Source organism: Coffea arabica, chromosome 1c (assembly GCF_036785885.1).
Source record: "Coffea arabica cultivar ET-39 chromosome 1c, Coffea Arabica ET-39 HiFi, whole genome shotgun sequence".
Lineage (NCBI taxonomy): Eukaryota > Viridiplantae > Streptophyta > Magnoliopsida > Gentianales > Rubiaceae > Coffea > Coffea arabica.
The window spans coordinates 9,686,698-9,975,055 of NC_092310.1; the positions used below are offsets into that span (position 1 = coordinate 9,686,698).

Genomic DNA, 288,358 nt, shown 5'->3' on the forward strand with positions numbered 1-288,358 from the left:
AATAAGTACCTTATGAAGAAACTTATTTAGTATAATGGAATTTTGTGTAGATATTATCAATTTGAAAAGTATAACTAGTAAACCTGCCTTTGTTTATATAATCTTAAAAAGCAAGTCTATACAAAACGGGAGGTCAAGGAGAAACTGTCCAAGTCTGCCCCATGTTAATCCGATATTGGAATATGGCTATGCCAATATGCACATACACATATACTAACACATGTTCACGCATACATATGTATGTATAAACTAGATTTGCGAACTAATTAAGTTCATTTAATCAATGTTAAGAATAAAAGTAAGTGACCAAATTAAGAATAAAATTTAAGTAAATGAGTAAATTAACAAGCAATATTCAATCAATCAAACAAACAATCGAATAAAGTCAAGAATCAGAATATCGATCCACATGTTGTACTGAACTATTATCTGGTTTATTAGATAATTAGTTTTGTGTTTGCATTTGCTGCTGAAGATTTCTGCCAACTAAGAGCAATCTAAGGATGAGAGCATTAGACAGAGAATTAAGGGTTAAGATTGCAGACATCATCAATAGAAAGTTGAAGGCAATGCAGGCAGGAGAATCTGGTGGCGCTGACTTTGTAGGGTTATTGTTGGAATCCAATCTCAATGAGATCAAGCTGCAGGGCAACAAAAAAAGTGCAGGATTGAGCATTGAAGATATCTATGCTGTGTGCAAACTGTTCTATTGGGCAGGGCAGGACACCAGCTCAACTTTGGTCCTCTGGACCCTCGCCCTCTTGAGTAAGCACACTGACTGGCAGGACCGTGTAAGAGAAGAAGTTCTCCAAGTTTTTGGGGACAAAATGCCGGACTATGATGGTATAAACCACCTGAAAATTGTAAGTCTCCCTTCAAGTTCCTAAATCATACCGAAGTTTTGGGAGCTAGATTGCGAAGATGATAGGCACCTACTGGAAAAACTTTATGAAATTTCTTCGTTTTTATTTTCTTTCTTGATGTATGGTCTTTTCTGGCCACTCAATTGTATTACTTGTACATAGGTATCTATGATCTTGAACGAGGTTCTACGGTTGTATCCCCCACTATCTGAGCTCTCCAAAGTGGCTTCAGAAGATACACAACTTGGGAAGTATTTGATTCCAGCTGGAGTACAGGTCATGATGCCACAAATTCTGCTCCAATATGACCCTGAATTATGGGGTGATGATGTCTTGGAATTCAAACCAGAGAGATTTTCTGAAGGGATTATGAAGGCAACGAAAATCCAGGGTGCTTATTTTCCCTTCAGCTTCGGGCCAAGGATGTGCATTGGGAATAACTTTGCACTGTACTCGATAAAAATGGCTATCGCAATAATTCTACGTACCCTTTCCTTAGAGCTCTCTCCATCTTATGTCCATGCCCCGATTAGACGTGTCACCTTGCAGCCTCAATATGGCGCTCATTTAATCTTGCGCAGGCTCTAGATTCATAATCAAGATGGCCATGCAGTAATATTACTATCGTAGCTTTGAACAAGCTACAGCTTTAAGCTAGACTGGATAAAAGCAAGCAAACTGTTCTGTGCTTGTTAGGAAATAAATTTTATTTGCACTGTTGGACTTCGGTTTGCATGACAATAATTACATCAGTCTGTTCTGTGATATATATTTGTCTAAGTTTGAGTGAATGATTATATTTCAGTTCTAAACTTAAATGCGGTTTGTATCATTTGGTATGCTAGTTGTGAAATTAAAAAAAAAAAAAAAAAAGTTAACGCTACTTTGCACCTCCTACTTTTCAGTGAAAGCAAATGAGTTATGAAATTGTGGACAAGGATGCGCATGCAAGGAAAACACGTGGTCCGATAGCTTCTGTGGCAACGGGACCCTCCCTAGCATTTGATGGGAATAAAAAAAATGAAAATTTGAAGACAACAACGTGGCCCCGTAGAGTAGAAGTGTAAACTTTATAAGTTTTTTTTTTGTCACCATAACATTTGTATAATCTACTCTAAAGGGAAGGGGGGTCGACGGGATTTTTCGGTCGAAGGAAAACACAATTAAATGGTAAGGTGGAAAGCAAGAGTTGAACTCTTGAACTTTCAACCCCACCAAGACATTTATGGTACCAACAGCCCAAGAGGCTGTTGAGAAGTGTAAACTTTATAAGTGGTGAGCCCAAAAGCATTGAGGATTAGTTTGTAAATGGGAAAAATGCACTTTTTCATCCCTAATGTTTAAGGTTTCAACAAATTTCATTCCTAAAGTTTAATACAAAACACATTTGACCTTGTAATTTTATAATTTTGACTAATTTCATTCTTAAAGTTTCATGCAAACACATTTCATCTTAATAGTTTTATAAATTTGGTTGATTGAGGACAACTGATGGATTGTGAAATAATTTGAATGGAATATCATCACTTGACCATGGTATTACTTTGAGTGTTCAAGGTAAGATTAATTTTACTTTAAATGCAAAAGTCATGAATGTTTTGTATAATGCTTTAGATGCCAATGAACCTACTAGAATTAAAGGTTGTAAATCGGTAATTAAAGAAATCTGAGATAAATTGTGTGAAATACATGAAGGCACCAAGATATTAGAGAACAAAAGAAATCTCTACTTGTTCCTAAATATGAATATTTCAAATTGAAATCTCATGAGAATATTGATAAGATGTTTTGTAGATTTATTGACATTGTAAAAGATCTTGAATTGCTTGGTAAAAAATATATTTTGGATGAGAAAAATAGAAATATTTTGAATGGCTTATGACAAGAGTATATTTTACGTGTTTTTAAGTGTATTTTATTAGTTAGTTTTGGTGTGTTTTAACTATTTTTATAACTAATTAGCTAGGTTTTGGTAAAAATATATATTTTGTGGTTTAAGTGGTAAAAATTACATTTTATGGATTTTAATGATAAAAACTTCATGTTTTTGCAGGTTTAATGATTCAATCATCAAATGGAATAAATTGAGAAGAGAATTGGATGATTATTGATGATTTGAAGTGATTCAAAATAGACATGAAATGCAAAACATTCAAAAGAAGAAATGCAAGTGAAGACAGTTTCGACACCTTATGGTATTTCGGCTATATCTTGAATTACAATGATCGGATCGAGGTGATATGTTGAAGGTAAAAGATAGATCTACATTTGGTATTCAGTCATCTTCATTATCAAAATATCGAAATATAGAAGTGCAAAGCTCTTGTCGAAAGCTGAAACAGAGCTCTAACCAATTGATGGTATTCTAATCATATCTCGGTCCACAGATCTCTAAATGGGATGATCACAGATCTCTAAATGGGATGATTAAATGGAATGATTTTGAGGCATTGGAAAGTTAATTCAAAGGGTTACAAGCCTACAACTTTTGTGTTTTGCACAAGAGCTAGTTCAACCACCATTATCGAGAAAATAGCAGTTGAAATGAGGTCAAATACACAGAATTGAATAGCAACTTGGCAATATGTGGGTTGTAGTCGCGTATTCTCACCTGATTGCTGCAATTTACTCATCAACTTGCCCTACTTTCATACAATTTGTCCAACTCAATTCCAGCTCTCAATCTCGACTGTATCTGATCAAGAAAAGGTTGGAAAGTCAGAAAGGCAACTCATAGAAGTTCCAAGCGTAAAAAATGACAACTAAAACAACTTATTTGGCTCTTGAATTCTCTATAAATAGAGGCCTTTAGAGAACATTTTCACAACTTTTGAAGGCTAGAGAAACTCACCAAAAATATAATTTTCACTAGAATTTCCTTAGTTCATTAGTTAGGGTAGTATAGAGTAGTTAGTGTAGTTTTTCCTTCTTGTATTTGTAGTTAAATTTGGATGAAAATTAAGGAGCAAAGATGGGGAGTTTGAAGCTAATGTGACAAGGGTGACTTCTCTCCTTTCACTTTCTCTTTGAGTTTATGTTTAACTATAATGTAAGTTTGGAATTTTTTTTCATGTTTAGTTAAAGTTTATGCCTAAAGTATGAATGAACTTTCTATATCGTGTTAGTGATACTTACTTGATTATTTGAAGATGTTATTTTGAGCAAGTTATTTATCACTTTTGCTTTTCTAATCATGATTAACCGGCCATTAGTTGTGATTATCTAAAAGTGTTAAGTTTGCAATGAGAATTGAAATTTAACACTAGTTTAAGGAAGTGATAAACCTATGGAGTTCACTCACGAGAGTAGAGGAGCACCTTTGTGGATTTAGTGACTTGTTTCATGTAATTTCATAGAAGAAATGAACTTGTAATTAGTTTCATAACCACGAGAGTAGGTATGGTTCAGTTACAAGTATAGGTGATTCACTATGAGAGTAGATTTTACATACATTAGAAAATTACGCTATAACTAGCTAAGATAATAGCATTCACTTAACAAATAATCTCATTAGTGAGAGTAGTGAGGAATTCCATACCTCTAGGAGCTTTCTAGTATTAATTTTATTACTTTTACTTCATGCTTATAGGCTAACTAATAAAGGAGTTTGAAAATCACCAATAATTGAACATCTTCCCTGTGGGATTGACCTGATAGGGTGTCAATTGTTAGTAATTTTATTATTAATTTTCCTCTTTGTCCTTGCCAAATATTGTTTTAATTATTAACATATACTTATATTTGGTGTTTGGACCTATCTATAGGAAATGGAACTGAAAAGTGCTAAAAAGGGGAACCTTCTTGAGAAAATTGCTCCACACGTGGGAGACTCCTAAAAGCTTCACAGACCCTGGCCCACATGGTGCTACAGACGGATTGTATTTTTTTTGCTGATTAGAAGAGTTGCTGACTAGGAGTTTTCCTATGAAGAGAAAACTAAAAACAAGGACTTCAGGAGAGCCGCACCTCTTGTACTTCCTTTTACTTTCAATTTCGGGGAGACCACGAGACAAGTAGTAGTTTAGTTTTAGAATAGGAGAACTTCATTGTTGAGAGGTTCTGGCTAGTTCCTTCATATTGAGGATTATTTCTTTTTGGTATCGCTTGGCCGTTTTTCTTCCATTGAACGACGGGAACATAGCTTGTTTTTTATAATAACTTCTGGAATTTCGCATGGGATTTCCTCCATGTAGATGAACTAAGTTTCTCATCTAGTCGAAGGCCAACTTGAAGACGCGGTTTCAAATATCTGTGAGATCAAATTAATTTTATTTATTTCTTTTATTCATTGGAATTTGTACGTTTCCTGATTTAATTGCTTATGCTTGTTATATTATTTGAATGTCAAGGGCCCGATATTCAAATTAACCTAATGATCTAATGCCAAATTAATTGATTGAATCGGTAATTGTTCAACTGATTAATACCAGTGGCGACTAGCATGATTGGTTTTATGTTAGGGAAACGTATGATTTAAGTTAAACAAACCCTCGTAGCGTGTTTGTTGGTTAGGGTTGGGCTTTTCTAATTATTAATGCAATCGAGTAATTAAATCTTACGGTCATACTTAGGGTTATTTCTTGGTTAGGGAAATAGTTAACGGTAGTACCTTAACTATCGAGAAATTAAGGAAAGGCTGGTTGTTCATTGCGTGTATGACAACTATAACCAATCTAGTAATGAGCAATTGAATTGCATCGATGATCAGTTGAATGAACCGTGTATGAAAAGTTGCACCTTTGGCTAGAGTCGTATTGAGTATCGATTAATTCTTGTTTATTTCTATTAGTTGTTCCATTAGTTAGTTAATTAGTTATTTTATATTTTTCAAAAATCCCCCATGCGCTGAACTCTAGAAGAAACGAATTATCTCCAGTCCTTGTGGATTCGACCCTGCTCACCACTATATACAAAATTTGTATTTTTCTTGAGTAGGTAATTATTACTGCACAGGCTCGACACCCTGTCAATTTTTGGCGCCGTTGTCGGGGACTGATGCCTGATTAATTTGTTTCTTTTTGAATTCATCTTGTTTTCTTTCTTTTTTTTCTCTTATTATTTTTTTATATATATAGATTATGGCTGCTAACATTCCGTATTTTGGTGATAGACGGGATTTTATTTCTAAAAGGGCTTATGAGACTCATGCTTTTTTCTAATGATCAATTGGCTGTTACAAATTGTGAAACTTATTTTGGCTCAAATCATTCAATCGACATATACCCCGCATTTCAAGATGACCTAAGTGTTCCAATCGATACTTTTGGAGATTTTTCAGCTCAATATCAAACGTGGTATGATCCTTATTCAAACGGGTATGATCAAGAATAGTGGGATGATTTCAATTTTAATTATGCGACCAGCCCAATGGATTTGCAACAGCAAGAGTCTTAACAACCATCATTCATGCCAGGTCCGTCTCTAGAAGAAATGATGAAGCAGTTAATTGCTAATCAACAAAAGACAGATTCTGACCTATAAAGTGTAAGGAATCAACTAGGACAAATGCAAGCAATGCAGAGTCAGATGATTCAGATGGTGATAGCAATTAACCACCTAGAATCCCAAGTCCAAGGAAGACTTTCATCTTAGCCTGAAGTTAACCCAAAGAATGTGAGTGCCATGACCCTTCGAAGTGGAAAAGAAAAAAAAGGGCCTACGGTTCTGGAGAATAAGAGCCAAGACCAAATTCAAAAAGAGATGGAAGATAAAAGGCGTGAATTGGCATTTGCACTGAGCAAATTGAATTCTTCAATTTATGAAGAATTGCCCTCACAGACCATCGTCGACGTTAAGAAAGATGAAGATGTATTTATCCGGACAAATAACATGGAATTGCAAGAGTTTCAAGAAAATGGATCTAAAGATGCAGCTGAAAAGGAGGTTGAAGTGCAAGAAATGAGTTCTCAACATCAACTCGCTCAAGTAAATGAATTCAGTGAATAATCTCTAAATGGGGTGATATCTTCTCCATTCCTTAATCAATATTTTCCTGACTCCTATTCTTCAACTCCTGTTACTGAGATTGATTTTATTATATCAGAAAATTTTAAATTTCATAACAGGAATAAGTTAAGAGTGGCGATGGCAAAATATCTTGAACCGATAAATGCATGTGATGGAGGAGTAAGTGGAGAAGTCAGATCATTGTTGACATGTTTGGCGCCATCTACTAGTCCATAGAAGACCATAACTCGTGTGCTCAATGGTGACTCTATTTACGAGAGCTATCAGGATTACATAGAGGATGAACCACTGAAACGAGACATAAGATTTTATCCTTCTTGAACAAACATGACAATGTCTAGCCAAAAATATTAAAGAAAGGCGCTTCTTGGGAGGCAACCCAAATATTGATTATATTATTTTTCGTTGTTCAATTCTTTCATTTTATCGTTTCTCATTTGGGTGGTAGTCGGTCTTAATATTTTTCTCCACTGTGACCAAGAAGTGCAATCTTGGCATGCCCACACCGTGTCAGTGCCTTCCGAGGTCAGTGGACGTTTTATAATCTTAGCGTGCCCACGCCATATTGATAAAATCTCAACATCTTGTGACATTGGCAGGAAGTGCAATCTTGGCGTGTTCACGCCGTGTCAGTGTCTTCCAAGGTCAGTGGACGTTTTATAATCTTGACATGCCCACGCTGTATTTGACAACCCAAAAACAAAGGAAATATTTAAAAAAAAAACAAAACAAAACAAAAAATTTTTTTTATTCAAATAAAATTATTTTCCTTTTTAACCTTTAGTTTTGTTTTTCAAAAATTCAGATTTTGAAATCTGAATTCAAAAAGAAAAAATCTTTTCTTTTTCTCCTTTCTTTCTTTCTTTTTCTTTCCTTCTTTTCCTTTCTTTCTTTCTTTCCTTTTCTTCCCCTCTTCCCCTGCTTCTCCTTCTCTCTTTTCTATTTTCAGCTACCGCCTCCAAGTTCCACTGCCAATCCTAGCCGCGACGTCTCTCTCTCCTCGCTGTCCTTTCTTTTTCTCTCTCTCTACCACCCAGCAGCCACACGTACCCAAGGTCGCGGCTCCTCCTCGCGCGTCTGCCTCCACAGCTTAGCCACAGCCACTGTTGCCCGTGCTCACACCATCGCTCCACCACCACGCCGCTACCACCGCACTTGCCACCCTGGTGCCAGGTTTTTCCTTAGTTTTGTGGCACCCAATATTCTGGCTGCTTGATTGAAAGCTCAGAGTTTATGACTAAGTTGTTATTGCATAAATTCTGACCTGCTGTTACTGGACTTGCTGAATTCTTGGGGGCATTTGTTGGGATTTTGGGTGGATGTGCCCAATTGCTGAAATTTGTTGCTTTGTTTAATCACTCGCATTGCTCCCAATTTGTTCGAGTGGAATTGGTTGGACGTCCCTTGCCTGTTGAGTTTAACTGTTGCATTGTTTGGGGTGATTTTCTGGTATTGATTGAATTGTTGGGCGTAAATTGCTCAGGGCTTTACATTGTTGATTTGGTGTGCTATTTATTGTGCAGTACCCTTTTAAATTGGGAGATACCTGTGCTTATTGGGTTGGTTATTGACTTCACTAGAGGATATTGATTTCTATTGATCTGCATTTACTTGTTCCTCTATCTGTTGGCAATTTTGTTTCTGTTGATTGGGTTGCCTGTTAGCGACAATGGTGAGATCAAAGTCCTCTTCTAGGTCCAGAGCCTCTCGATCTCAACCTACCCTAACCCAACCCAACCATTCCCGCCTCACCCACCGCTGTGGCCCCGTCACGGTCCCCGTGATTTCAGGGAAGTTCCATTGCTTTTCCTCTTGCTTTTGCTATTTATTTGTTACATTGAGGGCAATATGTGATTTAGGTGTGGGGGGAATTTGGATTCGACTAGTGGATCTCTTCAATTTTCTGCCTTTCTTTAATTTTCTGTTTGGCTTGCTGTTGTCTTGGTGAATATTTTGGCAACTCACTCTTCTATTGCTGGTTGTAGTTTATTCTATGAATTTAGTTTCGGTGGCAAGTAAGAGCATGTTGTCCTGGTGAATATTTGAATTTAATGACTTGGTGCAATTTGTGGTTAACTTGTTTAGGCAATGTAAATATTTTGCTGGCACTGTTGTGTGGATTGGTCCCCTGTTGACCTTGGTTCTCCATGTTTAGGAGATGACGTGGGCCATGATTTTTAATTGTCAGATATTTTGGTATTTTATTGTGAGTAACATATGGCTATACTCCGTTAGTGTCGTCACCCAGTAACCGGGAGTCTTCATCACAAGTGTCGATTCTCGCATCAAAAAGTGGCGATATCTATGAGTAGGTAGTCCTGGAGTTGTGAAAAGTTGAGTAACTGAGCTCTTTTATCTAAAAATGTCAGAGTTCATGTCAAAAGACTTGAATGGCTTGGGACTAAGCATTTATTCGTTCAAAAAAGAAAAAAAAAAAAGAACAGATGTGGAAAATATGTAAGCCTATGATCATGTTGGCCCACCGATCCTTGGTTTTCAATGTTGAGATTTTGGTTGCCAGTTGACTCAATTGCTGACTGTTGCTAGTTTAATATTTTGATTTCCTAGGCGAGTTAGCCATGAATTAGACGAGTCTGTGATCTTAGGAGCTAATCGGGAGAGATATGTTTTGACACTTAGCCAGTAAACCTTGATTTTGGTGTAAGCACAGCTTGGCAATAGATGACGTGAGAGCTGGCTATGATTGAGTTTAGTTGTCCCCATGCTTGAGGACAAGCATGATTTAGGTGTAAGGGGAATTGATAGGGTGTCAATTGTTAGTAATTTTATTGTTAATTTCCCTCTTTGTCCTTGCCAAATATTGTTTTAATTATTAACATATACTTATATTTGGTATTTGGACCTATCTACAGGAAGTGGAATTGAAAAGTGCTAGAAAGGGGAACCTTCTTGAGAAAATTGCTCCACACGTGGGAGACTCCTAAAAGCTTCATAGACCCTGGCCCACATGGTACTACAGACGGATTGTATTTCTTTTGCTGATTAGAAGAGTTGCTAACTAGGAGTTTTCCTATGAAGAGGAAACTAAAAACAAGGACCTTGGGAGAGCCGCACCTCTTGTACTTCCTTTTACTTTCAATTTCAAGGAGACCACGAGACAAGTAGTAGTTTAGTTTTAGAATAGGAGAACTTCGTTGTTGAGAGCTTCTGGCTAGTTCCTTCGTATTGAGGATTATTTCTTTTTGGTATCGCTTGGCCATTTTTCTTCCATTGAACGACGGGAACATAGCTTGTTTTTTATAATAACTTCTGCAATTTTGCATGGAATTTCCTTTATATAGATGAACTAAGTTTCTCATCTAGTCGAAAGCCAACTTGAAGACGCAGTTTCAAATATCTGTGAGATCGAATTAATTTTATTCATTTCTTTTATTCATTAGTATTTGTACGTTTCCTGATTTAAGTGCTTATGGTTGTTATGTTATTTGAATGTCAAGAGCCTGATATTTGAATTAACCTGATGATCTAATGCCAAATTAATTGATTGAATCCATCATTGTTCAACTGATTAATACCAGTGGCGACTACCGTGGTTGGTTTCATGTTAGGAAAATGTATTATCTAATTTAAACAAACCCTCGTAGTGTGTTTGTTGGTTAGGGTTGGGCTTTTCTAATTATTAATGCAATCGAGTAATTAAATCCTACGGTCGTACCTAGGGTTATTTCTTGGTTAGGGAAATAGTTAACGGTAGTACCTTAACTATCGAGAAATTAAGGAAAGGCTGGTTGTTCATCGCGTGTATGACAACTATAACCAATTTAGTAATAAGCAATTGAATTATCTTTGCATCGATGATCAGTTGAATGAACCGTGTCTGAAAAGTTGCACCTTTGGCTAGAGTCGTATTGGGTATCGATTAATTCTTGTTTATTTCTATTAGTTGTTCCATTAGTTAGTTAATTAGTTATTTTATATTTTCCAAAAATCCCCCATGCGCTGAACTCTAGAACAAACGAATTATCCCCAGTCCCTGTGGATTCGACCCTGCTCACTGCTATATACAAAATTTATATTTTTCTTGAGTAGGTAATTATTATTGCACAAGCTCGACACCCTGTCATGACCCTTAATACCTATACTCGCTCACGATTCGTATACTTGTGAAAAATAGCGTGTGGGGTATTTAGGATTTATAAGTATAAAACTTGATTGTTGATGAGTTAATTATGTATGTATACCCCACGTACGTCAAGTTTTTAGCGCCGTTGCCGGGAAAGATTTATCTATATCGGTGCTAAGAGCAACTTTATTAATTTAGACATTTTTCTTGCTTTTCTTGTTTTTGTTATGTCTAGTGTCTTAATTGTTGTGTTTAGTTTTTGTTGAGTTTTTATATGTGTCGAGTCGTCTATTTTTCTTGACTAATTTTTTTTAAATTACTTTGAAAACATGTTTAGAAATTCAAGAAGAATAGAAAACATTTGGAGACAATGCATGAGAGAAGGAAGATTGGCAATAGATGGTTATCATGTGCAAAGCTCCATAGATAGAGGTAACCAAGAAATTATCGAAGGTATGTCATTTGAAGATGGTTTAATTAGTTTAAAGGATAAATTTGATGTTATAATGTTAAAAATTCAAATGGACACCATTATGAATATACTTGAGCAAAAGAGGAATGTTAATGCTTTTAATTCTAATCATGTGATTTGTGACTTGTGTGGAGGTTATCATGCTACTCATACATGTAAACAAGCACAAAATATGGATTATTATGGTGAATTTGAGCATTACAATCCTTGTTTTGATCAACATGGTCCTAATCTGGGAAATTATTATGCTTATGGTTGTAATAATCAATGTATTTATAGTGATACTCCATGTTTTTATGATTATCCACCCGAATGTGTCCAATTTGAATCTAAACCATTTTGAAAATTGGCAATAGAAAGGTTACTTAATATACATTCACCTTCGGAATTAGAAAGTAAAACATTAGCTAACGATTCTAAATCATCTTGAGTATTAGTTATAGAAAAGCTAGCAAATGTAACCTCCGACCGTTTTGATAGGGTTGAGGAAATATTAGATGAATTAACTTCTCATTTTTGTAAAATACAAGAACAATTACATGCATTGTGTGAAATTATTTCTTTTAATGATATGCAAATTGATCTTAGCATGAATGGTGAGCATGTTGCAAGTGAAGATGGATTGCCTTTTGATGAAAATAACGAATCTCAATTGTGTTTCAATAAAAAAATATCCATTTCACATGATAGTACCTTTGGAACTAACCTTGAACCTCAAGAGGTGAGCCTTAATGACTCATTTTTCACCCCTCTTGAGGAAAGTGTTGATAGTATAGGTTCTAAAGGTATTATAGCCCAAGAAAGCCATATGGATGTTCCTTTGGTGAGTTCTCAAGTGATACACATTCAAAGTAATATCTATGAATCACTTGAGATAGATAAGCCACTTCCATCTCTTTTATTATTCGATTATGTGGCTTTTGTCATAAAGTCACCTTTAAATGATCTACCACGACCTAAAATGGTGAATTATTCATTAACAAAGCTTCCTTGAAAAATGAGGTAAAATAGTCGAGCCAACAACTATAAAAAAAAACGCTTGTTGAGAGGTAACCCAATGTTTTTGTAACTTATGTTTATTTATGTGATTTTATGTTTAAATTATGAGTTTAAGTTTTTTTGTTGTTTTTCATTTATAGCTATTGGAAATAGAAACAAAGGTGACCAAATAAGGTGAAAAAGGCGAAATTTGATCAAGGAACTTAATCCCTCAATTTGAGTAAATGCTGTTTTTATTCATTAGAAGGGGTTAAAATACATGTTTTGATCGTTATACATATGCGTGCATTGATTATTTTCACAAAAGAATGATCTAGAATGCATTTTAAGCAATTGGGGCAACAAGTGTTACTTTCAAAAGTGAAACAATTCTGTAGAAAAAATTGCAGAAATTTGAAAACGCAGCCTAAAGGCGCGTATTCATGAGTCGCGTATTCCATTCTGCAAAAACAAAGAAGAAAATGGGAGGTTCAAAATGCGACTTCAAGTCACGTTTTCTAGAGGCGCGTATCCAATCTTGAGATTTTTCAACTGAAAACGTGGACTTCCAAAATGCCACTTCAAGGTCGCGTATTCCACTCGCGTATTTAGGGTTCCTTTTTAAATAGGTAAAAACACAAGTTCATTTCCTTTTTCTTCTTCCTTCTTTACCTCAAATTTTCTCACACACACTTACATGCCTTTCATCAATCTCCTCTTATAAACCATTTACTTGCAAGAAATCATCCAACCAACATCATTTGACCTTCATAGAGCATTTTTAACCAATTTAAATTCACATAAATTATCTCAAAAATTGGATTATGGCTAGGGTTCTTAATTTCTTAATCATCAATTAGAGGTCAAATGGGGTGATTTTCATAGGGTTGTTTGCATCATTTGCATCACCGAACATCACTCTACCAATTTGAGGTAAATTTCTTCAAGTTAACTTGGTATTTTAAATTCACCATTTGCATATTTTATGAGTTTATTGATACACTTTGAATGGTGAATTTGTGATGCTATTGGTTGATGTATATAAGTTCCATTTGTGAGAACCCGAAAATTTTCTTATTTTTTAGGCATTTATTTTAGTCTTTTGTGCCTAAATTCCATATTTTCTTTCTTATATGAATATTTTGGGAATTTTATGAGAACATATGATTTTTAAATTATTTTTTCCATATAAGTTATTTTCTGTGTTAATGGTGGTGTATAGTGGATGTGGGACCCGCTAGTGCGATAAGTGCGGTAACCATGGTTAATTGGGACAAGTTGTATACAGAGATTTTATTACATGGTCTTGTGAGCTAATTAGAGGTTAGCTAGTTAATTAAGTATTGCAAGACAAAGAGTTGAGATAAGTTTAAAAAGGCCACATGTTGCATTTTCATTGGATGGTGGACTTTTGACTAGTCTTTCTTCACCTTTACTAAAATAATTTTGACCAAAAACCATCTTCATTTCTAAACTTCTTGGCCGAGCAACTAGAGAGAAAAGAAGAGAGAAAGCTTCTTCAATTTTCCTTCCTTTCTTGCTTGAATCTTGCAAACCTACCGTTTAAATTCCAAATTCCTCCACAAAAGTAAGTTGATAAGCTAGTTTAAGGCTTTTAGTGGAGCCATTTGTGAAGAATAAGCTCTAGTTATCTTGCTTCTTGGAGTTGCAAAGGTGAGTTGTCTAGATATCTTCCTTCTCATGATAATAATGATCAATTAAGGGTTTCTAGTGGTGAAGCATGTCATTTTGTGGATTATTTCATAAGTTATGGTTGAGTTGTCTAATTTTCCTATTTATTGAGGATTTTTCTGTTTTAATATATAAATTATTGTTTAGTCACGGATTGATGGTTTGTTTTGGTGTGAAATGGAGTTTATATAGGTTAGTTACGATTGTTTGAGGAAAATTTTGATTTTGTACGGAAATTTCAGCTTTAGGGTTCCAAACAGGCCTGTTCTGTCCGGATTTATTTGAGCATGTTAGACACCGAATCAGGCTTAGGTTAAAACATGAACATTGTAGCAAATGGTGTTAACTAGTTGTCTGTAAAATTTCAGCTCGATCCGAGCTGTGTAGCCTGAGAAAAGACAGAAATACTTTAGACTGCCATAGGAAGAGTTCGCTGGATAGGGTGGACATTTCACCCAAACTGACCGTGACTTTTCACCCTGATCCTTACCGAATTAGATTTTGGCCAAAACACGAAAGTTGTAGTGCTAGGTCTTAGCTTGCGAACCGCCCTAGAAACACCTCAATTGGACTTTGGTAGCCTGAATTATAGTCATTTAACCATACTGCAGTTAGCCAACCTGTTTGTGCGATGCTGGTTTGGTACATCGAAATTTTGCCCTAGCTACCCTACGAACTGGACTGAATGGTCTTCATCAAAGTTAAAGCCCTTTATCTTAGCTTCGAAATGGTGTAAATTGTACCCCAATCCGATAAGTTTAGCTCCAGTTGTGACCGTTTCGCTAAGTAACGTCAACATTGTCTGTTGCTTTTCAACTTAAACTTCATTTCCACACATATCCCTATCTTGATTATGCACTTATACATTCTATTGGGTCTTATTTTTGGTAGTGTGTGGATTTGATTTGACTCGTGTTCGAGTCTTAATTGTGATATTCTTGTTGTAAAAGTCATGCCGGTAATCCGACGCCTATGCCTGAAGCTAACTTATGAATTTGCTTACTTACCTTAGTGAGTGTACCATTATATGGTCTAATGCTTAAATGGTTATTTATACTTGTATGTGTACTTGAATGGATTGAATGAGACGAGAGTGTACTTTATCGCTCCCGATCTCTTATCGGTATTACTGTTATTGTCAAATGTGAAATTGTACACATGTGTGATTTGACATGGCTTGGGGCTTTGCCCGACAACTTAACTGTCCTACTTGAGCTCATACCCCATTGGTCTTTAATCGAGTCGAGCCGGCAAGGGCTTGGGCGAATCGATAACGGGCCTTGGGTTCACTGCAATCGAGTGGAGTGTTAACTCCTCGATCTTATGGTATACTCGAGTATTACCCTCTCTGTTACTGTGAGGTGTTCGGGTCCGGTAAGGGGGTAATCGGTGGAAGGGATACGGAGTAAAGTGGGGATATACGGGATGTTCTTCTCTTTAAAGGTTGACGGAGTATCAACGGGTTGGAGATCAAGTGCAGCAAGTGGAAAGTGGCTCTTGAGAGCCAATTGTATCCTTTTATTGACTTGTTTTGTTTATGAGATTTGGGATCACTATGTGATAAAAGGTGTTTACTGGTGTGTCTTGTTGGTACCTCACGAGCGTACGCTCACCCTCGTTACTTTGTTTTCCTTACAGGGATATGAATAACTTTTGGGAGACTATATTGTTTTGAAGCACGAGTTGAGCTAGTTTTCATATAGTTTGAATATATGCTTTTGTAAAGCTCCTCGATGGTTGGAAAAACCCTAAATGTACTTTGATCTAAATATCTTCCTTTTGATTTGTAAATTACAAACGTATGTGTATAACACTGTTAAACCCTGTTCATGTATCCTATTTGGTTTGGAAATGTTTCTCCGAGGTATATTGTGATATCTACATTCGATTGGATTCTGGTTGGATAGTGACGTGGCAGTCACTATTCATTTGCGATTTCAATTTTCGTTTCCCATTTTGCGGTTTTTAAATCGCTTGAGCGCGCTAATATTTTCCGGAACATTTTAGATTATATATGACCGTCTTAGTAGTCTTGGCGAGAGTTGGGTAGGCAATCCGCTAATCCCTGTGGTACGCTCTAGGGAAAGGTGGGGCTGTCACACCATTATACTTATTTAACATCTTTAAATATGTTTAGATGATCAAACATGGGAATGTGATGATTATGCAATGTTTCACTTTATGCACATTCTTGCTTTATGATCAATGTGGTGATTAGTCTTGAAATGTTGTTAAGCATAATTGGATGGCTCAAATTGCTAAAATCTGACTTGTTCAGGAAGCTTTCATGTAAACATTCATTATATTGTGACATTTTAGCCATTTGATTGCTTAATCTTCATATAGAGTTTGATAGAATGGTGACTTTTGAATTTATGAAGAATGTAGTAATTTGTGTGGAATTTTAGGAGTGAAAATGTGTGAAGTGAAGTGATTTCTTGTAACTTGAGTAGCTTTTTGTCAATTTTCTATAGGTACATCACCAAGACAAAGGCATGCAGTTATGGATCGCCATTATATGCTTATTAATGCCTTTGTTATTACCTTTGTTTCTCATTTTTAGTTTTAGATTATATTGCTAATAGTTACAAATGGAACTCATGAAGTTATAGAGATAAGTGGACAATGGCTCGTGAACTTCATGTTTTGACACTTCAATCGCAACAATAGGGAGTATTACTTTCTTTATCTTGGTTTTTCTTTTTGCACATTGAGGACAATGTGCATATTAAGTTTGGGGGGGAGGGAATTGAGATGATATGCATCGGTTGTGATTGACTTGTGATTGAAATAATTTGGACTTGCCTTGGAAATATTTCTTGTGCTTTAATTTATTCAAAATTAGGTTTGCTGGTAGGGAGATTCATCCATTTATAAGAGAAAACTCTGCCAAAATTTTTCTAAAATCTTGTCCAAAATTGCAATTTTGCCTCAAAATGTTTCAAATCATTTCAAATTTATTCAAGGGGTATAAGTTCCATACCATTAGTAACTAAAATTCCTTCTACTTCTGAGATAAAGATATGTGACTTAAAAACTTCTTTTCTCATTTAACTTGGAAATCACTATTATGTGATTATAATTTGTATATTTATACGAAAGTATATCTTGTAAAGTGGAGAAAATTATGCCTACATTTTGCATATTTGATTAAATTTCTGCTCTTTACTGAATTTTATAAGTTAAGTGACAAATATGGTCAATAGTTGCAATACTCTTGTCATGATTATGCTTTTGAGGGAATGTTTGTTATCTTTACTTTGAAAAAAAAAAAGAAAAAAAAAAGAAGAGAATAAGAGTTGTTCTACTCCAATGGTTCTTGTACTTAGTAACTGGAAGTCTTCATCTACAAATATCGACTTTCGCGTAAAACAGTACTTGAATTAAGAGTATATAACGTAACTTGAGTATGTGAAGTGTTGAGTAACCGACGATTTTCATCTAAAAATGCCGATCCTTGCGTAAAAAGGCACTTGTACAACTTAAATATATATTTAACTATATTATATGAATAAATCCCTCTCTAAATTGGAATAAGAAAGTGATCATGAGTTTAGGAAGCATTTTATTGACCATATGACTTACTTGCTTGTGAAATTAGGTAAGGATGAGAAATTAATTTGAACTTGTTATAATGGCAGTATAATTGGCTCTTCTTTACTTGATATTATTAGTACTTGAGCTTAATGAAGTGATTACATAATGGTTGTTTACCTTGTTTTTGAGAAAATGAAGTTGAATGGAGCACATATGTTTATTTTCAAAATATTGGATCATTGTTGGTTTGTATTCTAATTGCTTGAGGACAAGCGATGGTTCAAGTGTAGGGGTATTTGATAAGAGTATACTTTTTTAAGTGTATTTTATTAGTTAGTTATGGTGTGTTTTAACTACTTTTATTAATTACTTTTATAACTAATTAACTAGAGTTTTGGTAAAAATATATATTTTGTGGTTTTAGTGGTAAAAATTACATTTTTATAGATTTTAATGATAAAAACTTCATGTTTGTTGTAGGTTTAATGATTCAATCATCAAATGGAATGAATTGAAAAAAGAATTAGATGATTATTGATGATTTGAAGTGATTTAGAGAAGACATGAATTGCAAAATATTCAAAAGAAGAAATGCAAGTAAAGATAGTTTTAACGCCTTATGTTATTTTCGCTATATCTTGAATTACAATGATTGGATTGAGATGATTCTTGAACCATATTGAAGTAAGAGATAGATCTACATTTGACATGAAGATATCAAAGTCCATTTCAGTCGTTTTCATTGTCAAAATGGCAAAATACAGAAATGCAACTCTATTATTGAAAGTTAAAACAGAGCTCTAACTAGTTGATGGTATGCTGATCATATCTCAGTCTACAGAACTCTAAATAGGATGATTTTTGAGGCATTGGAAACTAACGCAAAGCGATACAACTTTCATGTTTTGCAGAAGAGCTAGTTCAGCCTCCTTCATCGAGAAAATAGTAGTTGAAATGAGGTCAAATGCACAGAATTGAATACGCAACTTGGCAATATGTGGGTTGTAGTCGTGTATTCTCTAGTCGAGTATTCTCACCTGATTGCTGCAATTTGGTCATCAACTTACCCTGTTTTCACACAACTTTTCCAACTCAATTCCAACTATCAATCTCTGCTATATCTGATCAAGAAAAGATTGGAAAGTTGAAAAGATAACTCATAGAAGTTTCTAGGGTCAAAAAGACAACTAGAAACAACTTGTTTGGCTCTTGAATTCTCTATAGATAGAGGCCTTTGGAGAACAATTTCACAACTTTTGAAGGCTAGAGAAACTCACAAAAAATGTAACTTTCACTAGAATTTCCTTAGTTCACTAGTTAGGGTAGTATAGAGTAGTTAGTGTAGTTCTTCCTTCTTGTATTTGTAATTAGATTTGGATGAAAATTAAGGAGTAAAGATGGAGAGTTTGAAACTCATGTGACAAGGATGACTTCTCTCCTTTCACTTTCACTTTTGTATTTGAGTTCATGTTTAATTATAATACAAGTTTGGATTTTTTTTCATGTTTAGTTAAAGTTTATACCTAGAGTATGGATGAACTTTCTATATCTTGTTAGTGATACTTAACTTGGTTATTTGATAATATTATTTTGAGCAAGTTATTTATCACTTTTGCTTTTCTAATTATGATTAACCGGCCATTAGTTGTGATTATCTAAAAGTGTTAAGTTTGCAATGAGAATTGGAATTTAACACTAGTTTAAAGAAGTGATAAACCTATGGAGTTCACTCACGAGAGTAAAGGAGCACCTTTGTGGATTTAGTGACTTTTTTCATGTAATTTCATAGAAGAAATGAACTTGTAATTAGTTTCATTGTGAGAACCCGTATTTTTTCCCATTTTCTAGGTTTTATTATTTTTCGTGGCTTGTTTTCCGCATTTTCGTGATTAGAAAAAAATTGCTAGATGAATTTAAGGAGCAGATATAATTTTTAGATGATTTTTCTAGTATCGAATAGGTTTTGAGAAATTAAGAGCGTATACCGGACGTGGGACCCACTAGTGCGAAAAGTTCGGAAAAATTCGGCCAACTAGGTTAAGTTTTGGATACTGGAATTAATTTATCGGGTGTTAAGAGATAAGTAGAGGTTGCAATTTGGATTGATATGAGAGAGACAAGTTAGGTAGATATTTAATAAAAGGTGACAAGTGTCACCATTTGAGTGGTCTACCTTTAAGACCACTATTCATGGTCTTACCAATTGACTAATTAAATCAAAAAAAACAACCAAAAATTCTTCATTTCTTCTCCCTTGTTGGCCGGCCCTCTCTGTCAAAAAGAAAGGAAGAAACTCTTCAAGTTTTGCTTCCATTTTGCTCCAAATCATCAAAACCAACCATTGAAACTTGAACTTACTCCATAAAACCCCTTCAATTAGTGTTAGTAAGTTGATTGGTGGAGTGATTTGGAAAGCTAGGAGGACCTATAGCTCTCTCTCTCTTGTTTTTGAGGTAAGTTGTGAAGAACCACCCTCCTCCTTTAATTGATGCTTAAATCATGCTTAGTGGGAGTATAAGATGCAAGTTTATGGATTATTTCTTGATTTGTGGTTGAAATGATGAAGTTTTATTATTTTTGGGAATTTTTCTGTTTTAATATAAGCATGATTGTGTGGCTATGTATGATGATTGAAAATGATGTTTAAGGCATCTAGAAGGTGGAAAAAGTGATTAATTACAACCAATTTCTGTTTTGGAAGAAAATTGAAAAACCTAGGGTTCATGAAAGAACATTCTGCCTGAATTTATAGCTCCTAGTTAGAGGCTGAATTGGCCTTAGCTTAAAACATGAAAGTTGTAGGGAATGATATTTTAGAGCTGCCTACAAAATTTCAGGTCAATCGGAGTAGCGCAGAGTGAGAAAATTCGAAATTACTATTGCTGTTCTGGTTTTACCCGAATGCAAGAATTGCGCCTGTAATTGGTTGTTTTGGCTGGAATTGCTTCCGAATTGGTTGTTGAGGTCTTCTGATGAAATGTAGCCCTGTTCCTTAGCTTTCAGATGATTTTGGAATTTTTGGATTTGGACTTGGAGAGTCTGAGTTATGATGTTTCCGCTAGAATGCGTTTTGGTGAATCTGTTTTACATTTTTGATGTAGTATCTTGCATTTTTTACCTATTTTCACTCAAAACTGGGTTGAGTGACCTTCTGTGACGTTGTAGCCCTGTCTTTTAGCTTCGAGATGGTGGGTCTTGCACCCTCATCCGATAATCGTAGTGAAATTGGTGCCATTACCGCAAAACGAGGACAAAAACTGTTTTTTCAAGGCCAAAGCTAATTGCATTTCCGAATTTTCTGGTTTCCTTTAATGTTTGTGTATGCTTAGGGAACCCTGTTTTGGTAGTATATAGAATTGGTTTATGACTTGTAATCGAGTCTTATTGTGTTCATTTGAATAGTTAGGGCTTGACTTTCATATTCGGTTATTTCCTAGCCAAATTTTGTACTTGAATGCCATTAAGCCTAGTGAACGGCTTTTGGGAATGAGATTATTTTTGTACAAGATGTTGGGACTGATTTGAGGAAATAATGAAGCCATGATGGCTGGAAAATAGGTAAAAACAAGGGATATGCTGCCGAAATTTTACTTGAAGGCTAGTTGGATTTACTTGTGTTTTGAGCGAAGGGCTTTTGGGTTGTTTGAGCCTAAGTCTTCATGTTACCTTTTCGTTACAAAAAATCATGTTTTGCACCCTTGCTTTAGTAAATTTGGCGAGGCATACGACTGGTAGTCGAGCCTCACATGTGCATTCTGTATACTCAATTTTGAAAGTGGAACCTTCAATTGTTTTCCTTGGATTATTTTAGGGTTTATTGGTGATTAAAGCTCTCTTTTGGGAAGTATCTGCACTGACCCTGGTGAGTGTACTACTCACTTGTGTGTTACTATATGGCTTTGAATGTAAATTGCTTGAAGTGAATTGAATGTGACTTGATTGCAGTGAAAGTGTACTTTATCACTCTCACTTATATGCCTTATATCATTGTTGTCATGTTAGTGGAATGTTACATGAAATGTTACATGAAATGAAAGTACTCGACTTGGTGTCGATTGGACGAGTATCCAACGACTACAAATGTTATCAATGAGCTCAACCCCATTGGTAGTTGATTGAATCGAGCCGGCGAGGGCTTGGTCGTGCCAATTAATGAACCTTGGGTAAAGTTATATGGAATCTTGTAGTATGCGAGATTCTCGATTGCGGTATACTCGAGTAATACCAAAGTGCAAGTGTTTGGAGTTCGGGCCCGGTAGGGGGATGTTAGGTGGAAGGAGTGGAGGTAAAGTGGAGTCTACGGTTGGTTACTTTTGAACATTGACGGAGGGTCAATGGCGTCCGATCAAGAAATGCAAACGAGGAAAGGGCTCTTGAGAGCCATCTGTATCCTTTTATCACCATATTTGACGTGTGCCTTTGTTTATTTTTATTATATTGATTGAAAGCTTGATGCTTATATGCACTTGGTTGCGTAAGTGATAGTATCTCACTGGGCAATTAGCTCACACCGTTCCTTTTGTTTTCCTTACAGGAATATGACTCTTTTTGGAATGAATCTTGATAGATGATTGCCAAATGAACTAGATGTATATCTCTTTTGTATTGTATATGAAGTGAAACCCTAAATGTATCTTTAGGGTCGTTTTCACTTTTAATTTGGCAAACCGTGTATATATTAACTTTTGAAAACTTTTGTATGTCACTTTAGATTGTAATTGCTAACGTTCAAGATATGAATGTTTGTTTGATATTTGATTGCGTTCTGACGGGTCGGTTACTATTCATGGTCGACTCCGAATTTCATTTTTTTTATTTTGGGTTATTTTGCCCTTTTGTCTTGTTTACGCGCGTTATAAGTTCCGAAACGCAATAGATCGCTCTGAACTGCACCGTTAGTCCTGGCGAGAGTTGGGCAGGCAGTCCGCTAACCCCTTTGGTTCGCCTTAGGGGAAAGTGGGGCTGTCACATTCATAACCACGAGAGTAGGTATGGCTCAATTACAAGTATAGGTGATTCACTATGAGAGTAGGTTTCACATACATTAGGAAACTATGCTATAACTAGCCAAGATAATAGCATTCACTTAACAAATAATCTCATTAGCGAGAGTAGTGAGGAATTCCATACCTTTAGGAGTTTTCTAGTGTTAATTTTATTACTTTTACTTCATGCTTATGGTCTAAATAATAATGGAGTTTGAAAATCACCGTTAATTGAAAATTTTTTCTGTGGGATCGACCCTTAATACCTTATATTCGCTCACTATTCGTATACTTTGCAAAAAATCACGTATGGAGCATTTATGATTTATAAATGTAAAATTTGATTGTGGATGAGCTAATTATGTATGTATACCCGCGCACGTCACCTTACCCAAAGATTGGAAAAGTAAAGTAATGGCCATTGTAGAGACTAAGGATTTAAATCCTATATCTATTGAAACTCTTATAAACTTTCTACTCTCCTATGAATTGCAGGTTGAATCTGATGTATAAGAGGAGGAAAATGCATGGGCCAAGAAAAGTATAGCTCTCAAAACTTATCAAGAGGAGGATGATTTGCTCTCACTTGATAGTGATGATATAAATGATGCAACTCTCATGACATAAACGATCAAGAAACTCTTCAATGGATCAAACAACAACCAATTCTCAAATTTCATCAAAACAAGAGCAAATAGAAGACAAGCCTTTAACAACTTTCAAATCACATGGAATGATTGCAATTCAGATGGTGAGGTTGAAGAAAAATGTGAAAAGGGTCAAATAGCATTTATGGCCATAGGTAATGATGAGGTATCCTGTGACGCCCCCACTTCTCCCAAAGATAAACCTAAGGGTATCGGTGGGACGCCTGCCCCACTCTCGCTAGGACTCGGTACAATCCATAATTCAAAAACTCGAAATACTGCAAATAACTTCAATATATATATTTAAAGTATTCCAAAACACTTCATACTTACAATAGTCAGCTCTCAAGCTTAATACAACCCAAAAGAATATTTACTACAGCCATCTGTTGTAATACAACTTAAAGTTTTCAAAAGAGAACAATCTAATACTATTCACTAGTAACCTTGGTCTCGAATCCTGTTAAGGAAAACAAAAACGTGGAATGAGTTACACAGCCCAGTGAGGTTCCAAGACATTCTAGCAGTTCTAATAAATCAAGTAATTTGAGCATACCACATGTATGGTTCAAGGTTGCATCTTGGTACTTTAGCATGATACAGTTATCATTGTACAAGTACTTTGAGCATAACATAAGCATGGTTCAAGGTTGCACCTTGGCACATTAGCATGATACAGTTATCACTATATAAAATAAACACACATTGAAGGATACGATGTTCCAGTGGAATCATTTCGGTCAACTGCACCTTATAACTTCAGAATCCCCTCAGTTTGTCTGGCCATCACCTTATCCCTCCAGTGGTAGTACTCGAGTATACCGAAACAGTGTCCCAGGGTTCCAACCTACCAGACCGAGCCCAGTCCTGGCTCGAGTAGGTCAGTAACCAAGGGCAGGGCTCAGTTCAGCTTAGAGCTTACAACATGCACAAGTAATCAAGTAAATCGGTAAATGGTAAAAATTTATTAATTTTGTAGGTCGAGTGAGATAAAGTACACACGCACCGTAAAATTGTGGAAAAGTTCACGTGAACACGTAATTTACAGTAATCACATAATCAAGTAGTCAAGTTATCAGGTAAGCAGGTAATCAAGTAAATAATCAGGTAAACGGTGAACGGTAAACGGTAAACGGTAAATGGTAAATGGTAAATAATCTCAGTTAATGGTAAGATTTATCATTTTAGTAGGTCGCCCATTGGCCGTTTCCTACTTTTACCACTTAAGAGTCGAGGAGATTCACTCCAATCGACTTATGCAACTATAGCATAATCAATCATTGAAACACTTCACGTAAATATGCATTTCAAGTATTCTATGTCGAATAATTCAAGTACATTTTACTTAAGTGAGAACGAGTGCGGTAAGGTACACACTCGACTCAAAAATAGTGGAAAAGTCCATAGAACAATAATCGGTAGCATTTAACAATTAAACACATAATAACCATAGAGTAAACATGTCATAAAACTATTCGAATAACGTATTCCTATATGGAACACTCACCAACCAAAATAAGTGAGTAAAGAAAGTCATCAATGATCCACTTCGGAATTCTCTTCGAGACCTTCTTGATCACCTGAAGAAAATTGACCAATAATCACCCTCACAATTTCACAATTTCCTTTTCAAACAAGAAAGAATGCATACTTACTTTAGAATTCAAGTCAATGTCTTCATAAGGGTTTTATTTTATTGAAAGTTAAGATTCAAAAGTATGGATTTTAAAGTTACTAAAGAAACTCATATCCTCTACAAAATCGGATTCAAAATGATAGATTAATATCAAGATAAGAAGTCGAGTTTCCAAAATTTCATTTTCTAAGAAATCGGCAAATTTTGGCTTTGTGCGTCAAAGTTAGAAAAATCATATCTTGCATTCAATAGGTCAAAAAATAGAAAATCTTATACCGTTGGAATCTTGTTTCAAAGTACTAAAAATTCCTAGAAGACACTTTTCTAAGATTCAAAATGGAAGACACTCAAATTTTGGCTTAAGGTGGCTGACTTGGACTCCCAAGACAGATTCGGGTTGGTTTTCGGCAAATTTTGGAAATTCGGCAAAATTCACACAATGTGAACTAGCCTCCAAAATTTGGAAATCAATTAGAGTTGCAATCAAAGTTTAAAACAAAACAAACAGAACAAGAATCGAAATTTTGAGCACCAAGATATAGCAACCCAAAAATTGACCAAATTTTCCTTATTGATCAAGAATTTTCAGATTTGAAACATGAACTTTGGGACTTCAGTTGGACATTGAAATAGACTCAGAATGGCACAAATTTTGGTAGTATTACTCTACCATATAAGAGCTATTCCTCTGTCAAATTTAATATAAAAATTCGTTCGGAAAGTCAATTAACAAAGCCACTAAAGTTCCAAGAATTTCCAAGACAATTCTACGTTGTACTTCAATTTTCCTTTTTAAAAGCTTTGTTCCACACAATCAACTTCAATTAATTCAAATATTGAAAATAATGTTCCATAAACATCCAATAAGTAATTTAGAAGTAATTGACATCAAGGTTTTCGAAATATAACTTCCCAAATCAGATTTGACCATTCGGCCAAGAGAAAAGGAAAATTTTCCAGATTTGAAGAGCAACTTTGGGACATCCTTTATATATCAAAATGGTCTTAGATTGATACCAAAATTAGTACAATTCAACTTCCATATGAGGACTACTTCTCTACCAAATTTCATTTGAAAATTCACACGGGAAGGTAGTGAACTAAACTACCAAAGTTCACGAAAATCCCAAGACCAATCTATTTTTTGCTTCCTTCTTCATTTTCAAACATTTTGCCCAGTGAAAACGATTCAAATCTGGCCCATTTATAAAACAAAGCTCTAAGAAATATCCAAGATACATTTGGTAGATGATTAACACCAAGAATTTCAAGATCACAAGTCCCAATTCAAAAAGAGTCATTCAACTAGCCAAAATGGGGATTTTTTTTATCACTAAGTCAGTTTTGAAGTTCAGCCACAAATCATTCAATTCAACTTGGAATCAAGCATGGTCAGTGGCGTTGAAAATTAGATTCATAAAGCTACAATTTCTTAAAAGAAATCTTTTTCAAAATCTGTCCACAGCTAGCTCATATTTGAGCATCAATTCACTGTTCAAAACAGAGCTCCCAGTGTAGACGTGAAACATGACAGTCATGTTCAAATGATTGGTATGGACTACTCAGGTTGAATCAGAATGTACATTTTATACCATTGGAAAGATGGAAATATCTATTTTTCATTGCAGCAAATGGTACTTGATTTCAACATCGGAGCAAAGGGTTATGGCCAAAACAAAATCTCTGCCAGAGCAGTACGGGACACAATTCCAGTTTTGCTATATTTTCGAAATCTTAACTTTTGGCCAACCAAATTGGATGATTTTTGGTAGAAACCTTTAACACAACCCACACAATATATTTACATAAAAAACAAGTCAATTGGACGACAAAAAAGTGCACTAAGTGTCACGGCAAAATAAGGGCAGAATTGTCACTTTTGCTCATCTCATTTCCTTTGAGTTTTCTTCTAAAATACAACTTATAACCACTTGTTTAACCACTAATTCAACATAAACAACACCCAATAACATCACATTAGATCATCAAGCCCATTGTGAGATTTCATAGAGCCCACTCACAAGATTTCCAATAATATAGAGCTACCCACATGCATCTATAAGCTCACAAGTGCAATACAACTTCCATAAACTAAGATTCAAGAGGTTGATCATTGATTAACTTCTTAGATGGCTAAACCAGAAATTTTCAGTCATTTGAAGCTCAAGAAACCGTGGAAAAGAAGCTCCTTTCTTAGCTTAAGTTGATCTCTAAGTGGTTAGCAAAGTGTATGTAAATTTTGAAGAGAAAAGGTGCAAGTGGAATGATGATGGGTTTTGTTCTTCTTTTTCTTGGTGAAGCTCGGCTGCTATGAGGAGCAAGGAAGTGTCGTTGCTGATGAAGAAGCTTCCTTGTGAAGCTTATAAGTTTGTGGACAAGAATTGCTCCAAAAGTCAACTAGGAATAGTGCGCGTACGCGCGTTTCGTGCTCGATTCCTCTCGAGTTTGTTTCACTTGTGCACTAAACCTCTAATGCACTTCCATTCATATTATTATTATTCACTCTCAATGGTCTTAAGTCCCTCAATTAATCGCACGCGTGAAAACTCGTACTCCCGATTTGTGCGCGATAAAGTGAAATTTTCAAGAAATTCTTATAACGATAGTATCACTAACTAATACTTGAGTACTTAAACGTAAAAGTACCTATTTTGAGACTAATGTATAAGTCTTCAATTTTTCAAACTTATTGTATTCTCGATTCGATTATTGTCTCCAAACGCGCATTCACTATTCTCACTTAACAATCTTTCAAAAATAAATTTTTGAATCAAGGCATTTTTAAAGCACTTGTAGGTCATAGTTCCATGTAATTGAATATAAAAAGGTTGAAATAAGATATTCGGAGAAAACGGGTGAATAAATATTTAAATAAGCCATAAAAATAGAATTATAAGTGAGAAAAATTCGGGTCCTCACATATCCGCTAGCATTTTCATTCTTGAAAATGATGATAAATATGATGATGATTTTGAATCATTTGTTATTCAATTGCATGATAACTTGAAGGAATCTTATGCAAAAAATAAGGATTTAAAAATCAAGATAAATGCTTTGTTTAAAGAAAGTTCAAATCTTTCTCAAGAAAACAAAAAGTTAAAGAAGGAAAATGATGATTTAAGAAAATTCAAAATTAATATTGTTTTCAATCAAAGTGATTTAAAAAAGAAATTGGGTGAGAAAACAAAGTTGTATGAAAAGATTAAAAACGAATAAACCTTGTTAAGAAAAAGAATGAATGATCTTTATGATTTTCTTTTAAAAAAAAAGAAGCGAAGTGTTTTGGAAAAGAAAAATATTAGGAATACTTTGATTAATAAAAATTTTACTACTTATAGAAAAGATGAATTATGCTTTGTTAGATCCTCTCATGTAAGAGATACTCATATTTTATATGATTATTATTGCCAACATGGTCATATGAAAAGAGAGTGTTATGTGAAAATAAATATGTATTTGGGAATGAAAGCTATTTGGGTATTGAAAGATAAAACTAACCCCTATAGATCCAAGAACAAATGGTTACTACAAGTGAGTTGTCTTATATAGGTATTCAAGAAGAAATTAATCCAAGTGGGATTGAAAGATAATACAATATATCCTTTGGAGTCAAAGGAACAAGGAACTTGAAAGTGTGAAAAAGGGGTAAAAGAATGAAAAAATGAGCATGGAAGACAATAGAGGTAACAAACTTTCCAAATAGATACAAAATTATGTCTATGATAAGGTACGTTTCCTAAAGTTGAATTATGATATTTACTTCAAATCTTGAGTGTTGCAAATTGGTGATGTTTATAAGTTAAAGTTCTACTATATCATATATGTTTATTTGCATTTTTCTAATATCCCCAAATTTTTGTTTTCAAAAAATGTTCTTAATCTCACAATAAATGAGGTTGTTGCATCATGTGTGATTAATTATTGATCTAGTATTGTTTTGATCATGCTATTGTATGCTCCTTGGTTCATGTTAATTAATATAGTCTCAATCTTAAAGGGAATTTCTTGCAATTTTTTCTTTATGTACAATGTCCCTTTTATGTTTATTTGTTTTTTATGATGTCCAAAGGGAGAGAAAATTGAATAATATTTTTTTTTTAAAATGGGTTTGTACTTAGGGGGAATTTATTTGAATTTATCAAAAAAATCATCATTTTATTTGTCATCATAAAAAAGGAGAAGATTGAAGACTTAGGTTGATCAATCTTTGGTTTTAATGATAATGAAATAAAATGATGATCTCGACTAATGTTTTTACTTGAGAAATGATTAGAGACAAGTACCTTGCAAATTGGAAAAAGAAGAAATGCATATCAAGAAAGATTAAAAAGGAAATCTGCCTATCGGATGTAAGGATCGGACGCTCAATAAAGTATCAGATGTCCGACAAACAACGAGTATTCATTGGACACTTCGATTGGACACTCATTCCTTCTATTGGCTGTTCGACACAAAAAGGTTAAAACTTGAACATTCTATTCTCTGTCGGACTCAGGTTATCAGATGCAGAACAATTTGATCGGACATCTTATAGACCATCGAACGTCTGACACAACTGCTTCGGACGTCAGATAGGTCCAATAGCTAGTTTTCTAACGGTAAATTTTTTTTACTGTTGAAGGAGCTTTTGGGGCATAGTTTCATCATCTGTAAATACTCCCAAGTATGAGAAGAAGACAAAACTTTAACTACATAAGATACAAGCTTTCAACAGTGATTTTTGATTAGAAAAATACTTTGAATATTGTATAGGTATGGGAAAAGTTTTTGTGTTTGTGAAGTTTCTCATTGAGAAGAAGTAAAACTTTGTGTAGGTGAGCCTCATTTGTATAATAGCTCTTAGTTAGTTAGTTAGTTGGTTGTAGACACCAAATTTTGGTGTAATTTCATTTGCTGTTTATTTTTAATTTTTTCATTTTAGTTTTAGTCGATTTTTAGTTTTAGTTTCTAGTTTTATTTTTATTTTTAAGTTGTTAGCATAGAATCTCTTGGAAAATGAATGAAAATGAGAAAGTGAAAAGAAAAGAGGAGAGAAAAGAGGAAAAAAAAAAAAAGAAGAAAATTGCCCACAAAATATGTTTTATGTCTTCTAAATTCAATCTTTTGGCATTTTGTTTATTTTTGTTAAGTTATTTGTTAAAAAAAAAAAAAAAAAAAAAGAGGGAAAAAAAAGAAAAAAAATGATGAGAAATGATGAAAAATGAAAGAAAAGATCGAAAATGGTAATTTTGTTATTTTTAGTTTGTTTATTTCGATGTGTTTGTAATTAAAATTGTTGTTTTTATTATTATTTAGTTTTACTATTATTTTTGTTAAATAATTAAGGTGAAAAAAAAAAAAAAAAAACAAACAAAATAAAAAAAAAACAATTCCAATTCCTATCGGTTCCACTTCCCATGTGTCATTCCAGCCTTTTCCATTTGATATTGCCGACCAACTCCACTCACAGCCTCACCTTATATACATTACACTACCCACACACTTCAAGAAAAAACCTCCTTCAACCGTGCACCATTTCCTCTCCACATCACCACACCTTAAACTCACAACACGATACCATTTCACTTCATCTCCTGCCTTGGTATCATCGAAGAGAGGAAATCAGAGAGAGAGTTACAGGCGGCATTTCTGGATAGCCGAGAGGAAGAAAAGATTGCAGCTGCTAGTCGTGGGTTTTAGGCTTCAAGCTAAGTGGTCATTATTGGCTCCACACGTCCATTTCCTTGACTGCCGTGAGCCGTGAGTGAGTAGCTTCCTTGGAGTATCGACCGAGAGAGAGGGAGAGGCCGAACTGGAATTTCTTTTGCTGTCTCTGTTCTGCCGTAAGCTGAGGGAAGAGACCAGGGAACCATCACCTTCTTCGTCAACCTCAGACCAACAACCACCAGCTGCAACCTCAACCAAGCTGCACTTCACCATTTCCAGCCGCAACTCATCAAACCAGAACCAGCAAACCCCGCGGAAGAAGAGAGCCGAGAGGGAGAAAATTTTCAGACTTTCTGTGCAAGAGCTTAGCTTGCTGTGAGGTAATTTCTGGACTTTTTAGGTTGATTACTAGTGGAGGAAACTATATGCGAGTTGCATGTGAGGCTTGTACAGTCGGTGGATAGAAATCAAGCCATTAGGAAATTTCTGTTTTAGCTAAGTGTTGCTGCCGAGAAACTGATGAGAGAATGCAGCTGTATTTCTGTTTTTCTAGGACAATCTGAGCATCTAAGTGTACTTAGCCGAATGAAATTGTGATGATTAAGACCATGCATGTTAAACTGTGCATTCGGATGATGTTATGAAGCATGCAGAAATTCTGTTTTGGCTAAATGTCTCTGCCGATGAACTAATTTGGGACATGTAATTTTAATTCTGACTCCATGTGATAATCTGAGCTTAATTGAGGATCCAATTTAATAGATAACCTTTTTATTTGGTGTTGCATGTGAACTTTATGGCCAGGAATCTGATTGCATGGCTTGAATTTTTTTTATAGAAGTTGTTGGACTGCTAAACACTTTTCCAGCTTAGCCGATGAAGTTGTTTTGGGAGTTGTATGGGTATTTTAGAATGAGATTTGCTGGAAAGTGTTTGATTCTCACTGGGTTATGTGTTTAACTAACTTAAGACAAGATGATTAAGCTTTGCATGCAGTTCATTAGTTCGGTTAAGCAAGAAATAAAAATGAACAAGAAAATTGCTGCATTTTTCTTCTTACTGTTTCTTTCCATGGCTGCTTTCTGAGTTTGTACTTCAGCTGCATGTTTAATTGTGTTTTGAAGAGAGGAAATGGAAGGTTGGGTGTTGAGTTTGAGTGTTTAAACATCTAAAATATTTGAGCTGCAAAGTTCACGCCAGAAATTCTGCTGCATTTTTTATCAATTCGGCCAGACTGCATTACCTGCTTCCTGTGAGTGTAGTGGAGAAAGATACTTGACTCACAGTAGCGAATTGGTCAAACTTGATTTTAATAAGGATCTATTGCAGTCTACTTTTATTGATGTTATTACATCTATTTTCTTCTCAAAAGGTCCTAAGGAGGTGTTAAGATTCTTCAATTTTTTGACATTCTTGTTGATGGAAAATCTGTATTCCGAGGGGTTTAGTGTGTGTTTGGAGGATTTTTATATACCAAAGGCTATTATTGAGGCTGTCCAGCAAAGTCTTCAAGATATTTCACCCTTGCTATATCATATGCGCTCAACTCAAAGTGAATCAATAAAATTACAGCAATCTTTTTCCATCTTGCCTAAAAGTTCCATAAGTGTTTTATATAATTTCCTTCTATGTTTTGCTTGTTGGATGTGAGTTTTATTTGTTTTGATTGCTTAATCCAGAGTTTGGACAAATGAAATGGTTATACTTAAGGCTGTCTAGAGCCCATTTGTAAATGAAGCTGCAGCAGACTTCTCCTTTAGTTGTAGCAGATTTTGAATATCAAATGTTTGCATGTTTTTCTTTCAGAATGTGGCGTGATATCCTGTTAAGTTTTTTAGCCTTTTTAGATGCGGAAGTTCTTATTTTGGTTGCTTAGTTTTCTATTTTGGTGTCTGGGGAACAAAGTTTAGATCAAAATTGGGCATTTGGATGGGAACCTGCGTTTTTGGGAAATAAAATTTCCAGCAAGTTCTATTTTCTGCCGCAATATGGTTCATCATTTGATCTTTCATTTCATTTTAAGGGTTGGTTGTTTATGAAGGGATTGAGTTAACAAAAATGTTCAGTTGTCAAGGGTGTTTGAGAGTTGGTGTTAGTTAGTTAGTTTGTTTAAAATCTGGCATGAAGTTTACAAGAGGAAGCTGCCGAAAGTTTATTGCAGAAACTTGTTTACGTTGTTTTCTTTGTTGCATGAATTTGGCATGTAAAAAGTTTCAAAAAATTGCAAATCAGTCCCCCATGTTCCTCCGCATATTACTAAGGCCCAACTATGTTCTAGTAGCTTACAATTGGGTTCTAAAATAATTGCAATTTGAGTCATGACTTGGCCCCCTTCCTTGCTTTTGAGCTCATTCAAGTTGCAATTAGGTGGTTTTTGATGTTTTTGCTTATACTTTACTTTTAAATTGATGCCTTGACCCCTTTATTGTTTTGAAGCCATTTTCCTTCATTTGCTTACCATTAGGGGAAGGTATAACTTTCTTTTATCCTTTTTACTTCTCTCTTACGTGCTCCTACGTGTTACATGAATTGCATGTCTACTTGGCTTTCTTAAGTTTTCTTTAATTCCTTTCATTTTTAAGTCTTTCTTTTATTTTATTTATGGGGTATGTGTACACCTCTTGGCTTGTAATAGATAGGGCATTGGAGAGCACTTTGTCCATTTTTTCCCCCTTCCCCCATTTGTTTTAGTTAGCCCATGTAATAGTTTCATTTGCTTTTGGGGTATTATTTGGTTTGCTATGTGTTTAATTTGCTTTATTAAGCTATTGCATCTAGTCGAGCATGCTAAGTGTTATGTGCTACGTGTTATAAGTGATTTTGCATGTCTACTTGCTTTCTATATTTATAAATGAATGTGATGGATGAATGTACGTTTCCACTGGTCCAACGCTAGTCGGAATTCATAGAATGGGCTAGTCCAACGCTAGACCCTTAGGGATTTCCCCTCGTTAGTACATGTTTGCATGTTCACTACATTTCATGCATTTTTTAGTTTTTTATGGCATTTGGCATGTCCCTCTAACCTTTTCCCTTTCATTTTAGGCCTTTGCATTTCATGCTAGTTATAGGGTCCATTTGCCTGAGAAACCCCTTGGGTAAGGGAAACGAGCGAGTGTGGCTTCAAAATAGCCTTAGCACGCTAGTTCTCCCTTCTAATCAAAGGGAAAATTGAGACCACGAAATTAGAGGTCATCCCGTACCCGACCTGATGCATCCCTCTAGGATCATGCACTTTCATATCATTTTTTCATTATTTTCCTCACTAATTATATATTGTAATTCACATGCCATATTCACACACTTCTTTTCCTCCTTTACTTTCTACCTCACCCTTTGCACCCATTTATACCTATATATTTATATTTTCATCCATTTGCACACTAACACTTATATTTTCATCCATTTGCACACAAACACTTTTTCTCAAATTGCACACATGCACTTTTCTACACCTTGCACACTTACACTCTTATTTGAGTCCTCATTTGCATCATTCATGTTTTTCTATGAGGTCTTTCCTTATTGACCTTCACAATTCATGTGAATGGGATCAAAAGCCTCATCAGAGACATTTCTTAGACTTAAGATTGCATTTCTCATCCATTAGTCATATCCAATTTGCATACATACCTTGGGTAGGAAAAAATGAGGAAAATAAGGGTTAAATCACGCAACTAGCCTTGGCTAGGTCGAAGGGGTGCCTTGGATTTTTATCCTTGCCTTCCCCTTCGTCAAATGTGACTCCCGAACCTTTGTCTTTGTTTTACGTGGACTAGGAGTCGTTTAAAAAGGGTTTCTTACTTTTTCCTATTTTACTTTAAACAATTCAATTTTTTGGGTGACTTGGTACACCCTAACTCTATACCAAGTGGCGACTCCATTTTTTTTATATAAAAACCCTTTTTAAACTATTTTTTTTTTTTTTTTTTTTTTTTTTTTGGGTCAAATCGTTGCATTTTCAAAAGTCCCATTTAGACCCATTTTTATTTTTATCAAAAAATTCACTTTTTCCAAACCAATAAAATCACAAAAAAAAACAATCATTTTATTTTATCAAAAAAGTGGGGCGCGACAGTTGGCGACTCCACTGGGGACTTCCTAAGTGGGTCCAAGCATTTTTGACTTAACCATTTGTTTCCTTTTTCTACCCTTTCTATGCATGGCATGTGGATATTAGGATTGCATTTTTCATTTTTAGGACCTTTTGTCTTATATACGTAATCAAGCCAATCCCTCGACTCACGAATGTATGTTTGGATGAACGTTTATTTTTTATCTCGCGCTTGTATTGCATTTTTGGGAGGTATGGGTCACCCTAGAGCCTCGCGTTGGTTCTTGACCCTTTCCCTCCAAACGAGCACTAGCATACGAGCATACGCTTTACTTCTTTTATCCCTTTTATTTTTCTTTAGTGGCTTGTCACGCCACTCCACCCTATTAGGATTAGGTGACTCACTTGGACATGTGATCACGACACGATGTGTGTGTAGCATGTTCCAATGGGTCACTCAATCTTCCGCTTAAAGCTATTGGTTGATAGCCTTTAGCTTTTTGTCGAAGATTGAGGTTTTGATAGATTCACTCAAACACGTAGCCGTGACACGATGTGTGCGTAGCGGTGTTTGGGGAATCGCTCGAGCCACCGACAAAGAACCTTGGGATTGATGACCCTTGGTTTCTAAGTCTGAAGGCTCGGGGGCCTATGACCTATCGAGTCTAGATGCATTAGTAAGCCAAGCCTCATGCATCCATATTAGAATTGCCTAGGGAAGAGTCGACCTTACCCTAAATTAGGAAACACTGTTCACGAGGGGAGGGGTCCCACCCCTCTTTCATTATCTGTCTTTGTTGCTTTTTGTCCAAATGTGTTATGTGATTATGTGTTGAACTCACGTTTCCTTGTCTCTTGTCTTTTGCATTCACAAATATTAGGAAATAAGAGGTCTGGCATGACTTTCTTTTAGAACCTACCCTTGTAGATAGGTTATTGCACGTTTAAAGATTTTGGTATATTGCATTCGTAGATTAATGATTGCATATCATTCTAGGCCTACCCTGCCAAATAAAGGGTTCCTTAGGTCACGTTTCATTTCGAATTGCATATTTACATCGCTTTAATAAATGGCATCATGCATAAACCCTAGAAAGGGAATGCCACTTAGGGAATCCCGCGTTTAGGAATAAACCACCTTTGTGTCTCGGATACTTAATCCAGTGAGACTTGCACGTTTACATTTTGTACCATCCAAAGGGGTAGTGCACAAGGTAAGGTAGGATCCGATCATTTTCATAGAGTGATCTTTGGAATATGAGCATCTAATAATCACTTTTTGGCCCTTTTATCAAAAATTGGTAAAAATCCCTTGCGTGAAGGACATTAATTTGAAGAAATTCACAAATGATTCCTCCTATTGAGACGATAAATAAATTGAGGCCAAAATTTGATTTTTAGAAGGTCATAGACTAATGCACCTCAAAAATTTTTGAAATAACCAATGGCCGGACAATTCAACCAATCCATTTTGCCAATTCATTCAATAAATCATCAATTCATTTGACCAATTTACCCTTTTTAGGGTCACCTGGCCGATTTTGAATAAATCGTTAATTTATTTGACCAATTTACCCTTTTTAGGGTCATCCGGTCAATTTTGAATAAATCGTCAATTCATTTGACCAATTTCCCCTTTTTAGGGTTATTTGACCAATCTACCCTTTTTAGGGTCATCCGGTCGATTTTGAATAAATCGTCAATTCATTTGACCAATTTACCCTTTTTAGGGTCATTCGACCAATTTTTGAATAAATCACTAATTCAATTTCATTCATTTTGCCAATTTACCCATTTTTAGGGCAACCGAGCCGATTTTGAATAAATCAAGTTTCGTTCAATCTATTTGATCAATTTACCCTTTTTAGGGTGATCTGATTAATTTTGGATAAATTAAATTTCATTCAATTCATTTGACATGTTCCCCTTTTTAGGGTAATCTGGTCGATTTTAAATAAATGATCAATTTCATTCAACCCATTTGACCAATTAAGGTTTCAAGATCGAATTTCAAATTGGGAAACCTAGTCGGTTTTAAGAAAACCGTCCACTGCATCCAGCCATTTGATCAGTTGGGGTTTTGACCCGCGCTTTACTGAGGAAATTTTGTCAAACGAATTCCGGTCTCTTCGATAGGAAGTTTGTCAAGGTCAAACCTGTGCGTTTTTACAAATTCTTGTATCGATCAAAAGTGATCAATCCATTCGGACGTTGACCTCATTTTGACAAAGTGTCTCTCGTCACTCCAATTGGCCAAAATTTTCAAATCATTCTTCACACGATCAGTCGATCGGATCCATCAGGTATTGTATAGTGCCTGCTCTGGAGGACTGCATTTTCATGCTAGGCCTACCCTTGGCACAAAAAGGGTTCCCCCATAGGACATGCATCCGAATTTTCTGAATATCTACTAACTCTTGTTTTTTTCTTTTCTTTTTCTTTGTTTTTATTGGAATAACTAAGTGAGGGTTGAATCTAAAGGCAATTTTTTTTAAAAAATTTTCAGGTAATATTTAAACTTAGCTTTTCGTCGAAACCCCATCATAACGCGATCCCGTAGTCAAGTCCAAAGGAATCGTGTAAACATGAGTTCACAACCAGAACAGTCAGATAGGTCTGCTACTACCGCTCAACCCGAGACTGCAAGTTTGGGGATTCAGTTGACTGAGATGCTTACCAAGTTCGGAGAGATGGCGTCTGAGATGGCCGCTCAAAGGAAGTTGGATGATGAGCTAATTAGCAGCGGAGTTCAACCTGAACCTGTACCCGCCAGACAGCCTGAGCAAGAGACATTTGTCCTACCTTCGGCCCACGCCACTGTTACTCCATCATTCCCTATTGCACCCGAAGAAACTTTCACCTGTCCCACCACAAATTTGCCATACACTTACCCTCCTCATCCTTCATTTTTTCTTACTCACATGCGAGGTCCACAACCCCAAATCACTTCAAATATACCACCTGAGCCACATACCTTTTATTACCCTGCTGCTGAGCCATTCTTGCCGGACCATACTTTTCAAACCAAGCCAGAAATGGGGGAATCTTCCGCTCCCGTTGATATGAAGCTGCTTAAGCGCCTTGATCGTTTTGATGAATTTATAAGGAAGAGTCAGGGGTTGAACAAGCAAGGAGTCCTGGATTACGATGAGCTTTGCCTTTTCCCGAATGTGCAATTACCTGAGGGGTTCAAGACCCCAAAATTCAACAAGTATGATGGAACGGGCAATCCCAAGACACACCTCCGATTGTTCGCCAATAAGTTGGGTAGGCCAACAGATGATGAAAATCTGCCTTTGAGGCTATTCCCAAAAAGTCTGGAGGGGGATGCACTCGACTGGTATTCCAAGCTGAAACCTGAAGAAGCAAAGACCTGGCTGGACCTGTCCAATGCGTTTGTAAAGCAGTACGAGTATAATTGCGAGCTGGCTCCAACACGAACCACGTTGGAAGGGACAAAGAGGAAGTCATCTGAAGATCACAAGACTTATGCCAAGAGGTGGAGGAAAATAGCTGCACAAGTCGAGCCACCAATGACGGAGGACGAAATCATACGCACTTTCATTAAGGCACAGGATCCTCCATATTTCGAAGAAATTTTTCGCATGACTGGATGCTCGTTCGCTGCTATTGTCAATAAACTTGAGGAGTACGATGACTTCGTGAAAGCTGGGAAGATTGTTAATGTCTCTACCCTCAAGTCACAGTTGGATGCTTTGCATGGTCAGGAAACTAGTGGGAAGAGCCCGCAATTCCAAAAGAAAGAGGGGGAAACTGCCTTCACATGGAATCAAAACCCTGTCCCAAGACCCAGACCTCGACAATACCCTACCTACTCAAACCCTTACCCCTACTACTCAAATCCTCGTCCTGTTTACCACACCAATATCACCCATCCTCGGCCTCGCCCAAATTATGCCAACCCGCCTACAACTCCTTTCCAAATATTTCAACCAAGCTTTCAACAAACTCGTCCTCGACCCCCTTACCACCCAAGATTTTCCCCACCAAATAGACCCACCTACAACTATCCCCGACCCACTGAAACCTACAATCAAAGCCGTACCCGAACCTTCGCCAACCTAGGCAGGCCTTTGGACCAATTGTATGAGCAATTGAAGGCTGTCAACAAAATAGGCGTGATTCCCCCTCCAACTTACCTTCATGGCATGCCTGCTGGGTACAATCCACATGCTATTTGTGCCTATCATTCGGGAGTACCTGGTCACTCAACCGTCGATTGCAGGGCACTCAAGCACAAAGTCCAAGACATGATCGAGGCAGGGGAAATAATGCTAAGGAAAAGAGGTGAACCAGGGCCGAGCATAAGTACAAATCCTTTCCCTGAACACAAGGACACCTTCGAAGCATCCACCTCCAATGACGAAATTTGAAAATCCTGAAGGAACTTTGCATAATTTGAATGGCCGAGTATCTTCCCTCTCGAAGGGAATTTCGGTAAATCTAGGGGTTGTTATTTACTAAGGTTCACGAAAACCATTTCTTGCATATGTGAATAGCTTAATGAAAACATCTTTTGCAACTAAGTTTTTGTCTTGTTTCCGTTTTGACTAGTTTTTCCATCAAATGCATAATTTGTTTTTTCTGTTTATTTGATTATTGTCCCGAATTTTTAATTCTTTTAGATGGCCAAAGATGGAATTATTTGACCATTTGAATATCACTGTTCTGGATTCCGATAATACCATTCATTCAAAAATTTCTTCGTGAAAAATTCCTTTGTTGAAAAGGGCAAAAATTCCTTTGTTGAAAAGGCCAAAAATCCCTTCGTTTGAAAAGGCCACAAATCCCTTCGTTTGAAAATGCCAAAAATCCCTTCGTTGAAAAATCCCTTCTTTGAGAAGGACAAAAACCTCTTCTTTGAGAGACCCCTTCATGAAAAATTCCTTCATTGAGAAAGTCTTCATTGAGGAATTCCTTCATTGAGAAAGCCTTCATTGAGAAATCCCTTTATTAAGAATTCGTTCATTGAGGAAGCCTTCATTGAAAAATCTCTTCATTGAGAAAATCCCTTCTTTGCCAAGTTCGAAGCTGATTGATTAAAGCAGCGTCACCGACAATTGATTTTGATGGATGAAAAGCAGCTGAACGCCATGTGCCATGGCTAATGTTATCAAAGTGCGTGGCCTGTGTTCATAACAAAAAGGTCCGCCTCCGAGCCTTTAGAGAAGGAGGACAAAGAGTTAAAGCGAGTTTTGCCAATGCAAGATGAAGTCAAAGACGAATTTGATCTAAACTGGTAAGGACATTTGTCATTCAAAAAGGTGCCACCGAGTGGAGCACTTATCCTTGAAGAGATGGATGGGTAAACATTCTCTCAACCTATCAAATCAGACATGTGTAAGAAGTCTTTATTTTTGATTATGCAAATTTCTTTTGGAAATCATGCAAGGGACGAGGTAAAAGTCAGGCCATCTTCCTTTTCAATCAAAACATTTCATCCCTAGTTATCCCTTTTGAGCCATCAGAGCAGTAATTTTCGTTTGGCAGCCCCTGAGAGTTGCAAACCCCACACTGGGGCCAAGTTATTTTGGAAAAGAGATGATCAAAAGAAAAGAAAACCCTACACTGGGGCAAATTTATTTTGAAAGAGAAAGAAAAAGCAGAAAACCCTACACTGGGGCAAATTTTTGAAAAAGTTCAAAAGAATGGCAAAAGGCCAAAAGACAAAAAAAAAAAAAAAAGATGAAAAGGAAAAGAGAACCCCATACTGGGGCAAATTTAGCTTTGAAGAAAAATGCAAAAAGTGAGGAAGATGCAATGGAAAAAGCAAAGAGAGAAAATTCAATCAAACTGGGGCAAATTTCCCTCAGTTTCGTTCGAAATTGAAGATGATTTCAAATGATGCAATCTCAGGTTATTTCACCTCTCATAAGAGCAAATTGTTTTCAAGCCTTAACTTTTCTTGACATATCCCACCTGACTCCATTACAAAAGCCCAAAGTCCTGACTTTCGTCACTTGCTATATTTCTATTGGAAAGTTTGCTAATCAACTGACAAGTGATGTCCATAATGCCTTCGCTTAATCTTACAAGGGAAGTGCATTTTACTGATGTCAGAAATCTTTAACTCATACTTCTGAGGCGATTATGGTTGAGCTCTTCCATTGCTTTCTTACGTAAAAACCCGAAAGGGCACCTCAAAAAGAAAAAAAAAGGAAAAAAAGAAAAAAAAGAAAAAAAGAGAAAAGACAAAACAAAAAAAAAAAAAAGGGGGTGGGGGCAACCTTGATGAAAACCCGAAAGGGCGCTAGGTAGGTTTCTTCAATGAGCAAACACGAGGAAGAACAGTTGATGACTTGGTTCATTTGGAATTTCTCTTCATAATACTTCTGCCAGTGTCGAATTGCAGAACAAAGATATTCAGGAACTCGAATATGACATCCGTTGGCCAAAACTGTGTCGTTTTGTAAAAATATTTCTTTAGCAAATTCATTCTTAGGAAGTTCATTTTTTTTCTCAATTGCTTGTATTCATGGCATTTTTGTAGGCTTTAAGCACAAATGGTTTGTGTTTGCATTCTTTCACATATTCATTTCTGCATGATAGGTGAAATTACTTTTTAATCATCGAATTTTGGTGAATGATAACCCCATGGTTTATTCAAAGCATACTTGGGTTCAGTCATCTTGCGAAAATGGTTGAAATTCAGCAAGGTCGGTTACGCAAGCTTCACAATATGGCAAAATGCACGCTCGGTTAGTCGGGAAAAATCAGAGACGTTTAGAAATGACAAATCCAACCAAGTCAGATGCCACGGTCAACTTTGACGAAGGCATCCAAAGACTCATGTTTACACGATTCTCAAGGACAAACGGATCAAATAATGGTGGCAATTCCTTTGTTTTTTCTCTCTTTTGCAGGAAATTGCATACACAGACGAAAGTAAGCACACCTCGCACTGGAATCGGTGTCGGAAAGAGTCCTCTGGTGAACAAAGGCAGATTGAAAATGTCGCAAGCAAATTTCATCAAAAAGTGCAACAGCATGGCGATACAGAATCAACTCTGGACTCAAATATCAAAAATTCATCATACTGGGGCAAATTAATTTTTTGAAAAGATTTTGAAAAGTCAAAAAGAAAAGTCAAAAAGAAGCAAAAATCATCAATCAAAAACCAAAATCGAATCAAATTTCATCACGGCAGGATCGGGTTTAATCCCACTGACCGACGATCAAAGCATTTTCGGGTCATGATCAAAAGCATTTCCGGGTCAGTCCCTCGATCAAAAGCATTTTCGGGTCAGTCCCACGATCAGAAGCATTTTCGGGTCAGTCCCTAGATCAAAAGCATTTTCGGGTCAGTCCCACGATCAGAAGCATTTTCGGGTCAGTCCCATGATCAAAAGCATTTCCGGGTCAGTCCCACGATCAAAAGCATTTTCGGGTCAGTCCCTAGATCAAAAGCATTTTCGGGTCAGTCCCACGATCAGAAAAGCTCATTTCGGGTCAGTCCCTCGATCAAAAACATTTTCGGGTCAGTCCCTCGATCAAAAGCATTTTCGGGTCAGTCCCTCGATCAAAAACATTTTCGGGTCAGTCCCTCGATCAAAAGCATTTTCGGGTCAGTCCCTCGATCAAAAGCTCATTCGGGTCAGTCCCACGATTCAAAAGCTCATTCGGGTCAGTCCCTCGATCAAAAGCATTTTCGGGTCAGTCCCTCGATCAAAAGCTCATTCGGGTCAGTCCCACGATTCAAAAGCTCATTCGGGTCAGTCCCGCGATTAAAGCTTGTTCGGGCCAGTCCCATGATTTGAATTTCCTTCTCTAGTCAGTCCCAATTTTAAATTTCTGCTCGGGTCAGTCCCGTTTTAATTTCCTGTTTGGGTCAATTCCATTAAAAAAAAAAAAAAAAAAAATGTTAAAGAGGTCGATCCTCATTTCAGAAGCGTCCATTGCAGCCGAATAACACAGGTAAGTATTTGGTGTCTACTTCTTTGTCTCAAGTTTTTTCAAAACTCAGACAAAGAGGGGCAAACTGTAGACACCAAATTTTGGTGTAATTTCATTTGCTGTTTATTTTTAATTTTTTCATTTTAGTTTTAGTCGATTTTTAGTTTTAGTTTCTAGTTTTATTTTTATTTTTAAGTTGTTAGCATAGAATCTCTTGGAAAATGAATGAAAATGAGAAAGTGAAAAGAAAAGAGGAGAGAAAAGAGGAAAAAAAAAAAGAAGAAAATTGCCCACAAAATATGTTTTATGTCTTCTAAATTCAATCTTTTGGCATTTTGTTTATTTTTGTTAAGTTATTTGTTAAAAAAAAAAAAAAAAAAGAGGGAAAAAAAAGAAAAAAAATGATGAGAAATGATGAAAAATGAAAGAAAAGATCGAAAATGGTAATTTTGTTATTTTTAGTTTGTTTATTTCGATGTGTTTGTAATTAAAATTGTTGTTTTTATTATTATTTAGTTTTACTATTATTTTTGTTAAATAATTAAGGTGAAAAAAAAAAAAAAAAAAAAACAAACAAAATAAAAAAAAAACAATTCCAATTCCTATCGGTTCCACTTCCCATGTGTCATTCCAGCCTTTTCCATTTGATATTGCCGACCAACTCCACTCACAGCCTCACCTTATATACATTACACTACCCACACACTTCAAGAAAAAACCTCCTTCAACCGTGCACCATTTCCTCTCCACATCACCACACCTTAAACTCACAACACGATACCATTTCACTTCATCTCCTGCCTTGGTATCATCGAAGAGAGGAAATCAGAGAGAGAGTTACAGGCGGCATTTCTGGATAGCCGAGAGGAAGAAAAGATTGCAGCTGCTAGTCGTGGGTTTTAGGCTTCAAGCTAAGTGGTCATTATTGGCTCCACACGTCCATTTCCTTGACTGCCGTGAGCCGTGAGTGAGTAGCTTCCTTGGAGTATCGACCGAGAGAGAGGGAGAGGCCGAACTGGAATTTCTTTTGCTGTCTCTGTTCTGCCGTAAGCTGAGGGAAGAGACCAGGGAACCATCACCTTCTTCGTCAACCTCAGACCAACAACCACCAGCTGCAACCTCAACCAAGCTGCACTTCACCATTTCCAGCCGCAACTCATCAAACCAGAACCAGCAAACCCCGCGGAAGAAGAGAGCCGAGAGGGAGAAAATTTTCAGACTTTCTGTGCAAGAGCTTAGCTTGCTGTGAGGTAATTTCTGGACTTTTTCGGTTGATTACTAGTGGAGGAAACTATATGCGAGTTGCATGTGAGGCTTGTACAGTCGGTGGATAGAAATCAAGCCATTAGGAAATTTCTGTTTTAGCTAAGTGTTGCTGCCGAGAAACTGATGAGAGAATGCAGCTGTATTTCTGTTTTTCTAGGACAATCTGAGCATCTAAGTGTACTTAGCCGAATGAAATTGTGATGATTAAGACCATGCATGTTAAACTGTGCATTCGGATGATGTTATGAAGCATGCAGAAATTCTGTTTTGGCTAAATGTCTCTGCCGATGAACTAATTTGGGACATGTAATTTTAATTCTGACTCCATGTGATAATCTGAGCTTAATTGAGGATCCAATTTAATAGATAACCTTTTTATTTGGTGTTGCATGTGAACTTTATGGCCAGGAATCTGATTGCATGGCTTGAATTTTTTTTATAGAAGTTGTTGGACTGCTAAACACTTTTCCAGCTTAGCCGATGAAGTTGTTTTGGGAGTTGTATGGGTATTTTAGAATGAGATTTGCTGGAAAGTGTTTGATTCTCACTGGGTTATGTGTTTAACTAACTTAAGACAAGATGATTAAGCTTTGCATGCAGTTCATTAGTTCGGTTAAGCAAGAAATAAAAATGAACAAGAAAATTGCTGCATTTTTCTTCTTACTGTTTCTTTCCATGGCTGCTTTCTGAGTTTGTACTTCAGCTGCATGTTTAATTGTGTTTTGAAGAGAGGAAATGGAAGGTTGGGTGTTGAGTTTGAGTGTTTAAACATCTAAAATATTTGAGCTGCAAAGTTCACGCCAGAAATTCTGCTGCATTTTTTATCAATTCGGCCAGACTGCATTACCTGCTTCCTGTGAGTGTAGTGGAGAAAGATACTTGACTCACAGTAGCGAATTGGTCAAACTTGATTTTAATAAGGATCTATTGCAGTCTACTTTTATTGATGTTATTACATCTATTTTCTTCTCAAAAGGTCCTAAGGAGGTGTTAAGATTCTTCAATTTTTTGACATTCTTGTTGATGGAAAATCTGTATTCCGAGGGGTTTAGTGTGTGTTTGGAGGATTTTTATATACCAAAGGCTATTATTGAGGCTGTCCAGCAAAGTCTTCAAGATATTTCACCCTTGCTATATCATATGCGCTCAACTCAAAGTGAATCAATAAAATTACAGCAATCTTTTTCCATCTTGCCTAAAAGTTCCATAAGTGTTTTATATAATTTCCTTCTATGTTTTGCTTGTTGGATGTGAGTTTTATTTGTTTTGATTGCTTAATCCAGAGTTTGGACAAATGAAATGGTTATACTTAAGGCTGTCTAGAGCCCATTTGTAAATGAAGCTGCAGCAGACTTCTCCTTTAGTTGTAGCAGATTTTGAATATCAAATGTTTGCATGTTTTTCTTTCAGAATGTGGCGTGATATCCTGTTAAGTTTTTTAGCCTTTTTAGATGCGGAAGTTCTTATTTTGGTTGCTTAGTTTTCTATTTTGGTGTCTGGGGAACAAAGTTTAGATCAAAATTGGGCATTTGGATGGGAACCTGCGTTTTTGGGAAATAAAATTTCCAGCAAGTTCTATTTTCTGCCGCAATATGGTTCATCATTTGATCTTTCATTTCATTTTAAGGGTTGGTTGTTTATGAAGGGATTGAGTTAACAAAAATGTTCAGTTGTCAAGGGTGTTTGAGAGTTGGTGTTAGTTAGTTAGTTTGTTTAAAATCTGGCATGAAGTTTACAAGAGGAAGCTGCCGAAAGTTTATTGCAGAAACTTGTTTACGTTGTTTTCTTTGTTGCATGAATTTGGCATGTAAAAAGTTTCAAAAAATTGCAAATCAGTCCCCCATGTTCCTCCGCATATTACTAAGGCCCAACTATGTTCTAGTAGCTTACAATTGGGTTCTAAAATAATTGCAATTTGAGTCATGACTTGGCCCCCTTCCTTGCTTTTGAGCTCATTCAAGTTGCAATTAGGTGGTTTTTGATGTTTTTGCTTATACTTTACTTTTAAATTGATGCCTTGACCCCTTTATTGTTTTGAAGCCATTTTCCTTCATTTGCTTACCATTAGGGGAAGGTATAACTTTCTTTTATCCTTTTTACTTCTCTCTTACGTGCTCCTACGTGTTACATGAATTGCATGTCTACTTGGCTTTCTTAAGTTTTCTTTAATTCCTTTCATTTTTAAGTCTTTCTTTTATTTTATTTATGGGGTATGTGTACACCTCTTGGCTTGTAATAGATAGGGCATTGGAGAGCACTTTGTCCATTTTTTCCCCCTTCCCCCATTTGTTTTAGTTAGCCCATGTAATAGTTTCATTTGCTTTTGGGGTATTATTTGGTTTGCTATGTGTTTAATTTGCTTTATTAAGCTATTGCATCTAGTCGAGCATGCTAAGTGTTATGTGCTACGTGTTATAAGTGATTTTGCATGTCTACTTGCTTTCTATATTTATAAATGAATGTGATGGATGAATGTACGTTTCCACTGGTCCAACGCTAGTCGGAATTCATAGAATGGGCTAGTCCAACGCTAGACCCTTAGGGATTTCCCCTCGTTAGTACATGTTTGCATGTTCACTACATTTCATGCATTTTTTAGTTTTTTATGGCATTTGGCATGTCCCTCTAACCTTTTCCCTTTCATTTTAGGCCTTTGCATTTCATGCTAGTTATAGGGTCCATTTGCCTGAGAAACCCCTTGGGTAAGGGAAACGAGCGAGTGTGGCTTCAAAATAGCCTTAGCACGCTAGTTCTCCCTTCTAATCAAAGGGAAAATTGAGACCACGAAATTAGAGGTCATCCCGTACCCGACCTGATGCATCCCTCTAGGATCATGCACTTTCATATCATTTTTTCATTATTTTCCTCACTAATTATATATTGTAATTCACATGCCATATTCACACACTTCTTTTCCTCCTTTACTTTCTACCTCACCCTTTGCACCCATTTATACCTATATATTTATATTTTCATCCATTTGCACACTAACACTTATATTTTCATCCATTTGCACACAAACACTTTTTCTCAAATTGCACACATGCACTTTTCTACACCTTGCACACTTACACTCTTATTTGAGTCCTCATTTGCATCATTCATGTTTTTCTATGAGGTCTTTCCTTATTGACCTTCACAATTCATGTGAATGGGATCAAAAGCCTCATCAGAGACATTTCTTAGACTTAAGATTGCATTTCTCATCCATTAGTCATATCCAATTTGCATACATACCTTGGGTAGGAAAAAATGAGGAAAATAAGGGTTAAATCACGCAACTAGCCTTGGCTAGGTCGAAGGGGTGCCTTGGATTTTTATCCTTGCCTTCCCCTTCGTCAAATGTGACTCCCGAACCTTTGTCTTTGTTTTACGTGGACTAGGAGTCGTTTAAAAAGGGTTTCTTACTTTTTCCTATTTTACTTTAAACAATTCAATTTTTTGGGTGACTTGGTACACCCTAACTCTATACCAAGTGGCGACTCCATTTTTTTTTATATAAAAACCCTTTTTAAACTTTTTTTTTTTTTTTTTTTTTTGGGTCAAATCTTTGCATTTTCAAAAGTCCCATTTAGACCCATTTTTATTTTTATCAAAAAATTCACTTTTTCCAAACCAATAAAATCACAAAAAAAAACAATCATTTTATTTTATCAAAAAAGTGGGGCGCGACACTAAGGAAGTTTAGTGTCATAAAATTCTTTCTTTAAATAAGATTGCAATACTCATTAATGTTAGAAAGGGTAATCAATATGCAAACTGTAACATATTATAATCTTTTATAGTATGGGTGTTAAGTGTTTGTTTTGTTTGTTTTATGGTAGTTATTTCTGTATATATTAGTGCATTTTTATTTAAATTTGAGTCAAATAACTAGTTTTTTAGTTGAGTTTTGCATTTTATGATTAAAGTGAAGAAAATTTCATCTCCATGGAATTAAGTGGTTCAACTTCATGTTTTGTAGGTTTTAATGATTTAATCATCAATTGAAGTGAAACAAGCAGATGTTTGGATGATTCTTGATGATTTGAAATATATCTGAAATGATCATAAAGTGTACAAGTGAAGCAATGCAATTTATGCAAGGAAAGAAGAACAAAGAACTAAGGTTAGGCTCAAACAATCGATTCATGGATAGATTTTAACATTTCAAAACCAGATTCAAGCATGGATTGATGGCAGAAAGCAATAGCCTCGCAATGAACAAAGCAGGAAAGCAATCTATAGCTAGATCCACTTGTGAGCTTGATTTTCATGTGAATTTGTGCTAGAATAGAGCAAGCAATCCGACCATGAATAGCACACTATTCATTTGTGGATTGTGGGCTAGCAAAAGCTATACAACTTACACAACTTGTACAAGATTTTTCCTCTTTCTACTTCTTATAAAAATGAGACTTCAAGGACAATTTTGCAGCTAAAAAAGGAGATAAAAATAGCCACAAAAATGTAAATCTTAGCTAGAACTTTGTTTTTAGGTTAGGTTAGCATAGTGTAGGACTAGATTGGTTCACCCACTTTTATATTTAGTTCAACAAGGATGAAGATAGAGGATGAAAAAGAAGAGATTGGAAGCTCAAGTAACAAAAGTTTCTTCTTTTCAACTCTGTTCTTGTATTTGACTCCTATATTTAGTTAATATACAAATTTGGATCTTGATTTTCATTTACTTTATGATTTGCTAAACTTTCATGCTTTAGGTTTTGGATGAACTATCTGTGTATTGTTTGTGATATTTCTTTGGTTATTTGATACTATTATCTTGAATTCAAATGATACATATGTAAATTCGCTAATGTCATATCATCTAGATATAACGATTACAATATCTCCATAAAAATTTAGATTCTTTAAAAAAGGCTCTAATATTAGGGTGGAGGGATTATTAATTTCAAGTTATTTATTTAAATTTTATTTAACAATGATTTTTAACATTTTAACATTTTCGTAATAAGCTTAATAGTATTGGGTTAATAATGGTGTAAATGTTGCATAGTGTTAGCCATGCAGTTAGTTGTCTTAGTAGCTAACCATAACAATTTTTTTTTTTAAGTTGTAGGTTGAAGCATGTTTTGTAATTAATTAGACAATAGATAGCAAAATTGATTAGTCATTACATGATACTAGTTGAAGCAATTGATTAATCATCATTAGTAAGGTTAGATCATTGTTGTTATTTAGGAATAATTTTAGAAGCCTTCGTTGAGGTTTCACAAAATATCAATTAGTTCCTTTGCCATTTTCAAAATCTCTTATCACTCTCTTGAAATGATGGTAGGACCATATGTAATTATTGGAGGGGATCAATTGTCAATAATATCCTATTTCTATAGCAATTACTGAGCTGCAAAAAAATTCAAAAAATAGAGAAAAATGTTGGCATAGAAAAAGCTCGAGAATAGGATTGGCACCACTCTTGCAATGTACATGTCGTAAAGGTACGAAATTATTTGATAGAAGACCAAGGTGTGCACTTCTTATTCAGAAGAAATTCTACCTACAAAAGGACTCTTGTTTCTATGCCAACACTAGTTGGCTCAATTAGCAAAGATAGGTCACTTCCTAACAAAAGATCATATGTTTGAATTTCACTATTGATGTGAGGGTGCAGTTGATGGGTGATCTATAAGAACCCCTACATGTGATCTATGGTCCTAGAAGCATTGCCCTAGTCCCTGGTAGTGATAGAAGCCGAATCTACCCAAATCTTTTTCTTACAAAAAGAAAAACTCTTATTTCTATGTGGTAGAACCATCCTTTTATTTCTTTTTTCTATAAAGAACAATATGAGGGTTTGGAGCAAAGGAGGAGAAAATTGAGAAAATTGCATCTTCAATAGAAGGATCCACTAAGGTTTGAAATAAAAACGTGATTTTGAGAACTTCATACATGATAAGTGTATATTTTACGTATTTTAAGTATGTTTTATTAGTTAGTTTTGTTGTGTTTTATTTATTTTTATAGCTTTAATTAACTAAGTTTCCAGTGAAAATATATATTTTATGGTTTAAACTGAAAAATTGCATTTTTATGGATTTTAATGGTGAAAATTTCATGTTTTTATAGGTTAATGATTCAATTATCAAATGCCATGAATTGAGAAGATAATTGGATGATTGATGATGGTTGAAAATGATAAAATGAGAATATGAAGTGCAAAAGAGGAAATACAATCAAGAATAAAAAGAAGCAAGTTTCACAGCTTTGACACATTTTGAGCTTCATACATTGGATTGAGGTGATTCTTGTACTATTTTGAAACTAAGAGATAGATCTATATTTTGTATGAAGACATTGAAATCCATATTAGTCGTTTTCATTGTCAAAATGTCAAAATATAGAAGTGCAACTCTGTTGTCGAAAGTTAAAACAGAACTCTAAATAGTTGACGTATATTGGTCAATGCTTAGTCCACAGATCTCCAAATTGGATAATATTTGATGCATTGGAAAGCTAATTCAAAGAGCTACAACCGGTAAGTTTTGCACAAGAGTTAGTTTGGCATCCATCATCAAGAAATATAGCAGTTTAAATGATGCCAAATTCACAGAAGTGAAAATGCGACCCTTGAATGCGTGGCTTGAAGCCGCATATTCCAAGGTTGCGTATTCCTCAATTTTGGCTGCAACTTGTGTTTTGTTCGCACAAGCTTTTTGACCCATTTCTTGTAGGAATATTGGTGGAACAGCCCAAGACAGTTGCAAAAGGAGCTTTACTACTCAAATCTATCTTGTTTATGGGCTCAAGAGGAATCTTAACATGATTTAGCACTTTGTCTTTTGCGTGGAATTCCTCTATGAATGGCAGCCTTTGGAGGACATTTTGACAATTTTGGAAGGCTAGAGAAACTCACAAAAATGTAGTCTTTACTAGAATTTCCTTAGTTCATTATTTAGAATAATATAGTATAGGTAGTGTAGTTTATCCTTCTTGTATATGTAGTTAGATTTGGATAAAGATTTGAAGAGCAAAGATGGAGAGTTTGAAACTCATGTGACTAGGGTGCCTTCTCTCCTATCACTTTCTCTTTTGTATTTTTGATTTCATGTTTAATTATAATACAAGTTTGGATCTTATTTTCATGTTTAATTAAAGTTTATACCTAGAGTTATGGATGAACTTTCTATATCTTGTTAGTGATGTTTATTTGGTAATTTGATGATATTATTTTGAGCAAATTTTTTATCACTTTTGCTTTTCTAATCCTGATTAACGGCCACTAATTATGATAATCTTAAGGCGTTACGTTTGTAATGAGAATTGGAATTTAACACTAGTTTAAGGAAGTGATAAATCTAGAGAATTCACTCACAAGAGTAGAGAAGCACCTTTGTGGCTTTAGTGACTTGTTTTATGTAATTTCATAGAAGAAATGAACTTGTAGTTAATTTCATGAGCACGAGAGTAGGTATGGTTTAGCTACAAGTATAGTTGATTCACTACGAGAGTAGGATTCACATATATTAGGAAATTATGCCACAACTAGCCAAGGTAAGAGCATTCACTTAACTGGTAATGTCATTTGTAAGAATAGTAAGGAATTCAATACCTCTAGGAGCTTTTTACTGTATTTTTGTTACTTTTATAGTGCAAATTTAATTTCTTGCACTAGTGATAGTCTAAATAATAAAGGAATTCGAAAACTATCGGTAATCGAAAATCTTCCCTGCGGGATTGACATCTAATACCCTTATGCTCAATAAATGACTCGTATACTTGTAACAATTGTGTGTGGAGTATTTAGGATTTTATAAATATAAAACTTGTTTAGATGACTGGGTTAGAGGCCGAATTAGACTTTGCTCAAAACATGAAAGTTGTAGGTATTGATGTGTTTGAGGTGCCTGTAAAATTTCAGGTCATTTGGATGAGTGTAGAGTGAGTTATGCCGTTTTTACTGTAGCTGTTCTGTTTTGATCAGAATGCGAAAACTGCGTTAGTAATTGGCCCTTTTGACTGGAATTGGTTTGGATTTTGAAGTTGGTGTCTTCTGATGAAATGTAGCTGAATGTCTTAGCTAACATATGCCTTTGGAATTTCGGCATTTGGACTAGTATGGACTGAGATATACCGATTACAGTTTTCTGTGTTTTGCAAACCTGTTTTGGTGATTCTGGTTTAGTATTTGGCACTTTTGACTAAGTTGTGTTAGGAACTGGATTGAGTGGTCTTCTACATTATTGTAGCCCTGTTCCATAGCTTCGAAACGGTGGGTCTTACACCCCCAACCGATAATTGTAGTGAGAGTTGTACCATTACCGCATTATGACGTCAAAACCGGTTTTCCTATGAAGGCTTAAGTTCAAGCCCTTTCTTAATTTCTGGTTTGCTATTATGCTTGTACATGCATATGAAACCCTATTGGGGTTGTGTTCAGCATTGCTATACGACTCGTTATCGAGTCTCATTGCATTTGTTGCGTGATTCTAGGGCGTGACGGTAGCTCACGACGTCTTGGTGACCTCGGTGTATGAAACACCACTTTCTCACTTGGTGAGTATACTACTCACTTACTTGTTATAATATGGCTTTGCTCTATGTGTATTTGATGCCTTGAAGGCTTAATTGGTTATTGGAAGTGATTGAGGTGAGGGTGTACTTGACCGCCCTCACCCCTTGTGATTTCATTCATGACTGCTTACTGTTATACTGAAATACTGCACTGGCTATATGAGTTATTGAATTGCAATCTTGGAAAACTGATTTGGTGTTGTTTGGACGATGTCCAACTACCTCACTGTATTACTGAGCTCAACCCCGTTTGGTGGTCATTTGGATCGAGCCGGCAAGGGCTTGGTCGTGATAAGTGACATACCACGGGGACTGTACTGAGGAACCTTGTAGTAATGAGACTCTTGGTTCCGGTATACTCGAGTATTACCAAAAGCTACTGAATTGGAGTGCGGGCCCGGTTGGGGTATGTTGGGTGGAAGGAATGGAGTGAAGTGAGATCTACGGTCGGGTATTCTTAAACATTGACGGAGGGTCAATGAGATTGGATCAAGAATGTAAGCGTGGAAACGGGCTCTTGAGAGCCATCCGTATCCTTTTACCGACTTGTTTACTTCTTAAGTGTGTACTTGAAATGAAAGATTATGCTTATGTGATCTTTACTGCTTATGTGGTAGTAACTCACTGGGCTTTAGCTCATTCCGTTCCATTTGTTTTCCTTACAGGGATATAATTACTTTTGGGACTGATTTGGATAGTCGATTGCCAAGTTGAGCTAGTGTAAATGGCTTTTGTTTAGCTTGTTGAATGAAACCCTATTGTGTATTGGGTTCATTTTCTTTGATTGGCAAACCGAGTATGTATATTCATGATAAATGGTTTTTGGCATGCCACTATGGTTGTAAAAGTTGAATTTCAATGTATATATATGTTTGGTTGATGATTGGATGGATTTTGGATCTAGACGCATTTCAAACGGAGAAGGAAAAAATTTGGCGGGAATGAACAGGACCGAATCCGGCTAGGAATCCGGCCAGAAACTGGCCGGATTGCCGGCCGGATTAGGAAGGATTTTGGAAAAATTTTGGATTGCTCTCGGCCTTGTATACGGCCGGAAATCCGGCCAGATTCCGGCCGGATTCTGACGTGTCCTGCATTATTCATTCCGGCTTCGATTTTCATTTTTTTTATTTAGTGATTTTGACTTGTTTGCGCGCTTTGGTATGTTTCGGAACGTAATAGAACGACGTAAACTGTACCGTTAGTCCTGGCGAGAGCTGGGCAGGCAGTCCGCTAATCCCTTTGGTTCGCCTTAGGGGAAGGTGGGGCTGTCACAAGTGGTATCAGAGCCACGTCGCGTGGTCTCTGCGCGGAGTGAGACTGGGCCAAGTGGTGTTGTGGTCCTAAATTCGTGAATATGTCTAAGTGCTCGTTTGAGCATAAGTTGTGAACCGGGCATGTAATAAGTGTACGAATCATTATCATGGGACTCGAGGAAGTTAGGTGTGTATGTCGGGTAGGAATCTTTAATAAGGATGGTTTACTCTTGGGACCGGCCGGCTCGAGATGTGAATTATCTTAGACGAGATTCTCGCGCCCGGATACGAAAGATATGAAGGCCTAGGTTAGAAAGGATTTGGTGAACTAGAAAGGCGATTCTATGGAACTTCGTGTGGTTTGTTCGGGTGGTTAAGCGTGATCGACCTTGATTAAGATATAAATATTTGGACGAATCCCTAGAAGGGGAAAAGCTTTTCGTGAGTTCTTTTGTACTTGTGACCTAGGTGTCTATAGTACTTTTGGAAGACCCTATTGTTTCATGCAATGACTTCATATGTACTTGACTGACTGTTCCGTATGATTGCTTAACCTGATTATGTGATCTATGTATACGTGTTATGTGTTTAAATGCTCTTCACAGTAAATGTTTGAGTTGTTTATTCTTGTTTCATTGTTCCTGTCTGGTACTACGGAAAGAAGGGTTAGGTGCCCTTTAACAGTATATTTATTTGGTGACCTAGATTGACTTAGATTGATGGAAGGCACTCGGAGTGGTCGAGGCCGTGGACGCAGAACTAGACAACCTACACCGGTTAGGGGAACGGGGGAAACCTCTACTGGAACCGATTCTGCACCTCAAATAGACCCCAATTTGCAGATAGCTGCTGCTATGCAACAAATGACAAACCTACTCGCACAAGTAGTGCAACAACAGGGCCAAAACCCAAACCCTAACCCTGGAAACCCTGGTAACCATGTCGAGAGCGAAGATAGAGCTCTCGAACGTTTCCAAAAGTTTGCCCCGCCGAAGTTTGTTGGGGAACCTGACCCGGACGTTGCTGAGAGATGGCTTGAAAAGATGGTTGACATATTTGCAGCCCTACACTACCCCGATGAACGGCAGGTGACTTTCGCCGTGTTTCAACTTGAGGGAGCGGCCCGTTCCTGGTGGAATGTAATTAGGCAGAAATGGGAACGGGAGCAGACGCCGAGGACTTGGGTGAACTTCATCCGAGAATTTAATGCAAAATTTTTCCCTCCTCTAGTCCAGGAGAGGAAGGAGGACGAGTTCATTAGGCTCCGCCAAGGGGCTCAAACTGTGGCGGAATATGAGAGTCAATTTACCCATTTATCCAAGTTTGCGCCTAAGTTGATCTTGACCGAGCAACGAAGAATACGGCGATTTGTCCAGGGCCTGAACGTAGAAATCCAGAAGGACCTCGCGGCAGCCCAAATTAACGCCTTCAGTGAAGCAGTGGAAAAGGCACAACGGGTAGAGAATGCTAGGCTCCAGGTGAAAAACTTTCAGGCGAAAAAGAGAGGATTTCCTGGAAACAATTCGGGACTGGAGGATGAAAGTATCCCTCCCAAATTTGGGCGGGGAACGGGAGGAGTGAGGATGCCGGAAATGTCACCAGAGAGGCCGTCAAGAGGAGGCTCAGCTTCTGCAGCACGCGGACCCTGCGGGTATTGCGGAAAATTAAACCACTCGGAGGACAATTGCTGGAGGAAAGGAGGAAAATGCTTGCTCTGTGGGAGTGCCGAACATCAAATTGCTAACTGTCCAGCTCGCCTGCGCGAGAGGCAAGGGACTCTGCCACCAACCACGACCCACCCTGACCAGTCGAAGGGGGTCAAGGATGGATCGAACGTGTCTTCTCGGGTGTACTCCTTAGAACAACATCAAGTCTTTGACCCCTTAGAGGACGTGGAAGGTAATAATTTACTAAACCTGGCCAGTGAAGGGATACCGGTCTGTTGGCTAAGTATAGTGCTCAATTTAATCCCGGAGTAATCAATGATAAGGAATTTCGAGGACGAAATTCTTTTAAGGGGGAGAGAGTGTGAGAACCCGAAAAAACCCTAATATTTTCCTAGGGTTTTAGTTCCCTTAATTGCATAATTTTTACATTTTCTGGCTTAGAAATATTTACCTGGTGGATTTTATGAGCAATTATAGTTTTTAGATGATTTTTCTAGTATCGAATGGATTTTGAGAAATTAAGAACGTATATCGGACGTGGGACCCACTAGTGCGAAAAGTTCGGAAAAATTCGGTCAATAAGGTTAAGTTTCGGATACTGTGTAAAATTTATCGGGTGTTAAGAGATAAGTGGAATGTGTGAAGTGATTGATGTGAGAGGGAAAAAGAAAGATAAGAATGCATTAATGATTGTGACAAGTGTCACAATATGGTTGGTTGTGACTTAAGAAACACTATTCACCTTTTGACAAATTTTTTGACTTTTGACCACTTAAGTAAATATTCCAAAAATTCACAAAAAACACCATTTTCTTACCTTGTGTTGGCCGGCCCTTCTAGCACGAAGAAAGAAGAAACTTCATCAACTTCAAGCTTCCAATTGGTCCAAAATCCACCAAATCAAGTGTTTAGTTAGATTTCACTCCATAAAACCTTACCTTCTAGTGCTAGTAAGGGTTGTAGTGAAGTTTGTTTGAAGAGCAAAGGTGTCCACAATCCCTCTCTCTCTTGATTTCTTGGTAAGTGTTGCTTGAACACCCTACTACCTCTAATAATGGTTATATGATGCTTAGAAGTGGCTTGAGTGTTTGAAAATGTGATTTATCTCTTGATTTGGCTTGTTTTGGTGAAGTTTTTATTTTATTGGGAATTTTTCTGGTTTAATATGATCTTGATGTTGGGGGCTTGTATGATGAATTGTAATGGTTGGAAATGACTCTAGTGAGTGTGAATTGTGGTTAAATGCAATCAATTTTGGATTTGGTGTGAAAAATGGAAAGTTAGGGTTCATAAAATCCCAATTCTGTCCGATTTTAGATCACTGGGTTAGAGGCCGAATTAGACTTTGCTCAAAACATGAAAGTTGTAGGTATTGATGTGTTTGAGGTGCCTGTAAAATTTCAGGTCATTTGGATGAGTGTAGAGTGAGTTATGCCGTTTTTACTGTAGCTGTTCTGTTTTGATCAGAATGCGAAAACTGCGTTAGTAATTGGCCCTTTTGACTGGAATTGGTTTGGATTTTGAAGTTGGTGTCTTCTGATGAAATGTAGCTGAATGTCTTAGCTAACATATGCCTTTGGAATTTCGGCATTTGGACTAGTATGGACTGAGATATACCGATTACAGTTTTCTGTGTTTTGCAAACCTGTTTTGGTGATTCTGGTTTAGTATTTGGCACTTTTGACTAAGTTGTGTTAGGAACTGGATTGAGTGGTCTTCTACATTATTGTAGCCCTGTTCCATAGCTTCGAAACGGTGGGTCTTACACCCCCAACCGATAATTGTAGTGAGAGTTGTACCATTACCGCATTATGACGTCAAAACCGGTTTTCCTATGAAGGCTTAAGTTCAAGCCCTTTCTTAATTTCTGGTTTGCTATTATGCTTGTACATGCATATGAAACCCTATTGGGGTTGTGTTCAGCATTGCTATACGACTCGTTATCGAGTCTCATTGCATTTGTTGCGTGATTCTAGGGCGTGACGGTAGCTCACGACGTCTTGGTGACCTCGGTGTATGAAACACCACTTTCTCACTTGGTGAGTATACTACTCACTTACTTGTTATAATATGGCTTTGCTCTATGTGTATTTGATGCCTTGAAGGCTTAATTGGTTATTGGAAGTGATTGAGGTGAGGGTGTACTTGACCGCCCTCACCCCTTGTGATTTCATTCATGACTGCTTACTGTTATACTGAAATACTGCACTGGCTATATGAGTTATTGAATTGCAATCTTGGAAAACTGATTTGGTGTTGTTTGGACGATGTCCAACTACCTCACTGTATTACTGAGCTCAACCCCGTTTGGTGGTCATTTGGATCGAGCCGGCAAGGGCTTGGTCGTGATAAGTGACATACCACGGGGACTGTACTGAGGAACCTTGTAGTAATGAGACTCTTGGTTCCGGTATACTCGAGTATTACCAAAAGCTACTGAATTGGAGTGCGGGCCCGGTTGGGGTATGTTGGGTGGAAGGAATGGAGTGAAGTGAGATCTACGGTCGGGTATTCTTAAACATTGACGGAGGGTCAATGAGATTGGATCAAGAATGTAAGCGTGGAAACGGGCTCTTGAGAGCCATCCGTATCCTTTTACCGACTTGTTTACTTCTTAAGTGTGTACTTGAAATGAAAGATTATGCTTATGTGATCTTTACTGCTTATGTGGTAGTAACTCACTGGGCTTTAGCTCATTCCGTTCCATTTGTTTTCCTTACAGGGATATAATTACTTTTGGGACTGATTTGGATAGTCGATTGCCAAGTTGAGCTAGTGTAAATGGCTTTTGTTTAGCTTGTTGAATGAAACCCTATTGTGTATTGGGTTCATTTTCTTTGATTGGCAAACCGAGTATGTATATTCATGATAAATGGTTTTTGGCATGCCACTATGGTTGTAAAAGTTGAATTTCAATGTATATATATGTTTGGTTGATGATTGGATGGATTTTGGATCTAGACGCATTTCAAACGGAGAAGGAAAAAATTTGGCGGGAATGAACAGGACCGAATCCGGCTAGGAATCCGGCCAGAAACTGGCCGGATTGCCGGCCGGATTAGGAAGGATTTTGGAAAAATTTTGGATTGCTCTCGGCCTTGTATACGGCCGGAAATCCGGCCAGATTCCGGCCGGATTCTGACGTGTCCTGCATTATTCATTCCGGCTTCGATTTTCATTTTTTTTATTTAGTGATTTTGACTTGTTTGCGCGCTTTGGTATGTTTCGGAACGTAATAGAACGACGTAAACTGTACCGTTAGTCCTGGCGAGAGCTGGGCAGGCAGTCCGCTAATCCCTTTGGTTCGCCTTAGGGGAAGGTGGGGCTGTCACAAGTGGTATCAGAGCCACGTCGCGTGGTCTCTGCGCGGAGTGAGACTGGGCCAAGTGGTGTTGTGGTCCTAAATTCGTGAATATGTCTAAGTGCTCGTTTGAGCATAAGTTGTGAACCGGGCATGTAATAAGTGTACGAATCATTATCATGGGACTCGAGGAAGTTAGGTGTGTATGTCGGGTAGGAATCTTTAATAAGGATGGTTTACTCTTGGGACCGGCCGGCTCGAGATGTGAATTATCTTAGACGAGATTCTCGCGCCCGGATACGAAAGATATGAAGGCCTAGGTTAGAAAGGATTTGGTGAACTAGAAAGGCGATTCTATGGAACTTCGTGTGGTTTGTTCGGGTGGTTAAGCGTGATCGACCTTGATTAAGATATAAATATTTGGACGAATCCCTAGAAGGGGAAAAGCTTTTCGTGAGTTCTTTTGTACTTGTGACCTAGGTGTCTATAGTACTTTTGGAAGACCCTATTGTTTCATGCAATGACTTCATATGTACTTGACTGACTGTTCCGTATGATTGCTTAACCTGATTATGTGATCTATGTATACGTGTTATGTGTTTAAATGCTCTTCACAGTAAATGTTTGAGTTGTTTATTCTTGTTTCATTGTTCCTGTCTGGTACTACGGAAAGAAGGGTTAGGTGCCCTTTAACAGTATATTTATTTGGTGACCTAGATTGACTTAGATTGATGGAAGGCACTCGGAGTGGTCGAGGCCGTGGACGCAGAACTAGACAACCTACACCGGTTAGGGGAACGGGGGAAACCTCTACTGGAACCGATTCTGCACCTCAAATAGACCCCAATTTGCAGATAGCTGCTGCTATGCAACAAATGACAAACCTACTCGCACAAGTAGTGCAACAACAGGGCCAAAACCCAAACCCTAACCCTGGAAACCCTGGTAACCATGTCGAGAGCGAAGATAGAGCTCTCGAACGTTTCCAAAAGTTTGCCCCGCCGAAGTTTGTTGGGGAACCTGACCCGGACGTTGCTGAGAGATGGCTTGAAAAGATGGTTGACATATTTGCAGCCCTACACTACCCCGATGAACGGCAGGTGACTTTCGCCGTGTTTCAACTTGAGGGAGCGGCCCGTTCCTGGTGGAATGTAATTAGGCAGAAATGGGAACGGGAGCAGACGCCGAGGACTTGGGTGAACTTCATCCGAGAATTTAATGCAAAATTTTTCCCTCCTCTAGTCCAGGAGAGGAAGGAGGACGAGTTCATTAGGCTCCGCCAAGGGGCTCAAACTGTGGCGGAATATGAGAGTCAATTTACCCATTTATCCAAGTTTGCGCCTAAGTTGATCTTGACCGAGCAACGAAGAATACGGCGATTTGTCCAGGGCCTGAACGTAGAAATCCAGAAGGACCTCGCGGCAGCCCAAATTAACGCCTTCAGTGAAGCAGTGGAAAAGGCACAACGGGTAGAGAATGCTAGGCTCCAGGTGAAAAACTTTCAGGCGAAAAAGAGAGGATTTCCTGGAAACAATTCGGGACTGGAGGATGAAAGTATCCCTCCCAAATTTGGGCGGGGAACGGGAGGAGTGAGGATGCCGGAAATGTCACCAGAGAGGCCGTCAAGAGGAGGCTCAGCTTCTGCAGCACGCGGACCCTGCGGGTATTGCGGAAAATTAAACCACTCGGAGGACAATTGCTGGAGGAAAGGAGGAAAATGCTTGCTCTGTGGGAGTGCCGAACATCAAATTGCTAACTGTCCAGCTCGCCTGCGCGAGAGGCAAGGGACTCTGCCACCAACCACGACCCACCCTGACCAGTCGAAGGGGGTCAAGGATGGATCGAACGTGTCTTCTCGGGTGTACTCCTTAGAACAACATCAAGTCTTTGACCCCTTAGAGGACGTGGAAGGTAATAATTTACTAAACCTGGCCAGTGAAGGGATACCGGTCTGTTGGCTAAGTATAGTGCTCAATTTAATCCCGGAGTAATCAATGATAAGGAATTTCGAGGACGAAATTCTTTTAAGGGGGAGAGAGTGTGAGAACCCGAAAAAACCCTAATATTTTCCTAGGGTTTTAGTTCCCTTAATTGCATAATTTTTACATTTTCTGGCTTAGAAATATTTACCTGGTGGATTTTATGAGCAATTATAGTTTTTAGATGATTTTTCTAGTATCGAATGGATTTTGAGAAATTAAGAACGTATATCGGACGTGGGACCCACTAGTGCGAAAAGTTCGGAAAAATTCGGTCAATAAGGTTAAGTTTCGGATACTGTGTAAAATTTATCGGGTGTTAAGAGATAAGTGGAATGTGTGAAGTGATTGATGTGAGAGGGAAAAAGAAAGATAAGAATGCATTAATGATTGTGACAAGTGTCACAATATGGTTGGTTGTGACTTAAGAAACACTATTCACCTTTTGACAAATTTTTTGACTTTTGACCACTTAAGTAAATATTCCAAAAATTCACAAAAAACACCATTTTCTTACCTTGTGTTGGCCGGCCCTTCTAGCACGAAGAAAGAAGAAACTTCATCAACTTCAAGCTTCCAATTGGTCCAAAATCCACCAAATCAAGTGTTTAGTTAGATTTCACTCCATAAAACCTTACCTTCTAGTGCTAGTAAGGGTTGTAGTGAAGTTTGTTTGAAGAGCAAAGGTGTCCACAATCCCTCTCTCTCTTGATTTCTTGGTAAGTGTTGCTTGAACACCCTACTACCTCTAATAATGGTTATATGATGCTTAGAAGTGGCTTGAGTGTTTGAAAATGTGATTTATCTCTTGATTTGGCTTGTTTTGGTGAAGTTTTTATTTTATTGGGAATTTTTCTGGTTTAATATGATCTTGATGTTGGGGGCTTGTATGATGAATTGTAATGGTTGGAAATGACTCTAGTGAGTGTGAATTGTGGTTAAATGCAATCAATTTTGGATTTGGTGTGAAAAATGGAAAGTTAGGGTTCATAAAATCCCAATTCTGTCCGATTTTAGATCACTGGGTTAGAGGCCGAATTAGACTTTGCTCAAAACATGAAAGTTGTAGGTATTGATGTGTTTGAGGTGCCTGTAAAATTTCAGGTCATTTGGATGAGTGTAGAGTGAGTTATGCCGTTTTTACTGTAGCTGTTCTGTTTTGATCAGAATGCGAAAACTGCGTTAGTAATTGGCCCTTTTGACTGGAATTGGTTTGGATTTTGAAGTTGGTGTCTTCTGATGAAATGTAGCTGAATGTCTTAGCTAACATATGCCTTTGGAATTTCGGCATTTGGACTAGTATGGACTGAGATATACCGATTACAGTTTTCTGTGTTTTGCAAACCTGTTTTGGTGATTCTGGTTTAGTATTTGGCACTTTTGACTAAGTTGTGTTAGGAACTGGATTGAGTGGTCTTCTACATTATTGTAGCCCTGTTCCATAGCTTCGAAACGGTGGGTCTTACACCCCCAACCGATAATTGTAGTGAGAGTTGTACCATTACCGCATTATGACGTCAAAACCGGTTTTCCTATGAAGGCTTAAGTTCAAGCCCTTTCTTAATTTCTGGTTTGCTATTATGCTTGTACATGCATATGAAACCCTATTGGGGTTGTGTTCAGCATTGCTATACGACTCGTTATCGAGTCTCATTGCATTTGTTGCGTGATTCTAGGGCGTGACGGTAGCTCACGACGTCTTGGTGACCTCGGTGTATGAAACACCACTTTCTCACTTGGTGAGTATACTACTCACTTACTTGTTATAATATGGCTTTGCTCTATGTGTATTTGATGCCTTGAAGGCTTAATTGGTTATTGGAAGTGATTGAGGTGAGGGTGTACTTGACCGCCCTCACCCCTTGTGATTTCATTCATGACTGCTTACTGTTATACTGAAATACTGCACTGGCTATATGAGTTATTGAATTGCAATCTTGGAAAACTGATTTGGTGTTGTTTGGACGATGTCCAACTACCTCACTGTATTACTGAGCTCAACCCCGTTTGGTGGTCATTTGGATCGAGCCGGCAAGGGCTTGGTCGTGATAAGTGACATACCACGGGGACTGTACTGAGGAACCTTGTAGTAATGAGACTCTTGGTTCCGGTATACTCGAGTATTACCAAAAGCTACTGAATTGGAGTGCGGGCCCGGTTGGGGTATGTTGGGTGGAAGGAATGGAGTGAAGTGAGATCTACGGTCGGGTATTCTTAAACATTGACGGAGGGTCAATGAGATTGGATCAAGAATGTAAGCGTGGAAACGGGCTCTTGAGAGCCATCCGTATCCTTTTACCGACTTGTTTACTTCTTAAGTGTGTACTTGAAATGAAAGATTATGCTTATGTGATCTTTACTGCTTATGTGGTAGTAACTCACTGGGCTTTAGCTCATTCCGTTCCATTTGTTTTCCTTACAGGGATATAATTACTTTTGGGACTGATTTGGATAGTCGATTGCCAAGTTGAGCTAGTGTAAATGGCTTTTGTTTAGCTTGTTGAATGAAACCCTATTGTGTATTGGGTTCATTTTCTTTGATTGGCAAACCGAGTATGTATATTCATGATAAATGGTTTTTGGCATGCCACTATGGTTGTAAAAGTTGAATTTCAATGTATATATATGTTTGGTTGATGATTGGATGGATTTTGGATCTAGACGCATTTCAAACGGAGAAGGAAAAAATTTGGCGGGAATGAACAGGACCGAATCCGGCTAGGAATCCGGCCAGAAACTGGCCGGATTGCCGGCCGGATTAGGAAGGATTTTGGAAAAATTTTGGATTGCTCTCGGCCTTGTATACGGCCGGAAATCCGGCCAGATTCCGGCCGGATTCTGACGTGTCCTGCATTATTCATTCCGGCTTCGATTTTCATTTTTTTTATTTAGTGATTTTGACTTGTTTGCGCGCTTTGGTATGTTTCGGAACGTAATAGAACGACGTAAACTGTACCGTTAGTCCTGGCGAGAGCTGGGCAGGCAGTCCGCTAATCCCTTTGGTTCGCCTTAGGGGAAGGTGGGGCTGTCACAAGTGGTATCAGAGCCACGTCGCGTGGTCTCTGCGCGGAGTGAGACTGGGCCAAGTGGTGTTGTGGTCCTAAATTCGTGAATATGTCTAAGTGCTCGTTTGAGCATAAGTTGTGAACCGGGCATGTAATAAGTGTACGAATCATTATCATGGGACTCGAGGAAGTTAGGTGTGTATGTCGGGTAGGAATCTTTAATAAGGATGGTTTACTCTTGGGACCGGCCGGCTCGAGATGTGAATTATCTTAGACGAGATTCTCGCGCCCGGATACGAAAGATATGAAGGCCTAGGTTAGAAAGGATTTGGTGAACTAGAAAGGCGATTCTATGGAACTTCGTGTGGTTTGTTCGGGTGGTTAAGCGTGATCGACCTTGATTAAGATATAAATATTTGGACGAATCCCTAGAAGGGGAAAAGCTTTTCGTGAGTTCTTTTGTACTTGTGACCTAGGTGTCTATAGTACTTTTGGAAGACCCTATTGTTTCATGCAATGACTTCATATGTACTTGACTGACTGTTCCGTATGATTGCTTAACCTGATTATGTGATCTATGTATACGTGTTATGTGTTTAAATGCTCTTCACAGTAAATGTTTGAGTTGTTTATTCTTGTTTCATTGTTCCTGTCTGGTACTACGGAAAGAAGGGTTAGGTGCCCTTTAACAGTATATTTATTTGGTGACCTAGATTGACTTAGATTGATGGAAGGCACTCGGAGTGGTCGAGGCCGTGGACGCAGAACTAGACAACCTACACCGGTTAGGGGAACGGGGGAAACCTCTACTGGAACCGATTCTGCACCTCAAATAGACCCCAATTTGCAGATAGCTGCTGCTATGCAACAAATGACAAACCTACTCGCACAAGTAGTGCAACAACAGGGCCAAAACCCAAACCCTAACCCTGGAAACCCTGGTAACCATGTCGAGAGCGAAGATAGAGCTCTCGAACGTTTCCAAAAGTTTGCCCCGCCGAAGTTTGTTGGGGAACCTGACCCGGACGTTGCTGAGAGATGGCTTGAAAAGATGGTTGACATATTTGCAGCCCTACACTACCCCGATGAACGGCAGGTGACTTTCGCCGTGTTTCAACTTGAGGGAGCGGCCCGTTCCTGGTGGAATGTAATTAGGCAGAAATGGGAACGGGAGCAGACGCCGAGGACTTGGGTGAACTTCATCCGAGAATTTAATGCAAAATTTTTCCCTCCTCTAGTCCAGGAGAGGAAGGAGGACGAGTTCATTAGGCTCCGCCAAGGGGCTCAAACTGTGGCGGAATATGAGTGGTGAAGTTTTTATTTTATTGGGAATTTTTCTGGTTTAATATGATCTTGATGTTGGGGGCTTGTATGATGAATTGTAATGGTTGGAAATGACTCTAGTGAGTGTGAATTGTGGTTAAATGCAATCAATTTTGGATTTGGTGTGAAAAATGGAAAGTTAGGGTTCATAAAATCCCAATTCTGTCCGATTTTAGATCACTGGGTTAGAGGCCGAATTAGACTTTGCTCAAAACATGAAAGTTGTAGGTATTGATGTGTTTGAGGTGCCTGTAAAATTTCAGGTCATTTGGATGAGTGTAGAGTGAGTTATGCCGTTTTTACTGTAGCTGTTCTGTTTTGATCAGAATGCGAAAACTGCGTTAGTAATTGGCCCTTTTGACTGGAATTGGTTTGGATTTTGAAGTTGGTGTCTTCTGATGAAATGTAGCTGAATGTCTTAGCTAACATATGCCTTTGGAATTTCGGCATTTGGACTAGTATGGACTGAGATATACCGATTACAGTTTTCTGTGTTTTGCAAACCTGTTTTGGTGATTCTGGTTTAGTATTTGGCACTTTTGACTAAGTTGTGTTAGGAACTGGATTGAGTGGTCTTCTACATTATTGTAGCCCTGTTCCATAGCTTCGAAACGGTGGGTCTTACACCCCCAACCGATAATTGTAGTGAGAGTTGTACCATTACCGCATTATGACGTCAAAACCGGTTTTCCTATGAAGGCTTAAGTTCAAGCCCTTTCTTAATTTCTGGTTTGCTATTATGCTTGTACATGCATATGAAACCCTATTGGGGTTGTGTTCAGCATTGCTATACGACTCGTTATCGAGTCTCATTGCATTTGTTGCGTGATTCTAGGGCGTGACGGTAGCTCACGACGTCTTGGTGACCTCGGTGTATGAAACACCACTTTCTCACTTGGTGAGTATACTACTCACTTACTTGTTATAATATGGCTTTGCTCTATGTGTATTTGATGCCTTGAAGGCTTAATTGGTTATTGGAAGTGATTGAGGTGAGGGTGTACTTGACCGCCCTCACCCCTTGTGATTTCATTCATGACTGCTTACTGTTATACTGAAATACTGCACTGGCTATATGAGTTATTGAATTGCAATCTTGGAAAACTGATTTGGTGTTGTTTGGACGATGTCCAACTACCTCACTGTATTACTGAGCTCAACCCCGTTTGGTGGTCATTTGGATCGAGCCGGCAAGGGCTTGGTCGTGATAAGTGACATACCACGGGGACTGTACTGAGGAACCTTGTAGTAATGAGACTCTTGGTTCCGGTATACTCGAGTATTACCAAAAGCTACTGAATTGGAGTGCGGGCCCGGTTGGGGTATGTTGGGTGGAAGGAATGGAGTGAAGTGAGATCTACGGTCGGGTATTCTTAAACATTGACGGAGGGTCAATGAGATTGGATCAAGAATGTAAGCGTGGAAACGGGCTCTTGAGAGCCATCCGTATCCTTTTACCGACTTGTTTACTTCTTAAGTGTGTACTTGAAATGAAAGATTATGCTTATGTGATCTTTACTGCTTATGTGGTAGTAACTCACTGGGCTTTAGCTCATTCCGTTCCATTTGTTTTCCTTACAGGGATATAATTACTTTTGGGACTGATTTGGATAGTCGATTGCCAAGTTGAGCTAGTGTAAATGGCTTTTGTTTAGCTTGTTGAATGAAACCCTATTGTGTATTGGGTTCATTTTCTTTGATTGGCAAACCGAGTATGTATATTCATGATAAATGGTTTTTGGCATGCCACTATGGTTGTAAAAGTTGAATTTCAATGTATATATATGTTTGGTTGATGATTGGATGGATTTTGGATCTAGACGCATTTCAAACGGAGAAGGAAAAAATTTGGCGGGAATGAACAGGACCGAATCCGGCTAGGAATCCGGCCAGAAACTGGCCGGATTGCCGGCCGGATTAGGAAGGATTTTGGAAAAATTTTGGATTGCTCTCGGCCTTGTATACGGCCGGAAATCCGGCCAGATTCCGGCCGGATTCTGACGTGTCCTGCATTATTCATTCCGGCTTCGATTTTCATTTTTTTTATTTAGTGATTTTGACTTGTTTGCGCGCTTTGGTATGTTTCGGAACGTAATAGAACGACGTAAACTGTACCGTTAGTCCTGGCGAGAGCTGGGCAGGCAGTCCGCTAATCCCTTTGGTTCGCCTTAGGGGAAGGTGGGGCTGTCACAAGTGGTATCAGAGCCACGTCGCGTGGTCTCTGCGCGGAGTGAGACTGGGCCAAGTGGTGTTGTGGTCCTAAATTCGTGAATATGTCTAAGTGCTCGTTTGAGCATAAGTTGTGAACCGGGCATGTAATAAGTGTACGAATCATTATCATGGGACTCGAGGAAGTTAGGTGTGTATGTCGGGTAGGAATCTTTAATAAGGATGGTTTACTCTTGGGACCGGCCGGCTCGAGATGTGAATTATCTTAGACGAGATTCTCGCGCCCGGATACGAAAGATATGAAGGCCTAGGTTAGAAAGGATTTGGTGAACTAGAAAGGCGATTCTATGGAACTTCGTGTGGTTTGTTCGGGTGGTTAAGCGTGATCGACCTTGATTAAGATATAAATATTTGGACGAATCCCTAGAAGGGGAAAAGCTTTTCGTGAGTTCTTTTGTACTTGTGACCTAGGTGTCTATAGTACTTTTGGAAGACCCTATTGTTTCATGCAATGACTTCATATGTACTTGACTGACTGTTCCGTATGATTGCTTAACCTGATTATGTGATCTATGTATACGTGTTATGTGTTTAAATGCTCTTCACAGTAAATGTTTGAGTTGTTTATTCTTGTTTCATTGTTCCTGTCTGGTACTACGGAAAGAAGGGTTAGGTGCCCTTTAACAGTATATTTATTTGGTGACCTAGATTGACTTAGATTGATGGAAGGCACTCGGAGTGGTCGAGGCCGTGGACGCAGAACTAGACAACCTACACCGGTTAGGGGAACGGGGGAAACCTCTACTGGAACCGATTCTGCACCTCAAATAGACCCCAATTTGCAGATAGCTGCTGCTATGCAACAAATGACAAACCTACTCGCACAAGTAGTGCAACAACAGGGCCAAAACCCAAACCCTAACCCTGGAAACCCTGGTAACCATGTCGAGAGCGAAGATAGAGCTCTCGAACGTTTCCAAAAGTTTGCCCCGCCGAAGTTTGTTGGGGAACCTGACCCGGACGTTGCTGAGAGATGGCTTGAAAAGATGGTTGACATATTTGCAGCCCTACACTACCCCGATGAACGGCAGGTGACTTTCGCCGTGTTTCAACTTGAGGGAGCGGCCCGTTCCTGGTGGAATGTAATTAGGCAGAAATGGGAACGGGAGCAGACGCCGAGGACTTGGGTGAACTTCATCCGAGAATTTAATGCAAAATTTTTCCCTCCTCTAGTCCAGGAGAGGAAGGAGGACGAGTTCATTAGGCTCCGCCAAGGGGCTCAAACTGTGGCGGAATATGAGAGTCAATTTACCCATTTATCCAAGTTTGCGCCTAAGTTGATCTTGACCGAGCAACGAAGAATACGGCGATTTGTCCAGGGCCTGAACGTAGAAATCCAGAAGGACCTCGCGGCAGCCCAAATTAACGCCTTCAGTGAAGCAGTGGAAAAGGCACAACGGGTAGAGAATGCTAGGCTCCAGGTGAAAAACTTTCAGGCGAAAAAGAGAGGATTTCCTGGAAACAATTCGGGACTGGAGGATGAAAGTATCCCTCCCAAATTTGGGCGGGGAACGGGAGGAGTGAGGATGCCGGAAATGTCACCAGAGAGGCCGTCAAGAGGAGGCTCAGCTTCTGCAGCACGCGGACCCTGCGGGTATTGCGGAAAATTAAACCACTCGGAGGACAATTGCTGGAGGAAAGGAGGAAAATGCTTGCTCTGTGGGAGTGCCGAACATCAAATTGCTAACTGTCCAGCTCGCCTGCGCGAGAGGCAAGGGACTCTGCCACCAACCACGACCCACCCTGACCAGTCGAAGGGGGTCAAGGATGGATCGAACGTGTCTTCTCGGGTGTACTCCTTAGAACAACATCAAGTCTTTGACCCCTTAGAGGACGTGGAAGGTAATAATTTACTAAACCTGGCCAGTGAAGGGATACCGGTCTGTTGGCTAAGTATAGTGCTCAATTTAATCCCGGAGTAATCAATGATAAGGAATTTCGAGGACGAAATTCTTTTAAGGGGGAGAGAGTGTGAGAACCCGAAAAAACCCTAATATTTTCCTAGGGTTTTAGTTCCCTTAATTGCATAATTTTTACATTTTCTGGCTTAGAAATATTTACCTGGTGGATTTTATGAGCAATTATAGTTTTTAGATGATTTTTCTAGTATCGAATGGATTTTGAGAAATTAAGAACGTATATCGGACGTGGGACCCACTAGTGCGAAAAGTTCGGAAAAATTCGGTCAATAAGGTTAAGTTTCGGATACTGTGTAAAATTTATCGGGTGTTAAGAGATAAGTGGAATGTGTGAAGTGATTGATGTGAGAGGGAAAAAGAAAGATAAGAATGCATTAATGATTGTGACAAGTGTCACAATATGGTTGGTTGTGACTTAAGAAACACTATTCACCTTTTGACAAATTTTTTGACTTTTGACCACTTAAGTAAATATTCCAAAAATTCACAAAAAACACCATTTTCTTACCTTGTGTTGGCCGGCCCTTCTAGCACGAAGAAAGAAGAAACTTCATCAACTTCAAGCTTCCAATTGGTCCAAAATCCACCAAATCAAGTGTTTAGTTAGATTTCACTCCATAAAACCTTACCTTCTAGTGCTAGTAAGGGTTGTAGTGAAGTTTGTTTGAAGAGCAAAGGTGTCCACAATCCCTCTCTCTCTTGATTTCTTGGTAAGTGTTGCTTGAACACCCTACTACCTCTAATAATGGTTATATGATGCTTAGAAGTGGCTTGAGTGTTTGAAAATGTGATTTATCTCTTGATTTGGCTTGTTTTGGTGAAGTTTTTATTTTATTGGGAATTTTTCTGGTTTAATATGATCTTGATGTTGGGGGCTTGTATGATGAATTGTAATGGTTGGAAATGACTCTAGTGAGTGTGAATTGTGGTTAAATGCAATCAATTTTGGATTTGGTGTGAAAAATGGAAAGTTAGGGTTCATAAAATCCCAATTCTGTCCGATTTTAGATCACTGGGTTAGAGGCCGAATTAGACTTTGCTCAAAACATGAAAGTTGTAGGTATTGATGTGTTTGAGGTGCCTGTAAAATTTCAGGTCATTTGGATGAGTGTAGAGTGAGTTATGCCGTTTTTACTGTAGCTGTTCTGTTTTGATCAGAATGCGAAAACTGCGTTAGTAATTGGCCCTTTTGACTGGAATTGGTTTGGATTTTGAAGTTGGTGTCTTCTGATGAAATGTAGCTGAATGTCTTAGCTAACATATGCCTTTGGAATTTCGGCATTTGGACTAGTATGGACTGAGATATACCGATTACAGTTTTCTGTGTTTTGCAAACCTGTTTTGGTGATTCTGGTTTAGTATTTGGCACTTTTGACTAAGTTGTGTTAGGAACTGGATTGAGTGGTCTTCTACATTATTGTAGCCCTGTTCCATAGCTTCGAAACGGTGGGTCTTACACCCCCAACCGATAATTGTAGTGAGAGTTGTACCATTACCGCATTATGACGTCAAAACCGGTTTTCCTATGAAGGCTTAAGTTCAAGCCCTTTCTTAATTTCTGGTTTGCTATTATGCTTGTACATGCATATGAAACCCTATTGGGGTTGTGTTCAGCATTGCTATACGACTCGTTATCGAGTCTCATTGCATTTGTTGCGTGATTCTAGGGCGTGACGGTAGCTCACGACGTCTTGGTGACCTCGGTGTATGAAACACCACTTTCTCACTTGGTGAGTATACTACTCACTTACTTGTTATAATATGGCTTTGCTCTATGTGTATTTGATGCCTTGAAGGCTTAATTGGTTATTGGAAGTGATTGAGGTGAGGGTGTACTTGACCGCCCTCACCCCTTGTGATTTCATTCATGACTGCTTACTGTTATACTGAAATACTGCACTGGCTATATGAGTTATTGAATTGCAATCTTGGAAAACTGATTTGGTGTTGTTTGGACGATGTCCAACTACCTCACTGTATTACTGAGCTCAACCCCGTTTGGTGGTCATTTGGATCGAGCCGGCAAGGGCTTGGTCGTGATAAGTGACATACCACGGGGACTGTACTGAGGAACCTTGTAGTAATGAGACTCTTGGTTCCGGTATACTCGAGTATTACCAAAAGCTACTGAATTGGAGTGCGGGCCCGGTTGGGGTATGTTGGGTGGAAGGAATGGAGTGAAGTGAGATCTACGGTCGGGTATTCTTAAACATTGACGGAGGGTCAATGAGATTGGATCAAGAATGTAAGCGTGGAAACGGGCTCTTGAGAGCCATCCGTATCCTTTTACCGACTTGTTTACTTCTTAAGTGTGTACTTGAAATGAAAGATTATGCTTATGTGATCTTTACTGCTTATGTGGTAGTAACTCACTGGGCTTTAGCTCATTCCGTTCCATTTGTTTTCCTTACAGGGATATAATTACTTTTGGGACTGATTTGGATAGTCGATTGCCAAGTTGAGCTAGTGTAAATGGCTTTTGTTTAGCTTGTTGAATGAAACCCTATTGTGTATTGGGTTCATTTTCTTTGATTGGCAAACCGAGTATGTATATTCATGATAAATGGTTTTTGGCATGCCACTATGGTTGTAAAAGTTGAATTTCAATGTATATATATGTTTGGTTGATGATTGGATGGATTTTGGATCTAGACGCATTTCAAACGGAGAAGGAAAAAATTTGGCGGGAATGAACAGGACCGAATCCGGCTAGGAATCCGGCCAGAAACTGGCCGGATTGCCGGCCGGATTAGGAAGGATTTTGGAAAAATTTTGGATTGCTCTCGGCCTTGTATACGGCCGGAAATCCGGCCAGATTCCGGCCGGATTCTGACGTGTCCTGCATTATTCATTCCGGCTTCGATTTTCATTTTTTTTATTTAGTGATTTTGACTTGTTTGCGCGCTTTGGTATGTTTCGGAACGTAATAGAACGACGTAAACTGTACCGTTAGTCCTGGCGAGAGCTGGGCAGGCAGTCCGCTAATCCCTTTGGTTCGCCTTAGGGGAAGGTGGGGCTGTCACAAGTGGTATCAGAGCCACGTCGCGTGGTCTCTGCGCGGAGTGAGACTGGGCCAAGTGGTGTTGTGGTCCTAAATTCGTGAATATGTCTAAGTGCTCGTTTGAGCATAAGTTGTGAACCGGGCATGTAATAAGTGTACGAATCATTATCATGGGACTCGAGGAAGTTAGGTGTGTATGTCGGGTAGGAATCTTTAATAAGGATGGTTTACTCTTGGGACCGGCCGGCTCGAGATGTGAATTATCTTAGACGAGATTCTCGCGCCCGGATACGAAAGATATGAAGGCCTAGGTTAGAAAGGATTTGGTGAACTAGAAAGGCGATTCTATGGAACTTCGTGTGGTTTGTTCGGGTGGTTAAGCGTGATCGACCTTGATTAAGATATAAATATTTGGACGAATCCCTAGAAGGGGAAAAGCTTTTCGTGAGTTCTTTTGTACTTGTGACCTAGGTGTCTATAGTACTTTTGGAAGACCCTATTGTTTCATGCAATGACTTCATATGTACTTGACTGACTGTTCCGTATGATTGCTTAACCTGATTATGTGATCTATGTATACGTGTTATGTGTTTAAATGCTCTTCACAGTAAATGTTTGAGTTGTTTATTCTTGTTTCATTGTTCCTGTCTGGTACTACGGAAAGAAGGGTTAGGTGCCCTTTAACAGTATATTTATTTGGTGACCTAGATTGACTTAGATTGATGGAAGGCACTCGGAGTGGTCGAGGCCGTGGACGCAGAACTAGACAACCTACACCGGTTAGGGGAACGGGGGAAACCTCTACTGGAACCGATTCTGCACCTCAAATAGACCCCAATTTGCAGATAGCTGCTGCTATGCAACAAATGACAAACCTACTCGCACAAGTAGTGCAACAACAGGGCCAAAACCCAAACCCTAACCCTGGAAACCCTGGTAACCATGTCGAGAGCGAAGATAGAGCTCTCGAACGTTTCCAAAAGTTTGCCCCGCCGAAGTTTGTTGGGGAACCTGACCCGGACGTTGCTGAGAGATGGCTTGAAAAGATGGTTGACATATTTGCAGCCCTACACTACCCCGATGAACGGCAGGTGACTTTCGCCGTGTTTCAACTTGAGGGAGCGGCCCGTTCCTGGTGGAATGTAATTAGGCAGAAATGGGAACGGGAGCAGACGCCGAGGACTTGGGTGAACTTCATCCGAGAATTTAATGCAAAATTTTTCCCTCCTCTAGTCCAGGAGAGGAAGGAGGACGAGTTCATTAGGCTCCGCCAAGGGGCTCAAACTGTGGCGGAATATGAGAGTCAATTTACCCATTTATCCAAGTTTGCGCCTAAGTTGATCTTGACCGAGCAACGAAGAATACGGCGATTTGTCCAGGGCCTGAACGTAGAAATCCAGAAGGACCTCGCGGCAGCCCAAATTAACGCCTTCAGTGAAGCAGTGGAAAAGGCACAACGGGTAGAGAATGCTAGGCTCCAGGTGAAAAACTTTCAGGCGAAAAAGAGAGGATTTCCTGGAAACAATTCGGGACTGGAGGATGAAAGTATCCCTCCCAAATTTGGGCGGGGAACGGGAGGAGTGAGGATGCCGGAAATGTCACCAGAGAGGCCGTCAAGAGGAGGCTCAGCTTCTGCAGCACGCGGACCCTGCGGGTATTGCGGAAAATTAAACCACTCGGAGGACAATTGCTGGAGGAAAGGAGGAAAATGCTTGCTCTGTGGGAGTGCCGAACATCAAATTGCTAACTGTCCAGCTCGCCTGCGCGAGAGGCAAGGGACTCTGCCACCAACCACGACCCACCCTGACCAGTCGAAGGGGGTCAAGGATGGATCGAACGTGTCTTCTCGGGTGTACTCCTTAGAACAACATCAAGTCTTTGACCCCTTAGAGGACGTGGAAGGTAATAATTTACTAAACCTGGCCAGTGAAGGGATACCGGTCTGTTGGCTAAGTATAGTGCTCAATTTAATCCCGGAGTAATCAATGATAAGGAATTTCGAGGACGAAATTCTTTTAAGGGGGAGAGAGTGTGAGAACCCGAAAAAACCCTAATATTTTCCTAGGGTTTTAGTTCCCTTAATTGCATAATTTTTACATTTTCTGGCTTAGAAATATTTACCTGGTGGATTTTATGAGCAATTATAGTTTTTAGATGATTTTTCTAGTATCGAATGGATTTTGAGAAATTAAGAACGTATATCGGACGTGGGACCCACTAGTGCGAAAAGTTCGGAAAAATTCGGTCAATAAGGTTAAGTTTCGGATACTGTGTAAAATTTATCGGGTGTTAAGAGATAAGTGGAATGTGTGAAGTGATTGATGTGAGAGGGAAAAAGAAAGATAAGAATGCATTAATGATTGTGACAAGTGTCACAATATGGTTGGTTGTGACTTAAGAAACACTATTCACCTTTTGACAAATTTTTTGACTTTTGACCACTTAAGTAAATATTCCAAAAATTCACAAAAAACACCATTTTCTTACCTTGTGTTGGCCGGCCCTTCTAGCACGAAGAAAGAAGAAACTTCATCAACTTCAAGCTTCCAATTGGTCCAAAATCCACCAAATCAAGTGTTTAGTTAGATTTCACTCCATAAAACCTTACCTTCTAGTGCTAGTAAGGGTTGTAGTGAAGTTTGTTTGAAGAGCAAAGGTGTCCACAATCCCTCTCTCTCTTGATTTCTTGGTAAGTGTTGCTTGAACACCCTACTACCTCTAATAATGGTTATATGATGCTTAGAAGTGGCTTGAGTGTTTGAAAATGTGATTTATCTCTTGATTTGGCTTGTTTTGGTGAAGTTTTTATTTTATTGGGAATTTTTCTGGTTTAATATGATCTTGATGTTGGGGGCTTGTATGATGAATTGTAATGGTTGGAAATGACTCTAGTGAGTGTGAATTGTGGTTAAATGCAATCAATTTTGGATTTGGTGTGAAAAATGGAAAGTTAGGGTTCATAAAATCCCAATTCTGTCCGATTTTAGATCACTGGGTTAGAGGCCGAATTAGACTTTGCTCAAAACATGAAAGTTGTAGGTATTGATGTGTTTGAGGTGCCTGTAAAATTTCAGGTCATTTGGATGAGTGTAGAGTGAGTTATGCCGTTTTTACTGTAGCTGTTCTGTTTTGATCAGAATGCGAAAACTGCGTTAGTAATTGGCCCTTTTGACTGGAATTGGTTTGGATTTTGAAGTTGGTGTCTTCTGATGAAATGTAGCTGAATGTCTTAGCTAACATATGCCTTTGGAATTTCGGCATTTGGACTAGTATGGACTGAGATATACCGATTACAGTTTTCTGTGTTTTGCAAACCTGTTTTGGTGATTCTGGTTTAGTATTTGGCACTTTTGACTAAGTTGTGTTAGGAACTGGATTGAGTGGTCTTCTACATTATTGTAGCCCTGTTCCATAGCTTCGAAACGGTGGGTCTTACACCCCCAACCGATAATTGTAGTGAGAGTTGTACCATTACCGCATTATGACGTCAAAACCGGTTTTCCTATGAAGGCTTAAGTTCAAGCCCTTTCTTAATTTCTGGTTTGCTATTATGCTTGTACATGCATATGAAACCCTATTGGGGTTGTGTTCAGCATTGCTATACGACTCGTTATCGAGTCTCATTGCATTTGTTGCGTGATTCTAGGGCGTGACGGTAGCTCACGACGTCTTGGTGACCTCGGTGTATGAAACACCACTTTCTCACTTGGTGAGTATACTACTCACTTACTTGTTATAATATGGCTTTGCTCTATGTGTATTTGATGCCTTGAAGGCTTAATTGGTTATTGGAAGTGATTGAGGTGAGGGTGTACTTGACCGCCCTCACCCCTTGTGATTTCATTCATGACTGCTTACTGTTATACTGAAATACTGCACTGGCTATATGAGTTATTGAATTGCAATCTTGGAAAACTGATTTGGTGTTGTTTGGACGATGTCCAACTACCTCACTGTATTACTGAGCTCAACCCCGTTTGGTGGTCATTTGGATCGAGCCGGCAAGGGCTTGGTCGTGATAAGTGACATACCACGGGGACTGTACTGAGGAACCTTGTAGTAATGAGACTCTTGGTTCCGGTATACTCGAGTATTACCAAAAGCTACTGAATTGGAGTGCGGGCCCGGTTGGGGTATGTTGGGTGGAAGGAATGGAGTGAAGTGAGATCTACGGTCGGGTATTCTTAAACATTGACGGAGGGTCAATGAGATTGGATCAAGAATGTAAGCGTGGAAACGGGCTCTTGAGAGCCATCCGTATCCTTTTACCGACTTGTTTACTTCTTAAGTGTGTACTTGAAATGAAAGATTATGCTTATGTGATCTTTACTGCTTATGTGGTAGTAACTCACTGGGCTTTAGCTCATTCCGTTCCATTTGTTTTCCTTACAGGGATATAATTACTTTTGGGACTGATTTGGATAGTCGATTGCCAAGTTGAGCTAGTGTAAATGGCTTTTGTTTAGCTTGTTGAATGAAACCCTATTGTGTATTGGGTTCATTTTCTTTGATTGGCAAACCGAGTATGTATATTCATGATAAATGGTTTTTGGCATGCCACTATGGTTGTAAAAGTTGAATTTCAATGTATATATATGTTTGGTTGATGATTGGATGGATTTTGGATCTAGACGCATTTCAAACGGAGAAGGAAAAAATTTGGCGGGAATGAACAGGACCGAATCCGGCTAGGAATCCGGCCAGAAACTGGCCGGATTGCCGGCCGGATTAGGAAGGATTTTGGAAAAATTTTGGATTGCTCTCGGCCTTGTATACGGCCGGAAATCCGGCCAGATTCCGGCCGGATTCTGACGTGTCCTGCATTATTCATTCCGGCTTCGATTTTCATTTTTTTTATTTAGTGATTTTGACTTGTTTGCGCGCTTTGGTATGTTTCGGAACGTAATAGAACGACGTAAACTGTACCGTTAGTCCTGGCGAGAGCTGGGCAGGCAGTCCGCTAATCCCTTTGGTTCGCCTTAGGGGAAGGTGGGGCTGTCACAAGTGGTATCAGAGCCACGTCGCGTGGTCTCTGCGCGGAGTGAGACTGGGCCAAGTGGTGTTGTGGTCCTAAATTCGTGAATATGTCTAAGTGCTCGTTTGAGCATAAGTTGTGAACCGGGCATGTAATAAGTGTACGAATCATTATCATGGGACTCGAGGAAGTTAGGTGTGTATGTCGGGTAGGAATCTTTAATAAGGATGGTTTACTCTTGGGACCGGCCGGCTCGAGATGTGAATTATCTTAGACGAGATTCTCGCGCCCGGATACGAAAGATATGAAGGCCTAGGTTAGAAAGGATTTGGTGAACTAGAAAGGCGATTCTATGGAACTTCGTGTGGTTTGTTCGGGTGGTTAAGCGTGATCGACCTTGATTAAGATATAAATATTTGGACGAATCCCTAGAAGGGGAAAAGCTTTTCGTGAGTTCTTTTGTACTTGTGACCTAGGTGTCTATAGTACTTTTGGAAGACCCTATTGTTTCATGCAATGACTTCATATGTACTTGACTGACTGTTCCGTATGATTGCTTAACCTGATTATGTGATCTATGTATACGTGTTATGTGTTTAAATGCTCTTCACAGTAAATGTTTGAGTTGTTTATTCTTGTTTCATTGTTCCTGTCTGGTACTACGGAAAGAAGGGTTAGGTGCCCTTTAACAGTATATTTATTTGGTGACCTAGATTGACTTAGATTGATGGAAGGCACTCGGAGTGGTCGAGGCCGTGGACGCAGAACTAGACAACCTACACCGGTTAGGGGAACGGGGGAAACCTCTACTGGAACCGATTCTGCACCTCAAATAGACCCCAATTTGCAGATAGCTGCTGCTATGCAACAAATGACAAACCTACTCGCACAAGTAGTGCAACAACAGGGCCAAAACCCAAACCCTAACCCTGGAAACCCTGGTAACCATGTCGAGAGCGAAGATAGAGCTCTCGAACGTTTCCAAAAGTTTGCCCCGCCGAAGTTTGTTGGGGAACCTGACCCGGACGTTGCTGAGAGATGGCTTGAAAAGATGGTTGACATATTTGCAGCCCTACACTACCCCGATGAACGGCAGGTGACTTTCGCCGTGTTTCAACTTGAGGGAGCGGCCCGTTCCTGGTGGAATGTAATTAGGCAGAAATGGGAACGGGAGCAGACGCCGAGGACTTGGGTGAACTTCATCCGAGAATTTAATGCAAAATTTTTCCCTCCTCTAGTCCAGGAGAGGAAGGAGGACGAGTTCATTAGGCTCCGCCAAGGGGCTCAAACTGTGGCGGAATATGAGAGTCAATTTACCCATTTATCCAAGTTTGCGCCTAAGTTGATCTTGACCGAGCAACGAAGAATACGGCGATTTGTCCAGGGCCTGAACGTAGAAATCCAGAAGGACCTCGCGGCAGCCCAAATTAACGCCTTCAGTGAAGCAGTGGAAAAGGCACAACGGGTAGAGAATGCTAGGCTCCAGGTGAAAAACTTTCAGGCGAAAAAGAGAGGATTTCCTGGAAACAATTCGGGACTGGAGGATGAAAGTATCCCTCCCAAATTTGGGCGGGGAACGGGAGGAGTGAGGATGCCGGAAATGTCACCAGAGAGGCCGTCAAGAGGAGGCTCAGCTTCTGCAGCACGCGGACCCTGCGGGTATTGCGGAAAATTAAACCACTCGGAGGACAATTGCTGGAGGAAAGGAGGAAAATGCTTGCTCTGTGGGAGTGCCGAACATCAAATTGCTAACTGTCCAGCTCGCCTGCGCGAGAGGCAAGGGACTCTGCCACCAACCACGACCCACCCTGACCAGTCGAAGGGGGTCAAGGATGGATCGAACGTGTCTTCTCGGGTGTACTCCTTAGAACAACATCAAGTCTTTGACCCCTTAGAGGACGTGGAAGGTAATAATTTACTAAACCTGGCCAGTGAAGGGATACCGGTCTGTTGGCTAAGTATAGTGCTCAATTTAATCCCGGAGTAATCAATGATAAGGAATTTCGAGGACGAAATTCTTTTAAGGGGGAGAGAGTGTGAGAACCCGAAAAAACCCTAATATTTTCCTAGGGTTTTAGTTCCCTTAATTGCATAATTTTTACATTTTCTGGCTTAGAAATATTTACCTGGTGGATTTTATGAGCAATTATAGTTTTTAGATGATTTTTCTAGTATCGAATGGATTTTGAGAAATTAAGAACGTATATCGGACGTGGGACCCACTAGTGCGAAAAGTTCGGAAAAATTCGGTCAATAAGGTTAAGTTTCGGATACTGTGTAAAATTTATCGGGTGTTAAGAGATAAGTGGAATGTGTGAAGTGATTGATGTGAGAGGGAAAAAGAAAGATAAGAATGCATTAATGATTGTGACAAGTGTCACAATATGGTTGGTTGTGACTTAAGAAACACTATTCACCTTTTGACAAATTTTTTGACTTTTGACCACTTAAGTAAATATTCCAAAAATTCACAAAAAACACCATTTTCTTACCTTGTGTTGGCCGGCCCTTCTAGCACGAAGAAAGAAGAAACTTCATCAACTTCAAGCTTCCAATTGGTCCAAAATCCACCAAATCAAGTGTTTAGTTAGATTTCACTCCATAAAACCTTACCTTCTAGTGCTAGTAAGGGTTGTAGTGAAGTTTGTTTGAAGAGCAAAGGTGTCCACAATCCCTCTCTCTCTTGATTTCTTGGTAAGTGTTGCTTGAACACCCTACTACCTCTAATAATGGTTATATGATGCTTAGAAGTGGCTTGAGTGTTTGAAAATGTGATTTATCTCTTGATTTGGCTTGTTTTGGTGAAGTTTTTATTTTATTGGGAATTTTTCTGGTTTAATATGATCTTGATGTTGGGGGCTTGTATGATGAATTGTAATGGTTGGAAATGACTCTAGTGAGTGTGAATTGTGGTTAAATGCAATCAATTTTGGATTTGGTGTGAAAAATGGAAAGTTAGGGTTCATAAAATCCCAATTCTGTCCGATTTTAGATCACTGGGTTAGAGGCCGAATTAGACTTTGCTCAAAACATGAAAGTTGTAGGTATTGATGTGTTTGAGGTGCCTGTAAAATTTCAGGTCATTTGGATGAGTGTAGAGTGAGTTATGCCGTTTTTACTGTAGCTGTTCTGTTTTGATCAGAATGCGAAAACTGCGTTAGTAATTGGCCCTTTTGACTGGAATTGGTTTGGATTTTGAAGTTGGTGTCTTCTGATGAAATGTAGCTGAATGTCTTAGCTAACATATGCCTTTGGAATTTCGGCATTTGGACTAGTATGGACTGAGATATACCGATTACAGTTTTCTGTGTTTTGCAAACCTGTTTTGGTGATTCTGGTTTAGTATTTGGCACTTTTGACTAAGTTGTGTTAGGAACTGGATTGAGTGGTCTTCTACATTATTGTAGCCCTGTTCCATAGCTTCGAAACGGTGGGTCTTACACCCCCAACCGATAATTGTAGTGAGAGTTGTACCATTACCGCATTATGACGTCAAAACCGGTTTTCCTATGAAGGCTTAAGTTCAAGCCCTTTCTTAATTTCTGGTTTGCTATTATGCTTGTACATGCATATGAAACCCTATTGGGGTTGTGTTCAGCATTGCTATACGACTCGTTATCGAGTCTCATTGCATTTGTTGCGTGATTCTAGGGCGTGACGGTAGCTCACGACGTCTTGGTGACCTCGGTGTATGAAACACCACTTTCTCACTTGGTGAGTATACTACTCACTTACTTGTTATAATATGGCTTTGCTCTATGTGTATTTGATGCCTTGAAGGCTTAATTGGTTATTGGAAGTGATTGAGGTGAGGGTGTACTTGACCGCCCTCACCCCTTGTGATTTCATTCATGACTGCTTACTGTTATACTGAAATACTGCACTGGCTATATGAGTTATTGAATTGCAATCTTGGAAAACTGATTTGGTGTTGTTTGGACGATGTCCAACTACCTCACTGTATTACTGAGCTCAACCCCGTTTGGTGGTCATTTGGATCGAGCCGGCAAGGGCTTGGTCGTGATAAGTGACATACCACGGGGACTGTACTGAGGAACCTTGTAGTAATGAGACTCTTGGTTCCGGTATACTCGAGTATTACCAAAAGCTACTGAATTGGAGTGCGGGCCCGGTTGGGGTATGTTGGGTGGAAGGAATGGAGTGAAGTGAGATCTACGGTCGGGTATTCTTAAACATTGACGGAGGGTCAATGAGATTGGATCAAGAATGTAAGCGTGGAAACGGGCTCTTGAGAGCCATCCGTATCCTTTTACCGACTTGTTTACTTCTTAAGTGTGTACTTGAAATGAAAGATTATGCTTATGTGATCTTTACTGCTTATGTGGTAGTAACTCACTGGGCTTTAGCTCATTCCGTTCCATTTGTTTTCCTTACAGGGATATAATTACTTTTGGGACTGATTTGGATAGTCGATTGCCAAGTTGAGCTAGTGTAAATGGCTTTTGTTTAGCTTGTTGAATGAAACCCTATTGTGTATTGGGTTCATTTTCTTTGATTGGCAAACCGAGTATGTATATTCATGATAAATGGTTTTTGGCATGCCACTATGGTTGTAAAAGTTGAATTTCAATGTATATATATGTTTGGTTGATGATTGGATGGATTTTGGATCTAGACGCATTTCAAACGGAGAAGGAAAAAATTTGGCGGGAATGAACAGGACCGAATCCGGCTAGGAATCCGGCCAGAAACTGGCCGGATTGCCGGCCGGATTAGGAAGGATTTTGGAAAAATTTTGGATTGCTCTCGGCCTTGTATACGGCCGGAAATCCGGCCAGATTCCGGCCGGATTCTGACGTGTCCTGCATTATTCATTCCGGCTTCGATTTTCATTTTTTTTATTTAGTGATTTTGACTTGTTTGCGCGCTTTGGTATGTTTCGGAACGTAATAGAACGACGTAAACTGTACCGTTAGTCCTGGCGAGAGCTGGGCAGGCAGTCCGCTAATCCCTTTGGTTCGCCTTAGGGGAAGGTGGGGCTGTCACAAGTGGTATCAGAGCCACGTCGCGTGGTCTCTGCGCGGAGTGAGACTGGGCCAAGTGGTGTTGTGGTCCTAAATTCGTGAATATGTCTAAGTGCTCGTTTGAGCATAAGTTGTGAACCGGGCATGTAATAAGTGTACGAATCATTATCATGGGACTCGAGGAAGTTAGGTGTGTATGTCGGGTAGGAATCTTTAATAAGGATGGTTTACTCTTGGGACCGGCCGGCTCGAGATGTGAATTATCTTAGACGAGATTCTCGCGCCCGGATACGAAAGATATGAAGGCCTAGGTTAGAAAGGATTTGGTGAACTAGAAAGGCGATTCTATGGAACTTCGTGTGGTTTGTTCGGGTGGTTAAGCGTGATCGACCTTGATTAAGATATAAATATTTGGACGAATCCCTAGAAGGGGAAAAGCTTTTCGTGAGTTCTTTTGTACTTGTGACCTAGGTGTCTATAGTACTTTTGGAAGACCCTATTGTTTCATGCAATGACTTCATATGTACTTGACTGACTGTTCCGTATGATTGCTTAACCTGATTATGTGATCTATGTATACGTGTTATGTGTTTAAATGCTCTTCACAGTAAATGTTTGAGTTGTTTATTCTTGTTTCATTGTTCCTGTCTGGTACTACGGAAAGAAGGGTTAGGTGCCCTTTAACAGTATATTTATTTGGTGACCTAGATTGACTTAGATTGATGGAAGGCACTCGGAGTGGTCGAGGCCGTGGACGCAGAACTAGACAACCTACACCGGTTAGGGGAACGGGGGAAACCTCTACTGGAACCGATTCTGCACCTCAAATAGACCCCAATTTGCAGATAGCTGCTGCTATGCAACAAATGACAAACCTACTCGCACAAGTAGTGCAACAACAGGGCCAAAACCCAAACCCTAACCCTGGAAACCCTGGTAACCATGTCGAGAGCGAAGATAGAGCTCTCGAACGTTTCCAAAAGTTTGCCCCGCCGAAGTTTGTTGGGGAACCTGACCCGGACGTTGCTGAGAGATGGCTTGAAAAGATGGTTGACATATTTGCAGCCCTACACTACCCCGATGAACGGCAGGTGACTTTCGCCGTGTTTCAACTTGAGGGAGCGGCCCGTTCCTGGTGGAATGTAATTAGGCAGAAATGGGAACGGGAGCAGACGCCGAGGACTTGGGTGAACTTCATCCGAGAATTTAATGCAAAATTTTTCCCTCCTCTAGTCCAGGAGAGGAAGGAGGACGAGTTCATTAGGCTCCGCCAAGGGGCTCAAACTGTGGCGGAATATGAGAGTCAATTTACCCATTTATCCAAGTTTGCGCCTAAGTTGATCTTGACCGAGCAACGAAGAATACGGCGATTTGTCCAGGGCCTGAACGTAGAAATCCAGAAGGACCTCGCGGCAGCCCAAATTAACGCCTTCAGTGAAGCAGTGGAAAAGGCACAACGGGTAGAGAATGCTAGGCTCCAGGTGAAAAACTTTCAGGCGAAAAAGAGAGGATTTCCTGGAAACAATTCGGGACTGGAGGATGAAAGTATCCCTCCCAAATTTGGGCGGGGAACGGGAGGAGTGAGGATGCCGGAAATGTCACCAGAGAGGCCGTCAAGAGGAGGCTCAGCTTCTGCAGCACGCGGACCCTGCGGGTATTGCGGAAAATTAAACCACTCGGAGGACAATTGCTGGAGGAAAGGAGGAAAATGCTTGCTCTGTGGGAGTGCCGAACATCAAATTGCTAACTGTCCAGCTCGCCTGCGCGAGAGGCAAGGGACTCTGCCACCAACCACGACCCACCCTGACCAGTCGAAGGGGGTCAAGGATGGATCGAACGTGTCTTCTCGGGTGTACTCCTTAGAACAACATCAAGTCTTTGACCCCTTAGAGGACGTGGAAGGTAATAATTTACTAAACCTGGCCAGTGAAGGGATACCGGTCTGTTGGCTAAGTATAGTGCTCAATTTAATCCCGGAGTAATCAATGATAAGGAATTTCGAGGACGAAATTCTTTTAAGGGGGAGAGAGTGTGAGAACCCGAAAAAACCCTAATATTTTCCTAGGGTTTTAGTTCCCTTAATTGCATAATTTTTACATTTTCTGGCTTAGAAATATTTACCTGGTGGATTTTATGAGCAATTATAGTTTTTAGATGATTTTTCTAGTATCGAATGGATTTTGAGAAATTAAGAACGTATATCGGACGTGGGACCCACTAGTGCGAAAAGTTCGGAAAAATTCGGTCAATAAGGTTAAGTTTCGGATACTGTGTAAAATTTATCGGGTGTTAAGAGATAAGTGGAATGTGTGAAGTGATTGATGTGAGAGGGAAAAAGAAAGATAAGAATGCATTAATGATTGTGACAAGTGTCACAATATGGTTGGTTGTGACTTAAGAAACACTATTCACCTTTTGACAAATTTTTTGACTTTTGACCACTTAAGTAAATATTCCAAAAATTCACAAAAAACACCATTTTCTTACCTTGTGTTGGCCGGCCCTTCTAGCACGAAGAAAGAAGAAACTTCATCAACTTCAAGCTTCCAATTGGTCCAAAATCCACCAAATCAAGTGTTTAGTTAGATTTCACTCCATAAAACCTTACCTTCTAGTGCTAGTAAGGGTTGTAGTGAAGTTTGTTTGAAGAGCAAAGGTGTCCACAATCCCTCTCTCTCTTGATTTCTTGGTAAGTGTTGCTTGAACACCCTACTACCTCTAATAATGGTTATATGATGCTTAGAAGTGGCTTGAGTGTTTGAAAATGTGATTTATCTCTTGATTTGGCTTGTTTTGGTGAAGTTTTTATTTTATTGGGAATTTTTCTGGTTTAATATGATCTTGATGTTGGGGGCTTGTATGATGAATTGTAATGGTTGGAAATGACTCTAGTGAGTGTGAATTGTGGTTAAATGCAATCAATTTTGGATTTGGTGTGAAAAATGGAAAGTTAGGGTTCATAAAATCCCAATTCTGTCCGATTTTAGATCACTGGGTTAGAGGCCGAATTAGACTTTGCTCAAAACATGAAAGTTGTAGGTATTGATGTGTTTGAGGTGCCTGTAAAATTTCAGGTCATTTGGATGAGTGTAGAGTGAGTTATGCCGTTTTTACTGTAGCTGTTCTGTTTTGATCAGAATGCGAAAACTGCGTTAGTAATTGGCCCTTTTGACTGGAATTGGTTTGGATTTTGAAGTTGGTGTCTTCTGATGAAATGTAGCTGAATGTCTTAGCTAACATATGCCTTTGGAATTTCGGCATTTGGACTAGTATGGACTGAGATATACCGATTACAGTTTTCTGTGTTTTGCAAACCTGTTTTGGTGATTCTGGTTTAGTATTTGGCACTTTTGACTAAGTTGTGTTAGGAACTGGATTGAGTGGTCTTCTACATTATTGTAGCCCTGTTCCATAGCTTCGAAACGGTGGGTCTTACACCCCCAACCGATAATTGTAGTGAGAGTTGTACCATTACCGCATTATGACGTCAAAACCGGTTTTCCTATGAAGGCTTAAGTTCAAGCCCTTTCTTAATTTCTGGTTTGCTATTATGCTTGTACATGCATATGAAACCCTATTGGGGTTGTGTTCAGCATTGCTATACGACTCGTTATCGAGTCTCATTGCATTTGTTGCGTGATTCTAGGGCGTGACGGTAGCTCACGACGTCTTGGTGACCTCGGTGTATGAAACACCACTTTCTCACTTGGTGAGTATACTACTCACTTACTTGTTATAATATGGCTTTGCTCTATGTGTATTTGATGCCTTGAAGGCTTAATTGGTTATTGGAAGTGATTGAGGTGAGGGTGTACTTGACCGCCCTCACCCCTTGTGATTTCATTCATGACTGCTTACTGTTATACTGAAATACTGCACTGGCTATATGAGTTATTGAATTGCAATCTTGGAAAACTGATTTGGTGTTGTTTGGACGATGTCCAACTACCTCACTGTATTACTGAGCTCAACCCCGTTTGGTGGTCATTTGGATCGAGCCGGCAAGGGCTTGGTCGTGATAAGTGACATACCACGGGGACTGTACTGAGGAACCTTGTAGTAATGAGACTCTTGGTTCCGGTATACTCGAGTATTACCAAAAGCTACTGAATTGGAGTGCGGGCCCGGTTGGGGTATGTTGGGTGGAAGGAATGGAGTGAAGTGAGATCTACGGTCGGGTATTCTTAAACATTGACGGAGGGTCAATGAGATTGGATCAAGAATGTAAGCGTGGAAACGGGCTCTTGAGAGCCATCCGTATCCTTTTACCGACTTGTTTACTTCTTAAGTGTGTACTTGAAATGAAAGATTATGCTTATGTGATCTTTACTGCTTATGTGGTAGTAACTCACTGGGCTTTAGCTCATTCCGTTCCATTTGTTTTCCTTACAGGGATATAATTACTTTTGGGACTGATTTGGATAGTCGATTGCCAAGTTGAGCTAGTGTAAATGGCTTTTGTTTAGCTTGTTGAATGAAACCCTATTGTGTATTGGGTTCATTTTCTTTGATTGGCAAACCGAGTATGTATATTCATGATAAATGGTTTTTGGCATGCCACTATGGTTGTAAAAGTTGAATTTCAATGTATATATATGTTTGGTTGATGATTGGATGGATTTTGGATCTAGACGCATTTCAAACGGAGAAGGAAAAAATTTGGCGGGAATGAACAGGACCGAATCCGGCTAGGAATCCGGCCAGAAACTGGCCGGATTGCCGGCCGGATTAGGAAGGATTTTGGAAAAATTTTGGATTGCTCTCGGCCTTGTATACGGCCGGAAATCCGGCCAGATTCCGGCCGGATTCTGACGTGTCCTGCATTATTCATTCCGGCTTCGATTTTCATTTTTTTTATTTAGTGATTTTGACTTGTTTGCGCGCTTTGGTATGTTTCGGAACGTAATAGAACGACGTAAACTGTACCGTTAGTCCTGGCGAGAGCTGGGCAGGCAGTCCGCTAATCCCTTTGGTTCGCCTTAGGGGAAGGTGGGGCTGTCACAAGTGGTATCAGAGCCACGTCGCGTGGTCTCTGCGCGGAGTGAGACTGGGCCAAGTGGTGTTGTGGTCCTAAATTCGTGAATATGTCTAAGTGCTCGTTTGAGCATAAGTTGTGAACCGGGCATGTAATAAGTGTACGAATCATTATCATGGGACTCGAGGAAGTTAGGTGTGTATGTCGGGTAGGAATCTTTAATAAGGATGGTTTACTCTTGGGACCGGCCGGCTCGAGATGTGAATTATCTTAGACGAGATTCTCGCGCCCGGATACGAAAGATATGAAGGCCTAGGTTAGAAAGGATTTGGTGAACTAGAAAGGCGATTCTATGGAACTTCGTGTGGTTTGTTCGGGTGGTTAAGCGTGATCGACCTTGATTAAGATATAAATATTTGGACGAATCCCTAGAAGGGGAAAAGCTTTTCGTGAGTTCTTTTGTACTTGTGACCTAGGTGTCTATAGTACTTTTGGAAGACCCTATTGTTTCATGCAATGACTTCATATGTACTTGACTGACTGTTCCGTATGATTGCTTAACCTGATTATGTGATCTATGTATACGTGTTATGTGTTTAAATGCTCTTCACAGTAAATGTTTGAGTTGTTTATTCTTGTTTCATTGTTCCTGTCTGGTACTACGGAAAGAAGGGTTAGGTGCCCTTTAACAGTATATTTATTTGGTGACCTAGATTGACTTAGATTGATGGAAGGCACTCGGAGTGGTCGAGGCCGTGGACGCAGAACTAGACAACCTACACCGGTTAGGGGAACGGGGGAAACCTCTACTGGAACCGATTCTGCACCTCAAATAGACCCCAATTTGCAGATAGCTGCTGCTATGCAACAAATGACAAACCTACTCGCACAAGTAGTGCAACAACAGGGCCAAAACCCAAACCCTAACCCTGGAAACCCTGGTAACCATGTCGAGAGCGAAGATAGAGCTCTCGAACGTTTCCAAAAGTTTGCCCCGCCGAAGTTTGTTGGGGAACCTGACCCGGACGTTGCTGAGAGATGGCTTGAAAAGATGGTTGACATATTTGCAGCCCTACACTACCCCGATGAACGGCAGGTGACTTTCGCCGTGTTTCAACTTGAGGGAGCGGCCCGTTCCTGGTGGAATGTAATTAGGCAGAAATGGGAACGGGAGCAGACGCCGAGGACTTGGGTGAACTTCATCCGAGAATTTAATGCAAAATTTTTCCCTCCTCTAGTCCAGGAGAGGAAGGAGGACGAGTTCATTAGGCTCCGCCAAGGGGCTCAAACTGTGGCGGAATATGAGAGTCAATTTACCCATTTATCCAAGTTTGCGCCTAAGTTGATCTTGACCGAGCAACGAAGAATACGGCGATTTGTCCAGGGCCTGAACGTAGAAATCCAGAAGGACCTCGCGGCAGCCCAAATTAACGCCTTCAGTGAAGCAGTGGAAAAGGCACAACGGGTAGAGAATGCTAGGCTCCAGGTGAAAAACTTTCAGGCGAAAAAGAGAGGATTTCCTGGAAACAATTCGGGACTGGAGGATGAAAGTATCCCTCCCAAATTTGGGCGGGGAACGGGAGGAGTGAGGATGCCGGAAATGTCACCAGAGAGGCCGTCAAGAGGAGGCTCAGCTTCTGCAGCACGCGGACCCTGCGGGTATTGCGGAAAATTAAACCACTCGGAGGACAATTGCTGGAGGAAAGGAGGAAAATGCTTGCTCTGTGGGAGTGCCGAACATCAAATTGCTAACTGTCCAGCTCGCCTGCGCGAGAGGCAAGGGACTCTGCCACCAACCACGACCCACCCTGACCAGTCGAAGGGGGTCAAGGATGGATCGAACGTGTCTTCTCGGGTGTACTCCTTAGAACAACATCAAGTCTTTGACCCCTTAGAGGACGTGGAAGGTAATAATTTACTAAACCTGGCCAGTGAAGGGATACCGGTCTGTTGGCTAAGTATAGTGCTCAATTTAATCCCGGAGTAATCAATGATAAGGAATTTCGAGGACGAAATTCTTTTAAGGGGGAGAGAGTGTGAGAACCCGAAAAAACCCTAATATTTTCCTAGGGTTTTAGTTCCCTTAATTGCATAATTTTTACATTTTCTGGCTTAGAAATATTTACCTGGTGGATTTTATGAGCAATTATAGTTTTTAGATGATTTTTCTAGTATCGAATGGATTTTGAGAAATTAAGAACGTATATCGGACGTGGGACCCACTAGTGCGAAAAGTTCGGAAAAATTCGGTCAATAAGGTTAAGTTTCGGATACTGTGTAAAATTTATCGGGTGTTAAGAGATAAGTGGAATGTGTGAAGTGATTGATGTGAGAGGGAAAAAGAAAGATAAGAATGCATTAATGATTGTGACAAGTGTCACAATATGGTTGGTTGTGACTTAAGAAACACTATTCACCTTTTGACAAATTTTTTGACTTTTGACCACTTAAGTAAATATTCCAAAAATTCACAAAAAACACCATTTTCTTACCTTGTGTTGGCCGGCCCTTCTAGCACGAAGAAAGAAGAAACTTCATCAACTTCAAGCTTCCAATTGGTCCAAAATCCACCAAATCAAGTGTTTAGTTAGATTTCACTCCATAAAACCTTACCTTCTAGTGCTAGTAAGGGTTGTAGTGAAGTTTGTTTGAAGAGCAAAGGTGTCCACAATCCCTCTCTCTCTTGATTTCTTGGTAAGTGTTGCTTGAACACCCTACTACCTCTAATAATGGTTATATGATGCTTAGAAGTGGCTTGAGTGTTTGAAAATGTGATTTATCTCTTGATTTGGCTTGTTTTGGTGAAGTTTTTATTTTATTGGGAATTTTTCTGGTTTAATATGATCTTGATGTTGGGGGCTTGTATGATGAATTGTAATGGTTGGAAATGACTCTAGTGAGTGTGAATTGTGGTTAAATGCAATCAATTTTGGATTTGGTGTGAAAAATGGAAAGTTAGGGTTCATAAAATCCCAATTCTGTCCGATTTTAGATCACTGGGTTAGAGGCCGAATTAGACTTTGCTCAAAACATGAAAGTTGTAGGTATTGATGTGTTTGAGGTGCCTGTAAAATTTCAGGTCATTTGGATGAGTGTAGAGTGAGTTATGCCGTTTTTACTGTAGCTGTTCTGTTTTGATCAGAATGCGAAAACTGCGTTAGTAATTGGCCCTTTTGACTGGAATTGGTTTGGATTTTGAAGTTGGTGTCTTCTGATGAAATGTAGCTGAATGTCTTAGCTAACATATGCCTTTGGAATTTCGGCATTTGGACTAGTATGGACTGAGATATACCGATTACAGTTTTCTGTGTTTTGCAAACCTGTTTTGGTGATTCTGGTTTAGTATTTGGCACTTTTGACTAAGTTGTGTTAGGAACTGGATTGAGTGGTCTTCTACATTATTGTAGCCCTGTTCCATAGCTTCGAAACGGTGGGTCTTACACCCCCAACCGATAATTGTAGTGAGAGTTGTACCATTACCGCATTATGACGTCAAAACCGGTTTTCCTATGAAGGCTTAAGTTCAAGCCCTTTCTTAATTTCTGGTTTGCTATTATGCTTGTACATGCATATGAAACCCTATTGGGGTTGTGTTCAGCATTGCTATACGACTCGTTATCGAGTCTCATTGCATTTGTTGCGTGATTCTAGGGCGTGACGGTAGCTCACGACGTCTTGGTGACCTCGGTGTATGAAACACCACTTTCTCACTTGGTGAGTATACTACTCACTTACTTGTTATAATATGGCTTTGCTCTATGTGTATTTGATGCCTTGAAGGCTTAATTGGTTATTGGAAGTGATTGAGGTGAGGGTGTACTTGACCGCCCTCACCCCTTGTGATTTCATTCATGACTGCTTACTGTTATACTGAAATACTGCACTGGCTATATGAGTTATTGAATTGCAATCTTGGAAAACTGATTTGGTGTTGTTTGGACGATGTCCAACTACCTCACTGTATTACTGAGCTCAACCCCGTTTGGTGGTCATTTGGATCGAGCCGGCAAGGGCTTGGTCGTGATAAGTGACATACCACGGGGACTGTACTGAGGAACCTTGTAGTAATGAGACTCTTGGTTCCGGTATACTCGAGTATTACCAAAAGCTACTGAATTGGAGTGCGGGCCCGGTTGGGGTATGTTGGGTGGAAGGAATGGAGTGAAGTGAGATCTACGGTCGGGTATTCTTAAACATTGACGGAGGGTCAATGAGATTGGATCAAGAATGTAAGCGTGGAAACGGGCTCTTGAGAGCCATCCGTATCCTTTTACCGACTTGTTTACTTCTTAAGTGTGTACTTGAAATGAAAGATTATGCTTATGTGATCTTTACTGCTTATGTGGTAGTAACTCACTGGGCTTTAGCTCATTCCGTTCCATTTGTTTTCCTTACAGGGATATAATTACTTTTGGGACTGATTTGGATAGTCGATTGCCAAGTTGAGCTAGTGTAAATGGCTTTTGTTTAGCTTGTTGAATGAAACCCTATTGTGTATTGGGTTCATTTTCTTTGATTGGCAAACCGAGTATGTATATTCATGATAAATGGTTTTTGGCATGCCACTATGGTTGTAAAAGTTGAATTTCAATGTATATATATGTTTGGTTGATGATTGGATGGATTTTGGATCTAGACGCATTTCAAACGGAGAAGGAAAAAATTTGGCGGGAATGAACAGGACCGAATCCGGCTAGGAATCCGGCCAGAAACTGGCCGGATTGCCGGCCGGATTAGGAAGGATTTTGGAAAAATTTTGGATTGCTCTCGGCCTTGTATACGGCCGGAAATCCGGCCAGATTCCGGCCGGATTCTGACGTGTCCTGCATTATTCATTCCGGCTTCGATTTTCATTTTTTTTATTTAGTGATTTTGACTTGTTTGCGCGCTTTGGTATGTTTCGGAACGTAATAGAACGACGTAAACTGTACCGTTAGTCCTGGCGAGAGCTGGGCAGGCAGTCCGCTAATCCCTTTGGTTCGCCTTAGGGGAAGGTGGGGCTGTCACAAGTGGTATCAGAGCCACGTCGCGTGGTCTCTGCGCGGAGTGAGACTGGGCCAAGTGGTGTTGTGGTCCTAAATTCGTGAATATGTCTAAGTGCTCGTTTGAGCATAAGTTGTGAACCGGGCATGTAATAAGTGTACGAATCATTATCATGGGACTCGAGGAAGTTAGGTGTGTATGTCGGGTAGGAATCTTTAATAAGGATGGTTTACTCTTGGGACCGGCCGGCTCGAGATGTGAATTATCTTAGACGAGATTCTCGCGCCCGGATACGAAAGATATGAAGGCCTAGGTTAGAAAGGATTTGGTGAACTAGAAAGGCGATTCTATGGAACTTCGTGTGGTTTGTTCGGGTGGTTAAGCGTGATCGACCTTGATTAAGATATAAATATTTGGACGAATCCCTAGAAGGGGAAAAGCTTTTCGTGAGTTCTTTTGTACTTGTGACCTAGGTGTCTATAGTACTTTTGGAAGACCCTATTGTTTCATGCAATGACTTCATATGTACTTGACTGACTGTTCCGTATGATTGCTTAACCTGATTATGTGATCTATGTATACGTGTTATGTGTTTAAATGCTCTTCACAGTAAATGTTTGAGTTGTTTATTCTTGTTTCATTGTTCCTGTCTGGTACTACGGAAAGAAGGGTTAGGTGCCCTTTAACAGTATATTTATTTGGTGACCTAGATTGACTTAGATTGATGGAAGGCACTCGGAGTGGTCGAGGCCGTGGACGCAGAACTAGACAACCTACACCGGTTAGGGGAACGGGGGAAACCTCTACTGGAACCGATTCTGCACCTCAAATAGACCCCAATTTGCAGATAGCTGCTGCTATGCAACAAATGACAAACCTACTCGCACAAGTAGTGCAACAACAGGGCCAAAACCCAAACCCTAACCCTGGAAACCCTGGTAACCATGTCGAGAGCGAAGATAGAGCTCTCGAACGTTTCCAAAAGTTTGCCCCGCCGAAGTTTGTTGGGGAACCTGACCCGGACGTTGCTGAGAGATGGCTTGAAAAGATGGTTGACATATTTGCAGCCCTACACTACCCCGATGAACGGCAGGTGACTTTCGCCGTGTTTCAACTTGAGGGAGCGGCCCGTTCCTGGTGGAATGTAATTAGGCAGAAATGGGAACGGGAGCAGACGCCGAGGACTTGGGTGAACTTCATCCGAGAATTTAATGCAAAATTTTTCCCTCCTCTAGTCCAGGAGAGGAAGGAGGACGAGTTCATTAGGCTCCGCCAAGGGGCTCAAACTGTGGCGGAATATGAGAGTCAATTTACCCATTTATCCAAGTTTGCGCCTAAGTTGATCTTGACCGAGCAACGAAGAATACGGCGATTTGTCCAGGGCCTGAACGTAGAAATCCAGAAGGACCTCGCGGCAGCCCAAATTAACGCCTTCAGTGAAGCAGTGGAAAAGGCACAACGGGTAGAGAATGCTAGGCTCCAGGTGAAAAACTTTCAGGCGAAAAAGAGAGGATTTCCTGGAAACAATTCGGGACTGGAGGATGAAAGTATCCCTCCCAAATTTGGGCGGGGAACGGGAGGAGTGAGGATGCCGGAAATGTCACCAGAGAGGCCGTCAAGAGGAGGCTCAGCTTCTGCAGCACGCGGACCCTGCGGGTATTGCGGAAAATTAAACCACTCGGAGGACAATTGCTGGAGGAAAGGAGGAAAATGCTTGCTCTGTGGGAGTGCCGAACATCAAATTGCTAACTGTCCAGCTCGCCTGCGCGAGAGGCAAGGGACTCTGCCACCAACCACGACCCACCCTGACCAGTCGAAGGGGGTCAAGGATGGATCGAACGTGTCTTCTCGGGTGTACTCCTTAGAACAACATCAAGTCTTTGACCCCTTAGAGGACGTGGAAGGTAATAATTTACTAAACCTGGCCAGTGAAGGGATACCGGTCTGTTGGCTAAGTATAGTGCTCAATTTAATCCCGGAGTAATCAATGATAAGGAATTTCGAGGACGAAATTCTTTTAAGGGGGAGAGAGTGTGAGAACCCGAAAAAACCCTAATATTTTCCTAGGGTTTTAGTTCCCTTAATTGCATAATTTTTACATTTTCTGGCTTAGAAATATTTACCTGGTGGATTTTATGAGCAATTATAGTTTTTAGATGATTTTTCTAGTATCGAATGGATTTTGAGAAATTAAGAACGTATATCGGACGTGGGACCCACTAGTGCGAAAAGTTCGGAAAAATTCGGTCAATAAGGTTAAGTTTCGGATACTGTGTAAAATTTATCGGGTGTTAAGAGATAAGTGGAATGTGTGAAGTGATTGATGTGAGAGGGAAAAAGAAAGATAAGAATGCATTAATGATTGTGACAAGTGTCACAATATGGTTGGTTGTGACTTAAGAAACACTATTCACCTTTTGACAAATTTTTTGACTTTTGACCACTTAAGTAAATATTCCAAAAATTCACAAAAAACACCATTTTCTTACCTTGTGTTGGCCGGCCCTTCTAGCACGAAGAAAGAAGAAACTTCATCAACTTCAAGCTTCCAATTGGTCCAAAATCCACCAAATCAAGTGTTTAGTTAGATTTCACTCCATAAAACCTTACCTTCTAGTGCTAGTAAGGGTTGTAGTGAAGTTTGTTTGAAGAGCAAAGGTGTCCACAATCCCTCTCTCTCTTGATTTCTTGGTAAGTGTTGCTTGAACACCCTACTACCTCTAATAATGGTTATATGATGCTTAGAAGTGGCTTGAGTGTTTGAAAATGTGATTTATCTCTTGATTTGGCTTGTTTTGGTGAAGTTTTTATTTTATTGGGAATTTTTCTGGTTTAATATGATCTTGATGTTGGGGGCTTGTATGATGAATTGTAATGGTTGGAAATGACTCTAGTGAGTGTGAATTGTGGTTAAATGCAATCAATTTTGGATTTGGTGTGAAAAATGGAAAGTTAGGGTTCATAAAATCCCAATTCTGTCCGATTTTAGATCACTGGGTTAGAGGCCGAATTAGACTTTGCTCAAAACATGAAAGTTGTAGGTATTGATGTGTTTGAGGTGCCTGTAAAATTTCAGGTCATTTGGATGAGTGTAGAGTGAGTTATGCCGTTTTTACTGTAGCTGTTCTGTTTTGATCAGAATGCGAAAACTGCGTTAGTAATTGGCCCTTTTGACTGGAATTGGTTTGGATTTTGAAGTTGGTGTCTTCTGATGAAATGTAGCTGAATGTCTTAGCTAACATATGCCTTTGGAATTTCGGCATTTGGACTAGTATGGACTGAGATATACCGATTACAGTTTTCTGTGTTTTGCAAACCTGTTTTGGTGATTCTGGTTTAGTATTTGGCACTTTTGACTAAGTTGTGTTAGGAACTGGATTGAGTGGTCTTCTACATTATTGTAGCCCTGTTCCATAGCTTCGAAACGGTGGGTCTTACACCCCCAACCGATAATTGTAGTGAGAGTTGTACCATTACCGCATTATGACGTCAAAACCGGTTTTCCTATGAAGGCTTAAGTTCAAGCCCTTTCTTAATTTCTGGTTTGCTATTATGCTTGTACATGCATATGAAACCCTATTGGGGTTGTGTTCAGCATTGCTATACGACTCGTTATCGAGTCTCATTGCATTTGTTGCGTGATTCTAGGGCGTGACGGTAGCTCACGACGTCTTGGTGACCTCGGTGTATGAAACACCACTTTCTCACTTGGTGAGTATACTACTCACTTACTTGTTATAATATGGCTTTGCTCTATGTGTATTTGATGCCTTGAAGGCTTAATTGGTTATTGGAAGTGATTGAGGTGAGGGTGTACTTGACCGCCCTCACCCCTTGTGATTTCATTCATGACTGCTTACTGTTATACTGAAATACTGCACTGGCTATATGAGTTATTGAATTGCAATCTTGGAAAACTGATTTGGTGTTGTTTGGACGATGTCCAACTACCTCACTGTATTACTGAGCTCAACCCCGTTTGGTGGTCATTTGGATCGAGCCGGCAAGGGCTTGGTCGTGATAAGTGACATACCACGGGGACTGTACTGAGGAACCTTGTAGTAATGAGACTCTTGGTTCCGGTATACTCGAGTATTACCAAAAGCTACTGAATTGGAGTGCGGGCCCGGTTGGGGTATGTTGGGTGGAAGGAATGGAGTGAAGTGAGATCTACGGTCGGGTATTCTTAAACATTGACGGAGGGTCAATGAGATTGGATCAAGAATGTAAGCGTGGAAACGGGCTCTTGAGAGCCATCCGTATCCTTTTACCGACTTGTTTACTTCTTAAGTGTGTACTTGAAATGAAAGATTATGCTTATGTGATCTTTACTGCTTATGTGGTAGTAACTCACTGGGCTTTAGCTCATTCCGTTCCATTTGTTTTCCTTACAGGGATATAATTACTTTTGGGACTGATTTGGATAGTCGATTGCCAAGTTGAGCTAGTGTAAATGGCTTTTGTTTAGCTTGTTGAATGAAACCCTATTGTGTATTGGGTTCATTTTCTTTGATTGGCAAACCGAGTATGTATATTCATGATAAATGGTTTTTGGCATGCCACTATGGTTGTAAAAGTTGAATTTCAATGTATATATATGTTTGGTTGATGATTGGATGGATTTTGGATCTAGACGCATTTCAAACGGAGAAGGAAAAAATTTGGCGGGAATGAACAGGACCGAATCCGGCTAGGAATCCGGCCAGAAACTGGCCGGATTGCCGGCCGGATTAGGAAGGATTTTGGAAAAATTTTGGATTGCTCTCGGCCTTGTATACGGCCGGAAATCCGGCCAGATTCCGGCCGGATTCTGACGTGTCCTGCATTATTCATTCCGGCTTCGATTTTCATTTTTTTTATTTAGTGATTTTGACTTGTTTGCGCGCTTTGGTATGTTTCGGAACGTAATAGAACGACGTAAACTGTACCGTTAGTCCTGGCGAGAGCTGGGCAGGCAGTCCGCTAATCCCTTTGGTTCGCCTTAGGGGAAGGTGGGGCTGTCACAAGTGGTATCAGAGCCACGTCGCGTGGTCTCTGCGCGGAGTGAGACTGGGCCAAGTGGTGTTGTGGTCCTAAATTCGTGAATATGTCTAAGTGCTCGTTTGAGCATAAGTTGTGAACCGGGCATGTAATAAGTGTACGAATCATTATCATGGGACTCGAGGAAGTTAGGTGTGTATGTCGGGTAGGAATCTTTAATAAGGATGGTTTACTCTTGGGACCGGCCGGCTCGAGATGTGAATTATCTTAGACGAGATTCTCGCGCCCGGATACGAAAGATATGAAGGCCTAGGTTAGAAAGGATTTGGTGAACTAGAAAGGCGATTCTATGGAACTTCGTGTGGTTTGTTCGGGTGGTTAAGCGTGATCGACCTTGATTAAGATATAAATATTTGGACGAATCCCTAGAAGGGGAAAAGCTTTTCGTGAGTTCTTTTGTACTTGTGACCTAGGTGTCTATAGTACTTTTGGAAGACCCTATTGTTTCATGCAATGACTTCATATGTACTTGACTGACTGTTCCGTATGATTGCTTAACCTGATTATGTGATCTATGTATACGTGTTATGTGTTTAAATGCTCTTCACAGTAAATGTTTGAGTTGTTTATTCTTGTTTCATTGTTCCTGTCTGGTACTACGGAAAGAAGGGTTAGGTGCCCTTTAACAGTATATTTATTTGGTGACCTAGATTGACTTAGATTGATGGAAGGCACTCGGAGTGGTCGAGGCCGTGGACGCAGAACTAGACAACCTACACCGGTTAGGGGAACGGGGGAAACCTCTACTGGAACCGATTCTGCACCTCAAATAGACCCCAATTTGCAGATAGCTGCTGCTATGCAACAAATGACAAACCTACTCGCACAAGTAGTGCAACAACAGGGCCAAAACCCAAACCCTAACCCTGGAAACCCTGGTAACCATGTCGAGAGCGAAGATAGAGCTCTCGAACGTTTCCAAAAGTTTGCCCCGCCGAAGTTTGTTGGGGAACCTGACCCGGACGTTGCTGAGAGATGGCTTGAAAAGATGGTTGACATATTTGCAGCCCTACACTACCCCGATGAACGGCAGGTGACTTTCGCCGTGTTTCAACTTGAGGGAGCGGCCCGTTCCTGGTGGAATGTAATTAGGCAGAAATGGGAACGGGAGCAGACGCCGAGGACTTGGGTGAACTTCATCCGAGAATTTAATGCAAAATTTTTCCCTCCTCTAGTCCAGGAGAGGAAGGAGGACGAGTTCATTAGGCTCCGCCAAGGGGCTCAAACTGTGGCGGAATATGAGAGTCAATTTACCCATTTATCCAAGTTTGCGCCTAAGTTGATCTTGACCGAGCAACGAAGAATACGGCGATTTGTCCAGGGCCTGAACGTAGAAATCCAGAAGGACCTCGCGGCAGCCCAAATTAACGCCTTCAGTGAAGCAGTGGAAAAGGCACAACGGGTAGAGAATGCTAGGCTCCAGGTGAAAAACTTTCAGGCGAAAAAGAGAGGATTTCCTGGAAACAATTCGGGACTGGAGGATGAAAGTATCCCTCCCAAATTTGGGCGGGGAACGGGAGGAGTGAGGATGCCGGAAATGTCACCAGAGAGGCCGTCAAGAGGAGGCTCAGCTTCTGCAGCACGCGGACCCTGCGGGTATTGCGGAAAATTAAACCACTCGGAGGACAATTGCTGGAGGAAAGGAGGAAAATGCTTGCTCTGTGGGAGTGCCGAACATCAAATTGCTAACTGTCCAGCTCGCCTGCGCGAGAGGCAAGGGACTCTGCCACCAACCACGACCCACCCTGACCAGTCGAAGGGGGTCAAGGATGGATCGAACGTGTCTTCTCGGGTGTACTCCTTAGAACAACATCAAGTCTTTGACCCCTTAGAGGACGTGGAAGGTAATAATTTACTAAACCTGGCCAGTGAAGGGATACCGGTCTGTTGGCTAAGTATAGTGCTCAATTTAATCCCGGAGTAATCAATGATAAGGAATTTCGAGGACGAAATTCTTTTAAGGGGGAGAGAGTGTGAGAACCCGAAAAAACCCTAATATTTTCCTAGGGTTTTAGTTCCCTTAATTGCATAATTTTTACATTTTCTGGCTTAGAAATATTTACCTGGTGGATTTTATGAGCAATTATAGTTTTTAGATGATTTTTCTAGTATCGAATGGATTTTGAGAAATTAAGAACGTATATCGGACGTGGGACCCACTAGTGCGAAAAGTTCGGAAAAATTCGGTCAATAAGGTTAAGTTTCGGATACTGTGTAAAATTTATCGGGTGTTAAGAGATAAGTGGAATGTGTGAAGTGATTGATGTGAGAGGGAAAAAGAAAGATAAGAATGCATTAATGATTGTGACAAGTGTCACAATATGGTTGGTTGTGACTTAAGAAACACTATTCACCTTTTGACAAATTTTTTGACTTTTGACCACTTAAGTAAATATTCCAAAAATTCACAAAAAACACCATTTTCTTACCTTGTGTTGGCCGGCCCTTCTAGCACGAAGAAAGAAGAAACTTCATCAACTTCAAGCTTCCAATTGGTCCAAAATCCACCAAATCAAGTGTTTAGTTAGATTTCACTCCATAAAACCTTACCTTCTAGTGCTAGTAAGGGTTGTAGTGAAGTTTGTTTGAAGAGCAAAGGTGTCCACAATCCCTCTCTCTCTTGATTTCTTGGTAAGTGTTGCTTGAACACCCTACTACCTCTAATAATGGTTATATGATGCTTAGAAGTGGCTTGAGTGTTTGAAAATGTGATTTATCTCTTGATTTGGCTTGTTTTGGTGAAGTTTTTATTTTATTGGGAATTTTTCTGGTTTAATATGATCTTGATGTTGGGGGCTTGTATGATGAATTGTAATGGTTGGAAATGACTCTAGTGAGTGTGAATTGTGGTTAAATGCAATCAATTTTGGATTTGGTGTGAAAAATGGAAAGTTAGGGTTCATAAAATCCCAATTCTGTCCGATTTTAGATCACTGGGTTAGAGGCCGAATTAGACTTTGCTCAAAACATGAAAGTTGTAGGTATTGATGTGTTTGAGGTGCCTGTAAAATTTCAGGTCATTTGGATGAGTGTAGAGTGAGTTATGCCGTTTTTACTGTAGCTGTTCTGTTTTGATCAGAATGCGAAAACTGCGTTAGTAATTGGCCCTTTTGACTGGAATTGGTTTGGATTTTGAAGTTGGTGTCTTCTGATGAAATGTAGCTGAATGTCTTAGCTAACATATGCCTTTGGAATTTCGGCATTTGGACTAGTATGGACTGAGATATACCGATTACAGTTTTCTGTGTTTTGCAAACCTGTTTTGGTGATTCTGGTTTAGTATTTGGCACTTTTGACTAAGTTGTGTTAGGAACTGGATTGAGTGGTCTTCTACATTATTGTAGCCCTGTTCCATAGCTTCGAAACGGTGGGTCTTACACCCCCAACCGATAATTGTAGTGAGAGTTGTACCATTACCGCATTATGACGTCAAAACCGGTTTTCCTATGAAGGCTTAAGTTCAAGCCCTTTCTTAATTTCTGGTTTGCTATTATGCTTGTACATGCATATGAAACCCTATTGGGGTTGTGTTCAGCATTGCTATACGACTCGTTATCGAGTCTCATTGCATTTGTTGCGTGATTCTAGGGCGTGACGGTAGCTCACGACGTCTTGGTGACCTCGGTGTATGAAACACCACTTTCTCACTTGGTGAGTATACTACTCACTTACTTGTTATAATATGGCTTTGCTCTATGTGTATTTGATGCCTTGAAGGCTTAATTGGTTATTGGAAGTGATTGAGGTGAGGGTGTACTTGACCGCCCTCACCCCTTGTGATTTCATTCATGACTGCTTACTGTTATACTGAAATACTGCACTGGCTATATGAGTTATTGAATTGCAATCTTGGAAAACTGATTTGGTGTTGTTTGGACGATGTCCAACTACCTCACTGTATTACTGAGCTCAACCCCGTTTGGTGGTCATTTGGATCGAGCCGGCAAGGGCTTGGTCGTGATAAGTGACATACCACGGGGACTGTACTGAGGAACCTTGTAGTAATGAGACTCTTGGTTCCGGTATACTCGAGTATTACCAAAAGCTACTGAATTGGAGTGCGGGCCCGGTTGGGGTATGTTGGGTGGAAGGAATGGAGTGAAGTGAGATCTACGGTCGGGTATTCTTAAACATTGACGGAGGGTCAATGAGATTGGATCAAGAATGTAAGCGTGGAAACGGGCTCTTGAGAGCCATCCGTATCCTTTTACCGACTTGTTTACTTCTTAAGTGTGTACTTGAAATGAAAGATTATGCTTATGTGATCTTTACTGCTTATGTGGTAGTAACTCACTGGGCTTTAGCTCATTCCGTTCCATTTGTTTTCCTTACAGGGATATAATTACTTTTGGGACTGATTTGGATAGTCGATTGCCAAGTTGAGCTAGTGTAAATGGCTTTTGTTTAGCTTGTTGAATGAAACCCTATTGTGTATTGGGTTCATTTTCTTTGATTGGCAAACCGAGTATGTATATTCATGATAAATGGTTTTTGGCATGCCACTATGGTTGTAAAAGTTGAATTTCAATGTATATATATGTTTGGTTGATGATTGGATGGATTTTGGATCTAGACGCATTTCAAACGGAGAAGGAAAAAATTTGGCGGGAATGAACAGGACCGAATCCGGCTAGGAATCCGGCCAGAAACTGGCCGGATTGCCGGCCGGATTAGGAAGGATTTTGGAAAAATTTTGGATTGCTCTCGGCCTTGTATACGGCCGGAAATCCGGCCAGATTCCGGCCGGATTCTGACGTGTCCTGCATTATTCATTCCGGCTTCGATTTTCATTTTTTTTATTTAGTGATTTTGACTTGTTTGCGCGCTTTGGTATGTTTCGGAACGTAATAGAACGACGTAAACTGTACCGTTAGTCCTGGCGAGAGCTGGGCAGGCAGTCCGCTAATCCCTTTGGTTCGCCTTAGGGGAAGGTGGGGCTGTCACAAGTGGTATCAGAGCCACGTCGCGTGGTCTCTGCGCGGAGTGAGACTGGGCCAAGTGGTGTTGTGGTCCTAAATTCGTGAATATGTCTAAGTGCTCGTTTGAGCATAAGTTGTGAACCGGGCATGTAATAAGTGTACGAATCATTATCATGGGACTCGAGGAAGTTAGGTGTGTATGTCGGGTAGGAATCTTTAATAAGGATGGTTTACTCTTGGGACCGGCCGGCTCGAGATGTGAATTATCTTAGACGAGATTCTCGCGCCCGGATACGAAAGATATGAAGGCCTAGGTTAGAAAGGATTTGGTGAACTAGAAAGGCGATTCTATGGAACTTCGTGTGGTTTGTTCGGGTGGTTAAGCGTGATCGACCTTGATTAAGATATAAATATTTGGACGAATCCCTAGAAGGGGAAAAGCTTTTCGTGAGTTCTTTTGTACTTGTGACCTAGGTGTCTATAGTACTTTTGGAAGACCCTATTGTTTCATGCAATGACTTCATATGTACTTGACTGACTGTTCCGTATGATTGCTTAACCTGATTATGTGATCTATGTATACGTGTTATGTGTTTAAATGCTCTTCACAGTAAATGTTTGAGTTGTTTATTCTTGTTTCATTGTTCCTGTCTGGTACTACGGAAAGAAGGGTTAGGTGCCCTTTAACAGTATATTTATTTGGTGACCTAGATTGACTTAGATTGATGGAAGGCACTCGGAGTGGTCGAGGCCGTGGACGCAGAACTAGACAACCTACACCGGTTAGGGGAACGGGGGAAACCTCTACTGGAACCGATTCTGCACCTCAAATAGACCCCAATTTGCAGATAGCTGCTGCTATGCAACAAATGACAAACCTACTCGCACAAGTAGTGCAACAACAGGGCCAAAACCCAAACCCTAACCCTGGAAACCCTGGTAACCATGTCGAGAGCGAAGATAGAGCTCTCGAACGTTTCCAAAAGTTTGCCCCGCCGAAGTTTGTTGGGGAACCTGACCCGGACGTTGCTGAGAGATGGCTTGAAAAGATGGTTGACATATTTGCAGCCCTACACTACCCCGATGAACGGCAGGTGACTTTCGCCGTGTTTCAACTTGAGGGAGCGGCCCGTTCCTGGTGGAATGTAATTAGGCAGAAATGGGAACGGGAGCAGACGCCGAGGACTTGGGTGAACTTCATCCGAGAATTTAATGCAAAATTTTTCCCTCCTCTAGTCCAGGAGAGGAAGGAGGACGAGTTCATTAGGCTCCGCCAAGGGGCTCAAACTGTGGCGGAATATGAGAGTCAATTTACCCATTTATCCAAGTTTGCGCCTAAGTTGATCTTGACCGAGCAACGAAGAATACGGCGATTTGTCCAGGGCCTGAACGTAGAAATCCAGAAGGACCTCGCGGCAGCCCAAATTAACGCCTTCAGTGAAGCAGTGGAAAAGGCACAACGGGTAGAGAATGCTAGGCTCCAGGTGAAAAACTTTCAGGCGAAAAAGAGAGGATTTCCTGGAAACAATTCGGGACTGGAGGATGAAAGTATCCCTCCCAAATTTGGGCGGGGAACGGGAGGAGTGAGGATGCCGGAAATGTCACCAGAGAGGCCGTCAAGAGGAGGCTCAGCTTCTGCAGCACGCGGACCCTGCGGGTATTGCGGAAAATTAAACCACTCGGAGGACAATTGCTGGAGGAAAGGAGGAAAATGCTTGCTCTGTGGGAGTGCCGAACATCAAATTGCTAACTGTCCAGCTCGCCTGCGCGAGAGGCAAGGGACTCTGCCACCAACCACGACCCACCCTGACCAGTCGAAGGGGGTCAAGGATGGATCGAACGTGTCTTCTCGGGTGTACTCCTTAGAACAACATCAAGTCTTTGACCCCTTAGAGGACGTGGAAGGTAATAATTTACTAAACCTGGCCAGTGAAGGGATACCGGTCTGTTGGCTAAGTATAGTGCTCAATTTAATCCCGGAGTAATCAATGATAAGGAATTTCGAGGACGAAATTCTTTTAAGGGGGAGAGAGTGTGAGAACCCGAAAAAACCCTAATATTTTCCTAGGGTTTTAGTTCCCTTAATTGCATAATTTTTACATTTTCTGGCTTAGAAATATTTACCTGGTGGATTTTATGAGCAATTATAGTTTTTAGATGATTTTTCTAGTATCGAATGGATTTTGAGAAATTAAGAACGTATATCGGACGTGGGACCCACTAGTGCGAAAAGTTCGGAAAAATTCGGTCAATAAGGTTAAGTTTCGGATACTGTGTAAAATTTATCGGGTGTTAAGAGATAAGTGGAATGTGTGAAGTGATTGATGTGAGAGGGAAAAAGAAAGATAAGAATGCATTAATGATTGTGACAAGTGTCACAATATGGTTGGTTGTGACTTAAGAAACACTATTCACCTTTTGACAAATTTTTTGACTTTTGACCACTTAAGTAAATATTCCAAAAATTCACAAAAAACACCATTTTCTTACCTTGTGTTGGCCGGCCCTTCTAGCACGAAGAAAGAAGAAACTTCATCAACTTCAAGCTTCCAATTGGTCCAAAATCCACCAAATCAAGTGTTTAGTTAGATTTCACTCCATAAAACCTTACCTTCTAGTGCTAGTAAGGGTTGTAGTGAAGTTTGTTTGAAGAGCAAAGGTGTCCACAATCCCTCTCTCTCTTGATTTCTTGGTAAGTGTTGCTTGAACACCCTACTACCTCTAATAATGGTTATATGATGCTTAGAAGTGGCTTGAGTGTTTGAAAATGTGATTTATCTCTTGATTTGGCTTGTTTTGGTGAAGTTTTTATTTTATTGGGAATTTTTCTGGTTTAATATGATCTTGATGTTGGGGGCTTGTATGATGAATTGTAATGGTTGGAAATGACTCTAGTGAGTGTGAATTGTGGTTAAATGCAATCAATTTTGGATTTGGTGTGAAAAATGGAAAGTTAGGGTTCATAAAATCCCAATTCTGTCCGATTTTAGATCACTGGGTTAGAGGCCGAATTAGACTTTGCTCAAAACATGAAAGTTGTAGGTATTGATGTGTTTGAGGTGCCTGTAAAATTTCAGGTCATTTGGATGAGTGTAGAGTGAGTTATGCCGTTTTTACTGTAGCTGTTCTGTTTTGATCAGAATGCGAAAACTGCGTTAGTAATTGGCCCTTTTGACTGGAATTGGTTTGGATTTTGAAGTTGGTGTCTTCTGATGAAATGTAGCTGAATGTCTTAGCTAACATATGCCTTTGGAATTTCGGCATTTGGACTAGTATGGACTGAGATATACCGATTACAGTTTTCTGTGTTTTGCAAACCTGTTTTGGTGATTCTGGTTTAGTATTTGGCACTTTTGACTAAGTTGTGTTAGGAACTGGATTGAGTGGTCTTCTACATTATTGTAGCCCTGTTCCATAGCTTCGAAACGGTGGGTCTTACACCCCCAACCGATAATTGTAGTGAGAGTTGTACCATTACCGCATTATGACGTCAAAACCGGTTTTCCTATGAAGGCTTAAGTTCAAGCCCTTTCTTAATTTCTGGTTTGCTATTATGCTTGTACATGCATATGAAACCCTATTGGGGTTGTGTTCAGCATTGCTATACGACTCGTTATCGAGTCTCATTGCATTTGTTGCGTGATTCTAGGGCGTGACTCCAACTACCTCACTGTATTACTGAGCTCAACCCCGTTTGGTGGTCATTTGGATCGAGCCGGCAAGGGCTTGGTCGTGATAAGTGACATACCACGGGGACTGTACTGAGGAACCTTATAGTAATGAGACTCTTGGTTCCGGTATACTCGAGTATTACCAAAAGCTACTGAATTGGAGTGCGGGCCCGGTTGGGGTATGTTGGGTGGAAGGAATGGAGTGAAGTGAGATCTACGGTCGGGTATTCTTAAACATTGACGGAGGGTCAATGAGATTGGATCAAGAATGTAAGCGCGGAAACGGGCTCTTGAGAGCCATCCGTATCCTTTTACCGACTTGTTTACTTCTTAAGTGTGTACTTGAAATGAAAGATTATGCTTATGTGATCTTTACTGCTTATGTGGTAGTAACTCACTGGGCTTTAGCTCATTCCGTTCCATTTGTTTTCCTTACAGGGATATAATTACTTTTGGGACTGATTTGGATAGTCGATTGCCAAGTTGAGCTAGTGTAAATGGCTTTTGTTTAGCTTGTTGAATGAAACCCTATTGTGTATTGGGTTCATTTTCTTTGATTGGCAAACCGAGTATGTATATTCATGATAAATGGTTTTTGGCATGCCACTATGGTTGTAAAAGTTGAATTTCAATGTATATATATGTTTGGTTGATGATTGGATGGATTTTGGATCTAGACGCATTTCAAACGGAGAAGGAAAAAATTTGGCGGGAATGAACAGGACCGAATCCGGCTAGGAATCCGGCCAGAAACTGGCCGGATTGCCGGCCGGATTAGGAAGGATTTTGGAAAAATTTTGGATTGCTCTCGGCCTTGTATACGGCCGGAAATCCGGCCAGATTCCGGCCGGATTCTGACGTGTCCTGCATTATTCATTCCGGCTTCGATTTTCATTTTTTTTATTTAGTGATTTTGACTTGTTTGCGCGCTTTGGTATGTTTCGGAACGTAATAGAACGACGTAAACTGTACCGTTAGTCCTGGCGAGAGCTGGGCAGGCAGTCCGCTAATCCCTTTGGTTCGCCTTAGGGGAAGGTGGGGCTGTCACAAGTGGTATCAGAGCCACGTCGCGTGGTCTCTGCGCGGAGTGAGACTGGGCCAAGTGGTGTTGTGGTCCTAAATTCGTGAATATGTCTAAGTGCTCGTTTGAGCATAAGTTGTGAACCGGGCATGTAATAAGTGTACGAATCATTATCATGGGACTCGAGGAAGTTAGGTGTGTATGTCGGGTAGGAATCTTTAATAAGGATGGTTTACTCTTGGGACCGGCCGGCTCGAGATGTGAATTATCTTAGACGAGATTCTCGCGCCCGGATACGAAAGATATGAAGGCCTAGGTTAGAAAGGATTTGGTGAACTAGAAAGGCGATTCTATGGAACTTCGTGTGGTTTGTTCGGGTGGTTAAGCGTGATCGACCTTGATTAAGATATAAATATTTGGACGAATCCCTAGAAGGGGAAAAGCTTTTCGTGAGTTCTTTTGTACTTGTGACCTAGGTGTCTATAGTACTTTTGGAAGACCCTATTGTTTCATGCAATGACTTCATATGTACTTGACTGACTGTTCCGTATGATTGCTTAACCTGATTATGTGATCTATGTATACGTGTTATGTGTTTAAATGCTCTTCACAGTAAATGTTTGAGTTGTTTATTCTTGTTTCATTGTTCCTGTCTGGTACTACGGAAAGAAGGGTTAGGTGCCCTTTAACAGTATATTTATTTGGTGACCTAGATTGACTTAGATTGATGGAAGGCACTCGGAGTGGTCGAGGCCGTGGACGCAGAACTAGACAACCTACACCGGTTAGGGGAACGGGGGAAACCTCTACTGGAACCGATTCTGCACCTCAAATAGACCCCAATTTGCAGATAGCTGCTGCTATGCAACAAATGACAAACCTACTCGCACAAGTAGTGCAACAACAGGGCCAAAACCCAAACCCTAACCCTGGAAACCCTGGTAACCATGTCGAGAGCGAAGATAGAGCTCTCGAACGTTTCCAAAAGTTTGCCCCGCCGAAGTTTGTTGGGGAACCTGACCCGGACGTTGCTGAGAGATGGCTTGAAAAGATGGTTGACATATTTGCAGCCCTACACTACCCCGATGAACGGCAGGTGACTTTCGCCGTGTTTCAACTTGAGGGAGCGGCCCGTTCCTGGTGGAATGTAATTAGGCAGAAATGGGAACGGGAGCAGACGCCGAGGACTTGGGTGAACTTCATCCGAGAATTTAATGCAAAATTTTTCCCTCCTCTAGTCCAGGAGAGGAAGGAGGACGAGTTCATTAGGCTCCGCCAAGGGGCTCAAACTGTGGCGGAATATGAGAGTCAATTTACCCATTTATCCAAGTTTGCGCCTAAGTTGATCTTGACCGAGCAACGAAGAATACGGCGATTTGTCCAGGGCCTGAACGTAGAAATCCAGAAGGACCTCGCGGCAGCCCAAATTAACGCCTTCAGTGAAGCAGTGGAAAAGGCACAACGGGTAGAGAATGCTAGGCTCCAGGTGAAAAACTTTCAGGCGAAAAAGAGAGGATTTCCTGGAAACAATTCGGGACTGGAGGATGAAAGTATCCCTCCCAAATTTGGGCGGGGAACGGGAGGAGTGAGGATGCCGGAAATGTCACCAGAGAGGCCGTCAAGAGGAGGCTCAGCTTCTGCAGCACGCGGACCCTGCGGGTATTGCGGAAAATTAAACCACTCGGAGGACAATTGCTGGAGGAAAGGAGGAAAATGCTTGCTCTGTGGGAGTGCCGAACATCAAATTGCTAACTGTCCAGCTCGCCTGCGCGAGAGGCAAGGGACTCTGCCACCAACCACGACCCACCCTGACCAGTCGAAGGGGGTCAAGGATGGATCGAACGTGTCTTCTCGGGTGTACTCCTTAGAACAACATCAAGTCTTTGACCCCTTAGAGGACGTGGAAGGTAATAATTTACTAAACCTGGCCAGTGAAGGGATACCGGTCTGTTGGCTAAGTATAGTGCTCAATTTAATCCCGGAGTAATCAATGATAAGGAATTTCGAGGACGAAATTCTTTTAAGGGGGAGAGAGTGTGAGAACCCGAAAAAACCCTAATATTTTCCTAGGGTTTTAGTTCCCTTAATTGCATAATTTTTACATTTTCTGGCTTAGAAATATTTACCTGGTGGATTTTATGAGCAATTATAGTTTTTAGATGATTTTTCTAGTATCGAATGGATTTTGAGAAATTAAGAACGTATATCGGACGTGGGACCCACTAGTGCGAAAAGTTCGGAAAAATTCGGTCAATAAGGTTAAGTTTCGGATACTGTGTAAAATTTATCGGGTGTTAAGAGATAAGTGGAATGTGTGAAGTGATTGATGTGAGAGGGAAAAAGAAAGATAAGAATGCATTAATGATTGTGACAAGTGTCACAATATGGTTGGTTGTGACTTAAGAAACACTATTCACCTTTTGACAAATTTTTTGACTTTTGACCACTTAAGTAAATATTCCAAAAATTCACAAAAAACACCATTTTCTTACCTTGTGTTGGCCGGCCCTTCTAGCACGAAGAAAGAAGAAACTTCATCAACTTCAAGCTTCCAATTGGTCCAAAATCCACCAAATCAAGTGTTTAGTTAGATTTCACTCCATAAAACCTTACCTTCTAGTGCTAGTAAGGGTTGTAGTGAAGTTTGTTTGAAGAGCAAAGGTGTCCACAATCCCTCTCTCTCTTGATTTCTTGGTAAGTGTTGCTTGAACACCCTACTACCTCTAATAATGGTTATATGATGCTTAGAAGTGGCTTGAGTGTTTGAAAATGTGATTTATCTCTTGATTTGGCTTGTTTTGGTGAAGTTTTTATTTTATTGGGAATTTTTCTGGTTTAATATGATCTTGATGTTGGGGGCTTGTATGATGAATTGTAATGGTTGGAAATGACTCTAGTGAGTGTGAATTGTGGTTAAATGCAATCAATTTTGGATTTGGTGTGAAAAATGGAAAGTTAGGGTTCATAAAATCCCAATTCTGTCCGATTTTAGATCACTGGGTTAGAGGCCGAATTAGACTTTGCTCAAAACATGAAAGTTGTAGGTATTGATGTGTTTGAGGTGCCTGTAAAATTTCAGGTCATTTGGATGAGTGTAGAGTGAGTTATGCCGTTTTTACTGTAGCTGTTCTGTTTTGATCAGAATGCGAAAACTGCGTTAGTAATTGGCCCTTTTGACTGGAATTGGTTTGGATTTTGAAGTTGGTGTCTTCTGATGAAATGTAGCTGAATGTCTTAGCTAACATATGCCTTTGGAATTTCGGCATTTGGACTAGTATGGACTGAGATATACCGATTACAGTTTTCTGTGTTTTGCAAACCTGTTTTGGTGATTCTGGTTTAGTATTTGGCACTTTTGACTAAGTTGTGTTAGGAACTGGATTGAGTGGTCTTCTACATTATTGTAGCCCTGTTCCATAGCTTCGAAACGGTGGGTCTTACACCCCCAACCGATAATTGTAGTGAGAGTTGTACCATTACCGCATTATGACGTCAAAACCGGTTTTCCTATGAAGGCTTAAGTTCAAGCCCTTTCTTAATTTCTGGTTTGCTATTATGCTTGTACATGCATATGAAACCCTATTGGGGTTGTGTTCAGCATTGCTATACGACTCGTTATCGAGTCTCATTGCATTTGTTGCGTGATTCTAGGGCGTGACGGTAGCTCACGACGTCTTGGTGACCTCGGTGTATGAAACACCACTTTCTCACTTGGTGAGTATACTACTCACTTACTTGTTATAATATGGCTTTGCTCTATGTGTATTTGATGCCTTGAAGGCTTAATTGGTTATTGGAAGTGATTGAGGTGAGGGTGTACTTGACCGCCCTCACCCCTTGTGATTTCATTCATGACTGCTTACTGTTATACTGAAATACTGCACTGGCTATATGAGTTATTGAATTGCAATCTTGGAAAACTGATTTGGTGTTGTTTGGACGATGTCCAACTACCTCACTGTATTACTGAGCTCAACCCCGTTTGGTGGTCATTTGGATCGAGCCGGCAAGGGCTTGGTCGTGATAAGTGACATACCACGGGGACTGTACTGAGGAACCTTGTAGTAATGAGACTCTTGGTTCCGGTATACTCGAGTATTACCAAAAGCTACTGAATTGGAGTGCGGGCCCGGTTGGGGTATGTTGGGTGGAAGGAATGGAGTGAAGTGAGATCTACGGTCGGGTATTCTTAAACATTGACGGAGGGTCAATGAGATTGGATCAAGAATGTAAGCGTGGAAACGGGCTCTTGAGAGCCATCCGTATCCTTTTACCGACTTGTTTACTTCTTAAGTGTGTACTTGAAATGAAAGATTATGCTTATGTGATCTTTACTGCTTATGTGGTAGTAACTCACTGGGCTTTAGCTCATTCCGTTCCATTTGTTTTCCTTACAGGGATATAATTACTTTTGGGACTGATTTGGATAGTCGATTGCCAAGTTGAGCTAGTGTAAATGGCTTTTGTTTAGCTTGTTGAATGAAACCCTATTGTGTATTGGGTTCATTTTCTTTGATTGGCAAACCGAGTATGTATATTCATGATAAATGGTTTTTGGCATGCCACTATGGTTGTAAAAGTTGAATTTCAATGTATATATATGTTTGGTTGATGATTGGATGGATTTTGGATCTAGACGCATTTCAAACGGAGAAGGAAAAAATTTGGCGGGAATGAACAGGACCGAATCCGGCTAGGAATCCGGCCAGAAACTGGCCGGATTGCCGGCCGGATTAGGAAGGATTTTGGAAAAATTTTGGATTGCTCTCGGCCTTGTATACGGCCGGAAATCCGGCCAGATTCCGGCCGGATTCTGACGTGTCCTGCATTATTCATTCCGGCTTCGATTTTCATTTTTTTTATTTAGTGATTTTGACTTGTTTGCGCGCTTTGGTATGTTTCGGAACGTAATAGAACGACGTAAACTGTACCGTTAGTCCTGGCGAGAGCTGGGCAGGCAGTCCGCTAATCCCTTTGGTTCGCCTTAGGGGAAGGTGGGGCTGTCACAAGTGGTATCAGAGCCACGTCGCGTGGTCTCTGCGCGGAGTGAGACTGGGCCAAGTGGTGTTGTGGTCCTAAATTCGTGAATATGTCTAAGTGCTCGTTTGAGCATAAGTTGTGAACCGGGCATGTAATAAGTGTACGAATCATTATCATGGGACTCGAGGAAGTTAGGTGTGTATGTCGGGTAGGAATCTTTAATAAGGATGGTTTACTCTTGGGACCGGCCGGCTCGAGATGTGAATTATCTTAGACGAGATTCTCGCGCCCGGATACGAAAGATATGAAGGCCTAGGTTAGAAAGGATTTGGTGAACTAGAAAGGCGATTCTATGGAACTTCGTGTGGTTTGTTCGGGTGGTTAAGCGTGATCGACCTTGATTAAGATATAAATATTTGGACGAATCCCTAGAAGGGGAAAAGCTTTTCGTGAGTTCTTTTGTACTTGTGACCTAGGTGTCTATAGTACTTTTGGAAGACCCTATTGTTTCATGCAATGACTTCATATGTACTTGACTGACTGTTCCGTATGATTGCTTAACCTGATTATGTGATCTATGTATACGTGTTATGTGTTTAAATGCTCTTCACAGTAAATGTTTGAGTTGTTTATTCTTGTTTCATTGTTCCTGTCTGGTACTACGGAAAGAAGGGTTAGGTGCCCTTTAACAGTATATTTATTTGGTGACCTAGATTGACTTAGATTGATGGAAGGCACTCGGAGTGGTCGAGGCCGTGGACGCAGAACTAGACAACCTACACCGGTTAGGGGAACGGGGGAAACCTCTACTGGAACCGATTCTGCACCTCAAATAGACCCCAATTTGCAGATAGCTGCTGCTATGCAACAAATGACAAACCTACTCGCACAAGTAGTGCAACAACAGGGCCAAAACCCAAACCCTAACCCTGGAAACCCTGGTAACCATGTCGAGAGCGAAGATAGAGCTCTCGAACGTTTCCAAAAGTTTGCCCCGCCGAAGTTTGTTGGGGAACCTGACCCGGACGTTGCTGAGAGATGGCTTGAAAAGATGGTTGACATATTTGCAGCCCTACACTACCCCGATGAACGGCAGGTGACTTTCGCCGTGTTTCAACTTGAGGGAGCGGCCCGTTCCTGGTGGAATGTAATTAGGCAGAAATGGGAACGGGAGCAGACGCCGAGGACTTGGGTGAACTTCATCCGAGAATTTAATGCAAAATTTTTCCCTCCTCTAGTCCAGGAGAGGAAGGAGGACGAGTTCATTAGGCTCCGCCAAGGGGCTCAAACTGTGGCGGAATATGAGAGTCAATTTACCCATTTATCCAAGTTTGCGCCTAAGTTGATCTTGACCGAGCAACGAAGAATACGGCGATTTGTCCAGGGCCTGAACGTAGAAATCCAGAAGGACCTCGCGGCAGCCCAAATTAACGCCTTCAGTGAAGCAGTGGAAAAGGCACAACGGGTAGAGAATGCTAGGCTCCAGGTGAAAAACTTTCAGGCGAAAAAGAGAGGATTTCCTGGAAACAATTCGGGACTGGAGGATGAAAGTATCCCTCCCAAATTTGGGCGGGGAACGGGAGGAGTGAGGATGCCGGAAATGTCACCAGAGAGGCCGTCAAGAGGAGGCTCAGCTTCTGCAGCACGCGGACCCTGCGGGTATTGCGGAAAATTAAACCACTCGGAGGACAATTGCTGGAGGAAAGGAGGAAAATGCTTGCTCTGTGGGAGTGCCGAACATCAAATTGCTAACTGTCCAGCTCGCCTGCGCGAGAGGCAAGGGACTCTGCCACCAACCACGACCCACCCTGACCAGTCGAAGGGGGTCAAGGATGGATCGAACGTGTCTTCTCGGGTGTACTCCTTAGAACAACATCAAGTCTTTGACCCCTTAGAGGACGTGGAAGGTAATAATTTACTAAACCTGGCCAGTGAAGGGATACCGGTCTGTTGGCTAAGTATAGTGCTCAATTTAATCCCGGAGTAATCAATGATAAGGAATTTCGAGAACGAAATTCTTTTAAGGGGGAGAGAGTGTGAGAACCCGAAAAAACCCTAATATTTTCCTAGGGTTTTAGTTCCCTTAATTGCATAATTTTTACATTTTCTGGCTTAGAAATATTTACCTGGTGGATTTTATGAGCAATTATAGTTTTTAGATGATTTTTCTAGTATCGAATGGATTTTGAGAAATTAAGAACGTATATCGGACGTGGGACCCACTAGTGCGAAAAGTTCGGAAAAATTCGGTCAATAAGGTTAAGTTTCGGATACTGTGTAAAATTTATCGGGTGTTAAGAGATAAGTGGAATGTGTGAAGTGATTGATGTGAGAGGGAAAAAGAAAGATAAGAATGCATTAATGATTGTGACAAGTGTCACAATATGGTTGGTTGTGACTTAAGAAACACTATTCACCTTTTGACAAATTTTTTGACTTTTGACCACTTAAGTAAATATTCCAAAAATTCACAAAAAACACCATTTTCTTACCTTGTGTTGGCCGGCCCTTCTAGCACGAAGAAAGAAGGTTTTAGATCACTAGGTTAGAGGCCGAATTAGACTTTGCTCAAAACATGAAAGTTGTAGGTATTGATGTGTTTGAGGTGCCTGTAAAATTTCAGGTCATTTGGATGAGTGTAGAGTGAGTTATGCCGTTTTTACTGTAGCTGTTCTGTTTTGATCAGAATGCGAAAACTGCGTTAGTAATTGGCCCTTTTGACTGGAATTGGTTTGGATTTTGAAGTTGGTGTCTTCTGATGAAATGTAGCTGAATGTCTTAGCTAACATATGCCTTTGGAATTTTGGCATTTGGACTAGTATGGACTGAGATATACCGATTACAGTTTTCTGTGTTTTGCAAACCTGTTTTGGTGATTCTGGTTTAGTATTTGGCACTTTTGACTAAGTTGTGTTAGGAACTGGATTGAGTGGTCTTCTACATTATTGTAGCCCTGTTCCATAGCTTCGAAACGGTGGGTCTTACACCCCCAACCGATAATTGTAGTGAGAGTTGTACCATTACCGCATTATGACGTCAAAACCGGTTTTCCTATGAAGGCTTAAGTTCAAGCCCTTTCTTAATTTCTGGTTTGCTATTATGCTTGTACATGCATATGAAACCCTATTGGGGTTGTGTTCAGCATTGCTATACGACTCGTTATCGAGTCTCATTGCATTTGTTGCGTGATTCTAGGGCGTGACGGTAGCTCACGACGTCTTGGTGACCTCGGTGTATGAAACACCACTTTCTCACTTGGTGAGTATACTACTCACTTACTTGTTATAATATGGCTTTGCTCTATGTGTATTTGATGCCTTGAAGGCTTAATTGGTTATTGGAAGTGATTGAGGTGAGGGTGTACTTGACCGCCCTCACCCCTTGTGATTTCATTCATGACTGCTTACTGTTATACTGAAATACTGCACTGGCTTTATGAGTTATTGAATTGCAATCTTGGAAAACTGATTTGGTGTTGTTTGGACGATGTCCAACTACCTCACTGTATTACTGAGCTCAACCCCGTTTGGTGGTCATTTGGATCGAGCCGGCAAGGGCTTGGTCGTGATAAGTGACATACCACGGGGACTGTACTGAGGAACCTTGTAGTAATGAGACTCTTGGTTCCGGTATACTCGAGTATTACCAAAAGCTACGGAATTGGAGTGCGGGCCCGGTTGGGGTATGTTGGGTGGAAGGAATGGAGTGAAGTGAGATCTACGGTCGGGTATTCTTAAACATTGACGGAGGGTCAATGAGATTGGATCAAGAATGTAAGCGTGGAAACGGGCTCTTGAGAGCCATCCGTATCCTTTTACCGACTTGTTTACTTCTTAAGTGTGTACTTGAAATGAAAGATTATGCTTATGTGATCTTTACTGCTTATGTGGTAGTAACTCACTGGGCTTTAGCTCATCCCGTTCCATTTGTTTTCCTTACAGGGATATAATTACTTTTGGGACTGATTTGGATAGTCGATTGCCAAGTTGAGCTAGTGTAAATGGCTTTTGTTTAGCTTGTTGAATGAAACCCTATTGTGTATTGGGTTCATTTTCTTTGATTGGCAAACCGAGTATGTATATTCATGATAAATGGTTTTTGGCATGCCACTATGGTTGTAAAAGTTGAATTTCAATGTATATATATGTTTGGTTGATGATTGGATGGATTTTGGATCTAGACGCATTTCAAACGGAGAAGGAAAAAATTTGGCGGGAATGAACAGGACCGAATCCGGCCGGATTAGGAAGGATTTTGGAAAAATTTTGGATTACTCTCGGCCTTGTATCCGGCCGAGAATCCGGCCGGATTCTGACGTGTCCTGCACTATTCATTCCGGCTTCGATTTTCGTTTTTTTTATTTAGTGATTTTGACTTGTTTGCGCTTTGGTATGTTTCGGAACGTAATAGAACGACGTAAACTGTACCGTTAGTCCTGGCGAGAGCTGGGCAGGCAGTCCGCTAACCCCTTTGGTTCGCCTTAGGGGAAGGTGGAGCTGTCACACATAAACACAAACCAAATGAAGAGGGTGAGCGGAGCCTGTACTGGCCAGTACATCCGCGACCTTGTTCGCCTCCCTATAGCAGTGATGGATCTGAAGCCTGCCCTGAGTCATCTGTTCAATCTTCTCCACCTCTCCCTTGATAACCCACGAACACTGGTAACTTTGGGATAGAGTCCGCTGCAACAACAAGGAGTCCGTTTCAACCACCAAATTGCCCATAAAACCCCGTTGAACACATAACTGAAGCCCTCTCAGCAACGCCCTGGCCTGTGCTTGCACACTGGTACACCTCCCAAGGAAGCCGGAGAACGCAACTACCATGCACCCCGTAGAAGTTCGTAGGATCCCCCCACCTCCACCCACTCCTGGGTTACCCTTCGAGCACCCATCAATATTGAGTTTGACCATGCTAGGGCCCGGAGCACACCACACTCGAATTTGTCGGATGAAGAAAGCGTCTGGCCGGCCTTCCACCCACTCCACGAACGTAGGCCACTCCATCACCCGCTGCAACTCCCCGAATTGTAACCAAAACGCATCCTTTAAGTCTTGGAAGATGGCCTGGCAGACACCAACAGGATTCGGCACCGTTCCATTAAACACAGCATTATTCCTAGCCTTCCACATGTGCCAGCAGCAAAGAATGGGTAAAAGTTGAAACACAAACCCAAGCCGCTCCGATTTCACCTGTCTGATGTAATGTTTATGTCCTGATGAAGGTTGATGATTCTTAGAAATTTTTGATGATCAGGGCATAATAGCTATCTTTTTCTTTTCTTTTTTTTTTGGTTGGACTTGATAACCAATTTTATAGTCCAAGCAAAGTTTTATTTAGTGTTTGTAATGTCGAATGCTAAATAATATGTGTGATTTGATGATTATGTTATTTTATGTCAATGATTCATTAACTATTTAATGATATCGAAAGCTATAGTACATAAGTATGGAGCAGGTTTGTTGTTGGTAAAGAATCTAATTGGGATGACAAGGCTAGTGTTCTTCCTTTATGAAGCCCATGGAGTAAGTTTCGTTTGTAACTTGAGCATCATATGTGTGGACTTACAATGCATGCAGTTTAAGGTATAAGTGGATAGATGAAAATTTATGATTATGATGAAGTAAAAGTTGGATGCATAATTATAACCCTTTCATTGTGCAGATGAATAATTATACATGTGGTGTACTACTTGTTGTGATTCTTATAATAGTTGATAGAAACTTTTCTTGAAAGCTCATTAAAACGTAAGATAGGAAGAATTATTGCACATGATAACTTAGTCCATTACATGGGAAACAAAGTCAGAATTTCCAATGTATATCCAAAAAGTTACCAATTTATTGATCTTCTTAGTGATGCTACTAGCAAGGCTATGAATGACTTGCCTAGAAATTTGAATCTTCTTTTGCACATGAAGTGTGGGATCTCTAGGACAACAAACTTTATGGACATTACTGATGACATTATTGATGACAAATCAATCCTTGATATGTTCAAACTTCATGATAAAGATCTTGTGATAAACTTGCATGTACTTCACCAAGACATTATTCCTAGAACAAAGGAGAATATCTCATAGAACAACTATAATTTTCGGCAATGCACTAGAGGAATATTGATTCTTGATGCTATAGACACCAAAATTTTTTCAAAAAAAATTTAATTTTTTATATTATTTATTAAGTAATCATTTTTATTTTTGTGTTATTTTGTAGGAAAAAAGTAGAGATTTTCTTTTGTTTCAAACCCAATTAAATTCTAACCAAAAACCCAACTAAAATCTAGCCTAATTCCAAACAAAAGCCCAAGGCAAAACCCCTACAAAAACCTAGAAAAGAAGGAAACAAGACAAGGCCCATCAACCCATTTCTATTTCCTTCAAAAAAAAAAAAATTCTTGCGGGTGCACGCACGCGTTTCTTCCTCATCAGTCTTCCAGTAGCAAAGCCAGCAAATGGTACACAGGCTAGCTGGAATTTGTTTGAACAATTGCGATCCGTATTTGCTTCTTGTTTTCTTTCCCTCCAAGTTTAGCAAGTTCTTGGGACACCTCACCATCACAAATCCATGAAGCAATATAGCTGTCAAAAGATCAAATGAGTAGAAAATAACCACCTAAACCCATACTCCATCTAAGCCTTTTTTCTTAGGGTTTAATTAGTTTTTATTAGAGAGAGTCTTAGGGTCAGAGAGGGAGTTAGGAAAGCAGCAAAAAAAAAAAAAAAAAAAGCAACGAAAGAGAGAAAGAGAGAAAAAATGGGGAGGGAGGAAAAAATTTCTGGAAAAATCAGTAAATAGGGCTGACGAACTAGCCCTGCTTCTTGCCAAAATTTGACTTTGATTGTAGCCCTCTAAATGAGATCTTTGTTTCTGCACCATCTATAATCATCAGTGAACAACTTTCGTTTTGAAAATTTCCGAAAAAAGTCCCTAAATTCCCTAAATTCAAACTTGAAGTTGTCGGTTCGTTTACGCTTCAACTTCTGCAGCAGAATCTTTTTTGTTTCGTTCCAGCATTTGGGAGTGTTTTTTGTAGATCTCTCACGTTTGTTCGAATCCACAAACACCCGTAGGTAATTATAGATCTTTCTCTTGGTCGATTTAACGGCTTGCATGAAGTTTTGAGCCATTATCTGATGTTTTATGCTGGTTTCTGGTTAATAAATTGTTGGGCTTCGATATTTCTTTTCTTTATAGTAGGCTAGTGCTATGGCATAAGATTCAAGGCTCAAGCCCAGCTTCTTTGTTGGTTTGAGAATAGTGGAATGATGTGGGTTAGTTTTTTTATGGGGTGATTTGCTTTATTTTTTGTTGGGCCGAAGTGGTTTGGCCCAAGCCAAAACAAATAAAGAGAAAAAAAGAAAGGCCCATGTTGTTTTCTTACACACCCCTTACAAATTAGAAACGAGTTTTTGCAATTTGGTCTTTGATGTTTAGAGTAATTTTACTATGGCCCTAAATTTTGGATTTGTTTCATTCAGATCCTTAATTTAAATACATTTTGGTCCCTAAACTTTACTTTTTATTCAATTTTGACCCTAATTTTTAGAATTATAATCTGACCCAAAAACTTCTCAATCTTTGCAATTAGGTCCCTAATCTTTGTAATTTTTAGGGATTTTATGTTTATTCACATTTCTTTAAAATAATAGGTTGAATTTTTTATATGTTTACATTTTCTTTTAAAGTGTTATCAATTAAATTGGTGTCTTGACCATTTTGTTGATTTTGGAGTATAAATAGGCAAACTCTACCTCATTTAGCCACTACTTCAAGGGGAAGTACCCATTATTATTTTTTAATTTTTTTATGTACTCCTATGTGTTTTTATGTGCGATTGCATGTGTTTAAGTACTTTTTCTTTTATTTACTCATTTTAAGCTTTCATTTATTTAATTTTGATGTTTATTTGGGAGGCATTTAAATGCCAAGTTGTGATAGATAGATCTTCCCTTTTTGCTGAAGAAAATGTATTTAGATAAACAAATGTAATAATTAGGTTTATTATTTCAAAAAATTTTCCTCTTAGATTGTAGTTAGGGTCCCCAATGTAATAGTTAGGTTTTATTTGCTTGCATGCTTATGTGTTTTACTCACTTTTTCTAGGGTTTTTGCATCTAAATATTATGCATATGTGTTATGTTCTCTACATACTCTATGTCTTTCGTGTGTTTATTTGATTTAATTATACTCTATATGCTTTTATTTATTTATAATGAGTACATGATTTCACCACACTAATTCAACACTAGTTGTGACTTTTCTCGCTGATTTCTTACTAGTCCAACGCTAGTGAGAACTTATAAAAATGAGTTAGTCCAATACTAGATCCATTAGGTTATTTTCGCAATAGATTCATGTTTTGGTGTGACATTTATGGCATCTCATGCATTTTTTTTCTTATTTTTAGGTTATTTTCATTTGTATGATATTCTCCTCACTATTATTCCCTTATCCTCTATATGTTTGGACCATATCATTTTAAATTGCATCTCATTTTAGGATATTAGAAGTAAGTTAGTTCATTTGTTTGATTAGGTTAGAAGAGTAACCCTTCAAAAATGGGAAATGAATGAGTATGGTTTCTTAACTTTAACACGCTTTTACCCCCTTTATAAGAAGAAAAATTATGTTACGAATTTTAGTTTTCCGTATCCATTATGTTACATTTCCTCTCTTTTAGTTCATGTATAGTTATCTATATAGCATAATTTTTTTTCTTCGAGTCTCATCTTTTGCATATTCGTGACCTCTTTAAGGAATTATTTTTGGGCTTCACAATTAATGTAATTTGCACCAATTAAATTTTGAAGCAATATTTTATCCCTCTCAATACCCCTCTAGGTCTAAGTTTGCATTCATATAGAAGCATTCAAATGTGATAAGATTTGTAAGTTAGATTAAAAATTTTTTTGACTAAATCTAGCAACTAACCTTAATTAGGTTGAAAAAATGCCTTAGATTTAATCTTTGCTTGCCCTTCTTTCAATCATGACTTCCGAACTCTTTTCTCTTGTTTTTGAAGATCTGAAGTCGTCTAAAAGGGTTTTATTTATTTTTTCATTTAAAATATATTTTGGATGACTTGATATACTTAAACTTGATACCAAGTGGCGACTCTTTTTCTAAAAACCCTTTTTAAACTAATATTTTGGGCCCAAGCTGTCACATTATTTAAAGTCCCATTTTAGCCTCCTTTTTCTTTATTTTCTTAAAATTAAAAACTCGTTTTTAAAACACCCTTTTCTCTTTTATTTAAAAAATGGGGCGCGACAGATGCTCAATGATAATGGTGATTTGTATAGCTTTCTCAAACGATGAACTAGCCATTTTCTTCTTCCAATTTTCTCCCATTTTACCCATATTTTGAAGTTATTTCTGCCTTTTATTGTTGCTACAACATCCCGAAGTGGCCGTTGCTTTTCAATGGTCTATTAGTTCCTCACTTCCAAAATGTTTTCAATTGTATACTTTTTTCCCCTTTGGTTTCTGGAATGTTTATTTTTTTTGGACAGCATAAGGGAATTAAGGGCACCAAAATACTCTCTTTCCTCCAACATGCATTTTATAATATTACTTTTGATCAAAGGGGCTAACATTGTTAACCAACTATCAATTTCAAGGATGCTAAGCAAGATTATTAGGGAGGCTCAGTGATATTTCACAAAGTTTATGGGAGATTTATGAAATTACCCCTTTTATTTATCATGTAAATATTTTGCTTCCCTCTTTACTTTATTTTTTTAGTGAGTTTTTCTTATCATTCTTTTTATTTATCGTGTAAATAGTTTGTTTCCCTTTTACTTTAATAATGAAATGGTTTGGCAAACAAGGATCCAATGAGCACCCACTAAGAGGGAATTCAGGTTTTAGCCTTTTTTTTCCTCAAAAAGTGTAGTTAATTTAGGAAGTACCTAAATGCAGGGGGTGTATTAATTGTGACCATGCTATCAGCATGGTAAATTAAGTGTAATTTAGATGTTAGATTTTTGGCATATCTTGTCACTTTGATTTGTAAAATTATGTATTATTGCTTTCATTTGTAAATGGGATAATTTCATAAACCTCCCTTGAGATTTCTGACAATTTCACCAGCATCTCCTAAAGTTTGTAAAATTACACAAACCTCCACTGAGGTTAAGGTTTTGATAACAAAGTTAGTCTAATTAGAAAAAGTAATATTAAAAAAGTACTTTAAGGAAAGAGATAAAATTTTTATTCCATAGATACCCCTTATGCATGTATATAAGTCGTATTAGTAAATGAATAAAAAAAATTAAAAATTAGAAACAATTAATAGACACATTTAACCACTCAAAAAGTTCACATTTAATAAATTAAACAATACAAATAAGCAACAAAACTACACTAATGATTACAAAATTCAGTAAAACAGACTAGTCATTTCTTTTAACTTAATGTTTGCTATGATTCTTGTAATTTTGAATAGAAAAACTTTCAAATTTTGTCTATTTTTTTTCCTCCTTTCTCCTTATTTTCATGAAATTACTTTACAATTGTCTCCTTTATTTCCATAGAATTACTTTGCAATTATCACAACCTTAAGAGTTTCAAAGAAAATTGAAAAAAGGGAAAAGAAAGGCAAAATTCGAAATTATTTTTTGTTTAAAACTACAAGAATCATAGCAAATATTATGTTAAAAGAGATGACTAATTTATTTTGTTGAATCTTGTAATCATTAGTGTAGTTTTGTTACTTATCTATCTAATTTATTAAATGTGAACTTTTTGAGTGGTTAAATTTGAGTATTAATTGTTTTTAACTTTTAATTATTTTTATTCTTTTACCAATACGACTTATGTACATGCATAAGAGGTATTTATGGAATAAAAGTCTCTCTCTCTTTAAAGTACTTTTTTAATGTTACTTTTTCTAATTGGACTAACGTTGTTATCAAAACCTTAACCTTAGGGGAGGTTTGTGTAAGTTTACAAACTTTAGGGGAGACTGGTGAAATTGTTAGAAACCTTAGGGGAGGTTTCTGAAATTAAGTCACTCTATCCTATATCTAACATTATTGTATTGTATTTCGAATAACTTATAAACAACTTTAGTTCCATAAAATTCTTTTCCTAATACAAAATGTCACCATCTACTCAAATACCCATAGTGATGTTAGAAAGTGTGTCAAACTTAAATACATACCAAATCCTAGGTATTATTGAAAAGTAAAAGCTAAATCACTGCACTAAATCATATTTGTGCTTTTAATATAATATAGATATAGATATAAGATTAACTTATAAACCAACTACTAGTTAGGAATTTCTTGGTAGTGCCTCTTCTTGTCCTTGGTTTCAACTCTTTCATATGTATATATACACACACATATATGAATTTCATCGTATAAACCTCAAACAACTAGAAAACTTTATGGAATCCGAAATGTAATAGTTTGACCTGTCTTGGTCTTTTTAGTTATTATTGGCCCAAAGCTCCAGCAATTGGTTACTTAGACAATGGACTTGTTCAAAGTTTTTTTTTTTTTTTTTATATGGGATTTTTCAAAGCTGCTTGTCCTAGTGATTAAATTTGCCATATTTAGCAATTGAAAACCAAGTCGGGTGATTTAATACATTGATCAATACAGATATACCGACAGAAACACACAATCAGATAGAGATATCTATAGTGGAGCGACATACGGGCAACCACTTGAATGGGATGTGTTTGGGCAGGCTGTGGAACAAGCAACCGCCATGACTAAACAAATGCGGCGTTGTTGATCATGCTAAAATATTATACACCTTTGATAGCAATTGCTTTACATTCTTAACAGAATTACGCTGAATCCGGTTTTATAACTTGGAACAATTTTAAAATTACAATTGGTAGTATTATTTAGTCGTATATTATTAAAAAGTGCATGAAGTCGAAGAAAACAAATATGTTCATTTTTTGGTTTTACATTTGCTAGGCCAAGTGTGACACTATTTTCGGGTTGAACAGGTCGTCGATTATAATACGACTAAAGGTGAAGGAGAACAAGCAAAGCATATAGTGGCGAATTTTTCATTGGAATTGAAATGAATCAGTTGTGGAAAAAGGGAGTCAATAATTGTTAAATAACCAATATAAAATAATTGACATTTGAATTTTTTTTGTTCTAAATTCAGATTGCTGATATCAATGTGCGTACGTGGTGGTTAGTAGTATATATTCAAATGTAAATTTCAGATTAATGCTTTAATATCTTCACCTTATTGTGTTTTTTAAAACCAGTGAATGACCATTGTCTTAAGTTGATTTAATTGAACGGACTAGTTTTCCACAAAAAATTGTACTTTTAAATTTCAATATCGATGTGAATGCTGTATTGATAAATGATTTATAAAAATTCCTGTAAGTGATTTATGATCACAAAAATATATCTTGACCCGTAATAGTGATCGAAATCAAATCCACCCAAACTTTTATTTTTATCAAAAGATATCTCAATAAAAAATGTTATTGTATAAAATGATAATTCTACAATTGATATCAACTCTTTGCTTCTCATCTGAACTATCATATTCATTCCTATTCTTGTGTTGTCTGCGAGATATGTGATCAATCATTGAGCAAGCGATAAACTATGATTTTAAATTCGGACCGGGCCAGTTGGTCCAACTGATTGAATCGGGAATAGCTAGGCATTGGGTTTGAGCCTCTCCAAAAGCCTGCCTAACAAAAACTCAGTCAAACTTGATTAAAGCCCGGGTTTAGCCGGAAATCCACTAAACCGGTGAGAACTGGGGTTTTCATTTTTTTTTCTTGTTTTAGTTGAACTTTTTTTTTTGCGCTGACTTTTGGTTTACTTTTTTATTTTCATGAATTATATTGAAGAAAAAAAAATATAAATCAAGCTTAATTGATCTATCAAGCAAGATCTACTATAGATCTAATATCAAAATTCAAAAACCAAAAGAAAAAAGTTAGTAAGAGAGATGGAGAATAGAAACGAAAAAAAATGTTGATTTACGTTTTGAATCAAAAACTTTAAAAACATGAGAGGAAAGAATGTAAACAGTAAGATGATATGATATTTTCTTCTAGTAATAGAAGAAAAAAAGACAAAAATTAAAAGCAAAAAAGAGATTGATAAAAAAAAAAAAGAGACCCAGAAGAGGAATGAAAAGATGGAGAAAGATGGATAGTCATCGAAAAGACAGCAACTCTTCAATGTTTTTGGAGAAAACCTACTCCTAAGGCTCATCCAAACCAGCCTTTGCTGGCTTCACTACTTGGTATGCCATCTTCTCAATGATCCTTTTGCTGCTGCTTACCCAAGGATGAGTAGGCCGCAAGATGGTATTGCAGCGACCTGGGGCTCTGTTTCTTTCTTTTGTGGAAAACAGTACTAGGGTTAATGAAGTGAATGTTTAATAAACTTTTCTATTATTTTGTTTTGACTCCTAAATATTTTAAACAGCATATAATTACTCCTATAAGTTTTTCTAGATTTTCAATTGTAGGTTCAATTTCTTTACTTCTTCAAATAGATCTTACAAATTTTGTTCTAACCTTATCAATTTATATTTACAGCTTCTAGACATTAAATTTGAGTTAGGTTCGAAGGGTATTGTATAGTAGAATGTTTGGAAATAAAGGTTAATATATATTATCTAAAATTAATATATATTAATGACATCATGATGATATTGTCCAATTCTGAGATAAGTCTAACTCTAGTCGAATCCATTGAACCTGGCCCTTGGGCTCTGCCGAATCACTATCGGGTCTAAGTTTCAAAACATAGCCAAAAATATCACTCAGCAACTACTTTTGAAGCAAGCAACCACCATGACTAAAAAATTGTGGCGTTGTTCACAATGTTTTTGAATTCGGACCGGATCGATTGGTCCGACCGGTTCAATTGGAAACCGGTCAAGTGTCCAGTCCGAATTGCTCTAAAAACTCGGATGATAGAAACTCGGTCAAGCCCGGGTCAAAATCGGGTTTGACCGGAAACCGATAAAATCGATGAGAACCCGGTTTTTTTATTTGCCATTTCTGTTGCCTTTTTTTTTTTTCTTTGCCTATCTAAATTCCTCCTGATCTCTCACCTCTCTAAAACCCATTTTCACCTCCTCAGCTCCTTCAATTTAGCCACCATAATCAGTGCTTGATATCTTTTTCTAAATAAGATTTAATCTTAGACATGGGGAAAAGACCAAAAAAAAAAGAGAGATGAAGAAAAGAGCAGATTGAATGGACATGACTAGCTTGTCCACTTTGTTCTTGAAGTTGCAGTTAGAACCCAGAACAGACAAGACTTCAATGTCTATTGTAAAGCTTACTCTTGCAATGAATCCATGTCAAGAGAACTAAAAAATCAAGAGCATCGTCAAAAATTCGCTGGAAAACTTAAAGATTGCTCAACCTCTTCGAATTCGTCCATCTCAAAACACAGGAAATGTTTCTCAAAACATTCGGAGTGGTTGCCTAAGAGCTTTTGCCACCGATGGGCTTGAGACTTGAGAGTTTATGCGGCCTTCTATGGATTTTTTTTTTTTAAAAAAAAGAAAAAGAAAAAGGAAGAGTGGAATGAACGGAGAACAGGAACAAGAAAAGATAGCATTAGTTTAGAAAAGCCTTTGTCGGCGGTAAGAGGTAAAGCAGGAAGGAATTGGGGGAATATTAATGCAGAGTTCAAAAAGCTTTTTCAATATTGTATTCTAACCCCTTGGATATTGAAAAACTATTAACATACCTAGAAATGTTTCATAGTCTATAAATATTCTCCACAAATTTAACTTTGAACTTGTAAATATGCATTAAATTATATGAATTACTATTTGATTGTTCTAATTTCTTTGCACTTTCTTGTTAAACAGCTTTGAAACATCAAACACATATGTATACACCTTTATTGATATTAGCATGCTTTTAGATATTTTACATAATATTTTAATTTCTAAATAATTTTTATTAAACATTGAAGTTATGACAAATCTAAACTTATGAAGTTGTAAACCACCTATTTAAAGATATATTTTATATCTTATTTTGATTAAATATTATTAACAAATATTTATGACATATTTATGATGTCATTTAATTTGACCCCGGTTGAACCTGGTCGAACCCATTGACCCCTGACCCCTGAGTTCAGCCGGATCAATATCCAATCCGAGTCTGAAAACATAGGTTGTTCATCGTGCTAAAATATTATACACCATTGAAAGCTATTGCTTTAAATTCTTAACAGAATAACGCTGAATCTGGTTTATGACTTGGAACAATTCTCAAAGTACCATTAGTTAGCATTATTTAGTCGTATATCATTAAAAAGTGTGTGAAATGGAAATAAGAAAATTAGCAAGCTCACATTTGGTTACTTCTTCACAAAAAAAAAAAAAATGCTTTTGAATTTCACTATCAATGTCAAGATTGTATTAGTGGACAATTTGCAAAAATTCTTGCAAGTTACTTATTGTGCCGAAAATATGCCTTGACTCGTAACTGTAATCGAAATCAAATATGTCCAAATTTTTATTTTTATCCAAAAAAAAAGTCTCAATCAAAATATCCATTCCTGATTTCAACTTTTTGCTTCTCATCTGGACTATCATATCCATTCCTATTATTACGTTGTCGACAAAATACGTGATCAATCATCGAGCAAGCGATAAATCGCCAAACAACTACTTTTGGTAATCTTTTTTGAACCACGTTAATTTACTACATATACCTTTTAGAATATACATACATACATATATTACATGTTTCATTCTATGAACCTTAAACAGCTAGAAAACTTTATGGAATAGAAAACATAGTTTGACCTATCTAGGTTTTATTGGTTATTTTAGTCCCAAAACTTGAGCGATTGGATACTTCTTGTTCAAAGTTTTATTTTTAATTCTTTGAATATGGGATTAGTTCAAAGCTGCTTGTCCTAATGATTGGACTTGCAATATCTAGCCAGTGAAAGCCAAGAGGGGTGAATTTATAACATTGACCAATAGATATATACCGACAGAAACACACAACCAGCTACTACGCGAAAGGGATCGATGTGTTTGCACAAATTGTGGAAGCAAGCAACCACCATGACAAAACAATTGTGACGTTGTTCATCATGCAAAAACATCATACACCTTTGTAAGCTATTGCTTTAAATTCTTTAAAAAAAATTACGCTGATCAGGTTTTATGACTTCGAACAAATTTTAAAGTACCATTAGTGGCATTATTTAGTCGTGTATCATTAAAAAGTGCATGAAGTGGAAGTGAGAAAATTAACATGTTCACATTTGACATTTTTGGGTTCAACAGGTCGTCGATTATAGTACAGCTAAAGGTGAAGAAGAACAAGCAAAGTGTATGGTTGCTAACTGTTCAATGATATTGAAATCAATCAGTTGTGGAGAAAGAGCGTCAATTATTCTTAAATAACCAATATAAAATAATTCACATTTGACATTTTCTTGTTCTAAATTCAGATTGCTGATATCAATGTGCGCTTATCGTGATTAGTAGTATATCTTGAAGTAGATTTTTGGATCAATATTTTAAAATTTTTAACATATTGTGTTTTTTTACAACCAATGGATGACTAGAATTTCAAACTAACTTAATTGATAAAAAAGAACTATTTTTTCACAAAAAATCACTTGTTTGAATCCCACGACAATCTGTAAGAATTCTTACAATTGACTTATAGTTTCGAAAACATGTTTTGTCTCGTGGTGGTGATCGAAATCGAACTCACCAAAACTTTTATTCCTATCCAAAAAAAAAAAAGTCTCAATCAGAAATCTTGCACTGTTGTGGCATCCTTTCCGGAAATAGTAGTATGTAGCACACTTAAAAATATAACTTCCATTGCGTTTCCCGTTGCTCCCATACACAAGTTATATTAGGTATCTCCTACCCAATATTTGTTCGATGCTCAACCACAAGATAGTGCAACTATCTATGAACAAAAGATGGTACAAATCCTTGTCCTGTGCTTTCCTCCAGAACTAGATTTCAAAGTCAAACTGTAACGTTTTGCAGTAGAGTTATGTGATTCTACTTGAAATACAAAATCCATATTTGGTAAACAAAGACGGGGTACCACTATCTTTTGTTCGGTGCCCAATTAGAAGATAGTGGAAATTTTTACAAAATAAAAATGATACAAATACTTGTCTCGTTCTTTCTTCATTAACAAGATTTCCAAGTTCAAAGAGTAGAATTTCATACAAGAGTTGAATGATCCTACTTGAAATATAAAATCCATGTATTGTGATGCAATTTGGAATAATATTATAATTAGTTGTTGCCTGAAAATTTAAAGGTAGCTAGCATGATTATCTAAAACTTACTTATAGAGATACAACGATTAACGCTTCTAGGCTAGAGTTTTTTTTTTTTTTTTTTTGGTGGGGGGGGTTACTTCAAAGACGGAGAAGGGATACTTAGTCTAAATTTTATTATGATGAAAATAAAAAATACATGGAGGAGGACAAAAACCTGACCTCCGATACAATACTTGGAATGGGAAAATACAATAATAAAAAACGAAGTACTACTGTAGTACAATTATACGATAATTAAATCTGCACAATCTGAAGCAATTTTGGCTCGAATGTCATTCCCTCACGGATAAGGATAGCTGTTGTTGAGGATGAGATTGTAAACATGCCAAAGCATTACCTGACGAGTAGGTATCCCCGAAAACTTGACTCGAGGAACCAATTATTTGGGACAACAGTAATCTAATCCTTTTCAGATCAAAGTATAATGGCCAAGAAGAATGACTGAATGAGAACCCGAATTCAGCAAAGAAAGTAAGGCTCGAGAAAATCTCAACTGGAGGGGAGAGTTGAATCTCAGGAACATGATCAAATTGTGGTGCTACAATCAACCGTTGAGATAAAGGAAATGTCACAATAATTTCGGTGCTGCATTATGACCAATAAAAGAGTGCGTATCAGTTTTTGCAGACGCGTTTTAGCAGAACAAATAGGTCAGCATCTTTGCGAATTTCTTGATCAAAGATTGAGCAATTCTCTTCAAGTTTCTTAGTAAATAGATCGAACACCTGATCCACAATGTCTGTTTCGAAATGATCTTTGATGAAGCCTTCACAGATAGATCTGGTCTGCAAGCAAGTCATTTTTGCATCAAAAGGCAAGTGCTGCATTGGGTGATCCAATATCTTTATTCTTTCATCTCTAAAATGGCCATTCGCTTTTATAGCCTGGTCCAATTCTTCAATTGATGGAAAGTGCATTGGCAAGTTGAATGAATGCACTTTTTTCTTGACTGATAAATCCCTGCAGCATACACAAACGAGCAGCCACAAAGTCAGAAGAAATCATTTGAACTGATGACAGTGACCCCAATGTTTGCATTGCAGATCAAATTAGTAAACTAGATTATTAATTAAAATATCTAAAATGAAGAAAAAGAATATGAAAATTTTCAGATCCTACCAAGTAGGCCATCTCAAAAAGACATAATCCTAACAGCTCTTGGAGGAACCCTGCACCAGTATTAAAGGGAAGGGCGCCACTCGAATACACTACAAGAAATTTGGCCTTTCGTGACAACATTCTCAGTGACATCAGAAAAAGTAGTCACAGTTGAGCAAATTTATTGACGACTTTTGATGTTATCATAAATGACCGAGGGTAGACTCATCATTAGTAACAACACGGGATTAATCGTCACAATATAGGTGGTGCGCAACTGGCCTGTGTGGTGGGAAATTAGCATCATGACGACTTGAAAAAATATTGTCACTGAAATAGGCCCTATAGTGACTACTTACAATATTATCACAATGTGGTTACCCATTCAAAGTTAGTGACAACAATTAGTCGTTACTGTCTAAAGTAATTGTTCCTAACTCACTTTCATTAATATTCTACTATGCCACCCAAAATTTTTCAATATTGCCCCATAAATTTTATTAATTCTATTATGGCACCCTATCTTTTACATTTTAACCCCGTATATGGTAAACTAATTTCATTAACTCTACCATGACACCTTATCTTTTGCAATTTAGCCTCATGTGTAATAAACCAATTTCATTAATTCTATTATGACACCCTATCATTTACAATTTAGCCTATGTTTTTCATTAGTAAAATGGGGAAGGTATTGTAAAAAAAATGTATACATATTTTATAATTGTTCCAACATCGTCACTGTCGCTCAACCGGTTCAGAGGTAGTGACAACAATTAGTTGTCACTGTCTAAAGTACTTGTTCCTTGATCATTTTCATTAATTCTATTATGGCACTCTAACTTTTGCAATTTAGCCCCAAATGTAATAAAAAAATTTCATTAATTCTACTATAACGCCATAACTTTGGTAATTTAGCCCCATATGCAGTGCACTAATTTTTTTAATTCTACTATTACACCCTAGCTTTTGTAATTTTGCCCCATATGTAGTATACCAATTTCTTTAACTCTACCATTGCACCATAACTTTTGCAATTAAGCCCTATATCTAATTCGCCAATTTCATTAAATCAACTATGGCACTCTAACTTTTGCCCTATATGTAATATACAAATTTCATTATTTGTACTATTGCACCCTATGGTGTTGCAATTTAGCGCTATTTTTATTAGCAAACTATATAAGGTATCTTAATAAACTATATATGTATACATATTTTATAATTTTCCCAAACTTAGGTAATAATTTGTTATAAATGTAAAAAAATTCATACATTCCCCATTTATCCAAATGACAACATGGTGAAAAATTAATAATTTAGATAATCTAAAAATAGAGGTAGTCAATAGTAGAATTTAACAATAAAACTTAACACGAAATTAAGTCTAATCCTAGCATTTGGATGATCAAAAGGTTGTTATTAATTATAGAAGCCATATTTATCATTTATGAATTGGTACATATACCAAATAAATAGATTTAGCATTTTGTACATGTATTTGCAAACTATTTTGATTGTTCAATCAACTAATTCAATTGTCAGGTCTTGTGAGACTGCAAGTCATACATAATTGATAATACCACAAAATGAGTACCAAAAAGATTTTAATTAAAAAAGTGCTTTTTTTTAATCGTAAACATATTTCTAACAACATTTTTATTTTTTGAACTATTTTATTGTATAATAAATTAGAAAAAGTCCTATATTAGTTAAAATTGGTAAAAACAAAATCTGCCCAAACACACTAAATTGTCATATTCTATTATTTTAACACAATCTGAGAGTAAAAAAATAAAATTTAAAACAATAGAAAAACTTAATTACATAATGATGAGAAAAAGAAAAAAGAGAGAGATAGGTGAAAGGACAAAGAAAGCATGCACTTCTTGTATCTAAATAAGGAAAAGACGTGCTTTTTATATGTACGGAACTAAGAGCGGCAAACTAAAAAATTCAAGTGGCGTGGCGGGCTGAAGGGACTTTAGGGAAACGACACCGTTTGATTCTATGTCCTAATGACTTAGCCAAAATTTAAGACATCTAAAACACAACATACCAATTCACAAACCTCTCACCCCCATCAAAAATGGCTTCACCGCCGCTCTTCCTGTAGTTACCGTTATCCCTCTTGAGAATGAAATGGAGGCCGACGCCAACTCCCTCCCTCTGCCTGACGTCATGAAAGCCCCAATCCGGCCCGACATCCTCCAAGACGTTCATCGTGACATCTCCAAGAACTCTCGCCAACCCTACGCTGTCTGTGACGGCCCCACCTTCCCCTAAGGCGAACCAAAAGGGTTTGGCGGGTCGCCTGCCCAACTCTCGCCGGAACTCACTCACTTACTACAGCTCTTAAATGAAATCGGAATAAAATCACAAGAATAAATAGGGCAACGATCCAAAACTTAAAGCGAACCTTATATACATTTCCAACCCAAAAGAGAGTATAAACATCGAATATACAAAGGTTCTCAATCCTTCATAGGTCTAGCCCATGCCAAGCACTGGGGCGAGAACCATTAAAAAAAAAACAAAAGAACTAGACTAGGCTAGTCTATGCTCTCATCCTGTTCGCCGTCCCCTGTTAAGGAAAACAAAACTAAAGGGGTGAGCTAAAAGCTCAGTGAGGTTCCGAACACATAATCAAATAATCATTTCAACACATGAAACATGGAATATCAATAATTCAAGAAACATTTACAATGGAAAGCGATAGTAATACATTCATTAAAAGGATACGAGCTCACAAGGAGCCATAAATTCGTTCATTCGTTCGTTCTCCTGACATTTCCCCTTATTCCGCCATTCTTTTGAAGAATGTATTTTGTAATTAAAACCCTCGTTCGTTCTTTCGTTCGTTCATTCACCCCCTTCCCGGCCGTTGGCCAATGTCCACCCATCCGGACGTTGTCCGGACTACAAGGTAATACTCGAGTATACCAAACGTTCACCCAGGGTCACCATATCGCCCGACCGAGTCCGCTTCTGGTTCGAGTCGATTGGTAACGAAGGGTAGGGTCCAATTCAGCCAAAAGGCGTACATCATGCGCAACTAATGTATTAATCAATAAAATATTGAAAATTTAACGTTTCATTTAGGTCGAGTGCGATAATGTACACGCTCGTCTGGAAAATTCGTTTGGAAATCATTGGAAACATTTAACACATGATCAAACAATAACAACAAGTCATGAAGTCAAGAGAGATATAACAAACAAGGAACACTCACCTATGTACGCAAAACAACTTGCAAAATATCCTTCCGGATATTATCCTTAGTCACCGAAAAAATCTAAAGTTAATGAGACAGAATATTACAGCTCATCTAGCATAAACAATTTGGTATTTAAAGTGAAACGAGGACATTTAGACCCGTAGAAAAAATAATTAGGGTTTCGTAGACCAAATGTAAAACCAAAATCAAAAAGATTATAAAATTTTTCAATGAAAACACTTGAACCAAAGACAAGTCGGAATCCAACTAGATAGGCTAAGAAATACTGTTTTCGGAATCATTTATATGGTTCAAAATCATCTCATATTCAAGTAGATTTTATAAACTAAAGGTCTTAATGAAATTCATGTAAAAAGGAGAACAAAGTACCCAAGAAAATCCTAAACCACTTCTCTTTATTTGGTAAGAGTAAGCAAACATTTGGAGTTTCCAATTGAAGAAGGACCATGTTTTAAGATGGAAAAACAGTCATAGTATTTGCCAAATGAAAATATACAAGTTGAAATAAAAAAATTAGTCCTTGAGCGAAAATTTGGGCAGCACGCCCTTTGTATTTACCTATTTTTCAACCATTTATGGCTTCATTATTTTTCTCAATCAATCCCAACATTACACACAACATAAACAACCACTCAATATGCTCAAGACAATACGAGGACAAAAATTTAAGCTAACAACAAGTGTGGAAACGAAGTTTACAAAAGACAGTTTTGACGGATTTTTTGCGGAATGGGTACATCCGACGCTACGCTTATCGAATCGCAGTGAAAATTATACCATTTCGAAGCTAAGACAGGGGGCTACAAGGTTGAAGAAGGCCACTCAGTCCAGTTTGTAATGTATCTAGGTCAAATTTACCAAAACAACCCCAGATTTTCCAATTCAAAGTTTACTATGGCAGTCCTGACTCCTTCAATCATATCTCAGAATATACAACTCCAATTCAAGTGATTCTAAAGCCATTTGAAAGCTAAGATACAAGGCTATAAGTCTTAAGAAAACATTGACAGCCAAATCAGTAGTATTCCTGGTCAAAACAACTAATTACAGAAGCTGATTAGTATGTTCGGATAGAAACAGGGCAGCAAGGGTATTTCGGTCTTTTCATAGGCTACGTTGCTCTGATTGAGGTGAAATTTTGGAGACTACTATAAAATATCATTCTCTACAACTTTCATGTTTTAATCCAAGGCTAATTTAACCTCTAACATGGAGCACTAAAACCGAACAGAATTGAAGTCATATTTGCCAGAAATCTGGAATTTTTGGGTTCAATGGAAACTTTCTTCATTTCTTGCTTCAATCACTACCAAAGCCCCTTATAGAATCTCAGATACAACATATATTAACCATACAACAAGTATAGGCAGCAAACTTTCAAACCCTAACTCATAGATCAAAAAAAATATATACACTATCCACCCAAATCTTGATAATAGCTATCATCCACCACAAATTTAAGGTGCTAAGCCAATTTAAACAAGATCAAGAGTAAGAAATGGGGAAATCATCATCCTTATCTTGCTTAATTGTTTACCAAGAGCAACCCTAGCTTCCCCTTCAAAATTTCACCAACACCTCACTAAATAAACACTCAAGGATAGCTTTAATCGGTTTAGTTTTCTTTCTTTCTCACTTGGTGGCTAGATTCAAGAAGAAATGGAGCAGCTTTCTCTTGGTGTTTTTTCCTCTCTCTCTCTCAGCCAAGCAGCAAAAAAAATTAAGAAGAAAGATGGCTCCAAGTGATAAGAAGGCAAGAAAAAAAAATTAACAAAAGAGCCATAGGGTGGTGACACAAAGCCACACAATTTTCTCTCTCTCTCCCTTGCATTTTTTGCCCTAAATTTCGGTCAAAGCTGGCTCGAAATAAGGAGATATTTTGCTCAAATATTAATGAGCTCATGTGGTAAGAAAGTGGTGGTCAAGTGGTGCGTTCAATCGGTAGTGCGCAGTACCCGTCGGTTCGCGCCGTTTTTCCTTAAATCAGACGTATTAGGGTTTTTACTTCCTATTCACTAACTTTATATCATTGCTTCTAGTCACATATTATTTTTAACCTAAAAGTCACTCTTAATCACCAAATTTGATTCTCGCTCCGTACCGGATAATTACACTACGGATACACGTGAAATCCCTAACTTGCTCTAACTTGAAAACGAAAAGTGAAACCCTACTTTCTAGGTTTATTTGCACTTATTGTGGAATGATTGTGTAGTAGGACTATAATAAAATCATAAATTTCAAATAAAAGGGAATTTTTAAGAAAAATGTGAGGCTTTTACAATTCTATAAATCGAATTTAGGGTTTTGGTTAAAATGTGAGAAATTTGAGAAAACGTCAGTCGCAAGTGAAACTAGGGTTTTGATTAGACTTTTACGGTTTCTAGTCTTTTAAACAAAACAAGGTTTTAAATCAAATACAAAGAAATAACTTTAGTTTCTTCTTTAGAACAAAATAATGTTTTAAAATAAAAATATACTAAAGAAACCGTAATATCCTTTTTGAGACTAAACAAAAGGCGATCCTAAAAGTTGGGGTATCACAATCTCCCCTCCTTCAAAGAATGTCGTCCTCGACATTTTTTTTTAAAAGGTGATTTAGCATGTAACACAGTAAATTGACTAAAATAACAAGATATAACACACCAAATATACAAGGAGACATATACACAATATGATGCACCATATACACCAAGAGATATTTCAAGTTGGACAAAGTCAAGTGCAGCAGATACTATATATGTAGGTATTAACATACCACAAGTAAATAACATGTAGGAATAATGCAAGGGCGAAACGAAAGAAAACGTAACTTGTCGTCCCACACTCAGCTAAGATGACCCCGTCCGGTCTCTCACGTCACTTTCTATCCCAACTATACATCTGTTGACCTCTAGAACTCATTCTAGCCAGACAAAACCTGTTCATGTTCCCGAAAAGCAAGTCTCAAGTACTTAATACCGTTTCAACTTTGGAGTACTCGGACACGAGAATCCGAAATAAGACAATTCACATCTCGAGCTGGCCAGTCTCAAGAGTAAACTATCTGCAATCGAAATTCCTACCCGACATACCTATCTATGGTCCTTAGATACCAAGAGAAAGATTTAGGACCTATAACACTTCAGGGTTCATATCTTATGTTCGAACGAGCACTTAGCCCTTCATACTGATTCACCACTTAGCCCATGCTCACTCCGCGTAGAGACCACGCGAAGCAGCTATAGGTTTTATACCTCAATCGCTTCACTTTCAAATCAAATCGAATCCCACAGTCCGGTATCCTAAACTTTAAGCCTAGGATACACTATAGAGATCTGAAACCTAAGCTCTGATACCATCTGTGACGGCCCCACCTTCCCCTAAGGCGAACGAAAAGGGTTTGGCGGGTCGCCTGCCCAACTCTCGCCGGGACTCACTCACTTACAACAGCTCTTAAATGAAATCGGAATAAAATCACAAGAATAAATAGGGCAACGATCCAAAACTTAAAGCGGAACTTATATACATTTCCAACCCAAAAGAGAGTATAAACATCGAATATACAAAGGTTCTCAATCCTTCATAGGTCTAGCCCGTGCCAAGCACTGGGGCGAGAACCATTAAAAAAAAAAACAAAAGAACTAGACTAGGCTAGTCTATGCTCTCATCCTGTTCGCCGTCCCCTGTTAAGGAAAACAAAACTAAAGGGGTGAGCTAAAAGCTCAGTGAGTTTCCGAACACATAATCAAATAATCATTTCAACACATGAAACATGGAATATCAATAATTCAAGAAACATTTACAATGGAAAGCGATAGTAATACATTCATTAAAAGGATACGGGCTCACAAGGAGCCATAAATTCGTTCATTCGTTCGTTCTCCTGACATTTCCCCTTATTCCGCCATTCTTTTGAAGAATGTATTTTGTAATTAAAACCCTCGTTCGTTCTTTCGTTCGTTCATTCACCCCCTTCCCGGCCGTTGGCCAATGTCCACCCATCCGGACGTTGTCCGGACTACAAGGTAATATTCGAGTATACCAAACGTTCACCCAGGGTCACCATATCGCCCGACCGAGTCCGCTTCTGGCTCGAGTCGATTGGTAACGAAGGGCAGGGTCCAATTCAGCCAAAAGGCGTACATCATGCGCAACTAATGTATTAATCAATAAAATATTGAAAATTTCACGTTTCATTTAGGTCGAGTGCGATAATGTACACGCTCGTCTGGAAAATTCGTTTGGAAATCATTGGAAACATTTAACACATGATCAAACAATAACAACAAGTCATGAAGTCAAGAGAGATATAACAAACAAGGAACACTCACCTATGTACGCAAAACAACTTGCAAAATATCCTTCCGGATATTATCCTTAGTCACCGAGAAAACCTAAAGTTAACGAGACAGAATATTACAGCTCATCTAGCATAAACAATTAGGTATTTAAAGTGAAACGAGGACATTTAGACCCGTAGAAAAAATAATTAGGGTTTCGTAGACCAAATGTAAAACCAAAATCAAAAAGATTATAAAATTTTTCAATGAAAACACTTGAACCAAAGACAAGTCGGAATCCAACTAGATAGGCTAAGAAATACTGTTTTCGGAATCATTTATATGGTTCAAAATCATCTCATATTCAAGTAGATTTTATAAACTAAAGGTCTTAATGAAATTCATGTAAAAAGGAGAACAAAGTACCCAAGAAAATCCTAAACCACTTCTCTTTATTTGGTAAGAGTAAGCAAACATTTGGAGTTTCCAATTGAAGAAGGACCATGTTTTAAGATGGAAAAACAGTCATAGTATTTGCCAAATGAAAATATACAAGTTGAAATAAAAAAATTAGTCCTTGAGCGAAAATTTGGGCAGCACGCCCTTTGTATTTACCTATTTTTCAACCATTTATGGCTTCATTATTTTTCTCAATCAATCCCAACATTACACACAACATAAACAACCACTCAATATGCTCAAGACAATACGAGGACAAAAATTTAAGCTAACAACAAGTGTGGAAACGAAGTTTACAAAAGACAGTTTTGACGGATTTTTTGCGGAATGGGTACATCCGAGGCTACGCTTATCGAATCGCAGTGAAAATTATACCATTTCGAAGCTAAGACAGGGGGCTACAAGGTTGAAGAAGGCCACTCAGTCCAGTTTGCAATGTATCTAGGTCAAATTTACCAAAACAACCCCAGATTTTCCAATTCAAAGTTTACTATGGCAGTCCTGACTCCTTCAATCATATCTCAGAATATACAACTCCAATTCAAGTGATTCTAAAGCCATTTGAAAGCTAAGATACAAGGCTATAAGTCTTAAGAAAACATTGACAGCCAAATCAGTAGTATTCCTGGTCAAAACAACTAATTACAGAAGCTGGTTAGTATGTTCGGATAGAAACAGGGCAGCAGGGGTATTTCGGTCTTTTCATAGGCTACGTTGCTCTGATTGAGGTGAAATTTTGGAGACTACTATAAAATATCATTCTCTACAACTTTCATGTTTTAATCCAAGGCTAATTTAACCTCTAACATGGAGCACTAAAACCGAACAGAATTGAAGTCATATTTGCCAGAAATCTGGAATTTTTGGGTTCAATGGAAACTTTCTTCATTTCTTGCTTCAATCACTACCAAAGCCCCTTATATAATCTCAGATACAACATATATTAACCATACAACAAGTATAGGCAGCAAACTTTCAAACCCTAACTCATAGATCAAAAAAAATATATACACTATCCACCCAAATCTTGATAATAGCTATCATCCACCACAAATTTAAGGTGCTAAGCCAATTTAAACAAGATCAAGAGTAAGAAATGGGGAAATCATCATCCTTATCTTGCTTAATTGTTTACCAAGAGCAACCCTAGCTTCCCCTTCAAAATTTCACCAACACCTCACTAAATAAACACTCAAGGATAGCTTTAATCGGTTTAGTTTTCTTTCTTTCTCACTTGGTGGCTAGATTCAAGAAGAAATGGAGCAGCTTTCTCTTGGTGTTTTTTCCTCTCTCTCTCTCAGCCAAGCAGCAAAAAAAATTAAGAAGAAAGATGGCTCCAAGTGATAAGAAGGCAAGAAAAAAAAATCAACCAAAGAGCCATAGGGTGGTGACACTTGTCACCACCAAAGCCACACAATTTTCTCTCTCTCTCCCTTGCATTTTTTGCCCTAAATTTCGGTCAAAGCTAGCTCAAAATAAGGAGATATTTTGCTCAAATATTAATGAGCTCATGTGGTAAGAAAGTGGTGGTCAAGTGGTGCGTTGAATCGGTAGTGCGCAGTACCCGTCGGTTCGCGCCGATTTTCCTTAAATCAGACGTATTAAGGTTTTTACTTCCTATTCACTAACTTTATATCATTGCTTCTAATCACATATTATTTTTCACCTAAAAGTCACTCTTAACCACCAAATTTGATTCTCGCTCCGTACCGGATAATTACACTACGGATACACGTGAAAACCCTAACTTGCTCCAACTTGAAAACGAAAAGTGAAACCCTACTTTCTAGGTTTATTTGCACTTATTGTGGAATGATTGTGTAGTAGGACTATAATAAAATCATAAATTCCAAATAAAAGGGGATTTTTAAGAAAAACGTGAGGCTTTTACAATTCTATAAATCGAATTTAGGGTTTTGGTTAAAATGTGAGAAATTTGAGAAAACGTCAGTCGCAAGTGAAACTAGGGTTTTGATTAGACTTTTAGGGTTTCTAGTCTTTTAAACAAAACAAGGTTTTAAATCAAACACAAAGAAATAACTTTAGTTTCTTCTTTAGAACAAAATAATGTTTTAAAATAAAAATATACTAAAGAAACCGTAATATCCTTTTTGAGACTAAACAAAAGGCGATCCTAAAAGTTGGGGTATCACAATCTCCCCTCCTTCAAAGAATGTCGTCCTCGACATTTTTTTTTAAAAGGTGATTTAGCATGTAACACAGTAAATTGACTAAAACAACAAGATATAACACACCAAATATACAAGGAGACATATACACAATATGATGCACCATATACACCAAGAGATATTTCAAGTTGGACAAAGTCAAGTGCAGCAGATACTATATATGTAGGTATTAACATACCACAAGTAAATAACATGTAGGAATAATGCAAGGGCGAAACGAAAGAAAACGCAACTTGTCGTCCCACACTCAGCTAAGATGACCCCGTCCGGTCTCTCACGTCACTTTCTATCCCAACTATACATCTGTTGACCTCTAGAACTCATTCTAGCCAGACAAAGACTGTTCATGTTCCCGAAATGCAAGTCTCAAGTACTTAATACCGTTTCAACTTTGGAGTACTCGGGCACGAGAATCCGAAATAAGACAATTCACATCTCGAGCTGGCCAGTCTCAAGAGCAAACTATCTAGAATCGAAATTCCTACCCGACATACCTATCTATGGTCCTTAGATACCAAGAGAAAGATTTATGACCTATAACACTTCAGGGTTCATAGCTTATGTTCGAACGAGCACTTAGCCCTTCATACTGATTCACCACGTAGCCCATGCTCTCTCCGCGTAGAGACCACGCGAAGCAGCTATAGGTTTTATACCTCAATCGCTTAACTTTCAAATCAAATCGAATCCCACAGTCCGGCATCCTAAACTTTAAACCTAGGATACACTATAGAGATCTGAATCCTAAGCTCTGATACCATCTGTGACGGCCCCACCTTCCCCTAAGGCGAACGAAAAGCGTTTGGCGGGTCGCCTGCCCAACTCTCGCCGGGACTCACTCACTTACTACAGCTCTTAAATGAAATCGGAATAAAATCACAAGAATAAATAGGGCAACGATCCAAAACTTAAAGCGGAACTTATATACATTTCCAACCCAAAAGAGAGTATAAACATCGAATATACAAAGGTTCTCAATCCTTCATAGGTCTAGCCCGTGCCAAGCACTGGGGCGAGAACCATTAAAAAAAAAACAAAAGAACTAGATTAGGCTAGTCTATGCTCTCATCCTGTTCGCCGTCCCCTGTTAAGGAAAACAAAACTAAAGGGGTGAGCTAAAAGCTCAGTGAGGTTCCGAACACATAATCAAATAATCATTTCAACACATGAAACATGGAATATCAATAATTCAAGAAACATTTACAATGGAAAGCGATAGTAATACATTCATTAAAAGGATACGGGCTCACAAGGAGCCATAAATTCGTTCATTCGTTCGTTCTCCTGACATTTCCCCTTATTCCGCCATTCTTTTGAAGAATGTATTTTGTAATTAAAACCCTCGTTCGTTCATTCACCCCCTTCCCGGCCGTTGGCCAGGCTCCACCCATCCGGACGTTGTCCGGACTACAAGGTAATACTCGAGTATACCAAACGTTCACGCAGGGTCACCATATCGCCCGACCGAGTCCGCTTCTGGCTCGAGTCGATTGGTAACGAAGGGCAGGGTCCAATTCAGCCAAAAGGCGTACATCATGCGCAACTAATGTATTAATCAATAAAATATTGAAAATTTCACGTTTCATTTAGGTCGAGTGCGATAATGTACACGCTCGTCTGGAAAATTCATTTGGAAATCATTGGAAACATTTAACACATGATCAAACAATAACAACAAGTCATGAAGTCAAGAGAGATATAACAAACAAGGAACACTCACCTATGTACGCAAAACAACTTGCAAAATATCCTTCCGGATATTATCCTTAGTCACCGAGAAAACCTAAAGTTAACGAGACAGAATATTACAGCTCATCTAGCATAAACAATTAGGTATTTAAAGTGAAACGAGGACATTTAGACCCGTAGAAAAAATAATTAGGGTTTCGTAGACCAAATGTAAAACCAAAATAAAAAAGATTATAAAATTTTTCAATGAAAACACTTGAACCAAAGACAAGTCGGAATCCAACTAGATAGGCTAAGAAATACTGTTTTCGGAATCATTTATATGGTTCAAAATCATCTCATATTCAAGTAGATTTTATAAACTAAAGGTCTTAATGAAATTCATGTAAAAAGGAGAACAAAGTACCCAAGAAAATCCTAAACCACTTCTCTTTATTTTGTAAGAGTAAGCAAACATTTGGAGTTTTCAATTGAAGAAGAACCATGTTTTAAGATGGAAAAACTGTCATAGTATTTGCCAAATGAAAATATACAAGTTGAAATAAAAAAATTAGTCCTTGAGCGAAAATTTGGGCAGCACGCCCTTTGTATTTACCTATTTTTCAACCATTTATGGCTTCATTATTTTTCTCAATCAATTCCAACATTACACACAACATAAACAAGCACTCAATATGCTCAAGACAATACGAGGACAAAAATTTAAGCTAACAACAAGTGTGGAAACGAAGTTTACAAAAGACAGTTTTGACGGATTTTTTGCGGAATGGGTACATCCGAGGCTACGCTTATCGAATTGCAGTGAAAATTATACCATTTCGAAGCTAAGACAGGGGGCTACAAGGTTGAAGAAGGCCACTCAGTCCAGTTTGCAATGTATCTAGGTCAAATTTACCAAAATAACCCCAGATTTTCCAATTCGAAGTTTACTATGGCAGTCCTGACTCCTTCAATCATATCTCAGAATATACAACTCCAATTCAAGTGATTCTAAAGCCTTTTGAAAGCTAAGATACAAGGCTATAAGTCTTAAGAAAACATTGACAGCCAAATCAGTAGTATTCCTGGTCAAAACAACTAATTACAGAAGCTGATTAGTATGTTCGGATAGAAACAGGGCAGCAGGGGTATTCCGGTCTTTTCATAGGGTACGTTGCTCTGATTGAGATGAAATTTTGTAGGCTACTATAAAATATGATTCTCTACAACTTTCATGTTTTAACCCAAGGTTAATTCGGCCTCTAACATGGAGCACTAAAACCGGACAGAATTGAAGTCATATTTGCCAGAAATCTGGAATTTTCGGTTTCAAGGGAAACTTTATTCATTTCTTGCTTCAATCACTACCAAAGCCCCTTATAGAATCTCAGGTACAACATATATTAACCATAGAGCAAGTATATGCAGCAATCTTTCAAACCCTAACTCATATATCAAAAAATATATATACACTATCCACCCAAATCTTGATAATAGCTATCATCCACCACAAATTTAAGGTGCTAAGCCAATTTAAACAAGATCAAGAGTAAGAAATGGAGAAATCATCATCCTTACCTTGCTTAAGTGTTTATCAAGAGCAACCCTAACTTCCCCTTCAAAATTTCACCAACACCTCACTAAATAAACACTCAAGGATAGATTTAATCGGTTTAGTTTTCTTTCTTTCTCACTTGGTGGCTAGATTAAAGAAGAAATGGAGCAGCTTTTTCTTGGTGTTTTTTCCTCTCTCTCTCTCAGCCAAGCAGCAAAAAAAATTAAGAAGAAAGATGGCTCCAAGTGATAAGAAGGCAAGAAAAAAAAATTAACAAAAGAGCCATAGGGTGGTGACACAAAGCCACACAATTTTCTCTCTCTCTCCCTTGCATTTTTTGCCCTAAATTTCGGTCAAAGCTGGCTCGAAATAAGGAGATATTTTGCTCAAATATTAATGAGCTCATGTGGTAAGAAAGTGGTGGTCAAGTGGTGCGTTCAATCGGTAGTGCGCAGTACCCGTCGGTTCGCGCCGTTTTTCCTTAAATCAGACGTATTAGGGTTTTTACTTCCTATTCACTAACTTTATATCATTGCTTCTAGTCACATATTATTTTTAACCTAAAAGTCACTCTTAACCACCAAATTTGATTCTCGCTCCGTACCGGATAATTACACTACGGATACACGTGAAATCCCTAACTTGCTCTAACTTGAAAACGAAAAGTGAAACCCTACTTTCTAGGTTTATTTGCACTTATTGTGGAATGATTGTGTAGTAGGACTATAATAAAATCATAAATTTCAAATAAAAGGGAATTTTTAAGAAAAATGTGAGGCTTTTACAATTCTATAAATCGAATTTAGGGTTTTGGTTAAAATGTGAGAAATTTGAGAAAACGTCAGTCGCAAGTGAAACTAGGGTTTTGATTAGACTTTTAGGGTTTCTAGTCTTTTAAACAAAACAAGGTTTTAAATCAAACACAAAGAAATAACTTTAGTTTCTTCTTTAGAACAAAATAATGTTTTAAAATAAAAATATACTAAAGAAACCGTAATATCCTTTTTGAGACTAAACAAAAGGCGATCCTAAAAGTTGGGGTATCACAATCTCCCCTCCTTCAAAGAATGTCGTCCTCGACATTTTTTTTTAAAAGGTGATTTAGCATGTAACACAGTAAATTGACTAAAACAACAAGATATAACACACCAAATATACAAGGAGACATATACACAATATGATGCACCATATACACCAAGAGATATTTCAAGTTGGACAAAGTCAAGTGCAGCAGATACTATATATGTAGGTATTAACATACCACAAGTAAATAACATGTAGGAATAATGCAAGGGCGAAACGAAAGAAAACGTAACTTGTCGTCCCACACTCAGCTAAGATGACCCCGTCCGGTCTCTCACGTCACTTTCTATCCCAACTATACATCTGTTGACCTCTAGAACTCATTCTACCCAGACAAAACCTGTTCATGTTCCCGAAAAGCAAGTCTCAAGTACTTAATACCGTTTCAACTTTGGAGTACTCGGGCACGAGAATCCGAAATAAGACAATTCACATCTCGAGCTGGCCAGTCTCAAGAGCAAACTATCTAGAATCGAAATTCCTACCCGACATACCTATCTATGGTCCTTAGATACCAAGAGAAAGATTTATGACCTATAACACTTCAGGGTTCATAGCTTATGTTCGAACGAGCACTTAGCCCTTCATACTGATTCACCACGTAGCCCATGCTCTCTCCGCGTAGAGACCACGCGAAGCAGCTATAGGTTTTATACCTCAATCGCTTAACTTTCAAATCAAATCGAATCCCACAGTCCGGCATCCTAAACTTTAAACCTAGGATACACTATAGAGATCTGAATCCTAAGCTCTGATACCATCTGTGACGGCCCCACCTTCCCCTAAGGCGAACGAAAAGCGTTTGGCGGGTCGCCTGCCCAACTCTCGCCGGGACTCACTCACTTACTACAGCTCTTAAATGAAATCGGAATAAAATCACAAGAATAAATAGGGCAACGATCCAAAACTTAAAGCGGAACTTATATACATTTCCAACCCAAAAGAGAGTATAAACATCGAATATACAAAGGTTCTCAATCCTTCATAGGTCTAGCCCGTGCCAAGCACTGGGGCGAGAACCATTAAAAAAAAAAGCAAAAGAACTAGATTAGGCTAGTCTATGCTCTCATCCTGTTCGCCGTCCCCTGTTAAGGAAAACAAAACTAAAGGGGTGAGCTAAAAGCTCAGTGAGGTTCCGAACACATAATCAAATAATCATTTCAACACATGAAACATGGAATATCAATAATTCAAGAAACATTTACAATGGAAAGCGATAGTAATACATTCATTAAAAGGATACGGGCTCACAAGGAGCCATAAATTCGTTCATTCGTTCGTTCTCCTGACATTTCCCCTTATTCCGCCATTCTTTTGAAGAATGTATTTTGTAATTAAAACCCTCGTTCGTTCATTCACCCCCTTCGCGGCCGTTGGCCAGGCTCCACCCATCCGGACGTTGTCCGGACTACAAGGTAATACTCGAGTATACCAAACGTTCACGCAGGGTCACCATATCGCCCGACCGAGTCCGCTTCTGGCTCGAGTCGATTGGTAACGAAGGGCAGGGTCCAATTCAGCCAAAAGGCGTACATCATGCGCAACTAATGTATTAATCAATAAAATATTGAAAATTTCACGTTTCATTTAGGTCGAGTGCGATAATGTACACGCTCGTCTGGAAAATTCATTTGGAAATCATTGGAAACATTTAACACATGATCAAACAATAACAACAAGTCATGAAGTCAAGAGAGATATAACAAACAAGGAACACTCACCTATGTACGCAAAACAACTTGCAAAATATCCTTCCGGATATTATCCTTAGTCACCGAGAAAACCTAAAGTTAACGAGACAGAATATTACAGCTCATCTAGCATAAACAATTAGGTATTTAAAGTGAAACGAGGACATTTAGACCCGTAGAAAAAATAATTAGGGTTTCGTAGACCAAATGTAAAACCAAAATCAAAAAGATTATAAAATTTTTCAATGAAAACACTTGAACCAAAGACAAGTCGGAATCCAACTAGATAGGCTAAGAAATACTGTTTTCGGAATCATTTATATGGTTCAAAATCATCTCATATTCAAGTAGATTTTATAAACTAAAGGTCTTAATGAAATTCATGTAAAAAGGAGAACAAAGTACCCAAGAAAATCCTAAACCACTTCTCTTTATTTGGTAAGAGTAAGCAAACATTTGGAGTTTCCAATTGAAGAAGGACCATGTTTTAAGATGGAAAAACAGTCATAGTATTTGCCAAATGAAAATATACAAGTTGAAATAAAAAAATTAGTCCTTGAGCGAAAATTTGGGCAGCACGCCCTTTGTATTTACCTATTTTTCAACCATTTATGGCTTCATTATTTTTCTCAATCAATCCCAACATTACACACAACATAAACAAGCACTCAATATGCTCAAGACAATACGAGGACAAAAATTTAAGCTAACAACAAGTGTGGAAACGAAGTTTACAAAAGACAGTTTTGACGGATTTTTTGCGGAATGGGTACATCCGAGGCTACGCTTATCGAATTGCAGTGAAAATTATACCATTTCGAAGCTAAGACAGGGGGCTACAAGGTTGAAGAAGGCCACTCAGTCCAGTTTGCAATGTATCTAGGTCAAATTTACCAAAATAACCCCAGATTTTCCAATTCGAAGTTTACTATGGCAGTCCTGACTCCTTCAATCATATCTCAGAATATACAACTCCAATTCAAGTGATTCTAAAGCCATTTGAAAGCTAAGATACAAGGCTATAAGTCTTAAGAAAACATTGACAGCCAAATCAGTAGTATTCCTGGTCAAAACAACTAATTACAGAAGCTGATTAGTATGTTCGGATAGAAACAGGGCAGCAGGGGTATTCCGGTCTTTTCATAGGGTACGTTGCTCTGATTGAGATGAAATTTTGTAGGCTACTATAAAATATGATTCTCTACAACTTTCATGTTTTAACCCAAGGTTAATTCGGCCTCTAACATGGAGCACTAAAACCGGACAGAATTGAAGTCATATTTGCCAGAAATCTGGAATTTTCGGTTTCAAGGGAAACTTTATTCATTTCTTGCTTCAATCACTACCAAAGCCCCTTATAGAATCTCAGGTACAACATATATTAACCATAGAGCAAGTATATGCAGCAATCTTTCAAACCCTAACTCATATATCAAAAAATATATATACACTATCCACCCAAATCTTGATAATAGCTATCATCCACCACAAATTTAAGGTGCTAAGCCAATTTAAACAAGATCAAGAGTAAGAAATGGAGAAATCATCATCCTTACCTTGCTTAAGTGTTTATCAAGAGCAACCCTAACTTCCCCTTCAAAATTTCACCAACACCTCACTAAATAAACACTCAAGGATAGATTTAATCGGTTTAGTTTTCTTTCTTTCTCACTTGGTGGCTAGATTAAAGAAGAAATGGAGCAGCTTTTTCTTGGTGTTTTTTCCTCTCTCTCTCTCAGCCAAGCAGCAAAAAAAATTAAGAAGAAAGATGGCTCCAAGTGATAAGAAGGCAAGAAAAAAAAATTAACAAAAGAGCCATAGGGTGGTGACACAAAGCCACACAATTTTCTCTCTCTCTCCCTTGCATTTTTTGCCCTAAATTTCGGTCAAAGCTGGCTCGAAATAAGGAGATATTTTGCTCAAATATTAATGAGCTCATGTGGTAAGAAAGTGGTGGTCAAGTGGTGCGTTCAATCGGTAGTGCGCAGTACCCGTCGGTTCGCGCCGTTTTTCCTTAAATCAGACGTATTAGGGTTTTTACTTCCTATTCACTAACTTTATATCATTGCTTCTAGTCACATATTATTTTTAACCTAAAAGTCACTCTTAACCACCAAATTTGATTCTCGCTCCGTACCGGATAATTACACTACGGATACACGTGAAATCCCTAACTTGCTCTAACTTGAAAACGAAAAGTGAAACCCTACTTTCTAGGTTTATTTGCACTTATTGTGGAATGATTGTGTAGTAGGACTATAATAAAATCATAAATTTCAAATAAAAGGGAATTTTTAAGAAAAATGTGAGGCTTTTACAATTCTATAAATCGAATTTAGGGTTTTGGTTAAAATGTGAGAAATTTGAGAAAACGTCAGTCGCAAGTGAAACTAGGGTTTTGATTAGACTTTTAGGGTTTCTAGTCTTTTAAACAAAACAAGGTTTTAAATCAAACACAAAGAAATAACTTTAGTTTCTTCTTTAGAACAAAATAATGTTTTAAAATAAAAATATACTAAAGAAACCGTAATATCCTTTTTGAGACTAAACAAAAGGCGATCCTAAAAGTTGGGGTATCACAATCTCCCCTCCTTCAAAGAATGTCGTCCTCGACATTTTTTTTTAAAAGGTGATTTAGCATGTAACACAGTAAATTGACTAAAACAACAAGATATAACACACCAAATATACAAGGAGACATATACACAATATGATGCACCATATACACCAAGAGATATTTCAAGTTGGACAAAGTCAAGTGCAGCAGATACTATATATGTAGGTATTAACATACCACAAGTAAATAACATGTAGGAATAATGCAAGGGCGAAACGAAAGAAAACGCAACTTGTCGTCCCACACTCAGCTAAGATGACCCCGTCCGGTCTCTCACGTCACTTTCTATCCCAACTATACATCTGTTGACCTCTAGAACTCATTCTAGCCAGACAAAGACTGTTCATGTTCCCGAAATGCAAGTCTCAAGTACTTAATACCGTTTCAACTTTGGAGTACTCGGGCACGAGAATCCGAAATAAGACAATTCACATCTCGAGCTGGCCAGTCTCAAGAGCAAACTATCTAGAATCGAAATTCCTACCCGACATACCTATCTATGGTCCTTAGATACCAAGAGAAAGATTTATGACCTATAACACTTCAGGGTTCATAGCTTATGTTCGAACGAGCACTTAGCCCTTCATACTGATTCACCACGTAGCCCATGCTCTCTCCGCGTAGAGACCACGCGAAGCAGCTATAGGTTTTATACCTCAATCGCTTAACTTTCAAATCAAATCGAATCCCACAGTCCGGCATCCTAAACTTTAAACCTAGGATACACTATAGAGATCTGAATCCTAAGCTCTGATACCATCTGTGACGGCCCCACCTTCCCCTAAGGCGAACGAAAAGCGTTTGGCGGGTCGCCTGCCCAACTCTCGCCGGGACTCACTCACTTACTACAGCTCTTAAATGAAATCGGAATAAAATCACAAGAATAAATAGGGCAACGATCCAAAACTTAAAGCGGAACTTATATACATTTCCAACCCAAAAGAGAGTATAAACATCGAATATACAAAGGTTCTCAATCCTTCATAGGTCTAGCCCGTGCCAAGCACTGGGGCGAGAACCATTAAAAAAAAAAGCAAAAGAACTAGATTAGGCTAGTCTATGCTCTCATCCTGTTCGCCGTCCCCTGTTAAGGAAAACAAAACTAAAGGGGTGAGCTAAAAGCTCAGTGAGGTTCCGAACACATAATCAAATAATCATTTCAACACATGAAACATGGAATATCAATAATTCAAGAAACATTTACAATGGAAAGCGATAGTAATACATTCATTAAAAGGATACGGGCTCACAAGGAGCCATAAATTCGTTCATTCGTTCGTTCTCCTGACATTTCCCCTTATTCCGCCATTCTTTTGAAGAATGTATTTTGTAATTAAAACCCTCGTTCGTTCATTCACCCCCTTCGCGGCCGTTGGCCAGGCTCCACCCATCCGGACGTTGTCCGGACTACAAGGTAATACTCGAGTATACCAAACGTTCACGCAGGGTCACCATATCGCCCGACCGAGTCCGCTTCTGGCTCGAGTCGATTGGTAACGAAGGGCAGGGTCCAATTCAGCCAAAAGGCGTACATCATGCGCAACTAATGTATTAATCAATAAAATATTGAAAATTTCACGTTTCATTTAGGTCGAGTGCGATAATGTACACGCTCGTCTGGAAAATTCATTTGGAAATCATTGGAAACATTTAACACATGATCAAACAATAACAACAAGTCATGAAGTCAAGAGAGATATAACAAACAAGGAACACTCACCTATGTACGCAAAACAACTTGCAAAATATCCTTCCGGATATTATCCTTAGTCACCGAGAAAACCTAAAGTTAACGAGACAGAATATTACAGCTCATCTAGCATAAACAATTAGGTATTTAAAGTGAAACGAGGACATTTAGACCCGTAGAAAAAATAATTAGGGTTTCGTAGACCAAATGTAAAACCAAAATCAAAAAGATTATAAAATTTTTCAATGAAAACACTTGAACCAAAGACAAGTCGGAATCCAACTAGATAGGCTAAGAAATACTGTTTTCGGAATCATTTATATGGTTCAAAATCATCTCATATTCAAGTAGATTTTATAAACTAAAGGTCTTAATGAAATTCATGTAAAAAGGAGAACAAAGTACCCAAGAAAATCCTAAACCACTTCTCTTTATTTTGTAAGAGTAAGCAAACATTTGGAGTTTTCAATTGAAGAAGAACCATGTTTTAAGATGGAAAAACTGTCATAGTATTTGCCAAATGAAAATATACAAGTTGAAATAAAAAAATTAGTCCTTGAGCGAAAATTTGGGCAGCACGCCCTTTGTATTTACCTATTTTTCAACCATTTATGGCTTCATTATTTTTCTCAATCAATTCCAACATTACACACAACATAAACAAGCACTCAATATGCTCAAGACAATACGAGGACAAAAATTTAAGCTAACAACAAGTGTGGAAACGAAGTTTACAAAAGACAGTTTTGACGGATTTTTTGCGGAATGGGTACATCCGAGGCTACGCTTATCGAATTGCAGTGAAAATTATACCATTTCGAAGCTAAGACAGGGGGCTACAAGGTTGAAGAAGGCCACTCAGTCCAGTTTGCAATGTATCTAGGTCAAATTTACCAAAATAACCCCAGATTTTCCAATTCGAAGTTTACTATGGCAGTCCTGACTCCTTCAATCATATCTCAGAATATACAACTCCAATTCAAGTGATTCTAAAGCCTTTTGAAAGCTAAGATACAAGGCTATAAGTCTTAAGAAAACATTGACAGCCAAATCAGTAGTATTCCTGGTCAAAACAACTAATTACAGAAGCTGATTAGTATGTTCGGATAGAAACAGGGCAGCAGGGGTATTCCGGTCTTTTCATAGGGTACGTTGCTCTGATTGAGATGAAATTTTGTAGGCTACTATAAAATATGATTCTCTACAACTTTCATGTTTTAACCCAAGGTTAATTCGGCCTCTAACATGGAGCACTAAAACCGGACAGAATTGAAGTCATATTTGCCAGAAATCTGGAATTTTCGGTTTCAAGGGAAACTTTATTCATTTCTTGCTTCAATCACTACCAAAGCCCCTTATAGAATCTCAGGTACAACATATATTAACCATAGAGCAAGTATATGCAGCAATCTTTCAAACCCTAACTCATATATCAAAAAATATATATACACTATCCACCCAAATCTTGATAATAGCTATCATCCACCACAAATTTAAGGTGCTAAGCCAATTTAAACAAGATCAAGAGTAAGAAATGGAGAAATCATCATCCTTACCTTGCTTAAGTGTTTATCAAGAGCAACCCTAACTTCCCCTTCAAAATTTCACCAACACCTCACTAAATAAACACTCAAGGATAGATTTAATCGGTTTAGTTTTCTTTCTTTCTCACTTGGTGGCTAGATTAAAGAAGAAATGGAGCAGCTTTTTCTTGGTGTTTTTTCCTCTCTCTCTCTCAGCCAAGCAGCAAAAAAAATTAAGAAGAAAGATGGCTCCAAGTGATAAGAAGGCAAGAAAAAAAAATTAACAAAAGAGCCATAGGGTGGTGACACAAAGCCACACAATTTTCTCTCTCTCTCCCTTGCATTTTTTGCCCTAAATTTCGGTCAAAGCTGGCTCGAAATAAGGAGATATTTTGCTCAAATATTAATGAGCTCATGTGGTAAGAAAGTGGTGGTCAAGTGGTGCGTTCAATCGGTAGTGCGCAGTACCCGTCGGTTCGCGCCGTTTTTCCTTAAATCAGACGTATTAGGGTTTTTACTTCCTATTCACTAACTTTATATCATTGCTTCTAGTCACATATTATTTTTAACCTAAAAGTCACTCTTAACCACCAAATTTGATTCTCGCTCCGTACCGGATAATTACACTACGGATACACGTGAAATCCCTAACTTGCTCTAACTTGAAAACGAAAAGTGAAACCCTACTTTCTAGGTTTATTTGCACTTATTGTGGAATGATTGTGTAGTAGGACTATAATAAAATCATAAATTTCAAATAAAAGGGAATTTTTAAGAAAAATGTGAGGCTTTTACAATTCTATAAATCGAATTTAGGGTTTTGGTTAAAATGTGAGAAATTTGAGAAAACGTCAGTCGCAAGTGAAACTAGGGTTTTGATTAGACTTTTAGGGTTTCTAGTCTTTTAAACAAAACAAGGTTTTAAATCAAACACAAAGAAATAACTTTAGTTTCTTCTTTAGAACAAAATAATGTTTTAAAATAAAAATATACTAAAGAAACCGTAATATCCTTTTTGAGACTAAACAAAAGGCGATCCTAAAAGTTGGGGTATCACAATCTCCCCTCCTTCAAAGAATGTCGTCCTCGACATTTTTTTTTAAAAGGTGATTTAGCATGTAACACAGTAAATTGACTAAAACAACAAGATATAACACACCAAATATACAAGGAGACATATACACAATATGATGCACCATATACACCAAGAGATATTTCAAGTTGGACAAAGTCAAGTGCAGCAGATACTATATATGTAGGTATTAACATACCACAAGTAAATAACATGTAGGAATAATGCAAGGGCGAAACGAAAGAAAACGCAACTTGTCGTCCCACACTCAGCTAAGATGACCCCGTCCGGTCTCTCACGTCACTTTCTATCCCAACTATACATCTGTTGACCTCTAGAACTCATTCTAGCCAGACAAAACCTGTTCATGTTCCCGAAAAGCAAGTCTCAAGTACTTAATACCGTTTCAACTTTGGAGTACTCGGGCACGAGAATCCGAAATAAGACAATTCACATCTCGAGCTGGCCAGTCTCAAGAGCAAACTATCTAGAATCGAAATTCCTACCCGACATACCTATCTATGGTCCTTAGATACCAAGAGAAAGATTTATGACCTATAACACTTCAGGGTTCATAGCTTATGTTCGAACGAGCACTTAGCCCTTCATACTGATTCACCACGTAGCCCATGCTCTCTCCGCGTAGAGACCACGCGAAGCAGCTATAGGTTTTATACCTCAATCGCTTAACTTTCAAATCAAATCGAATCCCACAGTCCGGCATCCTAAACTTTAAACCTAGGATACACTATAGAGATCTGAATCCTAAGCTCTGATACCATCTGTGACGGCCCCACCTTCCCCTAAGGCGAACGAAAAGCGTTTGGCGGGTCGCCTGCCCAACTCTCGCCGGGACTCACTCACTTACTACAGCTCTTAAATGAAATCGGAATAAAATCACAAGAATAAATAGGGCAACGATCCAAAACTTAAAGCGGAACTTATATACATTTCCAACCCAAAAGAGAGTATAAACATCGAATATACAAAGGTTCTCAATCCTTCATAGGTCTAGCCCGTGCCAAGCACTGGGGCGAGAACCATTAAAAAAAAAAGCAAAAGAACTAGATTAGGCTAGTCTATGCTCTCATCCTGTTCGCCGTCCCCTGTTAAGGAAAACAAAACTAAAGGGGTGAGCTAAAAGCTCAGTGAGGTTCCGAACACATAATCAAATAATCATTTCAACACATGAAACATGGAATATCAATAATTCAAGAAACATTTACAATGGAAAGCGATAGTAATACATTCATTAAAAGGATACGGGCTCACAAGGAGCCATAAATTCGTTCATTCGTTCGTTCTCCTGACATTTCCCCTTATTCCGCCATTCTTTTGAAGAATGTATTTTGTAATTAAAACCCTCGTTCGTTCATTCACCCCCTTCGCGGCCGTTGGCCAGGCTCCACCCATCCGGACGTTGTCCGGACTACAAGGTAATACTCGAGTATACCAAACGTTCACGCAGGGTCACCATATCGCCCGACCGAGTCCGCTTCTGGCTCGAGTCGATTGGTAACGAAGGGCAGGGTCCAATTCAGCCAAAAGGCGTACATCATGCGCAACTAATGTATTAATCAATAAAATATTGAAAATTTCACGTTTCATTTAGGTCGAGTGCGATAATGTACACGCTCGTCTGGAAAATTCATTTGGAAATCATTGGAAACATTTAACACATGATCAAACAATAACAACAAGTCATGAAGTCAAGAGAGATATAACAAACAAGGAACACTCACCTATGTACGCAAAACAACTTGCAAAATATCCTTCCGGATATTATCCTTAGTCACCGAGAAAACCTAAAGTTAACGAGACAGAATATTACAGCTCATCTAGCATAAACAATTAGGTATTTAAAGTGAAACGAGGACATTTAGACCCGTAGAAAAAATAATTAGGGTTTCGTAGACCAAATGTAAAACCAAAATCAAAAAGATTATAAAATTTTTCAATGAAAACACTTGAACCAAAGACAAGTCGGAATCCAACTAGATAGGCTAAGAAATACTGTTTTCGGAATCATTTATATGGTTCAAAATCATCTCATATTCAAGTAGATTTTATAAACTAAAGGTCTTAATGAAATTCATGTAAAAAGGAGAACAAAGTACCCAAGAAAATCCTAAACCACTTCTCTTTATTTGGTAAGAGTAAGCAAACATTTGGAGTTTCCAATTGAAGAAGGACCATGTTTTAAGATGGAAAAACAGTCATAGTATTTGCCAAATGAAAATATACAAGTTGAAATAAAAAAATTAGTCCTTGAGCGAAAATTTGGGCAGCACGCCCTTTGTATTTACCTATTTTTCAACCATTTATGGCTTCATTATTTTTCTCAATCAATCCCAACATTACACACAACATAAACAAGCACTCAATATGCTCAAGACAATACGAGGACAAAAATTTAAGCTAACAACAAGTGTGGAAACGAAGTTTACAAAAGACAGTTTTGACGGATTTTTTGCGGAATGGGTACATCCGAGGCTACGCTTATCGAATTGCAGTGAAAATTATACCATTTCGAAGCTAAGACAGGGGGCTACAAGGTTGAAGAAGGCCACTCAGTCCAGTTTGCAATGTATCTAGGTCAAATTTACCAAAATAACCCCAGATTTTCCAATTCGAAGTTTACTATGGCAGTCCTGACTCCTTCAATCATATCTCAGAATATACAACTCCAATTCAAGTGATTCTAAAGCCATTTGAAAGCTAAGATACAAGGCTATAAGTCTTAAGAAAACATTGACAGCCAAATCAGTAGTATTCCTGGTCAAAACAACTAATTACAGAAGCTGATTAGTATGTTCGGATAGAAACAGGGCAGCAGGGGTATTCCGGTCTTTTCATAGGGTACGTTGCTCTGATTGAGATGAAATTTTGTAGGCTACTATAAAATATGATTCTCTACAACTTTCATGTTTTAACCCAAGGTTAATTCGGCCTCTAACATGGAGCACTAAAACCGGACAGAATTGAAGTCATATTTGCCAGAAATCTGGAATTTTCGGTTTCAAGGGAAACTTTATTCATTTCTTGCTTCAATCACTACCAAAGCCCCTTATAGAATCTCAGGTACAACATATATTAACCATAGAGCAAGTATATGCAGCAATCTTTCAAACCCTAACTCATATATCAAAAAATATATATACACTATCCACCCAAATCTTGATAATAGCTATCATCCACCACAAATTTAAGGTGCTAAGCCAATTTAAACAAGATCAAGAGTAAGAAATGGAGAAATCATCATCCTTACCTTGCTTAAGTGTTTATCAAGAGCAACCCTAACTTCCCCTTCAAAATTTCACCAACACCTCACTAAATAAACACTCAAGGATAGATTTAATCGGTTTAGTTTTCTTTCTTTCTCACTTGGTGGCTAGATTAAAGAAGAAATGGAGCAGCTTTTTCTTGGTGTTTTTTCCTCTCTCTCTCTCAGCCAAGCAGCAAAAAAAATTAAGAAGAAAGATGGCTCCAAGTGATAAGAAGGCAAGAAAAAAAAATTAACAAAAGAGCCATAGGGTGGTGACACAAAGCCACACAATTTTCTCTCTCTCTCCCTTGCATTTTTTGCCCTAAATTTCGGTCAAAGCTGGCTCGAAATAAGGAGATATTTTGCTCAAATATTAATGAGCTCATGTGGTAAGAAAGTGGTGGTCAAGTGGTGCGTTCAATCGGTAGTGCGCAGTACCCGTCGGTTCGCGCCGTTTTTCCTTAAATCAGACGTATTAGGGTTTTTACTTCCTATTCACTAACTTTATATCATTGCTTCTAGTCACATATTATTTTTAACCTAAAAGTCACTCTTAACCACCAAATTTGATTCTCGCTCCGTACCGGATAATTACACTACGGATACACGTGAAATCCCTAACTTGCTCTAACTTGAAAACGAAAAGTGAAACCCTACTTTCTAGGTTTATTTGCACTTATTGTGGAATGATTGTGTAGTAGGACTATAATAAAATCATAAATTTCAAATAAAAGGGAATTTTTAAGAAAAATGTGAGGCTTTTACAATTCTATAAATCGAATTTAGGGTTTTGGTTAAAATGTGAGAAATTTGAGAAAACGTCAGTCGCAAGTGAAACTAGGGTTTTGATTAGACTTTTAGGGTTTCTAGTCTTTTAAACAAAACAAGGTTTTAAATCAAACACAAAGAAATAACTTTAGTTTCTTCTTTAGAACAAAATAATGTTTTAAAATAAAAATATACTAAAGAAACCGTAATATCCTTTTTGAGACTAAACAAAAGGCGATCCTAAAAGTTGGGGTATCACAATCTCCCCTCCTTCAAAGAATGTCGTCCTCGACATTTTTTTTTAAAAGGTGATTTAGCATGTAACACAGTAAATTGACTAAAACAACAAGATATAACACACCAAATATACAAGGAGACATATACACAATATGATGCACCATATACACCAAGAGATATTTCAAGTTGGACAAAGTCAAGTGCAGCAGATACTATATATGTAGGTATTAACATACCACAAGTAAATAACATGTAGGAATAATGCAAGGGCGAAACGAAAGAAAACGCAACTTGTCGTCCCACACTCAGCTAAGATGACCCCGTCCGGTCTCTCACGTCACTTTCTATCCCAACTATACATCTGTTGACCTCTAGAACTCATTCTAGCCAGACAAAACCTGTTCATGTTCCCGAAAAGCAAGTCTCAAGTACTTAATACCGTTTCAACTTTGGAGTACTCGGGCACGAGAATCCGAAATAAGACAATTCACATCTCGAGCTGGCCAGTCTCAAGAGCAAACTATCTAGAATCGAAATTCCTACCCGACATACCTATCTATGGTCCTTAGATACCAAGAGAAAGATTTATGACCTATAACACTTCAGGGTTCATAGCTTATGTTCGAACGAGCACTTAGCCCTTCATACTGATTCACCACGTAGCCCATGCTCTCTCCGCGTAGAGACCACGCGAAGCAGCTATAGGTTTTATACCTCAATCGCTTAACTTTCAAATCAAATCGAATCCCACAGTCCGGCATCCTAAACTTTAAACCTAGGATACACTATAGAGATCTGAATCCTAAGCTCTGATACCATCTGTGACGGCCCCACCTTCCCCTAAGGCGAACGAAAAGCGTTTGGCGGGTCGCCTGCCCAACTCTCGCCGGGACTCACTCACTTACTACAGCTCTTAAATGAAATCGGAATAAAATCACAAGAATAAATAGGGCAACGATCCAAAACTTAAAGCGGAACTTATATACATTTCCAACCCAAAAGAGAGTATAAACATCGAATATACAAAGGTTCTCAATCCTTCATAGGTCTAGCCCGTGCCAAGCACTGGGGCGAGAACCATTAAAAAAAAAAGCAAAAGAACTAGATTAGGCTAGTCTATGCTCTCATCCTGTTCGCCGTCCCCTGTTAAGGAAAACAAAACTAAAGGGGTGAGCTAAAAGCTCAGTGAGGTTCCGAACACATAATCAAATAATCATTTCAACACATGAAACATGGAATATCAATAATTCAAGAAACATTTACAATGGAAAGCGATAGTAATACATTCATTAAAAGGATACGGGCTCACAAGGAGCCATAAATTCGTTCATTCGTTCGTTCTCCTGACATTTCCCCTTATTCCGCCATTCTTTTGAAGAATGTATTTTGTAATTAAAACCCTCGTTCGTTCATTCACCCCCTTCGCGGCCGTTGGCCAGGCTCCACCCATCCGGACGTTGTCCGGACTACAAGGTAATACTCGAGTATACCAAACGTTCACGCAGGGTCACCATATCGCCCGACCGAGTCCGCTTCTGGCTCGAGTCGATTGGTAACGAAGGGCAGGGTCCAATTCAGCCAAAAGGCGTACATCATGCGCAACTAATGTATTAATCAATAAAATATTGAAAATTTCACGTTTCATTTAGGTCGAGTGCGATAATGTACACGCTCGTCTGGAAAATTCATTTGGAAATCATTGGAAACATTTAACACATGATCAAACAATAACAACAAGTCATGAAGTCAAGAGAGATATAACAAACAAGGAACACTCACCTATGTACGCAAAACAACTTGCAAAATATCCTTCCGGATATTATCCTTAGTCACCGAGAAAACCTAAAGTTAACGAGACAGAATATTACAGCTCATCTAGCATAAACAATTAGGTATTTAAAGTGAAACGAGGACATTTAGACCCGTAGAAAAAATAATTAGGGTTTCGTAGACCAAATGTAAAACCAAAATCAAAAAGATTATAAAATTTTTCAATGAAAACACTTGAACCAAAGACAAGTCGGAATCCAACTAGATAGGCTAAGAAATACTGTTTTCGGAATCATTTATATGGTTCAAAATCATCTCATATTCAAGTAGATTTTATAAACTAAAGGTCTTAATGAAATTCATGTAAAAAGGAGAACAAAGTACCCAAGAAAATCCTAAACCACTTCTCTTTATTTGGTAAGAGTAAGCAAACATTTGGAGTTTCCAATTGAAGAAGGACCATGTTTTAAGATGGAAAAACAGTCATAGTATTTGCCAAATGAAAATATACAAGTTGAAATAAAAAAATTAGTCCTTGAGCGAAAATTTGGGCAGCACGCCCTTTGTATTTACCTATTTTTCAACCATTTATGGCTTCATTATTTTTCTCAATCAATCCCAACATTACACACAACATAAACAAGCACTCAATATGCTCAAGACAATACGAGGACAAAAATTTAAGCTAACAACAAGTGTGGAAACGAAGTTTACAAAAGACAGTTTTGACGGATTTTTTGCGGAATGGGTACATCCGAGGCTACGCTTATCGAATTGCAGTGAAAATTATACCATTTCGAAGCTAAGACAGGGGGCTACAAGGTTGAAGAAGGCCACTCAGTCCAGTTTGCAATGTATCTAGGTCAAATTTACCAAAATAACCCCAGATTTTCCAATTCGAAGTTTACTATGGCAGTCCTGACTCCTTCAATCATATCTCAGAATATACAACTCCAATTCAAGTGATTCTAAAGCCATTTGAAAGCTAAGATACAAGGCTATAAGTCTTAAGAAAACATTGACAGCCAAATCAGTAGTATTCCTGGTCAAAACAACTAATTACAGAAGCTGATTAGTATGTTCGGATAGAAACAGGGCAGCAGGGGTATTCCGGTCTTTTCATAGGGTACGTTGCTCTGATTGAGATGAAATTTTGTAGGCTACTATAAAATATGATTCTCTACAACTTTCATGTTTTAACCCAAGGTTAATTCGGCCTCTAACATGGAGCACTAAAACCGGACAGAATTGAAGTCATATTTGCCAGAAATCTGGAATTTTCGGTTTCAAGGGAAACTTTATTCATTTCTTGCTTCAATCACTACCAAAGCCCCTTATAGAATCTCAGGTACAACATATATTAACCATAGAGCAAGTATATGCAGCAATCTTTCAAACCCTAACTCATATATCAAAAAATATATATACACTATCCACCCAAATCTTGATAATAGCTATCATCCACCACAAATTTAAGGTGCTAAGCCAATTTAAACAAGATCAAGAGTAAGAAATGGAGAAATCATCATCCTTACCTTGCTTAAGTGTTTATCAAGAGCAACCCTAACTTCCCCTTCAAAATTTCACCAACACCTCACTAAATAAACACTCAAGGATAGATTTAATCGGTTTAGTTTTCTTTCTTTCTCACTTGGTGGCTAGATTAAAGAAGAAATGGAGCAGCTTTTTCTTGGTGTTTTTTCCTCTCTCTCTCTCAGCCAAGCAGCAAAAAAAATTAAGAAGAAAGATGGCTCCAAGTGATAAGAAGGCAAGAAAAAAAAATTAACAAAAGAGCCATAGGGTGGTGACACAAAGCCACACAATTTTCTCTCTCTCTCCCTTGCATTTTTTGCCCTAAATTTCGGTCAAAGCTGGCTCGAAATAAGGAGATATTTTGCTCAAATATTAATGAGCTCATGTGGTAAGAAAGTGGTGGTCAAGTGGTGCGTTCAATCGGTAGTGCGCAGTACCCGTCGGTTCGCGCCGTTTTTCCTTAAATCAGACGTATTAGGGTTTTTACTTCCTATTCACTAACTTTATATCATTGCTTCTAGTCACATATTATTTTTAACCTAAAAGTCACTCTTAACCACCAAATTTGATTCTCGCTCCGTACCGGATAATTACACTACGGATACACGTGAAATCCCTAACTTGCTCTAACTTGAAAACGAAAAGTGAAACCCTACTTTCTAGGTTTATTTGCACTTATTGTGGAATGATTGTGTAGTAGGACTATAATAAAATCATAAATTTCAAATAAAAGGGAATTTTTAAGAAAAATGTGAGGCTTTTACAATTCTATAAATCGAATTTAGGGTTTTGGTTAAAATGTGAGAAATTTGAGAAAACGTCAGTCGCAAGTGAAACTAGGGTTTTGATTAGACTTTTAGGGTTTCTAGTCTTTTAAACAAAACAAGGTTTTAAATCAAACACAAAGAAATAACTTTAGTTTCTTCTTTAGAACAAAATAATGTTTTAAAATAAAAATATACTAAAGAAACCGTAATATCCTTTTTGAGACTAAACAAAAGGCGATCCTAAAAGTTGGGGTATCACAATCTCCCCTCCTTCAAAGAATGTCGTCCTCGACATTTTTTTTTAAAAGGTGATTTAGCATGTAACACAGTAAATTGACTAAAACAACAAGATATAACACACCAAATATACAAGGAGACATATACACAATATGATGCACCATATACACCAAGAGATATTTCAAGTTGGACAAAGTCAAGTGCAGCAGATACTATATATGTAGGTATTAACATACCACAAGTAAATAACATGTAGGAATAATGCAAGGGCGAAACGAAAGAAAACGCAACTTGTCGTCCCACACTCAGCTAAGATGACCCCGTCCGGTCTCTCACGTCACTTTCTATCCCAACTATACATCTGTTGACCTCTAGAACTCATTCTAGCCAGACAAAACCTGTTCATGTTCCCGAAATGCAAGTCTCAAGTACTTAATACCGTTTCAACTTTGGAGTACTCGGGCACGAGAATCCGAAATAAGACAATTCACATCTCGAGCTGGCCAGTCTCAAGAGCAAACTATCTAGAATCGAAATTCCTACCCGACATACCTATCTATGGTCCTTAGATACCAAGAGAAAGATTTATGACCTATAACACTTCAGGGTTCATAGCTTATGTTCGAACGAGCACTTAGCCCTTCATACTGATTCACCACGTAGCCCATGCTCTCTCCGCGTAGAGACCACGCGAAGCAGCTATAGGTTTTATACCTCAATCGCTTAACTTTCAAATCAAATCGAATCCCACAGTCCGGCATCCTAAACTTTAAACCTAGGATACACTATAGAGATCTGAATCCTAAGCTCTGATACCATCTGTGACGGCCCCACCTTCCCCTAAGGCGAACGAAAAGCGTTTGGCGGGTCGCCTGCCCAACTCTCGCCGGGACTCACTCACTTACTACAGCTCTTAAATGAAATCGGAATAAAATCACAAGAATAAATAGGGCAACGATCCAAAACTTAAAGCGGAACTTATATACATTTCCAACCCAAAAGAGAGTATAAACATCGAATATACAAAGGTTCTCAATCCTTCATAGGTCTAGCCCGTGCCAAGCACTGGGGCGAGAACCATTAAAAAAAAAAGCAAAAGAACTAGATTAGGCTAGTCTATGCTCTCATCCTGTTCGCCGTCCCCTGTTAAGGAAAACAAAACTAAAGGGGTGAGCTAAAAGCTCAGTGAGGTTCCGAACACATAATCAAATAATCATTTCAACACATGAAACATGGAATATCAATAATTCAAGAAACATTTACAATGGAAAGCGATAGTAATACATTCATTAAAAGGATACGGGCTCACAAGGAGCCATAAATTCGTTCATTCGTTCGTTCTCCTGACATTTCCCCTTATTCCGCCATTCTTTTGAAGAATGTATTTTGTAATTAAAACCCTCGTTCGTTCATTCACCCCCTTCGCGGCCGTTGGCCAGGCTCCACCCATCCGGACGTTGTCCGGACTACAAGGTAATACTCGAGTATACCAAACGTTCACGCAGGGTCACCATATCGCCCGACCGAGTCCGCTTCTGGCTCGAGTCGATTGGTAACGAAGGGCAGGGTCCAATTCAGCCAAAAGGCGTACATCATGCGCAACTAATGTATTAATCAATAAAATATTGAAAATTTCACGTTTCATTTAGGTCGAGTGCGATAATGTACACGCTCGTCTGGAAAATTCATTTGGAAATCATTGGAAACATTTAACACATGATCAAACAATAACAACAAGTCATGAAGTCAAGAGAGATATAACAAACAAGGAACACTCACCTATGTACGCAAAACAACTTGCAAAATATCCTTCCGGATATTATCCTTAGTCACCGAGAAAACCTAAAGTTAACGAGACAGAATATTACAGCTCATCTAGCATAAACAATTAGGTATTTAAAGTGAAACGAGGACATTTAGACCCGTAGAAAAAATAATTAGGGTTTCGTAGACCAAATGTAAAACCAAAATCAAAAAGATTATAAAATTTTTCAATGAAAACACTTGAACCAAAGACAAGTCGGAATCCAACTAGATAGGCTAAGAAATACTGTTTTCGGAATCATTTATATGGTTCAAAATCATCTCATATTCAAGTAGATTTTATAAACTAAAGGTCTTAATGAAATTCATGTAAAAAGGAGAACAAAGTACCCAAGAAAATCCTAAACCACTTCTCTTTATTTTGTAAGAGTAAGCAAACATTTGGAGTTTTCAATTGAAGAAGAACCATGTTTTAAGATGGAAAAACTGTCATAGTATTTGCCAAATGAAAATATACAAGTTGAAATAAAAAAATTAGTCCTTGAGCGAAAATTTGGGCAGCACGCCCTTTGTATTTACCTATTTTTCAACCATTTATGGCTTCATTATTTTTCTCAATCAATTCCAACATTACACACAACATAAACAAGCACTCAATATGCTCAAGACAATACGAGGACAAAAATTTAAGCTAACAACAAGTGTGGAAACGAAGTTTACAAAAGACAGTTTTGACGGATTTTTTGCGGAATGGGTACATCCGAGGCTACGCTTATCGAATTGCAGTGAAAATTATACCATTTCGAAGCTAAGACAGGGGGCTACAAGGTTGAAGAAGGCCACTCAGTCCAGTTTGCAATGTATCTAGGTCAAATTTACCAAAATAACCCCAGATTTTCCAATTCGAAGTTTACTATGGCAGTCCTGACTCCTTCAATCATATCTCAGAATATACAACTCCAATTCAAGTGATTCTAAAGCCTTTTGAAAGCTAAGATACAAGGCTATAAGTCTTAAGAAAACATTGACAGCCAAATCAGTAGTATTCCTGGTCAAAACAACTAATTACAGAAGCTGATTAGTATGTTCGGATAGAAACAGGGCAGCAGGGGTATTCCGGTCTTTTCATAGGGTACGTTGCTCTGATTGAGATGAAATTTTGTAGGCTACTATAAAATATGATTCTCTACAACTTTCATGTTTTAACCCAAGGTTAATTCGGCCTCTAACATGGAGCACTAAAACCGGACAGAATTGAAGTCATATTTGCCAGAAATCTGGAATTTTCGGTTTCAAGGGAAACTTTATTCATTTCTTGCTTCAATCACTACCAAAGCCCCTTATAGAATCTCAGGTACAACATATATTAACCATAGAGCAAGTATATGCAGCAATCTTTCAAACCCTAACTCATATATCAAAAAATATATATACACTATCCACCCAAATCTTGATAATAGCTATCATCCACCACAAATTTAAGGTGCTAAGCCAATTTAAACAAGATCAAGAGTAAGAAATGGAGAAATCATCATCCTTACCTTGCTTAAGTGTTTATCAAGAGCAACCCTAACTTCCCCTTCAAAATTTCACCAACACCTCACTAAATAAACACTCAAGGATAGATTTAATCGGTTTAGTTTTCTTTCTTTCTCACTTGGTGGCTAGATTAAAGAAGAAATGGAGCAGCTTTTTCTTGGTGTTTTTTCCTCTCTCTCTCTCAGCCAAGCAGCAAAAAAAATTAAGAAGAAAGATGGCTCCAAGTGATAAGAAGGCAAGAAAAAAAAATTAACAAAAGAGCCATAGGGTGGTGACACAAAGCCACACAATTTTCTCTCTCTCTCCCTTGCATTTTTTGCCCTAAATTTCGGTCAAAGCTGGCTCGAAATAAGGAGATATTTTGCTCAAATATTAATGAGCTCATGTGGTAAGAAAGTGGTGGTCAAGTGGTGCGTTCAATCGGTAGTGCGCAGTACCCGTCGGTTCGCGCCGTTTTTCCTTAAATCAGACGTATTAGGGTTTTTACTTCCTATTCACTAACTTTATATCATTGCTTCTAGTCACATATTATTTTTAACCTAAAAGTCACTCTTAACCACCAAATTTGATTCTCGCTCCGTACCGGATAATTACACTACGGATACACGTGAAATCCCTAACTTGCTCTAACTTGAAAACGAAAAGTGAAACCCTACTTTCTAGGTTTATTTGCACTTATTGTGGAATGATTGTGTAGTAGGACTATAATAAAATCATAAATTTCAAATAAAAGGGAATTTTTAAGAAAAATGTGAGGCTTTTACAATTCTATAAATCGAATTTAGGGTTTTGGTTAAAATGTGAGAAATTTGAGAAAACGTCAGTCGCAAGTGAAACTAGGGTTTTGATTAGACTTTTAGGGTTTCTAGTCTTTTAAACAAAACAAGGTTTTAAATCAAACACAAAGAAATAACTTTAGTTTCTTCTTTAGAACAAAATAATGTTTTAAAATAAAAATATACTAAAGAAACCGTAATATCCTTTTTGAGACTAAACAAAAGGCGATCCTAAAAGTTGGGGTATCACAATCTCCCCTCCTTCAAAGAATGTCGTCCTCGACATTTTTTTTTAAAAGGTGATTTAGCATGTAACACAGTAAATTGACTAAAACAACAAGATATAACACACCAAATATACAAGGAGACATATACACAATATGATGCACCATATACACCAAGAGATATTTCAAGTTGGACAAAGTCAAGTGCAGCAGATACTATATATGTAGGTATTAACATACCACAAGTAAATAACATGTAGGAATAATGCAAGGGCGAAACGAAAGAAAACGCAACTTGTCGTCCCACACTCAGCTAAGATGACCCCGTCCGGTCTCTCACGTCACTTTCTATCCCAACTATACATCTGTTGACCTCTAGAACTCATTCTAGCCAGACAAAACCTGTTCATGTTCCCGAAAAGCAAGTCTCAAGTACTTAATACCGTTTCAACTTTGGAGTACTCGGGCACGAGAATCCGAAATAAGACAATTCACATCTCGAGCTGGCCAGTCTCAAGAGCAAACTATCTAGAATCGAAATTCCTACCCGACATACCTATCTATGGTCCTTAGATACCAAGAGAAAGATTTATGACCTATAACACTTCAGGGTTCATAGCTTATGTTCGAACGAGCACTTAGCCCTTCATACTGATTCACCACGTAGCCCATGCTCTCTCCGCGTAGAGACCACGCGAAGCAGCTATAGGTTTTATACCTCAATCGCTTAACTTTCAAATCAAATCGAATCCCACAGTCCGGCATCCTAAACTTTAAACCTAGGATACACTATAGAGATCTGAATCCTAAGCTCTGATACCATCTGTGACGGCCCCACCTTCCCCTAAGGCGAACGAAAAGCGTTTGGCGGGTCGCCTGCCCAACTCTCGCCGGGACTCACTCACTTACTACAGCTCTTAAATGAAATCGGAATAAAATCACAAGAATAAATAGGGCAACGATCCAAAACTTAAAGCGGAACTTATATACATTTCCAACCCAAAAGAGAGTATAAACATCGAATATACAAAGGTTCTCAATCCTTCATAGGTCTAGCCCGTGCCAAGCACTGGGGCGAGAACCATTAAAAAAAAAAGCAAAAGAACTAGATTAGGCTAGTCTATGCTCTCATCCTGTTCGCCGTCCCCTGTTAAGGAAAACAAAACTAAAGGGGTGAGCTAAAAGCTCAGTGAGGTTCCGAACACATAATCAAATAATCATTTCAACACATGAAACATGGAATATCAATAATTCAAGAAACATTTACAATGGAAAGCGATAGTAATACATTCATTAAAAGGATACGGGCTCACAAGGAGCCATAAATTCGTTCATTCGTTCGTTCTCCTGACATTTCCCCTTATTCCGCCATTCTTTTGAAGAATGTATTTTGTAATTAAAACCCTCGTTCGTTCATTCACCCCCTTCGCGGCCGTTGGCCAGGCTCCACCCATCCGGACGTTGTCCGGACTACAAGGTAATACTCGAGTATACCAAACGTTCACGCAGGGTCACCATATCGCCCGACCGAGTCCGCTTCTGGCTCGAGTCGATTGGTAACGAAGGGCAGGGTCCAATTCAGCCAAAAGGCGTACATCATGCGCAACTAATGTATTAATCAATAAAATATTGAAAATTTCACGTTTCATTTAGGTCGAGTGCGATAATGTACACGCTCGTCTGGAAAATTCATTTGGAAATCATTGGAAACATTTAACACATGATCAAACAATAACAACAAGTCATGAAGTCAAGAGAGATATAACAAACAAGGAACACTCACCTATGTACGCAAAACAACTTGCAAAATATCCTTCCGGATATTATCCTTAGTCACCGAGAAAACCTAAAGTTAACGAGACAGAATATTACAGCTCATCTAGCATAAACAATTAGGTATTTAAAGTGAAACGAGGACATTTAGACCCGTAGAAAAAATAATTAGGGTTTCGTAGACCAAATGTAAAACCAAAATCAAAAAGATTATAAAATTTTTCAATGAAAACACTTGAACCAAAGACAAGTCGGAATCCAACTAGATAGGCTAAGAAATACTGTTTTCGGAATCATTTATATGGTTCAAAATCATCTCATATTCAAGTAGATTTTATAAACTAAAGGTCTTAATGAAATTCATGTAAAAAGGAGAACAAAGTACCCAAGAAAATCCTAAACCACTTCTCTTTATTTGGTAAGAGTAAGCAAACATTTGGAGTTTCCAATTGAAGAAGGACCATGTTTTAAGATGGAAAAACAGTCATAGTATTTGCCAAATGAAAATATACAAGTTGAAATAAAAAAATTAGTCCTTGAGCGAAAATTTGGGCAGCACGCCCTTTGTATTTACCTATTTTTCAACCATTTATGGCTTCATTATTTTTCTCAATCAATCCCAACATTACACACAACATAAACAAGCACTCAATATGCTCAAGACAATACGAGGACAAAAATTTAAGCTAACAACAAGTGTGGAAACGAAGTTTACAAAAGACAGTTTTGACGGATTTTTTGCGGAATGGGTACATCCGAGGCTACGCTTATCGAATTGCAGTGAAAATTATACCATTTCGAAGCTAAGACAGGGGGCTACAAGGTTGAAGAAGGCCACTCAGTCCAGTTTGCAATGTATCTAGGTCAAATTTACCAAAATAACCCCAGATTTTCCAATTCGAAGTTTACTATGGCAGTCCTGACTCCTTCAATCATATCTCAGAATATACAACTCCAATTCAAGTGATTCTAAAGCCATTTGAAAGCTAAGATACAAGGCTATAAGTCTTAAGAAAACATTGACAGCCAAATCAGTAGTATTCCTGGTCAAAACAACTAATTACAGAAGCTGATTAGTATGTTCGGATAGAAACAGGGCAGCAGGGGTATTCCGGTCTTTTCATAGGGTACGTTGCTCTGATTGAGATGAAATTTTGTAGGCTACTATAAAATATGATTCTCTACAACTTTCATGTTTTAACCCAAGGTTAATTCGGCCTCTAACATGGAGCACTAAAACCGGACAGAATTGAAGTCATATTTGCCAGAAATCTGGAATTTTCGGTTTCAAGGGAAACTTTATTCATTTCTTGCTTCAATCACTACCAAAGCCCCTTATAGAATCTCAGGTACAACATATATTAACCATAGAGCAAGTATATGCAGCAATCTTTCAAACCCTAACTCATATATCAAAAAATATATATACACTATCCACCCAAATCTTGATAATAGCTATCATCCACCACAAATTTAAGGTGCTAAGCCAATTTAAACAAGATCAAGAGTAAGAAATGGAGAAATCATCATCCTTACCTTGCTTAAGTGTTTATCAAGAGCAACCCTAACTTCCCCTTCAAAATTTCACCAACACCTCACTAAATAAACACTCAAGGATAGATTTAATCGGTTTAGTTTTCTTTCTTTCTCACTTGGTGGCTAGATTAAAGAAGAAATGGAGCAGCTTTTTCTTGGTGTTTTTTCCTCTCTCTCTCTCAGCCAAGCAGCAAAAAAAATTAAGAAGAAAGATGGCTCCAAGTGATAAGAAGGCAAGAAAAAAAAATTAACAAAAGAGCCATAGGGTGGTGACACAAAGCCACACAATTTTCTCTCTCTCTCCCTTGCATTTTTTGCCCTAAATTTCGGTCAAAGCTGGCTCGAAATAAGGAGATATTTTGCTCAAATATTAATGAGCTCATGTGGTAAGAAAGTGGTGGTCAAGTGGTGCGTTCAATCGGTAGTGCGCAGTACCCGTCGGTTCGCGCCGTTTTTCCTTAAATCAGACGTATTAGGGTTTTTACTTCCTATTCACTAACTTTATATCATTGCTTCTAGTCACATATTATTTTTAACCTAAAAGTCACTCTTAACCACCAAATTTGATTCTCGCTCCGTACCGGATAATTACACTACGGATACACGTGAAATCCCTAACTTGCTCTAACTTGAAAACGAAAAGTGAAACCCTACTTTCTAGGTTTATTTGCACTTATTGTGGAATGATTGTGTAGTAGGACTATAATAAAATCATAAATTTCAAATAAAAGGGAATTTTTAAGAAAAATGTGAGGCTTTTACAATTCTATAAATCGAATTTAGGGTTTTGGTTAAAATGTGAGAAATTTGAGAAAACGTCAGTCGCAAGTGAAACTAGGGTTTTGATTAGACTTTTAGGGTTTCTAGTCTTTTAAACAAAACAAGGTTTTAAATCAAACACAAAGAAATAACTTTAGTTTCTTCTTTAGAACAAAATAATGTTTTAAAATAAAAATATACTAAAGAAACCGTAATATCCTTTTTGAGACTAAACAAAAGGCGATCCTAAAAGTTGGGGTATCACAATCTCCCCTCCTTCAAAGAATGTCGTCCTCGACATTTTTTTTTAAAAGGTGATTTAGCATGTAACACAGTAAATTGACTAAAACAACAAGATATAACACACCAAATATACAAGGAGACATATACACAATATGATGCACCATATACACCAAGAGATATTTCAAGTTGGACAAAGTCAAGTGCAGCAGATACTATATATGTAGGTATTAACATACCACAAGTAAATAACATGTAGGAATAATGCAAGGGCGAAACGAAAGAAAACGCAACTTGTCGTCCCACACTCAGCTAAGATGACCCCGTCCGGTCTCTCACGTCACTTTCTATCCCAACTATACATCTGTTGACCTCTAGAACTCATTCTAGCCAGACAAAGACCTGTTCATGTTCCCGAAATGCAAGTCTCAAGTACTTAATACCGTTTCAACTTTGGAGTACTCGGGCACGAGAATCCGAAATAAGACAATTCACATCTCGAGCTGGCCAGTCTCAAGAGCAAACTATCTAGAATCGAAATTCCTACCCGACATACCTATCTATGGTCCTTAGATACCAAGAGAAAGATTTATGACCTATAACACTTCAGGGTTCATAGCTTATGTTCGAACGAGCACTTAGCCCTTCATACTGATTCACCACGTAGCCCATGCTCTCTCCGCGTAGAGACCACGCGAAGCAGCTATAGGTTTTATACCTCAATCGCTTAACTTTCAAATCAAATCGAATCCCACAGTCCGGCATCCTAAACTTTAAACCTAGGATACACTATAGAGATCTGAATCCTAAGCTCTGATACCATCTGTGACGGCCCCACCTTCCCCTAAGGCGAACGAAAAGCGTTTGGCGGGTCGCCTGCCCAACTCTCGCCGGGACTCACTCACTTACTACAGCTCTTAAATGAAATCGGAATAAAATCACAAGAATAAATAGGGCAACGATCCAAAACTTAAAGCGGAACTTATATACATTTCCAACCCAAAAGAGAGTATAAACATCGAATATACAAAGGTTCTCAATCCTTCATAGGTCTAGCCCGTGCCAAGCACTGGGGCGAGAACCATTAAAAAAAAAAGCAAAAGAACTAGATTAGGCTAGTCTATGCTCTCATCCTGTTCGCCGTCCCCTGTTAAGGAAAACAAAACTAAAGGGGTGAGCTAAAAGCTCAGTGAGGTTCCGAACACATAATCAAATAATCATTTCAACACATGAAACATGGAATATCAATAATTCAAGAAACATTTACAATGGAAAGCGATAGTAATACATTCATTAAAAGGATACGGGCTCACAAGGAGCCATAAATTCGTTCATTCGTTCGTTCTCCTGACATTTCCCCTTATTCCGCCATTCTTTTGAAGAATGTATTTTGTAATTAAAACCCTCGTTCGTTCATTCACCCCCTTCGCGGCCGTTGGCCAGGCTCCACCCATCCGGACGTTGTCCGGACTACAAGGTAATACTCGAGTATACCAAACGTTCACGCAGGGTCACCATATCGCCCGACCGAGTCCGCTTCTGGCTCGAGTCGATTGGTAACGAAGGGCAGGGTCCAATTCAGCCAAAAGGCGTACATCATGCGCAACTAATGTATTAATCAATAAAATATTGAAAATTTCACGTTTCATTTAGGTCGAGTGCGATAATGTACACGCTCGTCTGGAAAATTCATTTGGAAATCATTGGAAACATTTAACACATGATCAAACAATAACAACAAGTCATGAAGTCAAGAGAGATATAACAAACAAGGAACACTCACCTATGTACGCAAAACAACTTGCAAAATATCCTTCCGGATATTATCCTTAGTCACCGAGAAAACCTAAAGTTAACGAGACAGAATATTACAGCTCATCTAGCATAAACAATTAGGTATTTAAAGTGAAACGAGGACATTTAGACCCGTAGAAAAAATAATTAGGGTTTCGTAGACCAAATGTAAAACCAAAATAAAAAAGATTATAAAATTTTTCAATGAAAACACTTGAACCAAAGACAAGTCGGAATCCAACTAGATAGGCTAAGAAATACTGTTTTCGGAATCATTTATATGGTTCAAAATCATCTCATATTCAAGTAGATTTTATAAACTAAAGGTCTTAATGAAATTCATGTAAAAAGGAGAACAAAGTACCCAAGAAAATCCTAAACCACTTCTCTTTATTTTGTAAGAGTAAGCAAACATTTGGAGTTTTCAATTGAAGAAGAACCATGTTTTAAGATGGAAAAACTGTCATAGTATTTGCCAAATGAAAATATACAAGTTGAAATAAAAAAATTAGTCCTTGAGCGAAAATTTGGGCAGCACGCCCTTTGTATTTACCTATTTTTCAACCATTTATGGCTTCATTATTTTTCTCAATCAATTCCAACATTACACACAACATAAACAAGCACTCAATATGCTCAAGACAATACGAGGACAAAAATTTAAGCTAACAACAAGTGTGGAAACGAAGTTTACAAAAGACAGTTTTGACGGATTTTTTGCGGAATGGGTACATCCGAGGCTACGCTTATCGAATTGCAGTGAAAATTATACCATTTCGAAGCTAAGACAGGGGGCTACAAGGTTGAAGAAGGCCACTCAGTCCAGTTTGCAATGTATCTAGGTCAAATTTACCAAAATAACCCCAGATTTTCCAATTCGAAGTTTACTATGGCAGTCCTGACTCCTTCAATCATATCTCAGAATATACAACTCCAATTCAAGTGATTCTAAAGCCATTTGAAAGCTAAGATACAAGGCTATAAGTCTTAAGAAAACATTGACAGCCAAATCAGTAGTATTCCTGGTCAAAACAACTAATTACAGAAGCTGATTAGTATGTTCGGATAGAAACAGGGCAGCAGGGGTATTCCGGTCTTTTCATAGGGTACGTTGCTCTGATTGAGATGAAATTTTGTAGGCTACTATAAAATATGATTCTCTACAACTTTCATGTTTTAACCCAAGGTTAATTCGGCCTCTAACATGGAGCACTAAAACCGGACAGAATTGAAGTCATATTTGCCAGAAATCTGGAATTTTCGGTTTCAAGGGAAACTTTATTCATTTCTTGCTTCAATCACTACCAAAGCCCCTTATAGAATCTCAGGTACAACATATATTAACCATAGAGCAAGTATATGCAGCAATCTTTCAAACCCTAACTCATATATCAAAAAATATATATACACTATCCACCCAAATCTTGATAATAGCTATCATCCACCACAAATTTAAGGTGCTAAGCCAATTTAAACAAGATCAAGAGTAAGAAATGGAGAAATCATCATCCTTACCTTGCTTAAGTGTTTATCAAGAGCAACCCTAACTTCCCCTTCAAAATTTCACCAACACCTCACTAAATAAACACTCAAGGATAGATTTAATCGGTTTAGTTTTCTTTCTTTCTCACTTGGTGGCTAGATTAAAGAAGAAATGGAGCAGCTTTTTCTTGGTGTTTTTTCCTCTCTCTCTCTCAGCCAAGCAGCAAAAAAAATTAAGAAGAAAGATGGCTCCAAGTGATAAGAAGGCAAGAAAAAAAAATTAACAAAAGAGCCATAGGGTGGTGACACAAAGCCACACAATTTTCTCTCTCTCTCCCTTGCATTTTTTGCCCTAAATTTCGGTCAAAGCTGGCTCGAAATAAGGAGATATTTTGCTCAAATATTAATGAGCTCATGTGGTAAGAAAGTGGTGGTCAAGTGGTGCGTTCAATCGGTAGTGCGCAGTACCCGTCGGTTCGCGCCGTTTTTCCTTAAATCAGACGTATTAGGGTTTTTACTTCCTATTCACTAACTTTATATCATTGCTTCTAGTCACATATTATTTTTAACCTAAAAGTCACTCTTAACCACCAAATTTGATTCTCGCTCCGTACCGGATAATTACACTACGGATACACGTGAAATCCCTAACTTGCTCTAACTTGAAAACGAAAAGTGAAACCCTACTTTCTAGGTTTATTTGCACTTATTGTGGAATGATTGTGTAGTAGGACTATAATAAAATCATAAATTTCAAATAAAAGGGAATTTTTAAGAAAAACGTGAGGCTTTTACAATTCTATAAATCGAATTTAGGGTTTTGGTTAAAATGTGAGAAATTTGAGAAAACGTCAGTCGCAAGTGAAACTAGGGTTTTGATTAGACTTTTAGGGTTTCTAGTCTTTTAAACAAAACAAGGTTTTAAATCAAACACAAAGAAATAACTTTAGTTTCTTCTTTAGAACAAAATAATGTTTTAAAATAAAAATATACTAAAGAAACCGTAATATCCTTTTTGAGACTAAACAAAAGGCGATCCTAAAAGTTGGGGTATCACAATCTCCCCTCCTTCAAAGAATGTCGTCCTCGACATTTTTTTTTAAAAGGTGATTTAGCATGTAACACAGTAAATTGACTAAAACAACAAGATATAACACACCAAATATACAAGGAGACATATACACAATATGATGCACCATATACACCAAGAGATATTTCAAGTTGGACAAAGTCAAGTGCAGCAGATACTATATATGTAGGTATTAACATACCACAAGTAAATAACATGTAGGAATAATGCAAGGGCGAAACGAAAGAAAACGCAACTTGTCGTCCCACACTCAGCTAAGATGACCCCGTCCGGTCTCTCACGTCACTTTCTATCCCAACTATACATCTGTTGACCTCTAGAACTCATTCTAGCCAGACAAAACCTGTTCATGTTCCCGAAAAGCAAGTCTCAAGTACTTAATACCGTTTCAACTTTGGAGTACTCGGACACGAGAATCCGAAATAAGACAATTCACATCTCGAGCTGGCCAGTCTCAAGAGTAAACTATCTGCAATCGAAATTCCTACCCGACATACCTATCTATGGTCCTTAGATACCAAGAGAAAGATTTAGGACCTATAACACTTCAGGGTTCATATCTTATGTTCGAACGAGCACTTAGCCCTTCATACTGATTCACCACTTAGCCCATGCTCACTCCGCGTAGAGACCACGCGAAGCAGCTATAGGTTTTATACCTCAATCGCTTCACTTTCAAATCAAATCGAATCCCACAGTCCGGTATCCTAAACTTTAAGCCTAGGATACACTATAGAGATCTGAAACCTAAGCTCTGATACCATCTGTGACGGCCCCACCTTCCCCTAAGGCGAACGAAAAGGGTTTGGCGGGTCGCCTGCCCAACTCTCGCCGGGACTCACTCACTTACAACAGCTCTTAAATGAAATCGGAATAAAATCACAAGAATAAATAGGGCAACGATCCAAAACTTAAAGCGGAACTTATATACATTTCCAACCCAAAAGAGAGTATAAACATCGAATATACAAAGGTTCTCAATCCTTCATAGGTCTAGCCCGTGCCAAGCACTGGGGCGAGAACCATTAAAAAAAAAATAAAAGAACTAGACTAGGCTAGTCTATGCTCTCATCCTGTTCGCCGTCCCCTGTTAAGGAAAACAAAACTAAAGGGGTGAGCTAAAAGCTCAGTGAGGTTCCGAACACATAATCAAATAATCATTTCAACACATGAAACATGGAATATCAATAATTCAAGAAACATTTACAATGGAAAACGATAGTAATACATTCATTAAAAGGATACGGGCTCACAAGGAGCCATAAATTAGTTCATTCGTTCGTTCTCCTGACATTTCCCCTTATTCCTCCATTCTTTTGAAGAATGTATTTTGTAATTAAAACCCTCGTTCGTTCTTTCGTTCGTTCACTCACCCCCTTCCCGGCCGTTGGCCAAGGTAATATTCGAGTATACCAAACGTTCACCCAGGGTCACCATATCGCCCGACCGAGTCCGCTTCTGGCTCGAGTCGATTGGTAACGAAGGGCAGGGTCCAATTCAGCCAAAAGGCGTACATCATGCGCAACTAATGTATTAATCAATAAAATATTGAAAATTTCACGTTTCATTTAGGTCGAGTGCGATAATGTACACGCTCGTCTGGAAAATTCGTTTGGAAATCATTGGAAACATTTAACACATGATCAAACAATAACAACAAGTCATGAAGTCAAGAGAGATATAACAAACAAGGAACACTCACCTATGTACGCAAAACAACTTGCAAAATATCCTTCCGGATATTATCCTTAGTCACCGAGAAAACCTAAAGTTAACGAGACAGAATATTACAGCTCATCTAGCATAAACAATTAGGTATTTAAAGTGAAACGAGGACATTTAGACCCGTAGAAAAAATAATTAGGGTTTCGTAGACCAAATGTAAAACCAAAATAAAAAAGATTATAAAATTTTTCAATGAAAACACTTGAACCAAAGACAAGTCGGAATCCAACTAGATAGGCTAAGAAATACTGTTTTCGGAATCATTTATATGGTTCAAAATCATCTCATATTCAAGTAGATTTTATAAACTAAAGGTCTTAATGAAATTCATGTAAAAAGGAGAACAAAGTACCCAAGAAAATCCTAAACCACTTCTCTTTATTTGGTAAGAGTAAGCAAACATTTGGAGTTTCCAATTGAAGAAGGACCATGTTTTAAGATGGAAAAACAGTCATAGTATTTGCCAAATGAAAATATACAAGTTGAAATAAAAAAATTAGTCCTTGAGCGAAAATTTGGGCAGCACGCCCTTTGTATTTACTTATTTTTCAACCATTTATGGCTTCATTATTTTTCTCAATCAATCCCAACATTACACACAACATAAACAAGCACTCAATATGCTCAAGACAATACGAGGACAAAAATTTAAGCTAACAACAAGTGTGGAAACGAAGTTTACAAAAGACAGTTTTGACGGATTTTTTGCGGAATGGGTACATCCGACGCTACGCTTATCGAATCGCAGTGAAAATTATACCATTTCGAAGCTAAGACAGGGGGCTACAAGGTTGAAGAAGGCCACTCAGTCCAGTTTGCAATGTATCTAGGTCAAATTTACCAAAACAACCCCAGATTTTCCAATTCAAAGTTTACTATGGCAGTCCTGACTCCTTCAATCATATCTCAGAATATACAACTCCAATTCAAGTGATTCTAAAGCCATTTGAAAGCTAAGATACAAGGCTATAAGTCTTAAGAAAACATTGACAGCCAAATCAGTAGTATTCCTGGTCAAAACAACTAATTACAGAAGCTGGTTAGTATGTTCGGATAGAAACAGGGCAGCAAGGGTATTTCGGTCTTTTCATAGGCTACGTTGCTCTGATTGAGGTGAAATTTTGGAGACTACTATAAAATATCATTCTCTACAACTTTCATGTTTTAATCCAAGGCTAATTTAACCTCTAACATGGAGCACTAAAACCGAACAGAATTGAAGTCATATTTGCCAGAAATCTGGAATTTTTGGGTTCAATGGAAACTTTCTTCATTTCTTGCTTCAATCACTACCAAAGCCCCTTATATAATCTCAGATACAACATATATTAACCATACAACAAGTATAGGCAGCAAACTTTCAAACCCTAACTCATAGATCAAAAAAAATATATACACTATCCACCCAAATCTTGATAATAGCTATCATCCACCACAAATTTAAGGTGCTAAGCCAATTTAAACAAGATCAAGAGTAAGAAATGGGGAAATCATCATCCTTATCTTGCTTAATTGTTTACCAAGAGCAACCCTAGCTTCCCCTTCAAAATTTCACCAACACCTCACTAAATAAACACTCAAGGATAGCTTTAATCGGTTTAGTTTTCTTTCTTTCTCACTTGGTGGCTAGATTCAAGAAGAAATGGAGCAGCTTTCTCTTGGTGTTTTTTCCTCTCTCTCTCTCAGCCAAGCAGCAAAAAAAATTAAGAACAAAGATGGCTCCAAGTGATAAGAAGGCAAGAAAAAAAAATCAACCAAAGAGCCATAGGGTGGTGACACTTGTCACCACCAAAGCCACACAATTTTCTCTCTCTCTCCCTTGCATTTTTTGCCCTAAATTTCGGTCAAAGCTAGCTCAAAATAAGGAGATATTTTGCTCAAATATTAATGAGCTCATGTGGTAAGAAAGTGGTGGTCAAGTGGTGCGTTGAATCGGTAGTGCGCAGTACCCGTCGGTTCGCGCCGATTTTCCTTAAATCAGACGTATTAAGGTTTTTACTTCCTATTCACTAACTTTATATCATTGCTTCTAATCACATATTATTTTTCACCTAAAAGTCACTCTTAACCACCAAATTTGATTCTCGCTCCGTACCGGATAATTACACTACGGATACACGTGAAATCCCTAACTTGCTCTAACTTGAAAACGAAAAGTGAAACCCTACTTTCTAGGTTTATTTGCACTTATTGTGGAATGATTGTGTAGTAGGACTATAATAAAATCATAAATTTCAAATAAAAGGGAATTTTTAAGAAAAACGTGAGGCTTTTACAATTCTATAAATCGAATTTAGGGTTTTGGTTAAAATGTGAGAAATTTGAGAAAACGTCAGTCGCAAGTGAAACTAGGGTTTTGATTAGACTTTTAGGGTTTCTAGTCTTTTAAACAAAACAAGGTTTTAAATCAAACACAAAGAAATAACTTTAGTTTCTTCTTTAGAACAAAATAATGTTTTAAAATAAAAATATACTAAAGAAACCGTAATATCCTTTTTGAGACTAAACAAAAGGCGATCCTAAAAGTTGGGGTATCACAATCTCCCCTCCTTCAAAGAATGTCGTCCTCGACATTTTTTTTTAAAAGGTGATTTAGCATGTAACACAGTAAATTGACTAAAACAACAAGATATAACACACCAAATATACAAGGAGACATATACACAATATGATGCACCATATACACCAAGAGATATTTCAAGTTGGACAAAGTCAAGTGCAGCAGATACTATATATGTAGGTATTAACATACCACAAGTAAATAACATGTAGGAATAATGCAAGGGCGAAACGAAAGAAAACGTAACTTGTCGTCCCACACTCAGCTAAGATGACCCCGTCCGGTCTCTCACGTCACTTTCTATCCCAACTATACATCTGTTGACCTCTAGAACTCATTCTAGCCAGACAAAACCTGTTCATGTTCCCGAAAAGCAAGTCTCAAGTACTTAATACCGTTTCAACTTTGGAGTACTCGGACACGAGAATCCGAAATAAGACAATTCACATCTCGAGCTGGCCAGTCTCAAGAGTAAACTATCTGCAATCGAAATTCCTACCCGACATACCTATCTATGGTCCTTAGATACCAAGAGAAAGATTTAGGACCTATAACACTTCAGGGTTCATATCTTATGTTCGAACGAGCACTTAGCCCTTCATACTGATTCACCACTTAGCCCATGCTCACTCCGCGTAGAGACCACGCGAAGCAGCTATAGGTTTTATACCTCAATCGCTTAACTTTCAAATCAAATCGAATCCCACAGTCCGGTATCCTAAACTTTAAGCCTAGGATACACTATAGAGATCTGAAACCTAAGCTCTGATACCATCTGTGACGGCCCCACCTTCCCCTAAGGCGAACGAAAAGGGTTTGGCGGGTCGCCTGCCCAACTCTCGCCGGGACTCACTCACTTACAACAGCTCTTAAATGAAATCGGAATAAAATCACTAGAATAAATAGGGCAACGATCCAAAACTTAAAGCGGAACTTATATACATTTCCAACCCAAAAGAGAGTATAAACATCGAATATACAAAGGTTCTCAATCCTTCATAGGTCTAGCCCGTGCCAAGCACTGGGGCGAGAACCATTAAAAAAAAAATAAAAGAACTAGATTAGGCTAGTCTATGCTCTCATCCTGTTCGCCGTCCCCTGTTAAGGAAAACAAAACTAAAGGGGTGAGCTAAAAGCTCAGTGAGGTTCCGAACACATAATCAAATAATCATTTCAACACATGAAACATGGAATATCAATAATTCAAGAAACATTTACAATGGAAAACGATAGTAATACATTCATTAAAAGGATACGGGCTCACAAGGAGCCATAAATTAGTTCATTCGTTCGTTCTCCTGACATTTCCCCTTATTCCTCCATTCTTTTGAAGAATGTATTTTGTAATTAAAACCCTCGTTCGTTCTTTCGTTCGTTCACTCACCCCCTTCCCGGCCGTTGGCCAAGGTAATACTCGAGTATACCAAACGTTCACCCAGGGTCACCATATCGCCCGACCGAGTCCGCTTCTGGCTCGAGTCGATTGGTAACGAAGGGCAGGGTCCAATTCAGCCAAAAGGCGTACATCATGCGCAACTAATGTATTAATCAATAAAATATTGAAAATTTCACGTTTCATTTAGGTCGAGTGCGATAATGTACACGCTCGTCTGGAAAATTCGTTTGGAAATCATTGGAAACATTTAACACATGATCAAACAATAACAACAAGTCATGAAGTCAAGAGAGATATAACAAACAAGGAACACTCACCTATGTACGCAAAACCACTTGCAAAATATCCTTCCGGATATTATCCTTAGTCACCGAGAAAACCTAAAGTTAACGAGACAGAATATTACAGCTCATCTAGCATAAACAATTAGGTATTTAAAGTGAAACGAGGACATTTAGACCCGTAGAAAAAATAATTAGGGTTTCGTAAACCAAATGTAAAACCAAAATAAAAAAGATTATAAAATTTTTCAATGAAAACACTTGAACCAAAGACAAGTCGGAATCCAACTAGATAGGCTAAGAAATACTGTTTTCGGAATCATTTATATGGTTCAAAATCATCTCATATTCAAGTAGATTTTAAAAACTAAAGGTCTTAATGAAATTCATGTAAAAAGGAGAACAAAGTACCCAAGAAAATCCTAAACCACTTCTCTTTATTTGGTAAGAGTAAGCAAACATTTGGAGTTTCCAATTGAAGAAGGACCATGTTTTAGGATGGAAAAACAGTCATAGTATTTGCCAAATGAAAATATACAAGTTGAAATAAAAAAATTAGTCCTTGAGCGAAAATTTGGGCAGCACGCCCTTTGTATTTACCTATTTTTCAACCATTTATGGCTTCATTATTTTTCTCAATCAATCCCAACATTACACACAACATAAACAACCACTCAATATTCTCAAGACAATACGAGGACGAAAATTTAAGCTAACAACAAGTGTGGAAACGAAGTTTACAAAAGACAGTTTTGACGCATTTTTTGTGGAATGGGTACATCCAAGGCTACGCTTATCGAATGGCAGTGAAAATTATACCATTTCGAAGCTAAGACAGGGGGCTACAAGGTTGAAGAAGGCCACTCAGTCCAGTTTGCAATGTATCTAGGTCAAATTTACCAAAACAACCCCAAATTTTCCACTTCGAAGTTTACTATAGCAGTCCTGACTCCTTCAATCATATCTCAGAATATACAACTCCAATTCAAGTGATTCTAAAGCCATTTGAAAGCTAAGATACAAGGCTATAAGTCTTAAGAAAACATTGACAGCCAAATCAGTAGTATTCCTGGTCAAAACAACTAATTACAGAAGCTGATTAGTATGTTCGGATAGAAACAGGGCAGCAGGGGTATTTCGGTCTTTTCATAGGCTACGTTGCTCTGATTGAGATGAAATTTTGTAGGCTACTATAAAATATCATTCTCTATAACGTTCATGTTTTAACCCAAGGCTAATTCGGCCTCTAACATGGAGCACTAAAATCGGACAGAATTGAAGTCATATTTGCCAGAAATCTGGAATTTTCGGTTTCAAGGGAAACTTTATTCATTTCTTGCTTCAATCACTACCAAGGCCCCTTATAGAATCTCAGGTACAACATATATTAACCATAGAGCAAGTATATGCAGCAATCTTTCAAACCCTAACTCATATATCAAAAAATATATATACACTATCCACCCAAATCTTGATAATAGCTATCATCCACCACAAATTTAAGGTGCTAAGCCAATTTAAACAAGATCAAGAGTAAGAAATGGGGAAATCATCATCCTTACCTTGCTTAAGTGTTTATCAAGAGCAACCCTAACTTCCCCTTCAAAATTTCACCGACACCTCACTAAATAAACACTCAAGGATAGATTTAATCGGTTTAGTTTTCTTTCTTTCTCACTTGGTGGCTAGATTAAAGAAGAAATGGAGCAGCTTTTTCTTGGTGTTTTTTCCTCTCTCTCTCTCATCCAAGCAGCAAAAAAAATTAAGAAGAAAGATGGCTTCAAGTGATAAGAAGGCAAGAAAAAAAAATTAACCAAAGAGCCATAGGGTGGTGACACAAAGCCACACAATTTTCTCTCTCTCTCCCTTGCATTTTTTGCCCTAAATTTCGGTCAAAGCTAGCTCGAAATAAGGAGATATTTTGCTCAAATATTAATGAGCTCATGTGGTAAGAAAGTGGTGGTCAAGTGGTGCGTTCAATCGGTAGTGCGCAGTACCCGTCGGTTCGCGCCGTTTTTCCTTAAATCAGACGTATTAAGGTTTTTACTTCCTATTCACTAACTTTATATCATTGCTTCTAGTCACATATTATTTTTCACCTAAAAGTCACTCTTAACCACCAAATTTGATTCTAGCTCCGTACCGGATAATTACACTACGGATACACGTGAAAACCCTAACTTGCTCCAACTTGAAAACGAAAAGTGAAACCCTACTTTCTCGATTTATTTGCACTTATTGTGGAATGATTGTGTAGTAGGACTATAATAAAATCATAAATTCCAAATAAAAGGGGATTTTTAAGAAAAACGTGAGGCTTTTACAATTCTATAAATCGAATTTAGGGTTTTGGTTAAAATGTGAGAAATTTGAGAAAACGTCAGTCGCAAGTGAAACTAGGGTTTTGATTAGACTTTTAGGGTTTCTAGTCTTTTAAACAAAACAAGGTTTTAAATCAAACACAAAGAAATAACTTTAGTTTTTTCTTTAGAACAAAATAATGTTTTAAAATAAAAATGTACTAAAGAAACCGTAATATCCTTTTTGAGACTAAACAAAAGGCGATCCTAAAAGTTGGGGTATCACAATCTCCCCTCCTTCAAAGAATGTCGTCCTCGACATTTTTTTTAAAAAGGTGATTTAGCATGTAACACAGTAAATTGACTAAAACAACAAGATATAACGCACCAAATATACAAGGAGACATATACACAATATGATGCACTATATACACCAAGAGATATTTCAAGTTGGACAAAGTCAAGTACAGCAGATACTATATATGTAGGTATTAACATACCACAAGTAAATGACATGTAGGAATAATGCAAGGGCGAAACGAAAGAAAACGCAACTTGTCGTCCCACACTCAGCTAAGATGACCCCGTCCGGTCTCTCACGTCACTTTCTATCCCAACTATACATCTGTTGACCTCTAGAACTCATTCTAGCCAGACAAAGCCTGTTCATGTTCCCGAAATGCAAGTCTCAAGTACTTAATACCGTTTCAACTTTGGAGTACTCGGACACGAGAATCCGAAATAAGACAATTCACATCTCGAGCTGGCCAGTCTCTAGAGTAAACTATCTACAATCGAAATTCCTACCCGACATACCTATCTATGGTCCTTAGATACCAAGAGAAAGATTTAGGACCTATAACACTTCAGGGTTCATAGCTTATGTTCGAACGAGCACTTAGCCCTTCATACTGATTCACCACTTAGCCCATGCTCACTCCGCGTAGAGACCACGCGAAGCAGCTATAGGTTTTATACCTCAATCGCTTAACTTTCAAATCAAATCGAATCCCACAGTCCGGTATCCTAAACTTTAAGCCTAGGATACACTATAGAGATCTGAAACCTAAGCTCTGATACCATCTGTGACGGCCCCACCTTCCCCTAAGGCGAACGAAAAGGGTTTGGCGGGTCGCCTGCCCAACTCTCGCCGGGACTCACTACTTTACTACAGCTGTTAAATGAAATCGAAATAAAATCACAAAAATAAATAGGGCAACGATCCAAAACTTAAAGCGGAACTTATATACATTTCCAACCCAAAAGAGAGTATAAACATCGAATATACAAAGGTTCTCAATCCTTCATAGGTCTAGCCCGTGCCAAGCACTGGGGCGAGAACCATTAAAAAAAAAAACAAAAGAACTACACTAGGCTAGTCTATGCTCTCATCCTGTTCGCCGTCCCCTGTTAAGGAAAACAAAACTAAAGGGGTGAGCTAAAAGCTCAGTGAGGTTCCGAACACATAATCAAATAATCATTTCAACACATGAAACATGGAATATCAATAATTCAAGAAACATTTACAATGGAAAGCGATAGTAATACATTCACTAAAAGGATACGGGCTCACAAGGAGCCATAAATTAGTTCATTCGTTCGTTCTCCTGACATTTCCCCTTATTCCTCCATTCTTTTGAAGAATGTATTTTGTAATTAAAACCCTCGTTCGTTCTTTCGTTCGTTCATTCACCCCCTTCCCGGCCGTTGGCCAGGCTCCACCCATCCGGACGTTGTCCGGACTACAAGATAATACTCGAGTATACCAAACGTTCACCCAGGGTCACCATATCGCCCGACCGAGTCCGCTTCTGGCTCGAGTCGATTGGTAACGAAGGGCAGGGTCCAATTCAGCCAAAAGGTGTACATCATGTGCAACTAATGTATTAATCAATAAAATATTGAAAATTTCACGTTTCATTTAGGTCGAGTGCGATAATGTACACGCTCGTCTGAAAAATTCGTTTGAAAATCATTGGAAACATTTAACACATGATCAAACAATAACAACAAGTCATGAAGTCAAGAGAGATATAATAAAAAAGGAACACTCACCTATGTACGCAAAACAACTTGCAAAATATCCTTCCGGATATTATCCTTAGTCACCGAGAAAACCTAAAGTTAACGAGACAGAATATTACAGCTCATCTAGCATAAACAATTAGGTATTTAAAGTGAAACGAGGACATTTAGACCCGTAGAAAAAATAATTAGGGTTTCGTAGACCAAATGTAAAACCAAAATCAAAAATATTATAAAATTTTTCAATGAAAACACTTGAACCAAAGACAAGTCGGAATCCAACTAGATAGGCTAAGAAATACTGTTTTCGGAATCATTTATATGGTTCAAAATCATCTCATATTCAAGTAGATTTTATAAACTAAAGGTCTTAATGAAATTCATGTAAAAAGGAGAACAAAGTACCCAAGAAAATCCTAAACCACTTCTCTTTATTTGGTAAGAGTAAGCAAACATTTGGAGTTTCCAATTGAAGAAGAACCATGTTTTAAGATGGAAAAACAGTCATAGTATTTGCCAAATGAAAATATACAAGTTGAAATAAAAAAATTTGTCCTTGAGCGAAAATTTGGGCAGCACGCCCTTTGTATTTACCTATTTTTCAACCATTTATGGCTTCATTATTTTTCTCAATCAATCCCAACATTACACACAACATAAACAACCACTCAATATGCTCAAGACAATACGAGGACAAAAATTTAAGCTAACAACAAGTGTGGAAACGAAGTTTACAAAAGACAGTTTTGACGGATTTTTTGCGGAATGGGTACATCCGAGGCTACGCTTATCGAATTGCAGTGAAAATTATACCATTTCGAAGCTAAGACAGGGGGCTACAAGGTTGAAGAAGGCCACTCAGTCCAGTTTGCAATGTATCTAGGTCAAATTTACCAAAACAACCCCAGATTTTCCAATTCGAAGTTTACTATGGCAGTCCTGACTCCTTCAATCATATCTCAGAATATACAACTCCAATTCAAGTGATTCTAAAGCCATTTGAAAGCTAAGATACAAGGCTATAAGTCTTAAGAAAACATTGACAGCCAAATCAGTAGTATTCCTGGTCAAAACAACTAATTACAGAAGCTGATTAGTATGTTCGGATAGAAACAGGGCAACAGGCATATTTCGGTCTTTTCATAGGGTACGTTGCTCTGATTGAGATGAAATTTGGTAGGCTACTATAAAATATCATTCTCTACAACTTTCATGTTTTAACCCAAGGCTAATTCGGCCTCTAACATGGAGCACTAAAACCGGACAGAATTGAAGTCATATTTGCCAGAAATCTGGAATTTTCGGTTTCAAGGGAAACTTTATTCATTTCTTGCTTCAATCACTACCAAAGCCCCTTATAGAATCTCAGATACAATATATATTAACCATAGAGCAAGTATATGCAGCAATCTTTCAAACCCTAACTCATATATCAAAAAATATATATACACTATCCACCCAAATCTTGATAATAGCTATCATCCACCACAAATTTAAGGTGGTAAGCCAATTTAAACAAGATCAAGAGTAAGAAATGGGGAAATCATCATCCTTACCTTACTTAAGTGTTTATCAAGAGCAACCCTAACTTCCCCTTCAAAATTTCACCAACACCTCACTAAATAAACACTCAAGGATAGATTTAATCGGTTTAGTTTTCTTTCTTTCTCACTTGGTGGCTAGATTCAAGAAGAAATGGAGCAGCTTTCTCTTGGTGTTTTTTCCTCTCTCTCTCTCAGCCAAGCAGCAAAAAAAATTAAGAAGAAAGATGGCTCCAAGTGATAAGAAGGCAAGAAAAAAAAATTAACCAAAGAGCCATAGGGTGGTGACACAAAGCCACACAATTTTCTCTCTCTCTCCCTTGCATTTTTTGCCCTAAATTTCTGTCAAAGCTAGCTCGAAATAAGGAGATATTTTGCTCAAATATTAATGAGCTCATGTGGTAAGAAAGTGGTGGTCAAGTGGTGCGTTCAATCGGTAGTGCGCAGTACCCGTCGGTTCGCGCCGTTTTTCCTTAAATCAGACGTATTAAGGTTTTTACTTCCTATTCACTAACTTTATATCATTGCTTCTAATCACATATTATTTTTCACCTAAAAGTCATTCTTAACCACCAAATTTGATTCTCGCTCCGTACTGAATAATTACACTACGGATACACGTGAAAACCCTAACTTGCTCCAACTTGAAAACGAAAAGTGAAACCCTACTTTCTAGGTTTATTTGCACTTATTGTGGAATGATTGGGTAGTAGGGCTATAATAAAATCATAAATTCCAAATAAAAGGGGATTTTTAAGAAAAACGTGAGGCTTTTACAATTCTATAAATCGAATTTAGGGTTTTGGTTAAAATGTGAGAAATTTGAGAAAACGTCAGTCGCAAGTGAAACTAGGGTTTTGATTAGACTTTTAGGGTTTCTAGTCTTTTAAACAAAACAAGATTTTAAATCAAACACAAAGAAATAACTTTAGTTTCTTCTTTAGAACAAAATAATGTTTTAAAATAAAAATATACTAAAGAAACCGTAATATCCTTTTTGAGACTAAACAAAAGGCGATCCTAAAAGTTGTGGTATCACAATCTCCCCTCCTTCAAAGAATGTCGTCCTCGACATTTTTTTTTAAAAGGTGATTTAGCATGTAACACAGTAAATTGACTAAAACAACAAGATATAACACACCAAATATACAAGGAGACATATACACAATATGATGCACCATATACACTAAAAGATATTTTAAGTTGGACAAAGTCAAGTGCAGCAGATACTATATATGTAGGTATTAACATACCACAAGTAAATAACATGTAGGAATAATGCAAGGGCGAAACGAAAGAAAACGCAACTTGTCGTCCCACACTCAGCTAAGATGACCCCGTTCGGTCTCTCACGTCACTTTCTATCCCAACTATACATCTGTTGACCTCTAGAACTCATTCTAGCCAGACAAAGCCTGTTCATGTTCCCGAAATGCAAGTTTCAAGTACTTAATACCGTTTCAACTTTGGAGTACTCGGGCACGAGAATCCGAAATAAGACAATTCACATCTCGAGCTGGCCAGTCTCAAGAGTAAACTATCTACAATCGAAATTCCTACCCGACATACCTATCTGTGGTCCTTAGATACCAAGAGAAAGATTTAGGACCTATAACACTTCAGGGTTCATAGCTTATGCTCGAACGAGCACTTAGTCCTTCATACTGATTCACCACTTAGCCCATGCTTACTCCGCGTAGAGACCACGCGAAGCAGCTATAGGTTTTATCCCTCAATCGCTTAACTTTCAAATCAAATCGAATCCCACAGTCCGGTATCCTAAACTTTAAGCCTAGGATACACTACAGAGATCTGAAACGTAATCTCGGATACCATCTGTGACGGCCCCACCTTCCCCTAAGGCGAACCAAAAAGGTTTGGCGGGTCCCCTACCCATCTCTCGCCGGGACTCACTCATTTACTACAGCTCTTAAATGAAATCGGAATAAAATCACAAGAATAAATAGGGCAACGATCCAAAACTTAAAGCGGAACTTATATACATTTTCAACCCAAAAGAGAGTATAAACATCGAATATACAATGGTTATCAATCCTTTATACGTCCAGCTCGTGCCAAGCACTGGGGCGAGAACCATTAAAAAAAAAAACAAAAGAACTAGACCAGGCTAGTCTATCCTCTAATCCTGTTCGCCGTCCCCTGTTAAGGAAAACAAAACTAAAGGGGTGAGCTAAAAGCTCAATGAGGTTCCGAACACATAATCAAATAATCATTTCAATACATGAAACATGGAGTATCAATAATTCAAGAAACATTTACAATGGAAAACGATAGTAATACATTCATTAAAAGGATACGGGCTCACAAGAAGCCATAAATTCGTTCATTCATTCGTTCTCCTGATATTTCCCCTTATTCCTCCATTCTTTTGAAGAATGTATTTTGTAATTAAAACTTTCGTTCGTTCTTTCATCCCTTTCCCGGCCGTTGGCCAGGATTCACCCATCCGGACGTTGTCCGGACTACAAGGTAATACTCGAGTATACCAAACGTTCACCCAAGGTCACCATATCGCCCGACCGAGTCCGCTTCTGGCTCGAGTCGATTGGTAACGAAGGGCAGGGTCCAATTCAGCCGAAAGGCTTATATCATGCGCAACTAATGTATTAATCATTAAAGCATTGAAAATTTCACGTTTCATTTAGGTCGAGTGCGATAAAGTACACGCTCGTCTGGATAATTCGTTTGGAAATCATTGGAAACATTTAACACATGATCAAACAATAACAACAAGTCATGAAGTCAAGAGAGATATAACAAACAAGGAACACTCACCTATGTACGTAAAATAACTTGCAAAATATCGTTCCGGATATTATCCTTTGTCACCAAGAAAACCTAAAGTTAACGAGACAGAATATTACAGCTCATCTAGCATAAACAATTAGGTATTTAAAGTGAAACGAGGACATTTAGACCCGTAGACAAAATAATTAGGGTTTTGTAAACCAAATGTAAAACCAAAATAAAAAAGATTATAAAATTTTTCAATGAAAACACTTGAACCAAAGACAAGTCGGAATCCAACTAGATAGGCTAAGAAATACTGTTTTCGGAATCATTTATATGGTTCAAAATCATCTCATATTCAAGTAGATTTTATAAACTAATGGTCTTAATGAAATTCATGTAAAAAGGAGAACAAAGTACCCAAGAAAACCCTAAACCACTTCTCTTTATTTGGTAAGAGTAAGCAAACATTTGGAGTTTTCAATTGAAGAAGGACCATGTTTTAAGATGGAAAAACAGTCATAGTATTTGCCAAACGAAAATATACAAGTTCAAATAAAAAAATTAGTTCTTGAGCGAAAATTTGGGCAGCACGCCCTTTGTATTTACCTATTTTCCAGTCATTTATGGTTTTATTGTTTTCCTCAATCAATCCCAACATTACACACAATATAAACAACCACTCAATATGTTCAAGACAATACAAGGACAAAATTTTAAGCTAACAACAAGTGTGGAAACGAAGTTTACAAAAGACAGTTTTGACGGGTGTTTTGCGGAATGGATACATCCTAGGCTACGCTTATCGGATTGAAGTGAAACTTATACCATTTCGAAGCTACGACAGGGTGCTACAAGGTTGAAGAAGGCCACTCAGTCCATTTTGCAATGTATCTAGGTCAAATTTATCAAAACAACTCCAGATTTTCCAATTCGAAGTTTACTATGGCAGTCCTGACTCCTTCAGTCATATCTCAGAATATACAACTCCAATTCAAGTGATTCCAAAGCCATTTGAAAGCTAAGATACAAGGCTATAAGTCTTAAGAAAACATTGACAGCCAAATCAGTAGTATTCCTGGTCAAAATAACTAATTACAGAAGCTGATTAGTATGTTCGGATAGAAACAGGGCAGCAGGGGTATTTCGGTCTTTTCACAGGCTACGTTACTCTGATTGAGGTGAAATTTTGTAGGCTACTATAAAATATCATTCTCTACAACTTTCATGTTTTATCCCAAGGCTAATTCGGCCTCTAACATGGAGCACTAAAATCGGACAGAATTGAAGTCATATTTGCCAGAAATCTGGAATTTTCGGTTTCAAGGGAAACTTTATTCATTTCTTGCTTCAATCACTACCAAAGCCCCTTATATAATCTCAGATAAAACATATATTAACCATACAGCAAGTATAGGCAGCAATCTTTCAAACCCTAACTCATATATCAAAAAATATATATACACTATCCACCCAAATCTTCATAATTGCTATCATCCACCACAAATTTAAGGTGCTAAACCAATTTAAACAAGATCAAGAGTAAGAAATGGGGAAATCATCATTCTTACCTTGCTTAAGTGTTTACCAAGAGCAACCCTAGCTTCCTCTCCAAAATTTCACCAACACCTCACTAAATAAACACTCAAGGATAGTTTTAATCGGTTTAGTTTTCTTTCTTTCTCACTTGGTGGCTAGATTCAAGAAGAAATGGAGCAGCTTTCTCTTGGTGTTTTTTCCTCTCTCTCTCTCAGCCAAGCAGCAGAAAAAATGAAGAAGAAAGATGGCTCCAAGTGATAAGAAGGCAAGAAAAAAAAATCAACCAAAGAGCCATAAGTGTCACCACCAAAGCCACATAATTTTCTCTCTCTCTCCCTTGCATTTTTGGCCCTAAATTTCGGTCAAAGCTAGCTGAAAATAAGAAGATATTTTGCTCAAGTAATAATGAGCTCATGTGGTAAGAAAGTGGTGGTTAAGTGGTGCGTTCAATCGGTAGTGCGCAGTACCCGTCGGTTCGCGCCGTTTTTCCTTAAATCACACGTACTAGGGTTTTTACTTCCTATTCACTAACTTTATATCATTGCTTCTAATCACATATTATTTTTCACCTAAAAGTCTCCCGTAACCACCAAATTTGATCCTCGCTCCGTACCGGATAATTACACTACGGATACACGTGAAAATCCTAACTTGCTCCAACTTGAAAACGAAAAGTGAAACCTTATTTTCTATGTTTATTTGCACTTATTGTGGAATGATTGGGTAGTAGGGCTATAATAAAATCATAAGTTCCAAATAAAAGGGGATTTTTAAGAAAAACGTTAGGCTTTTACAATTCCATAAATCGAATTTAGTGTTTCGGTTAAAATGTGAAAAATTTGAGAAAACGTCAGTCACAATTGAAAACTAGGGTTTTGATTAGACTTTTAGGGTTTCTAATCTTTTAAATAAAACAAGGTTTTAAATCAAACTCAAAAAAATAACTTTAGTTTCTTCTTTAGAACAAAATAATGTTTTAAAATAAAAATAAACTAAAGAAACCGTAATATCCTTTTTGAGACTAAACAAAAGGCGATCCTAAAAGTTGGGGTATCACAACTCTAACGCCCCTTACCAATATTGTCCCACAGTTAACCGCCCCATTGGGCCGTGGGTTTTCTTCCTGGAGGTGGGGTTATAGCCCACAACAAATGAAGAGTCCAAACCCGCAGGTCAAGAAGCCCAGCACCCCTCCAAAAGGCCTCGGTCAGGTGGGAGATACCACTACAGGCTATTAAAGCAGCCCCAGGACTTTCTCTCTAGCCAATGTGGGATCATTACAATCCAACCCCCTTAGGAGACCCAGCGTCCTCGCTGGCACACCGGGGTCGGGAGTCAGCTCTGACACCAACTCTAACGCCCCTGACCAATATTGTCCCACAGTTAACCGCCCCATTGGGCCGTGGGTTTTGTTCTTGGAGGTGGGGTTATAGCCCACAACAAGTGAAGAGCCCAAACCCGCAGGTCAAGAAGCCCAGCACCCCTCCAAAAGGTCTCGGTCAGGTGGGAGAGACCACTACAAGCTATTAAAGCAGCCCCAGGACTTCCTCCCTAGCCGATGTGGGATCATTACACCGTCTCTAGGTCCGTCGGCCACCAGACCTCCGTCGAGTCCTGGTGTACTGGTCGCGCTGTTTCCCGTATCTCTTGTGTTCTTGGCGGCGACACTCACCATGCCGGCCAGGGTGCCTATGGCAACATGTGCCACGGTGGCCGCGTGTTTGCTCCGACCAAGATCTGGCACTGTTGGCACTGCAAGGTCCCAGTCAACAAGAAACAATATACCGTGGTTTCTGCCATCGCTGCCTCTGTAGTGCCTCCCTTGTCATGGCCTGGGGCCACCGCATTGAGTCTGTCCTGCAAATCCCCTGTGTGATCTCCAATTCTACTGAGGCCATGGAGAAAACCTCCAATGCTATCAGTCTTCTCAAGAAAATTGGGGCTTACCCTGATGCTGAGAAGGCTAAGGACAGCCAGGGTATCAGCCCAGGAAAGGGTAAGATGCACATTATTAGAAAATACTACTAGTTAATCGAGATATCAGAGCACAATTTTGTAATGTAGTGCATGCAGATTACATTTTGTACAGTTGCTTTTCATTCATAAAGGCTTAACATTATGATTATTTGAAGCTTATTCTTTTCAATTATTTGTCGTTACAAGAATTCCAAAAAAATTTAAATTTCTAGTAAGTGCTTCAAGTGCTGAGGTTTTCTAAAACCCTTTCATTCTACACGAGTAATTGGGAAGGCATGGTGTTAGGACTCTTAAAATTGAAAGCAATCAAGAATTTTGACATCCTTCATTTGCAAGGTGAACTTGGTCTACGGTGGGAATAAATAGAATATAATTTACTGAACACCTTGATGATTGACAAATTGTTTGATGACATTCACCTGACAAAGATTATGTCTATAAATAAATTATCGTTGGCTTCATGCTCACTTAGAATTAACCACAGCAGAAGGTATAAATCTCTTCCTGAAACTGCAGCTTCGTGGTTGCACGAATATCTGGTTGAAAGGACTATGGGAAAATTTTGACTCTGTTTTTGTTTTTACCACAGTCATGGTGATACAATTTCAGATTGTATAATAGAAGTACAGCTCATAAAAATTTGGTGGGACAAATCCCTGAATGAATTAACTTCAACATTTTGCAACTTTTCTAAATCCTATGGCTGGGCTTGCTACCACATTATGGAAGGGAGGAATGGTAGAAATCCACTATTCCACACTTCCTTCTTGTTCATACTTGCTCTTTCAGTTCTTGAAATTCATCTGACTTTTTCTTCTTTTTCTTCCTTCTTGTTTTGTTCTCTTGAAATTTATACTTGCTCTTTTTTTGTTTTCACTTCTTGTTTTCATACTTGCTCTTTCTTGTTGAAGGAAGTGGTAGGCCCTGATAGGTTTCAATCAGCAAATGGTTCTATTCTAAATTCTTGATCATGAGTAGAAGACATAACCATGTGATACCTCATCAACTATTTGCCAATAATGTCCATCACAATGCCTCTTTGGTCTTTACCATAGATACAGCATTAAGAGAACAAATTTGTGATCCTTCTATATATACCCTTCTAACTTGTTTGATCAACATAAGCTACCACAAATTCTGATCAAGGCTTTTCTACTTTGTCCCACAAGTCTTCCCACCTTTCTTTGCTCAACCTATACAACAAAGCATCCAATAGAGTAATGGCCATCCATCTGCCTCGTATTCTTCAAGCTAAGCAAATCCTTAGACAATCTTCAAAAGATGTTTCGAAGGGCTATGTTGCAGTTTATGTTGTTGAAAGTGAAAAGAAACGATTTGTGATTCCCTTATCGATGGCCAAAGTGCATTTCCAAATAATGTTGGACATTTTTAGACTAACTCGAGGCACTAAATAGTTATAATATTATTAAAGCAGTGCCTATTTTTAATTGTACATAGTTTTAATTGCAACAAATGATGTGAAAAATTTAATAATTGGATTTGTCAAACATTTGAGGTTGTAAGGGTATTTTTCTTTTTTTCTTTCTGATAGTCCAGGTAATCAATGGTTGAATGTTCTTGCACTTGATTAATTTTGTTGAAGAAACTCTCTACTTTGCAATGATGTCTACTATTTTCTAACATTTTTTAGTTTGACAATGGCAGTAGTTGCATAAAAAAGTAGCAACCTCATTAGCATTTAGATTCAAGGTTAGTACTTGAACTTTTTCTACACTTTTATGCTATCCAGTGGACTATAATTGTGAAGTATGCATATTTTTGGCTTCTTCAATTTTTGTTAATGCTTAGATAAACTTGAATAGATTTGTAACTCTATGACATGGACAAAAATTGGATGACACTTGGTAATAGAAAGGATGAATCTTATAAACTTGCTGTGGCTACTTTCCTTAAATTTGCATATTCTTAGAAGGCAAAACATCTTAAGATCCCATGAAATAATGTCAAAGATACACTAGATGGATACACCATGGTGAACAATTCCGACATGAAATTGAGAAGGGTATTAATCAAGACGAGAATGAAGAAAGGGATAGTGATATTGAAGATTTAAATGATATGTTCAATGACATAGGCACTGCACAATCAGGGAGGAGGGGGAGGGAAGGAATTGGTTCAATTAGAAAGAACATAGTGGAGAGAGGTTCAATATGAATGAAAGTGAAACTGATACCTTCATATGATTATTGGAAGATGGAAAAAAAGAGCCCTATCCAAGCAACCAGTTTTACTCCAAGCTGATTAAGAACTTGCAGAAGCATCAACTTGAAACAAGAGGGCTGTGTGAGGATTTGATTGCCCAAATGAAAGAGTTACTTAAGACAATTTATGCTATCGCTTATATTTCGAATTTGCTGGCTATGCAAATATGTCTAACAAATAAGCTATTGGAAGTAATTGATTATATTCTCTTTATTTTGGCTGAAACTCTTTTGACTGATTCTTTTACTTCTTATCAAGTTAACAGTAGTTAGAGTCTTGTTGTGTATGACCATTCATTCAATTTAGTTGTGTAAGGTTGTAATAGCATATTTTCTAAATAAAGTCTATTCTAATACACATAATACTTTATTTTCGATGTAGCCTAATTTGATATTGATCATGAGGAGGCTGTTGGATATGATGATAGAGATAGTTGAAGTCTAACATTGGTGGTGCAATCTATGCTTTAGTTTGGAAATCTAGTACTCTATTTTTTAGGAAGGATATGTATTGGCCATTAGTGCTTGAACTGATTATGTGGGATTTGAGACCCGATATTTTTGGTTGACTTTTAGTTTGATGAATTTACCGATGTTTGTGGCCATATATATTAATTTGTGACTTCATTCTACATTAATTTTACCTTTTATCAAATTGAATGTTCTGCTATAATTTGTTGGAAAATGCTATATTCGTAATGGTCAATTTCAGCTCTTCGAAACAAAGTTGATTTGCAAGTTCACTAAGTGATGACTATTTTTGTCACTGAATAATGGGACTGATAGTGACAAGCTTAGGTCGTCACTGTAAACTTAAAATTTGTGACAACTTTTGCTATATCTATGACAAAAATATAGGTAAAATAGTGACAAGAAAAGCCATCACAAAATGATATCCTTTAGTGACGACTTTTTCCTCGTCATTGAATAACAAGATTCTGTGACGACTTTAAAAGGTAGTCACATGAACCCATTTGTGACATAGAATCTGTGACAACCATGTGACAAAAGGAAAAGTCGTTACTATATCTATATAATGACGACTTGGCGGCATTTAGTGATGAACTTTTGTTGTTACAAAAGGCCAATTTTCTTGTAGTGACCAACGGCATTTTGATCTAAGTGCAAGTTTAATTCCGATTTTATACCCGATTGCCTACAAGTATACAGGTCAATCAAGTAGTATAGGGCATGTATCGGGTCGATCCCACGAGAAGCAAATTAAACAAGTACTAGGTCCTTATTTACTCTATTATTTAGACTAAAAATAAATTGGAGTAGAAATATTATAAATGCTACTTCCAGCAATCTAATTAGATCAATGCAAGTTACAAATGGAGAAAATTCACTAAAGACTTGAATTTAGGAATATAGATTCCACTTATAGCGCAAAAGATCCAAATGAATGAATTTAACACTTGTTACTACTCTTGTTTAAATAGGGATTCATTTCCAAAATTGCCAAATTTTCATTCTCATGATATTAAGGCTTAGAACAGTCTAGATTTCTCTAATATCTTGATTAAAACTAAATCTGCTCTTGTTCATGCAAGAAATGGAAAATTCATCAACTTGAATGCATTTCTATTCTCATGAACCTACAACTCAAGCTCTACTCATGTTATTCCATTATTATTACCGATTTTCATTGAGTAATAACAACTATAAACCTGCTATTGGTGATCAAACAACAACAACAAGTAATCAATATGCACAAGAAGACAAGTTAATACAAGATGCAACAAGTGTAAATCACATTCAACTCATATCACTTGGCCATAAGTTTCATCTACTTCCTAGATATAGAAATTTAGCTACTCATGAATGATATAACAATCAAATTCATAACTTCATTAATGGAAAACATCATGAGTTACAAGTACAAGAAGGATAAAGAAGAGTTTAGCCAAGTTAATGGTGAAGCCCCCAAAATTCTGCTATGTCTTGCATTAGATGATTACAAGATGAAGTCTCCAAGTGTTCCTGCAAAATTTGCTAGTTAGAGAGAATATGTTCTGCTACAAAATTGCTCTCTATCTCTCTATCCAGACCTCTCATGTTCCTCTGCATAAACACTGGTCAAAAGCTCCTCTCCACCGGTCTAATTTTCACCCTTTGATTCCCCAAATCTCCTTTTTGTTAAGAAAGTCAAAAACTATGATTTTTTGACTTTTTTGACTTGGAAATAAACCATATTTTCCTCATTTATGTATTAGAAGCATGTGTACCAAATATAGCTAGAAAGTAGTGTGAACATAAGAGAAATGGCTGAGCAAATTGCAGAATTTCGGCTACAAAACGCGTATTCACTTTTGACCTCGCTTCAACTGCAATTTTCTTTGTGATAGCCGCCGAGCTGGCTATTGTGCAAAACATGAAAGTTGTAGCCCTTTGACTCAACGTTCCAATGCTTCAAGAATCATCTAATTTAGAGATCGGTGGATGGAGATATGATCGAAATACCACAAACTGGTCAATTCTGTGTTTCAACTCTCGACCATACAGATAAGCTTTTGTGTTTCGACTTTTTGACTAGGAAAACGATTGAATTGGATTTCGATATTTTCATACCAAATGTAGGGCTACCTCATAGCTTTAAAATGGTATAAAGATCACCTCAATCCGATATGTGTAGTTCCAGATATAGCCGAAATACAGAAACGTGTCAAAATTGTCTTGAACTGCATTTCTTCAATTAAATGTTTTTCACTTCATTTCTTCTTCACACACTTCAATTCATCACCAATCATCAGATTTTCTTCTCAATTCACACCCTTTGATGATTGAATCATTAATCCTGCAAGAAAATGAAGTTTTTATCCTTAAAATCAATAGAAATGCAATATTAGCCACTTTAATAAAAAATATATATTTTTACGAATACCCTAATTATTTTAGTTATAAACTAGATTAAACTACTGAAATTAACTGATAAAATATACTTAAAAATACGTAAAATATACTCTTATCAAATACCCCCACAGTTGAACTATTGCTTGTTCTCAAGCAATTAGAAATACAAACCAACAATATTTCATCATTTTTTAAGATAAACATATGTGCTCAAATCAACTTCATTTTCTCGAATCAAGGTAAATAACCATTATGTGATTTTTCTTTAATTCTCAAGTACTCATAATATCAAGTAAAAGAGAGCCAAATATACCATAATTATACTAATTCAATTTAATTTCTCATTCTTACCCAATTTCACAAACAAGTAACTCATATAATCAATAAAGATGCTAACTAATCTCATGATCATCTTCTTCTTTTTCTTAAAGAGGGATTTATTCTTTTTTTTTATAGTTAAATATTACTTAAGTTGTGAGAATATCTTTTGACGTGAAGATTGACATTTTTAAACGAAAATCGCCAGTTACTCAATATTTCACATACTCAAGTTACTTTTCATACTCTTAATCCAAGTACCGTTTTACACGAAAGTCGACATTTGTAGATGAAGACTCCCGGTTACTAGGTACAAGAACCATTGGAGTAGAATAACTCTTTTTTTTTTGTTTTTTTTACAAGTATATAGAGAAATAATAAATTCCCTCTAAAGAATAATCATAAGAAGAGTGTGACCCTTATTGACCATATTAATTTCTTAACTTATAAAATCAAGTAAAAAGAAAAAATTTCATCAAATATGCAAAATATAAGCATAATTTTCTCCACTTTACTAGATATACTTTCCTGCAAATGTAAAAATTATAATCACATAATAGTCATTTCCAAATTAAATGAGAAGAGAAGTTTTGAAACTACATAAATTTATTTCAAAAGGATAATTGACAAAATTTTATTTGTTTATTATGATTATTATTATATATATATATATGTATAAGGTTTTGAAAAAATTTTGACAGAGTTTCCCCTTAAAAGCACCCCTTAAAAGTGGACTAAACTTCCTGCCAGCAAACCCAAAATAAACAACAATTAAGCATAGGAAATATTTTCAACTACTTGTCCACACATTAAACATAAAAGCTACTAAAAGTACCACATATTTCTTCCCCCACACTTAGAATACACATTGTCCTCAATGTGTATGGAAAGAAAAGAAACAAAAGAAAAGGAAAAAGTATCCCCCAGTGCAATGGTTGAGATCCAAGTCAACCATTCGAACCAGGAACTTCTACCAAAATATAGAAAACTGCTAACACCCTTTTTAATAGATCAAATACACTTTTAACGCAAATCAAGGGGTTAAGTTGCTTGATCAAAATTTGCCTTTTTCACCTCAAATGATACTTCTTGCTTCTGTTTACCAACCCTATGACACACAAACAACAAATTAACTTAAATATATGTATTAAACACAAAATCACTCCAAATTAACACTTATAACTTAAACATTGGGTTTGTGACGACCCCACCTCCCCCTAAGGCGAACCAAAGGGTTTAGCGGACCGCCTGCCCAACTCTCGCCGGGACTCACTTACTTACTACATTCCTCAAGTAAATTACAAGGTACAACTCGAATAATACATCCAATTCTCCAAAATTACATATCATAAGCGAAACGGAAACTAGTTCTAAGCGTAGAATGTAGATATACATCCGATTCAATTCCAAATATTTATACAAGCCCAAAGGTACATAAACCAAAATCAAATCTAAACTATACAAGATGTACGCCATCCAACCACACAATGATCCAAAAACAAGTTCTTCCTTTACTTCGATCCCTGTGGGGAGAAGAAGATAATAGGGGGTGAGCTAGAAGCTCAGTGAGTGACTAGTAAAAGTAACAGCCAAGTATATTTCACAATAAAGCATTGATATGATGTCATGATGCAGTAATCAAATGTTCATTTATTGCTCATGTGAGCCAGTGAAGTTCTTGTACTTAAATACCCAATGCTCGTTTAGATCAGGTAACCGTGAAGCAGAAGTAAGGAGCCATCGTACTCCAAAGAATGTGTAAACAGTAGTGGAGACATTGGTTCTAAGCAAAAGACTTTCCAGGAACTCATTGGAGCCAAATTATGTCATGGCACACACCCAAACCCAAATGATATGCAATGGAGTAATAAATGCAAGAATTAGTTCAAAGTAACTTTGGAAATAGTTGAGAGATCACTCACCAACCACGACTCACGAACCTCATCCATCATTTATTATTGTCCTGCTCAAGTCCAAGCCCTTGATTAGTGTCCACCAAGTATAGCCTTAGCTTTCCCCTTCACAATCTCACCAACAATTCACTAACTAAACACTCAAAGGTGAGTTTAATCGGTTTATTTCTTTTGTTTTCTCACTTTGTGGTTGGATTCAAGAAGAAATGAAGAAATCTTCCCTTGGTATTTTTCCCTTCTTTCTCTCGGCCAAGGAGTGCAGAAAATGAAGAGGAAAGTGCTAAATTTTGGAGATAAATAGAAAGACCAAGTCTTGGTCAAGAAACTCTAGGGTCACCACCACCTTTCATTTTTCTCTTTCTTTTCCTTGCTATTTTAAGCCTCAATTTTCGGTCAAAGCAGCTGCCAATTAAGAAGATATTTTGCTCAAAAGTCAATAAGCTTGTATGGTAAGAAAAATGGTGGTCAAGTGGTGCGTTCAGTCGGTAGTGCGCGGGACCCGCCGGTTCGCGCCGTTTTTCTTAAAAGCACACGTATTAGGGTTTTTACTTCCCATTCACTAACCTTATATCATTGCTACTAATCACATATTATTTCTCACTTAAAAGTCACTTTTAATCTCCAAATTTAATCCTTACTCTGTACCGAAAATTCATCCGGCGAAAAATCGCGAAAACCCTAATTTTGCTCCGATCTTGAAACCAAAAGTAAAACCCTACTTTCTAGGTTCATTGGCACTTATTGTGGGGCGATTGAGTAGTAGGGCCATTGTAAAGTGGTATTTGTCAAAGAAAAGAGAATTTTTAAGAAAAATATAAGGAATTTGCATGGCTTCTAGCCGGATTCTCCACAAAACACTATTCACCAGAAATTTTTCCCTTTTCTTCTGCCTCGGGGTGTCACAGGGTTGCCTCCCAATTAGCGCTTTTGTTTATAGTTGTTGGCTCGACTCACAGGTTCAGATTCTTAAATTGAAGAAGAGTCGCCCAAAAGACATATAAGTCCCTTGGGAACGATTTCACTTGCCAAGTAGGGTTTTAATCATTGTCCATTGTCCATTGACCTTGAACCGCTCATTTCTTGTATTAGCTACTTCAACGGTTTCATAAGGAAATAGTTGAATAACTTCAAATGGTCCCGACCATCTTGACTTAAGTTTTTCCGGAAATAACCTCAAGCGTGAGTTGAATAAGAGTACTTTTTGCCCTACCTGGAATTGTTTAGGGATAATATGCTTATCATGCCAATATTTGATCTTTTCTTTATAAATTTTGGTATTTTCATAAGCATGTAACCGGTGTTCCCCCAATTCACTTAATTCAAGTAGCCTCCTTCCACCTACAAGATTAAAATCCATGTTAATTACTTTAATAGCCCAATAAGCTTTATGTTCAATCTCTACAGGTAAGTGACAAGCTTTTCCATAGACTAAACAATACGATGACATCCCTAAGATTCTCTTAAATGCCGTTCAGTAAGCCCATAGTGCATCATCTAGCTTTGTAGCCCAATCTTTGCATGACTTGTTCTCTGCTTTCTCTAAGATGAGCTATATCTCTCAATTAGCTAGCTCCGCTTGTCCGTTGGTTTGAGGATGATACGGGAGTGATGTCTTGTGCCTACAGCCGTATTTAAACAATAAGGAATCCAGTTGTTTGTTATAGAAATGTTTTCCTTCATCACTTACTATGGCCTTAGGTATACCAAACCTGCAAAAAATGTTCTTTTTAAGGAACCGGAGTACAATCTTAGAGTCATTAGTAGGTGAAACGATTGCCTCTACCCATTTAGAAACATAATCCACTGCTACTAAGATGTACTTATTATTAAAAGAATTAGGGAATGATCCCATAAAATCTATACCCCACACATCAAATAACTCAACTTCTAAGAAAGTAGTTAGGGGCATTTCATTTTTTCGAGATATATTTCCAGTTCTTTGGCATGCATCACAACTTTTAACATATTCCCTAACATTTCGGTACATAATTGGCCAATAAAACTCTAATTGCCATACCTTTGCTACAGTCTTTGAAGTGCTAAAATGACAATCTGTTTCAAGGTTATGACAATGATATAAAACAATATGTACCTCGTCTTCGGGAATACATCTGCGCACCGTTCCATCAGCACAATGTTTATATAGCAAGGGTTCCTCCCAAAAGTAACTTTTGACATCATGCAAGAATTTCTTCTTTTGATGATAATTAAATCCCTTTGGAATCTTTCCACTTACCAAATAATCAGCAAAATCTGCATACCATCGAAAAATTGATAATTGCTAGGACAAATTCATCCAGAAAATTTTCTTGGATAGGAACTTGGTCATTGATTGGGATATATTCCAAGCGTGATAGATGATCCGCCACGAGATTCTCCGTTCCCTTTTTGTCTCATATTTCCATATGAAATTCCTGCAATAAAAGAATCCACCGAATTAATCTAGGTTCTGCGTCTTTCTTATGTAGCAAATATTTAAGAGTCGAATGGTCCGTACATATGATAATATTAGATACTACTAGATAGGGTCTAAATTTGTCTAAAGTAAATATCACCGCTAATAGCTCCTTTTCCGTTGTTGCATAATTGAGTTGTGCCTCATTTAACAATTTGCTAGCATAATAGATGACGTGCAATCTTTCTTCTTTCTTTTGCTCCAAAACTGCTCCAACCGTATAGTCACTTGCATCGCACATCAATTCAAATGGTAATGACCAATCAGGCGAAGTTATAATTGGAGCAAAAATCAATTCCTTCTTCAACCTTTCAAAAGTAACCAAACAATTATCATTAAATTGAAAAGAGGTATCTTTACATAATAAATCACATAACGGCTTTGCTATTTTAGAAAAATCCTTGATAAAGCTTTTATAAAAATCGACATGTCCTAGAGAACTCCATATCCCCTTGACATTGCTTGGAGATGGCAATTGCTCGATGACTTCAATTTTTGCTTTATCCACCTCAATTCCTTTAGAAAAAATCTTGTGTCCTAAAACAATTCCTTCTTTTACCATAAAATAGTATTTCTTCCAATTTAGTACAAGATTTGTCTCTTCACATCTCTGTAAAATCAAATCCAAATTATGAAGACAATGATCAAAAGATGAACCATACATAGAAAAATCATCCATAAATATCTCTATAATTTTCTCAATATAATCAGAAAATATAGTCATCATGCAATGTTGAAAAGTCACAGGAGCATTGCATAAACCAAATGGCATCTTTCTAAAAGTAAAAGTACCATAATGATATGTGAATGTGGTCTTTTCTTGATCCTCCGGAGCTATAGCTATTTGGTTATACCTTGAAAAATCATCAAGAAAACAGTAACATTTATATTCGACTATTCGCTCCAATAATTGATCAAGAAATGGTAAAGAAAAATGATCTTTTCTTGTTACCGCATTTAATTTGCGATAATCGATACACACTCTCCACCCAACCACAAGTCTAGATGGAATCATCTCATCATTTTTACCCACAATTGTAGTTATTCCACCTTTCTTTGGTACAACATGAATTGGACTGATCCAAATGCTATCGGAGATAGGAAAAATTATACCTGTGTCAAGCCACCTAAGAATTTCATTTCTTACCACCTCTTTCATGTTTGGATTGAATATTCTTTGCATTTTCACCACCGGTTTATAATTGTCCTCCAATAAAATGCGGTGCATGCATATAGAAGGACTTATACCCTTAATGTCTGAAATTGTCCATCGAATTGCCTTCTTACGCCTTCTTAGAACTCTTAACAACTTTGTACACTGCTCATCATCAAGGCTAGCATAACGATTACTGGTAAAGTGCTATTTTCTTCCAGAAATTCATACCTTAGATGAATTGGAAATGGTTTGAACTCTAATTTTGGAGGTTCAATTTCTGAAGGTGGTGGAAGCCCTTTTCCTTGACCAAGACTTTCATAGACATTACCCCTTTTATAAGGTGCTTGAAAATTCAAATATTTGGCCAATTCTTCAATCTCTTCACACAATCACTTTCTTGCATACCTAAACTCATTAAACAATACTCAAGAGAATCGAAGTCAAAATTGAGTTGGTTCAACTCTTGGGTTAGTTTATCTATTATGCCAATAGAATAAGCATGATTGGTAAAAGAAGGGTATTTTTTCATTTCATTCAAATTAAATTATACATTTTCTTCACCTACTTGAAATTTAAGTTTGCCATTTTTAACATCAATAATAGTACCTACAGTAGTTAGAAATGGTCTACCTAGAATAATTTGTATAGATATGTCTTCTTCCATATCTAAAACCACATAATCCACTGAAATGATAAATTTTTGAACTTTTATCAATACATTCTCTTACACTCCCAATTAATATCTAATAGACCTATCCACTAGTTGTAAAGTAATATTAGTGCGTTTAAACTCATGCAAACCTAATTGTCTAGCCACCGTTAAAGGAATTAATGATACACTAGCACCAAGATCACACAATGCTTTAGGAAAATCAATGTTACCTATGGTGAAAGGTATAGAAAAACTCTCCGGATCCTTCAATTTTGGTGGTAGCTTATTTTGTATGATAGCACTGCACTCCTCCGTTAGTGCTATTGTTTCACAATCTTCCAACTTCCTCTTTTGAGTCATGATTTCCTTGAGAAATTTTGTAGATGAAGGAATCTGCAAAATAATATCGGCAAAAGGAATGTTAATGTGCAATTGTTTGAAAATTTTAACAAAATTTTCGAAGTTTTTATCAAACTTATTCTGCTTGAGTCTTTGGGGAAATGGAACCACAAGAGTTATCAGAATGGTAGTGAAAAATGATGGTTGATTTTCTCTTGGTTTCTCCCGATTATTTTCCTCTACAATCGCCTCTTGGTTCCTTTTCTTTTCTATATGTTTTTCACTCTCATCTTTTTCATCTTCACTCACTAGAGGATCTTCTAATTGTTTACCACTACGAAGAGTAATGGCTTTGACATGTTCCTTAGGATTAGCCTCCGTTTTGTTAGGTAATTCTCCTTAATTTCGATTGTTCAAGGAACTAGCAATTTGACCAATTTGGACCTCTACATTCTTATACATTGTAGTAAGTTGGTCCAATCTTCCTTCTACTCGCTCAAATCTCTCCGAAGTAACCTTATCGAGTTTTTTCACCGCAATCTCCCAACTTGGTTTAGTTTTAGCTTGTGATTGTTTTGGTTGGAATCCCGACCAATTGGCTGGTCTTGGTTGATTGCCTTGATCTTTCCATCCAAAATTTGGATGGTTTCTCCACCCCGAATTATAAGTATTCAAATAGGGGTTATTTAAGCATTACGATTGTAATTGTTGACAAATTGTACCTGCTCAGAATCAACACATTCATTAGCATCATGTTCACCTCCACATACAGAACAACAAATTACATGTGCATTAGATGAATTTGGACCAACTCCACCTTGTCTACTTAGTAACTTCATCATATTATTTATTTGAGCACTCAGCATGTTGAGAGTATCCATTTCTATCATACCTGCGTGACGTCTCATATTACCTCTCTCATTGGCCCATTGGTAGTTATTTGCGGCCATTTCTTCTATCAAATTCTGAGCTTTTTGGGGTGATTTACCCATCAAAACTACACCTGCAGCTGCATCAATCATAGTTTTAGTAGAAAAAGATAAACCATTATAGAAGGTTTGTATGATTAACCACTCAGGCAGTCCATGATGTGGACATTTCCTAAGCAAATCTCTAAATCTTTCCCATGCCTCATATAATGATTCACCTTCCAATTGGCTAAAGATAGTGATATCCATTCTTAGCTTAGCAGTGTTACCTGGTGAAAAATACTTATTCAAGAATTCTCTTGATAAATCATCCCATGTGGTGAAAGTGTTAGGAGCATGAGAGTGTAGCCAAAGTTTAGCCTTATCTCTCAAGATGAAAATGGGAACAATCTTAGCTTTATAGCCTCATCACTAACTTCATTCATTTTAATTGTATCACATATTTCCAAGAATGTAGTTAAGTATGAGTTAGGATCTTCTACTACATTATCTCCAAATTGAGATTGTTGAACCATTTGAATAAGTGATGGTTTAATCTCAAAATTGTTAGCATTTACCGTAGGTCTTGCTATACTTGTTTGAGATTCTTGTATTTCCGATAGAGCAAAATCTCGTAAAACTCGCTTATTTGTTTCGTTTTCTGCCATCTCTTTTTCAAATGGTAGCTATATTAAGATTTCCTCTATCGGTTGCCAAATCTCTTGTGATGTATTCTTCCTTTATCTATGTAGTGTCCTCTCAATTTTTGGATCAAAAGGTGCTACTTCCCAAGATACCCGGTGCATACACTACAAACAGAAATAAGAAAGATTATATAGCTTCAATTGTCAAAAACTGATTAAAATGCAAAATTAACTATAAACAACTTAACTAACAAAAATAAAGTTGTCTAAATTAATAGAGATTATTAGGCCCTAATATTGCCGCTCCCCGGCAACGGCGCCAAAAACTTGACGGAATTTTAATCTAAGTGGAAGTTTAATTCCGATTTTATACCCATTTGTTTGCAAGTATATAGGTCAATCAAGTAGTATATGGCATGTATCGGGTCGATCCCACGAGAAGTAAGTTAAACAAGTACTAGGTCCTTATTTACTCTATTATTTAGACTAAAAATAAATTGGAGTAGAAATATTATAAATGCTACTTCCCACAATCTGATTAGATAAATGCAAGTTACGAATGGAGAAAATTCACTAAAAACTTGAATTTAGGGATATAGATTCCACTTAGGGCGCAAAAAATCCAAATGAATGAATTTAACACTTGTTACTACTCTTATTTAACCAGGGATTCATTTCCAAAATTGCCAAATTTTCATTCTCATGATATTAAGGCTTAGAACAGTCTAGATTTCTCTAATCTCTTGATTAAAACTAAATCTGCTATTGTTCATGCATGAAATGCAAAATTTATCCACTTGAATGTATTTCTATTCTCATGAACCTACAACTCAAGCTCTACTCATGTTATTCCATTATTATTACCAATTCTCATTGAGTAATAATAATTATAAACCTGCTATTGGTGATCAAACAACAACAAGTAATCAATATGCACAAGAAGACAAGTTAATACAAGATGCAATAAGTGTAAATTACATTCAATTCATATCATTTGGCCATAAATTTCATCTACTCCCTAGATATAGAAATTTAGCTACTCATGAATGATATAACAATCAAATTCATAACTTCATTAATGGAAAACATCATGAGTTACAAGTACAAGAAGGATAAAGAAAAGCTTAGCCAAGTTAATGGTGAAGCCCCCAAAATTCTGCTATGTCTTTTACTAGATGATTACAAGATGAAGTCTCCAAGTGTTCCTGCAAAATTTGCCAGCTAGAGAGACTGTGTTCTGCCAGAAAATTGCTCTCTATCTCTCTGTCTAGACCTCTCGTGTTCCTCTGCATAAAAACTGCTCAAAAACTCCTCTCCACCGGTATAATTTTCACCATTTGATTCCCCAATTCGCCTTTTTGTTAAGAAAGTCAAAAACTATGGTTTTTTGACTTGGAAATAAACCATATTTTCCTCATTTATGCATCAGAAGCATGTGCAGCCGAATTCTCTTACCAAATATAGCTAGAAAGTAGTGTAAAATAAGAGAAATGGCTGAGCAAATTGCAGAATTTCGGCTACAAAACACGTATTCACTTTTGACCTCGTTTCAACTGCAATTTTCTTTGTGATAGCCGCCGAACTGGCTATTGTGCAAAACATGAAAGTTGTAGCCCTTTGACTCAACATTCCAATTCTTCAAGAATCATCTAATTTAGAGATCGGTGGATGGAGATATGATCGAAATACCACAAACTGGTCAATTCTGTGTTTCAACTCTCGATCATACAGATAAGCTTCTGTGTTTCGACATTTTTGACCTGGAAAATGGCTGAATTGGATTTCAATGTTTTCATACCAAATCTAGGGCTATCTCTTAGCTTTAAAATGGTATAAAGATCACCTCAATCCGATATGTGTAGCTCCAAATATAGTCAAAATACAGAAACGTGTCAAAACTGTCTTGAATTGCATTTCTTCAATTAAATGTTTTTTACTTCATTTCTTCTTTACACAATTCAATTCATCACCAATCATCAAATTTTCTTCTCAATTCATACCCTTTGATGATTGAATCATTAATCTTGCAAGAAACTGAAGTTTTTACCCTTAAAATCAATAGAAATGCAATATTAGCCACTTTAATAAAAAATTTATATTTTTAACAAAATCCTAATTATTTTAGTTATAAACTAGATTAAACTACTAAAATTAACTGATAAAATACATAAAATATACTCTTATCAGTGACACCCGGCAATTGAATCACCAAAAGGCCGCCAATGACAAGTTCTTCTGCTCTTGCATTCAGAAATCTGTTGAGATCTTTCCTGAACTGAGCAAAATATGCCTATGTGACCTCTTTGTTGGTGCCCGAACAATATGTCTTGCTGTTGTTCCATGCCAATGAGTTGTGATCTCCAACTTCTTTTGGAACCTTGGAAAGCCAATGGAGTGCATAAGAAGAATTTGCCAAATGAAAGCTAGATTTGGGGCATAATCGCTCATAGAAAGAGCCAGGTACGGCTGCAGCAAAGTATCTCCAGGGTGAAGGAAGGGATTTGAAGAGAGTATTGAAATCATTGTCTAAAAGATCATTGAAGAAAACATGGAAGTCGAGGGTTTCACACTGTTGCAGAGATTTATTCTTTAGCTCCACTGCTCCACTACTTCACAAGAGCATTGAACTTTCTATCAGCCAAATTTTCCAATTCACCTTACTTGAACCAATTTTTCGTGTTTACTAAAATTCTAAGAACTTCCAATTTATCCCAACACAGGCAATATAATCGAGTAGTACTACATCTGCATCTAAATTTAGGTAGATTATTACCAATGGCAATTTTAATTAGATTACAACCAAATCAGTTTTAAAATAAAGGATTTCCTTAGCTGATGCCTGGAGTATAAATATTAAGATAGATTTCAGGTATTAAATTTTTTGAAAAATTAAAATTAAATCAAGAAAATGTCTTAAATATAAGCACCGATGGCAATAAATATGAGTGTGTTGCCTAGTGACCATCCGGCTCGACTACTCGTTAGAATAACATTGTACACGAAAGCTTGATATAAAGATAGATCAGGTTCTCACCACTCTCAAAACCCTTCTCGTACATCTTGTTAACTCTATTCCTTTATTTAGGTGAACATGAGCATATCCTATAGAGAGAACTCAATACTCTACAGCCATTTATTGCCTGTTGAACATGCTTTATATATCACGTTCTGGACTGATATATAGGTCCAATTTATTGGGATTCAATCGCAGAACAAATAATTATTGAGACATCAAGTATATAATAATTTAATGACAAATAATCCACAAGCGTGAAAGATAAACGACACACAAGATTTAACATAATTTGACTTCATAATTAAGCCTATGTCGACGAAGTGAAAACCTATTCTTTATTATGAGAGGAAAATTCTATGTAAGAATACAACTTGAATCCAAATCTAACTTTTAAATACCATCTATCGTCACTCAAAAATCCTCTTTCACCCCATATATAAAGTTACATGTTGCCTCTCGTATATCACTTTGTAGTATACCAGCCTCTATCTATTTATAAGATATATTACTTGGTCAACACTCAAGTAATAACAGAAAATAATTGCTAATTTCTAAATTGATACATAACAGAAAATAACTTCTAATTTTAAAATTGATTTTTTTTAACTTTTTGGTCTCTCTTCTCTCTTTTTTAACCGAAATTAGTTGTCTTTTTTTTTAAAAAAATTTATCACCTTTCAATCAATTACCCATTTTGACAATCTTGTATTCCTTCTTTATGCAAACTAGAGGGCGATACTTATCTATTATAAATAATGTTTTTCTTAATTATCACTTAAGTCTATCTAATAGTGAAGTTTAATTATATCAATCCAAGTAATTTTGGGTAAAAATTTGGAGACTGGTAGCTGGTGACTTTTGTTGACTTCCACAATTTCACCCCCTCCTCCCTTACTCCTTGCTAAATCTTGAAATTTTTAATTTCCATTTTTCGATATTATTCAGAGAATTTTAGTTGGCGGCTTCATCGGTGGGGATTTCCGGATTTCGTCCAAGCACAAAGGCCTTGTATTTGCTGTTCACTCCCTCAGACTAACTCACAAGTTTTCTTTTAGTTTTGGTTTGGGTAGCTTGTGCGATTACCCTATCTGAAACGGGCCTCAAACATAAAATGAAAGATGGCCATGCTGAATTGTCTTGCAAACATTCTTTTTTTTTTTTTTTTTTACGAAAATGATAAACCTATTCTATCTTACATTAGGGGAGGGGGCGGATTTGAAGAGGTCCACGGATAATCCGGAGAGAACTAAATCACCACCGAATCAGACGGGTGTATTACGTACCCGTATAAATATTTTATGCAAAATCACTTAATATGGCAATTGGTGGGAGGCAAGGGTTCAATACTTTGGTGGTGACCACCAAGTCAAAGGCTAGTGATTTGCTAACATTCTTTCTGCCTAGGGTGGAAAGCGACCGAGTATGAATCTTGTCATTAACGGAAAAGTTGACTCTTTCGGAAGCATAATGTAGAATATGAATCTTGTCATTAATGGAAAAGATGACCTTTTCAAAATAAACTTTCACATCTAAGGTCAAGTATGAATGCATGCAGCAGATAATGCTGTTCTTTTTTAAGATGAAAAATTCTTTTGGACCACTTATAGGTCTCTTTTTTCTTAAAAACATGCAAACTATCACATGTGAGGTCAAGTTTGCATGCAGCAGATTGTGCTGTCGCTTTTCTAAGATAAGCAATTCTTTTGGAGCTCGTATAGGTGTCCCTTTTTCCTAAAAGATATAAAAACAAGAAGTAGTAAACCTTGGCCAACACCAAAGACTTTTAAGCCTTTCTGGGGTGAAAAATCAATGGTTCAAACTTTACCTTCTATCACTTGTCACAATATATGATTTCCTCGAGTTCATACGAGTGTGTAGTACACCCATCTAATCCGATAATGGTTCAGTCCCAGTTGATTTTCCTGTTAGCCCAGTTGGACTTGTGACAGTCCCATCTCCCCCTAAGGCGAACCAAAGGGTTCGGCAGACCGCCTGCCCAACTCTCGCCAGGACTACTAAACAAAAACGCATAAAAACCCTATGAAACGTTCAAAAGGACTTCGAGAAAAAAGAACTTTCGAAAACTAAAATAACTAAACTGAAAGATGCAATAGAACTTTGACATAACGTTCCAACGAAAATTGAAAACGAAACGAATGCACTGAGGCCACGTCACAATCCGGCCAATATCTGGTCGGATTTCCGGCCGGATTCGAGGCAGTGGCAATACCCCAATTTTGTCCAATCTCCACTAACAATCCGGCCAACTATCCAGCCAAGAACTGGCCGGATATGCGGCAGGGTTCGGTGAACAGTTTTTTTCCGCCAAAAACTTTTCTTCTTCGTTCAAATGCCGCACTTGCCCGATCTTGCCAACAGGTACAAATAAAGTTCAAACAACTATAAAGACATGCATTAATCGAGAGATAAACATAGTTATATACTTGCCAAAATATATACATTGGTGTCTTCAACGATTTACTTGAAGTACAAGTCAAAATATCCGTGCTTATACAAAATCCACAGACAAGAGAACGAGTGTAATAAAGTACACCCTCGTTTCATACAAAATAAACAGAAGTCATAGTCATTCAAGTTACAGATTTCAAGTACAAATAAACCAGTTAAGCAGCAAATCGAGGGAGTGGTACACTCACCAGTTCAAACAAACAACTTCAAACGTTTCCTCCCGAAGTACTTCCTGGATCACCGGCACATCCTAAACCACCAAGGAAAACAATTATGGTTCCCACACCCAGAAACCTAGTGAACGAAATGCACAAATGAGGTTCGACTACAAGTCGTGTGCCTAGTCAAGTTAACTACGAGGGCAAATGAATAACAATGTGGGGTTGGAGTAAAAAGGTAGCAGTTGGTTTTCAAAACATGAACAGTCCTAAAGCTTTTCGCTCAAGTTGCGAGTACAACCAACTAGCCCTTGAGTGAAAATGTGGGCGGCATACCCTTTGTATTTACCTAATTTCCAACCATTTATGGCTTAATTATTTTCTCAATTCAGCCCCAAAATCACACACAATTATTCTTACCACAATAGCCTTTCATTAGGCTCCAAAATCATCTACTTACCACACAAGTCGAATAATACAACCGGAAATCAGTTTTTGAGGACAAAAGACTAAACAGCAAATTTGGCATCTTATAGCATTTTGGTCACAACTGGAGTTACACTTATCGGTTTGGGGTACACTTTATACCGTTTCAAAGCTGAGACAGAGAACTACAAGTCTTATGAAGACACCACTTCCAATTCGTGCATTTTCAATATCAAAATGTAATATCTCAGAGAAAAATAGAAAACTGTCCGCAAAACAGTACGTTGGGCAGTCAAGGGTATGTTTGTCAATTCACATGCTACAGTACTCCAATTGAGTTGAAATTTTGCAGGCAGCTAGATAACACCATTTCCTACAACTTTCATGTTTTGAACTAAGCCTGATTCAGCCTCTAACATGGATGAATTAAGCAGGTCAGAGTATAACAGATTCATCCTTAAAGCTGGAAATTTGGAGCTAAGGCTAGAAATTTCTTTAGGCAAGTCCATCTAGCACATAATACACTAATATATCACATAACAAAGCTAGCAAACCATGGCTAATCATTAAGCTCCATATGAGGGCAGAATATTCACCAATAAAACTGAAAATTTCCATAAGACCACTTCAAGCCATCATATTTCTCACAAAACTACATATTCAACAACCTTAAACCATTAATATGCAATTATTAGAAGTAAAGAGGGATTCGTTGGCAAGTTACCTTAGAAACACTAGAAAAATGGTAGCTTAACACTTTCCCCTCAAAAAACACTCCACCAACACCTCCAATCCTCCCTAGCTAGCGCTTTGCATGGATTAATTTGCACTTTTGATGGTTGGAACACAAGATTGGAGTAAGAAATTGGAGTGCACGATGAAATCTTTTCTCTCTTTTCTCCCTTATCAAGCTCGGCCAAGAGAAGCTCAAGAATGGAAGGAATTTGGTCAATTTTTTAGGTTTAGTAAAGGTGAAGAAAATTAGTCAAAGTCCATCTTCCAATAGTCTAGTGACACTTGGCTCCTTTAAGGTTCAATCCTATCCTCTTGTCTCTCAATGGTTAATCTATCTAGCTAACTTCTAATTATCTCCTAGCACCTTGTATAATAATATTCCTTAATACGAAATTTCAACGAGTTGTCAAAAATTTATCGCACTAACCGCACTAGCGGGTCCCACGTTCACAATACACTTCAAACTTAACATGAACTAATTTATTTTAGAAAAATGATTTAAAAACTATACTTACTTATAAAAATCTTTGAAAAATTAATACAGTAAAGTAAAATAAAGAAAATGCATGCGAAAAATAAAATTAAAAGATATAAACTAAGGGAATTTTACGGGCCCTCACAGGACCTTCCCTCAACATTAGGTTAGGAGTATGATAAATAAGTGACGAATGAAAAAAAAAAAAAAACAAGTAGTAGGTCTTTTTCCCCAAAAATAAATTTCATATCCCTTCTGATGGTATAGTAATAGGTAGCTTCATCATTCTAATCATTGAGACTTTTTACAATTGAACTATTTTATTTCAAACTCTATTCCATCTAAAAAAAATTCCATTACAACACAATTAGTATTTTTTAGTTAATCATTTTACTTAAATTCGTGAATAAGTTACCACCCGACGTGCAACGTATGCTCTGGCAAACTAGCGAGAATAAAAGAGCTTCCTTGTACATTGATGTTTGCATTCCTTGTTTCGGCAAATTATGGAAAGTCCACTCAAAAAAACAAAAGGCTTATTATGGAAAGCTGGGAAGACAAAGTTCGCCTACCCGATGGCTATTATTATTATTAGGGATAATTTCAAAAACCTCCCTTGAGATTTTTAACAATTTCATTCAGCTCTCTCGAAATTTTAAAAATTACACATACCTTCCTTATAATTTGAAATGATAATACTGCCCTTAAATAATTCAATGAAATTCTTGTTTTGTATGCTTATATTTTAATGAAATTCTTTTTTTATTCTTTTTCCTTCTTATTCCTTTTTTTTTGCCAATAAAATTATAAAATGACCACTATTACCGCTAGTTTCTATTGTAACCAAATTTCAAACTATTGATTTTTTATGAGTTAACTTTATCAAATAATAAAATACCATCAAAAGTATCCTATCATAATGATAAAATTATTTTTATAGTTGTTTATCAAATAATAGGTATGGATATGAAAATTTTGGCTCCTTTTTCTTATAATCATACTAGGTAATCTTATAATTGTATAGGAAAGTAACTTAAAACTCATTATACAAGGGAGTTGTTTATCAAATAATAGGTATGAGCATGAAAAATTTGACTCTTTTTTCTTATAATTATACTAGCTAATCGTATAATTGTATAGAGAAGTAACTTAAAACTCATTATACAAGAACAATTTTTTTTGTATAATTTAAAATTTTGATCAAGTCAATATTATTTTAAGATTTTGTTACTAAAGCTATCAAATCAAGGAAGGTAGGTGTAATTTTTCAAATCTTAGGAGAGTTCAATAAAATTGTCAAAAACCTCAGGGAGGTTTCTAAAATTATCCCTTATTATTTAAAAGCCTCCATGACCTTCGATGCGATTTTCAAGTTCCGTTGTACAAGCCACAAATCACTCCCTGTAGAAGTTTTGAATACTATTACGTTATGGGCTCACCTGGACCTGGCTCATGGTCCTTATGCACACCTCTCGAAATGTATATTCTTACTCTGTATTCAAGATGGTGATTCATTTATTGCGGTATGCACTCTACAGATAGGCAATAAGGTATGTTTTGAATTTAGAAACTGATCCAAAATTCCCAACTCAAGACAAATGCTAAATAAGACAAGTTCACCGACCTTGAATATATTTTTTAAGATCCATTCTACGAGCCGTCATATCAACAACGGGATTCGAATACTCTATCTTTTATGAGAAAGTGATTCATCTTTATCAACTGAATCAACTTATGTTCGTTAAACCGCGAATCTTTATTTATACAGTTACATGTATAAGACAAATGCTCAATAAGACAAGTTCGCCCACCTTGAATATATTTTTCAAGGTCCGTTCCACAAGCCGCAAATATTTGTTTATACAATTACATGTTTTTGACTGCCAAAAACCTACCTGGCACATGGTATCGTCTACGCAACTCTAAATTTGTCTTCTGGATATTAAAATCATAATCGTAATTGATTTTTTTTATGGCCTAAAAAGTTATCTGACCTGACCAACTCGAGATCTGAAGCAGAGAGATGTTGAAGTTGTGACTGCAGAAGGGACTGTTAGACCCTAGGCAAGTGTTCCTTCTCAAAAAAGAAGACCCTAGGCAAGTTGTGGCAATAATTATAAATATTACGTCGATCTCAGGAAGAAAGCAACTTTTAAAACACACATCAATCGCTTTCAGAGTTTTGTATAATTAAGTCAACAATTTGAATCCCCTCGAAATTCTATGAGGATGCAGGCCCTAAAGGAGGTTGAATATAATAAATACCTCCCAACATTTTTTTTTTAAGGAAAATACCTCCCAACTTCAATCCACACCAAAAGTGAGAATTGAATGTCATAGGTACTCCAAAAAAAAAAAAAGTCATAGGTACATATTTCCTAGGCTATAGGCTGCTAACAATTTAGTTTAAATATTTTGAACTAGTGAGTTAGGTCTGAAAGTTATTAAGTTTGAAGCGTTAGGTCCAAGATGGTTTAGCTTCAAGCAACTGTGTGATATCCCCAAAACAAGCAACTAAACAGCAGCCACGGCAGGTGCTCATTTTCATGTGAATAAGGGAACAGAGTTGAATAAATATAAGAAGGATTTTAAAAGTATGGTGAAAATAGCCGCCATGGCATGTGCTCAAGTTCACGTGGATAAGGGAATAGAGTTGAATAAATGTAAGAAGGATTTTAAAATTATGGTGAGAATCTGATCTATTTTATCGAACTTTCACTGAAACCATTGGGCTTGTTCAATGGCCAGGTGAATCCTTTCAAGGCTCTTCCATGCACTTGCTTGAGGGTTCAAATTCCATTTAATACATCACACAAGAAATGTATTGTTCTTAAAAAAAGTTTAGAGAGTGTAATACTGCACTTGTCTAAGCTATCTAGTGATTCATTTCCAATCGTCATACAAGTCTCTTTACATTTTCCCACAAATTGGTTGACTTCCAACCGTCATACAAGCCTCTTTGGGCTTTTTCATAGATAGTTATCGCTGTAGACAAAAAAAATACTTGTTTGATTTGGTGGTTCACTTCCAACCTTCATACAAGTCTCGTTAGCCTTCCTCATAGAATAGGAGTAGCAGTATGTTGCTCTTGTTAATATACCGGATTGTCATTGGGCTGTCTTCAGTTCTTACATTTAGACATTTTCCTAATCTAACTTCAATTTAAAAAAAAATACTTGAAACCTATCTTAACAACTGTACATTGGGTACTGGCTAAGGTAATCCTTCATCTTAATAATTTGGTTTATGATTTAATTAAATGTCATGGGTAATAATCTATCTAAATTTGGATGGAGATCTAATACTACTTGATTAAATTGTCCTATGTTGGGATAAATTGGAAGTTCTCAGAAATTTAGTAAACGTGAAATTGGTTCAAGTAAGGTGAATTGGAAAAGTTAGCTCACATGAAACATGTTTAATTAGATTACAATACCTTCAAACTTTTATGAAATTTCATTTTAGTCCCTATCATTAAATTTTTAAAATTAGTCTTTGATATGGATTCCAACAAAATTAAATAAACACCATTTCCAAAGCTATAATAACGTCCTTTCTCCTTTTTGTTTTTTCCTCTACGCTATTTCTTTCTATGAAGGGCCATTTTTCATGCCTTCTTTTATCCTTCGATTTCTCTAAGACTAGATTAGCCCCTTGTTTTTGAGGCTTTAGTATTTGAGGTGGCTCAGAAATATGGCTTTCGAGAAACTACGTTACTCAGCTCCCACATATTCAAAACCACGTTATCTTTTTTGATTACTATTCGTGCATTGACCTCATTATCAACGTGCCCTCATAATATTCAAGAAATCAGATGCCAATCTCGACTATTTACTAGGTGACATGTATCATTAAATCGAAATCTTGAATGGAATTTGGCACTGAACTTAGTCTACCTATTTGTGTTTAATTAATTTAAAATGTCATCTTAAATTAATTTGAAACAGGTCCAACACTCTTGTGGAAGCTAATCATTTTGAAATCTTAATATTCTAATTCTTCTCATGTCAAAGCATAATGGCCAAGTAGAATGAGAACCTGAATTCAGCAAAAAAAGTAAGAATTGAGAAAATCTCAGCTCTAGGCATGAGGTGAATCTCGTGAATATTATTAAATATGTAGACAATCAACCATAGAGGAAAAAGAAATGCCACAATAGCTTTAGTGCTACTTTATGAGAAAAAAATAAGTGCATCTTCAATCAGTTCAGATAGTAAATTGACCAAAACAACAATCCTTCAACAGACGCGTTTTAGCAGAACAAACAGGTCAACATCTTTGCGAATTTCCTGATAAAAAATTGAGCAGCTCTCTTCAAGTTTCTTAGCAAATAGATCGAAAAGCTGATCCACAATGTCTATTTCGAAATGGTCTTTGATGAAGCCCTCAAAGATGGATCTGGTCTGCAAGCAAGTCATTTTTGCATCAAATGGCAAGTGCTGCATTGGGTGATTCAATATCTTTATTCTTTCTGCCGTAAAATGGCCATTCCCTTTTATAGCCAGGTCCAATTCTTCAATTGATGGAAAGTACATTGGCGAGTTGAATGAATGCACTTTTTCATGACTGATAAATCCCTGCAGCATCCACGAATGAGCGGGCTCAAAGTCAGAAGAAATCATTTGAACTGATGAGTGTCACCCCAATACTTGCATTACAGATCAAATTAGTAAACTGGATTATTGATTAAACTATTCAAAATGAAGAAAGTAAAAGATGTAAATTGTCAGATAATAGCAAGTCGGCCATCTCAAAAAGACATGGTCCTAACAGCTCTTGGATGAAGCCTGCACCAGTATTAAAGGGAAGGGCGCCGCGCGGAACGCCGGGTAATTGAATCACCAAAAGGCCGCCTCCGACAAGTTCTTCTGCTCTGGCATCCAGAAACCTGTTGAGATCTTTCCTGAACTGAGCAAAATATGCCTCCGTGACTTCTTTTTTGGAGCCCGAACAATATGTCTTGCTTTTGTTCCATGCCACTGAGTTCTGGTCTCCAACTTCTTTTGGAACCTTGGAAAGCCAATGGAGTGCATAAGAAGAATTAGCCAAATCAAGGCTAGCTTTAGGGAATAGACGCTCGTAGAAGGAGCCAGGTACAGCAGCAACAAAATATCTTGGGTGTGAAGGGAGGGATTTGAAGAGAGTATTGAAATCATTGTCTACAAGATCATTGAAGAAAACATGGAAGTCGATGGTTGGACTCTGTTGCAGAGATTTGTTCTTTAGCTCCACTGCTTCAACAATGTTCTGCATTGCAAGGAATGTATTGGGTCCAGTGGAACAGCCAAAATCAGCAATCACAAATCTTCTTGGCCAGACTTTTTCGATGTCTAGCTTCTCCTTAATTGCTTGTACAATTTCACGTTTTGCAGCTTCAATCACCCCTTTCTACAAGAAGTATGACACAAAAATTCACATGCACAATGTCAATTGAATGGCACGTGATGGAATAGTAAGTTGGAGCAAGTTAAAAAAAAGTTTTGTAGGTGATATGGTGACATTAATAGTACCTGATAGCTGGAATTTTGAGCATAGCTCTTAGAATCATCTCCACCATTAATCGGGTGTGATTCAGGCTTTTCTTTAGTTTCCGCGGAGTGATTCCCATTCTCCCTATCTTTGATGCTCTTCGCAAGTGTCTTCACAAGACTTGCATGATTTCCATTCTGCATGCATTTACTGCTCTCCACAAGTGCCTTGCATGCAAGACTTGCATGATTTCCATTCTCCATGTCGAATACACACTGGTTTTGTTGATGCAAAATCTGCTTAAATAAGCCAATGTTGTGTGCCACATGTAGTTGAAGGTTGAAGGTGAGTACGTAATTGCCCCAGCAGCCTCAACTGTGGCAAAAATAACATGATAAGCTTAGAAAATTTAAAAACCTTTTAAATTGCATCTTACTTGCCACTCTAATGTTTGTAATAATCCCATTTGCCCCCCTAAACAATTAATTCACAAATAAATGGTTCCTCGACTCATGTTTACTAAAACATTACTATAGTTGAAAACTTCTAAATTATAGAATAGCAAACAACAACTAATGCCTTCCTCAAACCAGCCTTACCACGAACATAATTTGACACCATCACTTGTAAAAAATTTTTTGTTCGACTCCATCACTGGTAAAAAAAAATTTTAGTACAATTATTGCGCATTTTTCAATTCTTTGTTCATCAATGTAATGGCCCAATTTTGTCTAATGTTTAAGTACTCTAGTTCTTCAAGAAAAACCTGTCAGCATCACTCTGTGGCTCTAATTTTGACTAACACCCAAAGATCAAATGAAGAACTAAATAGCGCACGATGCCTTAAATCACCCTAGATTGTGGTCACGGTAAAATCAATCATTAATAGTAGTGCAAAAGTACATAATATACAAACAATGAGTGCAAATTGTATACCAATGTTGTGCTTATTACCTCAAATGATATAGAATCCCAAAATTTTTGGGGTCAAATATTAAAAGGTACCTATAATTAAAAGTATGCTTGCGGATAAGAAAAGTTCCCATCAATTAAAAAGGTACCATATATTAAAGGGTACTTTTACTAAATACATGCTAATTGATTAAAGAATGTATCGATGTCACGGATATAAGGTATCAGACATTGTTGAACTACTTTTCAGTCTTCTTTCAAAAAATCAAAACAAAACTCTCCGAAATCATTTTAGAGAGAATTTCTTTATATTGTCACAGGGAAATTTTTGTTTTGGCTTTCTTAACCTTGAATAAAAATGCCATTAACCTGGCAACAATATAGTAGGGGCACAATTTCCATAAAGACAATGTATTCACATTAAAGCCTAGTTTGTATTCACATTAAAGCCTAGTTTGTTTTTTTTTTTTAGGCATAACCTACAGTTATCTGCATTCGTTTTATGGTTTATGACTAATCCTGTTCAACCCGAGTCAGGCCCTTTGTAGGGAGTAGTTTTCCCAACATTATTTTTTTCATTCTCATGGATTTTCAACCCGAAATCTCATGGTTAAAGGATTCAAGCTCCTTTCACTTGCACCAAAATTCATTGGTATTAAAGCCTAGTTGTGTGTCATGTTGTTTATAGCTTTTCTAACAAAATAAGGGGTTTAGAACCAAAAACAAGAAATAAAAGATAGGGGAGAAAGCTGCTAGCTAATGTCGTAAGCCGGAATCATTTTCGGGAGTGTGGTTGCCGGTATATTGGAGTATAATAAGGAATTGAATTTAGTTTGATACAAGAGGCTGGACAAGAAGAAGATGATCTTAAATTGGAAACGAAGTAGAATGAGTTTTACTATTATTATCCACAAAAAACATCATCAGATTTATTGTCCAGGCTATATTCAAGAGTCTTTTGGATAACCAGCATAGCCTCCACAGATGTTACAGTGATGAGAAGCCTAATGCATTTTCCGTAATGTAATGATGAGAAAGATGGGGGCTAAAATTGGAAGGGAAGTTGCACCTGGGTTTAAAACCCAAAAGTCCATGTTCCCTGACAACTTGACAACTTGATGTTCTCTACTTGTGGTCCTGTCTGCTGTCTGGAGTCTTTAGTATAAATCTGTACGGCTCCGTACCATTTTGTTGTCTTTAATTAGTAGCACTAGGATCTGTTACATACTTGAAATAAATGGAGATTAGTGTGCTGCGTTAACGCACACCTGGTCAATCATTGTGGATGTGACGGGAGAGTCCGGGGGCATTTGCAACGGGCAAAAGGCTGTAATTGGGAGTATAAAGTAATATTTTCTTCATATTTATTTAGTCATATTGAGAGAATTTAATTTTAAAAAAATGATGATTTCATTGTAATGTTTATATTTTTTTTAATTTTATCTTTATAAATTCAAAATTTAAATTTAAATAGTAATATGCATATAATTAGAAAGAAGAGTTATATTAGAAAAGTGTTTTGACTTTTTTAATATGACAATTATTTTGATACATCGCAAAATGAAACATATGACAGTTTCAATGAGACGGAGGGCCAGTAAATATTAAAAGGTAAGTTAAGTTATGGGAAAAAACCTGTGTTTTAAAACTCGGATCGAACTGGGAACCGGCCAAGTGTTCGGTCCGAGTCATGTTTAAAAATTGGATAAGTAAAAACCCGGTCAAAGCCGGTCAGAACCCGAGTTTGATCGGGAAAAATCGGATTTTCCGATGCAAACAGTTTTTTTTTTTTTCAAATTTTTTCAATATTATGTTTTGACCCCTAGATTGTTAAAAATTATTAATATACCTCAAATATTTCATACTTTATCAATATTTTCTTAAAGTTTGGTATTATTTTTCAATTAAGTCCATAATTTTAATTCTAAACTTCTTAATGCTCATTAAATAATATAAATTGTTACTTGATTGTTCTAATTTCTTTGTATTTTCTTGTTAAATATATTTAAAACATCAAATATATATGAATATACCTTTATTAATATTAACATGTTATTAGGTATTTTACATATAATATTTTAATTTTTAAATAATTTTTATTTATGACGTCATCCGGTTCAACCCCTATCGAACCCGGTTGAACTCATTGACCCTGACCCCTGAGTTTGACCGAATCGATATCCGGTCTGATTCTGAAAACATAGGAAAAAACACTTCTTATGGGAACTATAAGGGCAGAAAAAAAGTGTGGACGGCAGTGTTTTGAAAACCGGACCGGACCGGCCGGTTCGACCGGTTGAACCGCGAACCGGCCATGGCTCCGGTCCGGTTCAATGCCAGGTTTGACTTTGTCAAGAAACCGGTCAAAAACCAGTCGGACCGCTAAACCGCTGAATCGGATTTGAACCGGTTATTTCCGGTTTTTGAGTTTTCCTCTTTTTTTTTTTTTTTTTTTTTTTTTTTTTGCAAAATGTAGTTATCAAGATTCGAACTCAAGACCTTTGTAACAGAAGACCAATGTAGTAACCGTTGCACTATCACATCTTATTAGTTTTTTTTGATAACTTATTTATATAAAACAAACACTCATATTTCTTTTGTTCCATTTTTTTCACAAAATATCATCCTTTCATGACTCTTTCTTTTTAATCTTCGACACACACACACACACACTCTCTATCATCTTTTCTTTTGCCACTCATTTTTTAATCAAACCTCTTTATTTTTAATTTATTGATGTTTTCTTCCATTTTTTATTTTGTTTTTGTCCATTAAATTTAAAAAAGTTAAAAAAGAATTATTTTTCTTTAACCCAATTTATTTAATACCACAACCACTCACTTTTATCTAATTTTTTGTTTCTTATCAAATTTGCATTTCTATTTTCAATTCTCTTGATTTTTTTCGAACTCCAAATTTCCTTTTTTCAATTGTAAATTTAAATTCCAAAATGTAAATTAAAATTTAAGTTCACAATGTCTAAATTCTCATAGACGTGAATTTTGTATAATTTCAAATATTGTGATATTTTTGGATTATATTTAAGATTTTTTTGGTAGATATAATTGAAATTGAGATGAAATTTATTTGTTTTAACTTATAATTTAAAAAATTTATTTTTAAAAATCCAAGTTATTCAAAAATAGTAAACTTTTCATCATATAAAGTATTAAATTATCCATTACATGTCTTATTTTGTGCACATATATATTTATATAAATTATTTTTTAAAAAATTCATTGAACCGAGGTTGAACCGGTCCGACCGGTTGAACCTCGACCCTTTCACTTCACCGGTTCGATTAACGGTCCGATTTTTAAAACATTGGTGGACGGTTGCTTGCTGACGTGCGTTAAATTTCAAACGAAAATCAGAAATTTTGGCGCTTAAGCTGGCGGGACATCCTGGAGGCAAATGGTGGAAAACTTTGCCTTCCGAATTTGACGGCCAATGGATAGGGTAGATAATATGTTTTGAAACTCCGAGAGTAACTCGGCCAAACTCACGGGTCCGGGTCAATGAATGCAATCGAGGTTGGGTCTATTTAAGAATCGAGTCATAAATGTACTAATTAAAAATTAAATAGATCATACACAAAAATATGTATAAGTGTATTATTAATATGAATAAAAATATTCCATTTATCTTTCTATTTGTATTCTTATACATCCTAAATTTTAGCATCCTCGAATCCTAACTATAATTGAATGTTTTTAAGCTTTAAATGCAAATTGAGGTGCCTAAAACTAATTTATGAGAATTATTTGAACAAATAAAGACATTTATGGAAGCATTTACAGTTGTTCAAAAACTTTAGAGTTCGAAACAGAGTGATAGAAAGTTGCAAACCAATGTCTAATTATTTGCTTCTTTCTTAGTCTTACAGGGCTTTTGACAAAACTGAAATCTAAAAATTGAAATACGAAATCTAAATTTATTAAGTTGTTAAATATTAAATCTGATACATTTGGAATACTTGAATGTATATCAAATTAAATAATAAGTGAATAATTCATCACTTATTTTTTAGAGCAAATTTTGTTTAAAAAATTCAGTACCACTCAATTAATTTAGATGTTAATTTTTATTTATCAAACATATCTGAACATGTTAAAATATAAATCTACTAAGTTTAACAACTAAATTAGATTATCAAACCCAGCCTTAATTTTATAAAGAAGAGCCTGTGCCGGCGTCGTCTTTATCGTTTCTTCTTCTCTAGGTTGCAACATCCATCTTTCTTATTATGCTCTTTTCTTCCTTTTGTTTTTTTCAAACTTCTAAAATCTTTTCTCTTTTTTACTTTCTTCACCAAAAGAAAACATCAATTTCTGTTCTTTACACTCATTTTGTCTTAATTCTCTTCTTGTCTTCTCACAATTCCTTTATTTTAGTTTTAGATTTTACAAAATTTTAATGTTAGAAGAATTGTAAGTGGCTGCTCCACTACCATATCTATGCTTTTTTAATCAAGATCTGCTTTGAGAATTTTCAAACAAAGATCATATTTTAGAAATTGAAGAAAAAATCAGGGTTTTTTGGTTTTTCCTGGATTTTTGACTGGATTTGATCGAGTATCAAACATACGGTTTTTATAACAAACTCAAACCGGATGCTTTGCCGGTTCCCAGTTTGCCCTATCAAATCGGCCGGCCCAGTCCGAGTTTAAAAACAATGCACTTTACCCCCTCCCCAAACTTAAATATATACATTTTATCCTCATAAAGACTAGTTAAAGCTAGAAATACAATGAAAAAGTTATTCTAATAACACTAAAATTCTCTCAAATTAAAATAGTAAATTTATTGTTGTTGAGGAATAATTTATTTGAAAAGAAAAGGCTCTCTATGAAATTGTGTTATTTTAAATGAAAGTAGAGAACAAAAAAATCCCAGTTGTGTAAGGTATGAAATGACGCACTTATCAACTTGAAAAATTCTAAAATTTTCTAAAATGATTATCTTGCACTTGCTCATCAAAATTTGTTCCATCCAAAAAAAAAATTCATTTATTTCGTCACATTGCATCCTAAGAATTTAGTGTATTCTCAAACTACTTATGATTCTACGAATACTAAAAAAATCAAAATTTTGCTATGGTATTAGATAACATTTTGTTAAAATAACTACCTTTTAAAAAAAGGAAAGCAAACATAAAAAATAAATAGAAAAACACCCAAACCAAATATCAAAATATATTACAAAGGTCCAAAGGATATACCAAAATACATCATCACCTTCTTATATATTACAAAAGGTCCAAAGGATACACCAAACATATACATCATTAATGAGTGCGGGGTATACATATAACAATTAACATATCAGCAGTCAAATTTTACATTTATAAAAGGGATAATATCATAAACCTCTCCTAAGATTTCTCTTAATATCACCTAGCCCCCCTAAGGTTTTAAAAATATCGCTTACCTCCCTTCATTTTGTTATTTGTGTAACAAAATTTTCAAAAACCCTAAGCTACCCTTTTACTTGCTAAATGAAAATATTCCAAAGCCATTTTGTTTACTTGAAGAAAACTATCACTTAAAAAACAATCTCTAGCAGTACTACCAAAACGTCACAATACTATAGTCCAAAAATATATATATTAAAAAAATAAAAAGATAGTTACAAAGAAATACACTATCACCAATTTAACTCTATATGCTCAAAATAAATTTCTTATGAACTTTATATTTTTTTCCAACTTCTTCTCAACGTATGCCCAAACGTTTAAATTGTACTGATCATTATAAAAGTTAACTCAAAATAAATAATGAAATTATACCTCACTTTATCACAATCATAAAAAGTAAAAGACACATAAAATTCAATGTACTATAATTTAAAAATATAAAATCACATAGTCATCCAAAAAAATGAGTAAGAGAAAATATTGAAGAAAGAAGAAAGAGATTAAAGTGACTTTTTTTAGTTCCATTTATTTGATATGTGAATTATGTATCAAAAGGGTTAATATAGCCTTTTTGCAATTATCAGGGGAGGTAAGTGATTTTTTAAAACCTCAAAGGTGCCAAGTGATATTAGGAGAAACCTCAAGGGAGGTTTATGATATTATCCCTTTATAAAATTCTAAATACCTTACATGTGATTTTTTGCAAGTATAAGAGTCGAGATTGAGTATAGGGTATTAAAGGTCGAACCCACACGAAAAATTATCAATTACTGGTGGTTTTCGAATTCATTTATTATTTAGACTATCACAAGTGCAAAAAATTAGTAATAAAAATAATAATAGCAAACTCCTAGAGGTATGGAATTCTTCACTACTCTTACAAATAAAATTACCAATTAAGTGAATGCAATCATCTTGGTTAGTTATGGCGTAATTTCTTATGTATATGAAACCTACTCTCGTTGTGAATCAACTATACTTGTAACTAAGTCACACCTACTCTCATAGTTATGAAATTAACTACAAGCTCATTTCTTCTATGAAATTACGTGAAACAAGTAACTAAAACCACAAAGGTGCTCCTCTACTCTTGTGAGTGAATTCCCTAGGTTTATCACTTCTTCAACTAGTGTTAAATCCCGATTTTCATTACAAAATTAACACCTTAAAATTATCATAATTAATGGCCGGTTAATTATGATTAGAAAAGCAAAAGTGATAAATAACTTGCTCAAAATAATATCACCAAATAACCAAGTAAACATCACTAATAAGATATAGAAAGTTCATCCATAACTCTAGACATAAACTTTAGCAAAACATAAAAAGAATGAAAATAAGATCCAAACTTGTATTATAGCTAAACATGAACTTAAATACAAAAGAGAAAGTGATAGGAAAGAAGTCACCATTGTCACATGAGATCCATCTCTCCATCTTTGCTCCTCAATTCTTCTTTCAAATTTAACTACAAATACAAGAAAGATAAACTACTCTAACTATGCTATACTTATGAATTAAGAAAAATTAGTGAAGACGTCATTTTTGGTAGTATTTCTAGCCTTCTAAAGTTATCAAACAAGCTCTCCAAAGACCTCTATTTATAGAGAATTCAAGCCACAAATGAGTTGTTTCTAGTTGGCAATTTTGGCTCTTGAAATCTCCAAAGGTTGTTTCTCTAAGTTTCCACATTCATCTTGAGCAGATACAACTGAAATTACTTGCTGGAATTGAGCCAGAAAGTTTTGTGAAAATAGAGCAAGTTGATGAGCAAGCTGCAACTACATTTGATGAATACGTGACCTCAGAAAACGTGACCTAAGGTCACGTATTGACCCCACATTTTGCCTTTTTTTGCAGGTTTTCTTATTTTGGTCAATCTTCAACTTGCTCTGTTTTTGCACCAATTTCAATTGATATTTTCTTGATGATAAAAACTGAACTAACTCTTGTACAAAGCATAAAAGTTGTAGCCCTTGAGTTAGCTTTCCAACGCATTAAGAATCATCCAATTTGAAGCTCTGTAGACTGAGAAATGACCAAAATACCCTTGACTAGTCAATCCCCTATTTCATCTTTTGACAATAGAAATGACCGACTGTATTTTGGCATTTTGACTTGGAAAACTCGTGAAGCGGATTTCGATGGCTTCATAAAAAATGTAGAACTATGTGTTAATTTCAAAATGGTTTAAGAATCACCTGAATCCAATGTGTGTAGCTCAAGATATAGTTGAATTACCAACAGGTATCAAAGCTGTCTAACTTTTCCTCTTTTATACTTAATTGCATTTCATCTCTTGAGTATTTAGCATTTCATGTCTTCTTTAAATCATTTCAAATCATCAACAAACATCCAAATGTTTTCTCAATTCACTCTATTTAATGATTGAATCATTAAACCTACAAAAACATGAAGTTTTTACCACTTTATACCATAGAAATGCAATTTTTACACTTTAACCATAAAATGTCAATTTTCACTAGAAACCTAGTTAATTAGTTATAAAAATAAATAAAACACACTTAAAACACATAAAATACAACTTATCAATCATCACCTTCCTGATTATTTCTCTCTTTGCTATCTATCTTATCTAGTAACTGCACATTTCTTACCATAATCTCTATTCCCTTTATCATACACCTCTAACTTTTCCTTTGCCCTCATCCATCCTCCTTTCCCCACCCTCATCCCTATCCTTGTCCTGGCTATCCACACCATCTTGTGGGTGTACCCATATGGTCCCACAATCATTATAATTTCAATATTTTATCTTATGTTTTTATATGTATAATAATAATCATGATTTAACTAATCATGGTTAAAACTTTAGTAAAAAAATTTGAATGGGAAATAATGTAAAAAATTTCTTTGATCTTTTGAATTCATTTTTCATATTTGATACTATACAAAATCTAAACTAATCACTATTGTTGCTTTAAAAATAACATACAATACTATGTAGTAGGACTCGGCAAGTTGATGCACAGCCTATGCTAGTGAAATTGCCGTTGATTCTAAATTTATTAAAGAAAAAAATGAATGACCTCATTATTGCCAACATCCAACTACTATTTTCCTTTTCACTATCTCAATAGTAGTCTTTTGTTTTGTGTCCTTTTGTTATATATTACTTCATGTCCATTTGGTTTTCTTAATATATGCGAAGTTATTATAGCTCTGAAGGATCGATCCGCTAAGTGGACGGCTGCCTTATTGACAAGTCGTTTATAAATTCTTTATCCCTTCATTCACTATAGATGGATGATCTTCTTTTCACTTTTGCTCGGTGATGTCAGCTGCATTGAGACAATTGTAAATCGGATCCGAGGGAAGCGATAAGACTAAGTGGGGTGGTGTGTCGTGTTCTGTTCCGGTAGGTGCATTGGAATGCCTTGCTCTTCTTTTGGAATGAGTGAGCATTGGGTTCATTTTATTTTTCTTGTATTATTTTAAAGTGATATTTTGCCTCTTTCCCTTTCCATTTTTTTACTTTTTTGGGCTAAAATTTTTTCTTTTATTAGGTTTTCAATTTATTTTATAATGTTTTGCACTGGGCCATTTTTTTTGTCATTTCTCAATATGTCACTAACAAGATATAGCAAGTTCATGCATACCGTAGTTATAAACTTTAGCAAAACATGAAAATAAGATCCAAACTTGTATTATAGCTAAACATGAATTCAAATACAAAAGAGAAAGTGATAGGAGAGAAGTCACCCTTGTCACATGAGCTTCAAACTCTCCACCTTTGCTCCTCAATTTTCATCCAAATCTAATTACAAATACAAGATGGATAAACTATACTACTTATACTATACTACCCTAAATAATGAACTAAGGAAATTCTAGTGAAGACTACATTTTTGGTGAGTTTCTCTAGCCTTCCAAAGTTGTGAAAATAGTCTCCAAAGGCAGCTATTTATAGAGAGATTCAAGTTCATGGTGAGTTGTTTCTTGATTGGCAAAGTTGGCTTTTGAACTCACCAAGAGTTGTTTTCAAGTTTCCATACTTTTCTTGGTCAAATATAGCCGGAATTTTGAGTTGTAGATGAGCTGGAAAAGTTGTGTGAACAAAAAACAAGCTGTAGAGCAAGTTCCAGCAGAAAATGAAGAATACGCGACTTGAAAACGCGACTATAGGTCGCGTATTGTCTACCCATGTATTGCTTTTGCAGGTTTGCACTTTCTAGGCAGAATTCATCCTTGCTCTGTTTTTGATCCAACTTCAACTGGTATTTTCTCGATGTTAGAGGCTAAATTAGCCCTTGTGCAAAACATAAAAGTTGTAGCCCTTTGAGTTAGTTTTCCAATGAATAAGAAGCATCCAATTTGGAGCTCTGTGGGCCAATAAATAACAAAAATACCCTCTACTGGTCAGAACTCTATTTCAGCTTTCGACCATGAACATACACTTTTGTATTTCGACTTTTTGACAAGGAAAACAACTGAACTGGACCTCAGTGTCTTCATACCAAAATGTAGATATATCTCTTAGCTTCAAAATGGTATAAGAATCGCCTTAATCTAATACTTGTAGCTCAAGATATTGCCAAAATGCCACAAGGTATCAAAGATGTCTTCACTTGCATTTCTTCCTTTGAAAGTTTTCACTTCATGTCTTCTTTAAACCACTTCAAATCATCAAGAATTCACTTCCTTTTATAATTAAATCATTAAATCTACAAAAACTTGAAGTTTTTACCATAAAAATCCATATAAATGCAATTTTCGCACTTCAAACCACAAAATGCACATTTTCACTAGAATCCTAGTTAATTAGCTATAAAAGTAAATAAAACACACCAAAACTAATTAATAAAACACACTAAAAACACGTAAAATATACAGTTATCAAATACCCTCACACTTGAACCATTGCTTGTCCTCAAGCAATAAGAAATACAAACCAACAATGATTCAAAATTTTGAAAATAAACATACGTGCACCATTCAACTTTTTGTTTCCTCAAAAACAAGGTAAATAACTATTATGCAATTATTCAATTAACCTCAAGTACTCGACCCCATGCAAAAGCAAAAGCGAAAACCTAAGGCACAAGGCATTCGTGGGCAAAAAAAAAAAAAAAGCAGCCATGGATCCTATAAACTCAGAGTATTTGGAGGCCACAGAAGAGTTGCTGCCCCCTAGAGGATTGTCGAAACATTATGGTGGAAAATCCAAGTCTTTCCACAACTTGTCCAACATCAAGAGTGTTAGAGATCTGCGAAAAAATGAGCATATAATCAATAAAAAAAGGTATCTGGAGAGCAAACTGCACAATATGAATAAGAAAAGGAGATTTACCACGACCACTCCGAATATGCATGAAGGAGAAGAAATGGAAGATCTTATGGACCCTCCAAAATATCAAGCCAGTTACGTGAAAAGAAGTTTTTCCCTTGAGGATCTTTAGTAATTGGAAATGAGTTTTTCCATGATGATGTTTAGTAGTACTGCTTAAAATGTGTTAAATTTATTATCATCCATTATTTTGATAGCAATAAATTATTATTTTCCTTAAAAAAAACCTCAAGTACTCATAATATCAAGTAAAGAAGAGTCAATTATACTATAATTTTAACTAGTTCAACTGAATTTCTCATCCTTACCCAATTTCACAAGTAAATAACTCATATTGTCAATAAAATGCTTCCAAAACCCATGATCATCTTCTTATTTGGTGGCTGTCAAACTACCAAAAATAAAATTTATATTAGACCTACTACCAAAACTGAATGAGTATAGCGGTGAGTAGGGTCGTTTTCTCAGGGAACTGATAGACTTATCACACAGATAATTGGGGGATTTTTGGAAGAGAAATAAAAGAAACAAATTAAAGATGTAAGGTCACTCACTAAACAATTGCAAGAAGTGCAATAACCGAAGAATGAAATAAACAATTAATTGACACAACCTAGTCAAGGAGATAATCTCAGCACCGGTTCACACAATTGATCATAGATACTTGAATTAATTCACACGTCGTAAATAAATTGGTTCTAGCAATTTAGCAACCGCCAGACTCCCAATCTCTCCTTAATTTTATAGTAGTTCAGAAACATTCGTAAACTACCCTCTTGTAAAACAGATAACCCCAGAGACGCTCGAAAGATTTAATCTAATTACAGCTTTAGGAATTAGAGAGACCTAATTCTAGTTAACAAACACACATGTGGGTTCATTTAAACTAGATTAATTATCCCTATAACCCAGATTAGACTGCTTGCGAGGCAATGAAATTGGTACCGTTCGCCACTAATTTAAGACATTCAAGTCATACGCACCCCTGTCCTAATTGACAATATATTATTTAGACAATTGAACAACTGGCCATATTGATCCAATAAATCCAAACAATAATAGGCTGTTCAAACAAAGAATAATTAAATACTCACAAACGCAGAATTTAAAATAAACAAAATGATCTCACAATTATTCGTGTTCCGGGCCTTGATTACTCCTCAACTAGATAAAGAACTTAGCCTTGCCGCATAGTGATGAAGCAATTCATAGTTTGAACGAAAAACGAAGTAAGAGATGCCGCCGCAAGTCCAAAGCTTTCGCTAATGAGAAATGCCAAAACGAAGGGGTTCCCAGTTACAAGATTCCAAAGTCAAAAAATGACTTCTATTCTATTGCTCTTTCTCTTTATAGTCTTGCCGCTGTTGCCGAATTTGTTGATCAAAGCCCTGGTCTTTTTTTGATTCCCTTTTCTTATGTCTCTGCTTAAGTTGTTGCCAAAAGAGATATTCTGCAGATCTTTCCTAATCTCATGCTCCTTCAGGCATGTTTCCCAGGAATTTTGGTAGCATCCAGGGATGACCCACGCGATCCGTCTTTTTCACGCAGCTCTGCGTTGTCTGGCGTGGGCACGTCAGAGATTGCCTGGTCTTCTTGAATTTGCTTCCTTTTTGTCACTTTCAACACCACTCTCCTGCAAATAGCACAAATACCAAATATGAGCAGAAATCTAGTGTCTTGCACAATAAGTGACCAAAATTAAGACCAAGTAACAGCGAATAAAATGCACAATTATCTCCCTATCATTATTCATATTTAAAGAGGGATTTATTCATAGCTAAATATTACTCAAGTTGTGAAAGTACCTTTTGATGCGAGAATCGACATTTTTAGATGAAAATCACCAGTTACTCAACACTTCACATACTCAAATTATACTATATATTCTTAATTTAAGTACCGTTTTACGTAAAAGTCGATATTTGTAGATGAAGACTCCGGGTTACTAAGTACAATGACCATTGGAGTAGAACAAGTATTATTCTCTTTTTTTTTTTCCTTTTTCTTCTTCTTTTCTTTTTTCTTCTTTTTTTTCTTTTTGTTTTGTTTTCATTTTTTTTGTCAAAGTAAAAATAATAAACATTCCCTCAAAAGAATAATCATGAGAAGAGTATTGTAATTATTGACCATATTTATTATTTAACTCAGAAAATCAAGTAAGGAGAAGAAATTTCATCAAATATACAAAATGTAGGCATAATTTTCTCTGGCGCAGTGGAAGGAACTCGTGGCTGGGGAATACCTTCCCCAGGAGAGGTGAATTGATAAGCGGCCCCCACCTTGCGAATGACACCCATTCGCTCCAAGCTACGCAGGTTCAAAGGCTCGAGCTCGCGAGCCAAGGTGAGCTATGCTCTTTATCCAAATCAAGCACCCCCAAACGGACGGCCAAGTAGGTGATGAGAGAGCCTATAATCAAGGGCTTATGGCGCTTGCTGAGGACTGACTGCAACTGAGAAGCCATCCAGCAACCAAATTTGACCTCAACCTTATTACGCATGCACCAGAAGAAATAGAACTCAGCTTTGGCAAGGGTTCCGGAGGAATCCTTCTGACTCGAGAAGTTATAGGCCAGAAATCGGTGAATGCCCTTCAGCACCGGATCCTTGAGATACGAGGCCTTTGATTGACTCGGGTCGTAGAGTTGCCTATCGGTGGACTACTCTCCAGATCTCAATATAATTGTTGACAAAAGGTTGGGTGTAGTCGCAAACACTGTTGATATAAGCGCTAGAGGCAATGGTGTCCTCACTCACAAAGCTCAACATCATATTGAATTCATTAATAGAATGGGCCTGTGGGGTACACCGCAGCCGGTACTTTATAACCCCTGGTGAATCTAAAGCCAGGTCCGCAGATTTCTCAAATTCAAAAGTGGCATAGAACTCATAACAGAGCTCCTCATAAGCAGGGCAGTCAATGACCAGAAACTTATCCCACTCGATATTAGTGAACAACTGCTCCACCTCCCTAGCAATATTCAACTGGTCGAGAGTTGGGGGGTGGAAGCACTTGCATGGGGCGAATAGACGGATCACCAGGGAGTTCACCCATTCCTTCTGGTCAGGGGTCAGGTCCTTCAAGGGTTCCCCCCACACCCCAGGAGACAAAGTGCTCCGAGACAAACCCAAACGGGACATAATAGGGGGTTGGATCGGGGCCCGCCTCTTACAAGGGTTGGAACCCGATGCCTCAGATGTAGTAGCCCTCTTTGGAGCCATGTAGGGGTAAAATGGGCAATCCCAACGACACAAGAGGACAAAGAAATACCAAATGAAGACAGGGGACCACAAATGCCCACTCACAGGCAACAGTCAGCAAATAATACACGAGGTAGGCAAAAGAATGCCCACTAGCATGACTTTGACAAATATAAGTAGAGAAAGGCAGATAAGAGCCCCCCACAAGTGTAAATAGTAGTCAACTATCCCCAACCAAAGAATGGAAAATCAAGTCACGTGGAGCAAATTCAGATCTTCCAGACCTCACAGGTGTCACCAAGACAAATAAAATCAATAAAAAATAGAGACGAGGTCCCCCAAATCTCGGCAGCAATCAAATGTTCCCCACCAAACGAATAGGGATGTCAACCCAATAAAATGCGGAAATTGAGCAGGAAAAATTCCAAATCTGAGTCAAAAGTTGCAACAAGAGAGAGAGGTGGGGTACCACTAAGGAAAACTGCGGTGAAGACGCACGGCGAGAGAGTACCGCGGACAGAGGTGGTGGTGGACTGGCGATGGCGCACAGCGTGTGGGTGTCCGTGGGCAGTGACAGGGCGTGATCTGGACAGCTGCCGCCAAGCGGCAACGGCAGCGAAAGCGTTTACGACGGCGGGCTGTGGCGATCTGGCATGGGTCAAGGCGATGGCACTGTGAATGGTGGCGCGTTTCGAGAAGTGGAGCCGATCTGGTGTCGTGGATGCGGCGGTAGTGGCGCCGATCTGGTGAACAAGGTGGAGGGCACCGACGAGCTTGCGGTGGCGTGATTCGACGGAGGGAGGCAAACGACAGCGGCGGCGCAGTAAGAGGTAACGGCGTTGCGGCGAGCAGTGAGGGAGAGAGCTGGGTCGGTAGGGGCGGTTGGCGCGGCGTGCATGGGCATAATGATGGCGCTTGGTGAAGCGACGTCAGGTCCGAAACAGCGAGGATGGCGCTCGATGGAGATAGCGGTGGCAGCGATGTGCGCGAGAGGGGTGAAAATAGCAAGAAAAAACAAAAACGAAAACCAGGGGAGGACAACAGCGGAAAAAGAAAACTGAAAGAAAAGAGTAAGCAAAGTGAAAAAATAAAAAAGAAGCAAAAGGAAGTAGGGACCATTGGTAGTCTTTGTTTTTGTGCGGGTCGTACAACGTGGGCATGCCTTAAAAGCAAGGGTCTTCTGCCCAACACCATGAAACATGACTAACTTTGTCTGTTGTGCGGCGTGGGCACACCTCGGAGCCAAAAATCAATTGGTCACCAATTTCGTGGAGCTGGGCATCGGACGCGTCTCTGTAGAGCGTGGGCACGCTGCAGAAATGTAAGTCCTTTATCCACCACTTTTGTAAGAGTGTCGATGTGTTATGAATATAAGGCGTGGGCACGCCTTGTAAGGTAAAGTTTCCTGTTCACGAAATTGTGCCCCTAGCCCAACACAACATTGCACCAAGCATACCCAAGACCTACAATAAAGATTATCTGTCAGTAAGAGCCCAAACAACCTGATGTAGAGCATAATGATATGACATAAAAACATAAAAGTAATTAAAAATTGAAATTATTGGGTTGTCTCCCAAGCAGCGCCTCTATTTAACGTCTATGGCCAGACGATGGGGAGATCAACACTTAATTAGAACTAGGGTCGAGCAGGTGGACCTCCTCCACGGTACCGATTTATGAAATATCCAAAAAACGGTTTGAGACGATGTTCATTAACCTTAAAACTCTTGTCAGTCTCTAGACTTCTAATTTCTACGGCACCATTGGGAAATACATTGACAACAACATACAGTCCAATCCATCAGGACCGCAACTTACCTAGCATGAATTTCAGCTGTGAGTTGAACAGAAGTACCTTTTCCCCTACAGAGAAGTGCTTCATGCACAACAGTCTATCATGGAAAGACTTAGAACGCTCTTTGTACAGTCGAGCATTGTTGTAAGCCTCCAAGCGGATTTCTTCCAACTCTTGAAGTTGGAGCTTTTTTTTCTATCCATCTCTATCCACATTCAAATGACACTGCTTAACTGCCCAAAATGCACGATACTCAATTGCCACAGGCAAATGACACATCTTTCAAAAAATCAACCTATACGGAGACATTTCGATTAGTGTTTTGCACGCCGTGCGATATGCCCAGAGTGCATCATCCAATCGGGTACTCCAATCCTTATGACTCGGGTTGACCGTTTTCTCTAGGATACTCTTGATCTCTCAGTCAAAGACCTCAGCTTGCCTGTTAGTTTGCGGGTGGTAGGTCGTACTAACACGATGATAAACTCCATACTTACGCACCAGTGCTTCAATGATGCGGTTGCAGAAATGAGTTCCCTGGTCACTGATGATTACTCTTGGCACACCATACCTACTAAAAACATGGGACTTAAGAAATCCTGCAACAACTCGTGAATCATTAGTGCGGGTAGTCTTGGCTTCTATCCATTTTGATACATAGTCTATAGCTAACAGGATATAAAGAAAGCCAAAAGAACTAGGAAACGGTCCCATGAAATCCATACCCCAAACATCAAAAATTTCACAGAATAACATAGGAACATGAGGCATTTCATCCCTGTGAGATAAACTCCCATACTTTTGACATTGAACACATGTTTTACAAAACAAGTAAGCATCTCGAAACAAGGTTTGTCAATAAAAGTCACAGTCAAGTATTTTCCTAGCAGTTCTCTTAGGGCCAAAGTACCCCCCACAAGCATAACTATGGCAATGAGTAAGTATAGAGGGAATTTTCTCATGTGAAATATATCGCCGAATAATCTAGTCAGAGCCTATTTTCCACAAATATGGCTCATCCCAAATGTAATATCAGGCATCCTGGATAATTTTATCCTTCTTATTCTTACTTATACCACTTGAAAATTTTTTACTAACCAAAAAGTTAACAATATCAGCATACCAGGGTTACTCTCCTCTAAGGTGAAACAAGTGTTCATCTGAAAATACCTCCGATATGGGCACCCTTTCTTCTTCTCTAATCAACCGGTTCAAATGGTCTGCCACTGAATTATCCACCCCTTTTCGATCCTTGATTTCCCAGTCAAACTCTTGCAGCAGGAGTACCCAACAAATAAGTCTCAGTTTGGACTCCTTCTTTGCCAAAAGGTATTTCAAAACTGTATGGTCAGAGAAAACCGTTAGTTTTGAGCCCAACAAATATGATCTAAATTTCTCAAAAGCAAAAATAATGGTTAAAAACTCCTTCTCAGTGGTAGTGTAGTTATATTATGCTGGCGACAGCGTTTTTGAAGTATAGTAAATGACATGACTACACTTCCCACTCCTCTGACCGAGTATAGCTCCCACTGCATATTGACTGGCATCACACATAAGTTCGAAAGGTAAGCTCCAGTCTGAAGGTTGAATGATCGGTGCTGTGGTCAACATACTCTTTAGTGTATCAAAAGACAGTTTACAAGCCTCCCCAAAATCGAATGTTACTTCCTTTTGAAGTAGTTGAGACAATGGTTGCGCAATTCGTGAGAAGTCCTTTATGAAATGTCTGTAGAACCCTGCATGACCAAGAAAGTTACGAATTTCTTTGACATTAGTAGGGTAAGGCAAGCTGGTAATCAAATCAACTTTTGCCTTGTTGACCTCAATACCCCTAGATGAAACGACATGCCCCAAAACAATACCTTCCTTGACCACAAAATGACACTTTTCATAATTAAGGACAAGATTTGTGTCAATGCATCGCTGTAAAACCTTAGTTAGGTGATGTAAGTATTGATCAAAAGAATCACCATAAACTGTGAAATCATCCATGAATATTTCAATGCAATTTTCAATCATATCAGAAAAAATACTCATCATGCATCTTTGAAATGTTCCTGGAGCATTACACAATCCGAAAGGCATACGGCGGTAAGCAAAAGTGCCAAAAAGGCAAGTGAAAGTAGTTTTGTGTTGGTCCTCTTGGACAACAGTGATTTGATAATACCAGAGTAACCATCAAAGAAGCAAAAGAAACACTTACCTGCCAATCGCTCGAGCATCTCATCTATGAATGGTAATGGGAAGTGATCTTTTCTTGTGGCTGCGTTTAACTTCTTGAAGTCTATACACATTCGCCACCCATTTTGAAGTCTCATAGGCACCAACTCATTCTTCTCATTCCGCACAAGGGTGATGCTGGTCTTTTTAGGGACGGCATGCACTGGACTTACCCACTCACTATCCGAGATAGGAAAAATAATCCCTAACTCCAATAGCTTGAGAATCTCCTTCATCACTACCTCTTTCATGGCGGCGTTGAGCTTTCTCTGCCGTTCCCTTACTGGTTTTGCTTCTGGCTTGAGAAGAATATAGTGCATGCAAACGGATGGATTTATACCATTGATATCTGTCAACGTCCATCCAATTACTGGTTTGTATTCCCGCAAAACCCGTAGGAGTTTCTCTTCTTGCACCGTGGTCAGGTCATTCGCAATGATGACCGGCAAGGTGTTATGATCACCAAGGTAAGCATGCTTCAAGTGCTTCAGAAACTCCTTCAATTCCAGCTCGGATGCCTGTTCTACAGAAGGTAAAATTCTCTCATTAGAAGTAGGCAATGGTAGAAATGAGTCTATTGACCTATGGGGAAGCGCAGGAAGTGAGTGTAGTGACATAATGGCTTTTATCGTGTCCTCCTCATCCTCACTTTCCACATCTGCATCCGTCTTGCTTTGTTGTAGCACGAATTCCAGCTTGTTCTCCATAAGATTCTGCTCAAGGCGATCTTAGACGATAGAATTAGTGACATCAACATAGTTAACAGACTCAGTATCATCCAGGTATTTCATTGTATCAAAAATATTAAATGTAATCGTTTCCCCGTCAAACTCTACAGACAAGGTACCTTCATGCACATCTATCTTGGTTCTAGCCATACTCATGAATGGTCTACCCAGAAGGAGTACAGCTGAGTTAATTGAGTTATCATCATTCATGTCAACAATATAAAAATTAGCAGGGAAGATAAACTCATTAACCTTTACCAGGACATCTTCAACTACACCTTCAGAGTAAACATTGGACCTATCCGCTAGTTGAATTACTACCCTTGTATCCTTTAGAGGTCCTAAGTTCAAAGCTTTAAATATTGACAAGGGCATAATGTTAATAGATGCACCTAGATCAAGCATACCCTTCTCTATCCTTTTTTGGCCTATGATGCATGGTATCGTGAACATACCTGAATCTTTGCATTTGTTTGCCAACTTCCTTTGAAGGACTACCGACACGTTCTCACCTACCCTTACCTTGTTTTGGAGATTCAATTTGTTCCAGTTAGTGCACAACCCTTTCAAAAATTTTGCATATTTTGGCAATTGTCTAATCACCTCAAGCAATGGAATGTTGATTTTCACTTTTCAGAAGGTGTCTAAAATCTTCTTCTCCGACTCCTCTTTTTTTACCTTAGCAAACCTGCCAGGAAAAGGAGGTTTTGTGTCAAAAGCCTTAGGAATGGGTGTCTGATTGCTTACTTTTTAGGTCTCAAGTTTCTCGGACACTTGTTCATCTCCATCTCCTGTTGCCTCCGATTTGGATGATTGCACCTCCTTTCCACTTCGTAAAAGCATTGCACTTGCATTCTCCTTTGGATTGGGGATTACTCAAGATGGCAGCTTCCCTTTACCATTTTCGAAGCTGCTCAATGAAGATGCCAATTGTGACATTTGTGCCTCCAAGGTCCTAATGCTTGCGCGTGTCTCTTGTTGAAACCTCTGTTGATCTTGTTGCATTCTCTGTTGGTCCTGCTGAAATTTTTGTTGCTTCTGCTGAAATCTCTGCTGATCCTACCACATTTGATAAGTGCTGTTAGTCAGTGATTTAACCATGTCCTCCAGGGACATACCCAAATCAGATGTGGGTGGTTATTGAACATGTTGTCTTTGCTGGAATGGTTGTTGGAAACCCAAAGGTTTCTGAGCACAGCTAAAGTTGGGGTGGTTCCGTCACCCTGGGTTGTATGTGGGCGCATAGGGATCATTTCTCTTTTGATGAGGTCCAAACATACCCCCCATGGCACTAGCTTGCTCGTATGGGTCTTCTTGAAGGGTCGGTCACATGTTCGGACGCAGCACATATCCCACATGCTTTCACTGCTTGTATTTGCCCTACTGTCATCTGACGAACCAGAGCCGTTAGTTGAGTCAACTTATTTGCCAAGTCAGAATGATTCACCTCATTGACTCTCCTAGTCATGCCCTCAGATCGGACTCCAAACTGTTGAGAATTTTCAGCCATGTTTGATATCAGTAGTTTCGCTTCGTCTGTCATCTTATTCACTAGGGCTCCTCCACTAGCTGCATCGACCATGCTTCTATTCTTGGGTAGAAGTCCCTTGTAGAAATACTGGATTAACAGTTGGTCAGGAATTTGATGATGTGGGCAACTGGCACACAGTTGTTTGAATCGCTCCCAGTATTCTTAGAGGGTTTCTCCATTGGCCTGCCTAATTCCACATATCTTCTTTCTGATATTGGCTGCCCTAGAAGCGGGGAAGAACTTCTCTAGGAATTGCCGTTTCAATCCTTCCTATGTAGTGATGGACCCCGATGGCAAGTAGAACAACCAATCGTTAGCCTTGTCAGCTAAGGAAAATGGAAACGCACGTAATTTGACTTGCTCCTCAGTGATCCCCTAGGGTCTCATGGTTGAACACACTACGTGGAATTTCTTCAAGTGCTTGTGTGGATCCTCACCTGCAATATCATGAAAAGTAGGTAATAAGTGAATCAACCCAGATTTTAGTTCAAAAGCCTCCTCAATGTCAGTGTAAGTGATGCACAGAGGCAGTTGGTTAACATTTGGGGTTGCAAGCTCCTTTAAGATTCTTTGGGCTGCTATTGTTTCGTTGGATCCAAGCAAATTTATTTCCAGTTGGACTGATGAATCACTAAAGTCAAAGTTTTGCTCAACTTCAAATGGTTGTTCCGTTGAGGCTTGTTGCTTTTGCAACTTTGTCTCCTTCGTCAACCTCCTGGCAGTTTTCTCGATCTCTAGGTCAAACTCGAGTCTTCCTGTACGGGAAGATCGAGGCATAAAACAAGGCTAGACTAGCCTGTACAATAAATCACTTCAAGCACCAGGTCCCCGGTAGCGGCGCCAAAATTTGGTGGCTATCAAACTACCAAAAATAAAATTTATATTAGACCTACTACCAAAATTGAATGAGTATAGCGGTGAGTAGGATCGTCTTCTCAGGGAACTGGTAGACTTATTACACACAGATAATTGGGAGATTTTTGGAAGAGAAATAAAAGAAACAAATTAAAAATGTAAGGTCACTAACTAAACAATTGCAAGAAGTGCAATAACTGAAGAATGAAATAAACAATTAATTGACACAACTTAGTCAAGGAGATAATCTCAGCACCGGTTCACACAATTGATCATAGATACCTAAATTAATTCACCCGTTGTAAATAAATTGGTTCTAGCAATTTAGCAACCGCCAAACTCCCAATCTCTCCTTAATTTTGTAGTAGTTCAGAGACGCTCGTAAACTCCCCTCTTGTAAAATAGATAACCCTAGAGACGTTCGAAGGATTTAATCTAATTACAGCTTTAGGAATTAAAGAGACCCAATTCTAGTTAACAAACACACATGCGGGTTCATTTAAACTAGATTAATTATCCCTACGACCCAGATTAGATTGCTTGCGAGGCAATAAAATTAGTACCGTTTGCCACTAATTTAAGACATTCAAGTGATACACACTCCTGTCCTAATTGGCAATATATTATTTAGACAATTGAACAACTGGCCATATTGATCCAATAAATCCCAATAATAATAGGCTGTTCAAATAAAGAATAATTAAATACTCACAAACGCAAAATTTAAAATAAACAAAACAATCTCACAATTATTCGTGTTCTGGGCATTGATTACTCCTCAACTAGATAAAGAACTTAGCCTTGCCGCATAGTGATGAAGCAATTCAGAGTTTTCATGGAGTTTTTGTTGAACGAAAAACGAAGTAATAGATGTCGCCGCAAGTCCAAAGCTTGCGCTAATGAGAAATGCCAAAATGAAGGGGTTCCCAGTTACAAGATTCCAAAGTCAAAAGATGACTTCTAGTCTATTGCTCTTTCTCTTTATAGTCTTGCCGTTGTTGCCGAATTTGTTCATCAAAGCCCTGGTCTTTTTTTGATTCCCTTTTCTTATGTCTCTGCTTAAGTTGTTGCCAAAAGGGATTCTGCAGATCTTTCCTAATCTCACACTCCTTCAGGCATGTTTCCCAGGAATTTCAACAACATCCAGGGATGACCCACGCGATCCGTCTTTTTCACGCAGCTCCGCGTTGTCTGGCGTGGGCACGCCAGAGAATGCCTGGTCTTCTTGAATTTGCTCCCTTTTTGTCACTTTCAACACCATTCTCCTGCAAATAGCACAAATACCAAATATGAGCAGAAATCTAGTGTCTTGCACAATAAGTGACCAAAATTAAGACCAAGTAACAGCGAATAAAATGCACAATTATCTCCCTATCATTATTCATATTTAAAGAGGGATTTATTCATAGCTAAATATTACTCAAGTTGTGAAAGTACCTTTTGATGCGAGGATCGACATTTTTAGATGAAAATCACCAGTTACTCAACACTTCACATACTCAAATTGTACTATATACTCTTAATTTAAGTACCGTTTTACGTAAAAGTCGATATTTGTAGATGAAGACTCCGGGTTACTAAGTACAATGACCATTGGAGTAGAACAAGTATTATTCTCTTTTTTTTTTCCTTTTTCTTCTTCTTTTCTTTTTTCTTCTTTTTTTTTCTTTTTCTTTTGTTTCATTTTTTTTGTCAAAGTAAAAATAATAAACATTCCCTCAAAAGAATAATCATGAGAAGAGTATTGTAATTATTGACCATATTTATTATTTAACTCAGAAAATCAAGTAAGGAGAAGAAATTTCATCAAATATACAAAATGTAGGCATAATTTTCTCTGCTTTACACGATATACTTTCTTATAAATACACAAATTATAATCACATAATAGTCATTTTCAAGTTAAATAAGAAAAGAAGTTTTCAAATCACATATATTTTTCTCAAAAGTAGATGGAATTTGAGTTACTAATAGTATGGAACTAGTTACTCCTTGGATAAAATTGAAAAAATTTGAAACCTTTGTGGGGCATTTTACAATTTTGGACAAGATTTTAAAAAAATTTTGGCAGAATTTCTTCTTATAACTGGACAAATCTCCCTACCAACAAACTAAGTTTGAACAAATTAAAGCACAAGAAATATTTCCAAGGCAAGTCCGAATCATTTCAATCACAATTCAATCACTACCAACATATATAATTTCAATTCTCCTCCGCCCCCAAACTTAACATGTACATTATCCTCAATGTGTAACAAGGAAAAACCAAGATAAAGAAAGTAATACTCCCCTATTATTGCGATTGAAGTGTCAAAGCATGAAGTTCACGAGCCATTGATCTAAAATGTACTAAAACTAAGCCATGAACTTCATGAGTTCCATAGACAACCATTAGTAAGAAACCTAAGAATTGAAAATGAGAAACAAAGGTGATAACAAAGACATTAATAAACATATAACGGTGATCCGTAACTCTAAGCCTTTGTGATGGTGATGTACTTATAGAAAATACACAACAAGCTACTCAAAGTACAAGGAAATACATGAGGAAAAGAAGAAGAAGAGAATGAACAAGGAAGCTACAAGTTCATTTTTTCAATGAAATTACATGAAATCAATCACTAAAACCACATAGGTGCACCTCTACTCTCGTGAGTGTACTCCCTATGTTTAGTACTTCTTAACTAGTGTTAAATTTCAATTTTCATTGCAGAAACAACACCTTAAATAATCACAATTAATGGTACCAGATTAATCATGATTTAAAGGGCCAAAGTGCTAAATAACTTGCTCAAATAATAGTAATCAAATAACCAAATAATAAACACTAACAATTATAGAAAGTTCAACTAAACCCAAGGCATAAACATTAAAGACACATATTGAACACAAAATCCAGAACTTGTATATTAACTAAACTTGGAATCAATTACAAAAGATAAAGAGTTTGAGAAGAGATAACCCATGTCACTTGAGCTTCAACTCCTCCTTCTTCATCTCCATTTTCATCCTAATCTAGCCAATATACAAGAATGGATGAACTATATTAGTCTACACTAAAACTAATCTAACACTCAGAAGATGTAAGAACTACATTTTTGCGCTCCAAACTTCTCTCGTATTTCTCTCTATTCTTCCTTCAATCTTGCAAGCTTTGGCTATATAAAGGTGAAAGTTGGTCAAGAAGTAAGGTTTACACCTCCCTTTTACAACTGAAAATGTTTCTCACATGTTAGCATCACATGTGACTTAGTGGAGGTGAAATTGAGTTTTCCGCGTAAAGAGCAGACTTCTATGACCACAATCCGGCCAGAAATCTAGCCAAGTTCCGACCGAATTCCTACAGTGACGTTTTGTGCAATTTTTGTTCAATTTCCAGCTCTACTCCGATTTTGTCTCAACTTCAACTGAATTTTTCTTGATGATAAAAGCTGATTTAGCTCTTGACCAAACATGAGACTTGTAGCCCTTTGAGTTACTTTCCAATGCATCAAGAATCACCTCATTTAGATTTGTGTAGGCTGAGAAATGACCGAAATACCCTTACCTACTCATTGCCCTGTTTCAGCTTCGATCAAATGAAATTGGCTACTGTAATTCGGCTGTTTGACTTTGAAAACCTTCAAACTGGATTCAGATGTTTTCATCAAAGTTGTAGATTTATCTCTTATCTTCAAATTAGTTAAAAATCATCTCAATCCGATCACTGTAACTCAAGTTATAGCCGAAATACGAAAATGTGTCAAAACTGCCAAAATGCATAAAATCCAAGTAAAAAGTGATAAAAACTTGGGTAAAATACAAGAAACCCCCCTATGGTTTCGCGAAAAGACACCTTACCCCCCTATTATTTAAAAACCTCCACATAAACACCCTAATTTTCATAACTAAAGTGGAAATTACCTTTTGAACCGGCTGAGTTACCGGCAGCAGGTCAAATACTCTCGTCTAACCCGTGGCCTGCTAAATTAGTAGGAATTGACAATCCAATGTATATCCAGAAACGAAACGTAAGCTTGAAAGCTTTGCCTTGGAACTTTGAATCAAAAGCACTCTAAGTGTACACGGAAACCTTTGACAGGACTCGGAAGAAAAAAAATAAAACTGGAACTTGATATACCAAATGCAGACCTTTAGTTGCAGCCTTTGTTGCTCGTTGAGCTTCTTGAATTGCACGCCTTTTTGCTTTTGTGGTCTGCTCTTTCAGTGGCTTCGAACTGGCCTTGGATCCCGTCTTTGATCGTTCCTTCTGCACTTCAACACTAGCTCCACCATCTTTTTCTATATTTCATCCATAAACAAAATTTATAGCATCAACCACCCACGGAAAAAGATAAGGCAAGGCCATACATGCCCAAAAACCGTGCCGAAGCTTGAAGAGTAATGGTGAAATCCAGTATATCAATGGGAGGAGAAGATGAGAAAATATTTGCAAGGATAGAGGAGATAATTTACCTGTTATGCCAGGGGGCATGTTGACAATGGAGACGGTGGTTAAACTACTAGCCGGGAAATTATTCTGCTTAAGGGATGACATATCAAATCCACCAGCTGGCAGGGAGGAAGCAAATTTACCAGAATTGCTCCGGCGAGCAGTCCAATTAGGGGAGATAGCATCGTCAGTGAACTCTGAGGCCGTGGGAGCGACAAACTCGGAGGGATTGTAGCTGCCGATGGGGATAGAGTCGCGAGCGGCCCGCATAAGGGAGAGCTGGGTAGCAGGAGAGAAATGGGGTATTTTGGGTATTCGACCTGCAGCCGGTAATTTAGCCGGTTATAGGTCTATTTTCACTTTAGTTGTGGAGTTTAGGGCGTTTATGTGTATGTTTCTAAACGATAGGGGAGTTCTGTGTCTTTTCGCGAAACCATAGGAGGATTCCGTGTATTTTACTCTAAAAACTTCATTTAATTAAACAAAAGCATTTTACACCAATTATAGCCAAAATGAATCATTTTCTTCCAATAATGTAACCAAAGTGACTAAAAATAATATAAAATATCATACAATTATTACGTAAATTAGTCACTTATCAAACTCCCCCACACTTAAATTATTGCTTGTCCTCAAGCAATCCATACATAATCAATTACAATGATTCAAGAGATGAAACAATATTTGTACTTTTGTCAAATTTAATTCCTTAAAACTTGAAAAATAATCATTATACAATTGTTCAAATTACACTAAATACTCATAATATCAAGTAAAGGAAAGATAATTATACCCTAATTTAACAAGTTAAACTTAATCTCTCACCCTAATCTAATTTCACAAATAAGCAAATCACATAGTCAAATTATATCTTTCCTCCTCCTATAATCATCTTTTTCTCAAAATATTTAACTAGGAGGGATTTATTTACACTTGATTTTTTTTTACTTAAATAGTGAAGGTGTCTTTTTATGCGAAAATTGACACTTTTAGGTGAAGATCTCCGGTTACTCAACATTTCACTTATTCAAGTTGCTATGCATACTCTTAATTCAAATACCTTTTTACGCGAATGTCGATATTTGTAGATGCCAACCCCTGGTTACTCTGTACGAGAATCATTGGAGTAGAACAATTTTTATTTACTTTCTTTTCTTCTTTTTTTTCTCTTTTTTTATCAGAAAATAAATAGATTTTTCCTCATAGAAAATTAAATCAAAGGAGGAGTATAGCTTTTATTGACTATATCAATCACTTACTTGCAAAATTAAGTAAAGAGAAGAAATCTCATTAAACATGTAAAATTATAAGTATAATTTTCTTCACTTTACCAAATATACTTTCTAAAATGCAAAAAAAATCCTAATTGCATAATAATCATTTCCAGGTTAAATGAGGACTAAGCATTCCAAAATATACATAAAGTTTCAACAATTGGAAGAATCAAACACTTAAGGTTGGAACAAATTAGCCCTTTTTGAGTGAAAATGCAAAAATTTGAAGAACTTTTGGGCCACAGTGAAATATTGAAAAATAATTTTAGAAAAATTTTTACAGAGTTTATCCTTATAAATGGACGAAACTCCCTGCCAATAAACCCAATTTCAGGCAAATTATCCACATGGCAAATAATTCACACACAATTCCAACATTTCTAAGCATTTATATCTACAAAATATCATCACATGGCAAGTAAATGCAAGTCCAATAGTTTCCTCTCCCACACTTAAACTTCACATTGTCTTCAATGTGAGAAAAGGAAAATAAATAAAGAGTAAAAGAAAATACTGCTCAATTGAACTTGCGCAATCCGAATCCATGTCCATGTGATGAATTTTCAACCTTAAGTAGTCCGAATCACTAACACCACAACAGAGATGAAGATCACTTGGATTAGTTCACACAAAAGAAATTAAAAAAACTACTAAAAAGTAAACAACACAAGCACTACGGAAAATAAAATAAAAGCCAGCGGCAATGTCAAGTGGTGACGAGCACTCCCTCAAGTAGTCGCTTGGTCAAGTGAAGAGGGTGGAGTTGGAGGAGCTTCAATACCCAGCTTGGTCTCAATGCGACGAAAACGCTCGGAGTTCCGTTTGTTCTCTTGTCAACTTTTCTCCACCTCAGTCTCGACACAAAGTAGCTTATCCATTATCTTCTTGAGAAATGACCGAGTGTCTTGAAATGAGGTTGGACAACATGAGGAAGACGGCTCAGTTGAGACCGGTGGGGTAGTTGTCTCAACCCCTTGTGCTTCTTCAATTCGTTCAATTTCAGCTTCCTTCTCGTGCCGAATGTCTCCTTGAGCACCTCCTTGAGTCGAAGGACCACCTACGTCTTTACTCTTCAAAATAAACCTGCAAAAATCCAGTGTAAAGACATCCTTCTTCTTGAGACCTATAGGAATAGCATTAGAAAAATCCACTCCAACCCTTTGAAACTCAAAGGTCAAGAACCGAGGATATGGGAAGGCATGTTTGATGTCATTACTGCGAACCACAGCCCACATGTGGTTGGTGATAATGCTTCCCAATGGAATGCCTTGGATGTTTCCTAAGCCATGCTCCATTTTATCCAAAAAATAGATATCACTTGTGCACGTCTCATTGGTCCCACTTGCCCTCGGAATAATGTTGGAGGCAAACAGGTAAATAAGAAGACGTTGGGACTCTGGAAATGATGAAGTCAATACAGAATATCACCCAATCTTCCGAGTAGCCTTGTACTCAACCCCCAAACGTACAAGTGCCTCTAGCATGTTCCAGGAGTCCATATCACTGGGTTTGAAAGCTTTCTTCAAATCTACCTTATACCTCACATCCGAAACATAAAGATAGCGCTCCAAATCAGCTCTATGGATTCGAACTTTTCTCCCTCGCACTGTACTGGTAATTAATTCCTCGTTGTAGTGAAAAATCTTCTTGTCCTCTACATTCGCATAGAATTCTCGGACAAGCTTCTCATAATAGAAATTTGGGATGTTAAAGAAGTTTTCCCATCCCAATTTGGCAAAGGAAGCCTTGAGATGATAGACCTTCTCAACATCCGGAGTGACATCTTTCTCCACCAATACCTTAGCTCCCCTTCTAGCATTATACCAACCTTCATTTTCGACGGAGGTGAAGCGCGACTTATCATATGGGACTTGCTCTTCTTGTTCCCCTTGTGCCTCTTGTTCCTTTTGTAGTTGAGTCTCTTTTCCAGATGATGACTCGTCCTCAAGCACTAGATGTCTACTTGCTTTTCTTTTCATGCGCAGTGGTCTAGACGTCGAAGCTTCTCCTCTCCTATTAGGGGGAGGAGATTTCACACCGGCTTTCTTAGTGCGAGCCATTGTACCTAAATTCAATAATTAAACATTCACTTCATTTAATAGGTACATTGCTAAGTATAGATAATGAAAATCATTCACTTTTACCCCTTTATCTTTAATTAGACAATCTTATCAACTTACTTATATAATAATTAACAATTGACACCATAAGTAAGAATTATACTTGACTCTCAACCACAAATGCTCCTTTCATTTTTCCCAAATTGAAGCATATAAGTCCCATTAGAGGAAGCAATTAAACAAATGCACTACTACTCCCAAATGACCTAATTAAGTGTTAATAACACCTTAACCATGAATTTAAACTTAAAAAGGTCGTTTATTCTCCTTTTCACCAAAATTTCTAGAATAAACATGCCAAAATTCAAAGGATAAGCAAATTAAGCCAAAATTTAGCATGTAAATATCCTAGAGTAATCCATTAATCTCATACTTTTTTTTTTCAATCCAATTAGCCCAAAAAAAATTTAGCTAATAATTATCAAATCAAATTAGTCCTCAAAATTAGCTAAAAATTGCTAAATTCACCAAATAATCACAAACCCATGAGTTAAACATCACCAATAATCATCAACAAGCTCAATAAGCACAATGTAAAGCACCAAACTTCACAAAATGAAAAACAATTCGAAATTGCCCAAAAATTAGAAAAAGTGAAAATTAGCAAAATTCAAATGACAACATTTGGTGAAGATTTGTTACCTCAAACTTGTTTGTTGATGAATAACGATGCAAACGGTGAAGAAACTCCCAAAAATTTCACTCCAATTTGGCCCCAAATGAAGAGTTCAAAATTTGAAACCCCTGTTCTTCTCAAGCTCAAACCCGAATTACGACTTGTTTTTGAAGGAATTTACACTATGAAATCAACTCACAAGGGAAAGGAAAGTATTTTGGTGTATTTAGTTTGGAGATTGGATGATGAAAAGGTGGATTTTAGGAGTAGTGTGTGTTTAAGATGTGAGTGTGTATGAAAGTTGAAGAAGGAAGTAAGGAAGAAAATGAGGAATCCGTGCGTGGATTCCTCTTTGTTCGCAATACTGGCCAGAATCCGGCCAGATTGGTGGCCGGATTCTGGACAAGTAAATTATTTTTTTTATGTTGCATATCTGGCCGGATTTTCGGTCGGATATGAGGCAGTAGCTTCAAAAATTATTGTTTCCTTCCCCTGTTAATCCGGCCAAGTATCCGGCCAGTTTATGGCAGGATTTGAGGCCGGATTTGCTGCAGAAATCAAAATTTCTGCAGTTTTTCCTTCCGTTTTTCCATTTACCAAGGTTTTTACTCACTCAATTTTCCACTTGTTTCATTTTCTTCAAGAAAACTTGCGCTTTAAAGGTGAAACATGCTCTTTTTCAATCAATTGCCTTTCGAAACATGAAACCATGCATTAATATAACCTTAGTATAAAGCACTTTAAATGCATGAATTGGATCTTATGAGCAAGAAAACTCCCTTTTTGCTTCCTTATTAGCTCCTTTGCACTTGAAACAATTTGCATAAACCATTGCCATTGCCACCTATAAAACACACAAAAACACTAATTAAACAATTTAAACTTACTAAAAACAAGAAATTGTTGGGTTGCCTCCTAACTAGCGCTTCTTTATAGTCATTAGCTTGACTATATCACTTCATTTTTCAAGGAGGCTTAGTTAACGAATAATCCACCATTTTAGGCTGTGGTGGATCATTAAAAGATGACTTTATAGTAAAAGTCACATGTTCTAATGATATGAGAGATGGAAGTGACTTACCTATTCCAAGTGTTTCATAGATATTACCTTGAATATGCACCACTTGAGAACTTACCAAATGAAATGCCATGAGAGTATCTTGGGCAGCAATACCCTTAGAACCTATACTTTCAATGCACTCCTCAAGAAGGGTGAAAAATAAGTCATTAAAACTCACCTCTTGAGGTTCAAAGTTAGTTCCAAAGATATTATCATGTGGAATGGATATTTGCTCATTAAAACACACTTGAGATTCATCATTTTCATCAAAATACAACCCATTTTCACATACAACATTCCCCCCATTCATGCTAGGATCATTTTGCAAATTATTAGAGGAAATAACTTCACACAATGCATTCAATTGCTCATGTATTCTACCAAAATGAGAAGCTAATTCATCTATTCTTTCCTCAATCCTATCAAAACGGTTGGAAGTTGCATTTGCTAGTTTTTCTATTGCTAAATCAAATTGATTAGAAAAATTTTCTACAACGAGCTCCCAAGATACATTAGAATCATTAGCTAATGGTTCACTTTTTAACTCCCAAGGTAGAGGTGCATTAGCTAACTTCTCTATTGCCAACTCCCAAGATGATTTTGATTCATATTGGACACTTTCAGGTTGGTAATCATAAAAATATGAATAATCACTATAAGTACGTTGATTATCCCAACCATAAGCAGGAGAATTGCTCAAATTAACACTATATCGATCAAAACAAGGATTGTAATGCTCTAATTTATCATAATAATCCACATTTTGTGCTTGCATACGTGTATTAGTAGCATGATAACTTCCACACAAGTCACAAATCATATGATAAGAATTAAAAGCATTAACATTCCTCCCTTGCTCAATTTCATGCATAATTGTGTCCATTTGAACTTGTAGCATCATAACATCAAAATTTAGCCTTTAAGCACCTTAAACCATCTTCAAAAGACATACATTCAGTAAATTCTTGGTTACCTCTGTTGAAGGAGTTTTGCACTTGGTAACTATCCTTTGCCAATCTTTCATTTCTCAAGCATTGTCCTCCAAATTGGCCTACCCTTTTCATCAACTAAAATTGCTTTTAAACAACCTCAAAAGCAAAATTAGTAAGAAGAATAGGTGATAAAATGCATAGACACATAAAATACTAAAATAACAGAAAATAACATTCACACAATAACTAATAAAATGTCTAAACTAATAAAGTTGCTCTTCACATTGATATTGCCAAATCTTCCCCAACAACGGCGCCAAAAACTTGACGAGCGCGGGGTATACATATAACATTAAGCTTATCCTAATCAAGTTTTACATTTATAAACTCCTAAATACCCCACACGCGATTTATCGCAAGTATACGAATCGTGAGCGAGTATAGGGTATTAAGGGTTAATCCCACAAGGAAGATTGCAATTACCGACACTACTAAAGTTTCTCTATTATTTAGACTATCAATGAATTATAACAAGTAAAACCTATTGAACTTATGCAAGAAAATAACAAATGAAAGCTCCTTAGGTTGTGGTATCCCTAACTACTCATGCAAGTGCTATATTTGGATCATTGAATACTACTATCTAGGCTAGTTGTGGTGTAATTTCCTCATGCATATGAAACCTACTTTCGTAGTGAATCAATTATACTCATAACTAATCCATAGCTATTCTCATGGTTATGAAATTAGATATAAGTTCATTTCTTCAGTGAAATTACATGAAATCAATCACTAAAACCACATAGGTGCACCTTTACTCCCTATGTTTAACACTTCTTGAACTAGTGTTAAACCTCAATTTTCATTGCAGAAACAACACCTTAGATAATCACAATTAATGGTACTAGATTAATCATAATTTAAAGGGCCAAAGTGCTAAATAACTTGCTCAAATAATAGTAATCAAATAACCAAATAATAAACACTAACAATCATAGAAAGTTTAACCAAACCCAAGGCATAAACTTTAAAGACACATATTGAACACAAAATCCAGAACTTGTATATTAACTAAACTTAGAATCAAGTACAAAAGATAAAAAGTTGGAGAAGAGATAACCCATATCACTTGAGCTTCAACTCCTCCTTCTTCATCTCCATCTTCATCCTAATCTAGCCATTATACAAGAATGGATGAACTATACTAGTCTTCACTAAAACTAATCTAACACTCAGAAGATGTAAGAACTACATTTCTGCACTCCAAGCTTCTCCCGTATGTCTCTCTATTCTTCCTTCAATCTTGCAAGCTTTGGCTATATAAAGGTGAAAATTGGTCAAGAAGTGAGGTTTACACCTCCCTTTTACAACTGGGAATGTTTCTCACATGTCTAGCATCACATGTGACTTAGTGGAGGTGAAATTGAGTTTTTTGCATAAAGAACAGACTTCTCTGACCATAATCCGGCCGGATTGCTACAGTGATGTTTTGTGCAATTTCTGTTCAATTTGAAGCTCTACTCCGATTTTGTCTCAACTTCAACTGAACCTTTCTTGATGATAAAAGTTGATTTAGCTATTGACCAAAACATGAGACTTGTAGCTCTTTGAGTTAGCTTTCCAATGCATCAAGAATCACCTCATTTGAATTTGTGTAGGCTGAGAAATGACCAAAATACCTTTACCTGCTCATTGCCTTGTTTCAGCTTCGATCAAATGAAATTGGCTACTGTAATTCGGATTTTTGACTTTGAAAACCTTCAAACTAAATTCGGATGTTTTCACCAAAGTTGTAGATCTATCTCTTATCTTCAAATTGGTTAAAGAATCATTTCAATCTGATCACTGTAGCTCAAGTTATAGCCGAAATACGGAAATGTGTCAAAACTGTCAAAATGCACAAAATCCAAGTAAAAAGTGATAAAAACCTCATTTAATTAAACAAAAGCATTTTACACCAATTATAGCCAAAATGAATCATTTTCTTCCAATAATATAACCAAAGTGACTAAAAATAATATAAATATCATACAATTATTACGTAAATTAGTCACTTATCATTCATTCACAGGTTTCTGGGTTTGCTTTAGCAGTCCATTGAACCAGCCAACAATTCGCATGCATATCACACCATGAAAAGGTAAAGCAATCAAGTCAAAATCTATTCAAAACTCCAAGCAAAATTATCCAAGAATATTAACAAAACTGCACAACTTCAGGTTGAAGACAGCAGCTTTTTGAATAAACCAATGAACAGGAGGAAAGGAAATGAAAGCAACGTGAGAGCTGGTTATGCCAAGAACTTTCTTTCTCTCTTTTCTTATCTTATTTTTTCCAAAGATCAATAGCATCTTTTGATTTCAATGGGACTTTATCATCCCTAGAGTCAATCATTATCTAACAATGTGACAGCCCCACCTCCCCCTAAAGCGAACCAAAGGGTTCAGCGGACCACCTGCCCAACTCTCGCCGGGACTCAGTCGTTCACTCAAACGAATCAGAAATAAAACCTCAAGAAGAGTAAAACAAGGATCCAGTTCATTACAGTCCTTAATCAAAACCCGAATTCAATCACAGGAATAAATAGTACGAGAAGTCAAAACTTAAAGCGGAACTTATATACATTGCTATCTCAAGAGGAAGTACAACCGTCAAATATACCGAGGTTCTCAATTCACCATACAACCAACCCGTGCCAAGCACTAGGGCGAGTACCATTACAACAGAAAATCAAGAGTTAGACCAAGCTAGTCTATATAGGCTCTCGTCCTTGCTCGCCTTTCCCTGTTAAGGAAAACAAAACTAAAGGGATAAGCTGGAAAGCTCAGTGAGGTTCCGATCACATAGGCAAACAAGAAGTTCAATGCATTCATTACACGTAGCCAATAATTCAAGATACAAAGATAAGATAAAGCGATAAACACATTCATTAAAAGGATACGGGCTCACAAGGAGCCATTCGTTCATTCGTTCATTCATTCATTCTCCTTTCATTCCCTTATACCTTCAATCATTTGAAAATGCATTTTGTATAAGTAAAACCCCTCGATCATTAATTCGTTCATTCATTCATTCACCCTATCCCGGACATTGTCCAGGCTCCACCAACCTCCACCAACCTACAAGGTAATACTCGAGTATACCAAAACGTTCACCCAGGTCCCTAATCGCCCGACCGAGTCCGCTTCTGGCTCGAGACGACCGGTAACAAGGGGCAGTGGCCAATTCAGCCAAAAGGCTTACATTCATGCACAAATAACATTTCAATCGTTCAATCATTGAAAACTTCTCAATCATTTAGGCCGAGTGCGATAAAGTACACACTCGCCTAGAAAACTCGTTTTAGCAATCATTGAAAACATTTAACATGTTATCAATCATTCATACAAGCCATATAACCATGAAACATAACAAACAAGGAACACTTACCTATACACGAAAAATAACGTCCACTTCTCAATCATCAATGAAACCTAAAATTAAACAAAGAACACATTACAATCCATCTAGCATGCTTTAGATGCAATCAAGAATTACCCGACTACTCGCGAGTAAACGTATAAAAATGACTTTTAAAGTGTAAAGAGGGTATTTGGATCCGTGGACGGGAATAACTAGGGTTCATAAGCCAACCGTGAAACCAAACTCAAAAGGTTATGAAATTTCCGACAAAAAACACTTTAACCATCGACAAATCGAAACCCAATAAGGTAAACTAAGAAGTATTGTTTCCGGAATCGTTTATGTGGCTCAAAATCAATAGACTATATGCCTTGACGAAAATCATGAAAAGGTGGCAAAACTACCTCACTTTCACCCTTAAAACTTCACTTAAAAGTTATTCATTTGTGGCCGAGAGAACCCGAGGTCAACCTCTATATTTTGGTAAACAGTAAGTAAACGTTTGGAGTTTCAAACCAAAGAGGTATTAGGTTTTAGAATGGTAAAATGATCACTTTATTTGCCAAGCGGAAATATACAGGTTCAAATAGAAATTTAGTCCTTGAGCGAAAATTTGGGCAGCACGCCCTTTGTATTTACTTATTTTCCAGCCATTTATGGCTTCATTGTTTTCCGCAATCAATCCCAACATTACACACAACATAAACAACCACTCAATATGCTCAAGACAATACAAGGACAAAATTTTAAGCTAACAACAAGTGTGGAAACGAAGTTTACAAAAGACAGTTTTGACGGGTTTTTACGGAATGGCCACATCCGAGGCTACGCTTATCGGATTGAGGTACAACTTATATCATTTTGAAGCTGAGACAGGGGGATACAAGGTTGAAGAAGGCCACTCAATCCAGTTTGCAATGTATCTAGGTCAAATTTACCAAAACAAGTCCAGATTTTCCAATTCGAAGTTTACTATGGCAGTCCTGACTCATTCAGTCATATCTCAGAATATACAACTCCAATTCAAGTGATTCTAAAGCCATTGGAAAGCTAAGATACAAATCTATAATTGTTAAGAAGACATAAACAGCTAAATCAGTAGTATTCCTGGTCAAAACAACTAATTACAGAAGCTGTTTAGTATGTTCGGATAGAAACAGGGCAGCAGGGGTATTTTGGTCTTTTCATAGGTTACGTTTCTCAGATTGAGGTGAAATTTTGTAGGAAACCATAAAATGTTATTCTCTACAACTTTTATGTTTTGTGCTAAGACCAATTCGGCCTCTACCATTGTCAAACAGAAACGGGCAGAACTGGAACCTAGAATTTCAGAAATCTGGATTCCAAGCATATAAGTGCTAATCCTCACAAATTGAACTTGAAACACCCCTACTACCTCCTATACATGCTTATATACATCATATATCATCCATACAACAAATATGAGAAAGAAATTATTCAAACCCTGACTTAAATATATCAACCCCAATCCCCCAAATCCACTTGATATAAGCATAACAAGCAAAATTACATGCTACTACACAACTCAAACATGGTTAAGGGAAAAGAAAAGTTAGTCAGCCATTATACCTCAAGACAAGAGCTTTCAAGAGTTATCCTTCACTTCCCTTGGCAAAATTTAGCTCCTTAAGCTTCCCAAGCTTCCAAACTAATGATTAATCGGTTTAGTTTTTCTTGTTTTCACTCATTCAAGCTCAAACCAAGATTGATTGAAGTTTCCTTTTCTCTTGTTTTTCCCCCCTCAACTCACGGCTGATATGCAGAAATGATGGAGGAAATAGGTTGGTTTTTTGGTGATAAATATGGTGTAAATTAGTTAGTCAACCATCCAATGAAATACCGCCACTTGTCGCCACCAATTCCATTCCTTTTTTCCCTTCTCTCTCTTGGTATTTAAAGTCAACAATTGTGGCTGATGTATGAGGTATTTTGAGGGTTAATTAGCTGTAATAAAATAAGAAAATTAAGGTAATAAAGTAGGGATCAAGTGGTGTGTTCAATCGGTAGTGATCGATACCCGTCGGTTCGGGCCGTTTTTTCTTAAATCGCGTATACTAGGGTTTTAACTTATAATTCACTAACTTATTATTATCATCTCTAATTCCACACTTAATATCATCTAAAACTTCACTTTTAATCACCAAATTGGATCCACACTTCGTACCGGATAGTCGCACTACGGATAGGCGTAAAACCCTAATTCGCGCTAACTTAAAAACGGACAACGAAAACCCTTACTTCTATGTTCATTTACACTTATTGTGGGGTGATTGGGTAGTAGGGCTATTATAAACTAATAATTTCTAAATAAAAGGGCATTTTTTAAGAAAAGTGGGGGTTTTACAATTCCACACATTGAATTTAGGGTTTCGGTTGAAATATGAGAAATTTGAGAAAATGGTCAATCACAAATGAAACTAGGGTTTCAATTAAACTTTTAGGGTTTCTAGTCTTTTAAAATAAAACAAGGTTTTAAATCAACCCAAAGAAATAACTTTAGTTTCTTCTTTAAAACAAAATAATGTTTTTAAAATAAAAATAAACTAAAGAAACTGTAATATTCTCTTTGAGACTAATCAAAAGATGATCCTAAAAGTTGGGGTATCACAAACAATCATAACAAAACTTCTGAACCCGGAAGATGGAACTGACGGCAAAGAAACAAGAATTCATGTCCAATGATCTTCAATCATCATAAACGTTAAAACTAACAAGGGAAGGAGTTGTAATCTACCTGGGAATGTTTGCACAGTCGAATGGACGTGAGATTATCCCCAAGAAATGCTTGTTATTTGTTGGGACGAAGCCAAAAGCCATGTTGCAGAAAATTTCAGTATTGATGAAGTCGTCAATTTTAGCCGCGATTTGAGATGGTTGGAGACATTTTCATCGGATGATTTCTTAACAAGAATTGTTCATGGATATCCAGAGATGGTGCAGAAAAAAACAATCTCTCAAATAACCAGAAATCGAGTTGGAAATTGATCTGAAAGGAAGCTGATTGATCAGCCTGGTACCCGAAATTTTTCCAGCGGAAAATTTTTTCCTTCCCTCGCTTACTTTCTCTTACTTTTCTTTCTTTTGCCCTTCGTTTTCCTTTCTAATCTTCCCTAGGTTTCCCCCTTCTCATTTCTTTCTCTCTTTCTCTTTTCCTTCCTCCCTTTCTCCCTTCTCTTCTCTCTTTTTCTTGCTTCCCCGAAACCCTTTTTCCTTTCTTTTTCTGGTTTTCCTTTTTCCAGTTTCTCTCTTGTTTTTTTTCTTTCTTCCCCTGCCCTTTCTCTTTTCTTTCTCTCCCTTTCTCCCTTTTCTTGTTTCCTCCTCTTTTGATCCTCAGCTGTCACCCTCTCTCCTTTTCCCCTCTTTCTCTCGGTTTCTTTTGTTTTTCCTCCCTTGCCCGCCAGGTCTCTTCCTTGTTTCTTTCTAATTTCCAGATTTTTCCTAAACTCTACGCCTGTCTTGCCACCTAGCATCTTGCATGTGTTGTGCAAAAAAATCAAAGACACATGTCTAATGTTCACCTAACCCACTTGCTATTTTGCATGCCCTCCACCTATCTATTTTTTTACATGCATTCCACATATTTTTTTTTCATTTTGTTTTTCAAAACAAATTTAGGGTAAACAAAATGTTAAATTCCTAATTGAAATTGTCTTGCAAATTTTCATTTATTTTGAAGAAATTAAATTCGAAAAGATTAAAAATAAATTTTTGTAGGACTTTTCTTTTTTTGAAATTATTTAAAAGAAAATGAACCCTAATTCAATAAAAATAGTTAACTATCATTTTGCGAATTTTGATTAATAAAATAAAATTAAAATTAAAATGAAATTAAATAAAATTGAAATTTTGGTGTCTACAAAATGCCTCCCCAGTTGGTTGGTCAACTTTTTGTAAATTGATTAATAAATCTAATTAGAAAAATTGTAAATGAAGTATAATATATTAGATTAGATGACATTATGGTTTTAGGATAAAGAAGTATTACCAGAAAAAGCATTTTTATTTTTCTCTTCTAAACTTCTTTTCGCTTAAAATTTGTAAAATTTGTGAAGGTTATCATAGTCTTTTCACAGCGTTAAGGGAGGTAGGTGTAATTTTTCAAAACTTAAGAGAGGTGGCCACAATTGTCAAAAACCTCAAGGATAGTTTCTAAAATTACAACATTTATTCATACTAGTAAAATGCAGAATAAAATAATACTAATAAAATTCAGAATAAAATAAAGAAAGGAGGATTACTAGCATCTCTCTATCCCTTTGGTTTGAATAGTTTCTAAATTTAAAGATAGTTGGACACGTTACGTCTGTCTGTGCATTTGAAAGTGATTAATTATCCCAACTTTTACATCAATTAAAGAGTTTGCATGCGGATGGTCCTATCAGATTGCCATTATGTTTCCGTTACTATCTACTCCTCGATCCCGAAAAGTTTGTCATTTTTCGAGAGTTAGACTTCTTTGTTTTTGGAAAAATAGACAAATAGAGAGCATGACCACTTGTATTTCTTAAATTGTCCCTAATCTAGCAATCCAAGCTTTGCCAAAAGTGGCATGGTGAAATTGATCTAGACAACACCTATGGGCATAGTTATTAAATCCGGTTCGGTTCGATGGTTCAACCGATCAATCCGATGAACCGGCCATAAAACCGAGCTGGATTTGTAATTGGATCGTTTGTGCAAAAAATTCATTGACTTTTCAACGGACCGGCGGTTCAACTGACAACTTGGTTCAACCAGACGATTTTGTAAGGAATCTGATTTTGGATTAAAATTTTTAAAAGATATTTCAATGCTGATTCGCACCTCAAACCTCAAGCATAAAGACTAAGTGCACTCACCACTAGTCCAACAACTCATTTGGTGTTTATTTACTCCTTTTATATTATATATTAGACTTTTAATCTTTTTTTATTTCTTAAAAACAAAATTTGTTTGGAATCTTTTAATAAAATTTTATTATTCCCTAAATTCTATAAATTATGAAATGGATTTAAAAAATAACATATTACACAATTCATTTTAAAGACAAATATTATTCTTAATAACCTTTTGCAGTTAAAATTCGTAAATAAATTAGATAATTACACTTAGATAAAATGTTATACTTGAAGTTTGGTGGATTACTAATTAAATTTAGGTTTTATTAATTCTTATAAGAATAAATGATCTATAATAAATTGGACTAACTGAGTATTTATTATAACATAGTTTATTGTAGTTTCAACTATATCAAAAATTATGAGACATAATATTTAAATATGTTTAGTGACCCACCGGTTGGACCACTCACCCACTAGTTGAACCAGTAACCCGTTGACCCACCTCTTTCACCGGATTTCTCCCCGGGCCGGGTTTAATAACTATGCCTATGGGCCATTATATAATCAAAGTGACCTCAAATCTTTGCTTATTATGTACTTCATGCTCTAGCAAGCATCCACCAATACCAGTCACGCATTTGAAAGTGTCTCATTCTTGTGACAACTTGTGTGGATCGACATATTTAAAGGTAGTGTTTCGAGGGTAAAATTAGAAGGAGGAAAAAAATTTATTTACTATTTTAGACAACTAATATAAATTTTGGGACAAATCAACAAGAGAAGCATAACAACTTCAATAGGATTATCGAGAGAGTATTAATTTGAAAAGCTGTAGAGGTCAAACTAATAAGTACTTTTCGTGCTGTGGCAGCTTGTGAGGATTTTCTTTTTGTTATTTTTTTCTTCCTTTTTTGGGTCCATAGCAATAACCACCTTATCCATTTGAAAACTCTACACCTTGGTCACTACCATTAAAAAGATGTCATTGACTGAAGACTAATGTACAAATCACCTTAACGGTTGCAGGGGTTATTGCAATAAACACCCGCTCCGCCTACCCCGCACCCCTTTTTCTTTTATGCTGTTTCATGAAGACATAGTGAAAAAGCTTCAAGGAATGTAATTTTGGACAGGGACTTGCTGATCCATATGCTGTTGGAATTGTGAACATTAATGGAGATCGCATGCCTCATGCACGCAGAAAGTCAAATTTGGCTACAATAATAGTACTATTTTCTATTTTGATTGAATAGGGACGTGGTAATGGAACGTACTGTAGACAATGGAATTTTAATTAAATTCTAAAAATTACCATTAGTTTATAAATTATTTTCATGGCTTATTTTTATCCAATCGGATATTGCCATATGTCATGTACACTTGAAAAATTTGGTTATTAAATAACCAATTATATTTCACCATGTGTTAAGCTGAGGTGTTCCAGATCAATTCAAATTGCAGGGATATTTCCACCAACCAAATCATATCATATCACATGCCTATTGGATAAATATCTAAATAATTATTTCTTATTAAAGGGATAATATTTAGAGTTGTTTAATCCAAGTATATTTCTTATATACTACAATAGCTTGTCCAGTCAAACGACACCACATCACGTGTCCCCACGAGTTTGGCCAATCGACAAATTACTTATCTCTTTATTAATAAATATAAAATGAAGAGATAATATTTGACTGGTACAGTCCCAATATGATTGCACGTCTTTCAAGACAAGTAAAGTAGTACACAGGGCCTCAACCTCTACCTCCTGCTACAACTATAAATAGAGATCTCTCAACCAAATCAAACACACAGAGACACAGAGACACCAAGAGGCATCTCATACACTCAAAGCATTGGAGCTCCAAGCTACAAAGGCCCGGATCTTCAAGCTCTCCAAGTCTCCCATATATCAAGACTTGAGTCTTCAAATATCTTATAAAGTTCTTCAAATCTTCTATATCAAGATTTGAAGGAACCGGTGGTGGATCCAAGAACAAGCTGCGAAGCCCTTGGATTAGCATTCGAGGAGGAGAATCGAGGGAAACTCTCTACAAGTTCAAGAAAATCCCAGAGATTGTACTCACATATTTTCCTAAATTTATATTACACATTTGTCGTGTATATTTCTTGTTTTTGTTTGTAGACTTGAAATTTTAATCGCGTACAAATTTTTGGCACGCCCAGCAGGACCATCTATGCCTTCCATCTCTTCTCTTCATCTCTGCCTTCCATCTTTTCTCTTCGAATATTCAACTACATACATCATCAATGGCACCAAAGAGCAACAAAATCATGATTGCACGTTCCAAAGTTACTGATGCTAAGCCTGTTCAGGAAGCTGCACATATTGCCACCAATACCCGCGCTATTGGTCCTGTGACAAGGAGTATGACGAGAGCCTACACCCAACGTAGCATGGAAGCTCCATCGGCGCCAACTTCCATCTTCGGTTCAACATTACCAATGAGCTATTCTTCCACGATGGGGATCCAAGACGTTCCTGCCTCGATTGGGAAGGCTCTTGCCATGCTCGAATTTGGATCTGAATCCAAGTTTTCTAAGCGTGACGATGATTCATCAAGCACTGGATCAGCCTCTTCACATGAAACTCTTCATTCAAGATTTTCTATTAAAGATTCTGCTGCTTCTTCTGCTGCAATGCCTGCCATGATGACAAATACTTTAAGTCTCGAAGGGCAAGTTTCGAACATGTCCAAGATGATGGAAACTATGATGAAACACATCAAGGACCAAGATGCTCTCATTGTTCAATTGCTCACCCAGAAAGATCACGCTCCTAAAGGAAGCCATGCGAACCAAGAGCGTGAAATTCTCTCATCTAAAGGCAAAGACAAGGTAAAGGAAGTATATGTGACCGCCGATGAAACTATTGTGAGAACCTCGAAAAAATATATATGTGAATATCAATGCATATTTCAGTTGCATTTGGATTCTTTAATAAATTTTAGCATTATTTCTACTTGTTTAAAAAAAAATATGTAAAAACAATTCTTATGTGATAAATAATATAATCATATCAAAATACAATTACTTGATTTTGTTAAGTTAAAATAATATTTCTAAGGTAAAGTATTCCATTGACTTAATAATTAATTCTTTGAATTCCAATAGCTAATTTTCATCGTTAATAATGTTAAGGGTTATAGGAACCTTAGTAATAAGATGAGGTTGATAAATTGTAGACAAATCGTTACAAGAACACTAAGTATACTTATGACGTTAAAATTTCGATAATCGAACTCCTGCGAGATTAGTGTTTCATTAGATGTTTAATCTACATTTGGGGTAAACTTTAGAAGTTGGTTAAAATTAAGGACTTAAGTGGAAAAGTTGGAAGAGACGTGAAAAGACTAAAATAGCCGCCACACTCTCGGAAAACTACCATGCAACCACAAAACCACTCTCGGCCAACCATAAAAGACAACATTTCCATTCCTGCTGAATGCAATTTCTTTCTCCTCTCAACACTCAACCCTTTCTCCATCCGCAAATCCTCTCCATTAGCTCACCTCAAACACAACCACTTCACTTCATACCCATACCTCGTGATCATCGATTGAGAGGGAGAGAGAGCTGCAGCCTGCAACCGAGAGAAAAGAAAAGAAAGGAAGCGTGCGAGCTGCGAGTCTTCTGTTCTGTCCGTGAGCTTGAGGGAAGAGACAGTGCGTGAGCTGCTGCTGCACTCTCCACCTTCACTTCAACCAGCTGCAATCCATCTCCAACCGCAACACCACCACACCTGCAACCACCGGCAACCAAGACAGCAGCCAATCATCCATCGCATGCGTGAGTTAGCCGTGAGGAGAGTAAGACAACTTCAGCTTCTGCCGCGTGAGTAAGCTTCCAGTAGAGGTAATCTCTGGACTGAAACCAATAGATTATAGGTAGATTAAGCTGTATATGGACTTGCATGTGAGGTTGGAGTGTCCGGATGAGGAAATCAAAGAAAAGGAAAATCTGATTTTTGATGGAAATAGTTTTGCCGAGAAGCTGAAACAGAAATGCAGCTTTAATCTTGTTTCTTTGGAGTAATCTGAGCTTTTAAATGTTGTTAACTAACTAAGAACTAGGTGATTAAGTCTTGCCTGAAGTTAGTTAGTTCGGATTAAGCTAGAAAAGAAGAGATGAAACAGAATCGGCTTGCCTGCAAGCTCATCCGAGAGTGGCCGAACAACTTGCTGGTTGATTGATGAACTTTTGGTAACAACCGAGCTGAATCTGGACTAGAAATGCTAGCTAATTAGTTCAGTAGTTGTGCATGTGAGATTTAAGTGCCAAATACAAGGTTTTAAGCGAAGGAAAATTTTGTTTATGACTGAGTAAATGCTGGAAAATTTACGTGACTTGCCAAGGGAGTGAAACTAGAATTTGCAGTTGTTTCTGGAATTTTTCATTAGCAAACAATGTTTAGAAATGCATGAAATATTTGTGTCTTAAGTCTTGTAAGATATCCAGTTGTAAAGTACTTGATCCGTTGGATGAATTGACCAAAAATGTTGAAACATAGCTGCTGCAATTTTTTTTCCAGCTTAGCCGATGGTGGCTCTTTTGAGTTTTAATGGAAACTTGGTGAGTGGGCTCTATGAATTCCCACAATGACTTGGATGATCTGATTAGCTTGTCAAGTATTTGCATGTCGGATTTGAGTACTTAATATCATGATCTAACCGAGGAAAAAATTGGTTCTATGACCAACTAAGTGCTGGAAAATTTCTGATGGTGCCGAGGGATGCATAGTTCAAAAAATGTTCAGTTTTGCCCTGGTTTTAATCGCACCACTCTTGTGCAAAATTTTGAGGGTTTCATGACTTGTATATCATGTTTATATGTTGAATATATGGTGTACAAAGTTTCATTGAAAAATATTGAGTTTTGGTTGGTCAAATAAAATGATTTCACAAAGCTAGTAAATCTAGAACTATTTTTGTAATACTCTGACCAGGTTTCGTATTTCGGCCATAATTTTGAGCTCTGATGTCGAAATCGAGTGCCGTCAGCGGCATTTGAAACTATACATTCCAACCTTTCCGACGATATAAAATATACATTCTGGTTCCATGTATGTGAGCCAAACCAACCATTTTAAGTCGGCTGTTCTGTTTCTCTATTTTACAAGAACAAAATGCTGAGGCTGCAACTTGTGGCTCGAATTCGAGCTAGTTGTGTGCCGAATTTCAAAATTATTTCTTCTGTGAAATTATAGCTCTATGAATGTGTTTTCCAACGCCTTAAACCATGCCAAATTTCGAGTTAATTTGAGTGATCTGTGATCAAAAGATGAAACATGCTCTGTCCTTGAAAACCCTGATTTTTAGACAGATTTGATGCAAGGTTTGGCAAAGACTTGCTAACTGAATATTTTGATGCTAAACACTTACCAAATGTACCATGAATGTTCTTTAGATTTTGCCTAAACAAATGAACCAGGGTTAGAGGAATTTTTTTTTTGACCAAATGTCTGAAATGGAAAAACAAAAGGTTCAAGGCAGTTTTGTCTTAGTATTTGCGAAATTTTAGGTGTTTGATTGACCACCTTTCCGAAGTTATTTTTTTTTCATGAAATTTGGTAGAGGGACAACCCTTATATGGTAGTATTATACTGCTAATTATGGTGTTATTCCGAGGCCGTTTCATGGGTCAAATAAATTACCAAAATTCATGACTCGAGTTTGAAAAAAAAAAAACCTTGTTTAACAAGAAAATTTTAGTAACTTTGAGCTACCGTAGCTTGGTGCTCAAAACTCCGTTTCTCGTTCCGTTTGTTTTGCTATACTCTTGGATTACAACATAATAGAGTTGCAAATTTCAAAAGCTAGTTCCAAACAAGTGAATTTTACCGAATTTTCAAAGTTGGCCAAAAACCAACTTAAATCTGCCTTATGAACCAAAACAGTAACTTTGAGCCATTTTTTTTTTACTATCTTCCATTTAGAATAATTAAGACTTGTTTCACGAGATTTTTCCTAAGTTATACTATGACACGACGTTCATCAATAATAGGGATTGTAAATGATAGACTATTACTTTTTGTTTAGGCACACACGAAGACCTTTAAGAGGATCCGACAGAGGACGCTTGAACTTCAATTTGAACCTAATGCCCTTGTTGCTAGGTGAGTGTTCCATATAGAAATACGTAATTGAGTAAATTTAGGACATGCTCATTTTATGATTGTTAAGTGTTAAGTACTATGTGTTAGGTATGTACCATACTCGTGCCTATTTAAGCAATACGTACTTGCATTGCATATCTACATGAATTGGTTAAATGGTTAACCCTATTGAAGGACCATGTGGACTCGACACATGCTTAACTTGTGGATTGCTTACTTAGCTTACTCGTTCTCTTTTGAGATGAATTACTCCCGCTTGTTTTATGCTTATTCGGTTAAAGTGCTTGCGTGGCTCGTTGTGTGATAATTGGGAAATGACTTCCTATCCATCGAAGTGAACAGTGTGTACTTTATCACACTAGCCTTTCGAGTGGTGATTTGTTTGAAATGTTTTCGTGAATATCTTGTTTATAAGCGTTGGACGTAACGTCGTTGGAGTGAATCTCCTCGACTCTCGCATGATAAAAATGGGATAACGGCCAATGATGGCCTATTAATATGACAAATGCCTGTCAAATAACCGTCAATACTCCACCGTCAACCGTTAACCGTTAACCGTTTACCAACCATTTACCAACCCACATGACTACCTGATTACTTGACTATTTGCTCACATGATTTCCAATCTACATGACTATTTGATACCCGTGAATTACATGCTCCCATGATATCAACTTGTATTGCCTACGTGCTTACGTGCTAAGTATCTACTTGATTACTTGGTTATCATGAATCACATGTTATTTGAAGTTGTCCATCATTGTTAGGCGAGTGTGTACTTTATCTCACTCGACCTATTCAAATGATGAATTTTACTTTTTTATCGAATTACTTGGTTACCTGTGCATGTTGTAAGGTCTAAGCTGAACTGGGCCCTGTTCATGGTTACTAACCTACTCGAGCCAGGACTGGGCTCGGTCGGGTAGGTTGGAACTTTGGGACACCGTTTCGGTATACTCGGGTATTACCCCTGGAGGGATAAGGTGATGACCAGTCAACCGTGGGGATTCAGAAGTTATAAGGTGCAGATGACCGACAAAGTTCCACTGGAACACCGTATCCTACAGTGTTTATTTACCTTGTATCATGATAATTGTTTCGTGTTAAAATGCCAATGTGAAATCTTGAGCTATAACTGTGATATGCTCCATACCTGTTACCTGTCCAATGAATTCATATCATGATACCTGTTCCATGTTAATGTCCCCTAACCGTAACATGCTTAATTACTCGCACATGTAATAAACTCCAATCATTCGTGAACTATACATGCCATTGCGTAACCTGGAACCATGCATATGGTATGCCCAACTTTCTTGATTTATTTGAACGGTTAGAGTGTCTTGGAACCTCACTGGATTGTGTAGCTCATCCCACATTGTGATTTTTTTTCAGGGTTCGAGACCAAGGGTGCTTGTGAGTAGTAGTACTAGGTCGATTCCTTTTGAATGTTGTTGTGTTTTAGATCAGACTATGTATCGTTTGTTTGGGGTTGCCACTTGAAGCTGGAAAAGTGTAAACCCTGGATTTGTTATGTGGCTGGTATGGATTTGTTTCTGGGTTGTACGCATGTATTTAAATTGTAAGTTTTGTTTCTTGGTTTGTAATCGGGAAGATATTTTGAGAATCGACGATTAGCTATCCGGCAGTATTGTTATCTCTGAAGTTAATGTGGTTTTAGTAAATGGTTTATCTTGGAAAAAATGATGTTGTCATAGTTTAGGTTATGCTTCGTAGGGTTTTGGCTAGATTTCTTGCGTGAGTCCTGGCGAGAGTTGGGCAGGCGACCCGCGGATACCCCTTGGTTCGCCTTGGAGAGAAGTGGGGCCGTCACAACTATTCCCGTAGAACAATTGAAGGAACTTGTTGAAGGCGTGATCAAAGACAAAAATGGGGGTAGTTCGAAGTCAAGTTTTACCTACTCCAAACCTTACACTGCTAGAATCGATAACCTAGCAATGCCTGCTGGATACCAACGGCCTAAATTTCAACAGTTCGATGGAAAAGTTAGTCCAAAGCAACATGTGGGCTATTTCGTCGAAACCTGCAATAACGCTGGAACCTATGGTAACCTGTTAGTCAAACAGGTCGTCCGATCCTTAAAGGGCAACGCGTTTGATTGGTACACTGATCTTACTCCGGGGTCCATCGACAGTTGGGAACAATTGGAACAAGAGTTCTTGAATCGCTTCTACAGCACTAGAAGAACCGTTAGTATGCTGGAGTTGACTAACACTCGTCAATGGAAGGATAAACCTGTGATCAACTACATCGATAGGTGGAGAAATCTGAGTCTTAACTGTAAAGACAGATTGTCTGAACCCTCTGCCATAGAAATGTGCATCCGAGGAATGCATTGGAGCCTAAGCTATATTCTACAGGGTATACGCCCAAATACATTTGAAGAATTAGCTACTCGTACTCATGATATGGAGTTAAGCATCACAGCCAATGCAACTGATGGGCTTCCTATTCAAGCTCCGCAAGTGCAGCCGCCTCGTCAAAGTAATGAAAGGCAAGAAAATAAAAAAGGGGGCAAGCCTCTTTCAAGATCAGTAATAAGGAGTCCATGGCAATAAACATAGCTCGCATGAAGATTGCTACCAAGGTAAGCCGAAAGGTCACCGAAAAGATAGACTCCCCTCAAAATAGGTCGGTAAAAAGACCCACTTTGAAGGAAATGCAAGAAAAAGAATACCCATTCCTTGAATCTGATTTACAAGGGATGTTTGATGATCTTTTCAAGGAGAAACTCCTTGAACTTCCTGAAATGAAACGCCCAGATGAAGCCGGTCGAGTCAATGATCCAAATTATTGTTGTTATCATCGCCTGATTGGCCACCCTCTCACTAAATGCTTTGTTTTTAAAGACAAAATTATGGAATTGGCCCGTCAAGGAAAATCCTTCTCGAGGAAGATAGAGTATCGGCAAACCAAACAATAATAATGTTTGGGTCTGTGTGTTGTCCGATAGAAATTTTATCCACACCGAGTAGTGCTTTGTCTAAAGAGCTTGAAAAATTTCCAATTGAAGATGTTATTGAAAATGACAACGAAGGTTGGACTTTAGTTACTCGAAAGAGAACTTGCAAGCCAAAAATAAAGAAGTGCATCTTTTCGAAAAGCATTCGTTCGACAAAGTCTAAAGTGACAATGAAACAACGAAATGCAACAAAAAAGTAAAAGGGAGTGGCCACAACGCCAACTCCTTCAGATTTTCAGCTCCTTCAAGAGATTCAACAACCCGTGACACTGAGAGAATTTATACCCGTGACGATGCTGATAATTCTACTTCTTGTAATGTCGTCAAAGCTGAAAATCCTCAAGTCACACAAATTAGCACTGAATTTGAGGAAAAACTCAAAATCGATGATAAACCACCGGTAGATTGTGCAACGACTATCATTTTTTATGATGACGATTTAACTGTTGAGTTCAAGATCCACAATCGACCTTTGTTTGTTAGTGCATATGTTCGAGAACAAAAGATGAATCGAATACTCATTGATGGGGGATCTGCTGGTAATATCATGTCCGTGCGTGCTATGAAAGAGTTAGGAATCTCAAGCGATGAACTCTCCCAGAGCCGCCTCATGATCCAAGGATTTAACCAAGGGGGGCAAAGAGCAATTGGCCTCATAAGGCTTGAATTGCTCATTGACGAGTGATTTTCAAGCGCGTTATTTCATATCATTGAAGCCAAAACCTCTTATAACATGCTCTTGGGAAGACCCTGGATTCACGAGAATGAAATTATACCATCTACTCTGCATCAATGTTTTAAATATTATCGAGACGGTATAGTTAAGAAGGTTGTTGCCGATGATAAACCTTTCACTGAGGCCGAGGCTCACTTTGCCGACGCCAAATTTTACCTTCAGAAAGAAGCAAAAAGAAAAGAATCAGTGAAGGAAAAAAGTCAAGATTTCAAAGTACCAATTTTGCGGTATATTCCAAAATCAAGGAGAGAGGAAGGTCAGTCTTCTTTTTTCAGGAATGGTACATTTAATGTTATTCAAGATATTATGTGAATGAACCTATTACCAAATCTAATGAGTTAAACTTAAAGCAAAATCAAAAGGTTTAGTTTATATGCTTATTCTTTGCTCTAAAATCAAGAATAGATTCGATAAATTTAAAAATAGAAGAAATGATCAAAATAGAAATAATTTTCAAATTTTATTCCATAATAATTCAAAAAGAGTTTGATTTTTGAATGAAGTTACATGAGCCGGTTCTTTTTATTAGTTTACCTAAGAGTTACTCAATGAGCACCAAAATAGAACCTATTAAAAGTGAGAAAACGAGCTTGCAAGGATTTGTTCTTCCCAAAGAAGAACCGGCGGTAGAACATTACTCACTACCAACTAATCGGACTCAAGAAGGTTTTAATCCAAACACATATAGGCTTCTTGCTAAGGCCGAATATAACCCAAATGAGAAGTATGCATTTTGCAAACTCCCTCCTAAAGTGACTGGCGAGAAAACTTATGGATTAACATCTACGCAGAAAATGTTGAAAGAAAAAGGCTATAATGTTGAAAGTTTATCGATGGGTCTTGGTTATCAACCGCCTTCTCCGGTGCGTATAATGATCAAAAGGACAAGTTGCAACTACGTGAACGAAGAAATGGAGGTCACAAGCCGAAAGAGATTTGTGTTCGATAGATTGGAAAAAAAGTCAAAACGTACTTTTATGTTTGATAGACTTGGTCCGCAGCCGAAAAATCTGAAGCCACCGATCTATGAGAGATTATGCAGTAAAAAACAAGAGTGTCAAGTTACCAAGGAAGAAAGTATTACTCCAATAAAAAAGAATGGACCAAGGAAGTGAGTCTCCAATTTCTTCATGCACTATGGAGACTTGTTTAACTTAAGAATCGAAACCATTTTTGAAGAACAGGATTAAGAAAGTATGGCTTCCTGCCATCATATCACGATCAGTGATCTTGAAGAAGAAGAAAAAGATGCAGATGATGCTCCCGCTGAATTTGAACAAGGAGTAAAAAATACAGTCGATGCGCTAACAGAGATTAATCTTGGCACAAGCGACAATCCTCGTCCAATTTATATAAGTTCTTGTATGACACCTGAAGAAGAAAAAGAGTATGTTGATTTGCTGCTCGAGTTCAAAGATGTCTTTGCCTGGAATTACTCAGAAATGCCCGGTTTGGATCCTAGAGTCGCTATTCATAATTTATCTGTCAAGCGAGAAACAAAACCTGTCAAGCAAACTCAAAGGCGCTTTCGACCCGAATTGATTTCTCTTATAGAAAATGAGATAAATAGACTGATTGAATCTGGGTTCATACGAGCAGCGAAATATCCAACATAGATTTCAACCATTATCCCTGTGAAGAAGAAGAATGGGCAAATCCGAATTTGTGTTGATTTTCGAGACTTAAATGAGGCTTGCCTCAAAGATGATTTTTCGCTCCCCATCACAGAATTGACGGTAGATGTTACGACCAGACACGAAGCACTATCTTTTCTCGATAGATCGTCTGGCTACAATCAAATACGTATGGCGCCCGAGGATGAGGAGCTCACTGCCTTCCGCACTTTCAAGGGAATTTATTGCTATAAAGTAATGCCATTTGGCTTGAAAAATGCTGGAGCGACATATCAAAGGGCAATGTAAAGAATCTTTGATGATATGCTCCATAAAAATGTAGAGTGCTACGTCGATGACCTTGTGGTGAAATCAAAGAAACGAGAGGATCATATTCAAGACCTTCGAAGAGTTTTCCAACGCCTTCGGAGATACCAACTGAAGATGAATCCTTTGAAGTGCGTATTCGGAGTCACTTCTGGCAAATTTCTCGGTTTCATCGTTCATCAACGGGGGATAGAGGTCGATCGATCTAAAATTGATGTTATTGTGAACATGCCTGAACCGCGAAATATTCATGAATTGAAGAGCTTTCAAGGGAAGTTGGCATATATCCGGAAGTTTATCTCTAATTTGGCCGGAAGATGCCAACCCTTCAGTCGATTGATGAAGAAAGGGGTGCCCTTCGAGTGGGATGAATCGTGTAGGAATGCTTTTACAAGCATCAAAACGTACCTCATGAATCCCCCAGTGTTGGCTACACCCATCCCAGGAAAATCATTAATTCTCTATATTTTCGATCAAGAACGGTCGTCGGTTGGGGCCTTATTTGCTCAAGAAAATGATGAAAGTAGGGAGAATGCGCTATATTATTTGAGTCAGATGATGACACCTAATGAGTTGAATTACTCACCCATCGAGAAGTTGTGTTTGGCACTTATATTTGTCATTCAGAAGCTAAAATATTATTTTCAAGCACACACTATTCGATTCATATCTAAGTCTAATCCCATTAAATATGTCATGGCAAAACCTATACTGTCTGATCGACTCACGAGATGGTACCTCCAATTTCAACAATTCGAAATTATTTATGTACCTGCGAAGGCTGTCAAAGGACAAATATTGGCAGACTTTTTAGCCGATCATCCCATACCTGCCGAGTAGGAGTTGACTGATGAACTCCCCGATGAAGAAGTGTTTGTGGTCGAATCGCCGTGGTCGATGTATTTCGATGGAGCTACTCACCATGATGGAGCTGGTGCGGGAGTTATCTTTTATACTCCTGAAACAGATATATTGCCGTACCCTTTCACTTTAACACGTCGGTGTTCAAACAATGTGGCCGAATATCAGGCGTTAATTCTCTGTTTGGAAATGGCAGTAGACCTGAAGCAGTTGCATCTTAGAGTCTATGGTGATTCAAAATTGGTGGTAAATCAACTTCTTGGTATTTATGATGTCAAGAAACCTGAATTGATCCCATATTATAAGTATGCAAGATAATTCATGGGATATATTTAGACAATGTCACTATAGAATATATTCCTAGAAGTTTCAACCAACAAGCTGACTCTTTGGCAATGGTGGCGTCTATGATCACTACCTTCTCATCGAAATCAAATTTCAATATGTCAAAATTGGGTCATACCTCCGATGTTTGATGAAGAAGATGATGGTGAGGAAGAAAATGCTTATCATATTTTTGTCCATGAGATTGAAAAGGAGGATTGGCGTCACCTCATCATTGATTACCTTAATCATGGGAAGTTACCAGAAGATTCTAAGAAAATGGTTGATATACGTCGTCGAGCGCCACGTTTCATTTAGTACAAAGGGATGCTTTACCGAAGATCATTCGATGGGGTGTTTCTACGATGTCGTGGAGAAGATGAGGCCATGCAAGCAATGGAGGAGGCTCACTCTGGAATATGTGGTGCTCACCAGTCTGACCCGAAACTACACTTTCGCATTAAAAGAATGGGATACTACTGGCCAACAATGGTGAAGGACTGCATTGACTTTGTTAGAAGATGTCAAGCTTGTCAATTCCATGGCAATTTCATCCATCAGCCTCCTGAACCATTGCACCCAACTGTGGCTTCTTGGTCGTTCGATGCTTAGGGTTTGGATATAGTTGGACCACTTCCAAAATCTTCTGGCGGACACATTTTCATTTTGGCGGCGACGGATTACTTTTCAAAGTGGGTTGAAGCAGTTCCTCTAAGAGAGGTCAAAAAGGAGAATGTAGTGGATTTCATTCGCTTGCACATCATTTATCGGTATGGAGTCCCGCGTTATATCATCACCGATAATGGTAAGCCTTTTTGCAATATAGTAATGAACAAACTTTGCGAAAAGTTTCATTTCAAACAATATAATTCGTCCATGTACTACGCTGCCGCAAATGGACTCGCTGAAGCGTTCAACAATACCTTATGTAATCTGTTGAAGAAAACAGTGGATAAATGGAAAAGGGATTGGCATCTTCGAATTGGAGAAGCACTTTGGGCATACTGAACTACTTTTCGAACTCCCACACAAGCAACTCCATACGCGCTTGTTTACGATGTTGAAGCTGTTCTTCCACTTAAGTGTCAAATATCTTCGCTAAGAATTGCAATTCAAGAAGGGCTCAGTGAAGAAGATAATGTTCATCTTCGCCTTGAGGAACTAGAAGCACTCGACAAAAAGAGATTGGAAGCTCAGCAACGGATTGAGTGCTATCAGGCCCGCCTTTCAAAAGCATTCAATAAACACGTTCGACCTCGCTCTTTCCAAATTGGAGAGTTAGTGCTCGCCGTTCGGAGACCAATCATTCTCACTCATGGCGGACAAAGGAAGTTTACTCCTAAGTGGAATGGCCCCTATGTTGTTCGAGAAGTGTATACAAATGGCTCATACAAGTTGGTGGCTGAAGATGGGTTAAGGGTCGGCCCCATCAATGGCAAGTACCTAAAAAGGTACTATGCGTAATTGGAACAGCGCGATGCTCCTGGCCCGCATGAGCTAAAACTGTGGATGGCAACTATCAATAGTGTAGTATGTGGTTAAACTGGTGAAATACTCCACCAAGTCTAAGGTGGTAAACAAATAGATACTCCTGGCCCGCATGAAGTTAAAATGTGAACGGCAGGAACTACGTGTGACTTGATTCCCTTGTTGGGATACGTAAGCAGTTTGGAGGGCAACTTCTAAGTTCAATTACACCACTCCAAATCAAATCCTTGTTCCTTGCAAAAAAAAAAAAGAATTTTCTCTTCCAAAAAAAAAATATAAAGTAAATAAAATGCTCCATTTGAGTTCTTGTATCTTTAAAAGCAAAACAAGAGATAAGGAACGGAAAGCATTTTATTCAAAAAAAAAAAATTTCATTACATGAGGAAAAAAATGGAACAAATTTAGGAAAAAGACATGGTGAAAAGTCTAAATGTCAAATTTATAATCCACTACAACTATTTTGCATGATTCAAGTGCAGACTTCATGTTTTCAAATTCTTTCACTGCGTCATCAGTCAAGATGCTGGTATTTTCAATAGAAGAGAGCTCATCATAAGCTTGTCTTATCTCGATCTGGAACTCGTTGAAGGTCTCATGCTTTTGATCGATAGTTGAGCTGATTTCCATACCTTGTTTCTCCAAATCAATAAGTTCCTGTTGCAAAATTTTCTTCCTATCTTCAATGGACTGCAACTTTTTTTCAAGACTTTGCAAATGACAAGTTAGTTCTTCTTCCTTTGCCTTAACTCTCCCGAGTTGGACGGTTGCTTTGGAAAGGAGTTCTGCGTGTGTTTCTTCGCTCATTCTTTCCCACGATGAAGATGCCAAAAGATCATATGCCTCCGCCTTGGCAAATAATTCTATCAAGTGGTCTTTTAAAGGGAGACCATTGGTAGGATCCGTTCTTGTGATTTCCGCAATGATTTCCTCTGCACACTCTTTTAAAGAAAAGATCTGCTCAATCGGAGTGTCAAGAATCTGTCCACGAAAATCCATCCACAAACTTTGCAAGTACTTTTTTCGATGCGCCTGGATCAATTTTTGACCATGAAATTCTGAAACCAATGCTACCTTAGATTTTTTTCGGATTTCATGCAAATTAGTCAGCTCCTTCTTTGACAAGGCACCTCCACTAGGGGCAAATTGTTTTGGGATGCTGATAACGACTTCGTCACCTTTCTTGTTTGAAATTATAGCATCAGTCTCAACTTCAATTGGTGAGTTGGTACCAACATCTTCTTGGTGGAATTCAAGAAGTGGGGGCTGGAAAAAAAATGTTATGAAAGTTAAAAAAAAAAGAGGGAAAAAAGGAATGAAAAAAAGGAAAGGAAAAAAGGAGGTTGCAAAAAAAAAAAAAAAAGGAAGAGATGATTACCTTAAGTGGCGACACTCCAACCGACGGTGGTGAAAGGGAAACTTCCTCCAAATCAGAAGATATCATCTCCTTCGATCGGTTCCAATGACTGTCTTGGCTACTACTGCCGCTCGCCAATGAATGGGTTCCTCTTTGGGTAGATTCGATGCCCTGAGCTTGAGTCCCTTCTTGTTCTATAGCCTCGATAGAATCACGATCGTCCACCGTTTCAATTTCGACATCTTCTTTTGTGTGAGTCACCGATAAGGATTTTGAAATTTTGGGCGGCGTCTTCTTTGCTAGAACCACTGGTTGCGCCTCTTGATGGCCTGTCAAGAGTCCTTGGAAGACTTACTTTTTGTGATGATGTTTTTCGAGGGACTGCTAGTAATTTTGTTCTTCCGTAAGGTGGATGAGGTAAGACCCGTGACAATCTCTATAGCTCCTTCATGATACACTGGCTCGTTGGCGGAGGTAATCTTACCCTTCTTCGATGACTGCTGAGGGATCTTAACGGTGAATTTAAAGGAAGTTGAAGATACACTATTTGACCGAGTCGACCACCAGGCGTCATAGTCTTTTGTGATCAGTGGATGCTTTCTGTGCGTGAGTATAGTCATCCGAGATCACATCTGTGTGCGAACTGAGGAATCCCATAGTTGAATAATCTCACCCAAAGTATAAGTATGAGTGATCTCTTTTAAGTTGTTGGGGATGTTCTGACAGAAATCGAATTGTCTGCTAAACCTGCAAAGATTATATTTTTTAATAATGAAAGTATTGTTCTTGCGTAGAGTTAAATGACAAGAGCATTGACTAATGAAGTAGCTCGTAAGTCTTGATGATAAGGATTCATCGTCAATCAACACCTTCTCCTCATTCTCAGTCCAACACAATTTGGGAAGTATCAAAGGATTCACTTCTTTGAAGATTTTCTTAGCTTCTGATCAGCCATGAAATATTGCCATTTTCTCACCACTAAATCTTGTCATGCGAGCGTGGTGGCTACTCAGTTGATTGTTTCATAATATACATTGAAGTATTGACCAATCCAAGCATAGACGTAATGGATCGGAAAGGTTACCCCGCATTCTTCAAGGTTAGGGGCGTGGACGATCTGCTTTAACCCATGATATATGCTCGCAAGGACGGGAATTGCAAGACAAAATCTTTTCCCTGTAGCCATTAAGCATGCAACCTTGAAGATACTTGGGCGAATATGATCGACCTTTTTGCTTGGCAAAAGGAACTTGCAAATCCAACACGCTATGAATGCCGCAATATAGGTTTCCTTTCTTAGAGACCCTGGGATACCCAGGGTGTCAAAAGAGACATTGAAGTCATTCGTATCGGCAAGGTCGTAAGGCTCCACGCTTCCAGAAGGGTTGTAAGTCATTTTTGGTTTAGATGTGGTCTTCCTTCTATTCGCTCTACTCGGAGAAGCCCTATACCTAGCCTCTCCTTTGAATCAGAAACGAATCCAGTCCTTCATCCATACCCCTTGATCATTCGTCCAAAGGTGGTAGTAGGCGGAAAAGAGGTGTCTGTAACTCTCAGGGAGAAGTGGCTTCCCTTCTTTGTCACGAGTGAGGAGCTCCTGCACCGAAGGAACAACTTCATCGAAAAACGTGCCATCGATCGAAAGGCCACCAAGTCGATAAAGGTCCCAAAGTGTGATGGACAACTCCCCAACGGGCGTATGGAGTGTGTTCGTCGAGAGACACCAATATTTGAAGAAGACTCGCAAGATATTTTCACAGCGGTTGTAGGAGTATCTCGACGCGTAGACGGCTTCAAATATGCCAGCGCGTATGAGTATGTCTTTATACCTTCCAAGCATGTCCTCAACCCACTCCCAATAATGGGAGGTGAAGCACGCCTCACCGAAGAAGGACGAAGAGGTTTTCCATGTAGTTTTGTCAATATTGAATCCCACGAACGGAAGCGCGAATTTGGCTATTTTCGGATCTCCATTGTGAAGTGACGAGTTTAATACGACCACTTCTTCTTCCCTCGACGTAGTGGAGAAAGTCGACGGTGCCACCACTTCCTTAGTCCACTTGCTAGTCCAATCTTCGAGATGAAAGTATCCTTCGAGGGGTCTGAAGGATTCAGCGAGCGGGCCGATTGCTGGTTTGTAAACATGTAGTGACAAGCTCTTTGATTGAGTTCCTCCCCGTTCATCCGTCAGTGAAATATGCGGCAGTGGCACGGCGTAGTCCTTAATTTGCATGATTGCTGGAATTTTGTAAAAGAAAATATTAGATGATGCAGGGAGCTTCGTGCAAAAAGTTTGGTAATTAAATTACCCAATTGGTTACCTTTTTTTCAAATCCCCGAAATTGTTTCAAGCTCCTTTTCGAGCACGAGGTGAGTTATCTACAGGAGAACAAGTTAGTAAAATATTGACATGCACTGCAGGAAAAAAAAAAGAGAAAAACAATTAAGGTCGGAGTTCTAGCAAAAGAGGGGAAAAGATTTTGCTCAAATGTCATATTTGGTATTATCCTACTGGACGAGCAAAAAAAAAAAAAAAGAGAGAGAGAGAGAAGGAACTCAAGTATCATATTTGATATTATCCCAATAGATGAGGAAAAAAAAAAAAAGGTACGGAGATTGGGATTAAATTTTCAGCCATGAGGAATAGCTCAAATATCATGCTGGGCGTTATTTTAAGTATATAAATCAAAGGACTAAGTTGCCTTGTAAATTGTAATATGTTGGGGATACAAATCAAAAGCACATGTCAGGTAGACAAATAAATTCCAAGGGCTGACCGTGTTCAAGGCATCAAACGATGAAACACGTAAGAGCCTTGACCAAAAGTCCTTGCAACAATTAAATGTTGTGAGTGAAGAAAAAAAAACTTGAAGTACCTGACAAATAGAAAGTGCTTATTGGAGTATAAGCAGCGGATGATGGCTGTCCCGTGCAGTAATGGCGGCTTGACGATATGGCTGAAGGAAAAAAAAAACTCGATCAACAGTCGTGGCCCAGACGTGGCTATTTATAGGGGAAGGGCCGGTGTAAATCTGAGCCAAGAAGAAAGTTTCCTCCACACGAATCTGTGAGAAAGTTGAGTCCCTTTTGAAATCGACTTTATTGATCCGAAACCGATTTGTCAAAGGTCTCCTAGACTACGCCGGCTAAAGTAATTTGCCACGGTCAAGAATTCTAATTTGGCTTGGGATTGGTCAATCATGGTTGGTATGGAAAAAGCCTTATGGGCCACGAGAGAGTCATAGTGCAAATTGAAGCGCCGAAACTTGTCAGATGATACACAGCGGACTTGAAGCTTTGGCACGGTACGTTTGACCCTGGAATTGATATCACTAATGTTGCATGAATTGGTGGACCCCACATAACCATCTTATGAGCAAAGTTCACGAATTAATATACGAAGTGCAAAACTTTGAATAAGGCTACGGAATTGCAAAACTTTAAGACCATCCACGAGCTCTATTATAAGACCTCAATATGAAGTAATCCGGCCTCGGGAAATTGGAAGCGCTAGTGGTCTTAGAAATTGAGCTCAATAGGGGATGCTTTGGTGGTATTCCACGTAACTATCATATGTGATACAAGTAATTGATATGAAGTTTGCAAAGTTTGAAGTTTAGCCCGTTTATGGGTTTTACTTGAAAACTAATATGTCAACGGTGTTCAAATTGAAGCAAAAAATATATGTCAAAACTTTTTCGTTCAAAATTTGCTCCGATATCCAGCATTCACGCACAAGTTTCGAGGGGGCATTTGTAGACAATGAAATTTTAATTAAATTCTAAAAATTACCATTGGTCTATAAATTATTTTCATGACTTATTTTTATCCAATCGGATATTGCCATATGTCATGTATACTTGGAAAATTTGGTTATTAAATAACCAATTATATTTCACCATGTGTTAAGTTGAGGTGTTCCAGATCAATTCAAATTGCAGGGATATCTCCACCAACCAAATCATATCATATCACATGCCTATTGGATAAATATCTAAGTATTTATTTCTTATTAAAGGGATAATATTTAGAGTTGTTTAATCCAAGTATATTTTTTATATACTGCAATAGCTTGTCCAGTCAAACGACGCCATGTCACGTGTCCCCACGAGTTTGGCCAATCGACAAATTACTTATCTCTTTATTAATAAATATAAAATAAAGAGATAATATTTGACTGGTATAGTCCTAATATGACTGCACGTCTTGCAAGACAAGTAAAGTAATACACAGGGTTTCAACCTCTACCTCCTGCTACAACTATAAATAGAGGTCTCTCAACCAAATCAAACACACAGAGACACAGAGACACCAAGAGGCATCTCATACACTCAAAGCATTGGAGCTCCAAGCTACAAAGGCCTGGATCTTCAAGCTCTCCAAGTCTCCCATATATCAAGACTTGAGTCTTCAAATATCTTATAAAGTTCTTCAAATCTTCTATATCAAGATTTGAAGGAACCGGTGGTGGATCCAAGAACAAGCTGCGAAACCCTTGGATTAGCATTAGAGGAGGAGAATCGAGGGAAACTCTTTACAAGTTTAAGAAAATCCCAGAGATTGTACTCACATATTTTCTTAAATTTATATTACACATTTGTCATGTAAATTTCTTGTTTTTGTTTACAGACTTGAAATTTTAATCGCGTACACGTACCTTAAGCAAGATTATCATGGCAAAAATTATGGCTTGTGAGACTGTAAAAGATGCTTGGGATGCTTTCAAAGTCACTTATCAAGGCAATGATAGAATAAAACAAATGCAAGTGTTGAACCTTAGAAGAGAATTTGAACTCCTTAGAATGAAAGAAACAGAAAACATTAAAAAGTACTCTAATTGACTCTTAAATGTTATGAACAAAATCAAGTTGATTGAAGAACAACTTCCGAATATCAGAGTTGTGGAGAAAGTTTTGGTGAGTTTATGAGAAAGTTTAAAGCCAAAATCTTGAAAATTCAAGGGATCTCTTTTAAATGACCTTGTCAAAATTGGTCAATGCTTTAGAGGCACCAAAACAAAGAAGAGCCATAAGAATTGAGGAAGTCATTGAGGGTGCCTTTCAAGCAACAAATAAGGACCAAATTCAATAAGGTTACATAAACAAGCAGGAGAAAAATAGCAAAGATGAAAAGAAAAATAGAAAAAATCCTCTATGTCCACACTATAAGAAAACCTCACATTTTTCAACATATTGTTAACTTACACTTAACATTCAATATAGGTTTTGTAAGCAAATGGGACATACGGAGAGACTTTGCTTACAAAGATAATGTCAAATACGTCTCAAGATCATTATCTTCACCCCCACTTTCTAGGTGAGATTTTTGTAATACAAATTTCTGCACTCTCGTGTGTTTTTGTATCAATTACACCAACACGTTGGTGGCTACATTACCTAAACTGGACAAGAAGGACAAATTGACAAGGGGAAGAAAATAAACAGGGGAATCCAAGTCACAAATTAGGTTCTAGCTACTATTTTGCCATGCTAGGATTAGGAAGTAATGCAAAAGCTCAAAAACTAAGAGGTATAGAAGTAACAGATAACGAGAGTTCTTTTGGTTAAACTGACTTTGTCAATTCATTTCAATGATGGCGCGAGTCAAACGTCATGCTGCTTTCATGAAATTATCTTGGTTTTGTCTGCTTTTTTCTTTAGACCCATTTGATGGCGGACACTGATTTTCCCTGTTGTTCTCAACTCCTATAGTACTTGCCAGGATTTCTCTTTAATAGATTTTGAAAATTATATGACAAAATTCACGGAAAATGGGGCAAAATTCCAGGCATACTCGCTGGTCGCGCGACACCCAGCAACTAGTAATGCAGAAAAGCGCCATTTTGGTGCGATATCAGTTTAATATAAATTTAAATAACCCTTCCCAAATGATGTTGCCTTCACTACACATAAGGCGTACGAGGGAAAATTGTGTCAATTCTATTTGCACCTTTAAATCATGTTCCAATTCTCACGTTGGTTCGTGAGCTCAAGTTTGGGATATTTTGCTCCCTTGCAGTTTTATACTCATCCTACTTTAGTCTAAGCATTAAGAGATCGTATAAAGTTAACAAAATGGCTGTCACTTGACTGTCACTTTCAATTAAGCTAATCGAGAGTAACAATTATTATATTAACTTTTAATTTATTCTATTAACAGTTGAACTAACGTGAGACACATTTAAGATTTTAAGAAGCACAATACTCCAGACTAAAGGTTAAGACCAAAGTGAAAATTGAAATATGGTCTAAAGATGTACCATTTCAATTTACTTAACAACCACCAATTGTTTTCTTAAATTGATGCGCCCTCGTGGGAATACGCTTGATGCAACATAATATTACACTATAATTTTAGTAACAGACAAGGCGACTAAAAGTTGCAGGTAGTACAAATTGCCAGCTTAACTTTCCTCTTCAACACACGCATATGATTTAGTGGCCATCACCCAAGGCTGACGTGCGAAATGTACATAATTAGGAGTGGACTTATGGCATTGGTTAAAGTTCACATGCTTGCATTATTTGCCAACAAATAAAGCAGTCATAATTGTTTGCTGGTGTGCATTTGTCCTTATTGGCAATTGGTAGTGGAGGAAATAAAGAATTGTTTGTTATAATAGTGCCTCTAGTTTTTATATACAAAGTTTGTTGTACTTTTGCCCTTGCTGCAGGTTGGAGATGTTACGTAAGAAAACAAAGAACAGTAACACTGTGTTGGATGAAATTGAAATTTGCAAATTAAAATCTAAAATTTAAATTATTAAGTAATAAATTTGATACGTTTAAATATATATTATATTAAATAATAAGTGAATAACTTATCATTTATTGTTAAGAACAAATTTTGTTTAGGAAATTAAGTAACATTCAATTAATTAAGATGTTTTATTTTTTGTTATCATATACGTTTCAATATGTTAAGATCTTAAATCCATTAAAGTAAATGTTGAATTAGGTTATAGAACAGGGAAGAAATGGTCCGTCAAGAAAGAGAAAAAAAAAAAAGAAAAAGAAAGAAAGGTTTATCGTGTGGTTGAAATATTCGGCCTCGCGTGGCGCAACAAAACCTTTATATGACTAGTTTATTAAATCACTGGGCCATTGGCTCAGTGGCCACCAGGAAGGGACTTAAGTCCCTCCTTGGGCTGTTGGTGAGGGTTCAAACCTCACATTTGAGCAAAAAAAATTTAAGGGTTGTGCCACAGCACTCCCTTGGATGTATCGTTGCTGATAAAAAAAAAAAAAAAACTAGTTTATTAGCTGGATGTCCGGCGGTCAACGATGTCCGGCGGTTGATGTTTGTTAAGTCCCCGAGAATCATTTCTTTACCAATCTTCTAGATAGAATACTAGCAATCTTTGTAATTTGATATACGGAAGACAAAAAACAGTCAAAAGGACCTTCTTCTAGGTTATATGCTTTCCTTACAGAGCCACTAGTGACTAGTAGCATACAAATACATATATTTAGCTGCTAGCCCTCTGGAAATGGGAGGATGAAATTTAAAAATCCATCATCATCCCGTTCCATTTGCCTAGTTTCCACCTTCAAGTATAACTGCCAATTTTATTTGTAATTTAGGAAATATTACCTACTATCTATGCATAACCAACTTCATCCTAATAGAGGGACATTTTCAGAGGCAGCTGACTCAATTCTGAGAACTCCCCCGTCCTCACTCATTTCCTCTTGCGCTTTTCCCCACGAGACGACATAAAATCCGATGGAAATCAGTATAGCTCCAATCACACTGGAAATTAGAACAAGAACAAGTCTCAGAAAATTGTGATATTTGTAACCTGAATCGGATTGACTGACTGTAAAGTAAAACAGACTAAAGGAGAAGGGAAATCTAGAAAGAAAAAAAATGTACTCTTCATACCTTCCAAGATAGAGCGTATCACCAAGGAAAACAACACCCATGAAAGCAGCAATGGCTATCGACAGTGGTCGAAATAATGCTACATAGACGGGGCCTTTTAATTTCAGGCCCCAGGTGTGTACAACTGTACCAAAACCTGTACCAATGATTGCCTACAAAAGAGAAGAGCCCTGAAGATCATTATCAAACCTTGATCAAGAACATATAAGTTTTCCTGATTTTGGTTTCTAAGGACTCTTACAGCATATAAAAGTGAGATAAGCATTATTGTTGTCGATATAATCCAAGTTTTTAAATCCGGCTCCAGAAAGAAACACACTGGAGCAGATACAATCGTCACACCTGCAGTGTAGAAAAGTACAACTAGAAACTCTGCTGGATACATCTTGACCGTCTGAGTCTGCAAATCAATAAGGACAAAATATTCCACTATCTGCTGTATCTGGGCAACAATTAGCAGTTTGAGGGGAAAAAAATGTACAAATAATATTACCTGAACAATGTACCAAATGGACAATACGAGATAGTCTAAGGCAAGGAGAAGGCCTCCTAGAGCCCAATTTGATTGTGATGATACTAATCCCACAGGCTGGTTAAGAGATTGGTATTGTGAAGAAGTTCTTATGACTGGCAGACCTTTGTACAGAACCACCACTAGTGCACCTGATATAGATACCAAAGTGCCTAGGATTTTGGCCTGACTGGTAAAACTTTTTAAGTCCAGCTTTTCCATTCTGATTTCGGGCATATACGTTTAAAAAATCAGCACAAGTAGAGATGAAATCATTAGTTATATGGAAAAATCCCCCAACCAGAACTAAAGAACAACCAGAGACGAAGAAAGCAAATGAAACATATTGCAACTCATAACTGCCCTGTATTCATCCCCAGTTTGTGCTTCCGCAATTTTTCTTTGTAAGTTAATTTGAATTTCTAACTATCAGATTAGTCAACTTTTACTTGGTTCTCACTCAATTTGGCTATCTACTCCGTTTACAAGATTCAGTTTCTAACTCTCCAATTGAATTATGGAACTCAGATGTTAAAGTCACATCTCCCTGAGTAATGAGCAATTACTAGTTTTCCCCCTTTTTGGTTGGTTGCTAAGGACAATAGCAATATCTCTTCTACCAAAATAAAAAATAAAAAGCAAAGAAAATCAGTCTTCAAATCAAAATTCAAGTTGTTTTGATACAAACTCAGACTCTAGACAGTAACAAATGGAAAGTTGTATTTGGACCATCAATTTCACTGGGGACTTCCTCCAATAATTGTGGGTAGAGTTCAGGCTGTTTAAGATGGTAGCGGAACTGTACTAGCTTACGAATCACCTGAAGATAATGGCGAGTGCGAAGGTAAAAGCTGGTAGGAGATTGCTGAGAGCATAAGATAGAGTAGGCGAACCGTATTCAAGCCCCTTACAACCAAGCATTTGAGCTGCAAATCTGGTCACAGAAACAAGATACAATCAAAAAGCAGGAATACCAATATAAAAACATGGGGTAATACTCATGTAAAAATTCACCAAAAAGCATGGAATTCACAAATGCTATTGTAAAACTCAGGAATTTTATCCTTACCCAAGAACGCCAAGAAGACAAACTCTACCAAAGACTGGTAAAGTGAACCGAGGAAGCGGAGTATTCCTGCAACACAAGTAGTAGCAATATATAGGCAAGACCCCAGAGGTAAGGGGACAAATTAAATTTGACCTATATACCTGTGGAAAATGAAGGCGATGGGTATGAGAGCGAGACTGCATAAACCGAAAGAGTAGACAACGAAGACCATGAAGCTCATTCCTTGATCAGAGGCAGCTTTAAACAGAGTGCTATTACCCACGTTGGCACACTCCACTATTACCATCGCTGCAAATGGCAAAATCTCTCTGTAACAATACTGTCTTCCTTTGCCGTTTCTCATCTCTTCCTGCCAGTCTCTCCCTCCCCTTGTGTGCCCCGGTTTCTTTGTCTTCTTCGTTTTTAAAAGTCGCTTTTTTTTTGGTCTGTGTTTCTGCCTATTGGCCCTTCTCTTGCTTCTCCTAAATATGCAATTTTTGGGTGTGGTTGTTAGATTCCGCCACCCCTTCTGCCCATGTGGAATATGTAAATTTTTTTTTTTTTTGGTGTGGTTGTTAGATTCGGTCTTGCCATCTTTTTTACGGTTATTTTCTTTAAACATATAGTACAAGTATCAATCCATGATCACTAAATTATGCAAAAGTATGAGTTTGTACTTCGATAATCTGGCTCTAATGTTCCATTACCAAAATAAAAGTTACCAGAATAATCCCCGAGTAAATTTAAATCTGAATCAGTCGTTCAGATGCGACAATTGACTATTTAAAAAAAAAAATGGTTTGTGTCGCACATTTTCTAAACAAATGGTTTGATTTGTGACACAATTATTTTAAAAAAATTTCAATCCCAAACATTAAAACAAAATAAAATAACCAAATGTGGCGATGTTAAAAGGAGAAATTCTCCTCACTACGTCTGTGGATCAATCACTCATGTTTCCTTCTTACCAATCACTTTCAAATTTTTTTAGCTGGATATTGAGTCTCTAGAGGAATTATGAATTATTTCTTTATTTATTTATAATTAGAGTGAATTTCAATATGAAAGTAATTTGAAGCCAAACATATTCATAGCGCTACAGCATTTGTACAAGATAAATCTATCAAATAGTTAGATTACCAGATATTACTTGTGATATTTTTAATGTGATTTTAAGTAACCTACATAATGAACAATATTATCTGCGATTTTAAAGTGTGAACATTAATATCAGTTAAAATAATAAATAAATAAATAAAATCTTCGTATCTAATCCCAGGGTGGTGCTTAGTTGCTTATCCAGAGGACAATCTCTATCACATTGACAACATCCAAGTGACTCGTACTGGGGCCGGGCTCTAGTGGTCCGGGCGCTGTTCCCAAGGCAAGTCCATTAGTTTTATTCAAATTGACACATGGGTCCAGATAGTTTTATTTTCTTGGGAGGAATGTTCATTTCATTCTGAATACATATCATAGCTTCGTCTCTAAAATTTAACTTAACTCGCGGGATATTAATCTGATTGTAATTTGTAAGATGTTTGGTTCGACTCTCCAAATTTTATTCCTTTCTAAAACTTGGAGTCTATCCCCTTGACCACAAAATAATTAAAAAACAAAAAACTGATCCTACTTTCTTGTATATTAATTTTTGTATTATATGTCCTCTCTCACTCTCTTCTATATATCCTAAAAATCCATCATCTTTATTCTAATGTTTTTTAGGGACTTTCAATTTTCAAAGTCAAATGCGTACATGAAGCATAAGAGTTCAAACAATTGTTCTTGCTACCATCCTCTCCGAGTATGAGTACCACAGCTACCATGGATCTGCCCTGATTGACTATGTTCGTGGAAGCAAAAAGGCAATGAAGTTGCAAATTGCCTTTTGTTGGAAAGGCATTAATTAATGGGGATGTTTCTTATTTTAAAGTTGTCTAATACTTTTACACTTGTTTATTATTATCCTTTAAGTTGAGTTTTCATGGTTTCAAAATTTGTTATTTTGAAAATTTTAAGACTAAGTCTCGATGAAGATTATGCAAGCTTGTTATTAAGACCAAACTATGTGGATGACCCTCAAATTTTTGGAGTCCTTGAGTTCTGACTATTGAACTACTAAAAATCTGATTTTGACAACTGAATTATGTAAAATTTAGATTCCGGATTATTCCATTAGATTTAATATTTAGACATGATATAATGAGTGCTCGCATGATTCACGAGACAAAAGAAAATGTATGGTTAACGATAAAATCTAAACTTTAGACAGTTTAGTAGTAAAACTAAACTTTTAATAGTTTAGTGAGCCAAGCTGGACGATTCCAAAAATTTAATAGCCATCCGAATAATTTGCTCTATTATTAATTATGCTTTGGAGTAATGCAGCATTTAAATAGTTAGCTGATTTAGGTTGTGGGTGTTATAACGTGATGTTGAAGGCAAATCGACTGGGCACCGTTTTGTGGGGTCTTTGTGTAATTTGGCCAAAATTGAGGGTCTAGTTCATAAATTTTGCCAAACTTCAAGGGAATAAATTTTTTTCTTAGGGAAAATCCTTTTTTTTTTAAAGTGGATGGCTGGACTAGATTATCCATCGAGTCAGATTTGCGATGGAAATCTGTAGATGGATCCTTGGATCTGTTCACTGTTCGTTAAGGCAAGAATACAAAATTTTCCTTATTTTTTCGCTTTTGGGTGTAATTTGTCATCTTAGTTGAGAAATTAATATCTATAAATACAAATAGGACCGTAGCACATGCACGGACTAGTTTGTTTGTGATATTTTATTTCTGATATCAGAAATAGGACCGTAGTACATGCACGGAGTAATTTTTTGTGTAAATAATTTTATTTCTAATAATTATGGCTATTATTTATAAGAGTTTAATAGTTAATGTCCTATTAAAACTGTCTAATATATATGAATGAAAAGTTTTGTGATATTTTACGTTAGAACATTTAAATGTACAAGAATTGTCTATATGTCTAAATGTATAAGAATTACATATTACATATTAAGAAAAAAAAATCCATTCCAGTATGATTTTTCAACATATATAGAATAAGAGCCAAGGAATAGTTTAGGTCTGAAGTACATGCTGTTTTCATCGGCCCTCTTGCTGGTCACATGCTAGGATAAGCGGCATCGTTTCAAAAGTAAAAATAGATATCTAGGGTAAAGAATGGAGATTACACACCCCTCTCTTTCTTTTCTCTCCTCGGAAGCTCCACCGCCATCTTTCTCTCCAAAATGTTTCATCTCTCATTTCTTCTTCATTCTTTTTCGTTATTTTTCCTTTCTCCTGCAAGATCGTAGATGGACTTCCGAAAATACTCGTGGACAGTTTGCTCTGTGGTTGCGCGGGTGCCATCTCTTTTGCTGTTGTGCTTTCGTATCTCTGCGAGCAAGATGGAAAGAAAGTCATTTTAGTGCTCTTATATTTTCGAATGTCAAGCTTCCCTTTCGCATCGGATTGACAGTTGTTCCGATCATATCTCATCGGGAATTCTGCATCCCTACAGCAACAGGGGTCAATGATTCTGGCTCGGTGGACTTTACTTTGATCCAGTCCATGGAGAGGAAGGTCCAATCCACTGAACGTATCTCTTTTTTGCCCATCTTGTATGATACATTCTATATAACGAGCTCCTC

The 288,358-nt window shown here is 37.8% G+C and overlaps 3 protein-coding genes, 2 non-coding genes and 2 pseudogenes across 6 annotated transcripts; 4 read left to right on the top strand and 3 right to left on the bottom strand.

Moving 5' to 3' along the window:
* The window catches only part of LOC140006270 (7-deoxyloganic acid hydroxylase-like), a 2,747-nt pseudogene extending 1,117 nt beyond the window's left edge, over positions 1–1,630 (top strand).
* A 127,776-nt stretch (positions 1,631–129,406) lies between these two features.
* On the bottom strand, positions 129,407–209,105 carry LOC140038922 (loganic acid O-methyltransferase-like; annotated as a pseudogene).
* Positions 205,575–205,681, top strand: LOC113743771 (small nucleolar RNA R71). The gene has a single exon (XR_003461196.1). It is a non-coding gene; the product is annotated as a small nucleolar RNA R71 (small nucleolar RNA).
* Positions 209,106–217,563: 8,458 nt separating the features above from the next.
* Positions 217,564–219,043, bottom strand: LOC113737896 (loganic acid O-methyltransferase-like). The gene is made up of 3 exons (XM_072048121.1): positions 218,836–219,043; positions 218,064–218,713; positions 217,564–217,903 (listed from the first exon to the last, which is right to left on the bottom strand). The coding sequence occupies exons 1-3, from the start codon at positions 218,995–218,997 to the stop codon at positions 217,564–217,566; spliced, it is 1,152 nt and encodes a 383-aa protein (XP_071904222.1). The 5' UTR covers positions 218,998–219,043.
* Positions 219,044–240,012: 20,969 nt separating this feature from the next.
* LOC113743900 (small nucleolar RNA R71) lies at positions 240,013–240,119 on the top strand. Its single transcript, XR_003461231.1, has one exon. It is a non-coding gene; the product is annotated as a small nucleolar RNA R71 (small nucleolar RNA).
* Positions 240,120–272,745: 32,626 nt separating this feature from the next.
* LOC140038923 (uncharacterized) lies at positions 272,746–273,882 on the top strand. Its single transcript, XM_072084544.1, has 3 exons — positions 272,746–272,931; positions 273,031–273,223; positions 273,452–273,882. The coding sequence occupies exons 1-3, from the start codon at positions 272,746–272,748 to the stop codon at positions 273,880–273,882; spliced, it is 810 nt and encodes a 269-aa protein (XP_071940645.1).
* Positions 273,883–282,640: 8,758 nt separating this feature from the next.
* LOC113713830 (WAT1-related protein At5g40230) lies at positions 282,641–285,155 on the bottom strand. 2 transcript variants are annotated; one of them, XM_027237708.2, is made up of 7 exons: positions 284,865–285,155; positions 284,725–284,790; positions 284,476–284,589; positions 283,638–283,878; positions 283,386–283,544; positions 283,145–283,296; positions 282,641–283,012 (listed from the first exon to the last, which is right to left on the bottom strand). In XM_027237708.2, exons 1-7 carry the CDS (start codon positions 285,065–285,067, stop codon positions 282,877–282,879), a joined length of 1,071 nt encoding a protein of 356 aa, XP_027093509.2. In that variant the 5' UTR covers positions 285,068–285,155; the 3' UTR covers positions 282,641–282,876. The 2 variants fall into 2 exon arrangements, with proteins under 2 accessions (XP_027093509.2, XP_027093463.2); XM_027237662.2 differs by having other exon boundaries at positions 283,386–283,878.
* Between the last annotated feature and the right edge of the window lie 3,203 nt (positions 285,156–288,358).

Excerpts from the sequence above, each read along its gene's own strand:
- LOC140038923 (XM_072084544.1), top strand. The coding sequence starts at position 272,746 with ATGCTTTACCGAAGATCATTCGATGGGGTGTTTCTACGATGTCGTGGA. Across the intron at positions 272,932-273,030 it reads TGAAGGACTGCATTGACTTT|GGTTTGGATATAGTTGGACC; the intron begins GTTAGAAGATGT and ends TTCGATGCTTAG. Across the intron at positions 273,224-273,451 it reads TTATATCATCACCGATAATG|CAACTCCATACGCGCTTGTT; the intron begins GTAAGCCTTTTT and ends CTCCCACACAAG.
- LOC113713830 (XM_027237662.2), bottom strand. The coding sequence starts at position 285,067 with ATGAGAAACGGCAAAGGAAGACAGTATTGTTACAGAGAGATTTTGCCA. Across the intron at positions 284,791-284,864 it reads ATCGCCTTCATTTTCCACAG|GAATACTCCGCTTCCTCGGT; the intron begins GTATATAGGTCA and ends CTTGTGTTGCAG. Across the intron at positions 283,879-284,475 it reads GCACTCGCCATTATCTTCAG|AATGGAAAAGCTGGACTTAA; the intron begins GTGATTCGTAAG and ends GCCCGAAATCAG.
- LOC113737896 (XM_072048121.1), bottom strand. The coding sequence starts at position 218,997 with ATGCAGAATGGAAATCATGCAAGTCTTGTGAAGACACTTGCGAAGAGC. Across the intron at positions 218,714-218,835 it reads CTCAAAATTCCAGCTATCAG|AAAGGGGTGATTGAAGCTGC; the intron begins GTACTATTAATG and ends TACTTCTTGTAG. Across the intron at positions 217,904-218,063 it reads CTTTTTGAGATGGCCGACTT|GGGATTTATCAGTCATGAAA; the intron begins GCTATTATCTGA and ends GTGGATGCTGCA.